Consider the following 288,358-nt stretch of genomic DNA (forward strand, 5'->3'; position numbering starts at 1 on the left):
ATTCTCTAACATAAAGATAGCAAGAATGACGTAGCTAGAAATTCAAACTATTTAATGTATTTAGATTGAAGAAGCTATGGTAAATTTTGACTTGTATAAAAAAGAGACAAGCACCTTTCACACTAGGCAAAGCAATTAGAACCGGTTACGAGTAAGTAGTGTTAATTGAAGGAAATAGATCAGCCTTCCAGCTTCAATGTAAAAGATGTTATGATTCCCATCAGAGCCAAGAAAATGGTAGTCGATGCATGGAAAGCTCTCACTGCACAGTAGATGTCAAGGACCATATTAGTAGAAAATTACACGAGAATGCACAAGTACACGTGGTGACTGCTTCAGTAAAGCAAGTGCTTTTGGATGCAAAAGAGAGAGCAAATGATTTTTAAAAAGAAGTTGGGCTATTAAAAGGTAAATTTTGTATCATGATCTCCATAGATGGAAGACACAACTTAATGAAAATTTTTTAAAATTACACATGGAAATTTGCAAAAGAATTTTAATCCTTCACTATCACATTACCTCTAAGGAGGCAGTGCTGATAAATACTTGCAAAGGAAAATTGAATTGAATTGGACCAAAGTATACTTGTACAAGGAAGTGGAAAACTCATGTTTCTATTGTTTCTTAATGGGTGTTACTAATTCAAAATTTATGTATCTAATGATTCCGTAATCCGTTTTGTAAGCCGTTTGTCACAATAGATTTTGTAATTGTGTACTCTAATTCTATCACAATTCAGGAATTCAATTGCATTAAACGATTTCAAAGAGATTTGCAAAAGGTTTTCAAAATTATATTCGTGTCACTATGGGGCTTTTCATTCACTGTCATAAAGCATTTCGCCAACACGGCTTACAAAATGATTACTTCGCTCGAAAGCTTACAAAATGAAAAGCATTTCTCATATATCTCTTAAGCAATATGTATGCCATTCTTTATGGGATTCACAAGAGGAATGTAGGCAGGAACTCAAAGAGCAGTAGCGCTGCTAGAATCAGAAATGACATCGGGACTGTTGGTTGGCTCTTTTCCAGGACGATGCTTTTGCATTGAGCAATCTTCATTGGTCTTGTCGATTGGACTCTCCCAGCATAGAAGAAAGTTGGCGTCGGCCCCATCCCTGACATTTCCTCCATCGTTTGACAACCTAAACTTAAAATACCTCGACCGATTGTCAATTAGACCCTTAATATGACAGTTAGCTCTTGGCTATGTTGCTCGTGCATTGGAACAAAAGAAGATATTGCTCACATCATTTGGCGTGATTGCATACGACGCTATCATCGATTTCCACAAGCACTAGGCTCGTATAATATTCATCCCCTTACCTTGATACGGATAATACGTTCCTTTGCAACATTCTCAAAAGGCACTTGCTAAGTGTCGTTACGTACCTGCAGCCCAGCAATCAAATATGTCGGCGTTCGTCAAGCACACTCGATTCTTCATTTCATCTACTCCATAGCGTATGCATAGCTCTACTCCGACTTGCAGCTCTTTTGGATTCATGTTCTTGCACACGCTTTGGAGATGATATTGACCGAAATCCTTCATGCAGTAGCCCAACATACCTTGGTAAGTATGCATGTTGCGCTGCTTTAGAGAGCGACACATAATCATCCGCCAAGTGGGCGGTTCGTATCCCATCTGTTATATTTATGCAACATCTTGTTCATCGACTACATGTTGTGAGCGCTGATCCGCACAACCATCTGAAAGTGGAGATGATACAACACGCCTCCTCTCTCTACAGTTGATATGCACGCCTCATCCAGGAAACTCTGGATCTTCGGAAGTAGAGTCTTCACCTCCACATCTCCACCTCCTACTCCAATTGTAATGCTTAGCTCCGGTACTTTAGGACCTGCCTTCTTATTTGTGTTTTTGGCAGGCCTCCCCTGTCTCCTCTTCGTCCTGCAAAATACAAATAGCTTCGAAGTTTGAATGATCTATAGAAGCAAAAAAACTGCCACGAGGAAACCACCAAAACACCTACTCTTCCACTAGGACTGCTCCTTGCCCCCCCATCTTCTCGATCGCCTTTCTAATCGCCAATCAAATCCGCGCGCACCTAGCGAGCCTCTTCCCTTTCATCTTCGATCTCGACTTCCATACCCATGCCCATAGTGAAACATTTATCAACGAACCTCCGCATCAAGACATCGTGGGCGCTCCCTCTCATTATTCGCTGCTCTCACCGAAACATGATCACCGGAATCCACAACGCTGAGTGAACCAAATGCCCACGAAATGAACTTTCTACACAATGGATGCATGAGCACATGAGCTTTAGTTTGCATGGACACGTGTAGATCTTGCCGTGACACGTGGTTGGCTGTCCTCCCCCCCCGCCCCCACACACACACCCCCCACTTCCTTGTGTCCTCACTAATACCCATTTTTGGGGGTACCTATTGGGAGGCCTGACTTTAATAGTTCTAGAAGTCAAAAAGTTGAAGATAGGTAATGATTGGTGAATTCTACTTTCGACTAATTTTGGTAATCCACGTGGGGTGGTGCATGAACCTACCATATGCTAAAGTAGGTAAAGGAAGTAGAAAGCACATCTAGAACACAACATTTTAGGACATTTAATGAGGTATTAGATCAGCAATTAGTAAAGCATATTCGTAGATGCTGCTCTCTCTCGTCTAAATTTGGGCCATCAACAAGACGCAAATTTTTTCGGATCGGAGGCCAAATCCCATCAGGTACACTTCTAATAATCAATCATAGCTCGGAATGATCTTGCAGTAAATGCTCAGTCGATCGCTTCATGCTATTGATCTTGTTCCCCCGAATCCGCAAAAGTAATGCATGCTTGTTTCTGCTCGTTTGAGATCTGTGTTTTGCTTAAAGGGCCTGTAATGGCGATGCCTTTAGGCATGTTTGTTGAATTCTTCGTAATGCGTACTTTTGTAGGTGTGTACGTTAAGTTTTTTCGCACTTTCAATTTAAGTGAGAGTTTTAAGTGTGTCTAAGGCCTCATGCTGCCAAATGTCTGTCCTACTTATATATGAATTTGTGCATTATTATTTTCGTAATGTTTGAATATGCGTCTTTTGTAGAGATGCTGGCTCCTTGCGATGACTCATTACTTGGTCCAAATCTCGAGTTGCTATCTCCCAAGCAGGTACTCTGCAAAGAGAATTCTTCACTTCTAGCTCAGTTTATAAGCCGATTGTTTCTTGAAAACATAGCTCTGCTTTTGCCATGAAAACAGACCTTGAGAGAGCAGGTGGCTACAATACCAATTCATAGAAGTTTGTTTGAGACTTGCTTTTTTAAGCATATACAAAGTTCTCTGTAGCTTTTCTTGACAGATTTCTACTGCTTTGCAGTACGTTATAGACAATTAGCGTTGGCTTTGTCGCCATAAATATAGTAGTTTATTTGATTTCAGATATTGGGACGTCAAACCACTAATAGCGGCAATGACAGTACAACAGCTTTCAAGTGAACCTCTAGTACAATATCCATATTTTATGTGGAGATTTTTATTCTCTGAAGGGAAAAGTGATACTGTAAAGATCGTGAAGCTGATCTCAGAAATCGATATTGTGCAGATTGTGAAAGACAGTGAGATTATCTAAAGGAGAACATCAATCATCTAAGCTAGCTACCCTTAGGTAATTTTGCCTTTCTTACAATGAGCTGTCAAGGCCTTACGTCACTTGCACAATGGCCTCCTCTTTGGCAAGTGTTTCTCATCGCCGCTAAAGGCAACTGATTCATAATCAGGTTCATCTAGGTGTTACTGGGGGACTTACCGACATTTTTTTAATTTAAGAACACAAACTAGATGGTAGAGACTATGCATAGTCAAGTAAATTGCTATATAGTCATATCGTAACAACTTCAAAAAGGAAACGGATGAAATGGAACGGCGATGTAATGCAACGAAATGGGGAAACATTATGTGCCTTTGTTCCCCGTCCTCTCCTGTCACCTTGACGTTCGGATTCACTCCAGGTTGTTCACTTATTATGAGGGGGACAACTATAAGATCGTGGCGTTTGGATTTCTCGAGTTTGAAGGCAGGAATGTGACTGAAGGTGGTGGTGCCAACGGGTGCTACCGTGGATGGTATTGTATACCAGAATGGTTTGCTTGTGAGGACCAGGCCTGGAGGAGCATGAGCCACTGGTTGAAAAGCCACGAATCGGAATTGACACCGGATTGTGCCAGAGGGTTTCATCATGGGAGCTGCTGGGGCAACGTCATCGACGTGTTGGCATTGGGCCGAGATGTGTCGGTGAGAGGGGGAGTTGGAAAGGTCACCTCCCCATCTGTAAGCCCCCAAATGAGGAGAGCGTGGGGGAGGGAGACCTAGGGCAGAAGATGCCCAAAGAAGAGAGAGAGAGAGGGGGCTGCCACATGGGCAGCACCTCACAAAAGAAAAAGACTGCAACAGATGGTGTCAAGTACAAAGCATGGAACTGGTTTGAAAGGGGGCAGATCTGGAGCAGCAGGAAAGGGCTAGAAGCGCCTGGGATGCGCCAGCCTATGGGCAAGTTAGGGGCCTGCAGGAGGGGCTGGCAGCAGCACCAAAGAGGGCATGGCATGAGCCCTTAAATAGGGCAGGAGAGCCAGCCAACCAGGCTGACCAGCAGGTCGGCTGGTTATGGCTGGTCAACCCTACCATGAAAAGGGGGGCCAGGCACACAAAAATAGGCAAGCGGGGCCCCCACTTATAGGAGCTGTGGGGGGGCGGTTTTGAAGGCTGTTCCAGTTGGCTATTGGCAGACTGAGTCGGGCAGCAAAGGGGCTGACCAGTCGGTATTTTTGAGGGGCCTTGGGCCCTATATAAGGGAGGCCATTGTGTCTCATTTTTGCATCCAGCAACTCAGCAAAGAGGAGCAGACAGGAGCAGTCAGAAGCCACTCCCTTGGGCCTCATCCTTGAGGTGAAGGTGAGAAGGAGGAGTGCTGCAGACTGAGCTCACAGGGTTGAGACCTAGGCTGTCTCTCAAGGCAGCAAGGTGTTGTGATTTGGACGAAGAGTCTAGGTGGAGCACGCGGGCTCAAGTTTTAGGGATGTCCGGCAGATAGTAGAAGTATGTGGTGGTAAGATCACAGGGCCACGCTCTGGTGGGAGTTTGGATCTATCTCTCTTTGTGTTGTGTCCATAGCTTTGGACGGAAATATATATTCTTTTGGTAGCTTCAGTATCTAGCTGGATCATTGTCTATTGATGAGTCTGCACATCTATTTGAAGCACATAAGTTCAAGAAGTTTGTGATTCCACTCCCCACACACACTGTGTGAGCTCCTGGGCTATTCTATCATTCTTCCACGGTGCGTACCCTCAATTGGTTGATTTTTGACATTGAGCTCGCGGCAACTTTGTTGAATTTCTGGGTGCTGCTCTTGTAGGCTTTGAAGTTCGGGCAAGTGAGGAATAGAATGAGGCAAAGGAAGGGGGGTGCGAGGGGCAACTATTAGAGGAATGTGATCTTGGGCTGCACTCATAGAGGAACGGGAAAGTTCGTCTACCACCTGATTGAGACGCCCAGGCCGATAGGAAATGGTGAATATGGTAATCTTGCAAGAGTAGGACCCAACGACCAATGCAAACGACTCTTCTTCAAAAGCCCTTTTAAGGCCGCATGATCCGTTTGAACGTCGAAAGAAGCACCATGGATATAAGGATGAAGCTTAGTAATGGCCCATACAACGGCAAGGCACTCCAGTTCGATGGCAGCATAGCGTTCTAGTGTGTCAAAGACTTGCTGAGATAAAGGATGGGACGAAGACAATTAGTGTCAATTTATAAAGCCCAAAGGGGGTCCGAAAGGCGGTCTTGGGATGATCTTTGAGATTTACCGGAATTTGCTAATAACCGGACTTCAGGTCCAAGGTGGTGAAAATGTGGAGTGGGTGAGAGAGTCCAAGATGTCATCCAAACGAGGGAGAGGTATTCATCTCGTATGGTGACCTTGTTGAGAGGACGATAATCAATGCAGAAACAATAGGAATCATCATCCTTTTTCACTAGATGGGGTTCACAAGCCCGAGGACTATGTGAATGCTAGATGATTTTGTGGCGAAGCATGATGGTAACATGTTCCATGAGCACTTGTATTTCTTTGGCTGATCGCCGGCGCTGCGCAGTTGAAATCGGACGAGAAGATCTTGTGGGTATCTCATGAAAAACCCTGGCTATCGTTGTGGTGGGTACTGGCCCTGCAAAAGCATCATGAAACTGGGACAACAGGTGCTTGAGCTTGGCTTGACGAAAGAGGTCTTCCTGAACAACTGTGGAAAGGATTGAGGTCTGAAGCACGTGAGAATGTAGGCAAGGAATGGGTTCAGTATTAGGTAGACGAAGACACCTTTGGCGTTAGTCAATAATAGCACCGTGGGTTGACAACCAATCACATCCCAACGTAAGGCGGAAAATCTGACGAGGAAGCATAGTGGTATGGACATGAAAAGTGGAGTCGGCCAGTTTAATAGGGAGGGTAGCCCCTGACGAAGAATCCACCTAAGTAATGTTGTCGCCAAAAGTGACATGATTAGGAGGCAAAGGATAGAACATAATTTTATGAAGCTGAATGAAGGAATTGAAAGAGGATGTAAGAGAACTGCTTGATTCTGTGAGCACGAGCAGAGGTTGACCGCGGAAAGTAGCTTGGACAACAAAAGCTAACGGAGGACCAAGAGATGGGGCTGAAGTCGAGACCTCCATTACGGCTCCAATTGTTCTTTTCCCGAAACAAGAGAAGGGGAGTGGAAGCCATAGATTGAACATCTTGAATAGATTGGAGCAAGTGACAATAGCGGGTTACACTGAAAATAGAGAGGTCGGTTTTGGCGGTCATGATCTGGGAGACGAGCCAAATTAGGGGCGCTAGTGGACGAGAGTGAAGAGGGGGCTTGTGAAATTGTTGCACACTCTGGAGATGGTCAATCTCCATTTATGTCTGAGTAGAAGGCACTAGTAATAGAAGCGGCAGAGGTGGCACCTTCGACCCACTTCTAATGAGGGTGAATTCAATCCTTTGGGCAATGAGAAGAGCCTCATTGATGGTCTTGGGACCCCGGTCTTGTGTCCTCTTCGAAATCTAAGGTTATAACTTGGGCCATAGAAAAAACATTTTGATATCTTCAAATCAAATCATCGAGCTGCGTGAGAGCATCTTTCACAGTATCCGTATTACTGAAGGCGTGAGCGAGGGCATGGACTAAGTGTGGCCAAGAGTGCTTGATTGTGGCATCGAGCTGGTGATACCAAGCAATGGCCAACCCTTGGAAAGCAAGTTTGATCTCTTGGACTTTTTGGGCATTGGATCAGCGGTGATAGTTAGCAAGATTCGAGCCACAGATAGATTTCGTCATTAGTTGAGCCGATGAACGGCTTAGGCCGCACCTTGGAATCATGCCCAAGAGTGGATGCTTGACGTGAATTGAGAAGAGCAGTGAGATTTGCTACATGAAGGTTACATTGGACAAGCTCAGATAAGAGCGTGGCGAGGATGTCCTGGGTGAGGGACTGAGAAGGCGATGAATGGTCGTTGTTCTCCATGAGGGCGCGTCTCCACTAGTTGCGTAACAACTACAAAGAAAACGGACGAAATGAAACGGCGATGAGACCGGTGATGCAAGCCCGCGTGAGTAGAGGATACGACTCCCTTGCCCAACTGGAGAGATAGTGCTTCCATTCACATTTCAGGACCCATGGACCAAGATTCTCATTTTCGACTCCTTGGTCCCGACCTACGGGCATGTATGGCAGCACCGAGACCTATTCGACACAGAGTGGAGAGATTACAAGTTCTCTTGTTGTCGCGGATGATCCGTAGCAGTAAGCCATTTGTTCTTCATCAGATCATTCAAACTGAGTTCAAGTCATCTCCACTACAATTAGACGGCATTCGACTATCACCTATCTATACTGCGTGTGAGATTATGGCTCCTGTACTGCAGGGCAACGTAGGCTACCTTGGTCAGTGTTAGCATCTTCTATGGCATTAGCAGCTCATGGTGATCAGAGATGCTAGTACACACAAACATGCAGATGGTTTGAGAGACTGGGTTGCCATATAGACAGGATGCCACACTTTTAGTACAGCATTGACGCTCCGTTTGTCCCGTTTCAGGGCAATGAGTTCAACCCAATCATCTGGTAGGATCTTTTACAGTTACACACATTCAGGACCTGGTTGGCACAGGCAGAGCATCCTGTGAAGCTTAGTTTCTATCAGGACCACTGCCTGCACATCTCGGATGAGGGTTTCATTATCCCACCAAGGTACACTCAAATCCACCTACCACAGTCACTCAGGATTGCCTCTGGGTAGTTCCATGTGTCATCGTACCGACTCCGTATCGAGAGCGGGTGAGTAGATGGGATCCCCAAAGAGAGCCGTATCTGCACATTATGTAAGCGGCATGAGGTGGAATCACATGATTACTTTGCCTTCTGTTGCCCAGTCTACTACGGGATCCGTGGACGATACCAATGCCTTTTCAGAGACAGATTCGAGGGGCTCTCCAGACTCCTCTCATACCCATATGAGAGGTGCCTGGGTGCTTTCATTCACGAGGCGGTCCGACATAGAGAGTGTCTCATCAGATCATGGAGACAGGAGTCGGAGGCCTTGCATGGTCCATCCTAGAGTACGATTAGAGAGTTCTTCTAGTCAGAGCATGTTGCCCCCCCGAGATTTTAGTAGACTTTAATAAACTTTCTTTCTTTCTTTCTCTTGTGGACAACATTCTAATGTTTGATCTATCCCAGTAGTCTGTCAGTGTCACTGCATAAAGACCAATGCAGACCTGATCATGAAAGTGGATCAGCTGAGAGAGTGGCCTAAACTCATGCCCCTTGAGAAAAAGGCAATGGTATCCTCCATGTATCTCATAATGGACTGGGCAAATACATAGGAAATGCACTTCTATCTCCACCTTCTCTAGTGTGCATAGCCTGCAGATCCATTGCTCTGTAGGTATGTGTGTGGCTCTCCCTGCTAGATCAATCAATTGGTGGGACAAGACCCGCATATGCCCAATGGCAATTTTCAATGCTTGTGAGACTAGTATGTCCTCCTAGTACTGGCGTTTGACAATAACTCCATCCTTTGATACTCTCAAGAAGAGATTGTGGTAGAATTGGATCTTGGTGGGAAACTCCTTGTGATGTATAGAGCTGGAGTAGATCCAACCGTATGATACGGTTGATCTCATCTCATGGGACTAGGGGACGCGGCATCCAAACTGTAGTGAAAGGGAGGGAGTCGATCCATCTGAATACCGTAACTAGCAAACCATCTGGATATACTTGCATTTCAGGCTATGCTAACCAATCTATCTACTAGTCGTCTGGATGACTCTTATGCCAATCTTGGCATTCTCTAGCTAGGCAAAGCCCAAATCTTGTGGAGATATGTCAATGTATGAAAGATGGCATCAATTTAGAGTGGTGTCATGGCGAACTCTTCTTTTACAATCCGATGAGGGACTGAGGGCTACTCCGAATCATCCAAGATCGCATAATCCCCTGTAGCCGCTCAATCTCCAAGTAGTCGCTGAGAGATCACTCCCCTAGAAGCGCGTTGCATCTCACTAGGGTATCAAACAGCCACCCCTTCGTCGTGCTTGTCAGGCTCGAGCCCCCTGACCTCATGTAAGCCCTTGCCTTTGGTTGCATGAATCATCGTGTAAAATGGTCGCATGAAGACTGCCTCTAGGTAAGTGTAGGACTGCACAGTCTCCGTAGGCTCCCGTCGGTAATTGAAACTGTGTTGACGAAATACTGCCCATGAGCTATTGACCTTGGTCTTACCACGGTTGATTGTCAAGTTTCTCCCTCTGTAGGCCTGGTGCTGAAGCTTTAAGAGGACTATATCATATGGACATAACAGTATATGAGAGAGAGAGAGAGAGAGAGAGAGAGAGAGAGAAACTCTATTAATGTCCACGAGAGACCGACAGGTCTATGGGACAGGGAAAAACCATCTAGTACATCTGTTGAGGGAGGGCATATGGCAGCTCCCAAGGAGTGCAAAAAGCAGCTCCAGTTATTTAGAGTACCTATGTAGTATTCTTAAAACCATGATTGGCAATACACCAGCTTAAGACCGAGAGTCTTTTGGTTAAAATTTTTTTTTTTCAAGAAAATTACTTCATAAAGTATGATTGAAAACCACGAGAGCAAGCTCAAATGCGGGAATACATCATGCTATGCATGAGGAAAAAGAAAACAGCTCAAAAGGAGCTAATAAAAATTCGAGGCAGAGGCTGAAATTGCCACCTCAACCCTGAGGGAGACTCGGAGAAGAAAGGAGATCCTCTCCAAACTCTGAAAAAAGTTACTTTCCTGGTAGTGGCTGCTCTGGAGGATCCTTGCAAATACTGGCCATAGTCTAAGGGGGGTGAACCTGGGTACCATCCGTCGCTTCTGTACATCTGGATCTCCAAATATGCCAAGCTGCAATGCTAGCCAGAAGCTCTGAAAGGAGTAAAGGGAACATCCTAGAGGGAACAAGACTCCACTGAGTGTCGTTGTACAATGAAAGTTGGATCTAGATCATGTCCCTCGAAGAACACCTGGGGGCCAGTAAGAGATAACCATGCTACTGAACCCCAGGTCATATAGAAAGGTTGTCACGGGGGCGTGAAATTTTAAGTACTTTAATGTACTACAAGACTGTGACAACTTTGGTTTTAAAAGTCCAAGCGTGGGCTTAATAATGTGTAATTAAACGCGGCATGGTGCCTAGCACATAAGCGTAATTAATCCCTAGGCCCAAAGGCATTCCAAGGAATTAAAAGAGTGGTTGTTGGGAAATGATGATGTGGCATTTTTAATGGGCCCCCTAGAGGGCCATGTACCTTCAGTGGCCCCCCTAGAGTTCCAGGTGGCTCTAATGCCTTCTACATGGCTCTAGTTGTGTTTTGAACCCGTTATTATCTTGCCAGATCTTGCAAAACCCTTTGCTGTAACTTGTGATGCATGTGGGAATAGCATAGGAGGCACTTTGCTTTTCAGATATTTTCTCACGCAGAAAAAATTATCTGAAAAGCACATGAGATGGGCTAACTTCCTCTCAATGTTTCATTTTCAAATTATACATGTGCCGGGTAACAAAAATGTCGTGGCTGATGCACTTTCCAGGAAACCACAGCCTGAAGCAGTCTCCAAGAAACCCAGTGTTTCAGCAGTGAGCATTGCTTACAACAATGTGTTAGATGTGATGAAAGATCAATATGTTAATGATGCTGATTTGTCAACTATTTATGATCAGCTTTCTGATGGTCAAAGGCATGATCACTATATGTTGAAAGAGGGTTTCATTTTGATGCATGGACGACTCTGTGTCACTGACCAGATGCGACAGAAAGTCATAATGGAAAGTCATGCTCCTCCATATGCAGGACATAGGGGAATTACAGCAGTGGAGCAATACTTTTATTGGCCATCTTTGAGAAAAGATGTGGAAGAATATGTGAGAACATGCATGGTTTGTCAGAAAGTAAAGTTTGACAGGCAGAAGGCACTTGGGTTGTTACACCCTTTGCCAATTCCGGATAGACCATGGCAAAGCATAGCTATGGATTTAGTGTTTGATCTTCCACGTACTCCTACTGGACATGATGGATTGTGGACAATAATTTGCAGGTTTAGCAAACAAGCCCACTTTGTGCCAGTAAGAAAGAAAATTACAGCAGATCAAATGGCCAAATTGTTTCTGCAGCATGTCTTCAAGTATCATGGGATGCATGAATCCATAATCAGTGATAGAGATCCGAGGATGACAAGCCTCTTTTGGAGAGGGCTGTTTGAAAATATGGGCACTACGCTGAATTTTTCGTCATCTTTTCACCCTCAGTCTGATGGACAATCGGAGCAGGAAAACTCTACCATCTTGGATATGTTTAAATGCTATGTCTTAGACCACAAAAGCAAATGGGAGCATTATTTGCCTTTGCTAGAATATGCTTACAATAATACGGTGCACACATCCACAGGTAAAGCACCTTTTGAAATAGTGGAAGGTGTCAGGAAGATACCTCGCATTTTGCATACAAAAGAGAAAATCTTCGAAGCTGATCGTTTTGTGGAAAGCCTTGAAGAGGCTTACAAGAAGATCAAATATGCCTTGCAAAGAAGTCAGGACAAGCAGAAAAGAGCAGCAGATAAGCACTGCAGGGAATTGGTATTCACAGAAGGTGATTGGGTTTTGCTGCGTTTTTAGAAGGCAAGGCTGAAAAATAAGAAAGGCAAGGAAAGGTTATACACAAAGCTGAACATGCGTTACTATGGTCCTTTCCAGGTTTCTGAAAAGATAAAGGAGGTAGCTTACAGGCTGAAGTTGCCTCCGCATTGGAAGATACATAATGCCTTTCATGTGAGCTTATTAAAGCAATATCATGGAGATATTCTCGAGGATTTACCTGATGAGGTGCAGCCTGAAGTGGAAGAACATGATTAACTTCTGGTCTTAGAGCAGATTCTGGCACACAGAGATAGAAAGCTCAAGGGTAAAGTTATCCGTCGCTACTTGGTAAAAATTACCCATCACTTGATGCGAAATGGATGGAGGAAGGTGAATTGGCAGATTCACCTGGGATATTGCAGCTTTACCTTGATGCTTTCCAATTAGAGCCGACTGCAGTCCGGGCTCCTACAGGTAGTTCAGCAGAGCGAGCGTCTGGAGCATTACCTGGTGTTCGAGAGGGGGGTAGCACCTCCACTCCCTTAGTACAGACGGGCTCACCGTGATTTCATGAGGTTGCTTGATAACACTGTATGTTTCATCCGAGATACTGAGCTGACAGTATTTCTGCTGTGAGACTTCATGATATTGATGCATCTTGACTATTGATTGCCGAGATTTTGAGCAGTGTATATGGATGGATGCATGCCTCTCCTAGCCATATTTTCACTATCTCTGTATACTATAGCTGCGGCTTTCTTGTATACTCTTTCATGCTATATTTCATGCTCACTCTTGTGTTTTGGGGGAGCAAACTGTGGTTTGGTGTTTCAAGAGAGGGGTATGTCACGGGGGCGTGAAATTCTAAGTACTTTAATGTACTACAAGACTGTGACAACTTTGGTTTTAAAAGTCCAAGCGTGGGCTTAGTAATGTGTAATTAAACGCGGCATTGTGCCTAGCACATAAGCGTAATTAATCCCTAGGCCCAAAGGCATTCCAAGGAATTAAAAGAGTGGTTGTTGGGAAATGATGATGTGGCATTTTTAATGGGCCCCCTAGAGGGCCATGTACCTTCAATGGCCCCCCTAGAGTTCCAGGTGGCTCTAGTGCCTTCTACATGCTCCTTTGCCATTCCTGGATCTTCCTGGGCCTTCTAAACTTCACATGTGTGGTTTTCTCTCTCATCTTCTCCCTTTGTTGAGATTTTGGACTGGTTTTTCAGCCTCTTTCAGCTGAATTCCATTTTTCTTCATAACTCCTAACCCGTTTGGATTCCTTGACTTCCGTTTGGCCCGATGGCTTCCCCTCTGCCTCCCCTTCGTAGTGATATGCTTTTTCCTCCGTGCGTTTGGTAGTACGGGCAGAGTTGAGCACTTCTTTTGCTGGTCGAATTTGCAAAAGTGGCTTTTTCTGGACCTTTTTGCTTCTACTGCCTCCTGGGCCTCTCCTCTTGCAAAGCTACAGCTTTCTGTTGAATTTCGAGTAGTCCCATGCGCTGGTTGACTGGTTTTTCTCAGTTTTGGAGGACATCCTAGAGGGAACAAGACTCCACTGAGTGTCGTTGTACAATGAAAGTTGGATCTAGATCATGTCCCTCGAAGAACACCTGGGGGCCAGTAAGAGATAACCATGCTACTGAACCCCAGGTCATATAGAAAGGTTGTCACGGGGGCGTGAAATTCTAAGTACTTTAATGTACTACAAGACTGTGACAACTTTGGTTTTAAAAGTCCAAGCGTGGGCTTAATAATGTGTAATTAAACGCGGCATGGTGCCTAGCACATAAGCGTAATTAATCCCTAGGCCCAAAGGCATTCCAAGGAATTAAAAGAGTGGTCGTTGGGAAATGATGATGTGGCATTTTTAATGGGCCCCCTAGAGGGCCATGTACCTTCAGTGGCCCCCCTAGAGTTCCAGGTGGCTCTAGTGCCTTCTACATGCTCCTTTGCCATTCCTGGATCTTCCTAGGCCTTCTAAACTTCACATGTGTGGTTTTCTCTCTCATCTTCTCCCTTTGTTGAGATTTTGGACTGGTTTTTCAGCCTCCTTTAGCTGAATTCCGTTTTTCTTCATAACTCCTGACCCGTTTGGATTCCTCAACTTCCGTTTGGCCCGTTGGCTTCCCCTCTGCCTCTTCTTTGTAGTGATATGCTTTTCCCTCCGTGCGTTTGGTAGTACGGGCAGAGCTGAGCACTTCTTTTGCTGGTTGAATTTGCAAAAGTGGCTCTTTCTGGACCTTTTTGCTTCTACTTCCTCTTGGGCCTCTCCTGTTGCAAAGCTACAGCTTTCTGTTGAATTTCGAGTGGTCCTATGTGCTGGTTGACTGGTTTTTCTCAGTTTTGGAGGACTTTCCGGCGATGAAACTTCTCCAAAACCTTCTCAATGCATTCCTCTCAGAAGCACGCTTCTTTTGAGCCCAAGAACTCCCATTTCTTCACGACAGAAGTGCTTCTTTTCGCATTTTTCAGTGGAATTCTTGCTGGTCGGCTCTTGTAAATGCTCTTCCTTCATGCCTTTGCACTCCTCTTTGGCTGAGAATGCAATTGGGCATTGGCTACTATGTCCTCTTGGCGATTGAGGACTTGGTTTGAGTTTTCAGGGCTTGGTGAGTTGTGATTTTGCTGCTGCAATTTCTTTTTGCCATAAGCTATTGGTTGGCCTTGTGTGCCGCCTCTTTCTTGGCTCACAGGTGCCCAGGCAGTGCTACATGAGTCATTCTTTGGTTGGGTACTTTGCTGATTTTATTTTGGAGCTTTGAAAAGCTTTGTGAATGCCATCTGGAAACCACTCAAAGAGAGTGCAGCTAGGGTGCAGTGTGATTGCATCTGGACAGCCAATGGAATTGCACTCGGAAAAGAGAATGCCTTTGGATTGAGGCTATGGGTTAAGTGCACTTATGTGATGGTGTTCTATGCTTGAAAGCCTTGCAAAGGCTTAGTGAATTGGGGCTGTGTGCTCAGTTGCAGGGAAGGTCTCCCAGATGCAACTTGTAATCATTTCACTGTGAAATATAAAGAAATACCGAAAGGGGCGCCACGGTGTTTGGGGCCAATCGGGTGCACTTGTCTATGTTTGTTGAGCAGGGGCATTCTAGCCTCCATCCCTTTTTCAGTGGTTTTGTTTGTGAACAAATGGGTAAATGCCAAATGGTGATCATGCAATGGTTAATGGTTGTGATATATGCTTTGTGAGCTGTAAATAAGTGCTGAAGTGATTAAAGGTTTAGTTCCACTGCCCTCTGAGTGATTAGAGGCTGGTTTCAAAGGTGCTGTATCAAAGATGCTGAAAATCCTAGCAACACCTTTCCAGATCGTCCTCGCGTGTCTACACTCCCAAAGGCAATGCTGTATTGACTCAACTGCTATGTGGCAACGAGGACAAGTAGGGTCAGGAGTCTTTTGGTTTAGATTTAAAGTCTTTGATGATTGCTATACCTTCACGATATACTGCCCATTTCCCATCTTTCCTAGCAGCCTTGACTTTTGCTAGTTCTGTTGCCTTATTCTTCAGTTGAGTTCGTGTAAGTTCCTCGGCTATCCATACCTTAGTCCCTTTCAACTTGTTAGATTGGTGGAGAAGCTTTACCTGTAGACCTCGTGACTTGATCATAATGATAGCATGTCCTCTAGAGTGTCGGATATTAGTCGCTCCACATCATCATCATCATCCTCATCCTCATCAACCGTCCATTCAATGCTAGGCATTGTTGCTTCGATCTGTGCTAAAGTTTCACTAAAAGAATCCTCCTCTTTGTACCAGCCTTTGGGAGTCCTCCCTCTCTTATCTTCAGTGCATTATCACGTCTAGCTTCGTGTTCCCTGATCTCTTCCAGAATATCAGTTTTATTTGCCTTTGTATCAACCTCCATAGTAACTTATATCTTGATTGTTTGTACTACAGTATGAACGAGAGAGAGAGAGAGAGAGAGAGAGGATGTTAATCAAATTGAAGGCTAAGGCTCATAACTGATGCACCTGGTTAATGTTAACAGAGGGAACTTGCGTCTATGCTTCTGAAACAAGGTCAGCAGCATCTGTTCAAAAATTGGCCAGAACCTGGTGTAGATGATGTGGGAAAGATCAAGTTTTTTACACAGGTAAACCATTAGTGCAAGAGTCAACACTTTATGATGTCTTTTTTGGGGGATTTGTATGTTGCTATGTCGTAAATATAGGAATTCATAAATAGCTCCTTCCTATTTCTGGCAATCTTTGTTATGTACAAAATGAAGTGCACTTTCTACCAAGTAGCATTTTCACGCACTTTCTACCAAGTAGTTTATCTTGCATTATATTTGTGCATTATGATTGTGAACACCATGTGTAGTGATTAAATCAGCTTGGCAAAGCAGTAAATCGCTTTACCTTGGCAAAAATTTTCCATCTCTCTTAGAAAAAGAGAAACATCCTACCTTTCACAAGTGGCTTAGAGGCCAGCATCTCTAACATACAATGAACCAAATGGCTTAGAGGTCATCTGGTCTTAGATTGTGTTTTGCTTTGATGTATGCCACCTTTTAAATGCCTTGTTTCCTTGTGCGTTGGTTTTAGTTTTGTTTTCTTGTGTTTGTGTTGGTTTGCCTTTTGTTTCCTTTTGTTAGAATTGGTGTACTTTTTAAATGTGTTACACTTCTCATATAATAAGTGTAATATACACACACCATTAGCGTGAGGTTAATGTCTTATGCATCACATCAGTAAAGCAACATGTCATCACGTAAGTTTGAGAAGTGTCACAAGCTACTAGAAGGTTTGAAGACAGGTTATTCCACAAGGTCCACACACTTGTGAATAGATTTAGAAGAGTGTGAACTTTTAGAATAAGAAACTCGTAGAAGGCACACTTCATGCTACAACTTAGAAATGTATTATAATTTATACTATAAATACATTCATAATGCTATTCTTGTTAGAGATTAATATTGAATGGGACTTGCTTCTAACCAAGCCCAATACTGCTATGCATAGCGGAAAATATTAAAACCCACAAGATTGCTTATGATATTGGACCCTCCTCAAAATATGCACTCAAGCATGTATAAAACTTTATGCTCAGCTCTAGAGGTAGACAGCGTCCACAAATAGGGCAAAAAGATAAGAACTCACAAATTCTTGAAGACCTTTGTGGCACTGACCTTGAGGAGAACCTTGTAGATCGAGAGACAGAGATAGAGACCGAGGAAGTGGAGGGAGGGGTGGAGTCAAAGCTAGAGCCAGATCTAGAGCATCTTAGGGACCCTGATTTTGATGATGAGGGAAATGTTGTGGATAGTGGAAACTTGGGGTTCTCATCAGAGGACATCGATGAGGATAGTCATGAGGCTGATACTGATTCTCAGGATTCAGCCTTTTTGTATAGTAATGAGGACCCTGTGGTTTCGTGTGGACTCCGAGTTTGGTGTGGTGGACTTTCATAGTTTTGATAATCTCACATGATTTATGTGATTATTGATATGCAGTATATACTGCACAGGATGCATTTTGATCAGATTTTTTGGTTTTCCTCTCAATAATTATATCAGACTATTTATGCTTGAATATGATGTTTTAGATCATCTATGTGTTTCATATGTTTTCTCTACATGTCATGTGAATATTTTCCCTCCCCTTCCCCCTTTTTTCTGACTATAAAAATTATAAAATTTTAGAAGCTTGCACGTCAAAATTTCAGAAATGAATTCTTCAGAAGCTAGCACCTAACGCTATTCGAACATTATGCACCTAAAGACTTGTGCAACCATGAGAAGATTCAATTTCATGGCGTCAACAGTTGGAGCTGACATGCAATTCTACATAGGATTTTGACATGGTCTTTCCAACTTTTCTGGTCTCTGTGAATATGATTAAATGTGTGTGGGCTTGAAGGTCTCATTATGATTTAAATTCTATGTTTTCTTTTTTTGCACTCATCATTGCAAGAATTGGATTTTTCTCACTTCTTGATCTCAAACAGGTAGAAAAGCTTGATGCCAGCTATCCAGGAGGCTTGGAAGCCTACATCCACAATGCAAGATCACTGTTGGCAGATTCTAAAGTTGGAAGGAACCCATATGAGGGTTATGTGCCATCGGTATGTTACAATTTACTTTTCTGCAATGCAATACACATCCAAGTGTTTTGAGATGGGGTCGGAATTTCTATTCCTTCTATGTTTAAACATATTGACAAAACCACCAGATTTCTTATATCATTCAAACCTTGAAGCCACTTGCTTGATGGCTCTTTTGGAACACTCAGGATAAGTGTTCAGATACTCAATAATGGGCAAAAAATTGCAAATCCCTTTTTGTAAACAATCTATTGTCAAATTTATGAGGACAGGTTCAATAGATATGTCTCAGAAAAATTCATGTATAGAGAATTCATGTGATATTCTTTGTAATATGGATGAAATTTCTGATCTTGAAGTTGTTGATTTGTCCTACTTGATTACTTAATCAATAGGATGGTAGATGCAGGGCCAGGCCTAGGAGGGGTATGCGTTCTCACATCACACATTACCTCTCTGACACCAAACAAGCCTAAATTTTTGTCAGTCATCTTTTTTTCCCCCCAGAGAAAAGAACTTTCTTTAATGCTTGAAACGATCATCTTGAAAAACTGGCTGTGAGTGAGCCTATTTTTGGAAAATCCAGCTCACTCTATAGGGAATCTCTGAAACTGGTGCCCACAACCAGCATGGGGGGACTACACATCCAGCGAATACCTTGCTTTGTGAAGACATACAAGACACTTGCACGCCAGGCTTTGCAGAAATACACCCGCCTCTTAGCAGTCGCCCCAGATCTTGACATCTTGTGATCCCGAATGGCGCACAGGGTGTAACATGATGTCTTGCCAGATGGCAACGATAATGTCCTGCCAGATGGCCTCCCATCATCAAGCTGTAGGCAGGCCACTCAGGTGTTGCAAGCAATGATGCTGGAAACCATTCTCTAAACATTGTCTTCTAGGAAAGAAGCAGGACACTGTCAAGAAGGGAAAGCTGAATCTTGTATCTTGATTCAGAAGACTTTCTGACCCTGAATCTTGTAAGCTGGGGTGAATATGTCAAAGGAGAAGGATTTCGATAGGTTAAGACTTCTCTTGTGCCCAATCCATTGCCTCCCAAAAGGTGAAAATGTTGTTCAGAATGTTGCGCTCTTGAACAAAGCTGTCTGAGTATCATGGATGATGTAAGCAAGATGGGGACACAACCGCAAGCTCAAGACCTTGGCAAGATTTGTAAGCGGTATCTAGAAGGGTGATCGGGTGCCACATGATGAATATCAGAATAATCTTCTTTCGGGATCATGTAAATCCATCCTCGATAGAGCAACTAAGGGAGCAACTAGAATCCAAGATCTCCTGGAAGAAGGATGGGGTTGCATTATGGTCATATGGATGACATTTTCGCGTGGAACGCATCGATTCGAAGAGAGTCACGTATGATTGTGGAGTCATGGCTAACTTCACACAAGATAGCCGAGCAAGTGCTTCGGATACCAATCTTCTCTCCTCATAGTTGGATTATTGTGGAACCACACGCGAAATCTATGAAGTTGATTTCAAACAATTTAGTATTTTCATTCTTGATGTAAAATGGTTTAGAACTATTTACAATGGTCCCCATGCAACAGTGAGAAAAGATAGTAGCGGTTTCTTTGCAATAGACTCCACCAAACATTGGACCGATGAAAGTGATACTTTTGTTCTTCCTGAGCACTGTGAGCAGGTGCATACTAATGATTTAATTAATCGAAGCTTTCCTTTTTAAAGATCCATCGATACATGTACTTGAGCATAATTTCATATATATAATTGACGACATCCGGCACCCATCTTCAATATAGGTGGTTTTTCATCCGGATCGTTATGATCCAAGATGGTGGTACGTGATCCAAGTTGCACCACGAGAAGTCGGTGCTGCAAGCAGGGGGCCGACCCCCTGCTGGTCAGTTTTCTTCAGTCCAGCAATGGGCCTATAAAAGGTCCCCTCTCCCTCTCTCATTTCTCATCATTTGCACAGAAAGCCTTGCACAGGAAAGCGCGCAGGGAGAGGAGTAGGCTCAGCATCTTGGACAGCTTCTACTGGCTGTTGTACATGCTCATCTTTTGATGTTTTGTTTGCCCACGATTGTGGAGGAATATATCTGAGTTTTGCTATCTCTCTCTCCGTCTCTTTGAGTGTTGTATGAGCTAAACCAGGAGTGAGGTGTGAGTGATTCTATCCTCTATTTTCAACATGGTATCAGAGCAAGGTTTACAGCTCTAGATCAGAGTACCTTAGCAAGTAGGTGACTCCAATCGACACTCAGGTGTGTTGCGTGGTCAAGTTCTCCACTGCAAATTCAGTTATCAGTTTGCCGTTCTTTATTACAGCAAGGATGGAGGACAAGGATTCTACTGTTGCCTCTTCAGCCCCTTCTCTTCCTTCCTCCTCCTCCAGATTTCTCTCATTCACCATCTCGAACTTAGGAGAGTCAGGGAAGCTAGACGGGTCGAACTACCCGATCTGGAAGGTGAAAATACGGAGCCATTTAGTGTCTCGGAAGTTGTGGAAGTTGACAACGGGGGTGGAGGCAAAGCTGGAAGATATGTTGGAAAGCAAGGGGAAGATTCTTATTCCAGTAGATGGAGAAGAGCTTGAGAATTGGGAAGAGAGAGATGCCCACTTCTTAGCATTAATCATTGGGACCACGGCGGACTCTGTTATTCCGCACATCCAAATGACTGAGACGTCTGTAGAGGCGTGGGATTTTCTGAAGGATCTGTATGAAACAGACAACACATCTCGTATTCTTATGCTCGAACATCAACTGTACAATTTGGACATGAATGAGGCAGACAATGTTCAGGACCATCCGACAAAAGTCAAGGTGGTAAGGGACCAGCTCGCGGCAGTTGGTCAGAAGGTAGACTCAAATCATCTAGCATTGTTGAATTTAAGCCTCTCACCTTCGAGGAGCTTGGCCCTTTACTATTGCAGGAAGAGGCTCGGGAAAAACTATTTACTCAATCGGACGAGAAGGCTCTCGTGGCAAGGGACAAGCCCGACAAGGGTAAGCTCAAAGACTCCAAGAACAAAAGCAAGACCGAGGATGCAGAGAAAAAGAGGCAGATGAAGTGCTTCTACTGTGAGAAGCTTGGTGATTCTGCTAAAGAGTGCCGCAAGAAGAAGGCGGATCTCAAGAAGAAGTCCAAGTCCAAGTCCAAGGAGGAGCCAAAGACCGAATCGGCAAACGTCATGACCGGCGCTCTCTTCATCATCATTGAGTACTGCTCCGCTTATGCAGTCAGTGAGGAGAGGAAGGTTGGTATGTGGACAGTGGAGCTTAAAAGCACATGTCGAACAAGGAGTGGTTCAAAACCATGGAAGGTACGCATCTCGATTCCAAGGTCACTGTGGGGGATAACCAGTCATGCCCTGTGAAGGGTGTTGGTAGTATTCCATTCATCACGACTGCAGGAAACGAGGAGCTGATTTTCGGTGTACTGTATGTACCAAATTTGTGCAAGAAACCTTTTGTTTGTTAGTCAGATGAACAAGCGCCATATGTCGGTCTTATTCAACAATGGCAAAGTCACTGTCACATCCAAGGCAGACGGACAAGTGGTGGCTCAAGGTGTCGAGGAGCATGGGCTATATCGGCTCAACACTCTGTTGGTGCATGGGGACCATGGCAGGTCCAAATTGTGGCATGAGCAATTCGGTTACGTCAACTATGGCACTCTCGCCGAGATGTAGAAGACACAGATGGTGGATGGACTTCCACCGATTGTAGGTAATGATCGTGTTTGCAGGGCTTGCGTGGAAGGCAAGCAACACAGGGACAAGTTCCCACAGGAGGCCTCATCACGGGCCAAGAAGCCACTCGAGTTGGTTCACATCGACATCTGCGGTCCAATGTCGACAAATTCATTCGCAGGTTCACGGTATTCTCTTTTATTAGTGGATGATTTCAGTCGCATGACGTGGGTATTCTGCCTGGCCAAGAAGTCTCAGGCTTATGAGAAACTCAAAGACTGGAAGGCCCAGGTAGAGAAGGAGAGCGGGGAGGTAATCAAAGCCTTCCGCACCGATAGAGGAGGAGAGTTTACTTCTACCGAGTTTAATGGATTTTGCAAGAAGCACGGGATCAAGAGACAACTCTTTACAACTCGCACATCTCAGCAGAATGGAGTTGCTGAGAGGAAGCACAGGACCGTCACAGAGACAGGGTTGACCATGTTGCGAGGGAAGAATCTCTCGAAAGCCTACTGGGGTGTAGCCGTGAACACTGCCGTTCACATCCTCAATAGAACCAAGACCAAGGCTGTTGATGACAAGACTCCATATGAAGCTTACTATGGTAAGAAGCCCACAATACCTCATTTACGGGTTTTCGATTCTAAAGCATTTGTGCATGTGCATAGAGATGGGCGGACGAAGCTTGATCCCCATAGCTGAAGCTGTATCTTTGTGGGATACAGTGAAGAATCCAAGGCACATTGCCTTTTTGATTCGGAAAAGAAGAAGATCCTTATCAGCAGGGATGTGATCTTTGAGGAGTCCCCCACCCAAGGTCACTATCCAAGAGGTGGAGCCGACTGAAGGCCCCGAGGAGGAGGAGGAGGAGGAGCATGCCATTCTAGAGCCAGCTCCCAAGGAAACTCCATCAAAAGCACCTCCATTAGAGAAGAAGCTACCTCAATGGTATTTGGAGACTTTAGCAGACTCACGGGTCATTGACAACCCCGTTCCTTTCATAAAGCAAAGGATATTCCAAAATGGTAGGAAGCCAACAGGTAGAGATGGATTCAGATTCCAGGATCCCCATCAAAAGTCTGCAAACTGAATGGTACCCTGGAGGAGGAGGAGGCATATGTGGCACAGCCACCAGGATTTCAGATTTCAGGATCCCCATTAAAAGTCTGCAAACTGAAGAAGGCCTTATACGGGCTGAAACAGGCCCCCAGAGCTTGGTACCAGCGAATAGATGTTTTCTTTTAGAAGATCGGGCTTCAGCGGAGTCCATCAGAGGCAAATCTTTATCTCGACACAGAGGGGGATTTACAGCTGGTATTGATTCTATATGTGGATGACCTCATCATTACTGGGGATCATACAAAGAAGATTGCTTAGGTGAAGAGACTTCTCATGGAGGAGTTCGAGATGACTGACTTAGGCATACTTCACTACTTTCTTGGGATTGAGGTGAGCAGGGAAAGAGCAGTATCTTTATTTCACAGAAGAAATATTGCAGGGAACTGCTCAAACACTTCAGATGGAAAATTGCAAAGTAGCAGTGACTCCCATGGAAACTAGTCTGAAGCTGAGTGTGCGTGATCCATCTCAGCCGGTTGATATATCACTGTATCGACGCTTGGTGGGGAGTTTGCTTTACCTCACCAATACCCGACCAGATATTTCCTACACAGTTGGATTGCTCTGTCAGTTCTCCGCTACACCCAAGAAGGCTCATTGGGACGCAGGTATGAGGGTGCTAAGGTACTTGAAGGGTACCTGCACCTACGGCATCACTTATACAAGAGGCATTGAGTTGGGAGGTTTCTGTGATAGTGATTGGGCAGGTGACATTGATATCTGGAGATCGACCTCTGGATATTGTTTCTTACTCTCATCTGGAGCTGTCATGGCTGAGTAAGAAACAACCTACTGTCGCCCTTTCATCTATAGAGACGGAGTACAGGGCTGCCTGTACAGCGGCATGTGAAGCATTGTGGCTCAGGTGGATCTTGGAGGACATGAATGTGGCCCAAGAAGATGCGACTGTGGTTATGTGCGACAACTGGAGTTGCATAGCGATCGCCAACAACCCCGTGTTCCACGCACGGACGAAGCACATCGAGGTCCACTACCACTTTGTTTGAGAACTCATCGACAAAGAAGTCATAGAGTTGATGTACTGCCCGACCAACGACAACATCTGAGATGTCTTCACGAAGGCGCTTCCAAGGGTGCAGATAGAACACCTCATTCGACGCATGGGGATTGGCCCACAGTTGTGTCATTGAGAGGGGGTGTTAGAAACGTCACTGCCCCACCTATGAGCCCGCGTTTTGAGGGGACAAGGGGGCAGGAGACTATAGGGGGGTAGGGGAAGAAAAGAGCAGAGAACCTACCTCGCTGAAACCCGTGCAGCAAAGGAAGAGTGGTACGGCTTTCTAGGCGCCTCATGGAGTAGATATGGGCAGGGCCTACGGACTGCATCAACAACCCATGTGCTGGGCACATGGGCTTATTTATAGGCCTGGCCCAAGCTGGCCAGCCTGGTCGGTGGAGGGGCCCTTGAAGTCGGTGCTGCAAGCAGGGGGCCGACCCCCTGCTGGTCGGTTTTCTTAAGCCCAGCAATGGGTCTCAAAAGGCTCCCTATGCCCCCCTTATTTCTCATCACTTGCACAGAAAGCCTTGCACATGCAAGCACGCAGGGAGAGGAGTAGGCTCAGCATCTTGGACAGCTTCTACTGGCTGTCGTACACACTCATCTTTTGATTTTTCTGCCCACGATTGTGGATGAATATATCTGAGAAGTCGTAAATAAGTCACCACTTAGACATTATATATGCATATTATATAAAGGTATATTTATATCTATATCTATTTATCAATATTTCATATTTACTTACATATTCCTTGAAATAATTTGGATTTTTTGCTCCCCAAAAATGACTTGAGCCTATATATTTGGACCCTCCCACCTTTTGTCCGTTCGTCGCTCGGGGGTTTTTGCTCGGAAAATGGAAACCCTCGGCCAATGGTCTGGAAGAACTGCCTAGTCATCCTATCCCCTTGCTAGATCCAGTGTGCCCTGAAGGAGTGTTGTGCTCGATGGATCTTTGTGGCTGTAAGGCCAAGGTATGTGCTCTTATACCTGTCCGCAAGCCACTGGGAGGTCAAGTTTTGCTCCTTGAGTCTCTCTATGGAAGCCAAACCACGTCGCATGCTCTCTTCATCTCACGAAGGGAATGCCACCTCACAGTGCATGTGATTGTAGCTCCTCGCTACTCCTTTGGATCGCTGTTGTCTCCTAGTTGGCCCATCGTCCTTAGGGCGCAAGACTGGCTGGTGCCAAACACCTACTATGGCTTACTGACGCGCTCCTCTTGCAACAAGGCATCGGGGATCTGCAGCCCCTTGTGGGGGAGTCCGTGATGGGTTGCTCAAGATGAAGCAATATTGGGGAATGATCCAACGTTGTCATCTCGGGTAGGATACCTGTGGCTCCTCCTTCGTCCATCGCCCAATCCCCAACATAGAATAAGTCAAGCTGCTCAAGTAGGCCATCATGTCGCCTTTGGCCGAATGCGAAATAGAGGCTGTCTAGGAAACTGGATAATTGGGCCTCTTGCCACCACGGATCTTGGCTGCTAACAACAAAGATGAACTTTACCCACGTACTACACTTTGCTAGGTGCATCATTGAAGATTGTTGAAGTCTCTTTCAACAATCTACAAGACTGCGTCCGTGAGACACTAGGTGAGGCGTCTCTTCTAGAAGGTAGACCTCTGGATTTCAATCTCGGACTCCCCCAATCTCAAGCAATCCAGACCATCCGCACTCCTCTGAGCTCACCCTAATCACAGTCATGAGTGGCCATGGTCTAGGAAATTGAGATGCACACCCCTCCACTCTTGCCTACTATTGGGGACGATCCCACTTCTAGATAGCTAGTGCAACGACCTACTTAAGTTGAACCTTTGGCCTCAAGCGGATCACACTACTTCAAGGCCTAAGCCACGTCTATCCCATGAGAAAGCCAACTGAAACATGGCCGTGTGACCATGGGTGATCCACATCTCCTTCCCATGCTATCTGAGCCACTCCTGCATCATGCGGAACATTTGGTCCCACGTCATAGGGTCGAAGAGAAGGGGGTTCCCTTGCTCCTATCCCGTGGATGCGAAATTGAGAGCTCAAAAAGGGCAGGAGGGGTTACCAATTGCACAAGTGGAACCCCCCCTTCCGGGGCCGAAGGATCATGACCGACGTCTCCATAGCAATGGGGTCAAGGTAGTTCTAGGGGCCTCTAGAACTCCCTCAAGAGGGACTGTCATTGGTGAGGCTTTGGTCTTGGTGCCTGTGAGAAGGGGGAGGCTGCCTGAGCCGTCTCCGAAGAAGCTGAACCCATGATGGGAATGAGAGGATGAAGTTGTGCCCACGCTAGGTGGCCTAGGCATAGAGGGATGCTGGGACACTAGAGAGTCTGGGCGGGAGGAGGGGGCAGGAGAGTGTGCGGTGACGAGGGGGGTGCAAGGGGGGGGCTACATAAGGAGGGGGATGAGAGAGAGAAGGGGGGGAAATACGGAAGGAGGGGTGGGAGGGGAATATGAGGGGCGCAGGTAAGGGTGATCACGTTTGCATTGTGACAGTAGCAGGGTGCTTGTGCGGGTGTACGTGTGGATGGGCGGAAGGGGGGGGGGGGCGGAAGGATGAGGAGGAGCGGATCGGATGGGGGGGGAGGCTTTGTGGGTGGCAGCTAGCCCAGGGAGTTTTCGGTCATGGCACGCTGATACCAGGCCGTGCCCTTTGGGTAGGCCTGGAACTGGAGGGATCCAGAGTTGGAGTCCTCAACATTTATGCTCCCACAGATCTCCGTTGTAGAGCCACCTTCTGGAGGACACTTACAGGGATTCTCCCAGACATGGATTCCTGGATTGTTGGAGGTGACTTCAACAATGTGGAGACCTTGGAGGACCAGCAGGGCAGAGGACCGGAGTTTACAGGTATGTCTCAGGCAGAGCAGTCAGCTTGGGACTCTTTTATCTTTGCGACAGGAGGAAGGGACAGTTGGCGAGACCCGTCCTTCCGACGCTGGCACGAGAGCTTGGACTTTTCGTGGGGCTTCCGCAGGGAAGGAGGCAGACTCCTGGAGAGGCTGGATAGATTTTATGTTAGTGATTGGGCCATCGGCAGAGGCGGTCAGGCGGGTATAGTTCCAGGGACGACACTGTCCGACCATGCGCCTGTGTTCTTATCATTAGATTCGGCAGCTCAGTCCCTTCCCCCTCGCTCATGCCGGATTCCTGACTCCATTTTCTCGAGGGAGGATGTGCGCAGCAGTATTTGCAGTCTTTGGGACAGAGACTGGGGCGAGTGCGTGGATCTGGTTGGCTCGGTGGCGCAGTCTTTGCAGGAGTCCAGCCAGATCTGCCAGCTCGCAGCCCTACAGGTTCGACAGGATTGGTGGGGCAGAGAGAGAGCTCTTCGGAGGGACCTCGCCTCCATTCTGCGACTCCAGCAGGCTTCCCCGGGCTCGGAGGAGCTTCGGATCCAGGCCCTTCGAGCCAGAGCCCTTCTGGAGGAGACACTCCAGTGTCGCTCAGAGTTTTCCTATCACGCCTCTCTCTCCTTCTGGGCCCGGAAGGGTGACCGGATGTGCAGGGAGTTCTTCAGGACACATGGCCAGAGAGCTGCAGCAGGTGATCAGCTTCGGAGTCTCAGGACAGCGGATGGTCACATCGTTACGGATCCGGGGGAGGTCTTGGGGTTGGCCACTGACTTCTACAGGACCCTCTTCCAGCAGGAGCCGCTTGCCCCTCGTACTCGACGTGACCGTGAGGAGGTGTGGAGGCACACTCCATCCCTGGTCCAGCCTAGCATGCAGGCGACGTTGTTGGCACCGTTCACCATGGACGAGATGTTGGAGGCCTTGATGGCCATCGACGGACAGAAATGCCCAGGTGAGGATGGGCTATCCCGGGCATTCTTCACCTCCTTCTGGGACCAGATCCATCAGCCCCTCCTTGCAGCTCTGCAGAGGATTTTCAGCAGCGGTTAGATGCCAGAGAGCCTTTCGTCGGGACTGATTTGCCTCATCCCGAAGGGAGGAGATAGACAGGAGATCCGTCAGTGGCGCTCGATCACTCTCCTTACCACTGCCTACAAAATCCTCGCCAAGATGATTAGCACGAGAGTTCGGCCTCTACTCCCAGACCTCATCCATGACACTCAGACAGGCTTTGTCCAGGATCGCAGTATCCTGGATAATGTCTTCACCTTTTCAGAGGCGGCGGAGTGGGCTCAGCACAGCGGATCACACCTTGCCATTCTACTTCTCGACTTTGAGAAGGCCTACGATCGAGTGGACTGGTCCTTTTTGGAGGGGACTCTGGAGCGGCTAGGTTTCCCAGCAGATTGGATTCAGGGTATCTCAGCTTTGTACAGGACAGCTTCTAGCAGGGTCATCATTGGAGGCAGGATGGGTGAGCGCTTTAGCTTGGAGAGATCAGTGCGTTAGGGCTGCCCCCTTGCTCCTTACCTGTTTCTCTTCTTCGCCGAGGCTATGACTTACTACCTTCGGGCGAGGTCTACAGGGATCAGGGGTGTTCGCCTTCCACTCCGGGAGGACACGGAGCTTTTGGACTCGGAGTACACAGATGATACAGCCCTGTATGTCCAGGACGATGAGAGGATGCTAGAGAGGGTGCGGATGGCCTTGGAGGTCTTCTGCTCGGCCGCTGGTGCGAAAATCAACTGGAACAAATCAGTTGGTTTTCTCACAGACCCTGGGGCGTGTTCTCAGTGGGGGAGGTTTTTGGGTTTCAGATGGATTCCACGGGGACAGACAGCTAGATACCTTGGTTTTCAGGTTGGCCTAGACATCACGCCAGCTCAGCAGTTTCTCCCGGTGCTAGACTCCATCCGACGGAAGCTGGCTTTCTGGAGCACTGCTAAGCTTTCCCTTGCAGGTCGTGCCCTGGTAGTTAACCAGGTCCTCCTAGCCACGGCTTGGTATGTGGCTTCCTGCTGGTGTTTCTCGAGATCCAGCGTGGCACAGCTCAGGAGGCTGGTTCGGAACTTCCTTTGGTCCGGGGAGGATGGTCTCAGAGATACCAGAGCCAGGGTTGCTTGGCAGACAGTCATTCTTCCGCAGGCTGAGGGTGGCCTGGGGGTCATCAATCCAGAGCTTCAGAGTCAGGCCTTGTTAGGCAAGCTTGTCATCCGCGGTTTGACCCCGGGGGGGCAGACGTGGAAGATGTTATTTCAGCAGGGAGTCGGTTCTTGTGTCCCGCGCCGAGGTGGAGAGTGGCTACCGTCCCTCAGGTGGATCTTCACTTCCGCCCCGCTCACTCAGCCCCGTTCCCCACTCGTTCGTAGCCTCCTCATGGTTTGGAGGCAGCTCCGCCTTAGTCTCATTCAGTCCCCTCCTAGCTGTCAGGAGGAGATCGATCGCCGGCCGCTTATCTAGAACGGTCAGGTCAGAGATGCCGAGGGCCTTCAGTTGGGGGAGAGATCACATATCAGGTGGGATGGCTGGATGAGGGGGCCAGCCCGGTCCCTTCGAGTTTGGAGGGATACGTACAGACATCTGGAGATGGCTGATCTTGCAGACGCAGCTGGAGGTGCACGTGGAGCCCAGGCGAGACGCACGGAGATCGACGGCGCGATCCCAACTGATTGGTTGGTTCCACTTGAGCCTCAGGTCCTCATGCCTGGTGACGCCCGCTGGCTGGGACAGTTCACCCCCCGTGGCATCCCACTAGTGATCGCAGGACGTATGGATGACTCCTCTATCTCCTTCTTCGCGGTTTTTGGGGATGGACGACTCAGGAGAGAGGATGCGCTCATCGACCCCCTACTCCCATGGCAGAGGGTTCGGGTCGTAGGCCTTTTGGGGAAGGTCTGGCGTACCGATCCAGCATCGAGCAGGACCAAATGCAGCTTTGGCGTCTCTGGCTATGGGAGGGGCGGGCCTTGTCAGAGCTTGATTGGGACCCAGGAGAGTGGTGGTGGCCAGAGATTGTGACAGGACAGGGGCCGACTTCCTTCTTCGCCTACAGAGCACGACTCTGGGCAGGCGAGTTCTTGGGAGGATGCAGAGCCGCCCCCCCACCCAGCGGCCCAGCTGGTATGCACAGGGTATTTCCAGGTTCTTTTTGCAGGCATTCTGGAAGGCCTTGTGGGAGAGCTGGCGGCCGCGGAAGATCTCATACTTCCTGTGGCTTCTTGCCCACAAAGGTCTTCCAGTGGGGAGCTGGTTGCGGCAGACGGACGCTGCCAGATTTGCCATGAGGATGAGGAGTCACCAAAACACTGCCTGTGGAGCTGCACTCGCGCCCAGGAAGTGTGGAGGTGGACTTTCGGGATTCTTACTCGCGCAGCACCAGAGCTAGGATTGATCACTTGGGGCGCGTTCTGTTGGTGCAGCACCGCACCTGGTCTTCATCACGTATTCGAGGCATGCCAGCAGGACCCCACTTTCCTTATCACACAGGGGACGTGGGGGCCGCTCGAGGGTATCCCGCAGCACCTAGCAGAGGCTGATACAGGAGTTCGGGAGAGACAGCCAGTCTGGGAGATTATTAGCAGCATTGCAGGGTGGCACATCTGGACCTCGCGCTGCGCGCAGATCCTCGGTGGCACCTCCTTATCGACTGCCCAGATCATGACGGAGATTTGGAGCGAGATTATTCATACCCTCAGAGGCCAGTGGGACCAGATTCAGGGAGATTCCCGGGCCGGTCAGGAGAAGCGGAGACGCTTCCTCCGGGCTTGGGACACACAGGGCCTCTTCTTCGAGCAGACTTCGCAGGGCCTTCGGTGGCACTACTCACCACCCCGATGGCTGTTCATTCACACTCGTCTTATCCCTCCGTGAGAGTATGATTTATTCTGTTACCTTTTAGGGCTGTGTCCGATTTGTGAACGAAGCCCGTCAGCTACAAGCTGACCTTTTGTATCTTGTTCTCGAAGTAATATAATTAGCACTGTTTTTTCGGCAAAAAAAGGATTGTGGTCCCCAGAATCAAAACAAAAGATCTTCTGTAGCTAGCAAAAGGAAGGAAGAGGCAGCAAGGGATGTAAAAAAAGAGGAAAAGGGAAAGCTGGGGGGGGGGGGGTGGAGGGGGTCTGCAAAGTGCAGCCTCCCTTAGAAACAAGCCCAGGAGCTGCAGCACAGGCTGCCTCTGTTCCTATGAGTCTGTCAACCAGCAGGAAGCCAGCAAAAAGCTGGGGCAAAAAAACTGCTGCCAGTCGGATGCAACAGCAGTGCAAGCATGGACGGGGAGAAGGGTGCTATCAGGAAGGGCAGCAGGGGGAGCCGAACCTGCTGGTAGTTTTCATTTGCAGAATACTGCTCCTCCAGCTTCCTCGTTGTTCAGCTAGTCTTTCTGTCTTCTCACACTTCTCCCATCCCAAACTTTAGTGACCCACCCAATTTTTGTAAGCATCTAAATTGTAAATCCAGTGTAAAGTTCTACCAGTACCTAAAGTCAGTTTTCTGATGTAGTAATTGCTGGTAGTTTGTACTTTGAAATAACTTTCTTTATCAGAAACAATTTGTAAAGTTCTACCAGTACCTAAAGTCAGTTTTCTGATGTAGTAATTGCTGGTAGTTTGTACTTTGAAATAACTTTCTTTATCAGAAACAATTTGATTGCCCATGCGAAATCCTGATTGCTTCGGTGTTCTCCAATTTGTCTGTGAATTAAGCTTTACTTTGTAGACTGATGAATCCACTAGCCTTTTGTAAACAAGGTTTTCTGGGAAATTCTCCAGTGCTTTTCAGCGTATCCGTGATTTGGTGTCAATTCCAAGACAGATTTAAAGCTGTTTGATGTGTGAGATATCTACTAGATCAGAGATTGAATTTTTACTTTGCTGTAGGTACCAAATGGAAAGCGATTGACATTTGGTGATGAAGAGTTCGTGAAATTCGAAGAAAGGGGTTTGAAGGAGGCATGCAATGCTGCTTTTGTCCTTGTGGCTGGAGGACTTGGAGAGAGATTAGGATACAGTGGTATCAAAGTACTTCTTCCCTTCCCTGTCTCTTTCCGTAATAAAAAGATAGAAGCTAATACAAAATGGGACAAATGCAGGATTTCTTGTATTATAGATTTTAAATCATCGACTTGAGTAACATCGATATTTCTTTTCAACAAACTTTCAAAGGGATGCCAATCAATAGATGTTTTCTTACAGACTTTCAAAGTCTATTTACTTCAAACTCGAATGTCTTCTTACATATTTTCAAACTTTTTAAACATTGAATACCAGTTCTGCAGCTTATTATGGCATGCTCTTGTCTCTGCAGATAGCCCTGCCTTCACAAACCACAACAGGCACTTGCTTTTTACAACTGTATATTGAAAGCATCTTGGCTCTTCAAGAATCTAGTGTTGCTGCAGATGGAGGTGCGATGCTTTTCCTCCCTTAGTGAATCACGTTCTGGTGTGTGTTTTTTTTGGATTTGGAAAATGTGTTTCTTTGTATAGTGTAGATGCTACATCTGCCTTCCAAAAAGGAATCCAATTGCCCAATAGCAAAAGCAATCCAACCAATTTAAAACATGAGGGTTTAGCCAGAAAATAATCATGCACTCAGGCCATTGTTGTATGAAACTGACACACTGCACCAATAACATTATCAAGTGAGGCTTCAAAGTGTAGTGATGTCTTGCACATTACGTTTAGAGTAGCTATGGAAGGAAAGACATCAAGGGGCGTGACAAGGAACTCATCTAGTGTCATGCAGCTCTTGGTGAAAAGGAATGCTTCTTGTGTCATGCTGCTCTTAGTGAAATGAATAAAAGTGCCCTCTTTTGTAATTCCCTGGGGTTGCTGTAGTGATTCCTTAGCCACATATGGAAGTGGCCATCATATTTACCGATGTCTAACAAAATGGGTAACAATTCCAAGGGAATTCGCTCATTGGCACTTTCCATTCAATTTTTTGTTTCCAAATGGCTACATTTTCTTAGTGATGTCTCTTTAAATTTGAGCCTTTTTTGTGTAAGGAGGAGAGGTATACAGTCACAGTTGCCTGAATAAGCTCCATCACACATCATGAGATTTCATATTTTCTTGATATTCTACAAGCAAATGCCGAGGGGATAGCATCTTGATTAGTTAAGGTAGCTTAAAATGTTGCACACACATACATACCAATTCATAGGGAAATTTAAGTGGGCTTGGAAAATTTAGACTTGCAAATTTGAGTGCAATCTCAAAACTGCGGAGGGAATCTTCTAGGAACATATAATACCTTTGGAAAAATTTGTCATTTGTGTTCAAGTAAGTGATTAACGCATTTCTAGAAGTCTTGTTATTGGTCTTTTGTTAAAACATGGTGGAAACTAGTGGCTACGTTGTAGCATATATACATTCTTTTCTCAAATTCTGCTCAAATCAACTCATTTAGCATAAAGTTAAAGATTCAGATCAAATCAACTTCAAGGGTCTAGCATGAAGTTAAATATTCAATATTAGCCAAGGTAGTTAACCCTCAAAGGCTAAGTACATTGGTCTAATCCTATATGAGCAAGGCTCAAGTTTGAGGTCAGATGTATCCGAGATCCTTATTAATTTAAGGATATTAGTGTAATCTAATAGGGCGTTGGCAACAACCCAAAGTTTACACTAGAGCTAGCATTGGGTGAGGGCTAGATCCCTTGGGGAGGGAATTTTTGACAAGCAGAAAGAAAGAAACAAAGAAAGTTTATTAAAGTCTTCGGAAGGCCGATGGGTCTATGAGACTGTGAAAATCCTGATACAACAAGCTGTGGTAGTGGAGCTACTAAACGAGCATCCATACCAATGCAAAATGCAAAATGCAAAAAATGCAAAAATGGAGAATGGCAGTACTAAGTCCTAAGTACAACATAGTCATGTCGATGGTCGACTATATATCAATCTCAGCATCATCATCAATATCATCATCATCCTCAGCAATAGCAAGATATCAGGATGGATGAGGCAGTGGAGGCATGAAGTCGGCAATAGAGTGCTGTCGGCCACTCAGAGGTGCGGTCTTGGCACGTCTCTTGGTCGTAGCTCTGCGTCTAACCAGGGCTAGTGTGACCCGCGTCGATCGGGCTCCGACTCTAAACAAGGAGGGGATGTCTCCAAGTGTGATCTGTGTGTCGACCCTTTGTCTGAGCTATCGGGTCACGGGCTCCGAGTGACGGTCATGTCGAGGCCTCGCCTCGTTGGGGTCCATGTGATCTAGCTGAAAGAACTCCGTGATAGAGCTCTAAGAGGGATCAACTGAGGAAGAAGTCTGCTCTTGTCTCCGTGCTCGGAGTGTCCTCTCATGGTGTCTAAGTGCCTCATGAATGAAACGTGCCAAACACCGCTAGTCTGGGTAGGAGAGGAAACGGGCTAAAATCCTATAACTATCCCTGAAGAGGCAGTGGAAACGTCCTCGGATCTCATAGTACATAGGACACCTGAAGATGAAATGCTCCACTGTCTCAACCTCCTGTATGTCACACAGTGTGCATATGCGCCGCTCCCTGGGTAGTCGCTCTGCTCTGCCGCTCTCGATGCGAAGTGTGTGTGAAGAGACCTGGAACTGCCTAAGAGAGATCCTCAGCGAGTGGGGTAGGTGAATTTGTGTGTATCCTGGTGGGTCAATGAAACCCTCCGTTGTGATATGTAAGAAGTGATCTCTGTAGAAGCTAAGCTTCACTTGGAGTTCACTCGGTCCCAACCAGGTCCGAAAAGTGTGTAGCTGTAGTAGATCCTCACGGATAACCTGGTTGACCTTGTGTGATAAGAGGGGAGAAAACAGAGCATCCATGCTATACTGGAAGGGAGGTAGTCTATCCATGTGGAGCCCCAGTCGCTCAAACCATCTCTCTATACATGCATACCAGCACCTCTGATCTCCTCTTGCTGCAAGTGCCATAGAAGAGGATAGAGCTATCCATGGTAGCCTGCTACGCCGTGAGGTATAATCCCCATATTCCCTAACTCGGTACAGATATGTGATGACCTAAAATGCAGCATCTAGCTGTAAAGGGGGTGACCCAAACTCAGCCTGAATGATCTAGTGAGGAACGGATGACTTACCACGAATCATCTGTGATAACATGAGAACCTGTAGCCGCTCCACACGGGCCCACTCTGTATCCGACAAGTCTGGCTCCCAACAAGACATCCCCGCTCGGGGAGCCAAGGAGTCAAAAAGCAACCCCTTGGTGCGTGGATCTTGAAAGTGCGAGCGGAAGCACTGCCTCTCTAGTTTGGCCAATGAGGCATACCCTCTACTCAAGCGTGCCTGCATCGCGGGTCTCATAGTGAAGCTCGGTTCGGAGAAGATAACCCCAAGATAAGTGTATGATAAAACTATCTCAACAGATGACCCCGCAAATGTAAACTGCTCCTGAGGCATGATGGCTCGAGATGTATTGAAGATCATGACCTTGGTTTTACTCAGGTTGACCTTTAAATCATGAGACTCACAAAAGGACTATAGTGCATCTAGGTGTCTCTGAAGCCCCTTTGCTGAGGAAGACGAGAGCCACGTCATCTGCATAGAGCAAAATCTGGATTAACGTGCCCGCAAGAGAGCAACCTACACCCCCCTGTGTCTGCATCACTGTCTCAAGCTCGTCAATGTAGAGGCCAAATAGGGTAGGCGACAAAGGACACCCTTGTTTGATCCCGATGGGGTGCGTACATATTATGAGCGGAAACCCTTGAGCGGATTATCCGAGCAACACTCAATGGAGTTATACTTGAATGAATGTTTTTTTATGGAATATCTTTTTTTAAAAACCTCAATCGACAGCTCTCATATTAGCTGCATGCATGTACCAAGATACAAAGAGCCAAAGACATATACCCTTGGTTTGAATGCTCTCATGATGCAATTGTGTGTATTATATTTGCACATTCATTGTATTTTCTATAAGCCTCAACATGCCAACAAAATTAGGACTAGTGGCATTGTTCACTTTTAAGTAGATATGCTTATTAATACCTCCCCTCAAGCTTGTGAGATTGCCAACAATTATTTGTTTTTAGTCTTTCGAAACTCAATAGAGGGACGGATATATATTTTAACAATCAAAGATGTAAACTATGAATTCACCTAAAAATTCAAACCTAAAAATTACAACTTGCCATACATTTCCAAAACAACTATGACATGTTCATATTATTAGGTCAAAGAACATTAAAATCACATGATTCAGAAGCCATAATCTATCAATCCATAAGAAGTTAAGGTTTGCATAAGAAGGTAATGGCTATCCATCCATAAGAAACCAGGTCTACATGAGATGATAATGAAAACATGAGAAATTAAGTTTTGCATCAATCCATAAAAAGCCAGGACATGCTCTCTAGACCTCATCAGCCAAGTCATCTATGTAGTCTAGATGTCCATGATGCCTCTCCACCAACTCATAATCGAATGTGCTATCTCCTGCCATTTGGGTAGCCACATCTTCTGCATAGCAAGGCAGAACACTAAGCTCAATTAGTCAGTATCTAACCATGCTTAAATTATAAACATAGATCAAATAAATTACTCACTAATCAAGAGGTGCATCAAAGTCATAGTCTGTCTCCTCATCATCTATCATGAGGACTGCTTGATTCACACTTGAAGGCCCTGCCTCTGTGAAGTTGTCTCTAAGCATGCCTTCTAAGTATCCTGTGCAAATCTCTTTGTCATTGTCCACTGCCATGCATGGACGTTCTGAGTGAATTGCTGCTTTCATCCCAGGTGCTGTACCTGCACCAAGCTCAAGCACAGAGCCTCCAATCGGACACAACAACTCCATGAACATCAACATCATGGAGCTACTCTTCTCCAACCCACCACGCCACTGTCCACCCTTTCCCTCTTTTATGCACCGTACACTTGAAGGCAAGTAATGAGTGATGAAATAATTGTCCATGCACACCTTAAGGGATTGGGAAACTTTATTTGCCCTATCAAGATAGTGATGTGCCTTCTTGCCAATCCTAGAGAACAATAGGATTTGAAAGGCAGTAATCTACATAAAACATAGATTGAAAAAGTTAATGGAGAATACTAAAATACGAACAAACAAGAACATGACAATCATGTAAATAGCCAAATGACATACCTTGACACCAAAGCCAACATTATCCGCAACATCAATGCAATCTCCCGTCTCCACGATCCATCTACATGTACTAACTATAAGATACCAATAGCTGAATGCAATTCACATAAACAGACATTATCAACTGTGATATATTGCTCACCTACAAGAAACCTCTAGTCTCATTTGTCTTGCCAAACGCTCAACGAATGAAGTGGATACAGGTGAACACATCACCAATGTCCATCCATAATCATCCATCACAGATGAAGCAATAGCAAGTGAGCATGAGATATGCTTCTCATTTAGAATGTTCCATCCAGGGATTCCACCCTTGATTCCACTCACTATAGATCCTGTAGGAAGGTCAATCAAGCAAAAATCCACACTCCATGCAGCATTTTTTCCATTGCGTGACTTCTTCATGCCACCAAGTTCATGGTAAAAATTTCTTATGATTTGAAAAGCCCCATCGTACTTGTATTGCTTAACTTCTTTTCCAAGTGATACATAATTATACTCCCAAACTTTGTAGTTTTCTTGTGAGATACGAGTTGCAAATGATGAGAAAGTGGACAAAGGAACATAAACCATATCCGTATTACATACTTTCTTGCTAAGAAGAGACTCCTCCTTTCGTGGATCATTGTCTACAATAACAAAGAATCCTAAATTAAATTTGTAGGAAGCTTCTAATCACTTTGAAACATGAAAGAAAGAGTTATAAGAAAATAGACCTGTGTTAGAAGTGCCCGTTGGTTTAGGTCTTCCACCTCGTTTGTTATTTGGAGTCACATGACTTGCCTTTTGCTTTTCTACTATTGCTTTTTGCTCCTCTTCAAGCCTCTTCTTTTGTGCCTCATCCATGTTGCCCGACGAACCCGAGTTTGACTTGCACTCACCTTTTAAATAGCGATCATAAGTTTCCTTCTCTTCCTCGATACATGTTCCAGCCTTCATCTCGATCCACCAAGGGCAGTGCTTCCTTTCCCACTCCGTAAGCAATATATGACCATCCTTATGCTTATTCTCTCTAAAAATATGAGAGGTGTACATGCAATAAGTAGCAGGTGCAAGCATAGTCCAAGCCTTGCAAATGGATGGTACCACCTTAAGACTCTTATTTGCAGCCAGATAATGGAGATACCTAAATGATTTTTAGGATAATATAAGAGAATGCAAGGTATTACAAAGATATCTTTCCATTGAAAACGAAAGCCAAAACGTACCTGTAAACCAATCGTCTGCTAGCATTTGTAAGATCAACTTGCTTGGATGGAACAACAGCAACTGTCATCAATGAAGCAAAAGGCTCAAACAAAAAAGGCATGTGTCTCACTATAATGCCATCAAAGTATTCCAGAATAGAAGGACTGTCTGGAAGTGTAGGTGCACCCTCAATGCTTGATGATTTCATCACTTGGTCAAGCAATCGCCCAGCATCTGCCAACACATGGTCCATCCATACTTCTTTTGCAAGCCAAGGTATGAAACCATGGTCAGTCATAGGCATCCCATAACTCTCCTTTAGATTGTCATCTGCACCAAGAAGAGAAAGAATAGATAGTTGCTTTGCCTTGGAACAGGTTGCAATTGATACTTGGTAAAGCTTCTCCAAAGTGATCTTCATTGATGTATCCTCAAATGGTAAATTCCAAAGGATATTAAACCACTCCTTGCCATGGGAAGGATTGACTATTGAAAGCATCTGCCAAATAGTAAAGTTTTAGAAGAGACTTTGATACACACAACAAACCATATATTAAGGTTTTCAACGTACAAACTAAAAATTTGCAAGTTGTAACTATAGATTTATAATTTTCAAATCATATATTATGGTTTATGAGTTGTAAAATTAGAATTTGAAAACTATAAATTCAAATTTGCAAACTATAAATTCAAATATCTGAGATATAAAACGTAGAATTTTGTGGACTACAAATTCAAATTTGTGATCTATAAATACAAAATTTGGTAAATTGAAAACTTACCCGTGTAATTTTTCTTCGATATGTTGCTCCCACAGTCTTTTTAATCTCATGAATCTTGGACTCTCTCTCATCCTTTGGCATGGAAGAATGCAATTTCTTGCATTGAGCCTCAAAATCTGATTTCCATTTCCCCTTTCAACATAAACAGATAATCTCATCATAATGTTATTGGAACACAAAGCAAAGTCACAAAAAAAGAAAATATATAAACTAAAGAACTAATACTTACAGCAAATACCATCCTCCCAAGAATAGTTTGGGTGAGGGGATACCACACCCTTCGTCCACTTCCAACCTCTTTCTGTCTTGCCAACTCAATAGCTTTTTTCTCCTCCTCACTAAAATCCTGAGTAAAATATTGAGCATCACAGGATACGAGTGTGCTTGTGTGGTACAAATAATCCTTGAGATTAGTAACAACAATTGCATCTTCATTAAGCCTGCAACCATTGACTTAAATGGATCAAAATTGGTTTCATTTACAAGCACTTACCATCTCAATATAGTAAACATAAACAACAAGGCTTACAAGTTAAATCTTTGTAGAGCAGCAACAAGCTTAAGCTCATCCTTTGCTTCCGGTTCAATAATTTGAGCTTGCACTCTAATGTGTCTAGACTTGATATTTGTGTAAAGCTCTTCTATGCTTTCCATCCAAGATGCCGTACGATGATTTCCTTCCCACACGAAGAACATTTTGTTTGATAGAAAGCTCCATGGTGTGCCAATTATCTCTGATTCAAACTCATCATTAACTAAGCTCCAATTCTTGTCCCAACATTCTCTTGTGACATCATCAACATCCTTGGAAGACCCATCAGGCATTTTGATAGATAGAATAAAAGATCCTTTTGTCGGAATGTATCCCTCTATTTCAAATGCTCTTTTCAAAATGGTCAAATCATTCCTAATTTGACGCACAACTGGGTTTATGAGACAACGACACAAGGGAATTCGAGGAGGTGGAATTTCTTTAGTTACTGTAAGAAGCTCTAAAATATCTTCACCTGAAGGTCTCTCAACACACTTTGGAATGATATCCTCCACATCATCTTTAACTCCTACTTTGTTGGATGGATCATCTATAGTTTTATCCTTGTTGTCCTCAGGATCCTCAATATCATTTTCAATGTCAACTTGCTCAAGCTCCTTCAGTTCATTCTTGACCTCTGACTCTTGCTTCTTCCTTTTGCCACCTTTCCTTGTGATAGGACTAGACACATCACGTTTCTTTCTCTACACGTTTGAAGAACTCAATTACAAGATTTGCAAAAATGCAAAGGTGCAATGCAACTAGAAAAAGAAAAAGAAACCAAACTTACTGGAGGCATTTGTTGCACAACTTTCAATAAGCTCACCTGCACAAGAAGAAAAACAAATAAATGACACAGTGAAACCATCTTTGAAATGATTAAATGAAAAATGACAGAGTGTAACCATCTGAAAAATGACAGAGTGAAGGCACGGGAGAAATTCAGCTGAACAGAAGAAAGCATGGAAATTCAGACTGATTCCCAAATTTCGTATTATTGCCCTTTCTCCCGTGATGCTTATTCGAAGGCCAGAGATGCATATGTTCGCATGATGCTGGCTAGCCTGTCCCAAGTCTGGGCTCCGTTTGGCTCTGGACTGAGCTGTTTGCGCTCTGCGCAAATGGCCCCGTCTTCCCCTCGCCAAACTATCCATATATGGCATTTGGTCCTTCCAACACTCGTTTGCGCCCAGCGCAAAGGCTTGTCAAGCCTCCAAAGGGCGAAGGGGCCATTCGGTTCTGCCAATTTGCGCTCAGCGCAAATGGAGAGTCGAGCCACCACAAGGCCTTTTGGCTCTGCCAGGAGACATTTGTGCCCAGCGCAAATGGGCAGTGCTTCTGGCACTCTCTCCCTCTCCAAATCAAAGTGCCGCCATCGCTCATCTTACATCAAATGGACTCCAAATCCTCTGAAAGTTCTTTATCATCCTCCTCAAAAGGGACGAAAGAAGCCTATCACCGAATCTGTCTCTCTTTCTCAGGCGGGATGATGCTGTGTAAGACGAATAAGATATTCATGTGGATGGGGTGGTGTCCGAAAGCAGGGGGAAGACACACCGAACTGTGGAGAGAAGGGGAGCGAGATGGGAGGAAATTGATGGGAAATCAATGAGGAAACTGCTGACCGAGGAGGAGCAGAAGCTCGAAGGAGGAAGACGAAGAAAACAAAACTTACGAAGTGTGAGAGATAGAGAGCACTTACAGAGGAGACGAGATAGAGAGCACTTACAGATGGGGCGGAGGGTCGAGAAGGAGGGCGGTGGTGATGGGGCGGAGGGTCGAGAAGGAGGGCGGAGGGTCGAGAAGGAGGGTCGAGAAGGAGGGCGGAGGGTCGAGAAGGAGGGTCGAGAAGGAGGCGTAGGCGGAGAAGGAGGGTCGAGAAGGAGGCGTAGGCGTAGGCGTGGGCGCAGCCGGAGTCGTCTTCACTAGTTTCGCCAACGAAACTAGTGAAGGCGTAGGCGTGGGCGCAGCCGGAGTCGTCTTCACTAGTTTCGCCAGCGAAACTAGTGTTCACTAGGCGAAACTAGTTTCGCCAGCGAAACTAGTGTTCACTAGTTTCGCCAGTGAAACTAGTCTTCACTTAGTTTCGCCAACTAGTTTCGCGAGCGAAACTAGTGCCAACGAAACTAGTCTTCTCTGCCTCTTTTTCTGGCTCTGCCTCCCCTTCTCTTTCTCTGAACTAGTTTCGCCTCTTTCCCTGCCTCTGCCTCCCCTTCTCCCTCTCCCTCTCCACCCTCCTTTCTTCCACTTCCGTTTCCCTTCGACCTTCCTCCTTCGCTTAGTTTCGTTTTTTCCGCCCCGTTTAGTTTCGCCAGCGAAACTATAGTTGTGAACTCCAAATGAAATGGCCTCCAATAGTGTTTCGCCAGCGAAACTATGATGTCTTTACTTTTTCCTACCACCTTCAATCCATTAACCTTCTTGAGCTCTATTATTTCATTAGATCTAATGATGGCATCATGTCCATGATTTTTCTCTCGCAACTATTCCATCCTTTGGTATGATTGTTTTTAGAGTAAAAATTATACTAGGGATACACACCCATTTAAGGCCTCTTCGGCAAAGGTATCCTAAAGATGATGTTTTCCATTGTTTAAAGTAAAGTACTGACATTTTGATATTTTTCATTGCTGAAAACATTGGGCATGAGATTTTAAAATATTATATGATTGAGAGCCCTAATTTGGCCCTTATTCCTTTGGGCATTGGATACTACTCGGTGCATCTAGTACTTGTCAATCGCAAAGAGTCATTAGCCTTAGCCTACACAATCTATTAACATAATTGATAAGAACACACATAGCATACATCCCTTTAGTGCTATTCAAAATGGTTTAAAAAATGCCCATAGCGTACTACTTAAATTTTGTCGCCGAAACTGTAAGAGATATAAGCAACAGCTCCCATAAACTTGAAACTTGCTAGTGTAGTGAAATTGACAAACCCTCCATCCAAGCTTCCGTCAACACCTCCCATCCATTCTTTGAGCTAGTTGCATCTGCTAATATAGTTTCGCCAGCGAAACTAACTTGTAGTGGTTCTTTTTCGTGTGCATTAGCCTTGGAAAAATCAACCTGGAGTAACATGACTCTTTTATGACTCCCCATCCTCTCCATCCTAGAGAAAGTTTCAATGAATGATAAGTGGGGTGCCAACTTGAGTGCTTGGAACGTGGGCGGTCAGACTGAATGTTGTGAATTGATTATATGAGTAGATTCTTCTGAATTGGCGGTTACAAGGACTTGTGTGCTTGGGACGTGGCGGTGGCAATGAATGTGGTTCTATTATGAGTTTGATCGTCTAGCTGATTTAGTATCAAAGAACAATGATGGCCTCTTTCTATGCTTTTGCACTACAAGTGCAGAGTTGGTCAGTATAGAGTTCGAAAGGAGACAAGTGCGTGAACTACTGTTGCTCACATGCTTACTCACTTGTGCCTCGTTTGCTAGCAATAGATCTCAAAACTGGTAATGACTAATTTTCCTTTCACTTGAAGGAAGGGAGATTGTGTTCCACAAGCTCCATGGATTTTGCAATTGTGTCCAATGACAATAGGTCGAAGACACTGCAAGTTGCAAGAACTAATGGTGATGCACGCATTAGTAGGGAATACCTTCACTTAGCATTTGGACTTTCACCGAGCTCAATCTCTTTGCATCAACTACTTGATAGCAAGTGTGACGACTTGTCCTTTGAGGTTCCCTTTGTAGGTGAGGAGTCCTTGTTTCATCTTGACACTCAGTTTGGAACCACCTTCATTGTTAGAGGTGTAAAGCTTTTGACAGAAATCAGTAAGGAAGTGTCGGATAAAAAACAAGTAGATGAACAATCCGATAAGACCATGAGTTTGGTTCCTCTCTTGAAAAACCTTCCTGCAAGAAGTGCACTCAAAAAAGCTATGGACATTGTAACAACAATACAAGAAGTTGATGCACTTCCAGTAAAGTATGATGGCAATATTTTGTTTGAGCTTCCCGCTTCGGACCTCCCTAACCGTGCTGAGGGGACAGAAACCAAATACGACAGCCATGTTTGGACGGATGATATAACAAGTAATATGACAGGATTTGATGGTTTAGTTAGAATTCGAAGATGTGGTGGGCATCTACAATGCAAAAACATATTTTGTCCTTACTTGGAGAGAACCAAAGAGGCCAATGAGAAGCATTGGCAAGGGAGACTTTCACGAGTGTGTCCTCAAAGATCATATGTTGGCGAAAATAGTACTCTTAAGTGTTGGCATTGTGGTGCTCGTCCTTTCTGCGAGCAAGAGTGCCCATGTAGGCTATTCTTATGTTACCCACACCCCAAGGGTGATACACAATTTAAGAGGTGTGTTATACACTCAGGGTATCATTTGCATCCCGTTGGTGAAGGAAGTTCTAGAGGTGCTGTGAAGGAAGTTAAGGCTAGGTTGACTAAGCTCATACAAAGAGATGGGATGGGAAGACCTAAAGCCTTGCAAAAAACATTAGCAAAAATAATAATATTGGATGCCGTCATTCAAGATGATCCGAAAGCCATGAGTGATGCTGAATTGACATCATTACTAGAGAAGATTACTCCAACTTTGGACAAGAGAAGGTATGTGCATACTTGTCCTTTTAATGTGATTAAAAGTACTCAAGTTTTTATGAAAAATAAGTAATGGGATTTTGATGCTACATGTTCTTAACTGTAGGCTCGCACGTTGGAAAAGGGAAGGCCCAAATTGAAAGTGGATCCTTTGCAGATGGTTATGATGCTCTTTTACGGATGCGTCAATTTTACGAGCAAAAACCTATGAGCAAGTTTATACGAGCGTGTTTTTCAAGAGATTTTAAAAATAGTATTTCTTTAGGAAACATGGTTTTTTTTTACGAGCAAAAACCTATGAGCAAGTTTATACGAGCGTGTTTTTCAAGAGATTTTAAAAATAGTATTTCTTTAGGAAACATGGTTTTTACACTTTTATTTTCATTAGAACTAGATCCCTTTATCATAAAAATATACAAACTAGTCGATATTCATTTTTACATAACATAAAATTCATAGACATCCCTTTGTACCCTTGTTATTACCTTAAAAAAGTATTGAAAAATAATTCATTTAAGAAACGTCCCTCATAATCACTCTCAACATAATAATATTATACATAAATAATTACTTATTAAACACATTTATATCATATGGCAATATCTTTCAAGTGTTTTTATAGTATTAATAACAATATATTTATTGACATGTTTCTACAGAAGTTTAAATTACTGTAGATAAGTATTAACTTGGGCTTATATATCACTCTCATAAAATACATGTAATATTTAATACTATATATGCAAGGTTTTTCAAAATATAACCCCATAGATGTGCTCAAATGGGGTTTTCCGATCAATTTGAGTGGCTGAATGACTATATTTGGACATTGGATATGAAAGTTATGTCACTTTTAAAAGTGCTGTCCAAGGTAGTTTCGCCAGCGAAACTACCTTGAAAGACCTTGTTCAAAGGGGTTTCGCTGGCGAAACTACCTTGATGGCTTGCTTCAATGAGTTTTCTTTGGAGAAACCCTTTCATGAAGATAGGGTGAGAGAGGTTTTTCAATGTCACTCCCTATTAAGTAAAAAGTTGTAAGAAGGATCATAAGGGAATTTTCATAGAGAAGTCTACTCTACATGTGGGTTTCTTCAAAAGCCATCCCATTATGTTCTCACCATTACCAAAGATTCACATAAATATTCGTGTATAAAATAGGCATTCCTATAATACTTTTCATATTTCTAAGTGAAACTATGTTTTCTTCTGATCCATTTTTGTCATATTTTTGCATAGTTGGAAGCTTTTTTTTTCCTTCGCTCGGACGCTCGGAAGATTTCGCTCGGAAAATGCTCGTCCCCCTCTTTTACAACTGAAAAGAAAGTGTGTATATGATTATTTTCAGAGCATGGTGTTCCCTGGACAACTTGAATTTTCTTCATTTGAAAGATGTCATGTTTTCAAGATGTCTACCAAGGGACATGGTAGTGGTGTTGATCTAGTGAACAAGATGAGGCCAGGTGGAGAGTTAGGATCGTGCTGGGTTTGCTTTGATTTTGTCAAACGTATGCATGATTGGAATACAATGGCATGCCATGTTTACAACCCTTTTGTTCAAGAGCTACAAACTATTGCTATTGGGGATTTCAAGGTTGAGGATACAGAAGCCCAGATCCTTTTTTGGGAAATGTTAAATAGAGTCATGGAGAAGGAGGGATTCCCAAAGCCTCAATTTAAAGGGTTTATGGCTGATGAGGCACAAGCAAATTGGCGTGCAATTAGAATGGTATTCAATGGTGATGCCAATAAGGTGCTCAAAGAAAAAGAGAGATCTTGCTTATTCCATTGGGAGCAAAGCTTGGAAAACCATGCTAAGTTCCTTCCATCATTTGATCGTGAGGAGTTCAAGCTAAGGTGTAGACAGTGGAAGAATGCTCCATCTCAAGAAGCTGCAGACATCGAGTTGAAAAACCTCCGTTCGTGGTTCAAGCATCATGCACATAAGAAGGACATCTCCATTTTAGAAACATGGATTGTGTGGTGGCACGCAAGAGTGGCTCATTGGGGAGAATACATTCTCAAGGTAGGTATATTGTTATTTCATTCACAACTTTATTGTTTTTTGATTATTGGAAACTAATCTATGTTGTGGCACAGGGCATGGAGGGATCTGACCAGTTTTTAGTTCCTAGAGCCAACCTTGCAGAGTCAGTCCATGGAAGTTGATTGGCATCGAATGACGGAGTGAAATATGTCACACTAAAAAATGCTTGTGAGACAGATATGACGGGTGCTTTGCTGCAAACTGCAAGATACACAGAATATCTAAAGGGACTACACTTGGGTTGTGGACCTAGTTTGGAAAAGCTATCTCGAAGGCACTCTTTTGGGGACATAGGGAGCAACTCATGCAAGTTCATTGATCTCAGTAATGAGGTGGCTAGCAAGGTGGACGCAACTATTGGAGGTCAAGATTGTATGGGTGATTTGAAGACTGTGAGAAGGAAGCGGTCAAAATCTTTCTCAGAAGCAGTGTATGCAAATGATTCACATCGTCCAGAATACCAGTATGTAAATCAGCCAAGAAAGAGAAAACAAAATACCACACCAATCTTGAAAACAAATCAATATGTTGAAGAAGAGGTAGTACACAAGAGTGAGGTGAGGTGTCAAGGATACTTAGAGGACAAAGGAATCAAATGCCACAAATTGATAGATCACAAGGGTAGGACGGGAAAGAGAGGTGTTCCTGCACCTAGCTTTTTTGGGAGAATCAACACCAAAGCAGGCATTCGAAGGCAATTGATTTGGTTTTGTGGGGATAACATGGACCACACATGGACACCATCAAATTGCATTGAAGGAAAACCACCTGAGGTGCCGAGGGAGTGGCCTATTGAGAAGGGGACAAGCCTGGATGAGGAAGAAATGAGGTTATTAGTAGCTGGAGGATTTAGATTAAAAAAGCAATGCACTAGGGCCAAATCTGCTGATTTAACAAGTAGACCGAGCACAAGGGATGGCATGGTTGTGGAATGGGTAACTGAGGTGACATGTGAAATGAGAACAAGGATTAAGTCTATTTCCTTGGAATGTGTTGTTCACAATGTTAATATAGTTGTCCCTAGAGAGCATGTGGAGTACCTAGTTTCCACTCCAGGATCACGTAGAAAAGGGAGCAAGTACAATGTTGTGGTTTCAGTGTTTCCATCATGCACATGTCTGGACTTCATGGGCCATTCTCAAGGGCAAAACTGATATATCCCATGCAAACATCTGTATTACATTTATATGCAATACTTGGGTCTAGATGAGAAGATACACATGTTCATTCACCAATCTGCACTAAGTAGGCAAGAACTCTACCAAGCTCTACCTGCTTGCTGAGAAGGGCGTTTATCTCTACTTGTGGTTATATCAAAGGAACTTGCATAGGTGCATACAAATATTGTATGACCATTGTAGCTTGTGTTGACTTTTTGGGTGCATTTTGATAGTCATTTGCTTGACACAATATAGCTATATGTATGTAAACAGTATTTTGTTGCCCACAGCTTCTTTAAGAGTTGTGTATGAACAATGTATTACTCACCACACTATAGTTTTCGGTGACCTTTTGGTGTGTTTGAATGGTCCTTTTATAGAAATCTATCCATGTCTCTCAATTCAATCTTCCTGAGATTCTAGACCATTTGACTATAAATTGTTTGGAAGAAATATTATTTTTACTTTATTTTTTTGCACATGATGTTTATTGAAAAAATATATATATTGAAGGTATCAAATTAGACTTAACTAAAGGTCCACTACTCAGATCGCTCGTACGTTTTTGCTCGGAAAATGCTCGTCCCCATCCCGATGGTACTCATTATTTCGTCTGTCCACCCGGATCTTGCTCGGACTCTGCCAAAAACTCTCTCGTAAAGTGCTATGACAGCCCAAATGATCTAACCCAAGTCCTGTAGGCATCGTATGAGGCGGGCTCTCGGGACCATGTCAAATGCCTTGCAACAAAGCAACAATAAACCCTCTGCTTCCGTGACCTCGCCTCCTCGATGATACATCTGAGCGTGAGAATGTGGTCCATGGTTCCATGATCACACCGGAATCCGGCTGTCCTGTTGCTCTAAGTCCTCGACACTCTGCAAGTCTGCTAACCTCAGAATCAAGTACTGATGCATAAATCTTGGACATGACATGTCCAACCATAATGGTCCTGTAGTTCTCCGGGCTCATGAGATCCCCTGCCTTGTGGATGGGTGAGATAGTGTTAACGGTCCAAGTGTGTGGAGATCCCAAACAAACCGCTTCATTAAAAAGCTTTGCTAAGATCAGGGCTAGGAGGCTAATCCCATATGCAATGAACTCAGTGCATAGCCCCTCATGATCCTTCGCTCGGCCATTATGAAGTTTCATTACGGCATCCTTTACTCCTCTAGTGAAGAGGGTGCAGGATGTGGGACGAGGCATGTGTGAGAGGTTAGGGACTGGCTGATTTGGGATGTCATAAAGTGTGCGTGCATAATCAAACCAGATCTGGGTGTGAGTGACTGGCAGAGGGGACCGTCCTTCTAGAAATCTCCGCTAGAAGTCCTTAGAGTTGTTACTAAACAAAATGTTCAGTAGCTCCTCCTCGTTTCAACGAACGAAGTCTAGTTTCTTCCTCCGTACCAGTCTATGGTATTCACGTAGCGTATCTGGTGCACTTGGAAGACTGTTTTTGGTTTCGAATCTGAGTTGATGGCGTAAGGTCTTACACTCATCATCGTACCAACTATTACAGGGTACGGTTCCAGGGGGTGGTGGGCGGGTGGAGCGGGTGGTGTGGGAAAAAGTGTGAATGGCAGCCTCGTGTAGTGAGCGGGTGACAAGGGCAGCACGATCCTCTAAAAGGGGTATGAAGTCAATATAAGCGAGAAGTGTGTATAGACGGCTAGAGTAAGAAGGTGAGTGATCCCGATTAAAGCGTATATCGTGGTAGGTGGAGCAAGCACTGAGTGGGGTGGAAGGTGATGTGCGAAGGGAGGTGGAGATGCGAAAGAAAAGGTATGTATGATGAGCCCCTGGGGGGAGAGGTGCTATAGTGAAGTCAGTAATGCGAGATGTGAAGACAGGGGATCCCATGATGTAATTAACAACACTAGAGCCCCCCCCAATGTGGAAAGCATGTGAAACCACTTGAAGCGGGCCATATTGGCTATGAGTGGCTATTCTACAAATAATGGTCTATATATAACCTTATCCTTGCATGTAGGGTTACGTGCTAAAAATGGAGGGCTCATTGTTCAAGGGTCTTGGGTACGGTACTCTCCCGGTATGAGTTATAGCCAGAGAGAACAATCACCTGTGGCCATATTGGCAGAATCCTTGCTTTAGGATTTCCATCATGTGCTTTCTTATATTGGAAGGTTGAAAAAGCAAGAGGCTTTTTTGGAATGGCTCTACCTCCTTTCTTGCTTGAAAGGCAAGCTCACTTTAATATTTTGCATAAATCAGTAGCCACCTGCACCTTCAAATTCTTAAGGCTGATTTGGGTGATCTTGGGTAATGGCTGAGCATTGTGGCTGCATACTCATTGCCATTGCACATGACTGAATGACCTTTCTCACATCAGCTATCTCATGGAAACATATGCTTGAAGCGGGTGTGTCTTTTCTTTGAGCATTTGGTACGAGCAAAATTTTCTGAGCGTGGCATATATATTCTTTAGCTAGGAATCTTTTTTGCAACATTGTAGACCCTTTAGTCATAAACCACCCCACAAAGATGCCATATTTTACTTTCCTTTTAACCACATTGAACATCTTACCAATTCAGCTTGCAAACATGTAATGTTTTGTTGACATTCCAAATATATATATTGTTAATGAGACCCCTTTTTTCACATTACTTCCCTACATGTTTACTTAATTTTAGCATCCTCTCAACAACTAAAACATCCATCATGCATACTTACTAGAAGGCCCATGTGAAAAAAAGAAGCCCAATTGCCCCTTTCATCGGCCTGTTTTTCCAACATTTTTCATGTGAAAAAAAGAGGCCCTAAAACCCCTTTCATCGAAGAAAGGAGTATTCGGCCCTCTTTTTTTCACATGGGCCATATAAAAAGAAAGGCCCAAAGACCCATTTCGTCAATGAAAGGGGTTTTTGAGATGCTTTTTTTCAAATGAAAGCAGCCCAAAACCCACTTTCGTTGAAGAAAGGGGTCTTTGGGTGGAAAAGAAAGAGGCCTGAAGACACCTTTCTTCGACAAATCGACGAAAGGGGTTTTAGGTGGTTTTATTCTAAGAAGAGCAGCCCAAAATTCCCTTTCTTTGAAGAAAAAGGTTTTTGGACTGCTTTCATGTGAAAAAGAGCAGCCCAAAAATCCCTTTCGTTGAAGAAAGGGGTTTTTGGGCTGCTTTTATGTAAAAAAGGGCAGCGTAAAAACCCCTTTCCTTTGAAGAAAGGGGTCTCTAGTCCTCTTTTTTCTACATGGCCCATCGACCCATTTCTTTATTGAAAGAGATTTTTGGTTTTCTTCCATGTCAAAAAAAGCAGCCTAAAAACCCCTTTCGTCGAAGAAAGGGTTCTTTGGGCCTCTTTTTTTAGATGGCTAATGTGAAAAAACAAGGCCCAAAGACCCCTTTCTTCGACGAAAGGTGTATTTGGGCCTCTTTTTTTCACATGCCCATTAAAGAAAAAGAGGCCCAAAGACCCCTTTCTTCGACGAAAGGGGTTTTTAGGCTGCTTTTTTTGACATGGAAGAAACCCAAAAATCTCTTTCAATAAAGAAATGGGTCGATGGGCCATGTAGAAAAAAGAGGACTAGAGACCCCTTTCTTCAAAGGAATTGGGTTTTTGGGCTGCTTTCATGTGGAAAAGAGCAGCGCCAAAACCCATTTCGTCAAAGAAAGGGGTCTCTCGGCCTTTTGTAAAAATTGGCCCATAGATCTTCTTCGATGAAAGGGATTTTTGGGCTGCTTTCATCTGAAGAAAGACATCCCAAAAACCCCTTTCTATAAAGAAAGGAGTCTTTTTATAGAAAGGGGTCTTTGGGCCTCTTTTCTTTAATTGCCCAATATGGGCAATGTAAACAAAAGAGGCCCAAAAACCCCTTCATTCACAAAAGGAGTCCCTATGCATGGCTTCATTTCATGAACTCTGAGGCAAAAAAATACAGTCTTGATTCAATTTGCTCGGATGCTCGGATGGTATTTACTCACAAAATAGAAAGTCCCGCTTGAAGCTTTCTATTCGGTCTAACCATAGTTGATTATTTTATTCTGTCTAACCATTTGATTCAAGTGCAAATATTAAGGGTGCTTCAAGCTTTTGAAACACGATGATAATTTTTTTGCAATTCATTTAGAATCATGATCGTTGACAATATATTCGAGCAATCCATAAAGCTTAAAGTATTCCTCCACATGTGTATGCTCAAGGTTTTGTTGTGTGGACCCTATTGCCAATTGGGATAAATCATTCTATCTTGGTTAGTTTATCCATGACTACCCAAATTGCATGATGATCCTTCCTAGTCCGCGATTACATTACAAATTTTTAGAAATACTTTGCCATTTTTTATTTGGAGTTATCTATTGGAAGACAAGTCGAACAACTTCCAAACAATCTGTCCGACAAGCATCTTCAGCTTAGCTCTATCCTTTGCTTTGGGCGCCAGCAAATCCAACAACATCAAGCTTCCCTATCATCTGACACACGTGCATAGTCCTAAGTCGGGCTATCTATGTGATCCCCTTTTCGATGGAAGTTGAAATTGTCCTAGCAGTTACAACTATTTCTAAGCATCCTAGTTCTGTGCACTTTCCAATTCAACTGAATTGAAGTTGAAAGCACACTAGCAATTGGAGACTATCATTCTATTTTGTGCACTGAAGCAGTCCGCTCACATCTAGAATTCAGGGCCTAAGGCATCGTCACTAGCGGAGGAAAGCGACTTAAGAGGTGGTAGTTCTTTTGCATTTGTCTTGTATAGTAGAGCAAATAATGTTCTTGACATTCGATTGTAACTCCATGTTGTGGGTTACATAATCTCGTTTATTGTGGAAAAGCTCACTATCTAGAGCCTCTTTCTAAAAAATCCCGTCAAAATCATCTGTGCCTTTTCACAAATTCTACGTCGACCTCTTCCATCAATGAAGGTTTGGATCTACCTAGGACCTGCTTGTATTGCAAGTAATGAGGTTGCACACTGCCTTGGGCTTTTGGGAAGCTAGGTGTGGAATTCAAGTTGCTTGCTATAATGATAAATTTTGCAGTGGGGAAAAACTATCCTTGCAAATACAAACATGGAGAATAGGCGGCTTGGGACAGCCTGACCACTGCCAAGCCTTCCGGTTCGCATTGGAGCAATAGGTCAAGATTTGATTTTACGCAAAGACAAGGTAACATCTCTCCTTTGCAGGTGAGAGATGGCTCATCGCTAATTGCAAATGGAGGAAAACTATTGAGCTTTTGGTAGCCATAGATATCTCCTATTTGTCTGCAAAGGAAGGCTCTGAGGATTGTCCCTTGCATACCTAGGAGCCTCTTTGCTGCAGTACTTGAGCAACCTCCAAATGCTTTCAGCTCTATTGGTGGGAGGAATTAAGCTAATCCCTTGGTGACCTCGATAGTGATCTCATGTCATGCTTCCTAGGGCAATTGCTACAAATTCTTGTCAATGTGATTCAATAGATTGTGGTGATGGAGACTTGTGCTGTAGGTCCTCAAATAGGTACTAGGGTTTGGAGGGGACAGGCCAAGAGTCTGACCTAGGTCTACATCAACCCGAGGACTCCGTAGCTCAATCCCGCCCGCTGTTGGTATTCTTCTTTCTCCTACCACCCTTTGGAACATAGTATCTTCCATGGGGGCTTCTTCCTGGAATGTCGCTCGGTAGGTGATCGATTGGCTCCGAGTCTTTGAAAGAATGATCTTCATGCAGCTTTGGCAGGCTCCACTACACGTATTACAGAGTTTTCCCCTTGGGAAAGGATGCTATCACATTCAATTCAACAAACCAAAGCATTTAGAGGAGGTTCTTACAGAGAGCCCTATTGACCAGTGCACGGCTTTTTCGCGAAGGGACAAGAGTTCTCAGCTTTGGGGGTGGGATTTGTGGCCAACATATCCTTTCCTGGCCTCTTATTGCACATCCATGAGATAGGGCAGAGCTTTGATCATGTGGTTGAGAGGGAGCATTTGAAGTCTGGTGTCTCCATGTAGGCTTATGAAATTAACAGCATCCATGTGGTACTATGGTTACATAACACATCTTCATAGATATGAATTGCCACTCTCTCTTGCTTGCAACCTCCTTTTTAAATTCACTTTCAACCTCCCTCCACAATAGGGTCCCCTCTCCATAGCCTTGCATAGAAATACAATGAAATCCCTTTCTCATGCATATATATTGGAAACAACTTTTCAGGCTTGCAACCTCGGATCACAGCCCTCTTACATGGGCATATGGAATCAGCCTACATAACAGTATCCGTGGACACTCATATGAGTTATTCCTAAGGGCAACAAAGACAGACATGAGATTTCACAGGTGGAGCCCATTACCTTGCTTGGATCTACTTTACAAGATCCTAGCTAAGGCCATCTAGACATTAGTCAACCCACCTATATAGGGCTTTGTGCGGGACCGGAGCATTTTAGATAACATCTTTACATTTTGGAAGGCCACAACATTGGCACGGTTCTACCAGGAGGATTTATTGGTCTTGCTTCTAGACTTTGAGAAGGCTTATGATAGGGTGGACTTGAGAGGACTTTGGACAAGATGGGCTTCTAGAGACAGTGGATAGTAGGGGTTTCAAGACTCTATTCCTCGGCGTATAGTCAAGTTTTTAGTCAAGGCAGTAAAGCCAACATGGATGTTCCTTGGCCCCCCTACTTTTTCGTGTTTATTGGAGCGGCTATAAGCAATTTTATGAGGGACAAAGGCAGAGGTATACATGGCATCAGGATGCCGATTGCAGCTTTGGAGGAGCTTCTCCAGAGAAAGTTTGCAGATGCTATGGCAAGGTATCTTGATGGAGGGGTAGACAATTTCAAGACATTTGTTTCATCCATGGAGATGTTTTGCCTCACTTCGGAAGCTCTTATCAACTAGCACAAGTCCTATGAGATTTGGGTTAGTGATGCACCACACCCAGAATGGGGACAGCACGAAGAAGACACTCGGGTGCCTAGTGGGACTGTAGTGCAATACCTGGGATGTCACTTAGGGGTGGACATCGCGTCAAAGTAGTAGTTGGCACCACTACTTCTGGGCTTGGTAGGTAGAGTAGTGGTTGCCAACTAGGTTTTGCTTGCTACAATGTAGTACATAACCTCTAGCTGGGCCTTTTCTAGATCATGTATCAGCCAGGTGAAGCAACTCATGAGGAACTTCATTTGGTCGGGAGGGGATGGCTGCCTAGCTAGGGCAAAAAGGTGGCTTGGGAGGTCATGATTCAGCCATAGTCTAGAGGAGGACTAGGCATTGTGGACCTAGAGTACCAGAGCAGATTGTTGCTCGCGAAGTTCATTTTCAAAGGCATGCCTTGGTGGTGAGAGCCGTGGAAGGAGCTACTCCTTCACAGACTTCATGAGATCCGCCCAGAGTTGGGAGGCCCTTGGGAGCACAATACTTGGTGGATTTTGGCTAGGATGAGGGCTACTCGCTTGGGTAGGAGCTTAGAGGTGAGATTTGCAGCAACTATTCTCAAAGCATGGGATGCATGCGAGAGACACTTTTTCATGGGCATCCCATATCGTTTGAAGAGAGGAGGCAATAGTTCCTCTTTTTCAACGATTTTATCAGATCGATGACCAGGCACATCATTAGGCAGAGAGACCCAACCTTTTCTGGGACCTATGGCTAGCACAGAGGAGAATGGTTTTCTTTCACAGAGTTGCCCCCATTGGAGTTTAGGGATCCTAGACCACGCTAGAAAGAAAGAAAGAAAGAAAGAAAGTCTATTAACGTCCACGGGAGACCAAGAGTTCTATGGGACAACATGAAAGCCATCTAGTACATCAGCTTAGGGAGGGCACAGGGCAGCTCTCAAGGAGTGAAAAAGCAGCTCCATTTATTTAGAGAGTACCTATATTGTAGCCTACATAAAACATACACACATATATGGCCTTACATCAGTTTAAGACTGAGAGTCTTTTGGTTTTGATTTAAACTCTCTAATGAGTGCTATCCCGTCCCGGTAGACTGCCCATTTACCATCCTTCCTGGCAGCCCGAACCTTTGCTAATTCCTTTGCCTTATCCTTCAGTTGAGCCTTGGTGAGTTCCTCGGCTATCCATATCTTCATCCCTTTCAGCTTGTGAGATTGTCGTAGAACTTTTATATGTATGTCTCGTGAGTTGAACGTAATGATAGCATGGCCATTACGTTGACCGATATGAACTACTCGAGCTTCACTGTCATCATCTGGGTTGTCAGGATTGTCATCGGCATCTGCTGTCCAGTCAACAGTAGGCATGGCTGTTTGGACATGTGCTAAGGTATCACTAAAAGATTCATCTTCTTTATACCATCCATCTGGAAGCCCCCCAATTATGATTTTCAAAGCATTATCCTTTCTAGCTGCATGTTCTTTAATCTCTTCTTGAATATCAGCTTTGTTGACCTTTGCATCAAACTCCACAGTCACTTCTTGCTTGGCTGTCTACATTTTAGTATGAACTAGATTCTTGACTGCAGAGACTAGTTGGAGGGTAGGGGGGGAAGCATTGCATGACTTTATAACCTCGTCAATGACTTCCTTCTTACCAGGTCCTTCCAAGACTTGAATTCTAGCCATGGCATCCGTTAGCTGCATCCTGAGCTCTCTCACTTGATCTTGTAGGAAGTAAATTTGTTCATGATATCCAAGAATTGGTCGGTCAAAAAGACCACCTCGTTCATATATATGTGCATACGGGGAAGGCGTCCTGGCTGCCACTGTGGAGTATCTGCCTTTGTTACTGGAGGCTGTTGGAGTGAAAGGGGTTTTTGAAGAGGAGAAAGGTAGGCTGGGCCATGTTTTGCTGGCCATATCTCCTGTTACCCCCTGGTTGAGGTAACCCCCTAGTTGGGCTGGGGGTTCAGCCCAGCTAGGGGTACCTCATTCTGAGTAGCCACATGTTGCACAGGCTCATTCGGGGCTTGGTTATTTTACAAGACATGAGACCTTGCTTTGGGTGGTGCGAACCTCAAGTCAATCTTCATTCACATTTATGTTGTGGGACAGTGGAAGGATGCACAGATAGGAGGTTATAGTGGAGGATTTTGGAGGATCTACGCCTAAAAGAGTCAGGATAACAGCTCAGTCTCAGAGGAAGTGGTATGCCGATCCAGGTCCATGCACAACAAAGGAGGAGGCTTGGAGGTTTTGCGTATGGGGGAGGAAACCCTTGCAAAGGCGTCAATGGGACCCAAGAGAGTGGTTTTGGAGAGACCCTTATATTCCTTTTTTTGCCTATTCAGAGAGATTGGGTAGGAAGATTTAGATGGGGAGGATCGGTGGCATGTCGGCTGTAGTGCATTGGCACGGATAGAGACTCTTTCAGAGGTTTCACAGCCAAAGGAATTGAGAGATCTTCCTAGGCCTATAATTGTCCCAAAGCTTGTGCGAGTGGACATGTGGCTTGGGTTTGGTCATCTTCTAGTCACATGCTCGTGATGTGGTTTTCTAGAGGAGTCTCAAAGGCAATGCATTTGGGATTGCCCGTTGGCACAAGAAGTTTGGAGGAGAGTTGTGAGGATTGTATTTGTTGGGATTTAGGATGAGATGATGGTGGACAGTGGTGGCTTGGGTTACAGTCAAAGGACTTGCTTGTGGGTACCAGGACATTCAGGGGAGTTTGTCCCTCAAATTTAGTAGGGAAGGGGTTGTCCTTCCTCTATACTCTGAACTTCACAGAGATGGTGTGGACAGCTGGACACTATCATAGATGGGTGCTGATAGTGACCATCATTGCACGGTACGTATATTCAGAGGGTGTGAGGGCAGGCGATAGAGCAATAGACCACATCAGCTTCGGAGGTATTGGCGAGCATGTGGCTAGAGATCATTCATACTCTCAGAGGTAGATGGGATAGACTCTAGAGAGATTCAATCGTGCTAGGCACAGGATGGAGGCGTTATTGAGTATATGGGAACTAGGCCCTATCCTTCATTTCATGAGTGATGGTATAATATGGTATTATAAACCACTAGAGTGGCTCTTTGTTTAGCCCTTTGTATGAGGTGATCCCCCATAGAGCAGCCAGCTAGGGGGATATCCTTGTTTTTTTTCTATTGTACTCTTCATTGGGAGTTCTATTTTCCTTGGTGTCTGTGTCACTAAGGATTTTTTTAATAGAATGTAAATATCTATTGGAAGTAACTTGCCTTCACCTAGATGATTGTCTTATTATGCCAACATCTCTTGCCTTCACCTAGACGATTTGCTGATTAAGCTAGCATCTCTTACACTTGACCACGTGATCTAGGATTTCATCTTTGGCCAATAAAAGTTATTCTTTGACTAAATACGATGTATGCCTAAATATTTAGAACTCACAGCATCATGACATTCATAGAGAATATGGCGCTGAATGTGACTAGTCTAAGGTACACAAATGTTGGCACTTTTAAACAATAATCTAGAGGACCCAATTGCTGCTCTATCTACTCTCTTCACTATGAGTTTGGATGGTCGGCACTCCTAAAGTCCTAAATGGATATCTAGTTTGCATCTCTTGCTATATCTTACCAAAATAATGATCAGTTTGGCTAAGAGCAAGGAGTTCTTGCTCTTCAGTGTGAAACCTAGGCTTTGTATTTGAATCCTTTTGCCTTTCATAACCACTAGGTTACCATCCTAGATTAGTGTCACGAAGTTATAAATACCCCAAGTAAAATACAGAGTTGACCTTTTATTTGAAACAGTTCCTTATTTATAATTATGGTCAAAGAGTTGGTCTAAGCATTGACTTTGGTCAAGAAGGCCTGACTTCAATCAGGGAGACTTGGTTTAGGCCAAGAGGTTGACTTTAGTCAACCAAGGTATTCCAACCTTAGTTGGAGAGACTTGGTTATGATTAAGGTGCCTTTGGTCAAATCCCCCTAATTATAGTCAAAGACGGTTGACCATGGTCAACCAGAGAAATTAATGTATGTGCGTTCGTTTGGTGGGGATGCCCACAGAGACTAGGATTAGTCGAGAGTTTACTTTTGCAAGCATAAGCTAACCATTAATGGGTTCCATGGTGGTGTACTTCATTAAATTATTGTAGGTACCAAGAGGGGTTAAAACCCCCACTTTTAGGAGCCAAGGGAGAACCCCACCAAGGAGATTGACCATGGGTTGTTAGAAGGCCCCAGAGAGACCCTACCATGGCATGAGTTTAGATAACAGATGGGCAGTTGGCAGTTGGCACTCGCCAAGCATGGAGAGTTCATCTCCTTTGTACTTTGATCTGCTCACATTTTATATAAGGAGCCTTTGGCTAAGAACTCTGTATGCTGATTGTCATTGTGAAATAAAAATCCTACAAGGGGTCCAGCGCATGTTGGTTATGGACCCTTGTGTTGTGTAGAGAGAGAAGAGAGAGTGAGAGAGGAATAGAGAGATGCATTTCGATTCTATTAGCCAGATGCCTACTACATGAAGTCATTGTGGAGATTGTTGTATTTCTCTATGGATTGCATGTGGAGATTGTTGTACTGGTATCAGAGCAAGGATTTGCCTCCTCCCCAGGCAGTGACAGTCTAGGAATACACAAGTTGAAATTGTTATTTGCTTGTGGAAGACGTAAGCATGGCGAACCTGGGGTGAAAAGGGGGGGAGCTGTAGGGGATTCGGAATAGAATCAAGTTACGATTCCTCTCTTAGAGGTCCGCATACACGAGATACATGAGCTCACATGATATCTCCTAACTATTCCGATAGTTCGATGCTTGAATTAGAGACCCGACGGAAGCATCATCTAGGTCTGTAAAATTTTTTTTCCAAGAAAATTACTTCATTAAATATGAATGAAAACCACGAGAGCAAGCTCAAATGCGGGAGTACATCATGCAATGCATGAGGAATAAATAGCTCAAAATGAGCTAATAAAGAACCAAGGCGGAGGCTGAAAATGCCATCTCAACCCTGAGGGAGGCTCAAAGAAGAAAGGAGATCCTCTCCAAACTCTGAAAAAAGTAACTTTCCTGGCAGTGGCTGCTCTGGAGAATCCCTGCATGCTCACCCATATGGCCATCAGAGTGTGTACTGTGTCGCTGGCCATAGCCTGGGAAGGGTGAACCTGGATACCCTCCATCGCCTCTGTACACCTGGCTCTCCAAATATGCCAAGCTGCAATTCTAGCCAAAATCTCCCAAGACGTGTCTATTGAGGCATGAGCAGCTCTAAAAGGAGTGAAGGGAACATCCTGGAGGGAACAAGACTCCATTGAGTGTCGCCGTACAATGAGAGCTGGATCCGGATCATGTCCCTTGAAAACACTTCAGGGCCAGTAAGAGATAACCAAGCCACTAAACCCCAGGTCATATAGAAAGGTGCTGTATGAAAGATGCTGAAAATCCTAGCAACACCTTTCCAGATCGTCCTCTCCTGTCGGCACTCCCAAAGGCAATGCTGTACTGACTCAATTGCCATGTGACAACGAGGGCAAGTAGGGTCAGCCCCGAACCTGGATCTCTGCAAGTTCACTGCAATCCCTCCGTGAATAGAAAGACAAAAGAAAAGAGTGATCTTTCTATTCCTGAGGGATTTCCAGAGCCTACGCCAAAAGTTATTCTGCACAACTGCGGAAATTTGAAAACTATCCCAATGTGGCGCTTTGGAAGGCCTCCAACCTCCACTACTAAGCTGAAACCTCCGTGCATTTCTAACTGTGTAGCGAAAGAAGGGGGAGCTCTTCTTTCGGTGCCCCTTATGAATCCATTCCCACTCCCCCCATTGCCACTTCTTGCACTACTGGGCCGTCCCAACACGCCGGTGAGTCTAATCGCGAAGGTGGTATACACTCCAACACAAAAGGGCTTGTGGTTGCAAGCGATGGATGGTGTGTGGTATGAGTGATTGATCGATGCTCCCTCCATCTGCCTTGCCTTATGTCCTAGCTTGTAACCCAGCCGTTTGACAGGCGTGTTGGAAGAATTTCTTGTGCGATTAATCCTTCAACGGTAAATTTCTTACGTAAACAGCTACAAGGTGTATGGTTGCTGCGACATCCCACTTTGGAGTTCACATTATCGCATCCCCTTCCTTGTGGCTTAGATTACCTGAGCCGCCTTACCAGCAAATAATGTGAGGAATTTGGTGCTATTGCCTCTCCCTCTCCAAACTACAGACCCAGAGAGACCTAGAAGCGTGCAATTTTCCACGCCGACATACGGTCCTCTCACGGTGGGTGAAGCATGAAGGATACTTTGAGTTGCTTGCAATGTGCAATTGCACAAAATTTTCTACGCCAGATATTGGCTAGTGCCCTTTTACCAAAAGCTAACCTTTGAAAAAAAAAAGGGGGGGGGGGGGTCTGAGTGGATTATGGCCTAATATGGCAGCCCCAAAAATGCCAGGAGTGCCAGGTCTGAGTGCTTTAATGTGCTAGAAAGCTTTGGAAGTTATGCCCTGAGCAGAAAGTACACAAGGGAAAGCTGTGAGGGGATAATTGCAGACTTGCTACAGCTCTTGTAGAGGGATCTTCCAAGTTGAACATGAAGGACTGGGTGGATTGCTTTTTCAGACTTATCATTTTTCCTTTGCATGAGGGCTGTCAACATCTCAAGCCAAGAATTTTAGAGATGGCTTCTTTCCCAGATCGCGGCTCTTTATGGGGCGTAGGGACAGCAGAGCAGTGTCATACAGAGCTTGCTGAGGGAGCAGAATCCAGAGATGCAGATGGCTACAGAGCAAACTAGCAAAAGTAAGGAAGGACCTGCTGTTTTGCAAGTTGGAGAATCCCCGTGGTGAGCAAGAGCATGAAAAGACTCATTTTGAAGAAGGTAGGAAAGTGACAAGCAGGAAAAGATATCTAAGTTCAACCCTTTTCTTTCCTCCTATGATGCATCCAAGAAGCCTCGCCATGAGGGCTAGAAAAAGAGGAAAAGAGAGGACCATGAAGAGACTCTCATTCCGGGAAGAGGAGAATTAGGCATCATCACAGATCCCGAAGTTCTTCTTCCTGTTCTTCTGGTTCCACCTCTTCATGTTCTTATTCTGGTTCACCAGCACCCAAGTCCAGAAAGAAGAAGACATCCAAGCGAAAACATGCAGCAACTAAGATAGCAAAGCCTGGGGAATTCAAAGGTGGGAAGTCTTTAAAATTTGTCACCTTTAATGACCAGTATGGTCATACCGAGAATGCTATGCAGTCCATAAGACAATCTGATGGTGCTCTTGGTACAAAGAACTTTCATGAGTCTTCAAAATTGTGCATGGTTAGTTTGCATTTGACAGGCACAGCCATGCATGGAATAGTGCACAGACTATAGATGGCTCTCCTCCAAAGGATTGGAAGGGCTTATAAGTAGTTTATGCCTAAGCAATTCAGAGACCACGTCCTCCTTGGTTGGGAGAGCTTGCATGTGGATGCAAGGGATACAATGGAGGTCTACAAGCAGAAGTTTTGGGATGCCTATTTACTTTTAAAAAGATCTCTAAGAAAACCAAACTCAAGAAGTATAGGGTTGGTCTAGCTCCAAAGATACATGCTGTGGTAAACACCTAGCGTATAAAAGGCATATAGGATATAATGCACTCATCCTCTGTAGCCAGTCTCATGCACATGCATGACCTTGCCACCGTGCCATCTTTGCAGGAAGGGACTACTGAAAGAGAAACATGATTTTTCCAGGTCTGAAAAGAAAGTGTTCCATAAGGCTAAGAAAAAGGGATTTCAACCTCATAAGCTGAGGGGCACTCAAATGCCAAGAGCCTATAAGGGCAAGTCTTAGTTTACCCCTGAGCAGATTGCTATTTCCCTAAAAAAAGGGAAGTGTTTCCAATCTGGAAACAAGGGGAATGTGGCTGCCCAGTGCCCTGAGAGGCATTCATTGTCAAGGGAGTAGAAGAAACCACAAGGATCACCGAGGCCATTGGTAGGAGTCATCCCAAATGTATTGGGACGAGCCAAGAGAGAGCTATACCTCCCCTTGGGGAATGATCAAAGACCACCAGGCACTCATATTGTTTGACCCAGGGGCAACCGATAACTTTATATCAGAGGATCTAGCCCTTAGACTGGGTAGCAAAACTGAAGAGTTGGGTAGGGCCCTACAGCCGATCAAATGTTTCACGGGGATCCTATGCCTGTTACTCCCTTGATAGGGAAGCTTTGTGTACATTTATGAAGCTATGTAGATCGGCATCTAGAGCCCTACCCCTTCGTGTGCATGTACGAAGTTACGTAGATCCTGTGCTTGTTACACCCTTGATAGGGAAGCTTCGTGTGCATGTATGAAGTTATGTAGATCAAGAAGACTTCTTCATGTTGGCTCTCAAACATCATGACGTAGTTCTTGGGATGCCTTGGTTTCATCGTCGGGCAGTGAAGTTCTCTCTTCTTGAAAGAGTGTTAGACTTTGTAGATAGGGGTAAAGCGCAACAGATCGTTGCCAGGAATAGAGGGGAGACTATCCCTGTTGTATCTGATGGTTCTGTTAGTAAAGCAATGAAATCTGCAATTTCAGCCTACATGGTTTTCATGAAGGAAAAAGATTTGGAAGTACATGCCGAAATGAATTATGCTGATAAAGTTTCTCGTAAGTTTTAAAGATTGCTTTTTAGATGCCTTACGAGGAAAGCTACCCCCTGAGAGACTAGAGGGTCATCAGGTAGAGCTAATGCCTGGGAGTGAGCCATCCAAAGACCGCCTTACAGGGTCAGTGCTACTCAGAGAGAGGAGATTATGACTCAAGTCTAGGACTTGCTGTTTAAAGGTTAATTCGGCCTTGCCCCTCTCCTTTATGTTCTCCTATACTTTCAATGCAGAAGGAGGATGGTTCCTTCCGTTTGTGCGTTGATTATCACACACTACACAAAATGACCATAAAGAATAGAGTCCCCTATTCCACGCATAGATGATGTGTTGGATCAGATCTATGGAGCTTCAATTTCCAGCAGGATAGATTTAAAAAGCGGCTATCACCAAGTCCTCATACAACCACATGATGTGCACAAGACAATATTCCGCACTAGTTTTTGGTCTATATGAGTACTTGGTAATACCATTTGGATTGACAAATGCCCTTGCTACCTTTAACCGAATGATGGATCGTATCTTTTGTCCTTACAGGCATTTCATTGGTACCTTCTTCGATGACATCATACTCTTTTCAAAGTCAGAAGAAGAGCACATGGAACACCTTGCTATTGTCTTTCAAGAGTTGCATAATTATCTCATCTATCTTGTGACCTACTCCCCTTTGATGCGACAGTGCCCAAAGGCACTCGACTAACTATTCCGGAAATTAATTCCAAGCTCCCAAAGAGCAAGCAAGTCCACTGTCCTACTATGCCCAGTTGATTTGAGTGTGATGACCTAGCATGCGCCCCACCTGATTCCACAACTCCGGGTGATAGAGCAACGGCTAGCGCTCAAACATCTCAGAATGTCACACTAGTCTGGATGAAGCTAGGGGAAAGGTGTCACCACACCCATCAAGGAAATTCACTAGTGGGACTATTACCATTGGCCACCTAAGGGTGGATCAAGACACTCATGCACAAGTATTTTGTGTGCCATCCAATCTTGCCCGAAGAAAATTCCGCACCAACCTCCTAGGCTGTCCCATACACCCTCTATGGAGCCACTGAGTGGGTGCGGAAGGAGTCATCCCCTCATGAACCTACTCTTAGATTTTGAGAAGGCCTATTCAAGGTGGATTGGGTTTTCTTGTAGGGGACCATGAGGGGATTGGGCTTCTCAAAGCAGTGGGTACATAGATCTCAGCCCTATACATAAAGAGCTAGCTCTACATATGGTGGCTTGCAGCATTTGAGACTCCAAAGGAGTGCCACGAGACATTGAAGTAGGTTTTAGAGAGAACCGACATCCCATCAATTATTCAAAGACCAGAGGCAAGGCAAACATTGACCGTGGATGGGCATGAAATGTTTCAAGTTGAATGGCATCTAGATGTTGATATGAAGACCCTCAATTGCTTGTATGGTTGTGATACAAGTGCAGATGCAAAATGAACATGCGTGTATTGCACCCTCTCAGATGTGATTTCAGGTCACATAGGGGAGGCCTTATCTCTCTCTCCCTTCTCTCTCCTTGGGAGCTGCCTTGTTTCTCCCTAAATGATGTATTTGCTGTCCCATAGACCATTCTTGCATAGGGCTACCCTCTGGTCTTTTTTCTGTTTTTGTTCATGATTGAGGCAACAGGGTATTTTCTCAAATCATAAGAGGCAGGCCTTGTTGGCATGCACCTTCCGACCTCGTGAGCTCTTGGAGCTGGTAGATGATACGGCCCTTTATGTAGAGGGCACAACCGCCATCTTCGAGTGGATGAGGTATCTTTTAGAGATCTATTACTCGGCATCAGAGTCCAATATCAATTCCTCACTATGTTAGAGAAAGTGCTCACTTGGGGAGTCATCTTGGCATTGCATGGATACCTTGAGGCTAGACGGCACATTACTTGGGCTGCCAAGTGGGATGGATATCTCAACAGATCACAAACAGCTCTGGTGCTAGAGAAGCTCAGCCAGGTTGCCTTTAGCTGGCAGAACCATCATGGTGAACAAGGTTCTTTTGGCTAAATGTGGCACATAGCATTGTGTTGGTCGAAAGTAAAGATATTGTCCAAAATATTCCTCTACAGGACAAAAAATATTCCTCTACAGGACAAAACATGTCAGCATGTCATGGATGATATCAAGGATGAAACATAACTTCTATTATAGGCTGCTGGCAGTAACTAGCTTAGGGAAATTGAGAAACTAGAGAGCAGGAATAGCAGAAGTAGAAATACAAGGAAAAGAAAAGGAAAAGTCACTCTTACTAGGAAGAGGGCATGGGACGTGACAGCTCCCACGAGGTTAGCTAGCTTGATGCTAGATTAAGTCCCTCTTGCATGTGCAGCCAGTAAGGCTGATGCTTGAAAGTACCAATAATCATAGAATGGAATTTGAAGTGGTCCAGCACACAATTGTACATGGGATAATGCAACAAGGGTACCACATGGCAAGCCCTCATGCAAGCCTAATGACACTACTACGTGTACAAGGAAAATACTAGAGTGTTTACAATTAGTGGGACCCTTTTGTAGACTACCAACGTCCATTACTTAGCTGCCTGCTAAAGTAGAACTCACTACTGTTACAATCCCCTCCTACTTACGAAAATTTTGTCCTAAAAAATGGACACAAATGATACAACTGAATGGAAGAAAGTATGTATAGACATTGCAAACAGATGTGGGCAGAAAGGGCTCCAATTCAGCTCAACAGATAGGGAAACTCTTGCAGAATGCTCTCAGGCTGCCATGAAGAATCATCCTCTGGTAACCCCTTCCATTTAATGTAGTATTCTGTCAAAACTTTATTTTTGATGATTTTGTCTCTGTAACCCAATATCTTTTCTTGTATGTACTCTATCTGTTCCAATTCATCCATGGGAGGCGATCCTGCAATAACTGGAATATTTGCTCCCACGTGCTTTTTGAGCAAGGACACATGGAATACATAATGGATCTTGGTGGAGATAGGCGGTAGGCTAAGTCACCGACTCCCTTGAGAATTTTGAAAGGACCGTAGAATTTGTGAGCTAGTTTGGTGTTGGCATACCCTTCAATGAGGCATACCTATGCTTGTGCAACCTGAGATACACCCAATCTCCTTCCTCAAAACACCCAATCTCCTTCTTGAAACTCCACATCCCTTATGTAAATTATCCTTGGCCATTCTCTTTACTTTAATCTCTCTCTGTGAAGATGTCGAGCAAAGACCCTTCAGTTGATGTATTTGTATATCTTGTTATATGTACAATTGAGGATGTCAGCAACTTGCCTTTCAAAGCTACAAAGGGCTTACATGAACTCTAATGTGAGGCTTTCTTTGCTCTTTGCTACACTGAGACTACCATAGGACACATTTCCCTTCTTTGAAATCATGGAACTGTCTTCGTGTGTCATAACTTCTTGGTTTGCTTTCTTGTTCCCAACAGCAGCGACAAATGTGTGTGAAGTTTCATAGTTATCTGAAAGATACTAGGGAAGGATAAGGATAGAGATTACTAGTTATTTGAAAGGTACTAGAGGTGGATAAGAATAGAGATAACTTGTGTTTCCTATACATCAAACTATTATGAATTCATGTCAGGAATCAATGAGTGCCGTATTCCATTGGTGATAATGACGTCTGATGATACACACCTGAAAACATTGGAACTGTTGAGAGCAAATAACAACTTTGGAATGCATAGTGATCAGATCCACCTTCTGAAGCAGGTTTGATATCCTTTCCAGAAGTGTTGGTTTTTGGGGTGCTTGCTTTATTGACATGCTGAGATGGCGAGGTGAATTGTGTTGACTGCTCCAAGTTTACTTGAACAATAACCTTCATCAACTTGGATTTTTTTAAAAGCTCGGTGCTCGGTGGATGCAATATATAAATGTTTTCTTGTTTCAAGGCTGAAGCATGAATAATGGAAATACAGGATAATAAAGATAACGTTACCTCCTATAGCCAACAAAAAAGAGCTTGATGTATTCTTCTGTTTCAAAAGAAATTTTCATGTGCATGTGGCTCACATTTTACAATTCATATTCAAATGTTCTGGCCATACAACAGTTCTGAAATACGTTTTAATGCTCTATGTTGTCAAAAGAGTAACTGAAAACTGTTCAATTTTGAGAGGTATGACCTTTCCCAGTTTTCTTTTCTGATTTAGAGTCTTTTAAGCAAAGCTGCATAACCTAGGTCTTACCCCTTCCTACCAGCACTCTAGCGGCCCCTTCTTCCTATCCAGTGCCCTTTTGCCTACGTTTTCCTTTTTTTTGCATGTCAGGCTTATGCTCCCCATGGATATGATAAGGCTTTCATGGGTTGTAAATGAGTTTATATCAAGAATCTGACTTCAGTTCAATGAGGGAGTCTAGGGTTCCCGAGAGGATGGGTAATTATTTTTTACACAGTATCTATGGCACTATGTCATGTGTCACTGCAGGACTTAATGTAGTTCTAGGGTTTAGGGTTTCCTACAAACAGCCATTGTTTTTTTGTATTTGAAAGTTGTGTGCAATTGATTTAAGCTTCACAAGCTTTCTGCAACGCATCCGAGCAGCAATGCACAAAGTAGATGGATTAATGGCGAAGGTTGTCGCATCCTACATGTAGTTGGGAGGTCTTTTCTTTGGACCAATTTTCACGATGCGACAAGCGATGCAGGCCCGATCGAGCAAGGGGTATGCCACAATTTCTAGACTTGAGCGGCATTGCTTTCACTTTCATTTCCAGGATCCCCGGACTGCGTCTCTTCTCTTTTGACTCCTTGGTCTACCCAGTGGGAATGTATGGTAGTCGTGCCAATTCTCTTGTTGTCATGGATTGATCCATAGTAAGCCGTCAGTCCCACATCAGATCATTTCGGCTGAGTTTGGGTATCACCACTATAGCTTGACGCAACATTTTAGGTGATCACATATTCCCTATAGAGTCAGGGATTATGGCTCCTTGACCTCAGGACGGCGCATTTTACCATGGCTGGCCTTATCCTCATCCATGACATTAGCAGTTGAAGGTGATCAAAGGTGTTGGTAGGCTCATACACGTGATCAGAGGTGTTGGCAGGCTCATACATGTCGATGGTTTGAGAGCGTGGGACTCCATATGGACAGATTGCCCCCCTTTCACTATAACCTTGAGGCCCCATTTGTTCTATTGATTTGCCATGAGGGTAACTGGGTTATCTGGGAGGATCTCATGCAGCTACACATGTTTAGAACCTTGATAGCCTCTAGTGAGCTTCTTGTGAAGCTCATCGTCAACAGGGATCATTGCTTATGGATATCAGAGGAGTGCTTCATCAATCCACTTAACTATACACAAATCCACCTCCCCCACTCTTTGAGGATTTCGAAGGGGCAATTCCGTTTTTCCTCACACCGACTACACATTGAGACTAGATGGCGGGCTAAGGGCATACCTAGAGAGCACCGCATTAAAGTTTACCTGTGTTGGTCACACAAGAGATGATATGCTCACTTGATGCACGCTTTACCAACACAGAGTTCAAGACTGCTCTCTCCGCCATTCATAAGGGCAAATGCCCTGGTTCTGATGGTCTTACTCCTTTTTTTTGGGATATGATAGGTGATCATATTACTTCAGCCCTGTAGAGCGTTTGGGACTCGGGTGAGATGCCTGACTCACTGACCGAGGGACTCATACACCTTATTTTGAAAGGTGGCAACAGGAAATTTGTATCCCATTGGAGACCCATCACTCTTTTGGGCACTCTATACAAAATCCTTGCCAAGGCGATCAGTATCCGATTGCAGCCCCTTCTTCCAGACCTCATCCATGATACTCAGACATTTGGAAAGCCACATAGTGGGCTATGCAGAGAGGGCAGAGGCTGGCAGTTCTACTTCTGGACTTTGAGAAAGCGTATGACAGAGTAGATTGGGGTTTTCTTGAGGGCACTCTTCTACGATTTGGATTTTCAGATGCATGGATTAGAGGGGTGGCCTCCCTTTACAGATCAGCCCACAACCAGGTTTTGATTGGAGGGGTAAGGGGTGACAGGTTTCAGATTTTCAGATCAGTTCGTCAGGGATGCCCTTCAGCCCCCTTCCTCTTTCTTTTTGTGGCAGAAGCTATGAGTATCTTCCTTAGATCTCAGGCTGAGCTTTATGGGTTGAGATTGCCCTTGAGACAGGATCAGGAGCTTCTTGACTGTGAGTTGGTTGATGACATTGCTATTTTTATTGAGGCCTCTTCTCAATCACTTGATTCTTTCCGGACAGCTTTGGATATTTTTTGCTCAGCTGCAGGGGCACACATTAACTGGCATAAATCCTTTGGCTTTTGGATCAGTGATGAGGACACTCCAGGATGGTTAGTTGACATTGGCTTTTCCTGGATTCAGAGGGGTGTTCATGTCAGATATTTGGGATGCCAGGTAGGATTAGGAATCTCTCCAGCACAGCAGTTTGCCCCAGTACCAGAAAGTAAAAGAAAAAAGCTCATTTTTTGGAGCTCAGTCAAACTCAACCTTGCCCCTAGAGTTGTGGTAGTGAACCAGGTTCTCTTGGCCACCGCTTAATTTGTGTGTTCTTGCTCGTGTCGGTCTAGGGATTGCATCACTCAGCTAATTAGACCAGTCAGGAATTTTGTCATGGCAAATGTTGCAGCGAGGCCTAGGAGACCATTATTCTCCTTACATGGGAAGGGGGCCTTAATATCATTGACTCGGACTTGCAGTGCAGGGCATTGCTTTGTAAGGTGGTGGTGAGGGGACTCATGCTTGGGCAGGAACCTTGGAAGGATTTCGTTTTTGGACGCATTCAGGCTTGCACACCTACCTTGGGAGATGATTGGGTGGACAGCCCTCGCTGGTTTTTTACTTCCGCCTCTCTCAGGTCTCCTACCTCTCCACTCATGACTGCATCCTAAAAGCTTGGGGGAGCTTCATGAACACTCTTCGAAGGGTTCCGCCCTCTACCCTTGAAGAGATTGATAGGTAGCCGATCACTTGGAACAATAGTATACTTGATGAGCATGGTAGACCACTGGGCACTTCCCATTATATGCAGTGGTCTATATGGGAGAGAGGCCCCGCCTACACAGTAGGCACTTGGAAGGCTTTTATCAGGCTACCTGAGGATCAGAGGCTACAGTCCGTGAGTCACTCTAGAGGGGTAGCACGCAGGATTCAGCAGATAGATGCAACCATCCCGGTGGAATGGACAGTTGAGATGCCTATTACTTCCACCACTTGGATGGGAGCTTTTTCGAGGACAGCAATTCCTCTATAGGTGATCGCTCTTCAAGATCTCGGGAAATATGCTCTAGTCTTTGACGTTGGGGATGGACTCTCTAGATCCACGGATGATATTCTTCTAGAGGTTGCCTTTCAGCCTATCAGGATTGCTGGTTTTGTGGACCATGTAGTGGGCTTGCAGTGGTACTTAGACCCCGACCCTCTGCTCTTGGCCCTGGGATCCTGGAGGTTGTGGTTATATGGAGGTGCACCTATCAGGTGCTTGCAGTGGGACCCAGAAGAGTGGGAGTGGATAGATCATGGGCATCGAGAGAGGGGGATTCCCTTCCTTTGTTCCACGGTTGGTAATGCCAAGAGATTTCAGTTGAGCAGTAGAGGTTGGATTCCCTCTAGAGCCCCCCATTGGGATAGCTTCTTCATCACCGCAGATTTGCGTAGGAATTTCTAGAGGAGGCCTTGGAAATCCCTCAGAAATAGAAAGATCACTTTTTCTTTTGGCTTTCTATTCATGGAGGGATTGCAGTGAACCTGTGGAGATCACGATTTGGGGCTGATCCTACTTGTCCTCGCTGTCATTCTGCAGAGGAGTCAGTGCGACATTGCCTTTGGGACTGCAATCAAGCGAGAATTGTTTGGAAAGGAGTTACTCGGATACTCATCATTTTTCATACTTCCCCTTTCTTTGGGGCTCGGTCGCATGGTTATCCCTTACTGGGCCCCATGTGTTTTATGAGGGTGAGCCTTCTTCTTGGGCACTCTCGATCCGCCGGCAGGAGATAGAGCCCTGCTCTCTTCAGGATGTACCACATATTCCTTTCAGAGCTTCACATGTTTCAGTGGACACCTCTTGGGAGATTTTGGCTAGCATTTCCTCTTGGCACATTTGGAGAGCCAGATGCACAGAGGCCTTGGATGACACCCAGATACACCCATCACAGGTGTTCACGGGTATTTGGAGTGACACGGTTCACACTTTGATAGCCATATGGGCTAGCATGCAGGGCCCTTCACGGGCAGCCTCTTCTAGGAGGACTGTATTTCTTCGAGTTTGGAGGGGTTCTCCCTTTTTCTCGGAGGTTGCTACCGGATTGAGATGGCACTATCAGCCCCAATCCTTTCTTTTTGGCTCTTGAGCTTTTCATGCATTGCATGGTATTTCCCGTATGGAGCTTGCTGTAACGGTTTTCTTTAATACTTAATAGAAGTCTCTTTTTTGCCAAAAAAAAAAAAAAAGCTCAAACTGATGACTTAATAATTCACAAGTCAATAGAAATGCTTTCTTCTCAACTCTTTATCATGGATCATCCATAGTTTCTTCACCTCTTCTCCATTTGAACCTCAAATCTTCATTATTGGTGATCATGAATTCCTACACTGGTCCCATTGTTTGAAAGCCATCCACATGCAATTCTTGGGAACTTGAGTACAAAATCCAGAAGGCCCTATCATTGAGTTTGAAATGTTGGAGTTTGGGAATGAGGGATATTTTGTAAGTATGAGATGACAAGGCATGGGACCCAATCTTTCAAACTCAAATGTGTACTCTCCTTTTCCCCCAAACTCTTGAAATTAAATCAAACATCTATTTGGACTCAAAACTAGGTAAATAGGAAGATCAAAGGGCATGGTACCAACTGGACTTCTAGAGTTCTACATTTTTCACTAAATGTAACTATCATGGCCAAAAAATTATCACTCCCTAAGGAAGACAGTCCTCTTTGTAGATGATGCCCGGGAAGACCCTTGCATGCTCCCCCAAATGGCCACCAAGGTGTGTTCAGTATCCGTCCAATTATTTGGGAGGGTGGATTTGGTAGCATCTAAGGCCTTTGTGCATTTGGATCTCCATATATGCCATGCTGACATGCTCACAAGCATCTCCTATGAAGTATCAACAAAAATCTGTGCATGTATGTAACATCAATCCATTCCCACTCCCCGGGGTTCCACTGCAAATACTTTATGGGGACGACTCCATAGAGCCAAAGCCTCCATGAACCCAAGGGAATGTGCATTGTTTCTAAGTTAGGGTCTCTTGAAGCCAAAAGGCTATGCAGTACATGACCTACAACCTGACAGGCTGAAATGGAATATGCATAAGTATTCTCATCTATAGACGTGGACAACTTGCCCCCAGAATGAACATCAAAGATTGAGCCATCCATGTCTGATCATCGTTATCCCATGACCTGAAGCGGGATCCCTATTCTTGTAAAGGTCTCTAGCCAAGTAGAATGAGAGCAAGGCCTGTCACTTGCATGAACCCATTCTGCTGAATTCTCCTCTGAGGTGACTCAATAATTGGAGTTTACGATCATGTAGAAGGGTTTTGAAAACCATCCATGAACCTACAAAGGAAGCGAAACCTCTCTCCCCCTCCCTTCTAGACCACTACATATAATGAGAGCTACCAAGTGGTCTATCATGATCATCGAGTGTGTAGTCATTCCACATGACAAGCTGCCTATCAATCTCTTCTCGAAAAGAAGCTTTCAGGATAGCAGTTATAAAAGGGGAGGAGGGAATTATGAGACGGGCTGAGGTGAAGATCCACCAGGTACTATCCATCCAATCTCCACCTATGGAAGGAGAAAATGATTGTATGCTTTGGATGACAAAATCCTTCCATGGTCTGTGTAAGTCTCTAACCACCACCTAGCATAATAAGGCTTTGCTCTGCAAGTCTGGATCTATTATTTAGAGGCCTTTGTGCGTGGGAAGGTTCAAAGTCTCCTAAGCCACCCTGGCTTTAGTGCCTTCCAAACCATGTAGTCCAATTTCTTATGGGCCGTTGAAGTTGAGTGATACAATCCCTAGACTGGCACCAACAAGAGGAAACAAACCATGCCATGGCCAGCAGAACCTCGTTGAAGACCACCACCCTCGAAGCAAGATCAAGTTTGGATGGCTTCAAAAGAGAAGGTTCCTCCTGATATTGTTCAACACGGGCAGATTGTTGCGAAGGAGAGATGCCCGCACTGACCTGGCAGTCCAAGTATCTAATAGAAACACCCCTCTGGATCCGCGTAAAACCAAGATTAGCCCCCCAGACTAGAGTGCCCTCATCACTAATCCAAAAGCCATTGGATTTGTTCCAATCGCTGTGTGCACCTGCTGCATTGCTGTTTTACATATTCAATTTTGGGATCTTTAGAGGGTGACACTACAAGAATGCAATAAGAGTACCTTATAATGCAATAAGAGTACATAGTGGTGAGCATACAAAGACACAAAGCAGGTCAGGCGAGCAGAATAGCCATGACCTAGTGGGGAGTTACAAGATGGGCAGCTAAGGTCAATGGTCTTAATGAGGGGCTTCTAGAAAAACCTGGACAGAATTAGTGCTGTGTGCACTTAGGGAGAGAGAGAGCCATTGGCAACGTAGAAGATCGGGCTCTAGTACAAGTAGTGTCATTGGGGGGGGTCAAGCCAACTCCCAAAGTTCCATCACCCTCCTCCCCTATGAGGTTAATTGCTTAAAGAGACTCACCTTCTTGAAAAACTTCCTTTCACAAAAGCAAAGAGGGAGAAGGGTGGAGAGGGAGCACAAGTGTTGGGAGAGGGACTAGGTAAGGGGTGAGGAGTGGAGAATAGAGAGGAGGAAAGCGAGGTCATCGAATATAAGGTGGGAGGAGAGATTTTTGCTTTTCTCGCAATAGAGATGTGAAAGAAAGCATCACGCGGGGTTTTGGGTTTAAGCCCCTAGCATCGCCATATAGCGATACTAGTCAGTTACTATAAAGCGACATATATATCCAAAAAGCGTCACTATATAGCGACTAAAAAAGGCAAAGTGCCGTCATCGGGATACCATTCCAAAAGGTAATGATTGAGCAAAGGGACCGGGTGGCCTTTCCATGTTCTTTTCACCCAAAAGGTGAGGTAAATAGCAGAATATATTGGGCGTCTCTCATACCATCGTGGCTCCACTTTTTAGATGATTGATACTTATGGCATGTACAGCACCATGGAGTAGGTACATAGAAGGAAGGCAGATAATCTGCAAGGAAAGATTAGAAGTTCTAGCAATCAACGCAACCCAAGCTAGGGTTTCTAAGATGATCTGTCCAAAGACTCGTGAGAATGTCCTTGTTGATGTGGTTAGGCTCAATTCAAAGGCACAGAAAGTTATGAGACTTGGCCTCAAAGAATTTGGTGTAGAGGAAGGTGATCATAGGGTGCTACTGTATCCCAAAAATAGATGGACTAAACGTAGGGATCCCTTCAGCTTGTAGCTCGTTTTCAGCTGAGACCTGGACTTAAGTGGGTCCACAGTTCCCTCTTTGGGGTATACATAAGGATGCCCACATGGTGCACAAGGGGGCATAAAGTGTTAGTGTCACCCCCTCAATAGGGCATCACTGTAGGAACTCGTGGCTTGATTTTTTTCACCGTTCTTTCCCATAGCACATGCCGGCTACTTGATGTGCATTGGGTGGCAATGTGCAGCTTTTAAACAGTTAGGCTAGCTGGTGGATCTGGGCAATGATGGACAAAAGGGATGACAAGGAGAACTTGCATAGAGTGGGCATCATATGTGAGGATGTGACACACTCAGATGGTGGAGAGCAGCGACATGGGAAGTGCAGTGGGCAGGACGTGGGGGGGGGGAGACGCAATGAGGTCAACAACAGCTCTACTGGGGGTGGGGCAGCGGGGACGGGCAGTTGAAGAGTGAGAGCAGCGTTAGTAGGGTTTTTTTTTTTTTTTTTTTTGCTCTAGCAAGTTTCTTTCTTACTTAATAGGGTTGACTGAGTCACTGGGTGTATTTTTGGAATGGTTTACAAATCACTTATTTTAAGGATTATTTTTTGTAGGAAAAAAAGTTTTGTTACCATATCTCCAGTCTAAGGAAAAACTGGAACCTAGATACAGCTGGCTAACCACACTTGTCTGGACATTTTTAGTCCCTCGTTCTTGTGATATCAGTAATTTTGTTCAGTATGCATTGACACAAGAGTAGGATGGTAGTAAGGATCAGGACAGTGGAAAACACCAATGCAATCGACGAAGGACAAAGAAAGGGCAAGCAAAGGATAAGGGAAGACACATGAGCAAGGAGAGACATTCCAAGGTGGAGGAAAGGAGAGGTGAACATGAAGATAAAGAGATGTAGAGAGAGATTACAAAAAATGAGACACTCATTCTTCTTGATTTTATTTACCTCAATGAGCTAGAGTTTGCCTTTCAGCCTAGATAAGGACTACGTGTCTACTTTTGCTTTCAAATTATTTTGTAGTGGAAGCAATATCACAATTATCAAAGCAATGCAGAAAGAATTAGCTAGAAACTTGAAGATTTTGCATTTCTGAGCAAGTTCCTTTTAATATTGCTTATATTGTTTAATGCATTTGACTTGATGTTCCTATGAGTTTTAAGTGTTTCTGTTTTTTTCTTAGCTATTTGCGCTTGAAACCTCTTGGGAACCTGACAGATGTATTTGCAGTACAGGAAAAAGTAGCATGCTTAGCAGATAATGAGGCAAGTTTAGCCTTGGACCCTTCAGATAAGTATACAATACAGGTACTTTTAGAATGCCTTCACTATTTTTCTTCATCAATAAATATGTGGTGGGTAGATGCCATATTTATTGGATTTCTGCATTATCACGATTCACAGTGAAAACAAGAAAGAGAGAGTGCTCATGACTAGAAAAGAAGGTGCATTTTTAGAAAACAATGCGAGAGAGTGGAGCTCGTTCAATATCGTTTGTGTTTACTAATATACAATTTAGCTGTCAAATGTGATACCCCTTAGCAGTTTGCAAAAGATCTCTACAAGATCGTACCATTAGATTCTCTATGGGCAATATTTTATTGTGTTTGTCGTGTCTTTTCTATGGAGGGGTGATTGTCAATGTTGATAGAATATTGAAAGTCTTGCAACAAGCACACGCGTGCGCATACACACACATGCATGCATGCATGTGCACACGCTTTGTTTTGTAGAGGGAATTTTGCATTAAGAAAGCATTTACATTCATAGCGCGAGCACACACACACACACTTTTTTTTTAGTGAAATCTTATATTTTTGTGTGGAAAACCTCAAAAGAGGTAAAAACCCACCAATAAGTACAAGAAAAAAAATTACAAGTAAAGCCTCAGAGCAAAAGTCATGAGGCAGCCAAGTAAAAAGTTACATATCAAGCTAGAGGAGGATCAAACAGAGCATCCTCCAGTTTCAAACACACTTTTTTTTGTGAAACCAGTAGCTATATTATTAACATGAAATCAATGTACATGGCATTAGACTCCAAAAGGAGCCTAATGGAAAAACTCAAAAACAGTCAGAAAAACACTTCAAGACTAGTAGCATCCAAGTCCTTTGCAGCATAACTATCATATAAAGATTGCTTGAGGAACATTCTGAAGAAGGCATATGCCTGAGGAAACTGTTGTCCCATCCTAGAATGCAATCTCTGTGTCCAAATGGTCCATAGTAGCCAGAAACGAGCCCAGTGAAAGAAAAGGAGGAAAGGAAACATCTGAGATGAGAAGCATCCAAACATCCAAAAGAGTTTCCCGAATCTGATAGAGGGAAATCGAAGCCGCAGGAAATGAGAGACATGAGTGAGCAATACTCGAGAGTGCGGGCAGGACCATAACAAGTGGGGAACTGTCTCGCGGGGATGAGAGCAAGGAGGGCATGAAGAGGAAGCAATACGACGTGCTGCCAATTTCACCCCAACGGAAAAAGCTCCCACTATACATCTCCAAAAGAAAAGCCTCTGTTTCAATGGCAATTTGGCTTTCCAAATTTTCTTGAGTTGTAATTGCCACCAAGATAAAGGCCCATCCAAATTCCAAAGAGTGTTGGCATGCTTATCAATCCATGGTGGTGGAAGAAGGAACCTGTAGACCATCGAGAAAGTGAGATTATGCATTGAAAGTGAACAGGTAGCAGGAGATGAGGAAACCAGATTCCAGTCCAGTAGTCTGTCCTGTACAAACAGCGGAGGAACAGGAACAAATGGCTGCAACATAATTGTAAGTGTTCTCCAAATGGGTCTATGATGCAGACCCAAGGGGAATGTCCTGCAAGCTTGTGGAAATGAAAGCACATAACCATGTTGATCCACAACATCTCCAACAATTCTTATGCCCAATTTCATAATATTATATGCTTTAATAGGTGCCTGTAAAGCAAGAGGCGATTCAAACACCTTGCTCCAATGGATGCTTTCCAAGCGAAGAGAATTACCATGATGGGAAGAAGCACCTGACCATTTAGCATAAGAAAGAATTCTCTTCCAATCATGAATAAAAGCAGTAGAAACAGGATAACCAAGAATTTTTCCGTGAAAAGTGGTCATGACTGCTTCCCAGTGATCTGTAATCCAATGCCCATATGAATGGGACGTCATGTTTCCACACATAGCTGCTAACATAATAGCCCATGGCTGTTTTTGCTGGAAAAAATCAGCAATCATAGTGCTCTTTCTTGCTAACATATGAAATTGAAGATTGAGTATATTCCCCCATGAGTCTTAGGAGAACAAACAGACTGCATGGGAAGTAATCGCAAAGCCTTTTTGTGAGATTTGCTTTTCCAAAATATCTCCATAGCCTGGGACATATAGGAAGCCAAGTGCCTGATAGACCATGGAAGAAGAGGCAAGTAAAATTGCACGTATGCCATAATGATGGACTGCACTATCCGAAGTCGAACATGTAGAGGCCAAGTGGACAAATGCCAGTATTCCAGCTTCTTGTTAATCTTTTGAAGCACCCATTTAAGCTGTTGTTGAGGGGTAATATTCCAGCCAATGGGATACCCTAAATGCCTCACAATGGTATGGGATGAAATAATGTGGCCTAGCCAGAGAAGTGCATGCCAATCAGCTTCTTTCAATGCTAGAAGATTTGACTTCTGAAAGTTAATATGCAGTCCAGCAGCTATGCCAAAATCATTCAGAGTCTGCATCAAGTGAGAGAGGTCACTTTGAGAATTCCCGGGCATAAAATATGAATCATCAGCATATGCCTGTGCAAGAAATGGCTGTGCTCCTGGAATTTGCAATCCATGAAGGTGCCCTGTCGCTGCAAGATGGTCCATATGCAACAATAATGGATGAGTAGCAATAGCATACAGTAGCGAACTAAGAGGGCAACCCTGTCTCACTGAGCGGGTCATAGTCCAGGTTCTTGACAACCCATCGCCAAGCAAACACTGCGCAGTGGCATGGGAATAGAGCCAGTAAATAATATGGACCAGCCGAGGACCAAATCCCAACTTATGCATGGTCTGAGAAATAAAATCCCAATGGACAGTATCAAATGCTTTTGCAATGTCCACCTGCAGAATGAGAACATCTTGTTTGGAATATTTAGCATACTCAATTGCAAGCAAAGCATTGGAAATATTGTCAGTAATCTGCCTTCTGGGAACAAACCCATACTGCCTGGGATGAAGTCCTGCTTGCAAAATAAATCGAACCCTGAGGACGATCATTTTGGCAATGAGTTTGTAAATGACTGGCATAAGAGATATGGGCCGCCAATCAGCCATTGTCTCACACAACCTTTTTTTGGGGATCAATTTGACAAGGCCATGTTTCCAAGAAGGAGGAAGAGATTGTTCTGCCCAAGCATGATTGATCATAAGAAGAAGAGTGTTTTTGAGATCACCAGCCAAGAAGTGTTGGTTGTGTTCTTGTAAAGAAATTACATCGGGGTGCATTCTATGTACATAGTGCCAAAAAAGTCTCCACTTATTGACATTGCAGAGACCTTGAACATTGTATGTAATGCAAGTGATTGAAGTAGACATAGAAGGTATGTACAGCCGAACCAAAAAGCATAGTAAAGATATAAGTTGTCAGGCCTCAGCCATGACATCAACATCCACCTGGCCTCCTAGATCATCAACCCACAGTTGAGAAGTGAGGCTATCAGCAGGGGTAGAGGCCTGACTAGGGGTGGAAGTAGAGGCATCCCAATGGCGAGATTGTAATGGTCGTGGCTTGAGCGCAAATACCTTTTTGGGTTGCTGCCATGCACCCTGGGGAGAGGCATGAGATTCTAAAATCTTGCCCTTTCCTTTATCCTTTGCTTGGCTGAAATCTGAACCACATTTTCTTTGGGAGGGATAGATTTAGATGCCACATCACCCAATTTGCTAGGCATAGCCTTAGGCCCCGGACCATAAGTTGAAGGGGAAGTGTTTTCTGGAGCAATAGCTGTAGGTGGGAGTTGATGCAGAACTGCAGGACATTGTGAGGCTAAGTGACCAAATTTATGACAAGTGAAGCATGCACTTGCAAATACTCCCCATTTCAAGTCGAAATATTTTTCACCTAAGGGAACATCCTCCACCTCTACCGCAATGGAAGGAGGGGTTGGATGATCTGTATCCCAAAGAACACAAAATCGATTGCGATTACCCGAAGGACAGGGTGGGCATACAACTTGCCCCAAAGTAGCAGCCAGACTTGGTAACTCAGCCCTCATATAATCCGGAAAATCCACTACCTCAACCCATACAGGGCAGTGATGTCGAATGAGACCATGATAATCCTTATTTGGCGACCATGGCATGACATGCACCATTTGTCTGCCATAGAATAGAGGTGACATTTCCAATATTTGCTGACGATATGAGGCATCCATAAAGTGCACTTCATAAAAAACTCGAGAAGCAAAATATACTCCTTCAACAAAGCAACCTCCCAACAAAGCCTGAACCCACTGAGCCACATCATTTGCTGAAGGTAATTTTCCTGGAAAGAAAATGATAACTGCTTGCTGAGAGAACTTTCGGAGAGGAGCGACCAAAGAGGGCAGCTTCAGCTTATACTTTAGGGCCGGGGGAGGTTTGGCCCACTCCTTCCGGCTATGGTGAAATTCATCTTTGAGCATGTCAAAAACATAGTGAGCATCTACAGAGGCTGCAGTAGAGAAGTCAACTTGCTGTCTTTTGGAATCCCGGGACGAGTCCTTCCGGGAATAACTTTTGAGCTGGTCTTCCATGGAGGTAAACAGGGCAAGATTGATGAAATAGCAGGAAAAAGCAGAATTGTGCAGAAGGTTTTGTACAGGCAGAAAGTACGGAAATAGCACGGGGCAATCAGTGCAGATTGCACGGACTGTACGGAACCGTACAGAATGTACAGATGTACGGAGGGGGCTGTACGGAAAGAGCTGAGCCGTACGGGAGTGCTGATAGGGCGCGCAGAAGCTGTACGGAGGAAGAAGATTGGACGGGGATGCACACACACACACACACACGCGCGCGTGTGTGTGTGTGTGCACACAAATTTTGTGTGTGTGTGCGCTTTATGGAAGGACCACAATCAGAGGATCTCAGGTGATCCTTCTCTTGCCAAGTATCAGCTCTTCCGTGCATCGTTACGACAATCACTGAATGATTGTCTACATGCATGGGACTTAGATTTATCCTACTTTCTTGCCATATAATGAGGTTTTTAAACATTTGTAGCAGTTTGTCCCTCTTTGGGACTGCTTTTGGTAATATAATGACAACTAGTTTTCACCCCAAAAAAAAAAGTTTTCTACAAGTGTGGGACTTAGATTTGTCCTGATTTCTTGTCATATAATGAGGTTTTTTTATTTTTGTAGCAGTTTGTCCCTTTCTTTGGGACTGTTTTTTGTAATATAATGACCAACTAGTTTTCACCCCAAAAAAGGTGTTTGTGTGTGTGCGCGTGCGTATACTGCTACCTTTGGCAAGCATTTCTGGCTTTTTGGGATTCACCCACGCAGATAGGAGTTCGAGTTATTTTGTTCTGGGTTCGTTACTGGGCACTGTGGACTCTATGGAAGGACAAAATCATAGAGTCTTTGGTGATCCTACTTTTTCCACTTTCCTTTTTTGCAGACGCTCTCTGCAGCAACCTTTTTTTGATTGTCTGCAGACCCATTACATAGACTATGATGTATACTTGTCATATACTGAGATTTTCAGTTGATGTACTTTTGAGCTGCCCTTTCGGGGGAAGCTACTGTGTAATTAAAAATGTGTAATTAAAAAGAAACAAAATCTTCACAAAAAAAAGGTATGTGCACGCACGCATGTGTGTATGTGTGTGTGTGTGTGTGTGTGTGTGTGTGTGTGTGCATGCGTACGTGTGCGTGCGTGTGTGTGTGCGTGCGCTACGCGTGGGTGTGTATAATATTTTTAGGTTCTGAATTTTCTACGGAGTTGAGAACATATAGTAGAAAAGCCTGTGCAGATATGATGTCTTCTCACAACAAATGTTGAGAGCATGTCATTCATTTGTACTTTCGGCATAATGTACGTCATTTGAACTATGTGAAATCAACCCTTTCATTCACTTAGATTATTAGTCAGAATGCAAGTAGCAAGTTTACATGTATTTTCTAGAAATACTTTAGTGGTGTGTTAGGACCATTAATCACTACATTGACATGCTTATTTAGCATTAGGAGTGTTAATCATTTCTTTGAAACGTTTGTTATCTTTGCTGACAAGAAGAAGTTTTATATCCTTGTCAACGATTGGAATCTAGGAGTACTTGAATATTGTTTTTGCATTTTGAACGTATAAGTCCTCATTTTAATATGAATGGCTGTGACTGTAGAGAAAGCAGCATAGACACAATGACATGAATGTTTGTCAAAATAGTAGGCTGTCGAGCTCATTTATTTGGTATTTGTGGTGGTAGACAAAGCCACATGGTCATGGTGACGTGCATGCTTTATTGTACCAAAGTGGACTTTTATTAAAATGGTAAGGTGTTTGGTGCTGCTAAAGGGTATTCCTACCTCACATTGATGTTTCTGGATGAAAGAGATTGTATTTACAATCAAACAGTAAACCATATGCTTATTGTATTGTTGGGCAGGCAAGAACAAAACATCAAATGGATTCTATTTTTCCAAGACACAAATGGGCTTCTCTTCAAGGTTACTGCTTGCATTTAATGCTTTAGAGAAGGATTCTGACATCTTCCTGTGCTTCATTTCTATCTCATGGACATGTGATCTGCTCAGTGTGTTTTTTCAAGTGTTAAAAAAAAAAATTAAAGTACACACACATGTGCGTGGACATGCACACACCCCCAACATACATAGACATGTGTGCACCCCCCACATACCTTGACATGCGCTGTCATGTTCACATGCATGCACACATGCACGTGCATGCATGCACATGCACATGTGCACTCATATGCATGGGCTTGCACACAGACCCTCACATGCGCAGACATGCACATGTAGCTTACATCCATGCAGACATGTTAAGTATAATGGGTTTTCTTTAAGCAGCCTATATTACATATAGAAAAAGAGGGAAAATTGTTTTTAGACCAATTCTGGTTGTTGCTTGCACTCTTTTAATAAAATGTAAGTCAAAGGACCTATTGATCTTGTTTGCTGTTTGTTTCTTTAGGCCATACCTGCCTCTTTGGGGGTTAGTGGAGTAAGTGATCTAGATGTAAACTCATTAGCAGTCCCTCGTAAAGCTAAGGAGGCTATTGGTGGCATTTGTCGACTTACGCATGAAAATGGTATGCATGCTTAGGCTCTTTGCTCAATGATTTTCATTTGAAAAAGATGTGATAGTTACTTTCTACTTTCATTTCATGCTTTGAAATCTCTATTGTATGCAGTGTTTGAGGATGCTGCACTGAAAATCATTGTCACCAAACCAAAAACTTGTCGGGAGTTTATGTATGTTCTTGAATAATGTGAAGCTCTAGAAATAACATACTCGTGAGGAGTTTATATGTATTTGACTTGAATACCGTGAAGCTATAGAAATAATATACTTGGCCATCTAAGTAGTCATGAGACTTAAAATCCATTGTCTAAATGCTTGCATGTATAGGTAGAGGTGGTCTTAAGAAGAATAATCAACAAAATATTCTGTAAACATGACAAACATGCTTGAAACATCACTGACATTGATGGTTGCTCAATAGCTAACGATGGCTAATTTTCATGCTGTGGGTATTAACAATGGAAGGTTGATTTGACATTGGCTAGCCCAAAGAGGCCAAGGTGGCCCATAAAAACATTGAGGGGCATTTGATGGAAGAAGATTGTGTATTGATTGGATAAGGTGATAAAATGAGAGAAGGCCAAAGGTTTTTGTGAAAGAGGGGGCGCAGGGGGGGGGGGGGGGGTACAGAAAGAGAAAAGAAGAAAAAAGAAAGCTTGTTTAGAGTCTTTGAATTGACTGAAGGGTCTGGGACTAAAGGAAACAAATACAATAAAAGCTAAGGGGCAGAGCCACTAAAGCGGGCATCTACACCCAAGACTGATGTCTGGGACGAGAAGAACAAAGGAGAAGTACACCACAATATCTTTGCGGGAGGGCACATATAGCCTAGCATAACTGTCCATATGAGAGCCATGGGGGATCCCTACAAGAGAACTAGTCGATCAGCTATCCACCAACGTGTTGGGACCTCTATATGCTGCTTGGGGAACAAATCTGCTAGCTTGTTGAGGGTAGAAGAGATGTCTTGGCTGATTGTGGCTTTGGTGAGGGATAGCATCGTTGAGAGAGGAAGTTGAGAGAACACTATTAATGCCCATCCTTGGCAGCCTACTTGGGTCCCTCTCTCCTCCCCTATGATCTCCAAGAGGTGGTTTACTAATTGGCAAAGCGCCACCGTCACTCCTATAATTTATCTCCGCAAGTTAGAGAGTAAGGAGGAGATATCTGTAGTCCTCGTGTGGGTCAACATGACGAAAACTCTATTGTGCCGTGCTCTTAGATCTCAGCTACATCATGTCCTTGTAGCCTCTAGTCAGGGTCTTATGAGTCGAAGAAATTTGTGATCGTCCTCTACGCTCCAATGAGCCCTCCTATTGCGCTCGAAGCAGTCAGTCTCTATGTTGCTATGTCTCGACTAGGAAGATCGCCAATGCACCGCTGATTGGGATGGGCTAGTGCTAGATCCTTTGTCCCTATGCTACGTTGTATTGAGCAGTATGGCAATTTAAGACAGGAGCCACACAACTCAGAGTCTCCAGAATGTACTATCTGCCAGCCCTAAGCTCAGTGGCCACCGTTTGCAGCTATGTGATCTTTACCTGAACATTTAAAACGTAGCCAATCCTTCGTTGCCTTTCTAAAGTAGTTAGGAGGTAACATAAACCTCCTACCAACAAAGTCCGTCTATAGCTTTTTATGATCATAGGGTTTAAAGATTTAGCTTTTGTTTGAAAGAAGGATTTTTTCTTAACCACCTTGAAAAACATGATTTTCGATTGAGGCTTTAGAGTCATCATAGGTCTGGGTAAAACTAATATCATTCAAAGTTTTCAAGGCTATTCAACAGACTTCTACCTTATAGTTATCTTTACGACCATGTATAAATTCCCTAGTTCTATGAAACTTAGTGAGGTCTTCGAATTTAAGAATGGCCTTACAATATACTGCAAGATACTTTCCAATACTTGGGAGATCCCATGCCTTCTAGGACCTTTTCTTGTTCATTCTTTAGAAAGAATTTCTTAAGGAAAATAATTTCAAACTTCAAATAATTGACCTGCCATCAATGCCAAATGCCATTCGGCTGAAAGCAGCACAATATTCCCCTGGGCCGTGACAACAAATTTCCCCCATCACGCATAGATCATGTTTGCCAGACATGTGCATCGTTGGACTGTCCAAGATATATGCCTCAACACTTGATATGGAGGTTAACCACTATGCAGAGGGGCAGGCAGGCTTCCGGCGTGATCATGGAACCATGGACCACATACTTACACTCAGGAGTGTCATAGAGGAGGCCAAAGCACAGAGACAGAGGGTCTATTGCTGCTTTGTGGATTTCCGCAAAGCCTTCGACACAGTACCACAAGCACATCTCATCAGGTGGTTGTGGGGAGCTGGGCTATGGCCAGGGGATAGTGTGGGCTGTTATGACACTTTGCATTCAACAACAAGAGATGACAACGTTTTGTCATATGGTCAGCAAGGCTGAAAGGGAGATCAAAAGAAACCACAGTGATGAGCAAGTTTAAGACAAGGCAGAGAGAACTTAGTAAATGGAACATACATTGGCTGGCTATTCTCTGTACTTCAAGAAAATTTGAATGCCTATTTGTTGCAAATCGGAGACACTGTGAAAGTTTTTAAATTAATATTGGAAATGATGGGAGGCTGCAAAGTGCAAGAGGCAAAAACATGGTGCAAAGACATTTCAAACGATAGTGTGTAAACAGCTCTGTGAACAGGATATTGAAATCATAACGTACAGCATGTAAATATTTCCACAAATTTAGAGCAAAAGAGAGGGTGTACCTCCTACTTGACCTTTCGTTGGGTTTGGCAACTGCGAAAGATGCTATCAGATCTCCCATTGAAAACACAGTGTGTTTAACTTGATTCGAGCTATTCAGTAGATGCTCAAAGAAAGATGGAGTTTCCAATAAATGTTCGAGGAAAATTGCAAATTATGTCAATTGTGTTACTATTAAATTGTTGTACATTTTTAAATTGAAGTCCGAGGTCTGGGAGGTCGGATAAAATATTGCTTATTATATATCGTTTACAGTTTGTAACTAGGAAAAGAACACAGTTGACACAGTTGAATGATGACTACTCCGTCCATGCTGTTTACCCTATTTAGTCAGTTTCCTAATTGCAAGCTTTTGACCACATGATGCCTGGATTGAAATTGATTTTCGATATGCTTTCAGGTGTTTTACATGAAATAATTCCAACTTAACGACAGTTTTAGGAAAGCCATTGTGATTCAGGAAGACATCAGGAGCCACACGTCTGAAGGATTGTTTTATTGTATATATAATTTGTGACCAGGTGGACAAATGGTGATTAATGTAGAATACAATCAGTTGGATCCATTGCTTCGTGGTACTGGGCATGTAGATGGAGACGTCAACGATGAAAGTGGTTATTCTCCCTATCCTGGCAACATAAACCAGGTTTAATATATTCTTATTTTGTGTCATCTTGATGCTCCATGATTGTATTTCCAAGTTTCTGTTCTTAGGCAAAAATGGCAATCATATTGCCTCTCAAGGCTATATACTACGTCTCTAAGATAGCAATACGAGCATCTACCATGTCGGTGGGATTGCCTCCCAAGACCTGGTGGCACACTGTAAATCTGAGATTCATATGTACAAGTGCAAAAAACAGTAATTAGAAGTGATCCATATCCAGTCTGATGAAGGCACAAAATTTAAATGGCATGCCTTTGCAATGTACGACCGTGGATCCTTTTTTAACAATCTTGAATAACATCATGCAGATAAATAAAGTTCTGTCATGCTGAACAAAACCTTTCCATCATCCTATAGCCACATAAACCACTTTCAAAAAGACACACCTCAGCAGTACATTGTCAGGGAAAGAGACTTGTGTGTCTATCGACAGAACTGCCTACCTAAGCAGACCAGTTTGATGAAGATAAACAAAAGAACACCCTCTCTTGTAGGTGCATACAGTAAACCAACCTCAACATTTGTTAATTTATGAAGTTCTTTTACCAATTAGCCAATGACATTGGATTGGAGAGAGACAAACTCCAAAAATAAAGCATGAACTTCAAGTACCTCGTGAGAATTTGGCAAAGGTTTTAACATTTTTAGTGCAACTAGTTTGTGAGTACTGTAAGTAGCCTAGCCTCTACCAGAGTTGATACAAGTCCTTTTGAACAGTAAAAGAAATTTAGAAAAAAGAGACAAGGCTGAAGAATAAAGTACAAGTGATTGCCTGGGGTGAAAATGCAAGGGTGACTTCATCATGAGCTTATTGGGATTTCTCCATCATGGATTCGATCATGCCCTCATGGGTTGGAATATTGATGGGCACTAGGTTACAACATGTGTAACTAGTGTATAGGGTCCTAGACAATTTGTAGAGTTCAGTTCCAGAATCTGGTTCTAGTTAAATGAAGGATTTTATAGTCATGCTTAGGCTGGTGCAATAGTTCCATCAGTGGGACTTGCTCTAGATTGGAGGCACACAGCTCGTGGTCAATAGAAGGACACCATGTAGCTTCGGTCAGTAACTATGGAGCCTGAACGGTTTGGTATTACCTCTGAGGTGGATTTACAGCTCGATCTTGGACAAAAAGATCAAAATTTCTAATGGCGTGGTCGTAAACTGATACCTCTGACCAGCCCGAGAACCCCATTGTGAAGAGGCTGTGGTGGCAGAGTGGGAGGATTTGGAGCTGTAGAGTCAATTTGCCACCAGGCCCTATATCGGATCTCGGACACAGACTTGTCTTCTGCCTTCGGCCAGTCGTGGTTACCGAGTCACACTCGGCATTGTCTTCTGACTTGTAAATTTCACTATGATAGGAGGAGCCTTTATCCTCCTTATCGCCACTCGGGGCTTTTTCTTACACCTGTAGTGTAAGATGCATTAGTAAGGCCCGAGTTGGCAATGTGCCGGACCCTTGCCCACAGCCTTGAGCTATGTTTCAAAAGTACATAACCAATCGACCTCCTAGCTATATTTTAAATCTGTGACGATCCGTGTAATGTACTGCCGGGGCACATATCCAACACTCTTTTTCAAGCCAATGAACTCTAACAAAAACCTACAAACTACCCGGAGACCTTCAGCTGGTGCTTTGTTGATTAGATATCCATGGGAGGAGTAACTGTCTTCTTCGAAATACTCATTGCAGCATTTGTTTGCTGCTGATGGTCCTGGTGCTATCGGAATCTTCATTGGAAAGACCTCTCCCAACAAGTATGTGGACAAATGAACATGCACATCGTGAATTGTGACGCTGTGGTCATCGTCATTGTAAGAATCAAGTATTTTCTCCACAAGGGCCTCGTTCCAGACCTCTATCCATGGAAGTTTAGTGAAGTTCAGAAGTTTGTTGCACCTGAGAATCCGTTTGACGACATCCTTCTGAGGTATGTGGTGATAGGATGAGGGGACACAACCTGTGAAGGCGTCCTATGCCTCTTTTGAATGGTTCGGGCTCTGCATTCCTCCATGATCACTAATATAGTGTATGCTGCAACTGATGGAATGGAGATGGGAGTGAGGAAAAACCCGAGAGGGAAATGGAAGCGATGCAGAGGGAAAGAGGGTAGGAATAGAATGAAAATGACGGAGATGACGAAGAGTTGAGTGAAGACGATGAGCGGCTAAAGATAGATGTCTTGTCACTTGAGTGGCTGCATGATTCAATAAAACACCTTGTTCATGGGTATGATCAGCCGAAATTAATGCCCTCGTAATCCTTAGACTGCTACGTGGCTGCATGCAATTCATCCCCTCTATTGTCACTAAACAGCTTGCAAGCATACGTGTTGATTCACAATTCTCCAAGGCATTCTCAACTGAGTGACCTGTATCCAAGCCCTGTGTTACCAAGGAACCTGCTGCTTGGTAAGGTTTTACTTTACTCCCATTATACAAATCGGGGAACACACGTCCTTGCAAATCTTCATGCTATACTGTTCCATTAGGAAGAACTTCACTCAATCTGTAGGGCCCATTCCATCCAAGTTTGAAATATGTTTTTAGGGATCGCAACTTGGCATTATACAGTAGCACCTACATACCTTTTTCCAAGTATTTAGGCACTATGCCTATTATGCCATGCATTCCTTCTTCTGCGAATCACTTGTTGTGACCAGACTGCTCGGAGTCGTTCATCCAGGTGGCTTAGCTGATGCAATCGCCCCTTGATTACCTCGGATTCGCCTAAGTGATGCTTAGCTGCCATTGGGAATAACAAATTCCAAGGGCACTACTGCTTCCAAAATCAAAAGCCATTTGGAATTGATAAATTTGTGGTCACCTTAAGCGTCGTTCTATAGGCCCATAGAATAGCATGGAGCTTAGTATCCCAATCATTAGACTGTAATGTCCTTGTCAATATTAATTTGATTGTCTTATTTGTAGATCTAGCTTCTCCATTACCTGGGGCATAATAAGTTGTAGAGACTGTGTGCATAATCTTTGAATTCATCCTTCAATAGCTGCATGACTTCATTCAGGAAGCGTGACCCTTGATCACTAACAATTTGTATTGGGCATGCGTATCAGCAAATGATATTTTCAAAGACAAACTTAGGTGTGCTCCAAGGCGAGTTATCTCTGAGTGCCTTAGCTTCTATCCATTTGGTAGCAAAATTAGTAGCTACGACAATATACTTATTTTGTGTAAACCTGGCAGGCTTAAAAGGACCAACAAAGTCCAATCCCTATTTTTGGAAGGCTTCCCAAGGACGAGTAGGTTGCAATGGCATAGACTGATTTGGCAAAAGATGGCCAAGATGACATCACATTGCATACACTTGGTTTGAGCATCCTTAAATAAAGTGCCTCATCATAATCCTGCCTGCAAAACCTTCCGACTTGTTAGTTCTTCGTGGAAGTGCCCACTGGATGGGCCCGAGTGAGCTTCATGCAAGACTATAGCATGTTCTGTGGCAAAACCCATCGACGTTGAACAACATCTGCACACTGACGATAAAGATGCGCACCAATTAAAGTAAATTCCCAAGCCTTCAAGGCTGATTGCCTTTGTCAACATACTGTCAGGAAATATTTGATGAAAGAAGTAATCCATAAATTCAGCATACTTATGTTCATAGTAATCAATTGCAAAGAGCTCGGCATCTGGAAGCTTGGTAACAACTCCTTGAGTATCTTTTGGTGCAGGCACCCTAGACAAACACGTGTTTTACTAGGTTATGAATAATCTTAAAATTGAACGTAACAACAACATCCAATGCACAAGGCGCCCTTGAATGATGGTCTTGTTGATTAAATAAAGCAAAGCCTGATGATCAACATAGAAAATAAAGGGATTGGTAATGCCTTAGTTTCTGCACACTGAATATCATGCCTAGAGCTTCATGCCCGGTAGGGCTATAATTAGACTCTGTAGGTTAACCGACTAGCATCATGCATCAACATGCACATGCAAAATGATATCCCATCTAAGTTGCCTTACAATAGATGTAGCTGCAGCATGGCTTTTCAAGTCTTGAAATACAACAGACAACTGAGTAGTCCATTCAAACTTGGCTTCCTTTTTAGTTAATTCATATAATGGAGCTGCAATCTTGGTAAAATCTTTGATAAATTGCCTGTAAAAATGGATAAAGTCCACAAAAGAACGCAATTGTGTTAGATTCTCAGGCTCTGGCATTTGTTGTATGGCATGGATTTTACTTGGTTCGGTTTCTCACAGATCTGGAGGACATTCTACTCCTGTAACATCGAGCCACCGTGATTACCCATTCCCAGATTCTAGTTTTCCGAGCAAGATGGAGATGAGACGGGAGTATGACCTGGGAGCCATCAAGTGCCTTTGAGCGTTTGGATATCCATATATGCCACCCTGAAATGCTCACTTACATCTCCCAAACGAGGCATGTGCAGGGAGAAGGGACATCATCATCTAGAGAGTAAGACTCAACTAAAGGTCATCGAACCGAAAGAGCCCAAGAGGAGCTATGCATCTCATAAAGATCTAAGGCCCCAAAAGAGAGAACCAAGCCACCGAGCCCCAAGTCATGAAGAAGGGGGAGGGAACGAAAGTATTCAAAAGTATCCCCTTTCAGATTAATTTCACATGTCTGCAATTCCATAAGCAATGCTGAATGAACTCAGCAGCAGAAAGGAAGCAAGGACAAGTAGGGGCTGATCCAAACACAGGTTCGTTGGAATCCGTCCATGAATAGAAATCTAGAAGAAAATAGTGATTTCTCTATTTCTGAGGGACTTTCAGAGCCTTCTCCAAAGAGATTTTAGAAGACTGTAGAAATCTGAAAACTAGAGAGGAATGGATTTGAGGAGGAGGACTTGCCATTTGAGCATCCCCCTCCCCCCTTCCCCCACTGCCTTTACCCACAAATCCTTTTCCCCCTCAGCTTACTCTAGTTTTGGACTTCCTCCTCTTGCCTGACCCCCTTTTGTTGTTCCTGCCGTCGATGACCTTACTTTTTCTCCCTTTGCCACTCCTTATATATCAGCAGGTCTGATTGCATCGGGACTTTGGTCTCCCTTCTCCCTCTTTCCTGTATTATGGAGACTCTGCGCAGCGTGTGGAATACTCTTGAGCAAGTTTCAAGAAAGTCTGATGCAAGAGCAGCACAAGCAACAAATAAAGGCTTCTACACTTCACCATCAGCTACTACACTGGCCAGCTTCTTTTCAGGAGCTCACCACTTATTCGAAGGACATCTATCTTCACGCATCTGAAGTGATCACTTTAAGCAGAGGCTTGCAGCAGCGGGCTCTTCTCAAAACATTCTCAATTCTATGGACGTCAGTCCCTCATCCAAAACAAGGGATTCTTTGCCAGCAAATGCTCATACAGCGGCTTTTGTTCAAAATATCTCTTCCAAGCTAGGAGGTTCTTTGTAAAACTCTCATGTAGTAGATGATCAGATATATTTTTCTCAGAATGAATTCAATGCTTCAAGCTGCAATCTCTCATCCAAGCCAAGAGACACTTCGCCACATATGACAGTTAATGCTGTGTTGATGAAGATTGCTTAACTGCTCAGTCCATTGGTTTGAAACACAGGCTTTAATTGGCTTTTTGCACGGGACAAGACCTCCGGCTGCCTTCCTAGGTAGCTGGATCAGATCGACTTGGCCGAAAAGGAAGTCCATTGGAAAGGGTATCTCAAGAGTCACATGTTGTGGTCAATCCACAATCAGCCTTTGTATCTTGATTTCTTCTTTTGACCCTGAAGCACCCAACTAGAATTGTGGTAGGTAGCCTTTCTGGCACGTAACTACTATCTCAAGATTGAAGCTGAATCCTAGCATTTTATCAAATTTTTAAATGAAAAAATCGAAAGAGTAAAAATGTGGACATAAGACACAACACAAGGTTCGTTAGGACCCGATCCTCCCTGCAAATGTTAGGGGTGGTGATTTATTATTGATTTTGTGATGTCCATATTTTGGAAGCTAAAGTCCAACAAATACATGAATAAGGCAATAGAACAAATTTTTTTTCTTCCAGTACATACAATATTGTCACATGGGCTACAATCATATGAATAAAGGTGTCGATATCTTTCTTGCATCCAGCTTGGATTTCCTTTCTCCCTCGCATCGATAATATGCATCAAAAGAGAGGAATGTTGTAAGAATTCAGGATTAAAATAAGAAATTTTGAATGGACAAGCAATTGAAATATTTGTATGATAATATATAACATATAATTATTATAACCACATATAGCGTGGGCGGGGAGGTGGCGCGCTTCCTTCCCCAAAAAGTTATAATCCGAGGGAACGGGCCCTTCCTTGGGTGGCGAGATAATGCCGAGAATACTAACGCTGAGAATATAAACAGTGCCGAGGATAAGTCTTGCGAATGGATAAGATACTAGCATATTACTTGAATGTCAATAGTCATGATTGTCGATAGAATCACCACGAGAGGTGTGCCAAGCGAAATTCAAATTGTCCTCATTTTTTGCCGATTTCTTTGATCTTAGAGGTCGAGAAAAGGCCATGTTTTTTGCAACTCATCAAGCTCAGGGAGCATACGCTCTAGACGATGGTAGACACTATTAGTGTGGCCGTTACTGCTACTAATGCTGCTTCTATGTTGCAAGCCTCTGCCAAGAATGATATTACTCATGCTTCACTAATTAGGAATCAAGCGAGTGCCACTCCTCCTAATTTGATTAGCAGCCTTCCTAGATTTACGTAGTTCCATCTTCATTCAATTGATGGACCTCTTCTCTCGGGACGTCTCTCATGGCGACACTCTTCCTCAGCATGCAATCTCACACTATGGATCTCACTCCTTTGACGTGATATTTCTCATTCTTGATTTCATCAGCGATGCTGCTAACCCACGGATTATGCATCATGGTGTCCGCCACTTTTCACCTCTCTTCAATTTCTCCAAACATAGCAATTAAATTAGCTCTATACTTGTATGTCGATGCAAAGAAGAGAAAGAAAGAGGATCGTAGAGTTCTCTTGATGCCAAGTTCTCTTGAAACCTACCAACCATAGGCTTATGGAGCCAAGATAGCTCGAATTGATCGCTTGCAAATACATCATGGTGGGTGATTTGCTCTTTGTGCAAATTCGGCGAGGTAGCATCTCCAATTCAACCGTTAATGTGTTGTTGGGGCTGCATGGAAGTTTGGTGTTTATGGACCAGAGCAGTCCGACTCTTAAGCCAATTAGTCCTAGTTATGGTCCTTTAGGTGACATAGCTGCAACCTGAGTGATCTAGTTCGTCAGAAGTGAAGCTCTATAGCAGCTTTTTCGGTGGCTTCAAGGGACCCTTCTTGCCAAACTACAAGCCAATGAACGATCACTTATGGATAAATAACTTACAACTTGAAAATCTAAATATCCAAAAATAACATAAAGCAAAGCCATAGGTGTCAAACTGTTGGATCTTAATGAGGATGAACGTCTTAGATTCTGACACTTGGCATCACGAGGGTTCAAAAAGGGCAAACTTCCCTTTAGGCTGCCTGCCGTAAAGATGCCAAAGTACTTGTGTCGGTCGAATTCACAAACCTCCCTTTAGCCTTCTATAGCCAGGCAGAAGTTGTGTTTGAGCTTAGGAAAGGTTTTGGGGGTTGAAAATAGCAATTGATTGACCCCCATGCTCACCCTCAAGTGTATGTGCTTTTGGATCTTGCAAAGGAGTCACTCCTCAATTGTTCCAAAGTCCTCCCATTATCCAAGGATTCAGCCACGTGTTTACAAGAACCTGCCAAATTTATGTTTTTTTGGTGGGCTAGCATAGCACTCATTTAAAAACTGTCCTAGCAGAAGACGCAAGCTGCTCTTTTGCAGAACCAACGCCTCAGCCAGCTCATACTCTTTCACAAGAATGGTGGGCTATTAAAAAACTTTACAAAGTTGCAGCTCTTTTGGCTTTAGCAGTTCGGGTTTCATTGAAGTCCTACAAGCTGGGCTGTCAATTCAAGGAAGGGGAAGGTTTTCATGGCAACAGTTCAAGAAAACTCCGCAATCCATGCAAATTAGTTTGCAGCAATTCAACAAGAGGTGGATGAGCAGTTTATAGTGCAGAGGGAAGATTGAAACCATCAGACAGTTGTAATCAAGGACCAGCCGTCTCTCCCTGTTATGCAGGATGGTGTAGGATACTTTAGATAACAAGCTTGTAGACAAGATGATGCTACGGTGGACTTCCTAAACGACCACGGAGCTGCTACTATCAACATTTTTTTTTCCAAGAAAGAGACCTCTATTAAGTAAGAGAAAAAACCCGCGAGAGCAAGCTCAAAGTGGAATACATCATGAAATCATGAGGATAAATAAACCCCCTCAAAGTGAGGTGGAAAACAACCAAGGTTGAGGCTGAAAGTGCCACCTCAACCCTGTAGGAGTCTCAGAGAAGAAAGGAGAATCCTTCCATTCCTTGAAGAAAGAAGCCCTCCTAGCTGAGGCTGCACGGGAGTCTCCCTGCATACTCGTCCATACGGCCATCAAGGTATGTACGGTGTCTGTCCAAATATACTAGCCAATGTGTGCGAGGGATGAACCTGAGTTCCTTCCAATGCCTCTATACATCTGGCTCTCCAGATATGCCAAGTTGGGGTGGGCATCTCTCCTTTACAACAATTTGCTCCGGTGTTGGAAAGCATCAGAAGAAAGCTCCTTTTCTGGAGCTCAGCCAAACTTGACTTGGCCTCCAGGGTGGTGGTGGTTAACCAGGTTTTTTTAACCACAGCATGGTTTGTATGCTCTTGTTGGTGCCACTCTAGGGATTGTATCACTCAGCTTAAGAGGCCTGTACGAAACTTTTTATGGAGTGGTCTAGATGGCACAACTGATGTTACAGCCAGGGTGGCTTGGGAGACCTTGATTCTTCCTACAAGAGAAGGGGGTTTGAATATCATCGACCCAGATCTACAGTGCAGAGCTTTATTCTGCAAGTTTGTTGTGAAAGGTCTTATGCCAGGGCAAGAGCCTTGGAAGGATTTTTTTATCAGATGCATACAATCTCGCACGCTCACTTCAGGAGAGGATTGGACACACAGTACTAGATGGGTTTTCACCACAGCCCACCTCAGGTCTCCCTCTTCCCCTCTTATGGTTGCTATCTTGAAAGCATGGGCCAGCTTCAGGAGTACTCTTCGCAGGATTCCCCCATCCACCCGTGAAGAGATTGAAAGGCAGCCTATCATGTGGAATGATAGGATTTTGGATGAGCTTGGCAGACCACTTGGAGCTTCTCCTTACATGCAGTGGCCAAGATGGGAGAGGGGCCCTGCATCTATAGTGGGAGCATCATGAAGCTTCCTGCAGACCAACAGGCCCAAATGGTTCTTAATCTCAGAGGGAGTGCAGGGAGAGTCGAACAGATTGATGCAGCCTTGCCCTTGGATTGGGTGGACACAGATGACATGCCTATTACTTGCTCCACCTGGATGGGGGCATTTTCGAGATTGGGAGTTCCTTTACAGGTGATTGCTTTTCTTGACTCACATGAGGATGCCTAGTATTTGATGTTTCTTCGGGGGGCAGGCTATCCAGATCCACAGATGATATCTTGTTGGAGGTACCGTTCAACCAGTCAGGATAGTGGGCTTCATGGAACATGGCTCTCTTTCACAGTGGTACTTGGATCCTGACCCGCTTCTCCTCGCCCTTGGCTCATGGAGGCTGTGGCTCTATGAAGGTGTCCCAATTAAGTTTTTGCAGTGGGACCCTGGGGAATGGGAATGGATAGATAAAGGGCACCGAGAGAAGGGCATCCCCCTCTTTCGTTACACGGTCAGTAATGCCAGGAAATTCCAGCTCAGCTGTAGGGGTTGGAGGCCCACCAGAGCTCATCATTGGGAGAACTTTCAGATTCCTGTTGACTTGCAGAAATTTTTTTGGCAAAGACTCTGGAAATCCCACCGGAATAGAAAAATAACTCTCTTCTTTTGGATTTCTATTCATGGTGGGATAGCAGTAAACCATTGGAGGTCCAAGTTCGGAGCTGACCCTTCTTGCCCTCGCTGCCTTTCTGCTTTGGAGACAATACAACACTGCCTATGGGATTGCAGACAGGCGAGAATCATATGGAAGGGGATTGCAAGACTTTTCAGCACTTTTGTTCGCCTACCTTTCTATATGACCTGGGGATCAGTGGCTTGGCTTACTCTTTTAGGGCCCCAGGTATTTTTTGAGAGACTTCATTCCTCTTGGGCTCTTCACATCCGATGACACCTTGTGGAGTCGTGCTCTCTAGACGATGTTCCGGCCACTCTTTTCAGGGCTGCTCACTCCTCGGTCGACTCTCCAGGGAGATCCTAGCTAGCATTGCAGCATGGCACATTTGGAGAGCTAGATGCACTGAGGCTTTGGAGGGTTCTCAGGTTCATCCTTCTCAGATCTTGGCCAGTACTTGGACAAATACGATACACACTCTGATGGCCATTTGGGCGACCATGCAGGGATCATCTCGAGCAGCCTCCTCCAGGAGAGTTACTTTTCTCAGAGATTGGAGAGACTCTCCCTTCTTTGCTGAGACTTCTACAGGGTTGAGATTGCATTTTCAGCCTCAGCCTTGGTTTTTTCGACCTCATTCCTCTGAGGTGTTTTTTATTACATGCTTAGCATGGTGTATTTTCGCACAGAGCTTGCTCTAGCGGGTTTCTTTCTTACTTAATAGAAGTCTCTTTTTTGAAAAAAAAAAAATCATCCTCACCTGTCTACAATCCCATAAGCAATGCTGAATAGTCTCCAAAGCAGAGAGGCAATGAGGGCAAGTAGGGTCGGCTCTGAACCTAGATCTCCAAAGGTTCACTGCAATCCCACCATGGATAGAAAGCCAAAAGAAGAGAGTGATCTTTCTCTTCCTGTGGGATTTCCAGAGTCTCTTCCAGAAGCACCTCTGCAAATCCGTAGTGATATGAAATGTCTCCCAATGAGGAACTCTAGAAGGTCTCCGACCTCTACTATTGAGCTGGAATCTCTTGGCATTACTGACCGTGTAACGAAAGAAGGGGATGCTCTGCTCTCGATGCCCTGCGTCAATCCACTCTCACTCTCCAGGGTCCCACTGCAAATACCTAATGGGAACTCCCCTGTAGAGCCAAAGCCTCCAAGATCCGGTGGAGAATAGCCGGGGGTCTGGTTCGAGGAACCACTCTGAATTTGATCCCTGCACCAAAAGACCTACAACCCTGATAGGCTGAAAAGCAGACTCAAGCAAGATGTCCTCTGTGGACCTGAGCAATCTGCCACCATCATGCACACTAAAAACCAAAGCATCCTCATGTGCATCTCGAAAGGCCAAAACCTGAAGAGGAACACCGCCTCTCGGAAAAGTACCTGCACAAGTGGAGCAAAGGAGTGGCATATCATTTGTGTCTACCCAATCCGCTAGAAGGGTTGCCTCAATCTGCAAGATCCTCCCTGCACTCCCTCTGAGATGTCATGTCAACTGAGATTTGGTCTCCTCTCGAAGCCTGCGGAAAGCTTTCCATGACCCCAATGATGATGCAGGTCTCCTCTCCCACCTGGATCACTGCATGTAGAGTGAGGCACCAAGTGCTCTGCCATGATCATCCAATATACTGTCATTCCACATGATCGGTTGCCTTTCAATCTCTTCACAAGAGGAAGGAGGAATCCTCCGAAGAGTGCTAGTAACTAGCCCATGCTTTCAGTATGGCAACCATGAGAGGGGACGAAGGTGATCTGAGGTGTGCTGTGGTGAAAATCCACCTAATACTGCTTGTTTGAGGGGGAGGTCCGCTCCCTTCCGAAGGTGTTACCGGAGGCCTAAGGCCACTAATGTGAGGAGCGTGAAGTGGGTGATACGTAGACCTATGACACAACTCTACCTCAGTTGCACTACACTGCGTGATGCGTGAACCTATGACACAACAGTAGTCGAAGATGCTATGGAGTGCTGAGTACTGCGGAGTACTAGAACAGAAAGAACAAACCCAGAAAAGAGATAAGAAGGGACAAGGCTAATAACAAATAACGGAGAAAGTGGTAAACAAGAACACAATGCGAACTAGTGCGTATAATAGAAGGAAGAGATCCTCATACACTAGCCTCTCTGAACAGAGATCAGAGATCACTCATCCACAACGATGCAACAATAACAATACACCATAACAATGCAACAGGCGAGCTCGTAGCTCTAGCCTCTCTCCTTCTCACTCACAATCCCCGTACAATGCTGAATCGATCCCCATACCCCTCATCTCCCCTCTTCACCCTCGCCTTCTGGATGGGAAATCCCCTCCCTCTCTCCTATTGGTTGTCCCCTCCTTGGCCATTTCGCCGCTGAGCCTCTTCATGTCTCCTGCAACGGCCAGCTTGCGCCGAGTCGGTGCCTTGTAACTATTCCATGTGCACCTCTGCAGCCACTCTGTATCTGACAAGGCACAGCGAGATGAACGTCTATGCCACCAATGAGTCAGGTCTGCAGAGGTTGGCAGAGCGTGACTGCGCGACATGAAGACCCTTGACGCATGACCATGTGCTTGGGTGATATGTCCTTCTGATGACTATGTCCCCATGTGACTGCCATCCTGATGACTATGTCCTCATGTGACTATGCCATCCTGGTGACCATGTACTTGTTTTTATCCTTGTGACCATGTCATCCCCTGACTTGTGTCATCCTTGTGACCATGTCATCCCTTGACTTGTGTCATCCCCTCACTAAGTGCTGGACATAGCTGGTCCTGCATGATGTCGGTATAACAGTTCCCCCGCCACTATCATTCACTGTCCCAGTGAATAAGTGATGCTGAAAGATGTGCAGGGAGAGTGCCTTTTGCTAAATACAGGAATTGAAGTCATTCACTTCCAAATGTATCACTAATGCGAAACCCTCGTGTCGGAAGAGTGGAGTTGAGAGAAAATTTTCTGAAAACTTTATTGAACCAGTGGTTACAAAAATTGCCGATCAAACTGCTTGACAGAAGCCATGGGTCTACAAAAAGACCTCCTTTATTACAAAAGTGTGTTGAAATCCAAGAAAAACACCCAGAGAAGCACTATGTACAAAATGCTGGAGCTGAAAAGGGAAAGAACTTATCCAATACTAAAATCAGCAGAGATGCCATCATGCTAACAAGAGATGCCAGAGGAGGTAAACAAGATAACTGTACACAAAAGCCTCCTGCTGAAACATATGTCATTGTTCATCTCTCCCTAAGATGGTGCGACAGAGAGTCCAGACACTTGATCATTCTCTGCCTCCACAGTGTCCATCACATTCTGGAGGTCCTCATGTTTTCCTTTATATCTGTGATATTTTGATCTGTAGAGATCACGCTTGGACTGCAGAGTAGTATGCTCAGCCTGCATAGTAGTATGCTCTGCCTGTAGGGATAGTAGCTCTGCATGGACTGTGGCATGTGTATTTTGCAATGCAGAGTGTTGTTCCTGAAGCTCCTTGAGGCCCTGCTCTTGAATCTGAAGGTGAGACTCCAACTCAGCAATCCTCCTCTCTGCTACTGAATGGGAAGTGGCTAGGCAGTCATGTCTGGCTTGAAGCGTACTTTGGTCTTGTACCAGCCTCTGTCTTTCTGCGGTATGTGCGCCTATAACCTCCTGTAGGTGAGTGTCTCTCTGATGTAAGTGCTGCGCATGCTGTGCTTTCAACTTTTCCATCTCTGTTTTATAGGCACTTTCTGTGCTTTGGAGCTGCTCGTTGAATTGTTGCTCTTTCACGCGTGCGTCTTTTTCTATTTCGAGCCTAAGGCATTGTTTCTGGCACAATAGCATCTGGCTATGTCCTTGTGCATTAAAAACAGCACCCCCTAACTGGGCAAAGGTGTCATCCACGATTCTCTTATGTAAATGCAACGACCTCTGAGCCCATGCAAACCTGTCATTAAAAGACATGCGATCAGCCATGTTGATTATATTGCCGAGCTCTTCAAAGCTGGCCTTCATGCCTTTCTGCTCCACTGCTTCCAAGGCCTCCACATTCTCTATACGATCCAGTCCGATGTAATCTGTAGGTGCTCTGGTAGCACGGTTGTTTCACGCCAAGGTCTCCTGCAGAGGAATAGTGAATAGCTCATCGACAAGCCAGTGAGTAACCGCTTGTAATCTTCCTCCTGTCTGTGTGTCTGTGCCACTGTGGAGAATCATTGTCCAGATGAGGTAGATAGATAGATGGACATCATATCATTCTCATGCACAGGAGGACACTCTAGATGCTCAGGCAAGGAACCACCCTCAAATAGATACCCTGTAATCGAGTCGACTGCAGTAGCAGCACAAGTGACGTCGGAAGTGCTAGGTGCGGCATAGCTAGTGCGTGGTCGGCGAGGAGGCACGGGAATGGAGGGCTGGAGGAGGGATAAGCTCTGGGGGGCCGAGTGAAGTAAGAGTGCCTGCTGCCCATGTATAGTACCGTCACCGCTCGTGCCCAAAGTGAGATTGAGATTGAATGGCTCCTGAGATGGAGCACTGAGTGGCGGGATGCATGATGTAAGGACCTGGGAAACATGTGGTGAAGCAGTACCATCTGGCAGATCAAGTGGCTCCATAGTAACATCTGCCTCCCGAATAGTAGCCATCCAAACAGTAGCCATAATCGGATCTGTAACAGTGCTGACCACTGAGGATATTCCGATGAGACGGAGGGAGGGAATATGCGAAGATGATGCCAAATCCGCGGAAGAATCCTCTGGGACCTGTGAAGAACTGACTTCCAAGTGGGCTCCTGACTTGCATGAAGTATTGGGATTTGCCAACGAGGAGACATGCAGGAGAGGTGGTGGAGTGGAGGCAGATCCAACCTACTGCAGGGGACCACACTTCTAGGCCTCTCACTGGGCGAAGATGGTGGCGGCAACCAATGTCTCCCGCCAAGAGCATAAGCTCCTGTTCGAGCATAAAGTCCATTGTCCGCCGTCCCGCCACTACCTTTTGAATCTCCTTCCGAAAAATCAAGTAATGTGGCTGACTATGTGCACGATCATGAGGCCCATCAACTCACTATGGTCCAACTCATGGGGGGGAGGAGTGAGCGAACAGGGCTCGCTTATGTGAAGGAGTGTGCAAGACTACCTTGGACTTCTGCGATTACAAAGGAGGCTTTGAGGGAGAATAGTTAGTGCCCCTGTGGCAGTGGATCAGAGGCATGACTAGAGTCACTCCCACCTTCTAAGCCCATTGCATCAGGAACCACCTCCAGCCCTAGCTTGGCCACACACTAGTGGAGAGACCTATGTAAACTGCACCTCAAGTCCCAATCTGATCACTGCCATGCCCATGCCTACACTGGAGAGAATCCAAGCTGGAAAATAGTTGAGTCGCCATGTATGAGCCAAATGTCTAGTCCCTGGGGGCCCATCCACTCCGCCATCATACGAAAAATCTTGTCTTTCATCATACATTCGAAGATGGTGGAGGTCCAATTATCCTCTCCCGTGGAGGTGAAGTTAACTCCCAAAAAGCTTGAGTGCAAGACTCTACAACTCCAATAGAGCCCCCTTCGTGGGGCTGCAAAATCATAGCCATCATCTCAAGCGCAAGGGGGTACTCATCGAGAATCTCAAGGTAGTTCCATGCTCTAAGCCTCCAGAACTCTCTGAGCAAGGGTTGTGTAGGGGGGCTTTGGGCCTAGAGGCTGGGAAAACAAGACACTTAACATGAGTCTGCGAGGCGGTTGAGTCCTGTGAAAGAGTGGGAGAGGCGTGGGGCCTCATCTTCGGAGGGGTGGAAGACTCAACTCCGCCCTTGCTCTGCAGTTTTCGGGCGGGGGTATGTCCAAAGGGGAGGCGGGAGGAAACGAATGAGGAGGCTGGCTCTGCTGTAGCTAGAGGAGCGAGGGAGCAGGAAAGGGGGAGGGGATAGTGGGGGGGCAGGTGGTGAGCGTTATTGTAGCAGGGAGGGCGGATGAAGGGAAGGAAGGGGGGACGAGGGAGGAGGGGAGGGACGAGGTCCGGTGGCAGGACTAGTGGGGGCGGTGGAAGATCTGGTGATGGGGGAGGCGGAGGAGGGGGACAGGGGCTGCCTCCGGAGTAGCTAGGCAGGTAGCACCACAGACCTACTAGGGTGCCGATGTCGTGGTGCTCGGGATTCTTGCCGCTCGTGGGGACAGTATCGAAAGGTCTCCTCCTCTGGAGTTTGAGGATGGTTTGAAGAATCTCCCTGCGGCTGCTTCCCTTGGGTTGGGGGCTCAGTCTCATCCTATTCCATCCTACACTCGCAACGTCTAGCATGCCCCCTACGGTTCTGCTTGGTCCTATTGCCGGATCTTTTACGCTTCACCTTGGTCCAAGCCCCCCCCCCCCGGGCCCCTCTACCCAAGGGGTCTAGACTTGTGCTGAGCTCTCTCTAGGCGAGCAGCCCGTTGCTCCTGTCGAGGGTGTTTCATAGCCCTTGTCTCATCTCACCAACACTCATGGGCTAGATGGCCCATCTGCGTGCAACGTAAACACTGGCCTTGTAGCCCTAAGATCTCGATCCGTTGTCTGAACTCTCTGTCATCCAGCGTCTCGAGGAAGATCTCCTTTGGGAGGGTCTTTGGGTGCGCCACTATCAACCCAAGTTGGGGGACCCCATCGTCTGCCACCAATGAAGGTGCTGTTGGGAGTGGTGTCTTCAAGACCGTGCCAAAAGCCGACCTATGGAGTGAAGAATGATCTAATACTCCTTTGGGAGCCCCAAGAAGCGCAGCGTCAGCGAGAATCAGGGCATGTGAGCATCGAGTCCATGTCCTCCACAGTGAACCCATAGTACCAAGGAATGAAGTAAACCGGGCTTTGCTCCATGAGGTCTTGGGAAGTGTCAGGGGAGCTCAACCGGAGGAGAAAGACCCCCTTGCCATAGATGGTGATCTCTTGAATGTGGTCACCCTCTAGCACCAAGCTCGCCTGAATCCAATCATGTGCCTGTCTCCTCGTGGGTGTGAGTCCCAATATCCCGCCCACTACTGCTTTGTCTTGTAAAGATTTCACTGCTTTCTTCACTTTGATAAGCGAACCTTAACAATTCAGGTAGTTGAGGATGCTGCCATTTGAGCTTCTCTTGCCAAGGTTCGAAACCCACAAAGATAAACTCGTCTTTGCTTGCTGAATGGAAAGAAAAGGAAAAAGGCGAGCGAAAGAAATGAAAGCCCATAATCCTCCAAAAATGGCACCATCGGAGAGAGTGCAACAGTCTCAACTCTGCGAGCCCCAACACGGAAGTGGCTTCGCGAGGGTGAACCTAGAAACTGCTTATGAGCCACCTCACGCCAACTGCGACCAAGAAAGCCTCGGAGCTGAAAAGGGGGAGAGGCCGGGTCAGCACCCAGCCTGCTAGACCCTTCTTGAGGTTGCTTGAAAGACCTTCAAAGCCCAACCCAGCCGACAAGGGGGAAGCTAAGGCTATTGCTTAGCCTCTAGCTACACGGACAAGCTCAAGGGAAGACCCTTGAGGCGCCTCGAGGGCACGCTACAGAGGTGGCTGGAGGTCGGCCTCCAACCCATGACTAGAAGCGTCGAACAGCCCCTGGGGGGGCACGGAGGAGGGGGAGCTGAAAGGGCAGCGCAGCCCACAGCCCCGTGCAGGTAGCAATATAGCTGCATGGCGGGCTGGTGGGAGGGGAAGAAGAGGCGAAAGAAAGGGCGGGGGATGAGAAGGGGTGCAAAGGGGGGGAAGGAGAAGGTGTGGGTGCAAGAGGAGAGGCGGGATGAAGGAAGGTAGGGGGAGGCGAGAGCACGAGCAGGAGGGCAGGAGGGAGGAGCAGCTCAATGCGCAGGAGAGGAAGCACATGTTTTTGTCCGACCTAGGAAGTCTTCTGGTGTGGCTCCTCCTCTTACCGCTCCTTTGGCACCCACTACTCATCCTGCACCTTCTACGCACGCTGACGGGCCCTCATCGACAGCATAGTCAGCTCCTACAGCACGTCCAAGACTCTCCTCATGCCTTTCACCTGTTGTCCCTGCTTGGGTTACGGTTAGGGTTGTCACTCCACCATCTGTAGTTTAGGAGGACACCTCTCGTGCCTTAGGCTCTTCTTCGATTACAGCAATAGACATTTCTATTTTGGTTGCGACTGAGGCTACTATTCCATTGGTTACAAATCAGGAGGGGCCATCAGGTGCCTCAGTTACCCTGCCAGAGTTACCTCAGTTTCAGCCATTGATAGGACCAATGGTTCTCGTGCATATATTCAAACTCCTAGCCCTTTATCCGAGCAACCTTCTCCTCTACTGCTTGTTGATAGAGGCAAGGGGGCTTCCTCTCTTTCACCTTCCTCGAGCATCGGGATTCTTGACACTCCAGTGTCAGGCCTAGTTCATAAGAACTCTTTTTCTGTCTTCGTGGATATGGCCAAGATTGTGGAGGAGTTTGTACCCTCCACATTTGAAGATGCTGTTATTGGATTTCCTATTGACGACAGAGCATCTCCTTTTGTAGGTGTGGGGGTTCTTTGTCCCATGAATTTCGCTTTCCTTGGCAACCTTGGAAGGAGGGCTCCTACTTAGGAGAGGTTTGTTTCTGCCACTAGGTCGGGTAAGGTATTCCATCAGACTTCCTCCCACCGATGAGGATTGTCACTTGGACCATACAGGGCCTTGGTGGTGTGCAACATTGCCGCTATAGGCAACTGATTTGTAATCAGCTTCATCTAGGTGTTATCGGGGATCCCATTGAAATTCTTTTTACTCTAGAACACAAATTGGATGCCTAAGATTGTGCCAAGTCAGATAAGATGCTTTCAGGTTGCACTTTTTGGTCACTTGTAGTTGGCAGTAGGAGAGGTACATGCATTTCAGTTTCAGATTCTTTCCTCCCCTTGGTTGTTGGACACGGAGTCGTCATCCCCTCTAGGGATCAGTGGATCCTTCTTTTCATTGGGGGACATAAGGTTGGCTTTCTCAACCTTTACGCCTCCAATAATAGAGGGGATCGTGTCCTTACATGGAAGGAGCTGCTCTCTTGGATTCCCATTGTAAATTCATGGGTATTGGAGGTGACTTCAACATGGTGGAGTTGCCCTTAGATAAGAAAGGGGGTTGAGCGGGTGGCATTCACTCCTTGGAGAGAGTAGCCTAGGATGCCTTGGAGAGAGGGTCGAACTGGAGGCCGCAGATGCCTATCCATGCACGGATTGGTAGATTTTATGTCGATGACAGGGCTCTAGATAGAAGTGGGTCAGTATGCATTTCCACTGGGGTGTTCACTTCATATCACTTTCCCATGGTATTGATAATTTCAGAGCCTCATTTGAGAGGACGCTCGGTCAGTCTTAGGATTCCAGATGCCTTTTATGCTGAGGAGGACCTTACAGAGGCAGCCTTGCAGATTTGGGTTTCTCACGTGTAGGGTGGAGTGCCCGCCCCCTTCACACGTCGCTGCAACCTTGTATCATTTGGTTGCTAGCACCAGAAGACATGACATTCTTAGACGTGAGATTGGTATTCGCTAGCAGTTGGCAGCCCTACAGAGGGAAGAGCAGAACGGCCTACAGATGCTTGGATTCAGGAGCGCCTTGCTGCAGCAAGGGCTTATCAGCAGGTATTACTAGATCAGAGAACAACGTATGCCTTCTATGCACGTGAATCATTTTTGACTCAGATGAGAGGTAGAGTCAATAAACACTTTTTTTCTTACTCTTGGCCCCAAACATAGTAGGGAGAGTGTCTCGCAGCTTATTGACTTAGACGGGGTTTTGCAGACAGATCCTGATGCCATCATGCACATAGCTACAGATTTGTATGCCTCCCTTCTCACAGGCCAGAGATGATGCCAGATATGCTATATGGTAGTGTTTTCCTATGTTAGTGAAACCAGATATGTGGGTCTCACTTGATGTACCTTTCACTAACCTAGAGTTCGGGACTGTGCTTCTTGTTCCTTCGTAAAGGCAAGTGCCAGGGTTCGGATGGGCTGACTCCCTCCTTTATTACTTTTTGGAAGAAGATTGGGGATCACATTACCTCAGCCTTGCAAGGCGTTGGGAAGTCTGGTGAGATGCCAGACTCACTTACAGACCATTCATCTATTCCAAAGGGGGGGTAGTAGAAATCTAGTGTCTCAGTGGAGGCCTATTACCGTTTTGGGCATTTTCTACCAAATTGTGGCTAAAGCAAGTAGCTTGCATTTGCAGCATCTACTTCTAAATCTTATTCATGATACACAGACGGGCTTTGTGCATGGCAAAGCATTTTTTATAATATCTTCTCATTTTGGGAAGCTTCTGAGTGGGCTATGCAGGGCAGCCGGAGGTTGGCCATTCTTTTCTTGGACTTTGAGAAAAGCTTATGACAGCTTGGATTGGGGCTTTCCGAAGGGCACCCTTCTTCGCTTTGGATTTATAGATGCATGGATTAGACCGGTTTTCTCCTTATGCAGATCAGCCCACATCCACGTACTTATTGGCGGGGTCAGTTGGAGAGAGGTTCTAGGTTTCTAGATCAGTCCGCTAGGGATACCCTCTAGCTCCTTTTCTCTCTTTTTGTTTCTGGCTGAAGCTATGAGTATCTACATTAGATCTCAAGCTAATATTTTTGGGCTGACTTTTCCCCTCAGACGGAAAGAAGAGCTCCTAGATAGTGAGCTGGTAGATGATACTACTGTTTTTTCTGATGCCAGGCCATAGATGCTCAATTCTTTTAGGAGAGCCATGGATTTATTTTGGATCAGTGATGGACACCCTTGTGGCATGCACAGAGACATTGGATGCATCCCAGGTTCACCCTTCTCACACTTTGGTCAATATATAGATAAACACTATACATACACTAATGGTAGGGGTCCTCTAAGGCAGCTTTTGTTAGGAGGGCTACGTTTTATAGAGGGTGTAGGGAGGGAGGCGGAATGGGGAGGGAGGGGTAGGGGAGGGCAGGCGGGAAAAAAGAGGTGGGGAGGGGGCGGGGGTGGGTGAGAGCAGCGGAAGGGGGAGGGAGGCGTTGGAAGAGAGGCTGGCAGAGGTGGATTGGGGGGGGGGGGGGGGTGGTGAAGTGGGCGGCAGGGGGGAGGGGGGACAGTTTTGAAGTAGCACATGGTTTCGTCAAGTAATTTTTTGACAAAATAATTTTCTACAATGATTATTTGGAAGAATTGAGCTTCTTCAATTGATTTGCAGCATAGAGGAGAATAATTGGAAAGTTTTGAAGTTATGATCCTTCCTCAAAGCAGATTAAGATGTACCTAACATGATTCTTGTCATCCCCCCCCCGCCCCCAACTTCTGTAAAGTATGAAAAAAGCCCACAGAGCAAAGTGCTCGAGGCAAAAGTACAACTTGCATAGCATGAGAAAGAGGGTCAAGCCCTACTCAACAAAAAAGCCCGATAAAGGCCTAGGGTTGAGGCTGAAATTGCCACCTCAAACCTCTAGTGACCTTTGAGAAGAAGGGACAGCCTTTCCATTCCCTGAGGGAAAAGTCCTCCTGTAGGAGGCAGCCCTGGAACACCATGCACTGTGTCTGTCCAAATAGTGACGATGGTGTGAGAAGAGTAGACCTGGGAACCATCGTCTCTTTGCATTTGGATCTCAAGATATCCGAGGCTGAAACGCTCGCTAAGATCTCCTAGCCCGTCCACTGAAGCTTGTGTAGGTCTGTAAGGAGAGGAGGGAGCAACATCTATCTCAACCAAATGACATCCAACCGAAAGAGCCCATACATCTTGAAGCACACCCAAGCCTCAACAGAGAAAGCCAAGCCACTATCCCCCAAGTGATTGAAGAAAGGGGAGGGGGCAAATGTACTCAGAAATTCCCATCTAGACAACCGTGGCCTATATATAATCCCAAAGGCAATGGTGAATGCACTCCTTAGTAGATATTCAATGCGGGCAAGAAGAGGGAGCCCCAGCTGAGTTACAGCAATCCCTCCATGAATAGAAAGTCAAAAGAGAAGAGTGATTTGTCGATTCCTCAGAGATTTCCAGAACCTTCTCCAAAAAATTTATACAAATCTGCAGAAATCTGAAACTCCTCCCGGTAAGCATCTTTGGAGGGTTTCCAACCCCTAACACTGAGCTGAAACCTCCTGGCACTCTCACTCTCCAGGATCACACTGCAAGTACTTTATGTACTATTATCATTTTTAATTGTCTAGGTTGTATAGTTTTCTCTATTATGTCACGTCCTTTATTTATTTCGTTCGTGTGCAGTTGATTATAAAACTTGGACCGTACATTGAAGAATTATCAAGAACAAAAGGGGCCATTCAAGAATTTGTAAATCCCAAGTGAGCTCCTTGGTCTTATCTACTTCAGCGTTGTGGCTGTTATGTTTATTCTTCCTTGCAAATCTTTATAATGGCAAAGTCCCTGTATGGGTTTTCGTATTAGTCATGAGTTTAAAGAATGAAAATTTGATGTCTTTCTTGCAACCCCCTATCATTAATGATGTTACGAGTGTACATATGCCTTGGCAAAAGGTAAGAGTTTCTTTCTTCAGTAAGTGTCCTAGCTTGATGACAAGAGAGAATGCAAATTTACAAAACAGTAGTTGAACCTGAGTACCGAGCTAGAGTAAAGAAAAAAGAAGGGGGTCCTTTGAGGGAGTGGCAGAATATCAAGTCCCGAAGGCTTAGTACAACTGCTAAATTTAGAAACATGGTACAAGACCACCCTTCAAAGAGCAGTCTATATGTATAACACAAAAATTGAGATTCAGTGTTGTGGTCTATGTGGATTACATCATTCTCTTTGCTCATGCCTGAGAAATTTTGAAGAACTTCAAGATGTGATTGCAAATGATTAGCAACGCTACTTGAAATTAACTCAAATTCATTGCTAATGAGGATATAAAGTCGATGGGTGCAATATTGTACGAGAAATGTGTGGAAAGCTTGATTTATCTCTACATCGTGAGACCAGATATTAATCATACTATCGGTATGCTTAATGCCCAAGGGTAAAGTCACACATTGGAAGGCATCTAAGATAGTACTCAGGTATATCCAGCGTATCATTCACTTTGGGATTCACTAGATTGGAGGTGGTGAGGTAGTTTTTCATAGGCATTGTGGTCCCGTCAAGTCACCTCTTTAGCTGTCCCGGTCATCACATGGCTTCTTGGTCAAGTCGAGAAGTTGCCTTGCGGCTTACCCATCACTTCACATTTACAAGATGCTATTCAGTCACCTGCCTTGTAACAGACAACCTTTCGTCACTAACCTTGTACCAAAGGTCATCGTGTCACCTGACCTGCATAAGTAATCATTTGGTCATCCCTTGAATAAGATCTCTTCTGGTCAAATGTACAAGAGGTCCCTTGGTCTCATCCCTTGTAGAAGGCCTTTTCCGGTCAACCCTTTATAAGAGGTCTTGAAGTCATCCCTTGTACAAGGCCTCTTGTGGTCACCCCATACAAGAGGTCTTCAGGTTATCCCTTCTACAAGGCCTCTTCCGATCACCTTGTACAAGAGGTCTCACAAGTGAATGACCTTCTAGATGCCTTGTAGCATCTCCCACGACGCTATCACCATCCCAGTGAATAGAAGGGCTATGGTGTCAGTGCCTCTTTTCTTACAGCTAAAATACAATAAGAGAAATGAAATGGCCCTTGGCCATACAATTGTGTTGAATCATACTATTTAAAACTGCCAACAAGGAAAAGCAACAGCTCGGAGAGCTCAAAATCGTGTCAAAAATCTAAAATTTGTTTCCAAATGCCTATAATCTGTTGGACCAAAGTGAACAAAAACACCCATGAAAACATCCATGCACATTATAGAGAAATAGTGTCACGGAGTTCCAATGGCACTGAGCTACATATTGTTCCTTCCTTTATGTTATCCAAAACATTGCGCAGTTTCTTGTACTTTTCGTTGTGGCGGTATTATGCAAGTTTGTATTTGTTATACTTTGCTTGAGTTTGTCGTGAGAGGATGCTAGCTCTGTCTGTAAAATTTGCAGGTGACTACTCTAGGTCTGTATTTTTGCTTTGGACATCTATGAGCTCCACCAAATGTCTTTCACGAAGCTGGGAGATCTCTTGCATATGTAGATGCTCTAAGCTTGCTAGCTGATTTTTCAATTCAGCCAAGTCTTACTCAACTTTTGCTTGCTTTGACAACAAATAGGTGTGTTGTGTTTGAGACAATGTTGGGGGTTGCTGTAGAGCCTGTTGTCTGCTCCATTGTGATAGTCTTTGTTATAGTGGTTATTGGTGTTGCACTGGGTGCAAGATGGTCCCTCAAATGACTAAGTAAATCATCATGTTGGTGGCCGTATTCCCCCACACATATAGCACATTACAAATCTTCGATTGTTGGGTCTTCTTTCTATGCTTACTTGGCCTCCTTGTGCGCCATGGATAGTAGGGTCCACCCCTTGGGGTTGGTCGTTGATAGGGAGGATACTACGGCTGAGGATAATGGTAGGGCTTCACTGAAAGAGCTTACAGTAGAGGGGATTGGGCAAAGTGGTGGTGGAAGAGCAAGAGGAGCCAAGTAAGGCTTTGATGAGTTCATAGGTGTAGATGTAGGGGTTGTAAGTGGAGACAAGCTAGTGCTCATTAGCGCTCTTTTTTTTTTTTCAAAAAGATTACTTCATTAAGTATGAATGAAAACCGCAAGAGCAAACTCAAATGCAGGAGTACATCATGCTATGCATGAGAAAAAAAACCAGCTCAAAACGAGCTAAAAAAAATCCAAGGGGGAGGCTGAAAGTGCCACCTCAACCCTGAAGGAGACTTAGAGAAGAAAGGAGATCCTCTCCAAACTCTAAAAAAAATACCTCTCATGGCAATAGCTGCTTTGGAGGATCCCTGCATGCTCTCCCAGATGGCCACCAAGGTGTGTATAGTATCCGTCCATATACTAGCCATAGACTGGGAGGGGTGAACCAGGGAACCCTCCATCGCCTCCGTACATCTAGCCCTCCAAATATGCCAAGTTGCAATGCTAGCAAGAATCTCCCATGATGTGTCCACCGAGGCACGAGCAGCTCTGAAAGGAGTGAAGGGAACATCCTAGAGAGAACAAGACTCCACATAGTGTCGTCGCATAAAGGCTGAGTCTGAGTCATGTCCCTCGAAAAACACCGGAGGGCCAGTAAGAGATAATTATGCCATTGATCCCCAAGTCATGAAGAAGGGTGCTCTGTGAAAAATGCTAAAAATCCTAGCAACACCCTTCTAGATCCGTCCTCGCCTGTCTGCATTCCCCAAGGCAATGTTGAACTGACTCAACTGCTGCATGGCATTGAGGACAAGTAGGGTCAGCCCCGAAACCTGGATCTCCACAGGTTCATTGCAATCTCTCCATGCATAGAAAGCCAAAAGAAGAGAGTGATCTTTCTATTCTTGAGGGATTTCTAGAGCCTCCTCCAAAAGTTTTCCTGCACCTCTGCAAAAATCCGAAAACTATCCCAATGAGGAGCTCTGGAGGGCCTTCAACCTCTACTGCTAAGTTGAAATTTCCTGGCATTTTTGACTGTGTAACGAAAGCAGGAGATGCTCTTCTCTCGGTGCCCTTCATCAATCCACTCCCACTCCCGAGGGTCCCACTACAAGAACCTAATGGGAGAACCATCATATAACCAAAGTCTCCAAGACCCAAGTTCCAGGAGAACAGGGTGAGGATCAAGATACCACTGAGAGTCCTTGCCCCACTCCATGTAACCTGCAATCCTAATAGGCTGGAAGGCAACCTCCAAAATAATATCATTTGAAGATCTAAGAAGTCTGCCTCTCGACTAAACATCAAAGACAAGGGTCTCCTCAAGTGTATCTCGCAAGGCAATAACCTCTAAAGGAATACCGGTTCCCGTAAAAGCTCCCAACCAAGTGGACTCTGTGATAGGCATGTCATGTGTGTCTATCCAATTTGCTGGTATGGCTGCATCTATCTGCTGCATCCTGACTGTGCTCCCACTGAGGTGGCCAATTGATAAGAGTCTATGATCCCGTGGAAGCTTCCTAAAGGCCCTCCAGGCACCTATTGTAGAAGCAGGTCCTCTTTCCCATCTAGACCACTGCATATAATGTGACACTCCTAGTGATCCACCATGCTCATCCAAAATAGAGTCATTTCACATGACTGTATGCTTGTCTATTTCTTCATGAGAGGAGGGTAGAACTCTCCGAAGAGTGCCTGTGAAGCTGCCCCAAGCTTTCAGAATGGCAGCCATGGACTGAAGTAAAAATCCATCTCGAGCTGTCCATCCAATCTCCCCCGTGAGAAGGTGTACAAGCTTGAATGCTGTGCAAGAAAAAATCTTTCCAAGGCTCCTGTCCAGGCATCAATTCTCTCACTACAAACTTGCAGAGCAAGGCCATACACTACAAGTTCGGATCAATAATATTGAGACCTCCTTCTCTTGTGGGGAGAATGAGGGTCTCCCAAGCCACCCTGGCTACAACATTTGAGGTGCCATCTAACCCACTCCTAACCCACTCCAAAGGAAGTTGTTAATAGGTCTCATGAGCTGAGATATACAAACTCTAGATCTGCACCAACATGAGCAAACGAACCAGGCAGTAGCCAATAATACCTGGTTCACAACCACTACTCTGGATGCGAGGTCAAGTTTGGCAGAACTCCAAGAAATGAGTTTCCTCTTGATACTCTCCAACACGGGAGCAAATTGTTGTGCTAGAAGGATGCCCGCCCCAACTTGGCATCCTAGGTACTTGATGCACCCCTCCAGGTGAATCCTATGTCAATCCCCCAGTTTGGAGTATCCTCATCACTAATCCAAAAGCCATTGGATTTGTTCCAACTAATACGAGCCCCTGCTGCAGTGCAAAACAAATCCAAGGCTGTCCTGAACAAGGTGAGTTTCTGTTCCAAACAAACAGCCGTATCATCTGCCAACTCTCAATCCAATAGCTCATCCTCCTATCTCAAGGGAAGAATTAGCCCTATAATATCAGCTTGAGCTCTAAGGTAATAGCTCATGCCTTCAGCCACAAAGAAAAAGAGAAAGGGGGCTAAAGGGCATCTCTGACGGACCGATTTGGTAATCTGAATCTTGTCTCCCCTGACTCCACCAATGAGAACCTGGCTATGGGTTGATTTGTAGAGAGCTGACACCCCTCTAAGCCATGCATCTGTGAATCCAAACCGAGCGAGGATACCCTCTAGAAAGCCCCAATCTACTCTGTCATAAGCTTTCTCAAAGTCCAGGATTGAGACACTTAGTGCACACTTTTCTTTGGGCAAGCTTGGATGGCACACGAAGTACCCAGGCCAAGGTTGCCTAGAAGATAGTGATACTCTCCTAGGCAGAGGGAGGCATGGGTATCATTGATCTAGAGATATAGAGCAAAGCCATGTTGGGGAATCGTATTGTCAAGGGTGGCTCTAGGCCTCTAAACATTAATGCCTCCTGCTTTGGCAAGGGCTCCAAAGGAACAGCGACAACAGTCTCACCGACGGATCTTCAAGCCAGCCTCTCTCACAAGGGGTCGCCACTGATGCAAAGATTAATATGAGATTGGTGCCAGCATCTCTCAGGCATCCATCGTAGCCAGCCCCTAGAATAAAGATGAGTTTGACCGGGCACTCAAGAATACGAGGGCTGTATGCTAGGGAAGTGCGTTGAGCGGGCACAATGGGGTAGTTGACCAGTAAGATCCTTGGGAATAAGGCAACAGGGCTTGATCGGACCTCAGACCCTTCATGTTGGTTTAGGCTATTCTCTAGGACAAGTTCCTCTAAGAATTTTCTACTACATTAGGACCACAATGAGCCCTACCTGAGTTTCTTCAACATGGCTCGAGTACTCCAGATGGAGTCAGAGCAAAGGGACTAGAGGCGTGGGGGATGTTATGGGGTCTAAGACTCTGCTGCGTGGCAGAGGATCACGGTAGTTGGCCATTGGAGAGTAGAACACTCCGAGCAGGTGGTGGAGGTGTCCTTCTCCTACACCACCCGGATTGGTAGACAACTTCAGCTAGATATGGTGTCATGGATCCCCTCACAGGAGGGGCATTGGCTAGAGCAATGGTTGTTGCATGAGGTCCTTACCAGTTTTTGACTTGCCTATGGACTGGCCTCCAACTGAGGAAGATCTATTTTTCCTGGCTGGTAGCTGATGCTAGGGACCTCGAGACACAATAGGTCACTACTTGTAAAGTTTTATCCAGAGGCTTATAGGATCTGGTGGTGCTCCCTCAAAATGGTGGCCAGGATGCGAGCACCTGCCGGACTTTATTTGGGGCATGGTAGCTTAGTTGAGAGAGAGACGATACGCTTTTCCATTGAGATGGTCTTCCGAGCCTATAGGATAGATGGTCTAAGCATCATCACCTTGATATCTAGGACTCAGCCCCTCCCTCTTGCCAAAGCCCTATTTCTCTCCAGAGGACAGCATCTGGGGCATGGTGGCCAGTATCACAGCTTGGAGTATTTGGGTAGCCCGCTGCACTATAGTGATGGGACGCAGATTCAGCCTGCAACTCCTCAGCATATGGCATGATATCATCTACATCTTGAAGGCCACATGGGAGCAATGCACGGAGGGTCTAGGAAGATTGGTGAAAGGCGAGAGCAAGGGATGGCCTGCAAGCATTTTCTACATTCTTGTGGATCAAGAAATCCTCTAGTTGTATAGTCCAGGAGCAATGCACGGAGGGTCTAGGAAGATTGGTGAAAGGTGAGAGCAAGGGATGGCCTGCAAGCATTTTCTACATTCTTGAGGATCAAGAAATCCTCAGCATATGGCATGATATCATCTACATCTTGAAGGCCACATGGGAGCAATGCACGGAGGGTCTAGGAAGATTGGTGAAAGGCGAGAGCAAGGGATGGCCTGCAAGCATTTTCTACATTCTTGTGGATCAAGAAATCCTCTGGTTGTTGGCACTTGCTTCCAGGGCACTCTAGGCCCGTTTGATTGGTTAAGCGTCCCATGGATTGCTGATCTGTAGTGTTTTCTCAATTTTCTAATAGGAGGTTTTTTTCTCTCTTCTTTTTTTTTTTTTTTTTTGGTGGGGCGGGGCCGGGGGGGGGAGGGGGGGCAGGGCTTCTGCAACCATGGGAAGGAGTTTGTACTCTTTTGATAATGTAAGGCCACTTTCACCCATGGGTGATCTTTCCTATGTTCCAAAACAAAAGGATCTTTGGGCAGAAAATGGAAAAGAAAAGTGGAATAGAAGAAGGATTGAAACATAGGGTGGGAACAAATGGGGGCAAGAGTTGGGCTACCAAGGTAGTCGTTGTATTGAATTGTCTTTTCACAAAGGAAAAAATATGTTTCTTATGAAGAAGATGGGCTTTTATCAATCAGAACTCTCATATCCTTATATCTTTTGCATTTCACTGCTTTAGAGCATTCTATTTACCCTTGGCTATGTATATACTCCAAATGCAATGGTAGTCCACATATGGTTGTTCTATGTTGTTTATAGAACTATGATACAAGTTTCCCAACAGGATCATCCTTGTGTGTAGCTCTTTTTCCTTCTTCTTTCTAAATTATGCAGCATTTCTACTTTATTTTTTGAGTGTCTGTGTGTGTGTGTGTGTGTGTGTGTGTTATCATCCGTACCTTTCTTACTTGCCCCTTCCTTTGCCCCTGTGCAGGTCGTACTTGCTGTACGGTCGTCCGTACAGGCTCCCCCCTCCATCTAGGTTCCTTTAACTGTCCGTTTTCCTTCTTCTGTACCTGCTCCCATGTTCGTACAGCGAGATTCCGTACCAAATTCGTCTTCCCCTCTGTTTCTGCAGCCTTTTGCTCTTCTCACGCCGGGTTTTGTACAGTCTTTTCCCGATGTCTCTTCCTCCCATTTTCTTGCCGCTCCAACAGATGCCTCTTTCATTTTCTCTGCTTCAGCCCCCCCTTCTGCCTCTGCTCCTTCTGCACATGTCTTCTTTCGGCGGATGCGTGGTGGTTTGCCTCCTTCCATGGCGGTTAAATCGGCAAAGCTGGATATCGTGGATGGTCCTTTGTCTTCCCTTCAACTAGACCTTCTTCGCCATATGTGTTTTGCTTCTGTCACAGATGTTCCTTCATCGGGTTCACAACTTGTTTGTTCTTTGGACTCTACCCTTCTCGTTTCCGGTCTTCAACAAGCTCAGCAGTTTGGGGTCTGTCTCTACTTTATGGGTAGGGTTTTATCTACAGCTCAACTTCGTCGTTGGGCTAAAGTTGCAGTGGGTCAGGATTGCCTTTCCTCCTTTGTCTTTCTGGGCAAAGGTTTTTATTATGCCCATTGCTCTTCGACTGATGTGGTGGCGCGACTTGTCAGTCGTGCTGGTATTCATGGGGCTGGTTTCTTTGCTTATGTGATGCTCTAGGATCGCTTTTTGATCCATCTGCCTCTCTTCTGACTCACTGTTCGGTCTGGATTACCCTCAAAGCGTTGCCTCTGCCTCTTCTTCAGCATCTTCCTACTCTTGCAGCTTTTTTGGGGAGGCCTCTACATGTTCTGAGATAGGATTTTTTGCAAGCTACTCGGGATGTTCGCCTTTGTATTTTATGGGATATGATGCAGCTCGTGCCCTCTACTCTGGATCTTGATTTGGGATTTGCTCATCCGATGCGCATCAGGCTGCATTTTGCCTCTTTTCCTACCGCATGTTATCGGTGCCAGCAGGTTGGTCATTTTGCACGTGCTTGCCTTCGGCTTCCATGACCATTCCTCCTGCTCCTTCTTCAATTGTAAAGTTTACTCTTCCTTCTCCTCTGGTTTCTGCTAAGGCTTTACTGGATATGCCTTCTTTTACTGCTCCAAAGCGTTACTGGAGGCACAGGTTAATCTCTCTCTAACTGAAGAAGTTTAGGATCCGACTCCTGTTGAGCATCATAGCCTCCTTCTCCTCTAGATATGGATGTGCCCCTTGCAGAGGGGATCATACAGGATGCTGCACATGCTCTTTCTCAGGTTGATCCTCGAAGTGAAGCTAAAATGCTGAGTCTTGCTTTATCAGATGCATCTCTTTCGTCGGAGGATACAGATGTTGATCTAGCTCCTTTGCCTCTGATGCATGTGCCAAAGTCTTCTTCTGTTCGGGATGCAGAAGTGCCTTTTTTACCGGAATCTTTTCATCCCATGTTACAACAGGTTTTTGACCCTGTGATTTAGAAATTTCGGGTATCAGCCTATATCAAGAAGAATCACAAGGGCAAAAAACAACTGGTTTTTTTGATGGTGTGGTTTCATCACTGCATCAGTTTTTACAGAGCAATAATTTGAAGCTGGAGGATGCTGTGTTTGATCCTCCTCCAGCTTGATATGTAACTTTTTACTTGGTTGCCTCATGACTTTTACTCTAAGGCTTTACTTGTAAATTTTTTTTCTTGTACTTATTGGAGGGTTTTTACCTCTTTTGAGGTTTCCCACACAGAAATATAAGATTTCACTATAAAAAAAGTGTGTGTGTTATCCCTTCTTCTGGGCATCTTTGCGGCTCTTCTTTTATGATTGTTTATATGTTCGGGATTGGGATTATCCTGCTTACTTGTCTTACAATGAAATTTTCTGATTTTGTAACAGCATCTCCTCTTGAGGAATGCTTTTTGTAATATAATAGCAAATGGACTTCACCCCAAAAAAATGTGTATGTGTGTGTGTCTCTCTGTGGACACACACACACACACATATTTAGGATTGCTCTATATAAAGTGTAATTATAGTATGAGTTATAACATTTAGCTAGTATGTGCAGGTATAAAGATTCAAGCAAAACAGAATTCAAATCATCTACAAGGCTAGAGTGCATGATGCAGGACTATCCTCGAACACTAAATGCTTCAGCAAAAGTTGGATTTACTGTAATGTCTTTTCCATCCTATGAGTGGCCCACAAATTCATTGCTTTTACTATTGATTCTTTCGTGTTTGTGAGAAGTGAAAAAGAGATTTATCAGCTTAATCCTAAGACAACATGATTTCGTGTCTCTCTCTGCACAGGAGTGTCCGTGCCTTAGTTTGACTGATACATACATATGTTGTATTTCCTCAAATGGCATTCTTTCTTCTCTAGTATGCATGCAATTTGCCAAAGCATAGTATGTAAACTTGGAATGTATGTTGAGAAAGCATTCTAAAAAATAGTCTCTCAGGAACAATCCTCAATGTAAAATTTAGATCTAGAGGCAGACTATACAATGTTGTGGCTGACTTGTCTTTTTTCCCTACCTAGTAGCAAAGCGGCCCCTCAGTATCTGAAACCATCAAAATCACTGGAAAATGATTTGAAGTGGACACTCCAGCTGCAATGCTAATTGTACCACCTCTGTTAAGAGCCCAATCATGCACTTAAAATCTGTCAATCCGTGCATGGATAGGCATCTGCAGTCTCTTGTTCGACCAAGAAAACAGGAGAGAATGTGGCTGAGTGTGAAAAGCATCATCGTTCCAAGCATCCGTGCCACTGTACTGAAAAAGGAAGGCATCCCAAGCTGCTCTCTCTAGGGAGTGGATATCACCTCTTTTGTCTGAGAGCATTTCAACCATGTTGAAATCGTCCCTTATAATCCAAGCCTCTGCAATATGTGACCAAGAGAGTAGTTCCTTCCATAGAAGGACACGATCCCCTCTAGAATTGGGTGCATAAAGGTTTAAAAGACCAATTTTATCCCTAAGCAGCATTTTGAATTTCAAAATTATATTCAAATTTATCTCTATTCTTATTTATGTAATAATAATGGGCATGGCCAAATCATTTATATTTCATAAGCGTAAAGACTTTTTCTCATCATTTTTATTACAAGGCGTATGTATGACATTACTCTAAACCCTAAACCCTAGATCTTAGACCCTAGACCTTAAACCCTAAACCATAGACAACTAAACCCACCCTAGACCCTAGGTTCTCAAACCTTGATCGTAAACTTTAAATTTTAGGGCCTAGGCCTTAAACCCTAGGCCCTATACCCTACACCCTAGATGTTAGATCCTAAATCCTTGAACCTTGACCCTAGAGCCTAGACCGTAAGTCGTAGACTCTTAAACCTAAACCCTAAACCCTAGCTAAACCTAAACCATAAGTAATAATTTGTAAAATATAGCTTGATTTGAGCAATAGGTTGTGTTGCACCCCAACTTGTTGCTTAAGCAATAGCTTGAGAAAAGTCCGAAGCTATTGCTTAAGCAATAGGTTGGGATGCAATACAAGATAATTCTCAAATCAACAATAGCTCTTGATTTGAGCAATAGGTTGTATTGCACCCAACATGTTGCCTGAGAAACATGTTGGGAGTTCCCTCAATTTGTTGCTCACACAACATGTTGAGTGCAATACAACCTATTGCTCAAATCAAGAGATTTTGTTGATTTGAGAAATAGTCTATGATGCACTCAACCTATTTCTTGAATCAAGATATTTTTATCGAGAAGTAGCAAGTTGGACCCAAAATTGTATAGTCTACCTCTAGATCTAAACTTTACATGGAGGAACAATCCTCGATGTAAATTTTAGATCTATACCTTCACCCATCATCACCCTACAAACTAAGATCTAATAAAAAATTCTATTTTAGAGCTTATTTCGCAATTCAGTTGGCCAGTGGTAGGTCACTACCTCTGGCTCGAATCTGTGAAAATGACTAAAAGGGCTGTTAAATTATAGGAGAAGACCGTATGTGGTGGTAATGATGAGGGCAAGTTGATGTTGATGCTTGTACAGACTTGTCACTATGTAAAAACCTTGATATGTGTGTCCCTTGAGTTCTAAAATCCACGTCATATATCCCTACCTCTGGCTCAAATTTGTTAATATGGCTTAAAAGACTAGTACATTGTAGGAGAAGATTGTATCTGTTAGTTATGGCAATGAAAATGGATGGCCATGCTTGAGTAGACTTGTCACAATGTCAAACCCAACATGCATGAATGCCTTGCACAATTCAACCCCATTTATCTATACCTCCAGCTGGAATCTATGATAATGACTAAAAAGGCCAATTGTAACAGAAGACTACATCTGGTAGTTACGAGGCGAGGCGAATCAAAGAGGATGCTTAAATGGACTTACCACAATGTCAAACCCTACTGTATGAGTGTCACACATACTCCTTTCCCAAGTCAACCTCATTTGTTCCTATGTTAGCTCGAAAAAGGAAAATGGCTCGTAAATTGTAGGAGAACACTGCATCTACTAGTTCTGGAAAGGATTTCAATGCTTAAATATACTTATCGCAATGTTACACCCATCATATGTGAATGCCTTGTTCCTATTTTTTTCAAGTTGACCTCATTTATTCCTACCTTCAGCTTGAATCTGTGAAAATGTCCACAAAGGTTGGTGAATTATAGGAGAAGAGCATATTTGGTAGTCACGATGAGAGAAATTAATGCCAATGCTTCAAAGAACTTGTCACAGTGTCAATCCATGCACATATGACTCCCTTGCACACTCATTTTCTAACTCGGGTTTATTTATCCTTACCTCTACCTCAAATCCATGAAAATGGCTAAAAATGCTAGTAAATTTTAGGAGGAGACCGTATTTGGTAGTTGTGGTAAGGCAAGTGGAGACTTGTCGCAATGTCAATCCCTGCATACATGACTCCCTTGCACACTCATTTTCTAATTCGGTTCATTTATCATTGCCTCTAGCTCAAATCCATGAAAATGGCTAAAAGGCTAGTAAATTGTTGGAGCAAAGCAAGTGGATACCAGTGTTTGAATAGACTTGAAAATGAATGTTTGCTCTCAAATTAGGCCTTTATGAAGTATCATACCCATCAGACACACACATATGGTAGAAAAGCCGTCGGATGCATATCTTTTATACTTATACATGATCCATATTTGAAGAGCCTTGTGATGCATATGGTAGAAGAGCCCTCTGATGCATATTTTATATATTTATGCATGATGCATGGTCAAAAACTTGTATGAGTCTGCCAGCATCAATTCCAGATGCCTTGTACATAGAGGAGGACCTTACAGAGGCAACCCTGCAGATATGGGTTTCTCATGTCCAGGGTGGGCAGCCATCTTCATCACATGTAGCTGCTGTCCTTTCTGGTATTAGCGACTTCTACCACTCAGTTTCTTGTACCAGGAGACGAGATATTCTCAGACGTGAGATTGGTGTTCGCCACCAGCTGGGTCGCTCACAGAGGGTCTCATCCACCTTATCTCGAAAGGAGGTTGCAGAAATTTAGTGTCCCAGTGGAGGCCTATCACACCTTTGGGGACATGTTACAAGATTCTAGGCAAGGCAATCAGCCTCCGATTGCAGCCCCTTCTCCCAGATCTTATTCATGACACTCAGACAGGATTTGTGCATGGTAGAAGCATTTTTTATAACATTTGGGAAGCTTCAGAGTGGGCCATGCAGAGCGGCCAGAATCTAGCCATTCTACTCTTGGATTTTGAGAAAGCTTATGACAGAGTAGATTGGGGTTTTTTGGAGGGCACCCTTCTACGTTTTGGCTTTACTGATGCTTGGATTAGAGGTGTTTCCTCTTTGTACAGATCAGCCCACAGCTAGGTACTTATTGGTGGGGTAAGGGGTGAGAGATTTCAGATTTTCAGATTAGTCCGTCAAGGATGCCCCCTTACTCCTTTTCTTTTTTTGTTCGTGGCTGAAGCTATGAGTATCTATGTTAGATCTCAAGCTGACATCTTTGGGCTAAGACTTCCCATCAGAAGGGAAGAGGAGCTACTTGACAATGAGCTGGCAGATGACACAACAGTTTACTTGGATGCCACACTACAGACGCTTACTTCGTTCAGGACAGCATTGGATTTATTTTGATTGACGGCGGGGATGCAGATAAATTGGCATAAATCCAATGGCTTTTGGATCAGTGATGAGGACCATCTCTCCCCCCCCCCTCTCTTCCTTTGCCGCTCATCAGCAGATGGGGTGCCACTATTTTCTAGATGCACCTTCTCTATAACTGACGCAGGAGGAGATCCTTAGGATCCCCAAAGAAAGAAAGAAAGAAAGAAAGAAAGCTATATTAACGTCTTCAGGAGACCTCATGGGCCTATAAGACAAGGTACACTTCAGAAAGGTAACTCATACAAGCCACTATGGGCTGAGGCAAGGACCCTCTAGGGCCCTTGCTGAGTGCTCTACTAAGAAACTCAAGAACTAGGACTAAAAACTCAAAACTCAAAAATCCTAAGAGAGCAAGAGATGTCATTGGCTATCAACTAATACCCTTGTGCCATGGCAGTCCACCATTGGGATATGAAGATATCTCATATCTATCTTTGTTGTCTCTCATTGTGGTGGGGACGTGGCCTTCGTGATCTATGTATCCACGGGGCCATATCAAGAGTGACACCTCGGCTCTGACAGTATCCTCTGAGTAGAGCCGGGATAGGTTGGATCTCCATTGTGCATACTCTGGTCAACCTCTATTGGATCCCTGTGTCTCTGGCTTCACAACTTCACATCGTCTCTTCCCGTTGATCAGCTCTGCCCTCATATCAGCTAGTTCCTCCTCCACTCCACTATGTCCTGGGTGTGACTTGAACATGTGGAAGTTTGTGACATGCCACTATGTCCAGTCTAGCTCTATCTCTTGCATCAACCGTCACCTTCTATTGTATAATCTGTCTAAACAGAGTCTCTTTGTGTCACCGCATCTTGACCAGGTAGAGACAAATGCAAACCTAATTAGATCAGCTGAGAAAGCTATATGATACGGTTGATCTCATTTCGTGCGATTTGGAGAGACGGCGCATCCAGACTATACTGAAAAAGGGGGAGTCGATCCATCTAAATACCTTGAGTGGCAACCATCTAGATATCGTTCATACCAAGCCGTGCTAACCCCTCTAGCTACTAGTCATTTGGATGACTAGTGCGGATCTCGGTAGTCTCCAGCTATGCAAGTCCCAAACCTATGAAGGTACATCATTGTCTGACAACTACATCAGTCTAGAGGGGTGCCATGGCAAACTCAGCGTGTACTATGTGATGAGGGATTGAGGGCTTCGAATCATCCGAGATCCCATAATCACATGTAGCCTCTCAAATCTCCTCCAATCAATCGCTAAGAGATCACTCACCCAAAAGGGTGTTGCATACATGGCTGCGGCCGCACTAGTGTAGCAAATAACCATCCCTTCTTCTAGGGGTCCTAGAAGTGTGCCTGAAAGCACTATCGCTCTAGCCTGCCTGACCTCTCGTAAGCCGTGTGAAACTGGCCTTTGGGAACACCAAAGGGCAGTGAAAAGATAATATAACCAGCACATACCATAATTTCAGCCACTTAAAGAACTATTACATCCAACCAGAAAAGAATAACAGCCAACAAATAATCACATAATAAACACAAGGAGCTAGATTGCCCCTGTTGTGAAGCCGGACACCAAATTGGCCCTAAATTTAGCGGCCCTTTCGGTATTTCTTTATCGTTTATTCAGAAGGCATCCAAATATATGGAAACCACCACTGTGCATCAACCCAAAATCAGCCAACTGAATAATCCGTTCACAGGCACTTCCGTCCTGCTATGCAATCACAGAAAGGCATCCTAGTCCAGTGTAATATCCCGATTCCCATGGCAGCCTTTCTTCCGATTCTAGCTGATAGTTCTAACCTGGCAGCTCTCAGCCAAGTCTGTCCTAGCAGCTCTGATACCCTTCACGAGAGTCTTGGCAGGACAAAGACCAGCCAACCCACCAACCTTGGCTGTTTCTGGCACACAGAACGGCTAGCTGCAACAAGGCAATAGGATTTGAAGTTTCTGAGACAATAGGAGAGCTTCTGGGAAGCAATTGATTGATCTGAAGGCTCTAGGAACCCTGAAACAGCAACAAGCAAAAAGGCGAACCTGTCTAGAGCTGTTCTCAAACACTGGCAGTCGAAATCAGCAGGAGCAGCCCTAGAAGAGGTGCAAAACAGCAAAAACGTTTTCCTTCTGGCACGCTTCGGCTCCCGGCAGGTCCAATCCTGGTAGGCGAAATGGATCTGGTATAAATCTGGCACCCGGGAAGCCTGTCTGGTAACCTTGGAGTGGATCTGGAACAGCGAAATCAGCCTTGGAAAGCCTCTTGCAAGTGTGACTCAGTAAATCCTCCTGCCTAGATGCAGTTGAGTTACTTGCCTGGAAAAGTGCGATTTTGATATGTGCCTGGCCTGGAAGGCTCTTGGAAGAAGTGTGAATCAGATTTGGGGCTCTGGGAAGGCATGAATAGCAAGCATGCAGCAAAAACAAACTGATCTGGAGGCTCTTGGTACAAAAACGAATTTTATTTTTGAGCTTCTGGCAACCCACTAACAGCCCACAGATTGTCATAGTACTAAAAAATCAGCAAGGCGATGTGATATAATAGCCCTAGAGCACTTTCCCAGCGTGTGACTTGCCTCTCCTTGTTCTTCTATGGTCCATAAATAAGCCACATCGCAAATTTTGACTTTTTGCCTTGTCCCACAAGCGAGCTTGCCAAACATGGCTCCTGGAGCTATTTTTAGCTAAAGGGATTTTAAACCCTCTCTTATTTTCAGTCCCTTGCCTTGGCCCATCGAATTAATTGCATTGAAGTGTCCTTTGAACTGTTTTAATCAGTTGGAGGCTAGGGCAGTCACCATAAATTCCTAAAGCTTAGAAATTCACGTCCTCATGACTCTTGAAACAGAGCAAATGTCCTCGTTTGCACCAAACTTTTTGCTTTGTTCCATCAGAACCTATAGCAAAAGTCTCGAAGCAACTAGAAGCTCAAAGCCTCAAATAGTTCAAAAACACGACGAGGCATCCTTCCACAAACAGCAGCAGACACACATGCTCAGACAGACAAGTTGCTCCTTATGGCCATTCCGTAGGATCCTCTCATGGACATCTCGTAGGACCCAGAGCACGAGATACATCAAGAGAATATGCAAGCTCTCAATGCATGCAAACAATCACTTCTCAAGATGATTTACCCACTTTACGGCCATCCATTTGGACCCACAACTTTTGGTACATCATGAGTATACAAGATCAATCCATGCATGCAGGCATACATCCCATGCATTCTTTCCAGACACGTTCCTCTTGAATGATGATTTACTCACATCCTCTTATGTCCATAATCTGTGGTACATAAGGAACAAAACATAGGAAAGTTCACAATCCAAAACACAGAGATTCACCGAAAGTGAACCAACAACTTTGGCATCAAGTGCCATTAGAATTATGTGGCAATGACCGCAGTTTACCACTTCCTATTTATGTTCTAGCAGGTAGGCCATCTTGCTTCTTGACGATAGCATTGACCGTAGTATGCTATCATTTCTCAGAAATAGAGGTAACATTGGCATCATAAACAATGCTTCAACTCGCACTACACAATTGATGTTGCATATGTATAGCAAACCATATCCAAACACAAAATTTTGAACAGCAAGCATAGCTCCTACGAGCTCCCTCCCTCCCCCTTCATGCCCCGTCTACCCCCCCCTCGCATTCTACGCGGCCCCTCCCTCTCCCTCCGTTAGCTGCTGCCGCGCAGCCAGCCGCCCCCTCTCCGCCACGCTCCCCCTCCCCCTCTCCTCATCGCTCCTCCGCCCGCTTGTCGTTCCCCCCTCTCCTCGCCACGCTCCTCACCCCGCCCCGCCTCACTTCTCTCCACTCCGCTCCGCTCCGTTACCCCACCCCGCCTCATCCCGCTCCTCTCCTCACCACCCGCCCGCTCGCTCACATCACCCCCGCTCCGCTCACCTAACCCACCCCGCCTCGCCCGCTCCGCTCCACGCCCCCGCCCACTCCGCTCACCTCACCCCCTGTCCACTCACCTCACCCCATCTCCACTCCACTCACCTCACCCCGCCTCGCCTCGCACCGCTCCGCTCACCTCACCTCACCCCGCCTTGCACCGCTCCGCCCCGCCCACCTCACCTCTCCCCCCCGCCTCGCTCCGCTCCGCTCACCTCACCTCCCCCTCTCTTTCTCCTCCTTTTTCCCCCGCTTCCCTTTCCTCCCCCCTTCCTTTTCCTTCCCCTTCCCCACCTTGGGAGTTCGCAGTTAGTCAAGCGATATGGCGGCTACGTGCCCGGAACCGGTGGCCCAGACGGAACCCCCCTCCTCCATCAGCCTATCGCGTCACATTAACAGAGCACCAGGTCTCCTTGGTGAAGCTGGCCGCCACGGACTTCTCCCAGACATCAGTTTATGGGAGGGTCATTGGCTACTCCCCTTCACGAGCAGACATCAGGGACTGGTTGCAGTCCACCCTCTACCTCGAGGACAGTCACATTGAGGAGGTTGCACTCATGGGACGTGGCATTTTCTGGCTTAAGCTCTCCTCAGCACAGGCTGCGAGCGACATGGTCAGGCGATCCCGTACTTCTGTGGGTGGGAAGATCATCCTCATGGTCCCTTGGTACAGGGGATTCAGTGTAGCGGATTTCGATGCCCGCTTTCGTATTCCTCGACACCCAGTTACCCTTATCTTCCCAGGTCTCGCAACCGAGCTTCGCCCGATCATCAAGGACCTGGGGGCGCACTCTTTGGTTGGCCTATGCAGGACACCTACATTGATGCGGCGGCAGCCCAAGGGGTGCCACGTGTCAAAGTGGTAGTCCTTGATCTACAGAGCATCCCCTTGGAGTTCGAGATAGAGATAGACACAGGTGTGGTGACGTAGCGCATTCTGGTCACTGGTCGCCCAAACCAGTGTCTGAGATGCCACGGCTTCGGGCACCAGGCTCGCTCATGTCCTCGCTTCACGGGTACAGAACCTCAGAAGACCCCCGTTCAGGCAGCTCAGATACTCTGCTCCAGTCAGCGACATCCCCTCCCAAAGGGGAAGGCTGGACGGAAGTGAAACGAAAACGAAAGGGCAACAAAGCAGGCCCCAAAAAACCTTCCCAGCCACAGCAAGAGCCCCCTCAGATGATCCCTACTCATCAGCAGCCCGTTAAGGGGAAGGAGAAGGGAAAGGAGAAGGTCAGCCAGCCTCCCCCTCAGCCCTCATCCCGCCCTCCCCCCCCTCCCCCCTCCTCCTCGATTCTCCGACCCCCACCCCCTCCAGGTTCCCCCCCCGCACCAGTGGTTTCCGCGCCACTTTCTTCCTCGAGCATGATACAGAAGGATTCCCCCCCTCCACCTGCGCCACCTGCAGCCCCGAAGCCAGCACAGACCTCACCCTCGTCTATCCCTCCGGGCCCGACGGCGGGGATAGGCCCTTCCCCACAGGTGGCCAGCACCCCTCCCTCCGGTTCAGACTCCTCATCTTCATCCCCAAGCCCAAGGGCCGCTCCTAGAGCTCTTCCGTTGGAGTTTTACCGAGCAGGTCCTTGGGACTACTTGGATGCAGCGGGTATTGGCTCCTTTCCCGCATGCCTAGACATCAGCATCTTCTTCCTCCGCAAGGGGGCGGAGGGTAAGGTGTCCATTCTGGCTCCGCACGATGGTCCTAGCTATTCCTTCACTATATCCAGTGAGGGGAGTGAGCAATGGACGAATGAAAATGTTTGGGAGACGATACGAGACCAGACCCAGGAGCAGGTGCAGGATTGGATTGGTAGCAGAGCAGCGGAGCTTCTTCAGCAGCAGTGGCAGGAGGGTGATGTTCGTCTGCGTTGGCGCCACAGCGCCAAACGTTTCCGACTTCTGGTCATTATTAGGCCACCGCTGGAGTGGGCCTACGAGGAAGGGCTTCGCCCCTGGAGGACTTCAGAGGTCGTGGGCTTCTACGGCATTTCCTTGGCAGAGGCGTCGAGCTGGTTAGAGAGAGCTTACCACCACGGGACGAAGGGCCTTTCCCCTCTGCTGAAGGTTTTAGAGGATGGGTCCGATGATCCGACCTCTCCTTCGAAACCTTCACAGAAGCGCCTTCATCTCCACACAGGACATCCTCCGACCACTTCGACTTCGACCGCAAGCAGACAGTTGTTTGTGGCCCACCTTCCCTCCTCATGAGTTTATGCATTATCTCTTGGAACGTTAACGGGTTCCACTCATCAGGCACCCGTGGCCCCAGGAAGATGGTGCTCAGACAGGAGCTCCAACCAGCTTTGGTGGGAAAGGTAGATGTGCTCCTACTACAGGAACACAAGCTTTCGACGTCACAGACCAGTATTTGTGGGAAGGTCCTCACAGGACGCTCCCACACCTACTGGGAACCTTCGATTGGCGAGTAGGGGAGAAGCGGGGGTGTCTGTACCTCCATCAACGCTTCTCTAGTTCAGCATGTGTTTGGTTTTGGCACTTTGATCCCAGGACGTGCTCTTTGGATGGGCCTGCATATTGAGGGATCCCGCATCGGTATCGTCAATATCTACGCCCCGACTGATCTCATACGTAGATCCGTTTTTTGGAGATCCTTGACAGACCTGCTGCCAGAGATGGACTCTTGGATTGTTGGAGGGGACTTCAACAACCTTGAGACCTTAGAGGATCAGCAGGGAAGGGGCCCAGAGTTCCTCGGTATAGCTCAGACAGAGCAGGAAGATTGGGACTCCTTCCTCTTTGCAGTGGGAGGTCGGGACAGTTGGAGGGAGCCGTCCTTTCGCAGATGGCCTGGGAGTGTGGACTTCTCTTGGGGCTACAGGAGGGAGGGAGGCAGACTCCTAGAGCGGCTGGACCGTTTCTATATTAGCGCTGAGGAGAGTCAGGAGTGCTTCCAGGGACGACACTTTCAGACCATGCCCCAGTCATCCTAGTCTTGGACTCGGCCTCTCAGTCCTCACCTCCACATTCATGCCGGATCCCAAATTCCATCTACACCAGAGCAGCGGTTCACAGCAGGATAGTGGACCTTTGGGAACAGGAGTGGGACCCTACTAGGGATATGGCAGCACAGGTAGCTCAGGCGCTTGCTGAGTCTAGCCGCATTTGCCAGCAGGAGGCGATTCAGGTCAGATAGCGGTGTTGGGCACGGGAGAGGGGTCTCAGACAAGATCTCGCTTCGATTCAGAGGATGCAGCAGTCTTCTCCAGGCTCTGAGGAGCTCAGACAGCAGGAGGTTCGGGCCCGAGCCATGCTAGAGGAGATCACCCAGCGTCGCTCAGAGTTTTCATTTCATGCCTCCAAGTCCTTCTGGTCTAGGAAAGGCGACAGGATGTGCAGAGAGTTCTTCACGACTCATGGACAGAGGTCAGCAGGGGAACAACTCCGTTCTCTTAGGACACAGGATGGTAGTGTCAGGACAGATCCAGATGAGGTCCGGGACTTGGCGACAGACTTTTATAGATCATTATTCCAGCAGGAGCCCCCAGACCCTCATGGCTGCATTTGCAGGGAGGAGGTGTGGAGATCTACACCGAGACTCGTGCAGCCCAGCATGAGCGACACCCTTCTCGCACCTTTCACTGTTGCGGAGATGCAAGATGCGGTGAGTGCTATTGATGGGCAAAAATGCCCAGGTGAGGATGGCCTCTCTAGAGCCTTCTTCACCATCTTTTGGGAGCAGATCCACTGGCCCTTGCTCGCAGTCTTCCAGCACATCTTCTCCAGTGGGCAGATGCCAGAGAGCCTTGCGATAGGCCTGATTTGCCTCATCCCCAAAGGGGGGGACCGCCAGGAGATCAGACAGTGGCGCCCAATCACCCTCCTCCCGACCGCCTACAAAGTCCTCGCTAAGATGATGAGCAGTCGCATCCGCCCCCTGCTACACGACTTGATTCATGACACCCAGACTGGTTTTGTCCAAGATCGCAGCATCTTGGACAACATCTTCACTTTCTCAGAGGCGACGGAATGGGCCCAGCACAGTGGCCAGCACCTTGCCATACTCCTTCTCGACTTTGAGAAGGCGTACGACAGGGTAGACTGGTCCTTCTTGGAAGGTACACTCGCTCGATTCGGTTTCCCGGACGAGTGGATCAGAGGTATTGCTAGCCTTTACAGATCGGCCTCCAGTCGGGTTATCATTAGCGGCAGGATGGGGGAGAGATTCACACTCGAGTGCTCGGTGCGTCAGGGCTGTCCATTAGCGCCTTACCTCTTCCTATTTTTTGCGGAGGCCATGACACACTTCCTTCGAGCTCGTACCACTGGTCTTCGCGGGATGCGTCTCCCTATTCGAGAGGATGCCGAGTTGTTGGACTCCGAATATGCAGACGACACAGCCCTATATGTGCAGGATGATGTCGAGTCACTGGAGCGAGTGAGACTGTCCCTAGAGATTTTTTGCCTTGCGGCTGGGGCGAAAATCAACTGGCATAAGTCAGTTGGTTTTCTTACGGATTCGGGAGCCAGCTCACAGTGGGGTATTTTCCTGGGGTTTCGTTGGATCCCTAGAGGACAGACGACACGTTACCTGGGATTCCAGGTAGGCCTGGACATCACACCGGCTCAGCAGTTCTTGCCGGTCCTAGCCTCCATATGACGGAAGCTTGCTTTTTGGAGCACGGCTCAGCTTTCCTTAGTTGGCAGGGCCCATATGGTCAACCAGGTCCTTCTTGCCACTGCTTGGTATGTGGCCTCTTGCTGGTGCTTCTCGAGGTCTTGTGTAGCCCAGTTGAGGAGACTGGTGCGGAACTTCCTATGGTCTGGTTCAGACGGTTTCGGCACCACCAGAGCTAGGGTCACCTGGCAAACGGTCATTCTCCCCCAGGCAGAGGGCGGCCTCGGCATCATAGATCCAGAGCTGCAGAGTCAGGCACTTCTTGGCAAGCTAGTCGTCCGCGGTCTGACCCCAGGAGGACAGACGTGGAAGCTCTTGCTACAGCATGGTCTCAGTGGGTGTACTCCCCAGAGAGGGGGTGTTTGGCAGCCTTCTATCCGATGGCTCTTCACTTCAGCTCCTTTGACTCAGCCCCGTTCCCCCTTCCTCCGTAGCCTTATTTCGGTCTGGAGGAAGTTGCGACACAGCCTTTCCCAGGTTCCCCCTAGCTGCCGAGAGGAGACAGATAGACAGCCCTTGATCTGGAGCAGCCAGGTGACAGATGATACAGGTCGTCAGCTTGGAGAGAGATCCCATATCCCTTGGGCGCTCTAGGCGCATGGGCCCGCGCGCTCGTTCCGGGTTTGGAGGGACGTCTACAGTCAGATGAGCCCAGGTGAGCTGGCAGCAGCAGTAGGTACGGCACGTGGGATCCAGGCTCGGCGAGCGGAGATTGATGCTGCCATCCCTGCAGGTTGGAGGATTCTCGTAGGCATCGGACAGCTCTTCCCGGGAGATGAGAGGTGGCTAGGACAGTTCACTCCACGAGGCATTCCTTTGGTGGTGGCAGGCCTCTTCTCGGACTCTTCGGTACACTTCTTCTCCATCACTGATGACAGTCGCCTACAGAGCAGAGAGGCCGTGATTGACCCCCAGCTTCCCTGGCAGCGCATTCGCATTGTAGGGCTGCAAGGGAAGACCTAGCATATAGACCCCCTGATTATGCAGGACCAGGATTGGAGACTTTGTATATGGGAGGGCCGTTCCTTGTCAGAGGTGGAGTGGGACCCAGGGGAGTGGCGTTGGCCACCGCTGGAGACCTCAGAGAACCCTACCCCCTTCTTTTCTTACAGTGCACGCACGGGTCGGCGTGCTCTTGGGGCTCTCCAGCGTGGGCTACCCACACAGGCACATAGGTGGTATAGCCAGGGGATATCCTTGGTCTTTCTTCGCACTTTCTGGAAGACTCTTTGGGCTAGCTGGCGTCCGAGGAAGATCTCCTACTTCCTTTGGATGGTGGCACACAAGGGGCTTCCAGTTGGCAGCTGGCTGAGACAGATGGGGCAGGAGGGGCATTGCCAGATGTGTTTTCAGGAGGAGTCGTCCCTAAAGCATTGCCTTTGGAGCTGCTCGAACGCGCAGACGGTTTGGAAAAGAATCATGGGGATCTTAGCTAGGGCTACACCCGAGCTAGGACCGATCACTTGGGGAGCCGTTTGTTGGTGTAGCACTGAGCCGGGACATCACTTGGCCTATGAGTTCTCTAGACAGGATCCCGTCTTTTTCATCACGCAGGCCACTTGGGCATACATGGACAGCTTCCCATGGCATCTGACAAAGACAGATGCAGGAGCGATGCCTCGGCACCCAGTTTGGGAGATTATAGGGAGCATTACAGGCTGGCATATGTGGACTTCCAGATGCGCGCAGACTGTAGGAGCTCAGCCTTCTTCTACTACCTAGACCCTCGCAGATATCTGGAGCACGATCATTCACACGCTCAAGGGTCAGTGGGATCAGATTCAGGGAGAGTCCCGGGCAGGGAAGGAAAAGAGACGACATTTCCTTTGCGACTGGGACCACCGGGAGTTATTCTTCTAGCACTCCACTCAAAGTCTTCAGTGGCATTACGCCCCTCCACCATGGCTGTTTGTCCACTCTCTGATGATTATGCCCTAAGAGGCTTGTATTTAGCATTTTGACTCCTCGGGCTGAATCCGTTTTGTGATTACAGCCCGCTGGCCTTCAGGCCTTCTTGTACTCTCGCTTTCAAGTAATATAACTAGCACTACTTTTTGCGCAAAAAAAAAATCCAAACACAAAACCATCTCAATAGATTTGACACACTGCCATTTTCTTACATGTACCTATATATTACATGATTTGGTAGAGTTGTAGGTAACCATCTCATATACCATATATAGAGTGACTACTACACTGATCTAGAAGTCCCGCGGCAGATATATCGTTAGCCAGCGGTACCTCGGGTGAGACATACAATGTCACCAAGCAACCTCTAGATATGAAGAGGGGTCTGAACCAAGGGTGTGAAGGTGCTACCCCCTTTTGAGCATCAAGCAATGCCATCCACAACCACCACAGGTCTCACCCCCTTGAGAAAGTCGGTGATATCGCGGCAATGGAACTACTGAAATTGGCCTTCGGGAACACCAAAGGGCAGTGAACATATAATATAACCAGCAAATACCATAATTTCAGCCGCTTAGAGAATTATTACAGCCAACCACAAAATAATAACAGCCAACAAATAATCACAGAATAAACACAAGGACCTAGGTTGCCCCCCCGTTGTGAAGCCGGACACCATATTGGCCCTAAACTTAGTGCCCCTTTCGGTATTTCTTTATCATTTATTCAGAAGGCATCCAAATACATGAAAAGCACTACTGTGCGTCAACCTGAAATCAGCCAACTGAATACTCCGTTCACAGGCACTTCCGTCCTGCTATGCAATCACAAAAAGGCATTCCCATCTAGTGTAATATCCCATGGCAGCCTTTCTTCTGATTCTGGCTGATAGTTCTAACCTGGCAGCTCTGATACCCTTCAAGGGAGTCCTAGCGGGAAAGAAATCAACCAAATCTGTCTTGGTAGCTCTGATACACTTCACGGGAGTCTTGGCAAGACACAGACCAGCCAAACAACCAACTTTGGCTGTTCCTGGCACATAGAAAGGCGATCTGCAACAAGGCAATAAGATCTGAAGATTCTAAGGCAGTAGAAGAGCTTTTGCGAAGCAATCAATTGATCTAAAGGCTCTGGGAACCGTGAAGCAAAAAGGTGAATCTGTCTGGAGCTATTCTGAAGCACTGGCAGGCGAAATCAGCAGGAGCAGCCCTAGAAGAGGTGAAAAACCGAAAAAACGAGTTCCTTCTGGCACCCTTTGGCTCCTAGCAGTCCAATCTTGGTAGGTAAAATGGATCTGGTACCAATTTGGCACCTCGAAAGCCTGTTTGGTGACACTCCAACACTGGAGTGGATCTGGAACAACGAAATCGCCCTGGAAAGCCTTTGGCAAGTGCGACTCAGTAAATCCTACTGATAGTTTCCCGGCCTAGAAGTCTCCTAGAAGAAGTGCGAATCAGATTTGGAACTCTGGGAAGGCATGAACAGCAGGCATGCAACAAAAACGAACTAATTTGGAGGCTCTTGGTACAAAAACGAATTTCGTTTTTGAGCTTCTGGCAGCCCACATACTTTCCCAGCCTGTGACTTGCCTCTCCCTATTCTTTTGTGGTCCATGAATAAGCCTCAACGCAAATTTTGGCTTTTTCCCTTGTCCCAAAAGCCAGCTTGCCAAACGTGGCTCCCAGAGCTTCTAACCTTCAATCCCTTGCCTTGGCCCATGGAATTAATTGCACCGAAGTGTCCTTTGAACTTTTTTAATCAGTTGGAGGCTAGGGCAGTCTCCGTAAATTCCTAAAGCATAGAAATTCAAGTCCTCGTGACACCGTGCCTTTGCTGCATTAATCATCCTGAAAATTGGTCCCGTGAAAACCACCCCTGGGTTAAGTGTAGGACTGCACGATCTGCACCGGCTCCCTCGTTAAGTGAAACTGTTTTTGATGTAGTACTACCCGTGAGGTGTTGAAAATCACGACCTTGGCCTTATCAAGGTTGATTGTCAAGTCTCTCTCCCTACAAAACACCTCTACGGCCTCTAGATGTTGTCTCCATAAGTCTATTGTTAAGGAGTATGTGAGGACTATATCATTTGCATATAATAATATATGTATCATTAGGCCAGCAAGCAGTGACCCGTCACCTCCCAGGCGGTCAATGAAGGCGTGATGTCATCAATGTAGAGCCTAAAATGTGTCATTGAGAGGGGGCATCCTTGCTTCACTATGATTGTGTTCTCAATCCAATCCGACGGGCCTCTTGGGGAACATACTCTTCTGTACTCTCCTTGTAACAAGATCATGGCACTGTGTCAAAGGCCTTTCAAAAGCCTACAAACACAAGCGTAGATTTTCTGGGATCCCGATCTCGAGATCTCGATATCGCCTTCTATATGATGGCCCATAGAATGAAGATGTGGTCTAGAGTAGCTTGTTTAGCTTTTTTTTTTCTCCCCCCAAGAAAGAGACTTCTATTAAGTAAGAGAAAAAAACCCGCCAGAGCAAGCTTAAAGTGGAATACATCATGAAATCATGAGGATAAATAAACCCCCTCAGAATGAGGTGGAAAACAACCAAGGCTGAGGCTGAAAGTGCCATCTCAACCCTGTAGGAGTCTTAGAGAAGAAAGGAGAATCCTTCCATTCCCTGAAGAAAGAAGCCCTCCTAGCTGAGGTTGCACGGGAGTCTCCCTGTATACTCGTCCATACGGCCATCAAGGTATGTATGGTGTTTGTCTAGATACTAGCCAATGTGTGCGAGGGATGAACCCGAGTTCCCTCCAATGCCTCTGTGCCTGGCTCTCCAGATATGCCAACGTGTTTAGCTTTGAAATCCAGCCCGTGCCAAAGCCCACTGCTCTGTGTAGGTACTGGTCTCTCTTAGATGGTGACATATTTTCATGGGGTTTGGGCTTCTAGTTGGAGATTGCCAAGTTTGGCACTAGAGTCATCTAGATGACTAGCAGTCAGAGGGGTCAGCATGACCTGGTATGCACCCAAATGGTTCGCCTATCAGGGTGTTCCAATGGACCGACTCCTTTGAGTATAGTTTGGATGTCCCATCCTCTATGATTCCACGAGATGAGATCAACCGTATCATACAGTTAGATCTACTCCAGGTCTACGTGTCATGGACCTTGGGGAGGAGTGACAAGGCAGTTCATTTCCTCAGAGGATTGGAGGACAGACTAATCTTCATACCCCTATACATGGAGGATAGACGCGTCCCATATGAATTGGGGATTTCCATTGGGCAAATGCGAGTCTTGTCCCATCAGTTGAGGATTGAGGAAGTTAGAGCTGTAGTACGCACACCTAGAGAGCAGCAGATATGCAGGCTTTGCACATTGGGAGAGGTGCAGATAGAGAAGCACTTCCTATGCACTTGTCCAATTTAATATAAGATTCGGCGACGTACCATTGATTTGATGGAGATGTGGCAACATAACAAAGACTATTGAGACAGATCAGACAAACGGAGGTAATAGTGCCACCTAAGATAGTAGCCCTCTTCACCCTCACATTCTCATGCACTTTTCCACACACACACACACACACTTTTTTTTTTTTTGGCAAAAAGGTGCCCACTCGACCTTCAACTTGGAGCCCACAAGCCTCACTCCAAAGTTCTTCCTTTCCCGATAGAGTTTCTGCGCCTCTCTTTAACTTATGTCAAGCATGGCCCTGTTTTCCACACCCAAGGTGCAACTGCCTCCAATACCAAATCGTGTAGGACCATATATTGATCATTAACGAGGATTGTTAGCATCGAGGGATTGGGTAGGATTCCTACCTACTGGTAGAAAGCAAGTCATGAGGGACCAGCTTCACACCTCTGTCACTCATGGACCACCAATCAATATCCTCCTCCTTCAAGAGTGTAAGCTCATCAATAGACAATGTGTCAGGACAAGTAAACTCTTATTAGGGCAATACTTTTTGGTCCATTGCCCTTGGATCACAAGGCCGGTTCACATCTCAAAGCCTCCTTACTTCCTGTTGTGCTATCTCACATGGATTTCGGATTCCAGTGAGAGCTTAGTGGATCAAACTCCTCTTGGGGAGCTCTCAGCTTGGTGTGCTCAACCTCTATGTATACAATCTGAGAAGAGGTCAAGTTGCATTTTGGAACGTACTTGGCTGTCACACGTTGACTTTTGGATTGTATTGAGGGCTTCATTATGGTAGAGCATCCGATTAGGCGGTATATCCCCCTCTGAAAGATTAGCATGGGAGGATTTCACATCAGGGAGACAGAGATTGCCATGGTTGGCTCTCGATTCCTCCATGAGGTTGGCAGCAGAGGGAGACGAGCGAGGCTGATGTACACGGACTCACAGATGGTTTGTGAGACTAGGGTTTAGCTGCCCCTCCGGTACTCCCACCCACCATCCCGATCGGGCGACACACCAACTAGGTCATTCGAGAGGATCTCTTGCAGCTACACACCTTTAGTGAAGCTGAGTTTCTACAGAGATTATTGTCTTCGTATTTTGGAGGAGGGATTCATCATACCACCGGGGTACACTGAGCTTCATATGCCTCACTCACTACGGATCTCCATCGGACAGTTTCGGGTATCATCACACCGCCTCCGCATAGAGAGCGGCAGAGCAAAGGGGATTCTTAGGGAGCATCACTTATGCATATTGTGCGACTGTCAGGAGGTTGAGTCGGGGGAGCATTTTATTTTCAGGTGCCCAGCGTACTACGAAATCCAAGGTCGCTACCACTGCCTCTCCAGAGACGGGGCTCCGGGCTCCTTTCCAGATTCTTCGCCTACCCAAATCAGAGATGCCTCGTGGCGCTTCATTCACGAGGGGGTCCGACACAGAGAGTACTTACTCAAGCGACGGGGCTTGGCCACATCATCAGACACCTCTCAAAGCAGGATCACAGAGTTCTTCCCATCGAGTGACATTGATTGTCTTGTCTCTAGGCGCAGACGGGACAGAGATTCCGACCCGACGATTGCAGCACGACACACGAGACATCGAGGGGACACACAGATCACTTTGGGGGACCTCCCGTCATTGTTTAGACTCGGGATACGTCCCACGGGAGTCACGGTGGCTCTGGTCTTGCGTCAAGCCTCGTCCAGAAGACCGAGATGCACGGCACCCCTTGACGGACGCCAGCGTCCCATCACCGGCTATACCCACGTCCCTACTCCTCCCTCTCCCGCCGCCCCCTCTCCACTTCAGTAGTAGGTTCTTCTGCTTCGACACCCCTACCAGCTAGCCAGGGAACGATGATGCCCCCTTCTGCTTCCTCATCGCAGCAGTAGGTCCGTTCAGGGAGGGATCCTGAGGGACGAGGCTCGTCTTCTCGATCATCGGCTCCCAATCTCCAGCCTGGGTGTCCCTTACCGCGGTACTTTTGGAGGAAGGACCCTGTAACTATCTGGAGATTCCGGACTCATATCCTCTACCATTAGAGGTAACACTCATGATCCTTCAGCTCTGGAAGGGGGGTTTGATCAGTGTAGTGGAATCTCAGACACACCCCTTTGGAGATTTCCATTTGCCTCCACAGGGTTGGAGAAATGGTCCCCGAAGGTATTCGATGCTATTTTGGGAAACCAGATTACACTCATGAGGGACGAGTGGATGGGGCCACAGGGACTAGACCTTTGGTACGCCCATGGTGCGGAGGTGAACCTTTAGTTGAGCTTCACGCGTGAGGAGCCGGTGTGTGGTGTGCTCTCAAATCATAAGGATGTCCACTGCCCGCCCTACCACTGCCCTCTGCAACTCCTACCGGAGTATCAAGTACTGCGGCTGGCTACGAACACGGTCGTGGAGCCCGTGTACGTTCTAACTCACTATGGTCCAGCTCATGAGGACAGGGGAGTTAGGAACAAGGCTCTCCTGTGAGTGGGTGCCTGTCCCAGAAAGACTGCCTTGTGTGATTTTGCCGGGGGTTTAAAGGGCGAGTAGTCAGTGTCTCTGCGGCTCAATACCGATCTTCCGTGCCCACTTCATCATCAAGGAGGCTTCCACCCCGAACAGCTCTGCACACTTCTGGAGGGGCCAGAACTGTGCCTGCTCCACCTTTGCCTCCAGCGGCAATCTGATAACTCCTGTCGTATGTTTTCAGCCGTAGACATCAGACGACGCCATCACCTTCTCCCAGGGAGAGGTCCAGAGGAGTGGTCCCCTAGAGTAGGACAGAGCGGAGGGGGCTGCATCTCAGTCTCACAGACTTTGGCTCCGATCAAGGCGAGCTCATTCCAGGACGGGCACTTTGGATGGGAGTTCGGATGGGAGAGTCCAGGATTGGGATCCTGAACGTGTATGCCCCAGCGTGTAGACAGCACTGCACGGCCTTTTGGAGGAGGCCGTCAGAGTGTCTTCCGGCTGTAGACTCCTGGATTGGAGGTGACTGTTGGAATTATAGATATAATTCAGCAGTGACCAATGTAATATAATAAGTTAGTTAGGGGCACTTTTCCCTCATTTAGAGGTTTTTCCCCCTAACTGCAGTTAGTTCACTAACTATGGTTAGTGACTACTAAGGTTTTGTCACTATGACAAAACCTCATCAACTCTACTTTGTGTTGTACTCTTTACACTCTATTTTGCAACTACAGCTTCTAAGCTTTCGACTCTCTCACTCTCTCAAGCTCTCACTCTCTCCATCTCCTTCATTTGGTATCAGAGCAGGTTCTAGGCTTGTGTGCCCTCTGCTCCTTCTTCATACCAGCGCCTTACCTTGAGCTCCAGCCCGCTCCAATCCGTCCGTACAGTCCGTACGACTGTACGGAAGCCTTACGCAGGTGTCGCCATTTGCTGCGCTGTACTTCGCCGTACACCGTACACCGTACAGCGCCGTACCTGCGAAAAGTTTCGTCATCTGCGCCGTACTTCGCCGTACCTGCGAAAAGTTTCGTCATCTGCGCCGTACTTCGCCGTACCTGCGCGCCGTACACCGTACAGCGCCGTACACTGTGGCCGTACACCGTACAGCGCCGTACACCGTGGCCGTACCTGTCGTCGACGTACCAGCCGTACAGTGCCGTACAACTGTACGGCATCTCCGTACTGTATTCAGTACAGTAAATCTGTACTGAATCTGCTTCAGTACAGCAGCAGGTATCTCCTTGGTTTTGGACAAGAGATTTGGCAGGTGATTTTTGGCAGGTGATCTTTGGCAGGCTAAGTTTGCAGACAGCCATTGTTTGGCTAAGTATTCTGCAAGTACATTTGGGGCATTTTGCAGATTGCAGACATTGCAATCATTGGACAAGTTTGAAGCTATAACAAGAGCAAAATTGCAGATTTGTATGAAATTTGGGGCTTTTGTATTAAAATTGCAGATTTGGGGCTTTTAGCATTTTTACCCCTTTCTGGCTGCAATTTCTAGCCACAAATTGGGGCTTTTGTGTTTGGAGAGCATTTTTTGGAGTATTCAGTACATACTGCCTTTCTTGGAGTGTTTGGAACACTTTTGGCAGATTTTGGAGAGTGTTTTATGCTTGGACAGATTTCTGACAGCTCAAGTGCAGAAATCTAAGTTGCATATACAGCCCGTGCTTGGGTGTGGTTTTTGGGAGTTGTGCATTTTATTCCCAGTAAGGGAATTCAGCTTTGTATCTGCTTCAATTCCTTTTTCAGATATGGCCCATCAAAATCAGAATGATTTTCAGTTCGGTGGTCTTTCTCAGGAAGACAAATTGGATGGTACCAACTACTCCCTCTGGAGTTTCATGGTACGTAATATTCTGATTTCTCGCAATTTATGGGATTATGTCAATGGGGATGAAATCCGACCAGCAGATATTGCACCTGCTACCCCTCCTCACCAAGGAGGTGGAAGAGGTCGTGCACAAGGTGCAGCTGCAGGACAAGTTGTTGGTGCAGCTACAGTCAATACTCCTGAGCAAAAGAGATGGGATTCACGGGATGCCTTAGCCTTGTCTTGCATCTCTCTTTCAGTGAAAAGATCAATCATTCCGCATATCCGGTCGTGTAAGACCTCCAGGGCAGCGTGGGATATTTTGGAAAGCATGTATGCAGCACGGAATGATGCCAGGGTATCTTTTTTAAAAAGAGAGTTGAGCAATACACATATGGAGGAGGGTGACTCCATGTCAGCCCACCTCACTAAGCTACAGGATCTCAGAGAGCAGTTGTTAAACATAGATGAAATTATTCCTGATTCAGAGATGATTACAACCACTCTGAATTCTCTTCCTGAGTCTTATCTCAGCTTTCATACTTCGCTGAATTTATCATTGAGGGGGGGTGCAAATCCTCTTTCTTTTCATGAGCTGATAGGACTTCTGCTTCAGGAAGAGCAGACCAGGAAAAATTTGGCTTCACGAGCAGGTGAACAAGCCATGCTCTCAAAATTCAAATCAAAAACAAAGGGACAGGCAAAAACAGCAGCAAATCAGCCTTCCAGTGGGTCAGGACAGCCTTCACAGAAGGCTAAAAGTGATGCAAGCAAGCCCAAAAAGAAGGGTTTTTGTCACTACTGCAAAAAGCCAGGTCATCACATAGCAGAATGCAGGAAAAGGATTGCAAAGGAAAAGAAAAACAGCTCAGGAATGGCTGTTTCAGATTCAGCCCCTTGTGCATCTGACAGTGGAGATGCTGCAGCCAACTTTGTTGGTCAAGATTATGCCTTTTTATCTTGCATTTCTGATTCTAGGTTGGCTGTTCCAGATGCTCGGGATAGTACAGCTTCTTGCAGTGATGATACATATGCATTTTTGACTTGCAGTTTTGACTCTCCTTCAGATGCATCTGCTTTCAGTGTTGATGAAACACTGAACACATGGTATTTTGACAGCGGTGCATCCAAGCACATCACTTCAAGGAAGTGTCTTTTTACTTCCTTGAATCCACCCCCTGTTGGTAAGAAAGTCACTTGTGCCAACAACTCCTCATATTCAGTACGTGGCACAGGAGAAGTTGAGCTCACTGCAATTGATGGCTCAATTTTCAGACTTTCTGATGTCTTATATGTGCCTGGCATAACCAAAAATCTCCTTTCAGTGTCCACTCTTAACAGAGATGGATTTCAGGTCATCTTTGAGGATGACAAATGTGCTGTCCGGGACAGGGAAGCTAACTATGCCTTAATGTTATCTGGTACTCTGCTGCGTGGGCTTTTTCAGCTTGATATTTTTCAGAAAAGAGCAGCTCATGCTTTGGCAATTTCTACCCCTACAGTTGCCATGCAAAATGCAGAATTATGGCATGCCAGATATGGCCACATGCATTACAACAGCTTAATGACACTTCAGAAATTTTCAATGGTTGATGCATTGCCACCTCTTGAGATACCTCCTCCACATGCCTGTGAAGGGTGCATTTTAGGTAAAATGCATAGATTTCCCTTCAAGAAGGATGGTTCAGTTAAAGCTGTTCGCAAATTGCAGCTTATACACAGTGATGTCTGTGGTCCCATGAGGACTCCTTCATTGGGTGGTCATCTCTACTTTGTCACATTTATTGATGACTACTCCAATTTTACTTGGGTTTATGGGCTGAAAAAGAAATCTGAAGTGTTCACAGTGTTTAAACACTTTTCAGCCATGGTTGAAAATGAAACAGGGCTCAAGATACAGACATTACGCACGGATAGAGGTGGGGAATACCTATCTGCAGAATTTGATGCTTTTCTCAAACAAAAGGGTATTGTGCATCAGCTCACAGTCAAGCTGACCCCTCAGCAAAATGGCAAAGCTGAGAGGAAAAATAGAACCCTCATGGAGATGGACAGATGTATGCTGAAAAGCAAACACATGCCTCATAAATTCTGGTTAGAGGGTTTGATGTGTGCCAATTACATTTTGAACAGGGCTCCCACTAAGGCTTTAAAAACAAAAACTCCTTTTGAGGTCTGGAATGACAGGAAGCCTTCAGTGGATCACTTCCGAGTCTTTGGATGCCTTGCCTATGCACATGTGCCAGTTGAATTTAGGCACAAATTGTCAGATAAAGCCATCAAATGCATATTTGTTGGATACAGTGCGGAAAGCAAGGGGTATCGTCTCTACAATCCTGCTACACGCAAAATCATTGTAAGTAGAGATGTGATATTCTCTGAAAATTCAGCTTACACTCAGGCTGATTTTCAAATGCCTTCACCTTCAGAAGATGTGTTTCAAGGGTTGCTACCCATTGCTTTGGGTTCCCCTGCTGATTTTTCTGATCCACATCAGAATTTACAGCAACCTTCAAATGCTTCAGTTCCGCCACGGGATGTCATGCCTCCTCCACAGGAAGTGGAACAAGTGGTACAGCAAGAAATTGCAGACATACATGCAGCAAAAACAGTCCCAAACTGGCTGTTACAGACTCTCTGGGAGAGTAAACTTGATGCTCCGTTACCTGGCAGGACTCGCAGTGCAGCAAGGCACATGGAAGGTGCTAATTCAGTGGAATCAGCATATGCAGGTACTCTCCTTGATGAAGAGGAGCCTACCACATTTGAAGAGGCACAAGGTAATGTGCATTGGATGAATGCCATGCACGATGAGTTGCAGTCCATTGCAAAAAATCAGACTTGGGATGTTGTGGACTTGCCACAGGGTAAACATGCTATTGGCACACGATGGGTATTTAAAGTCAAACGGAAGCCAGATGGCTCCATTGACAGATATAAAGCCAGGCTGGTTGCTAAAGGCTATGCTCAGAAAAAGGGCATAGATTATGAGGAGACTTTTGCTCCTACATCCCGGATGACTACCATCCGATCAGTAATTGCAATGGCTGCACATTTTGAGTGGAATGTTCATCAGTTGGACATCAAAACAGCCTTCTTAAATGGGGACTTGCTGGAAGAGGTGTATGTCAAACCACCTCCGGGTTTTGGAATTACAGCAAATGCACTTCAAGTCTGCAAGCTTAATAAAGCTTTATATGGGCTGAAACAGGCCCCTCGTGCATGGTATGCCAAGATACATGCCTTTTTGACCAGCAAGGGGCTGCACAATAGTCCTACTGAGAGCACCCTCTACATCAAGATGGATGGGGGGGAAATATTAGTCATCCTTCTTTATGTTGATGACTTACTGCTCACAGGGTCCAATGACGACAAAATTACAGATTTCAAAACTGATTTGCAGACCCACTTTGATATGTCAGATTTGGGGCTGCTTCACTTTTATTTGGGGATCCAGTTCTCTCATGAGAGACGTGGCACTGTTATGTCTCAGTCCAAGTATGTTCAGAAACTCTTGGACAGATTTAACATGCAAGAGTGTAAGCCCATATCTACTCCTATGGAACCGGGGCTGAAACTCACAATGCATGATGCAGGAGAATCAGTTGATGCCACACTTTACAGTCAAGCTGTTGGATGCCTCATATATCTCTGCAATACTAGGCCTGATATTCAGTTTGCAGTATCTCAGGTGAGCAGGTACATGCACAGCCCCAAAACTATGCATTGGCAGGCAGTTAAGCGCATCTTCCGTTATTTGCAAGGCACCAAGTCTTTTGGCTTACTATTTCCCAGGGGGGGTGACTTGCAGATGCATGCCTACAGTGATTCAGATTGGGCTGGTGATTATGACACTAGGCAGTCCACTAGTGGCAATTGTTTCTTTTTGGGAAAATCTTGCATTTCATGGCTGAGCAAGAAACAATCTACAGTGGCTACCTCATCATGTGAAGCTGAGTACAGGGCAGCTTTCACAGCAACAGTTGAATGTGTCTGGCTGAGACGTTTATTTGCTGATCTTCATCTGTCTTTGGAGGGTCCTTCTCCAATTCTCACTGATAGTCAGAGTGCCATTGCAGTGGCAAAGAATCCAGTGTTTCATGCTCGCACGAAACACATTGAGGTTCACTATCACTACGTCAGAGAGAAGTTGCATGCAGGAGAGATCAGTATGATCTTTGTGTCCACACATGACAACGTTGCAGATATTTTCACCAAAGCACTACCACGTGAGAAGTTCGAGGCATTTCGCAGTGCCCTGAACTTATATCCGTTTGGTGATTGATCAGCCTTGTACATGACATTGGCACTGCAGGGGGGTGTTGGAATTATAGATATAATTCAGCAGTGACCAATGTAATATAATAAGTTAGTTAGGGGCACTTTTCCCTCATTTAGAGGTTTTTCCCCCTAACTGCAGTTAGTTCACTAACTATGGTTAGTGACTACTAAGGTTTTGTCACTATGACAAAACCTCATCAACTCTACTTTGTGTTGTACTCTTTACACTCTATTTTGCCAACTACAGCTTCTAAGCTTTCGACTCTCTCACTCTCTCAAGCTCTCACTCTCTCCATCTCCTTCAGTGACTTCAATAACGTGGAGTTTGGGGAAGACAAGCAGGGCGGTGCCTCGTTCTCTGAGATGCTGGCAGCAGAGCGTAGCACCTGGGAGCAGTTCATTTTCATGATTAGTGGCAGAGACCCGTGGAGAGAGCCAGATTTCAGCAGGACACCTGGCAACCTTCTCTTCGCCTTTGGACAGAGGAGACACAATGGATTGCTAGAGAGATTAGACCGTTTCTATGTTGGGGAGTGGGCACTACACAGAGGCGGATCTACCGGGATTCGGTAGGTACCACGATGTCAGACCACTCTCCAGTGGTACTTCACTTGGATCAGCCCCGCCAAGGTCTCTCCCAGAAGGGGGTCCGCATTCCATAGGACCTCCCACAAGACGAGGAGATTCAGCAGGCCATGGCAGGAGCAGTCCGAGATGGCACCGTGTGAGGGTTGGGCTGCGTGGGTGGCCGATGCGATTCAGAGAAGCAGTGAGGAGCTATAGGCTCACACCCTTAGGTGGAGCAGGACCCTCCTGGAGCGTGAGTGGGCTTTGAGGAGAGACCTCACCTCCATCGTGTCATGTGCACGGATTGGTATCTGACGTGTACTGGGTACACAAGACTAGGTCAGGTAGCCTGGGGGAGGCTTAGAGCTAGGCAGGCTTGATTCTCAGGTTGAGTGGCAAGGGTACGAACCAGTTTGGGGTCTTCGCTATTTTTGGCGCTTGGGGCCCGAGTCTATAAAAGGGGCCCAGGGGTTCAGTTCTCAGAGAGCCGATGGGAGCAAGTTTCGTTCCCAGGTGCTAGGTCTGATCTTGGATTGAGTCGCGGACGCGCGCCTGCATCTTAGCGTAGCCCAAGGCCCAGTAGCAGATCCCAGGCTTCACAGCGCCACCTGGTGGTATGGGACACCAGGCTGGTTTGGATCTGGTTGGGAGTTCGTGCCAGTAGCTTAGCTCGTGGCTCGGAGGGGACATCTCCTGATTCGGGATCATATCCCGTAGATGTCATGGTTGGGTGGTGAGCAGCCTGCTCAGTTTCTCACGTTGTGTGTGTTTGTTTGCAGATCAGAGGTTTCACGAGTGCTGGGACGTGTCAGTTTGTATCAGAGCCAACTCCTGAGGTAGGAACTTCTGATGTGAAAATTTTGGACGATTTCTTCCTCTAGGTATGCCCTAATTTCGAAATTTTTGTTGCTGCAAGATCTTGTTGGTTCATGGGTTATCGGGGGTGGTCAAGATGTAGGGAAAAGGTAGGAGAAGGAGAGATTTCGGAATTGCTGAAGGAAATAGTGAGAGAGGGTTGAGGCGTTGCTAGGAAAGAGTGGAGATGCAGATAGGAGAGGCGTGAGAAGAGCTGAGTGGCAGGCGAGGAGTTTTCGTTGCTGGTCAGGGCTGCGTAGGGGTAGAGGATGCACGTGCGAGTGGCTGAGTGGTGCGCCATGGCTGGAAGGGAATTCGGCCAGGCAGGGAGGTGCGCTAGGGGCTGGAGCAAGGTGCGGCCACGCTGTTGGAGGAGTTGCTTTTTTCGAAAAAGCACCACCCTCCAAGTTTGGGAGGGTGAGCTTTTCTGGGAAGCATAGCTTCCTAGATTAGCTGCACCATCTCCTATATAGACTGGCAGGGACCCAAGCTCAGCCATAGCCTCAGCTAGTGTGCGCAATAATACCTCCTTGCACATCTATTGGATTGCGCCATCTAGATTCGGTACAGCTTGTGTCAGATTCGGTACAGCCTGCGACAGGCTACCGTACAGTTTGCGTCAGCATCCCTACAGCTTGCGTCAGCATCCCTACAGCTTGCGTCAGCATCCGTACAGACTGCGTCAGAATCCGTACAGCCAGCGGAGGATTTCCGTACAGTACGGTCTGCTGCAGACTTCCGTATACTGCAGCCTGCAGTGAAACCAGCAAGGAAAGACTCCGGGATCATCTACGTCCGCTGATCGTCAGTTTCCAGCATCTTCTTTCGACCGGCTCCTCTTCTTTCGTCAGCATCTCTTGGGACGGTTTTTCTCTGCTCCACTCTCCTTCCAGCTTCGATTCCCCCAGTTATTTCTCTTAGTTTTATACTCTTTTCAGATCAGATTTCAGACATGGCTGATTCTGTAAATCCTGAGTTTGCCATGGGAGATCAGGATTTAGACTACCCTGCTGAGGAAGACCATGGTTTTTATGACGATCTGATTACGAAGAAGGCCTTCAGTGAATTCACCACTGCTCTGGATGGAAAATTCGAGCAGGTTAATGCGAATCAAAGGGGTTGACACAGCAACTCCAAGGGATTTAGACGACTCTCACCCTTCTGACTAGCACTGTGCAAGCACTCACGCATGTGGATGCCATGGCTTCAGTGCTAGGTCCGAACATAACTCCAGACCCTTTTCCTAGAGATCAGAAGTCTCGAACTAAGGAGGTTGTTGACACTTGGTTGCACAAGTGGCAGGTACACTTCCAGTTCCACCCGTACCCAGATGAAAAGAAAATACAGCTTGCAGCCGGCTTCATGTCAGGAAAGGCTTTGTTATGGTGGAAGGAACTCCAACCTAAGCCGGTTACATGGATAGATTTCGAAGGGGTCTTCAGGAAGGAGTTCCTGAAGAAGGAGGACGACTATGATATCGTTGGCAAGCTTAAAGCCCTCGATATGTCTAAGTTGAACTTGTCGTTTGAAGTTTATCTTCAAAGGTTTCGAGATCTGCAGACCAGGGCCACAAAGATGGATCCAGTGACCTTGTTAGGTTTCTTTGTGGATGGTTTGCCAGATTCGTACAAGTTGCAGATTAAGAACAACAAATGTACAACGTTGCAAGAGGCCATGAATTACGCGCGTATTTATGATGATACCATGGCCGGTGCAAAGGCAACTACAGTTTCCGACACGAGTGGAAAGAACAAACGGAAGTTCTTTCAGTCTATGACTGGTACCGGGGAGACGAAGTCTATAGACACAGCGCCTCCAAGAAACACTTGACTTAGGCAAAGAATGGTCGAGCCCGTTTCCTTCGTACATTGAAGCTTAAGAAGGAAGGACGTTGCTTCTATTGCGAGGAGCGGGGCCACACCAAGAATGAATGTCCAAAGCGCAAGAATCAAAAGTTAGCTCTCGGACCGAAGCTCCAGGCGGGTCCAGGAACCAGAGCCAAGGGAGCGAACCAAGTTTCGATGACAAGTATTTCTGTAAATGTCATTACCTGCCCACTTTCTTGTAATTGCACTTTCAATACTTCGTTATTTGGTTCCCATGATCTTTTCCGAGTTTATGGAGAAGTTAGGGACCAAAGGGTTCACATTCTCTTTGATCCGGGCAGCTCTCACAACTTTGTTAATTACAAATTTGTGCAGAAGATGGGGCTGTCCACGATACCTAGCGATCACACCTATGATGTGCAGCTTCCAGCTGGGAAGCAGTTTTGGGATCGCAAGATTGAAGCGCTTCCTATCCGGATTCAAGCATACATAGGGACTCTTACGTGCTATGTTATGCACTTGGAGCATGTAGACTTGTTAATCGGAATAGAGTGGTTTAAAACCCACAATATTCGGATTGGATGGACGGAGCATACCCTTTCTTTTGTGGATAAGGACACCCAATTTTGTATTCAGTGTGATAAAATTCCCTCATCTCAGGGACCTATTGTATCTGCGATGCAGCTTCGGAATATATTAAACACTTCTCATTATGATGTCTATCAGTGTGTTTTGATTCCGCTTTCTTCATTTGTTGTCTCTGTACATAACAAGAATGATTTAAGTGTGTTTGAACACCGTGAATTGAGAATGTTGTTAGATAGTTTTAAGGATGTATTCCCTGCTCAACTGCCGGAAGGTTTACCTCCAGAACGGGCAGTAGATCATCGCATAGACTTAGTCCCAGGGGCTCAACCTATTAGTGTACCACCTTATAGGATGAGCCAGCTTGAGGAGGATGAGTTAGCTACACAGCTACAGGTTTACCTGAATATGGGCTATATTCGCCCAAGTAAATCACCTTGGGGTGCACCTGTCCTCTTAAGGAAGAAGAAAGATTCTACATGGAGAATGTGTATAGATTAAATAAAGTGACAATTAAGAATCGATACCCTCTACCTCGTTCCGATGATCTGATAGACCGTTTGGCCGGAACGAAGTATTTCACTAAGATTGATTTGCGTACGGGTTATCACCAAATCCGTATCTATGCTAAACACAGATAGAACCGCATTCCGAACTAGGTATGGTCACTACGAGTTTCTTGTATTACCTTTTGGTTTGACCAATGCTCCTGCCACCTTCCAGCAAATGATGAACGATTTGTTTCGAGATTTTCTGGGTAAATTCGTTGTAGTGTTCTTAGATGACATCTTGGTATGTAGCCGAACGCTTGAGGATCACATAGGACACCTCCGGATTGTCTTAGTTATTCTAAGACAACATAAGCTCTATGCCAAGATGAGTAAATGTGACTTCTTTATGAAGGAGATCATTTACTTAGGACACAAGATTTCTTCTAAAGGTATTAGCATTAATCTGGATCGTATCCAGAAGGTTTTAGAATGGCCTATCCCTCAGACTGTGAAACAACTTCGTTCTTTCCTAGGATTTACGGTATTTCTACGGAAGTCTGTGCGTGATTATTCACATATCACGGCACCCCTGACAAACATATTGAAAGGTCGTGGATGCAGGTCTACCCAGCCGATCTCTTGGAATGATGCAATGAACAAGGCTTTTGAAACCTTGAAGTTTTCTATCAAGGAAGCACCTGTTCTTGCATTACCCGATCCTACCCGGCCTTATGTTTTAGAGGCTGATGCGAGTGATTTTGCGATTGGGGCAGCTCTATTCCAAGAGGGTAGACCTGTAGCTTTCGAGAGTAAGAAGCTAGAAGACACCCAATATCGTTGGCCCACACTAGAAAAGGAACTTTATGCTGTAGTGTATGCCCTTAAGGTTTGGAGATACTACTTGTATGGTTCGAAGTTCCTTGTATTCACTGATCATCAGTCAATTAAGCATGTGTGTGATGGATCTGAATTGAGGGGACGGAAAGCTAGATGGGCAGAATTAATGCAAGATTTTGATTTTGAAATATGTTATCGAAAGGATTCGTTGAATAGTGTGGCGGATGCCTTAAGTCGAGTTAAGTTTGTAAATGCTATGTCATTTACGGAAATATCATCAGACCTATTTCAATCCTTGAGAGGGCTATACGCAACTGATAGTTATTTCAGTTCTTATTGGCAGAGAGTCCAGGATGGGAGCTCCATGGTTGACCAGGACTCAGGGATTGTGCCACCTACGGTACAGGCGGCGGGAGGTCAGTGGATGATTAGGAACGGCTTGCTGTTCCGGAATGAAAAGATTTGTGTGCCAGATGTTCTGGAACTTACATCCAAGATTCTCTGGGAGTGTCATGTGAAGGGAGAAGTACAAGAGGTAGAGAGTGAGAGAGAGAGAAGACTCCAAATGTGCGGGTGTGAAGTGATAAGCCACACCACAAACTCTTAAGTTTTATTAGGATTAGGTTTTCCCCCTATGACTGTCTTAAGACAGTCATAGGTGTCATATCTTTAATAAAGGGGTGGCAATGTGCCTTTACCCCAACAACCTCCCACCTAAAGGCCAATATGCCTAAAGGGGAGAAAAGAATAAAAATTACAGCAATATACAGTTACTGTATACAAGACCATAAAATAAGAGTGGTCTCATCCTAATCCCATGATGTGGCGGCAATGTGCAAACCGCTCTGTAGGCAAGCTCTTAGTGAGCAAATCTGCAGGATTATCATCAGTATGCACCTTCACAAGCTCAAGTCGCTTGTCTTCCAGTACCTCCCTGATGAAATGATATTTCACATCTATGTGCTTGGTCTTCTGATGTAAGACCGGATTCTTTGCCAACATGATAGCACTCTGACTATCACAATGCAAAACTGGCATATCTCCTGTAATGCCCAAGTCTCCCACCAGCCGAGTAAGCCATATTGCTTCCTTGCAAGCCTTAGTGGCTGCAACATATTCAGCTTCAGTAGTTGACAGTGCAACGCATTTCTGCAATCGAGACACCCATGATATAGCACCTCCTGCAAATGTGAAAATATAACCGGTAGTAGACTTTCGGTTATCTGCATTCCCTGCATAGTCTGAATCTGTAAAACCATGCACCAATGCATCCTGCCTACCATAGCATATGCACAAGTCTTTGGTACCCTTGAGATACCTCAAGACACCTTTCACTGCTTCCCAGTGCCGCTTGCCTGGATTTGCCATATACCTGCTGATGACTCCCACCGCAAAAGCAATATCCGGACGAGTGGCAACCATGGCATACATCAAAGAACCAACTGCAGATGAATACGGAACCTTGGCCATTTCAGCCTTATCATCATCTGATCTGGGGCTGTCCTTACTGCTGAGTTTTAAATGTGGAGGCAACGGGGTACTAATAGACTTCCCCCCCTCCATTTTAAACCTCTGCAGTACTTTGTCAATGTACTCCTTCTGTGACAGAAACAAAAGTCCCTTGGACCTGTCACGAGTAATCCGCATGCCAAGAATATGGTTGGCATCACCCAAGTCTTTCATGTCAAAAGACTAATGCAGTTGTTTCTTTAAAGCACTAATCTCATGCTGAGATTTACTGGCAATCAGCATGTCATCCACATATAGAATGAGTAGCATCAAACTGCCATCCTTTGCCCGTTTGGTGTACAAGCAATGATCGGTTTCACACCTATGATACCCTTGAGACTGCATGAAGGCATCAAACTTCTTGTACCATTCTCTTGGTGCCTGCTTGAGTCCATACAAGCTCCTTTTGAGCTTACACACAAGCTGCTCTTTCCCTTTAATAGCATATCCCTCTGGCTGACTCATGTAGATCTCATCATGGAGATCTCCGTGAAGAAAAGCAGTCTTCACATCCATCTGACATAAATCCATGTCTTCATGAGCAACAAGAGCTAACACTGCTCTCAAAGTAGTCATCTTGACGACAGGGGAAAAGATCTCATCAAAGTCAATGCCCTTTTCCTGCTTAAATCCCTTGGCAACCAATTTGGCCTTATACCTCGGTAAAGCATTTGAATCCACTTTGACTTTGTAAACCCACTTGCATGGCAAAACCTTTCTGCCTACAGGTAGCTGCACCAAGTCCCATGTATCATTTTGAAGTAAGGAGTCCATTTCTGACTGCATGGCTTTCTCCCACTTCCTTTTCTCTGTTCTTCCCATAGCTTCCTTGAAGCTGGAAGGCTCACCACAATCTGTCAGCATGATAAAATCAGCCACATTGTTGGCTCCTGGAACAAACCTGTCAGGAGGCCGTTGTACACGGGTGCTCCTCCTAACAAAATGTTCCGGATTAGGCTGCTGTCCAGCCTGTTCGTCATGCATAACGGGTGGCTGTACCACCATATCTGGCTGTTCTACAGCCCCATCTGCTGGCATATCCAGTGGTGCATCATTGGCAAAATTATCTGGCTGATTTCCAGCCTGTATACCCTCTTGAACAGGGTTATCTGCAGCAGCCTGCTGCTGCATATAAAAGGGCATTCTTTGCTGTCCAACATCATCATAAATAACCCTCCTGTATTCCACAGGTTGCACGGGTTCCTTGTGTACACTGTCCTCTTTAAAGATGACATCATTGCTGCGTATAATCTTCCGTTTAACGGGATCCCATAACCTGTACCCCATTTCACCTTCGTCACCATAACCCATAAAGATGCATCTGATAGACTTTGGCTCCAGTTTGGTGCGCAGTTCTTTGCGTACATGAGCAAAGCACTCGCAGCCAAATACACGTAAGTGCTTATATGAGGGTGGCTTGCCAGACCACACCTCCTCTGGCACTTTCAACTCCAAAGCCTTGTTTGGCGACCTGTTAATAATGTGAACTGCTGTTTGCACGGCTTCTGCCCAAAAGCCATGGGGCAATGTAGCATAAGACAACATACATCGAACCTTCTCCTGAATAGTTCGATTCATTCGCTCACTTACACCATTTTGAGATGCATTATGAGGGGCTGTGAGTTCCTGTTTGATGCCCTTAGCTTCGCAAAACTGCACAAAAGCATGTGACACATACTCACCCCCATTATCGGATCTGAGGCATTTCAGCCTGCGACCTGTCCGATTCTCAACCTGAGCGACAAACTTCTTGAAAGCATCTAAGGCATCGCTTTTATGCTTCAAGAAATAGACCCACACTCTGCGTGTGGCATCATCAATAAAAGTAATGAAATACTTTGCACCCCCTAGTGATAACTGTGGCATCTCACACAAATCAGTGTGCACTAGATTAAGCGGTGCTCTATTTTGGGGAGTTCTCCTCTTATGAGGAGTCATAGAATGCTTGCCAAATATGCAATGATCACAAGTAGGCAAATCTGAAAAAGAAAGAGACGGCAGATAACCCAAACGTGACAGTTCTTGCATTCCTTTAACAAACATGTGTCCCAACCGGCTATGCCACAATGAAACCTTTGGCAGCTCGGTTATGGCAACAACATGATTACCCACACTGGAAACATAAAGAGGGTACAAGGTATCACTCTTAAAACCCTCAGCCACTACAACCTGGCCATCAGTAATCACCCATTTGGAATCCCCAAATGTGGTGTGGTAACCACTGTCATCCAACAAGCCAGTGCTAATCAGATTTTTGTTGATTTGCGGCACATGGCGAACACCATCAAGCATAAATGTGCGTCCATCAGGGAACACTATCTGTATACTGGCAATCCCTGCAATCTGACATGCATAGTTGTTCCCAAGGTGAACAACTCCATGAGTACCTGTGTAGGAAGTAAACCACTCCCTATGAGGAGTAACATGAAAAGAAGCACCTGAATCCAAGAGCCAGGTGTGCATGTCATGGCCATCAATAACCAAGGTATGTGCAATTACAGCAGAAGAGCATAATACCTCATGTCTGTCACTGTCACTGTCCTCTGCTGCAACATTCACTGCATCCAAGTCATCTACCTTGGCCTTGCCTTTGCCTTTACTTCCACTGCCTGCATCCTTTACTTCAGCCTTCTTGGCTTTCTGATCCCGTATAAACTTGAAGCACTTAGACTTCACATGTCCCTTCTTGCCACAATAAAAGCATTCAATGTCCTTTTTACCACGGGACTGACTTCGGGATTTGGACTTACTAGCAGATCTCCCCATCTGCTGAGTCCTGCCTCTTTCCTGTACCTGCAAAGCATTTGAAGACTTGCTGCCCGCATTATTTTTCCTGCTCATCTCCTCCATGAGAAGAGAGCTCTCTACATCAGCATATATAAGAGTGACATTCGAATTAGACAAGGTGGTCTTGAAAGTGTCCCAACTCTCAGGAAGGGTACACAACAAGAAAGTAGCCTTGAACTCCTCATCAAGGTTCAACCCCTGTGCAATCAGCTATGTAAAGATGGCATTGAACTCACTCAAGTGTGAGGTCATAGCTGTACCTTCCTTCATGCGAAGATCAACCAGCTTCTTCAACCAATACACCTTACTGGCTGAACTCTTTTGGGCATACAACTCTGCTAGCCTCTGCCATCCACCATAAGAGGTCTTTTCAGCCTGAACATTGTACACAAGAGAATCACTGAGAGTAAGCATGATAGCAGCCCTCGCCCCTCGCCTCACCCCCGCCCCTCGCTTCACCCCGCCCCTCGCTTCACTTTGCCCTCACCCCCTCGCCTCTCCGCCTCACCCCCTTGCCTCTCCGCCCTCTCCGTCCTCACCCCCTCGCCCCTCCGCCTCACCCCCCCTCGCCCCTCCGCCTCACCCCCTCGCTTCGCCCTCCCCCACCCCCTCGCTTCGCCCGCCCCCCGCCCCCTCGCTTCGCTCTCCCCCGTCCCTCGCTTTACCCCGCCCCCTCGCTACGCCCGCCCCCCGCCCCTCCCGCCCTTCCGCCCCGCCCCCCCCATCCCTCCCGCCCCTCCGCCCCGCCCCCTCCCGCCCTTTCGCCCCGCCCCGCCCCGCCCCACCCGAGCCGTCCCCCGCCCTCGCCTCCTCTTCACCCCACCCGCCCTCCATCCTCAGCCCCCACCCCCACCACCTCCGCCTCCCGGCCTCGCGCCCTCGTTTCCACCGGCCTCCGCCCTCCAACCTTCCCGCCCTCTGCCGCCGCCCTCGCCTGCGCCTCCGCTTCCCCCACTCGACTCGCGTCGCCCCGTTTCGCCTCACCCGTCTTCATCACACCCAGGCTCCACCCCCCGCATCTATCCCCCCCCTTTTTTGGGTGGCATCCTCTTCTTCATCGGAGGTCTCGCAGTTTGTCTTGGCGGTATGGCGGCTCCCTGCCCGGAACCGGAGGCCCAGTCGGACCCTCCCTCTCCAGATGCCCACCGCGTTATCTTGATAGAGCAACAATCGTCTCGGGTTTAGGAGGTTGCCAATGACTTTGCCCTTACCTCTGTCTATGCCAGAGTCATTGGACATTCCCCCTCCAGATCAGCCATCAAGGACTGGCTCCAGTCCACTCTCATGCTAGAGGACAGCCACATTGAGGAGGTGGCCCTTATGGGAAGGGGCATCTTCTGGCTCAAACTCTCCACTGCGAAAGCTGCGAGCAACCTGATTGCTGGTTCCCCCACATCTGTGGATGGGAAGATCATTATGATAGTCCCTTGGTACCGTGGATTCAGTGCAGCGGATTTTGATGCTTGGTTCCGCATACCTCGCCATCCAGTGACGCTAGTTTTTCCAGGCCTTGCTGCTGAGCTGCGGCCGATTGTCAGGGACCTGGGCTCCCACTTTGGCTGGGTTATGCATGACACTTTCGCCGACGCGGTTACTACGGCAGGAGCCCCCCGAGTCCGTGTGGCTGTGGCGGACCCTGCGACTCTCCCTGTAGTGATTGAGATCGTGACAGATGCCGGCAGCATTACCCAGAGCATGGTAGTCACAGGACAGCCAGGCCAGTGCCTGAGGTGTCACGGCTTTGGGCACCTGGCTGCTATTTGTCCACGATTCTCCAGTTCCTCTCGGCCCCCCCTCCCCGCCCCCTCCCCCGCCGCCCCCTCCCCCCCCCTCCGGGCAGCCACGTCAGGAGGAGCAGAGGCAGCCGGAGTCCGGTCTAGAGTTAGCTGGCGGTTGGACTGAGGTCAGAAGGAAAAGAGGAAAGAATAAGAAGATTTTCGAAAAAGGCAAGGAGGCAGAGGTTACCCAACCTGCAACAGCACCTCAGAGACCTGACAGGCAGCCGCCCCAGGGTCCTGGGAGAGCTTCTTCTTCAACGGTAGCCGGCCCGCCACAGCCTCAGGTCCCCCTCTCTTCCGCTCCCCAGCCCCCTTCCACTCAGTCCCAGCCCCTTCCCCAGTCGCACCCCCCTCTTCCCGACCCGCAGCTTCAGCCCCCGCCGCTTCCTCTTCAGTCTCCTCCTCTTTCTTCTCAGCCCCAGTCCCAGGTGCAGCCCCACCCCCCCCGCCTCTCTCAGCTCTCCTGCAGTGTCAGCTGTACCGATGGTTCCTCAGCCGCGAGCAGCCCCCACTCCCCCTCCTCCACCCCCCCCCGCTAGTCGCCTCCGTGGAGCCTGAGTTGCCTACCCCCCAGCCACCTCCCCCTTCCCCTCCACAGGTAGGACACCCTGAATCTACACCACCACTGGAGCAGTCTTCCCTGTCCGCTAGCCCCTCAGTTGCAGACTCTCGTGGGCCTCAGCTTCAGGAGAGAGAGCTTCCTCGCGACTTTTACAAATCTGGCCCCTGGGTCTACTTGGATGTGGCCGACCTTGGGACCTTCCCTGCTTGTCTCGACATCAGTATCTTCCTGCTCCGCAAAGGGGCGGATGGGAAGATTGCAGCCTTGGCCCCGAGGGATGGCCCTAGCTTTGCTTTCACATTCCTTAGCGACGGCACCGAGACTTGGACAGACGACTCGGTCTGGGAGGCTCTCAGAGAGCAGACGCACGCTCAGGTTTGCTCCTGGATAGGCCCGTCCGGTGGACAGCTTCTCGAGACTCAGTGGTCCGAGGGTGACGTGCGCCTGCAGTGGCATTGCACCGTCAAACGCTTCAGATTAATTGTGAATGTCCAGGATGATGAGATGATGCTGGAGAGGGTGAGGATGGCCCTAGAGGTCTTCTGTTCGGCAGCCGGTGCGAAAATCAACTGGAACAAATCAGTTGGTTTTCTCACAAACCCCGGGGCGTGCTCACAGTAGGGGAGGTTTTTGGGTTTCAGGTGGATCCCGCAGGGACAGACAGCTAGATATCTCGGCTTTAGGTCGGCCTGGATATCACGCTAGCTCAGCTGGCTTTCTGGAGCACTGCTAAGCTCTCTCTTGCAGGTCGTGCTTTGGTAGTCAACCAGGTCCTCCTAGCCACGGCTTGGTATGTGGCTTCCTGTTGGTGTTTCTCGAGATCCAGCGTGGCACAGCTTAGGAGGGGACGGTCTTGGTATGTGGCTTCCTGTTGGTGTTTCTCGAGATCCAGCGTGGCACAGCTTGGTCCGGAACTTCCTGTGGTCCGGGGGGGGCGGTCTCAGAGATACCAGAGCCAGGGTTGCCTGGCAGACAGTCATTCTTCCGCAGGCTGAGGGTGGCTTGGGGGTCATCGATCCAGAGCTTCAGAGTCAGGCCCTGCTGGGCAAGTTAGTTATCCGCGGTTTGACCCCGGGGGGGCAAACGTGGAAGATGTTACTTCAGCAGGGGGTCGGTTCTTGTGTCCCGCGCCGAGGTGGAGAGTGGCTACCGTCCCTCAGGTGGATCTTCACTTCCGTCCCGCTCACTCAGCCCCGCTCCCCACTCGTTCGCAGCCTCCTCATGGTTTGGAGGCGGCTCCGTCTCAGTCTCATACAGTCCCCTCCTAGCTGTCAGGAGGAGATCGATCGCCAGCCGCTCATCTGGAACGGTTAGGTCAGAGATGCCGAGGGCCTTCAGCTAGGGGAGAGATCACACATCAGGTGGGACGGCTGGATGCGGGGGCCAGTCCGGTCCCTTCGAGTTTGAAGGGACACGTATAGACACTTGGAGACCGCTGCTCTAGCAGTCGCAGCTGGAGGTGCCCGTGGAGCTCAGGCGAGACGCACGGAGATAGACGGAGCGATTCCAGCTGATTGGTTGGTTCCACCCGAGACTCAGATCCTCATGCCTGGTGATGACCGTTGGCTGGGACAGTTCACCCCCTGTGGCATCCCACTGGTGGTTGCAGGTCGGATGGACGACACCTCTGTTTCCTTCTTCGCGGTTATGGGGGACGGCCGACTCAGGAGAGAGGATGTGCTCATCGACCCCCTACTCCCATGGCAGAGGGTTCGGGTCGTAGGCCTCGTTGGGAAGGTTTGGCGGACCGATCCTAGTATAGAGCAGGATCAGCTGCAGCTATGGCGACTCTGGCTCTGGGAGGGACGGGCCTTGTCAGAGCTTGATTGGGAGCTTGATTGGGACCCAGGAGAGTGGAGATGGCCAGAGATTGTGACAGGTCAAGGGCCGACCTCTTTCTTTGCCTACAGCACGACATTGGGCAGGAGAGTTCTCGAAAGGATGCAGAGCCGCCCTCCCACCCAGCGGCCCAGTTGGTATGCTCAGGGTATTTCCAGGTTATTTTTGCAGGCCTTCTGGAAGGCCTTGTGGGAGAGCTGGCGGCCGCGGAAGATCTCCTACTTCCTTTGGCTTCTCGCCCACAAAGGTCTTCCAGTGGGGAGCTGGTTGCGGCAGGTAGGTCAGGACGGACGTTGTCAGATCTGTCATGAGGACGAGGAGTCACCAAAACACTGCCTGTGGAGCTGCACTCGCGCCCAGGAAGTGTGGAGGTGGACCTTCGGGATCCTTACTCGTGCAGCACGGGAGTTAGGTTTGATCACTTGGGACGCGTTCTGCTGGTGCAGCACCGCACCTGGTTTTCATCACTTGTTCGAGGCATGTCCGCAGGACCCCACGTTCCTTATCACACAGGGGACGTGGGGGCCGTTCGAGAGCATTCCACCGCACCTGGCAGAGGCTGGAACAGGATCTCAGGAGAGGCAGCCAGTCTGGGAGATTATTAGCAGCATCGCAGGATGGCACATTTGGACCTTGCGCTACGCGCAGATCCTCGGTGGCACCTCCCTTTCGACTGCCCAGATCATGACTGACATCTGGAGTGAGATTATACACACCCTCAGAGGCCAGTGGGACCAGATACAGGGAGACTCCCGGGCTGGCCGGGAGAAGCGGAGACGTTTCCTATGTGATTGGGACACACAGGGCCTCTTCTTCGAGCATACTTCGCAGGGCCTTCAGTGGCGCTACTCACCACCTCTCTGGCTGTTCATTCACACTCGCCTGATCCTTCCGTGAGAGAGAGATTTACTTTTTTGTTACCTTTTTGGGCCGCGTCCGATTTGTGAACGCAGCCCCGTCAGTTGCAAAGCTGACCCCATGTATCTTGTTTTCGAAGTAACATAATTAGCACTGTTTTTTCGGCCAAAAAAAAAAAGAAAGGATTTTATTACTGGTTTGCCTCGAACGCGTAAGGGTCATGACTCCATTTGGGTCATAGTCGACCGTTTGACAAAAATGGCTAGATTCTTACCTACTAGAACAACTATTTCAGCTGTTCAGCTGGCTCACGAGTTTGTGGACCACTTGTTTAAGCTGTATGTTTTGCCATCTGACATAGTCAGTGTCAGGGACTCAAAGTTTACAAGTAACTTTTGGACACTTGTTTTTGAGAAGTTAGAAACTACTCTAAGTATGAGTTCCTCAGATCATGCACAATCCGATGGCAGTACAGAGAAGGTTAACCAGTTGGTTGAAGACATGCTTCGGGCATATGTATCTAAGAGACAGTCTTCATGGGAAGATTATCTACCTATGATAGAATTTGCTTACAATAGTGCAAAGCATTCTAGTACTGGTTACAGTCCTTTTATGCTTATGTACGGGTTTCAACCTAAGTCACCAGTTATGGTTGGGTTAAAAGGGATTCAAAATGATGCTGCTAAGAACTTCTTGCTAGACATGCAGGAAATGTTGCAGTTTGCCAAGGAGTCTATTAGAAGTGCCCGAGATCGGGACAGATTTTATGCTAATAGACATCGTTCACCTAGAGAATTCTCTGAAGGAACGATGGTATATTTGCGAATTCCTAAGGAATCCAAGAGCCTAAGTACTGGTTTGGTTCCGAAATTATCCCCCAGATATTGTGGTCCGTTTAAGGTCATTAAAAGAATTGGACCAGTTGCATATCGACTAGAATTGCCTCCTAGTGTTAAAGTACATCCAGTCTTTCACGTCAGTAGACTGAAAGAAGTCTTGGGTGCGGATGATCAACTTGTTTCTCCTCAAGAGATAATAGAAGTTACAGATTTGACTTTTATTCCACACGAACCTGAGTGTATTCTTGAATTTCGTGACAGACAGATTCGTAATCGATCTATCACGGAATACAAGATCAAGTGGAAGGATCGTGTTGAGGAGGATGCAACATGGGAGACATTACAAAACCTCCAAAGAACATTTCCGGGTTTTTTAGCGAACTCAGGAGTGAGTTCTTAGAGGAGGGGAAGTATGTCATGTGCACGGATTGGTATCTGACGTGTACTGGGTACACAAGACTAGCTCAGGTAGCCTGGGGGAGGCTTGATTCTCGGGTTGAGTGGCAAGGGTACGAACCAGTTTGGGGTCTTCGCTATTTTTGGCGCTTGGGGCCCGAGTCTATAAAAGGGGCCCAGGGGTTCAGTTCTCAGAGAGCCGATGGGAGCAAGTTTCGTTCCCAGGTGCTAGGTTTGATCCTGGATTGGCGGACGCGCGCCTGCATCTTAGCGTAGCCCAAGGCCCAGTAGCAGATCCCAGGCTTCACAGCGCCACCTGGTGGTATGGGACACCAGGCTGGTTTGGATCTGGTTGGGAGTTCGTGCCAGTAGCTTAGCTCGTGGCTCGGAGGGGACATCTCCTGATTCGGGATCATATCCCATAGATGTCATGGTTGGGTGGTGAGCAGCCTGCTCAGTTTCTCATGTTGTGTGTGTTTGTTTGCAAATCAGAGGTTTCAGGAGTGCTGGGACGTGTCACATCGAGAGGCTCAGGGAGCAGGACCCAGTTTCTCAGTGGCTTAGTGATAGATTCGAGAGCGCTCGTCGTCTCGAGCTTCAAGACACGGAGTTGCAGTAGGCTGAGTTCTCCTATCACTCCTCCCGGGCCCGATGGGTGCAGCAGGGAGACAGGATGACGAAGCAGTTCTTTAAGACCACTGGGCCCCGATCGGCAAGCACACAGCTATAGCGTCTCCGGGACTCGCAAGGCATCATGCACACTGACCCGCAGGAGATTCTGGACATGACCACTGGTTTTTACAGCCAGCTCTTTCAAACGGAGAGGATGACCCCAGCTGTTCTTGTTGCCCGATAGCTAGTTTGGGATCACGTTCCGACAATAGTCTCGCAAGACTTAGCAAACTTGAGGAGCCTTTCACAGATGAGGAGCTCTGGGAAGTCCTCAAGGCTCTCCTGACCTAGAAGTGCCCGGGTGAGGATGGCTTGACTCCGGTCTTCTTCCGGAACTTCTGGGAGATTATCTCCACCCCTTTCCATTTAGCTTGCCAAGAGATTTCTGACACAGGCCTTCTCCCTCAGTCCTTGAGCAGGGGGTGGATTTGTTTGATCCGGAAAGGATAGGTTAGACATCTGACAGTGGAGGCCGATCACTCTGCTTGATACTGCATACAAGATCCTCGCCAAGGTCTTGAGTTTGCAGTTACGGCCCCATCTTACCGACATCATCCATGACACACAGACTGGGTTTGTCCAGGAGTGCAGCATCCTGGATAACATCTTCACGTTCTGGGAGACAGTGGATTGGTCCAGGGAGGAGTCACAGCCGCTGGCCATCCTTCTCTTGGACTTTGAGAAGGCCTATGACAGGGTGGATGGTCTATCCTGGAGGGCACTATGAGGAGATTGGATTTCTCAGAAAGATGGGTCAGAGGAGTTTCAGCGCTATATGCAGGGAGCTCTAGTCAGATGCTTATCGGAGGACACACAGGCGAGGCCTTTCCTCTTTCTCGATCGGTCCGCCAGGGCTGCCCACTCGCTCCCTTTCTTTTCTTGTTTGTGGCGGAGGCTCTGGGCTACTTTTTGAGATCACAGGTGGCGGGTCTCACAGGGTTGAGGCTCCCAATCAAACAGGAGGAGGAACTACTTCACTTGGAGTTTGCAGATGACACGGCCTTGTATGTTGAGAGCACCACAGCGAGTCTGGAGAGAGTCAAGGGCGCCGTGGCTATTTACTGTGAGGCCTTGGGGGTACGGATCAACTGGATAAAATCTATAGGTTTCTTCATAAGCTTCGAGGAGACACAGGAGATCCGTGAGTGGGGGAGTGACTTTGGCTTCAGATGGATACCGCGGGCCAGACAGCGAGATACCTAGGATGCCAAGTGGGTATTGACATTACAGTATAGCAGCAGATTGCCCCAGTCCTTGAGAGTGTTCGGCGCAAGCTTCTCTATTGGAGCTCGGCCAAACTCTCCCTAGCAGGTCGCGCCTTAGTGGCAAACCAGGTCCTTCTTGTCACGGCCTCGTATATCGCCTTCCGCTGGTGCTTTCACAGCGGATGCATTGGGCAGCTCCGAAGGTTGGTACGGAACTTCCTTTGGGCAGGTTCAGACGGCACGAGGAGCACTAAGGCCCGAGTAGCTTGGCAGACGGTGATCATGCCGTAGGCACTAAGAGGCTTGGGTGTCATTGATCCGGAGATGCAAAGCAGGGCCCTTTTGGGCAAGTTGGTGGTTCGTGGCCTCACCCCAGGTGCAGAGCCTTGGAAGCTCCTCTTACAACGAGGGCTTCTGAGGAACACCCCACGCACTAGGGGACAGTGGCAACCTTCACATAGATGGATCTTCTCAGAGGCCCCCCTTATGGGGAAGGGCTCCCCCTTGATGAGGAGTCTTCACAAGGTATGATAGAGACTGGCAGGGGGTCTCATTTGTGCTCCGCCCGGATGCAGAGAGGAGTTTGAGCACTAGCCCCTTATGTGGCACTCAGAGATCAGAGATCAAGAGAGATGTATGTTCGAACAACGGACTCACATTGGTTGGGCACAGTGGCACAGTGGTCCGGCAGGGTCCTTTGGCCGTTGGAGCAGACTACCTATCTCCGGAGACAGAGGCGAGGCTTGACGCCCTAGCGCATCTGCGAGGGATAGGGCAACGGATGGGCGAGATTGGTGTTCCCTTGAGGATGTTGATGCAGCGCGGCAACACGCACCTCGGCTTCTTCCGTGTAGTCCTTGGAGGCCTACTTCAGCCACTCACTGAGAGGGACCCCAAGATGGATGGGAGTCTCGATGGGATACACTGGCAGATGATCAGAGTGGTAGGACGTTTGGGAAAGGAGAGTGGCACATTGACCCTCCCAGTATCTCAGAGCAGGACGCCTCTAGATGGTGCCTTTGGTTGTGGGAGGGTAGACCCCTGAGGGAGGTCCAGTGGGATCCAGGAGAGTGGTTCTAGCCCTCCAGGGGCGGCCTAGCTGAGCCGGTGGATGAGGTGCCTTTCTTTTCCTACACCACCCGGATTGGCAGGAGGCTTCAGATGGACTCGTCGAGGTGGACCCCCTCGAGGGAGAGACATTGGGTGACCCAGAAAGTGCCCCGGGATGTGCACTCCAGGTTTTGGACGCGGTTGTGGTCTAGCTTGCAGCCGAGGAAGATCTCATACTTCTTCTGGATGGCCATCCACGGAGGCTCGCCCATCGGACCGTGGTTGGGGACTGTGGTTGGAGCAGATGCGACTGGAGGGGTAGTGCCATTGTTGCTTCAATGGTGTCCTGGAAACTATCCCGCATTGCCTATGGAGTTGTCGTAGCGCAGCGAGGATTTGGATGGGAGCCCTCAGGATCATGACACGTATGTAGAGTCTTCATAGAGACTACACCTAGGGGATGGTGGCTTGGTTGACAGGAGGAGGACATGCGTTTCAGATTGATGAGATCTCCCCAGCCTACCGGATACAGGGTCAGAGCATCCGGAGGATTGCACTCCACAAGGCAGTCCCTCCTGACAGCCTAGCTCCTCCTCCTAGGGAGGACAGTGTTTGGGAGGTGGTAGCCAGCATCACGGCTTGGAACATTTGGGTAGCTTGTTGCAGTCTTGTGATGGGTGAGCACCCGGTTCCACCCTCGGCTACCCTAGTTGCCATCTGGTAGGATATCATTTACACTCTACGGTCCACCTGGGAGCATGGGACTCTAGGCTCCAGGGCGACTATCGAGAGGCGTGCTCGTTTCTGCAAGGCTTGGCCTGCAGGTGTTTTCTACATCCTCACTCCGCGAGGGATTCGCTGGCTGTATAGTCCCCGCACCCGGCTGTTAGCCCCAGTTCTAGAGATCCCCTAGTCAGTGAGCTGGGTTTCTCTAGAACAGGCCAGTTTCTTTCTTTCAGCCTTTTCGGATTTTTTCCATAACTCATCACCTTCGGGGTTGCTGTCTTGTATGAAATCTTTCAAGCATTAATAGAAGGTTCCTTTCTTTGAAAAAAATAAAAATAAAAAGATCCCCATAGTGTTCTTCAGACTGATCCTCCATAGTAAAGCAGATTGCACATATGCTTAATCGCTCTTCTCAGCCCCGGCCTCCACCTCAGCTAGACATAGAGCTTAGTGTAAAGTGCAGAGTTTGGGTGCATATGCCTAGCCTAGTCAAAGAAAAGATGAGGACCAATAGGATGCCCCTTATACGACCCACTTTCAATTTCACAAACCCATTTTGGCAAGTAATTGAATGGTCCAAGGCAAGCCATCATCCTTGGCCATTCTTTTGATTGATGTTGAGAAAGCATATGAGAAAGTGGACTAAAGTTTCTTGAAAGGAAACTCTACACCACATGGGCCCCTTTGATCTATGGATTTTGGGAGTCTCCTCGCTTGATCATTCCTTGCAGAGCCAGGTGCTCACTCGGAGTTGTGGAGGAGAGAGATTTTAGGTCTATAGATGAGTTCACTAGGGTTGCCCACTCATCCCCTTCCTCTATTTTCTAATGGTTGAGGCTAAGAGCCACTTTCTCCGTTCGTAGACTCTAGTGGTTCGTCTTCGTTTGACAAAGAAAGCCTAGACAGCAAGCTTGTGGACGACACAATTGTACTTTTAGAGGCCTCCTCAAGGAAATTTGGTCAGTTTAGAGCCGCCTTCTTGGAGGATTTCTATCTTACAATAGGGTACTTATCAACTGGCACGAATCTATTGGATTTCGGATAGCAGACACATCAAGATGGAGGATTGAGCTTGGCTTCAGATGATAGAGAGGGATACTACTATCAAATACATGGGTTGTTAGATAGGCATAGACATTACCCCCACCAGGTGTTTTCTTGAGTCTTGGAGAACATAAAGAGGAAGCAACTTCATTGGAGCTCCACCACCTAGGGCTTAAGCCTCAAAATTAACGAATTAGGTATGTTTAGCTTCTACTAGGCACATTACTTCATATTGGTGCTTCTTGTTGGGGTATATTGGGGTCTCCGGTGTGAACAGGGTTCTAGTTCTAATGTGTTAGTTGTGAAAGGGGTTTTGGGTTTGTGACTTGTGTGAGTTTGAAGGGTCACTTTGACCTTTGGGATTAGATTTGATTTGGTTTGGTTTGTGTGACACCATTTATGATGTCAGGGAGGTTCTCTCCACTGAATCATTAGTGATGTACAATGTGTGGGGACAACAAGGCATCCTTTGCCTATAAAATGAGGCTTGTACTTTGCAATCAACATCAATCAACTTAAGCATTTGCCTCCACATTGTCTCCATCTCTTTGATTCTCGTACCATCTCTCCATGTGACTTTTACATGGTATCAGAGCTAAGGTTCAAGATCCACGTGCCATGCTTAGGCCAGGTTCTTCTCTCGAGGACTTCAGCTACTGAAACAGCATGTTGTTCTTTAAGTTCACCGCCAGATTTGGAGATGACTTGCTGCCAAACAGGCAGACTTACTGCAAAAACGGGCCCATCATCTGGGAGCTCCTCATGAACTTTTTCCCAAAGATTCTGTTGGGTTTCTATGTGGACAATAAAAATATCGTATCATATCCTCTCTCTCTCTCTCTCTCTTTCTCTTTCTTTCAACCTGACAGTCAACCTTGGAAAGACCAAGGTTATGGTCTTCAACAGCTCACATGCAGTAATCCGACGACTCAGTTTCACTTATCGAATCGAGCCAGTGGAGATAGTGCAGCCATACACATTTTTGGGAGCCGTCTTCATAGGACCCCTTTTCACTATGACACATGCAGTCCGGGCACGACTCACACGGGGACGGGATGCTCTGGTCCGATTAGAGAGACAGTGTTTTCAGGCACACTTCCAAGATCCATCGACGAAGTGCTGGCTTTTTGATACGCTAGTGCGACCAACTACCATGTATGCAGCACCCTTCTGGGGATGTGATCTACCGATAGCATGTGGAAGACATTTGAGTGGCTACAGGTGACCATGGGATTGAGGATGAAGAGCAAGCCCTCAGTCCCGCATGAGATAGTGCAGGCAGAGTTTGCCATGACACCACTATAGATCGATGCCATCTTTCAGACAGTGACTTTCATCCATAGAGTTTGGGACTTAGCCCTACTGAGGCTGTGGCTCGACTAGCTGAGGGTGGGGTAGACACATGGTATGCACGTGTATCCACATGGTTTGCTAGACACAGGATTCAGATGGATAGGCTCCCCCCCTTTCAGTATAGTTTGGATGCACCCCCTGAGTCAATCGTGGGAGATGAGATTAACTGTATCATATGGATCATATGGTTAGATCTTCTCCATCTCCACACATCTCGGGCTTAGGGGGGAGATTAGGAGCTCCCCCCAAGACAAAGTTCTACAGTGACAATTTCTTGAATGTCTCAGAGGAGGGATTCATCGTCAGACCCCTATATCTTGAGGGCAGAAGAGTCTCACATGCAATGAGGATTGACATTGGGTAGATGCGGGTTTCATCCCATTAGCTAAGGATTGAGACAGGGAGAGCAGCACGTATACCTAGAGAGCAACGGACCTGCACGCTATGCACATTGGGGTGGTTGAGACAGAGGAACACTTTCTTTGCACCTGTCCATCAGCCTACTACGAGATCGGGGGACGATACCACCGCCTCTATCAAGATGGGAGTGGCTTCGGCCCACTATCACGCTTGATCCATTTCCATAACCAGGTCTGCATTGGGCTCTATCTACTTGAGATGTGTTGACACAGGGAGACCCTACTACAATAGATCAAAGAGTAGCAGATGGCGATTAGACCACAAGATGCAGAGGCTGACCACACATAGCGGCACGTCACATTTTTTTATGCATTCGAGTCAGCTCCAGGACACAATGGGGTGAAGGAGGAGGAGCTTGCTGCTATGCGGGCGGTCTGGATTAACTAGAGAGGGCTGTAGAGGCCACCCATGGCACGGAGAGCGCCCTAAGCACACTCGATTGAGGTTCGCCCTATCACATCTTTCCTCAGAAGCTCAGCGGGTTTAGAGATCGAGGAGACCACGCCCCCCTCTGATGCCGTAGTATGAGACAGCCGGATAGACTCATATTCAAGACATTTTCACCGCTCATAGATGAGCCACCACAGTGTCGGGCTTCAGTTTTTGAGTTGCTAGTTCCAATTCTAAGCCTACTTCACGTAGCAGATAGCACATGATATGATATGATATTTTTGTACTTGTTTTTGCTTGAGCCATTGAGCTCTCTTTATTTCAGCACAGTACTCAGCAAAGGGTCTTAGCGCGCCCTTTGCCTCAGCCCCTTGTGGCTCGGATGAGTTTTTCTCTTTGGTGTCACTTTGTCCCATAGGCCCGCAAGGCCTCCCGTGGACATTAATATATCTATTTTTCTTTCTTTCCTTCTCTGTTTTGATACAGAGGCAAGCCGCAGACACACTGCCTGACTCTTCTCAGAGCAGGGTCACAAACTTCTTCCAGTCGGATCTTACGGATCACACAACCACCGCCTACAGACGCAGTAGGGACCCAGAGCCCGAGGCACACCAGACTCGACAGCGAGCGGACACACAGATCACATTGGGTGACCTCCCATCCTTGTTCAGGCATGAGACACGACCCACAGGTGTTATAGTAGACTTGTTTAGGACTAGAGCCACTGCTCACAGTGCCCATAGATAGTCGCCAGCACTCCATCACTGGCTACGCATCAACAGGACCCCGCCCCCTCTTGAGCTCCCGTTGACATTTACACCCTGTAAGGCCGCATTGTACTAGCCAAAGCTGGCATGGCCTCGTGACGTGGATTGATCAACATGATGATGAGAATTGTGGTGACGATGATGATGATGATGATGTCATTTTTACTGATGATATGACTATATACTACTTAGGACTTAGCATCTAGCATGGGTGATGATGCTTGTTTGGTAGCTCCACCTCTTCTGCTTGTTGTACCAAGTTTTCTACCAGTCTCATAGACCCATCGGTCTTTCGTAGACTATAATAAATAGCTCCCTTCTCCGTCCCCTAACCCCGAGCTGGGTTTGAACTCCCAGCCCAGCCGGGGGTTACTAGAAGACATGGCCAAGATGGAGTGCCTCCAAATCCCCCTTTGCCTCCATCCCAAAAACAACTATTCCTGCCAGCAACAGCAGATCCCTCTACTCTTCAGTTACCCATATGCATGGACATATTACCGAGGTGTTCTTGACTGACCCATTCTCGGGCAACATGAACAGATTTATTTCTTACAGCAAGAAGTGAGGGAGTTGATATTACTAGAAGACGTGACAGCTAGATTTCGGGTCCTTGAGGGGCCTGGACAACAATTAGTTATAGATGAAGCTATAAAGTCTTGTAAGGCTTTTTCCCTTACCCCTCCACAGTCAAGGATTTAGTGCATACCGAAGTTCAAACAATTAAGAAGGAAGTGAGTCTGGAAGTGGACACAAAAGCAAGTAAGACTGATATTCAAGCAGAGATTAAAGAACACGAAGCTAGATGGGACAACACGCTGAAGATTAGAATAGAGGGAACCCACAGTTTGCAAAGTATGTTGCTGAAGGCTCCCACTGTGCGAAGTGTCGAGCCCTTTGTTGAGATATGGTGCCATGTGCACATGAATTAGAGGCAAAGATATGTGATAAAAAATGTATTAAAGTAGCCACCGTAGTGTTGAGATATTGAGCTCCACTCGTGATATGCCAGGGTGACCGTTGTGCATTTATGTCACCGACTTGTTAGCTGCAGATGCGGTTGGTACACCGCCCATGAATAATAGCTGGATGACAACTATCCTTATGTACTCTAGTTCGTGGCTCAGTTAGTATGCCACCTTAGTTAGTTGAGTTTGGTTTGAGACCCACATATAGGGTTCTTCTATTTCTTTGTACTAGAGTTCTTTTGGCTTTCACAACTACGAAGAGGAAAACTGTTTTCAGCCTCCGCCTTTGTGTGTATTCCCCCATTGTGTATGTGAGAAAGCCGCAAGTGAGACTCCTTCCTTCTCTTCCACTATCTTCACATGGTATCAGAGCCTGGTTCGTGGTAAGGAGCTCAAGAAAGCAAACCAAGTTCGCGGTGTCCTGGTAAGAGGACCAGTGTTGCTTTTCTTTTTCGAGTTTGGGAGCAAATCTCTGCAGGTAGCACAGCCGGACAGTGCAAGAGTGCATTGTCTCAGATTGAGACGTCCTTCGCGGTGTGGCGAGAGGGCAGTATATGCTGCGGGCAAGGGCAAAGCCCTTGGTGACTTTATTTTTCTAATTCGAGGCCACTTCGGGGCCCGTTTTGGAGGCGGAAGTTCTCCGCAAGCACTGAGAAAAGGCCCTATTTTTGCTGTGCGACCACTGCTCTGCAGGTCGGTGAAAAGTTGCTGCAGAAATTGCATCGTATGCCTGTGCACAGAGATATTGGGAGTTACAGAACCATCCTTATTGCTTGTTCATGCAAAATCGTCACTAGGAAGTGACTGTGTGGTCAAATACCACTTTCGTCAGTTTTGCAGATTTGCCCTTGTGAGGCAGAAGCTGTGTTTTTTGCAGTGACAGAATATTTTGCAGTGTTCTGTAATGGCGTCTGATTCTCTTTCACAGATTGTCACTGAAAAGCTTGACAAGAACAACTTCCAAGCATGGAAGTTTAGAATGACTGGGAAAAGGCTATTGGGAGTTTTGTACAGGATGGGCAACCAACATAAGAAAATGGTTCAGCAGATGGAAAGTGGAAGCATATTTGACCATGCCACTTGAAAAGGTCACCATGCAAGAGTTTCAACTGTCTTTACTGAGCACTTTGCAAACTCACTAGCTGACAAGTGAAAAGAGGGTAAAGCTGGAATATTACCAAGACAACATAAATCCCACATGTTGGTCTACATACATGTCCATAGAGACTCATGCTCAGCCTTATATTAGCACACCTATCCCCCTTCTATACCGCAGAAACATAGCCAGGTTTCGTACCAAATCTCATACATTTGCAATTGAGAAGGGAGCTTGGATGCATCAGCCTAGACATGCTAGAGTCTGTACCCTGTGAGACATGCAGATAGTTGAGACGGAGGCACATGTGGCTCTACAGTGCCCTTGATATGCACATATCAAGGAGGACTAGCAGTAGATATTGGAGAACTCCGCTCAGCTGACATCAGTTCTCTCTACTGCCTCTCCGGCAGCATTGGGATCTTTTGTCACTCGTTTTTTTACCTGGCGTTAGGAACTCATAGACTCCTGACCCCTCTCCTTGAGGAGAGACTATTTTACAACGGGTCCCATGGGTCATTTTTGGCCCCCCGAGGACGTTAATAGACTCTACCTCTACTTCTACTTCTCTCTCTCTCTCTCTCTCTCTCTCTCTCTCTCTCTCTGTGTTTCTTTCTTTGCCTGTCCCCCCCCCCCTCTCTCTGCCTGCCCTTTCCCCTTGTCTTATCTCAGAATGCCCTTTGTTGTTTGTTAGTGTTTTACCCTCTTTTGGTTACATAGTCTAACCATACTTGATAAGGCGTCTGGTTTTATTTGCGTGGGTAGGAGCCCAAAAATTTAAGTCAGCAATATTCTGCTCCTAGAAAGATCAGTAGTAGTCACAGCAAGACTCTTGTATGTATTGTCTCTACAATTTTGTGTGTCAGAGCTCAAGTGTATCATCAGAAGGCCTTTTAGTCAGAAGAAAATGGTTGTAAGTGAAAGGTTTAATCTCCTATAAGGGCTTTTATCATCATATAACATTGCTTTCTGCATACACTATAATTGTACCTTTGAACTTGTTTCACCTGCAAGTACTTAATGTTGAATGATTTAAGAATTTGTTTCCACAGCTTCAGTATGATACCTGTGTGTGCACCCCTCTTCGTGCATGTACATGTGTGTCCATGTATGCAGGGATGTGCGTGTGTGCACACACTCATGCAAGGTCTAGGTGCATGCACATGTGTGCACCTGCATGCCTCAACCTTATGCATGTGTACAGGTGTACATGTATGCAAGAATATGCATGGACGTACAAGCATGTGTTTGTGAATGCGCACACACATGAGTGAGAGAGAGAGAGAGAGAGAGAGAGAGTTGTGATCGTATAATCAATTAACTTGAAACGGTACAACCAAATTGGAACTGCACAGAAAGCACTTAAAGAGAGCCAACATTGCAGCAATGCTTGCACAAAATGCATTATACGAGTTGAGTAAGAAGATGGGTTGCACTCCTGAATGATCTGAGTTTATGTGCATTGTTTTAATACGGGGCAGGTGATGGATGCATGGCTTGCTTATGCACCCGTGAAAAATAATGCTGAGGATGCTGCAAAGGTATTCACAAAACCTCTTTAATAACTTCTCAGCTTAAAGAGAAAGCAACTGACAAGTTTGGCAATCTAAAGCAGGTGCCGAAAGGTAACCCTTCACATAGTGCAACCACAGGGGAAATGGCAATTTACAGAGCCAACTGCCTCATACTTCGGCATGTATGGCTTTCTTTACTGGAGTCTTAACTTCTGGTTACACATTTGAAAGCTGCAATATAGTCTCCCCTTTGAGTTGCCAATCATATTATGCTTCTCCTTACACATTCAATATGCCTTCTTTTAATATGTAGGCAGGTGCATTGATCCAAAGCCCAAAATTGGAGGTTTTCAATGGTCAAGAGGTGGAAGTTTGGCCACGCATTGTATGGAATCCACAGTGGGCCTTGATCTTCTCTGATGTGAAGAAGAAGCTGGGTAGTGTTTGTTCTATATCTCAAAATTCTACACTTGTGCTAGATGGAAAATACATCTTCTTGGAGAATCTCTATCTTGACGGGGCTCTTATAGTTCATTCAGCCAAAAGTGCCAAGGTCATTGTTATTTAATAAGATACCTTGCAAGATGAGATTTTTGCATATTTTAGATAATTCCCATAACTAAAACCTTCCATGAGAAGGGGATGCTTTTGCTAGATGTGTATGCTTAGGTGTCCATGCAGTGGTGTTTTGATAGTTTGCAATTTTTATAGATTTTGTTAACGAGCCGTTGTCTCAATAGGCAAGAGCCTTAAGACAAGACCTTGCGGAGAAATAGCATAAATTGCGATTTCAATTTTTTTTTGTAGATTGTAAGAAATGCCTCATTTCCTTTTAATGATATTTTATTCAGATGAAGCTGTCCTCTTGGCAAATCGAAAATGCTGGCTGGAACTTCCAACCTGTTGACTACAAGGACAAATCTATTCCTGAAGAGACAAGAACCCGTGGGTTTAGAATCAACAAAGTAGATCAAAAGTATGTCACAGTTGAGGAATCTGGTGAATACCAGCTCGAACAGGAGTAAAGTATACCTGGTATTATTTTCTGCATACATTGTAATGCTGAGTACCTGTTCCTGTGGGCATTAGTGCAATATGACCAGCAGATTGTGTAGCATTTCGTTCTATACACAATGGCTGTAAATGGAGAGACAACTTGCATCAGAGTTTTTGGATGCTTGAGTAGGTGTTTTTCCATAATCCATTCAGGATTACATTTCTTGCACTCCTGTTACAGTATATTAAATTCAGTCATTCCCCTCTTTATTCATGAGGGAATTCATATTTGTCAAAGTTACTAGTAAAAAAGAAGATAATGGACAAGACCTGGATATTTTAGAAGCCAAAATGGTTGAAGACTCCAATTTTTTGGTGATCCACATTGTATAAGACTTGTGAAATAATGTCACCCAGACAGTTCAGACTTTTGTGTGTCATGATTGACAATCAAACCAAAATAAATAATATAACAATACATAAACTTGTCTTTAAGGACAAATTGAGATGATCGATTAGGTTTGTGCCCATGGTCAAGCCTTAAGTGGAAGGATGAGTATGACAAAATATTGAGGGCCTGCAATATGGATATTTGACATCATTTGCCTGCTTGGGATTTATCAAATATACTTTAATGCCAATATAGCTAGCTATATTTGATTAGGCTAATCGTAAATTTATCTTTGGTTAAGACTGTTAGGTTTGTTTATAGTTGGAAAGAATGTGAGGGGTATCTGCTTGCCTTCTTCTCTAGATATGGAGAGAACCAGTCTCTGAACAAAGAAGAAAAAGACGAGGTTTTTTTTTTGTGAGCCTTGGACATTTGTCATTCTCTCTTCATGCTGGTCATTAACAACCTACAAGAAGATAATAGCTCTTTCAGAAGCAAAAGTGGTCGAAGAGTTCGAGCAGCCACTGATGTTTTCAGCTCATAATCCTGGTGACCATATCTCAGGCTTGTACTAGCCTATATCATTTGACAATCAATCAACAAAACCATACATGATGGTGTTGAGATATCGAGCTCCACTTGTGATATGCCAGGGTGACCGTTGTGCATTTATGTCACCGACTTGTTAGCTGCAGATGCGGTTGGTACACCGTCCATGAATAATAGCTGGATGACAGCTATCTTTATGTACTCTAGTTAGTGGCTCAGTTAGTATGCCACCTTAGTTAGCTGAGTTTGCTTTGAGACCCACATATAGGATTCACCTATTCTTTTGTACTAGGAGTTTTTTTTTGCTTTCACAACTAAGAAGAGGAAAACTGTTTTCAACCTCCACCTTTGTGTATATTCTCCCATTGTGTATGTGAGAAAGCTGCAAGTGAGACTTCTTCCTTCTCTCGCACTCTTCTCACATGGTATCAGAGCTCGGTTCGTGGTAAGGAGATCAAGAAAGCAAACCAAGTTCGCGGTGTTTTAGTAAGAGAATTAGTGTTGCTTTCCTTTTTTTTTCGAGTTTGGGAGCAAATCTCTGCAGGTAGCACAGCCGGAAAGTGCAAGAGTGCACTATCTCAGATTGGGACGTCCTTCGCAGTGTGGGGAGAGGATATTATATGCTACAGGGTTATTTCGAGGCCATTTCAGGGCTCGTTTTGGTGGCGAAGGTTTTTCTCAGGCACTCAGGAAAGTGTCATGTTTTTGCTGTGCGACCACTGTTCTGCAGGTCGGTGAAAAGTTATCGCAGAAATTACATCATATGCCTGTGCACAGAGATATTGGAAGTGATAGAATCGTTTTTATTATCTGTTAATGCATAACCGTCACTAGGAAGTGACTGTGTGGTTAAATACCACTCTCATCAGCTTTGCAGATTTGCCATTGTGAGGTAGAAGTTGTGTTTTTTTGCAGTGACAGAATATTTTGTAGTATTCTATAATGGCGTCTGATGCTCTTTCACAGATTGTCACTGAAAAGCTTGACAAGAATAACTTCTAAGCATGGAAGTTTAGAATGACGAATTTCCTTAAGGGAAAAGGCTATTCGGAGTTCATTACTGGAGCTGAACAAGAATCAGTTATTCCTAATGTTCTCAATCAACAGGAGTTACATGCATTTAAAGGCTGGCATGAGAGAGCTAGAAAAGTTATGTACTGGTTGTCTATTAGTATTTCAGATTCTATGATTGTGCATATTCAGGATGCAAGCACGTCGAAGGAGGCGTGGGATACTTTGATAAAAATGCATAGCACAAATACGCAAGCCAGGAAAATGCAGCTCAAGCAGGAGTTACATAATGTGCAGAGAGAAAATATGAGCATCAATGACTACCACATGAAGGTGAAGAAGATTGCAGATGCACTTGCTTCTATTGGGTCGCCAGCGGAAGATGATGATTTAGTTTCTTTGATCTTGAATGGTTTAGGAAATGATTATGCACAATTTCGCACATCCATTGCCGTCCGTAAGAATTTTTCTGATTTTGAGAAGTTAATTGCTCTTCTAATTTCTGAAGAGCAGAGAAATGATGGTGCATCTTCTTCAGGAGGAACTTCAAAAGAAGTTTTCTACTCAAATGCTGAAAGAGAAAGAGGCAGAGGCAGAGGCAGAGGCAGAGCAGACCGATTTGGAGGCTGTGGCAAAAATCAGAATATGCAGCAAATTTAAAAAAATCAGTCCTATGCAGGAGGATGTGATAACTTTAGAGGCAGGGGGAGCCAAAGAGGTCGTGGTGAATGGCAGAGGTCAAAATATAAACAACAATATTGAATGCTACTATTGTGGTAAAATGGGTCATATGGTTAAAGATTGCGATAAAAAGCAGAATGACATCATGACTGAAAAATTACAGCAAGGCAATTATGCATTCTCTAATAGACAGGGTGATGACAGAAATGAGCATATGTTTATGGTGCAGCACATGATCAATTCTGTGACAAGTGCAGAAGAAAGCAATGATGTGTGGTATGTTGAGTCAGGTGCGTCAAACCACATGACAGGTCATGCAGAATGGATGCAAGATGCAAGAAAAATGAAAAGATCAAGATTTATGGAGACTGGTGATGATACTGCACATCCTATTGTGCAGATTGGTAAAATTCTTTTATCTATGTAAGATGGAAAAAAGAAATACCTGTCTAATGTATTTCATGTCCCGAATATCACCAAGAACTTGGTTTCTGTTGGTCAAATGGTTAAGTGGGGCTTGCAGGTCAGATTTAATCCTCATTGATGCTTTATTGAGGATATACGAAATAAAGGTCACTTGATAGCAAAATGAAAGAAGAAGGGCAGGATGTTTATGTTGGATGCGGACATGCCTGAATTCAGTGCAGTAATGTTTACACATGGGACCGGTGTAGTTGCAGATATTGATATTTGGCATAAACACATTTGTCATGTTAATATATAGCGACTTAAATTAATGCAGGCCTAAAATATTATTGCAAAATGGCCTAAGTTCAAGGTTGCAGAAATATATAAGGTATATGAAGCCTGTCAATTTGAAAAACAGGCAAGGAAACCATTTTCTAGACATGTTTAAGAGAGTAAGAGATAATTGGAATTAATCTACTCTGATGTGTGGACTACTAAAGCTGCATCTATTGGAGGCTGTCATTATTTTATCACTTTTATTTATGACTACGGCAGAAAAGTTTGGGTGTATTTTATGAAAAAGAAAAGTGAAGTGTTTGGGCATCTCAAAGCTTTTAAAGCTATGATTGAAAAAGAAACAAGCCTGCAAATAAAATGCCTCTAAGGTCAGATGGAGGGGGAGAGTATCTCTCAAATGAGTATGCAAGTTTCCTGTAGGACCATGGCATAAAGCGGCAATATTCATGCAGTCATATCCCACAGCAAAATGGACTTGCAGAAAGGAAAAACAGGCATATTGGAGAGGTATCTCGTGCCATGCTCAACAAAAAAGACCTGCTAAATTATTATTGGGCTGAAGCAATTGCTACAGCAGTCTACATAATGAATAGGACTCCCACTGCAGCAATACATGGAATGACGCCAGAGAAGGTATATACTTTTTACAAAATCTATGATAGATACAATAGTGTCACGAGGAAAATTGGCAAGGCACGTCCTGAACTACTTATCTTGTCAGCTGGCCGTGAAATTGTGTAGCACATATTTTGGAATGGATTGAACCACGTGACCTATAAGCTCCCTTGAATGGATGCTCTTATATGACAGTAGCCATCTCTTTTTATCAGATCCTTTAACATTGACATTTTTAAATCTCCTCCATTTTAAAGCAACATGGTTGTCTTCCCTCGTTTCATTTGGACAGACATTGAATGTCTTCTTCTTTAGCTTCAAATTGTAATGCTTGTATGTGTCATGAATGCATTCAATCTTGTGGAAATCAGATATTTTTCATTTGAAAGTTTTTTGTCGCATTGCCTATGTTCATGTGTCAGATGAGTTGAGATCCAAGTTGGATCCAAAAGCTGAGAAGTGCATCTTTATTGATTATTCTCTGCAGCAGAAAGGGTATAGATGCTATAATCCTTCTACTCGTAAGTTTATAGTGAGTAGAGATATTTTTGATGAGATGAGCAGTTGGTATAAACTAATAAATGTGATTGATGATGTAGATGCACAAAATGGTAATGTTGCACAGAATTCACAGCATCAAATCACAAAATATTAATGGACCTGTAGTGTCCTCTAGCAGTGATTCACATATTTCGCCATGGACGGACAGATTGAGATCAAGAGGATCTTCTTAAAGCAATGCATATAGTGGTATGTAAGTATCACAAAAAAGAAAAGAGAAAGTAGATCAGTCCATGGATGATGTGAATGCAGATCACTCTTATGTGGATGGTGAATCTAGTGGCTCAGAACAGAGCCTTGATGATGAGTTGGGTATTCCTTCTGTTGTTACACCTGGAGTAAGGAAGACAAGGGATATTTTGAGAGCACCTGGTAGTAAGTCTATTTTGCGCAGGTCTACCAGAGCTAGGTATCCTGTGGATAGACTGAAATATGATGGATTTACAGCCATTCACTATGTCTATATAGTCAAAGTGATACATGAACCAGAACCCACTTTTTTTTAGCAAGCCATGGGAAAAGAAAAATGGGAGAAAGCCATGGATGAAGAAATGGATGCCTTGGAAGCAAATGCTACATGGGAATTGGTGCCTTTGCCTAAAGACAAGAATGTAATTGGCTACAAGTGGGTTTATAAGGTGAAGCACAATGGAGATGGTTTTGTGAACAGATACAAGGCAAGATTAGTTGTCAAGGGGTATGCACAGACATATTTTCCTTTATTATAAAACATTCAGTCCAGTTGCAAGGATAACAACTGTAAGCAGTCATTGCTATGGCTGCATCAAAGGGATGGTCTTTACATCAGATGGATATAAAGAATGCTTTCTTGCATGGTGATTTGCAAGAAGGGGTCTATATGGAGCAACCATCAGGTTATGTTCATGTTGTTCATCTTGAGTTTATTTGCAGGTTGAAAAAAGCCTTGTATGACTTGAAGCAAGCATCCAGACCATGGTCTAACAAGATAGGACAGTATCTTGTCACTATTGGCTTTCAAATTTTCAAGACAAATTTCTCACTTTATATGAGAAAAACAGAGAAAGGTATTATACTAATCATTTATGTTGATGATTTGATCATCACGGGTGATAGTGATGAAGATATCATTCATGTGAAAATGCTATTGAAGCAGAAGTTTGAGATGAAAGATTTGAGAGAGCTGCGTTACTTCTTGGACATTAAGGTGATTAGATCCACAAGTGGGATATGGCTCTTGTAGAGACAGTATGGATTGGACATGTTGGTCCAAATATGGGATGAGAGGTTGTAAGCTTATTTTAGTTCCTTTGAAATAGAATGTAAAGTTGAGCACAGATGTAGGTGAGCTTCTGAAAGACCCTACTATGTACAGACGAATAGTAAAAAGTTTGATTTATATGGCTATTATCAGGTCGAATTTGAGCTATGTTATTGGTTTGGTAAGTCAGTTTATGCAGCCTCCAAGAAAATCGCATTTGGATGCGGTTAGACGCATACTGAGGTATGTAAAGTTCACATTGCAGTATGGACTATTTTATGAGACTGGGGTTCAGATACAATTGCATGGATACACTGATGCTGATTGGGCTGGTAGTATTTCTGATAGACTATCTACAAGTGGATATATGTTCTCTTTTGGGAGTGTTACAGTCACTTGGAGTAGCAAGAAATGGCCTACATTTGTCTTGTCGAGCACAGAGGCTAAGTACAGGGGTGCAGCAATGGTCGCATGTGAGGTAGCTTTGTTGCATAAGCTACTTTATGATATGCATCAGTCTATAGATGGGCTAGTTGTCATTTATATTGACAACATGAGCAGTATACACTTGACAAATAACTCAGTCTATCATGCTAAAACAAAGCATATCGAGGTGTATTATCACTATGTGTGAGAGAAGGATCTAGTAGGTTTTATTAATCTAGTTTGTCAGCATAGAGGATCCGGTAGCTGACATATTCACGAAGGCATTGGGCGGAGAGAAGCTGCGCAAGTTCAGAGACCTACTTGGTGTGCATGAATTGGGATTGAGCTCGAGGAGGAGTGTTGAGATATCGAGCTCCACTCGTGATATGTCAGGATGATCGTTGTGTATTTATGTCATCGACTTGTTAGCTGCAGATGCGGTTGGTACACCGTCCATGAATAATAGCTGGATGATAACTATCTTTATGTAGAACTGATACAATAGATGGTGCTGTCTCCCAGCCATGCACTCCTGTGAAAGAAGCTCGATGGCGTGCTGAAAACAGTAGAGGACGGAGGCTGGATGCTAAGGAATCAGGGTTGCTGTAGCCAGTGATGAAATGGGCTTCACGAACTTACTCTTATATAGCCACTAGTCGTAGTCGGTTACACCCAATTGGGTGATCGATCCAGCGTCCAAAACGGTGGACTGGGGGTCGGTCTCGAAATAGGTCACTGATCACATGATAGAATCAGTGTGCGCAAAATAGAGCAACTCGCCTACGATCACCGTTCGGTCCAGAGCCATCCGGGATCATTTGGGACTCCAAACGGGCCCCGTAATTCAAGAGTAGGCTATCATCAAAGCATAGTTGACCAAGTGTTCCTGCGTCCTTTGCTCCTCTAATCTCTTGAACCGGCAGTGTTCGGATGGTTCCTCCTCAATGGCTGGAGGTTCTGTGCTGTCTAAAAGCTGCTTTACCCACTTCGGGAATGACCGTTGTCGTTGTGGTTCTGCAGGCTCTTCTTCCTCTTCTTTATCTTGAATCTTCTCAAGCACCGTTGGGGGAGTTCGGTCTGCTGTTGGTGGTTGTACAGGATGGATATCTTGGTCTTGGTTGTCTGGAAAGGAAGCATCCTCCTCCAATTGATGCGGCTGTTCTGAGAAGACCACATCGCGACTTACTATTACCTTCTTAGTAACAGGGTTATAGAGACGGTAACCCTTCGTCTCTTCACTGTAGCCCAAGAAAATGCACTTTCGGCTCTTCGGTTCCCATTTGGTCCTGTTAGCATCAGGGACATGCACAAAAGTCACATCCAAAAACTCTGAAATGTGCAGCTGATGAAGGTTTCTTACCAGAAAAGGTCTATAGTGGAGTCATCCCGTTCACAGCCTTCGTGTAGCTACGATTCAGAATGTAAACTGCAGTGTTACATGCTGCAGCGCAAAAAGTCTTTGGCAAATCTTTTCCTTTCATCATACTCCTGTCTATTTCACAGATGACGCACATCTTACGTTTTGCTACTCCATTTTGCTGTGACGTATGTGGCGGGGGTTTCTGTCTCTTCATCCCGTGATTTTTGCAGTAACTTTTGAATTCAGTTGATGTGAACTCTCTACCTCTGTTTGATCTCAATTTCTTCACCTTCCTCCCCGTTTCTTTCTCAACCATTACATGCCATTCTTCGAACTTACTAAAAGCCTCGTCTTTAGTCTTCAGGAAGTATATCCATATCCTTCTACTGTAGTCGTCGATCAGCGTCATGAAGTAGTAGGAACCACCCAAAGCTTTCGTCTCTATCTTTTCGCAGAGGTCCGTGTGAACAAGCTCTAGAGGAGCCTTTGCCCTACTGGCCTCTTTAGGAAAGGGATGCCAATGCTGCTTGTCCATCATGCAAGCTTCACATACATTGGGTAAATATGTAATTTCTGGTAGGTCTGTAATCATTCCACTTTTATGCATCTCCTTTAAAGAACTAAGGTTTAGATGACCAAACCTCTCATGCCACAGCTTATTGTTCTTCACATCGGCTCGAGCACTGAAAGCTGAGAGTTCGTAGATGTTGCGACGTGTACCTTTACCAATGACCTTCCCTTGAAGATCCAAAATCTGTGCGTCATTCTTATCGAAGTGAACTTTGAGGACCTGATCCGTGATCGCAGAAATGGATAACAAGTTTCGCTTGATATCTGACAAATAAAGAACATCAGACAACTGTTTTACAACTCCATCTGACTTGAGAGCAATCGTATCTTTTTCTTTTACTGGACATTTTGCATCATTGTCGATTGCTACGAGGATGTCATTCCCTACCGACTGTAGAGAGGTATACCAATCCTTCCGACTGGTCATGTGGCGTGATGCACCACTGTCAATAATCCACGGTTCATCCGCAGGTACATGAATTGCCTCCATGCAAATCTCCTCAATTGCTACGAACAGCTCTACTAGTACTGCCTGCATGCTGTTGTTGGACTCTTTCTTTACTCCGTTCTTCTCATCTGCAATCTTCTTTCAGCACTCATTCTGCTTGTGCCCTGCCTTGTTGCAATAGAAGCACTCGATCTTCTTCTTTCTCTTTTTATCAGAAGAAGAAGATGGGTTACCAGAGTTCTTACCCTTATCTTTCTTTGATCCAGCATAGAAAGTCGAATCTTCTCCAGTCCTCGTCTTTTGACGCATCTCCTCCTCCAGAAGCATCGTGCTGAAATCCTCAAAGTTAGGCGGATTTATGTTTTGCGTATTCAGCAACGTAACAAGACCATCGTACTTTGGTAGGAGAATCCGTATGCACCTTCGTGCTAGATTCTCGTTGGTGATGGTGATGCCAATCGTAGTCATTAGATCGCGTAGATTCTTTACCCGAGTGATGAACTTCTCTATCGGTCCAGACTTAGATAGTTTCTCATTCACGAGTTTAGTCTCTTGATTCTGAATCCGCAGTCTCGTACTGATTTTTCAAGACCGTCCATGGCTCCTCTGCTGTGGTGACATGTTGAATTAACACCATGACGGAATCACTTACACTGCAGACAATAGAATACAGTGCATCTGCATTTCTTCTTGTCCACGCGAGAATCTCATCCGCAGTTGGTACTATCTGTTGTGCTGCATTGGTCGGATTCGATCTCGGGATTGGCTTCATGTCAACTCCAGTAGCAGTGTCCCAAAGCTCGTATGCGCTTAGGATGGTCTTTATCTTGAACTTCCAGAGTGGATAGTTAGAGCCGTCCAACTTTTTGCTTTCGTCGAACGGTGGGATTCGTAGTCTTGTGGGCTGAGCCATCTCTCACAATCTGCTCACAAACAGAAACACACTACCAAATCTTCTTACTAGAGTCCAGGGTCTGATACCATGTAAGAAAATAATACGTCTGTGCTCAACAGACAACACGATCTCGTACGCAAGAGAGAAAAGTAAATAGTATGGAGAATCAAAAAATTTGATTATTGTAGAACTGATATAATAGATGGCGCTGCCTCCCAACCGTGCGCTCCTGTGAAAGAAGCTTCGATGGTGTGCTGGAAACAGTAGAGGACGGAGGCTGGATGCTAAGGAATCATTGTTGTTGTAGCCAGTGATGAAATAGGCTTCACGGGCTTGCTCTAATATAGCCACCAATCGTAGTCGGTTAGACCCAATTGGGTGATCGATCCCGTCCGTCCAAAATGACCGACTGGGATTCGGTTCCGAAATAGGCCACCGACCACACGATAGAACCAGTGCGCAAAACAAAGCAACTAACCTATGGTATCCGTCCATCCGAGATCATCTGGGACTCCAAACGGGTCCCGCAACCCGAGAGTGGGCTGTCTCGAAAAATGCTCCATCTACCCTCAGTGCGGTTAGTCATGGGATGCCTTCCCACACTTGCATGTAGCCTAGTTGGTAGTGTGCCAACTCTATCTGAAGCCGTCCAGTCATCAGGCCACACATGGCCCCTATTGTTAGATATCAATGCTCCACTCTCGTGTAATTTCGCAGGAACCAGCTAATTCTACTTGTAAGCCCCTCATATGAGGAGAAGGCATTCGAGTAGCTCGATTATCCGATAGGTCCTGGTTTGGACACCAGATGGGGGCCATATGTGGCTTGATGGCTGGACAGCTTCAGATAGAGTTGGCACACTGCCAACTAGGCTACATGCAAGTGTAAGAATGCATCCCATGACTGACCGCATTGAGGATAGATGGAGCATTTCTCGAGGTAGCCCACTCTCGGGTTGTGGGACACGTTTGAAGCCCCAGATAATCACGGATGGCTCTAGGCCGAACGGATAACGTACGTCAGTTGCTCTATTTTGTGCACCGGTTCTATCGTGTGGTCGGTGGCCAATTTCGAGACCGATTCCTAGTCGGTCGTTTTGGGTCGACTGGGTCGGTCACCTAATTGGGTCTAACTGACTACGACTGGTGGTTATATAAGAGCAAGCCCGTGAAGCCCATTTCATGACTGGCTACAGCAACCCTGATTCCTTAGCATCCAGTCTCCGTCCTCTACTGTTTTCAGCATGCCATCGAAGCTTCTTTGTATCAATTTTATAGTAATCAAATTTTTTGATTCTCTATACTATCTGCTTTTCTCTCTTGCATACGAGATCCTGTTATCTATTGAGCACAGACGTTGTATTATTTTCTTGCATGGTATAAGAGCCTGGACTCTAGCAAGAAGATTTGGTAGTGTGTTTTCGTTTGCGAACAGATTGTGAGAGATGGCCCAATCCGCAAGACTACGAATCTCACCGTTCGATGAAAGCGGAAAGTTGGACGGCTAACTATCCACTCTGGAAGTTCAAGATGAGGACCATCCTAAGCGCATACGAGCTTTGGAATACTGCTACTGGGATGGACATGAAGCCGGTCCCGAGATCGTTCGAATCCGACCAATGCAGCACAACAGATAGTACTAACTGTGAATGAGATTCTCGTGTGGACAAGAAGAAATGCAGATGCACTATGTTCTATTGTCTGTAGTGTAAGTAATTTCGTCATGGTGTTAATTCAACATGTCACCACAGCGGAGGAGGCATGGACGGTCTTAAAAAATCAGTACGAGACCACGAATTAGATGTGGATTCAGAATCTATAGACTCAACTCGCGAACGAGAAACTGTCTGAGTCTGAATCGACAGAGAAGTTCATCACTCGGGTGAAGTATCTACGCGATTAGATGACTGCGATTAGCATCACCATCACCAACGAGAATCTAGCACGAAGGTGCATACGGATTCTCTCACTAAAGTACGATGGTCTTGTTACAGCTCTGAATACGCAGAACAGAAATCCACCCCTAACTTTGAGGATTTCAACGCGATGCTTCTAGAGGAGGAGATGCGTTAAAAGATGAGGACTGGAGAATATTCAACTTTCTATGCTAGATAAAAGAAAGGTAAGGGTAAGGACTCTGGTAACCCATCTTCTGATGATGATAAAAAGAGAAAGAAGATCAAGTACTTCTATTGCAAGAATGAGTGTCAGAAGAAGATTGCAGATGAGAAGAATGGAGTAAAGAAAGAGTCCAGCAACAGCGCGCAGGCAGTACCAGTAGAGCTATTTGTAGCAATTGAGGAGATTTGCATGGAGGCATTTCACGTACCTATGGATGAACCGTGGATTATTGACAGTGGTGCATCGCGCCACATGACCAGTCGGAAGGATTGGTATACCTCTCTACAGCCGGTAGGGAATGACATCCTAGTAGCAGTCGGCAATGATGCAAAATGTCTAGCAAAAGGAAAAGGTACGATTGCTCTCAAGTCAGATGGAGTTGTAAAACAGTTGTCCGATGTTCTTTATGTGTCAGATATTAAGAGAAACTTGTCCGTTTCTGTGATCACGGATTGGGATCTCAAAGTTTACTTCGATAAGAATGACGCACAGATTTTTGATCTTCAAAGGAAGGTCGTTGGTAAAGGTACACAGCGCAACATCTACGAACTCGCAGCTTTTAGTGCTTGAGCCAATGTGAAGAACACTAAGCTGTGGCATGAGAGGTTTGGTCATCTAAACCTTAGTTCTTTAAAGGAGATATATAAAAGTGGAATGATTACAGACCTACTAAAAATTACATATCTGCCCGATGTATGTGAAGCTTGCATGATGGCAAGCAGCATCGGAATCCCTTTCCTAAAGAGGTCAGTAGGGCAAAGGCTTCTCTAGAGCTCGTTCACATGGACCTCTGCGGAAAGATGGAGACGGAAGCTTTGGGTGGTTCCTACTACTTCATGACGCTGATCGACGACTACAATAGAAGGATATACAATAGAAGGATATGGATATACTTTCTGAAGACTAAAGACGAGGCTTTTAGTAAGTTCAAAGATGGCATGTAATGGTCAAGAAAGAAGAAGCGAAGGGTTACCGTCTCTATAACCCTATTACCAAGAATTTATAGTAAGTCGCGATGTGGTCTTCTCAGAACAGTCGCATCAATTGGAGGAGGATGCTTCCTTCCTAGACAACCAAGACCAGGATATCCATCCCGTACAACCACCAACAGCAGACCGAACTCCCCCAACGGTGCTTGGGAGGATTCAAGATTAAGAAGAGGAAGAAGAGCCTACAGAACCACAACGGCAACGGTTAATCTCGAAGTGGGTAAAGCAGCTTTTGGACAGCAGAGAATCTCCAGCCATTGAGGAGGAACCATCCAAACACCGTCGGTCCAAGAGATTAGAGAAGCAAAGAACGCAGGAACACTTGGTCAACTATGCTTTGATAATAGAGGTGATCCATATTGATGAACCCAAGTGTCTTGAAGAGGCACAGGGTGATGACAGGTGGATGGAGGCTATGCAGTCGGAGTATGGCATAATGAAGAACAATACTTGGGACCTTGTGGATCGACCACCAAAACGTAAGGTAATCGGAACTAAGTGGGTGTACAAGACCAAGTATAAGTCCGATGGCACGTTGGATAAGTACAAGGCTCGGCTTGTGACAAAAGGATTTGCACAGATACATGGTTTTGATTATCAGGATACTTTTGCTCTTACAACTTGACTAACCACAATTCGTAGTGTTTTGGCTTTAGCTTCCTAGGGAAGTTGGAACAACGACTAGGTTTTGAGATCCCCAGTTCAGAAGGTGAAGTTTGTAAACTGAAGAAGGCACTTTACAGATTGAAACAGGTCCCACTAGCGTGGTACCAGCGAATTAATGCCTAATTTTTACAAAACGGGTTCAGATAGAGCCCATCTGATGCAAATTTGTATATCTTCAGAGGAGGCAGGTGTATGATCGTGGTCCTTTATGTGGAGGACCTTGTCATAATAGGAAACCATGAAGAGAAGATCTCGCAGACAAAGAAGTTGCTAGAAAGAGAGTTTGAAATGACAGGCCTCGGACTGATGCATTTCTGTTTGGGGATTGAAGTTTGGCAAGAGCCAAAACAGATAATCTCACAGTTGAACTATGCTGGGAAGATACTGAAGGCATTTGGCATGGCTGAGTGCAAAACAGTTGGTACCCCTATGGAGGTTGACGTGAAGCTCTCAAACGAGGATTCACCACTGGTGGATGAAGCAAAGTACAGAAGGCTTGTGGACAGCTTGATTTGCTTATGCAACACACGGTCGGACATCAGTTTTGTAACTGGTGTACCAAGCAGGTTTTTCAATAAGCCTCGGGAGAACCATTGGAGGGCAGAGATGCGAGTGTTGAAATACATCAAAGGCACACTTGATTATGGCATCACCTATACCAAGGGCAACATCTTGATCAGATTCTATGACTCGAATTGGGCAGGAGACATGGACAGTAGGAAATCAGTGACAGGTTACTGTTTCTCACTTGGATCTAGAGTTGTGTCATGGGTCAACAAGAAGCAACCTACAGTTGCTCTTTCTTCTACTGAGGTTGAGTACAAATCAGCATGCTTTGCTTCTTGCGAGGCAGTGTGGTTGAGGAGGATTTTAGGAGAAAATGGTGCAGTGCAGAACAAGCCTATGCAGTTATCATGTGATAATCAGAGTTGCATGGCGATTGCAAAGAACCCTGTGTTTCACGCTCGCATAAAATACATTGAGATTCAATATCACTTTGTACGAGAGCTCATCATAGATGGAGAGGTCGACTTGGTGCACTGTCCGACTACATTGAATGCTGCGGATATCTTCACGAAGACTCTTGGAAGAGACTTGCTGGAGAGGCATCTTTATCGACTTGGCATTGGGCCGAAAAAGTAAGTTCACTTACGGGTGGACATTGAGGGGAGTTGTTAGATATCAATGCTCCACTCTCGTATAACTACGCGGGAACTAGCTAACTCTACTTATAAGCCCCCCATATGAGAAGAAGTCATTTAAGTAGCTCGGTTATCCGGTAGGTCCTGGTTTGGACACCAGATGGGAGCCATGTGTGGCTTGATGGCTGGACGGCTTCAGATAGAGTTGGCATACTGTCAACAAGGCTACATGCAAGTGTGGGAGGGCATCCCATGAATATATTGGTCTCAAACCAAACTCAGCTAACTAAGGTAGCATACTAACTGAGCCACTAACTAGAGTGTAAAAATAATACAACATCTGTGCTCAATAGATAATAGGATCTCGTATGCAAGAGAGAAAAGCAGATAGTATAGAGAATTAAAAAATGTGATTACTATAGAACTGATACAATAGATGGTGCTGCCTCCCAGCCGTGCGCTCCTATGAAAGAAGCTTCGATGGCGTGCTAGAAACAGTAGAGAATGGAGACTAGATGCTAAGGAATCAGGGTTGCTATAGCCAGTGATGAAATGGGCTTCACGGGCTTACTCTTATATAGCCACCAGTTGTAGTTGGTTAGACCCAATTGGGTGACCGACCCCGTCTTCCCAAAACGGTCGATTGGTCTCGAAATAGGCCACTGACCACACAATAGAACCGGTGCGCAAAATAGAGTAATTGATCTACAAAATCCGTTCGATCCGAGATCATCTGGGGCTCCAAACGAGTCCCGTAACTCGAGAGTGGACTGCCCCGAGAAATGCTCCATCTACCCTCAATGCGGGTTCACCTATTCTTTTGTACTAGGAGTTTTTTCTTGCTTTCACAACTAAGAAAAGAAAAATTATTTTCAGCCTCCATCTTTGTGTATATTCTCCCATTATATATGTGAGAAAATTGCAAGTGAACTCCTTTTTTCTCCCCCACTCTCTTCACAGATGGCTATGATAATATCTTCATTGGGGAAGAATGGTTGTAAGTATAAGGTTATTTTTCACAAGCAAACTCGGAGAAACTCCATTGCCTACGTTCTTTTATTTCATGTATAAGTAAATGCAGTTGGAGCTTGATGCAACTTGAACCTCCATCTCTCTGCTAGCCCACCTCACCCCACTTTCGTCTTTCTTCTTGTGCCTCCCTCTTGTTTGCCTCCCTCTGATGTGCACCCATTCTTGTCCATTTTGAGATGTCTTCTTGTCCCTTTTGGGATGCTCCCAGTCCATTTTGGACTGCATCTCTCTCCACACAGTTGATCAAGTAAGTTTTATCAAAGAGATGATTATTGATGCTAGCAACAAAGTAAATAAAGCTGAACTTTATATGGAAGTAAAAGAGAGAATAGATTGAACATCATTTTCAATGATTTGCAGCCCATGGCCATGGCCACTATGGCTCCCCTAGGGAGAGCTCCACTCACTCCTTTCTTTTGGCCATTTAACTAATCTCTAGCGAGTTATAAATGTTAGCTTGGAATGATTATGTTAATGTCCTTAGTCATTGTTACTGCACAAATGGAGACTTCTCTCCCTCCAAACCTTACATGAAGTCCACTTTTTTTAGAAATCGGTACACAAGCTTCTAGAGATTACAAGTCATTATTCACCACTCCATCGTCATCTACATGAGTTGGATGGTAGTGAATTGGAATGTGCATGGTTTTCATAGGAAATAGTTGCAAGATTTGATCTTCGATAGGAGTTATTAGCAGTTTTGATCAAGGGATTCTCATGCTTCATGAGCATATGTTTTCTCAATCGGATTATCAAGACCTCCATCTCCACATTTTTCTCGCTTAATTATGCAACTCCTTTGACTAAGCTATGTACCAAATTGACTAGAACAATGGTGGATGCACTCGATACATCTGCTATGTTTGCCACTTGAGTTGTTCTAATGTGTTTAGTTGTTCGAGTTTGACCATCTTAGCTTGCAACATCCTCATCATCAGCAAGGCTCTTCCTCCTTTGGGGTATGATGGGGTTTCATGAAAGGTTGGTCCAAGTCCTATAATAAGGCTTGGATTTGCTTAGTTGTAAAAACTACTAGCATAGCACCTTGTTTTGACTTCGGCTTGTTGCAGATCGGCATGCACCCTATTGAGAGTCCTCAAGTCTCTTCTTGGTGAACCATCAATTTTTGTTTAGAGGACACAATGTCCTATGTAGTCTTTGGTGCTCCCATTTTCTCATTATATTGATGGAGAAGAAAGTCATGGTCTAGATGATGCTAGTGATAGGAAACTTTCAAATGAGTGAGATTTGTGTCTATTTCTCTTCCAAAAGCTCAACTATCTCATCATACCAAGCCTTTAGTCCCTTGATATATCTGGTGTCCTCTTGGCGCTTGTAACTTAAGGCCCATGGAGAAATCTAGGTAGTGGAGACATGCTAGGTTTCCAAGGTAGACTACCTGAGTTGTAGCCATGTATCTGTGATAAAATATGGGTTGACCAAGTCCTTAGAATAGAAGAGAGTTTTGATACCCTCTCCTGGAAGTACATACCATGGAGGGGGTAGATGGAAGACTTGTCGATCTAGTTTGGGGATGGACAATGAAAGTGCCTCTGTTGTTCTTATTGATCATACTTTCTAGCGTCAACTCACAAATATCTTACCAAGCATTTATGCATTCTACCAGACTGATTTTCAACCAAAACCAGTCATTTATGAAATACTTGGAGCGCATCGCTCTTCTGAGCTATAGCATAAGCCCATACTTTCCTAGTTGCATCATCAATGAATGTCACATAGTATTCAACCCCGCCTAATGAATATATAGGCATGGGATCACATGTCTCTAAATGCACCAAATCAAGCCTTTCAAGCTCTTTCCTTTCCCTTCTTTTATGAGTTGTGTCTGCTTCCCATACAAACAATGCTCACAAAATTAAAAATTAAAAAAAAAAACAAATATAATACATAATTGTGCTGCGTAAAGTAGTGCAAAGATGCCATGTGTTGAGCTATGCGGTGTTCAAAATAAATAGACTGCATCTCATTATTATGCCAGTGTGTCATCATGACGTCGAAAAAAATTTTCGGCGAGAGCGCAAGTCCATGCAAATTTTAAATATTCACCCTAGAGCACATTGCGTCGCGGTCTCAAACTGGTCCCAAAAATAGCTCCACGATTGGCTATACCCAAGCAAACGTTGCCCCACACGGTACATGATAAACAACATGGTATAAATGCATCCTTAACCATGTAAACCATATTGTTTGGAAAATTACTTTTCACCTACCATAATAGAGATTGATGTACGTGAAAAGTATCATTAACAAATAGACACTATCCTTGAGAGTACTTACCATGAACTTATTTATTGGAGTTCTTCCAGGCTTTCTTGAATGGGGAGAGATCGTTGGTCATTTAGGTCCTTCTAACAATGACATAATATATTGTGCCTTGATCCTAGGCCTCCCTTGGCTTAAGGAAATATCATTGTCTACGCTTATTTAGCCCTAGTAACTCAAGTGCCATCCAAACGTGCCTATAAAATTCTTCATACCAAGTATCTTTGCTAGCCCATGATGATGTAGTAGTTTTTGAGAGTGTCAAAGTGAGGGATCAAAGCACCATAAGAGAGACAAGGGGTAGCAAACACTCAATCTATTGCAATGTGTATGATCAACAATACATGGTAGGCTTCTTATATAGAGAGAGCCCTGTAGAATAGTCAACACATGTGGGATCCTCTCATCCATATTTCTCCTTGTGGATATCCTTAGTCCACATCTTCACATCATGTAGTCCACATCCTAGAGTGACTACTTTGATACATTCCTATACCATACCTTAGCCTCTAATTATGTGCTCATGGCACCATATCTCAACACCTCCCATTGGTGCCATGATTCTTTGGCTATTGCAAGGTGGTCAAATGTGACTAATTATGTGCTCATGGCACCATATCTCAACACTTTCCTTTGGTGCCATGATTCTTTGGCTATTGCAAGGTGGTCAAATGTGAGTTACAAGATCAAATCCTCCCCTGGGTGCTTACATGGCTACTCTCAGGTGATCAGGTTTGATTTACAAACGTGTGGGCTAAAGGTGGCAAGGATGTTGCTTCTCAATACATTTGGTTCTTGTCATTCTGCTCATGGCTTGATGATGACTCCACGTAGTTGCCCTGCTGATTCTTCAATCTACAATCTTCTTTCTTGTGTCCTAGCTTCTTGCAATGGTGACACTTTGGTTTGTTGTTCAGCCTACAGTCACTTTGATAGTGACCCATCCTTCTGCAATGATAACACTTCGTTGATTTTTTACTGAACAATGCTTGTTCTTCATTATTTTTGTTACGTGTCGATGTCGATGCCTTCAACTCTTTTTCTTTTTCAAGAAGAGAGGATACACATTCCTCAAACTTAGGATCTTGGAGATTCTTCAAAGTGGTTGTTAGTACACTGTACTCTGCAGGCATGCTTTTAAGGAGGATTGCAAGTGTGAAGATAGTGGGAGAGAGGATAGGAGTCTCACTTGCGGCTTTCTCACATACACAATGGGGGAATACACACAAAGGTGGAGACTGAAAATCTAGTACAAAGAAATAGGAGAATCCTATATGTGCGTCTCAAACTAAACTCAGCTAACTAAGGTGGAATACTAACTGAGCCACGAACTAGAGTACATAAGGATAGCTGTCATCTAACTATTATTCGTGGGCGGTGTACCAACCGCATCTGCAGCTAATAAGTCAGTGACATAAATGCACAACGGTCACCCTGGCATAATCACAAGTGGAGCTTGATATCTCAACACTTCCCCTCGAACTCAATCCCAATTCCTGCACACCAAGCAGGTCTCTAAACTTGCGTAGCTTCTCTGTAGCTACCTGATCCTCTATGCTAACATAAACTAGATTAATAAGACCTAGTAAAACCTTCTCCCGCACATAGTGATAATGCACCTCAATGTGCTTTGTTCTAGCATGATAGACTGGGTTATTTGCCAAGTGTATATTGCTCATGTTGTCACAATAAATGACAACTGGCCCACCTGTAGACTGATGCATATCATAGAGTAGCTTATGCAACCAAGCTACCTCACATGCAGAAATTGTTGTACCCCTGTACTCAGCCTCTGTGCTCGACAAGGCAACTGTAGGCTGTTTCTTGCTGCTCCAAGTGACTGCAGCACTTCCAAAAGAGAACACATATCTACTGGTAGATCGTCTATCAGAAATACTACCAGCCCAATCAGCATCAGTGTATCCATGTAACTGTATCTAAACCCCAGCCTCATAAAATAGTCCATACTGCAATGTGGACTTCACATACCTAAGTATGCATCTAGCCACATCCAAATGTGGTTTTCTTGGAGCCTGCATAAAGTGACTTACCAATCCAACAGCATAGCTCAAATCTGGCCTGGTAATAGTCATATAAATCAAACTTCCTACTATGCGTCTGTACATAGTAGGGTCTTCCAGAACCTCACCTGCATCTGCGCTCAGCTACACATTCTGCTCCAAAGAAACTGAAATAGGCTTACAGTCCATCATCCCATATTTGGACAGCATGTCCAATCCATACTGCCTCTGCAAGAGCTATATCCCACTTGGTGATCTAATCACCTCAATGCCCAAGAAATAACGTAGCTTTCCCAAATCCTTCATCTCAAACTTTTGCTTCAATAGCATTTTCACGTGAAGGATATCTTCATCACTATCACCTGTGATGATCAAATCATCAACATAAATGACAAGCAGTATAATACCTTTCTCTGTTTTTCTCACATAAAGTGAGAAATCTGCCTTGGAAATCTGAAAGCCAATAGTGACAAGATACTGTCCTATCTTGTCAGACCATGCTCTAGGTGCTTGCTTCAAGCCATACAAGGCTTTCTTCAACCTGCAAACAAACTCAGGATGAACAGCATGAACATAATCTGGTGGCTGCACTATAAAGACCTCTTCTTGCAAATCACCATGCAAGAAGGCATTCTTTACATCCATCTGATGTAAAGACCATCCCTTTGATGCAGCCATAGCAATGACTGCTCTTACGGTTGCCATCCTTGCAACCGGACTAAATGTTTCTTTATAATCAATGCCATATGTCTGTGTATATCCCTTGACAAATAATCTTGCCTTATATCTGTTCACAGAATCATCTGCATTGTGCTTGACCTTATAAACCCACTTACAATCAATTGCATTCTTGTCTTTAGGCAAAGACACCAATTCCCATGTAGCATTTGCTTCCAAGGCATCCATGGCTTTCTCCCATTTTTCTTTTCCCATGGCTTGCTCAAAGGAAGTGGGTTCTGGTTCATGTATCACTTTGACCATATAGGCATAGTGAATGGCTGTAAATCCATCATATTTCAGCCTATCCATAGGATATCTAGCTCTGGTAGAGTTGTGCAAAATAGGCTCACTTCCAGGTGCTCTCAAGACATCCCTAGTCTTTCTTACTCCAGGTGTAACAACAGAAGGAATATCCAACTCATCATCAATGCTCTGTTCTGAGCCACTGGATTCACCATCCACATAAGAGTGACCTGCATTCACATCAAACATGGGCTGATCTACCTTATCTTTTCCTTTTCGTGATACCTGTGTACCACTATTTGCATTGCTTCTTTGAGAAGATTCTCTTGATCTTAATCTGCATGTCCATGGTGAAGTATATGAACCACTGCTAGAGGACACTGCAGGTCCACTAATATTTTGTGACTGCTACTGTGAATTCTGTGCAGCATTACCATTTTGTGCATCTACATCATCAATCACATTTACTGGTTTATACCAACTGCTCATCTCATCAAAAACATCTCTGCTCACTGTAAACTTACGAGTAGAAGGGTTATAGCATCTATACTCTTTCTGCTGCAGAGAATAACCAATAAAGATGCACTTCTCAGCTTTTGGATCCAACTTGGACCCCAACTCATCTAGCACATGAACATAGGAAATGCAACAAAAAATTTTCAAATGAGAAATATATGGTTTCCTACCAGTATACATCTCCTCTGGTGTCATGCCATGTATTGCTACAGTGGGAGTCCTGTTCATTATGTAAACTGCTGTAGCAACTGCTTCAGCCCAATAATAATTTGGTAGGTCTTTTTCATTTAGCATGGCTCGAGAAATCTCTCCAATATGCCTGTTTTTCCTTTCTGCAAGTCCATTTTGCTGTGGGGTATGACTGCATGAATATTGCTGCTTTATGCCATGCTCCTACAGGAACCTTGCAAACTCATTTGAGAGGTACTCTCCCCCTCCATCTGACCTTAGGTATTTTATTTGCAGTCCATTTTCTTTTTCAACCATAGCTTTAAAAGCTTTGAAATGCCCAAATACTTCACTTTTCTTTTTCATAAAATACACCTAAACTTTTTTGCTATAGTCATCAATAAAAGTGACAAAATAATGATAGCCTCCAATAGATGCAGCTTTAGTAGTCCACACATCAGAGTGGATTAATTCCAATGGCTTCTTACTCTCTTGAATATGTCTAAGAAATGGTTTCCTTGCCTATTTTTCAAATTGACAGGCTTCACATACCTTATGTATTTCTGCAATCTTGAATTTAGGCAATCCTGCAACAATGTTTTGGGCCTGCATTGATTTAAGTCACTGTACATTAATATGACCAATGCGTTTATACCAAATATCAATATCTACAACTACACCGGTCCCATGTGCAAACATTGATGCACTCAATTCATGCATGTCTGCATCCAACGTAAACATCCTATTCTTCTTCTTTCCTTTTGCTATCAAGCGACCGTTATTTTTCATATCCTCAACAAAGCATCCATGAGGATTAAATCTGACTTGCAAGCCCTGCTCAACCATTTGACCAACAGAAACCAGGTTCTCGGTGATGTTCGGGATATGAAATACATCAAACAGGTATTTATTTTTTCCATCCTGCATAGACAAAGGAATTTTACCAATCTGCACAATAAGATGTGCAGTATCATCACTAGTCTCCACAAATCCTGGTCTTTCCATTTTCCTTGCATCCTGCATCCATTCTGCATGACCTGTCATGTGGTTTGATGCACCTGAGTCAACATACCACACATCATTTCTTTCTTCTGCACTTGTCATAGAATTGGTCATGTGCTGCACCATAAACAGATGCTCATTTCTGTCATCACCCTGTCTACTAGAAGATGCATAATTCCCTTGCTGCAATTTTCCATTCATGATGTCATTCTGCTTTTTGTAGTAGTCTTTAGTCATATGACCCATTTTACCACAATAGTAGCATTCAACATTGCTGTTTGCATTTTGACCTCTCTACCATGCATCACGACCTCTTTGGCTCCTCCTGCCTCTAGAGTTACCACGTTCTCCTTTAAAGGACTGGTTTTCTTGAGTTTACTACATATTTTTATTTCTACGACGGCCTCCAAATCAGCCTCCTCTACCTCTGCCTCTGCCTCTGCCTTTGCCTCTACCTCTTCCAGCATTTGAGTAGAAGACAGTTTCTCTTGAAGTTCCTCCTGAAGAAGATGCACCACCATTTCTCTACTCTTCAGAAATTAGAAGAGCAAACAACTCCTCAAAATTAGAAAATTTTTCACGGACGGCAATGGATGTCCGGAACTGTGCATAATCCTTTCCTAGACCATTCAAGGTCACAGAAACTAGAATATCATCTTCCACTGGCGACCCAATGGAAGCAAGTGCATTTGCAATTTTCTTCACCTTCATGTGGTAGTCATTGATGCTCATATTTTCTCTCTGCACATTGTGCAACTCCTGCTTGAGCTGCATTTTTCTGGCTTGTGTATTTATGCTGTACATTTTTGCCAAAGTATCCCATGCCTCCTTTGGCGTACTTGCATCCTGAATATGCATAATCATAGAATCCGAAATACTGATAGAAAGCTAGTACATAACTTTTCTGGCTCTCTCATGCCATCCTTTAAATGCCTGCATTTCCTATTGATTGGGAACATTAGGAAGAACTGGTTCTTCTTCATTTCCAGTAATGAACTCCCAATAGCCTTTTCCCATAAGAAAATTCGTCATTCTAATCTTCCATGCTTGGAAGTTGTTCTTGTCAAGCTTTTTAGTGACAATCTATGAAAGAGAATCAGACGCCATTACAGAACACTGTAAAAAATTCTGTCACTACAAAAAAGACAGCTTCTGCCTCACACGGGCAAATTTGCAAAACTAACGAAAGTGGTATTTGACCACACAGTCACTTCTAGTGACGATTTTACATCAACAGGCAATAAGGATGATTCTGTAACTCCCAGTATCTCTGCGCACAGGCATATGATGCAATTTCTGTGGTAACTTTTCACCGACCTGCAGAGCAGTGGTCGCACAGCAAAAATCGAGCCTTTTTCTGAGTGCCTGCGAAGAACTTCCACCTTCAAAATGGGCCTTGAAACGTAGCATATACTGTCCTCTCGCCACACCGCGAAGGATATCTCAATCTGAGATAGTCCACTCTTGTACTTCCGGCTGTGCTATCTATAGAGATTTGCTCCCAAACTCAAAAAAGAAAAGCAACACTGGTCCTCTTACTAGGACACTGCGAACTTGGTTTGCTTTCTTGAGCTCCTTACCACGAACAAGGCTCTGATACCATGTGAAGATAGTAGGAGAGAGGGTAGGAGTCTCACTTGCGGCTTTCTCACATACACAATGGTGGAATACACACAAAGGTGGAGGCTGAAAATAGTTTTTCTCTTCTTAGTTGTAAAAGCCAAAAGAACTCTAGTACAAAGAAATATGAGAATCTTACATGTGGGTCTTAAACTAAACTCAGCTAACTAAGGTGGCATACTAACTGAGCCACAAACTAGAGTACATAAGGATAGCTGTCATCCAGCTATTATTCGTGGGTGGTGTACTAACTGCATCTGCAGCTAACAAGTCGGTGACATCAATGCACAACGGTCACTCTGGCATATCACGAGTGGAGCTTAATATCTCAACAGCAAGTACATTCTTTTTCCCTAATTTTGCATTTATGCCTTCTAGTTGGGTCATAATGCTTTTAATTTTATCGACAAATTGTGCCAGGGATTCATTGAAGTTCATGTGTAAACCATAGAATTCAATCTTAAGATGAATTTCTTAGGTTTTGGCTTTTGCACAAACATTGTGTTCAACTCATCTCATGCATCTTTGGCATGATCCTTGGAGTTTATATGGTGAATTATTTTTGGACCCAAGTGCAAACCAATGAGTGATAGTGCTGTATCGCCTTTTTTCTTCCAGGCATCATTTTGTACAGTGGGTATGTCTTCTTTTATAGTTTTCTAAAGCTTTTGATGCATCAAGAGATAACTCATTTGTGTAGACCAAGTGTGAAATCCTTCCTCGATGAGCTTCTCAACTGTTGGGGTGCATATTGCCATTGCAAAGGTCTTACCAGTTGAAGAAACTTTTAAATATGGTAGAGTCTAATTTCATACAATAAAATTGGCTTGATAAAACGTAGAGCTCGAAAAGGCGATCACTTTTTCTTTTCGGAGCACGTGCAAATTCTTTGTGGATTGGAAGTTACGGCTTGTCGAAATTTTGATTGAGAAATGGCTCTTGATGATGTGGCACAGGGATTCACATGCAGAATTCAAACTGTGCTTAACAAGGGGTTATGTGCTTAGGTGGTATTGTAGGTGATGTGGCATATTAACCAATCCTAACCATGGCTTAGTGGGTTGATTTGACTGGTGAGTTACCTTAAACATACACTTAACTAAGGTTTAAGATATTGAACCATGGTAAACCTACCACATGTCACTAGGGTGTGGTGGTGGCTAATCACGTGTGCTGACATGGCCACCTGCAACATGTCAGCTTCTTGACCATAGTGGTTAGGCTATGGTAGATAATATGGTCATGGTCGTGCGTCTCTCATGTGGGCGGTGAAGGCATCATTTGAGCGTAGAGAGTTGATGCAGGATGGAGCTTGGCTACTAATGGAGAAGAAGTCGCCAAGTGAGCAGTCAGAGCCATTGATGGTTGTTGTTAAGGAGTGGGTCATGCACTGTTGGCAAAGAGCGGACTATGAGAAGTGGAGGTGCTGCTGTTGTTTGTGAGCTCTAATAGGAGCTGTTATGTTTGTAACTTCTCATAGCTAGAGTTACATGGGCTTTTGTGGTCGTCTGGGTCGACGTAGAGATGAAATCGACTGAGGAGTCCTTTGTAGTGCCGACTGTGGATAGTCACTATGCATGCAAGCTAATGAAGCTACATTGATGCACCAACTAGAGTTGTTTGACCGTGGCAAGGCATTGCTGGATCATTTGGGGTCTCTCCTTAAAGGTCACGATGAAGGACTCGTTGGGAAGACCGTCGAGTCGAGTAAAAGCCGAGTTGGAGCTTGTTGTAGCAGGGGCCTTTGCTACTGTGTAGCCACTCTTTGCTCTATTAGAGCTTGATGGTGCTTATGTTGCTTCCTGAGTCGAGGTGGAGTTAGAGCTTTAACTGCATGGAGCAGTGGGTCAATAGGCTGCTTCCAATCGGTTGTAGGAGCTGCTTCACAAAGCCCTCCAATGATACTCTCTCCCTCTCTCAAACACCATGAATGAAAGTGCTCTCTCTCTTACACAATCTCTCAACCGAATACCTCTTTTCTCTCACTCGAACAAGGAAGAATTCTCTCATCGAAAGAGATAGAATGAATGAAATTCGCTATCACTCAATGAACGGAAATCTTTATAAAGGAATGAACCGAAATATCTTTCAATCAAATGGATGGAAATCTCTCAATGAAAATGAACTCTCACGGAGAACACTCAAGAGAACTCTCAAACTCTCGATCACTCTCACTCTCTCAAGAATCGCAATGCTCAATGGAAGGCAAGGGAGCTCTGATACCATGTCAAAGTGAGGAATCAAGGAGGATTAAAGCACCACAAGAGAGACATAGGGTAGCAAACACTCAATCTATTGCAATGTGTATGATCAACAATACATGGTAGGCTTCTTATAAAAGAGGAGTTGTGTAGGTAGTTTTCAAGTTAGCACTAATCCCTTTAAGTATAGTATGTTTATTTATATATTTCACATTTTATTTTATATTCTAAACTTGTGTATGTGAACATAGTATAGTATACATGTACACTTCAATATTTATCATCAAGCTTTTGGATATTCAAAAAGGAAGATATGAGTACTTATAACCAACGACCACTAGAAGAGAGGGGCTTACTCTTGCCTCTATTACAATAGAGACACCCCATGTAGTTGCTATCTTTAGGCATTGACCACATGTCGACAGGCGTTGACCACATGTTGACCATGTGTCAACACAAGTCAACCACACGACACGAGGGGTTGACCACATAGGTTCATCCAAGAGTACTATCAGAGGAAACCATGCATCGACACATGTCACAACTAGGACTACCATGCCCAAGGCGATCTCATCAAGATCTTTCACATGGAGAGTGAGCTTAGTACATGGAGCAGTCAGGAGTATTTACAGTTACATAGTGGTTCAGTGGTTCAGTGGTACAGTGATCCAACTCACTTGCACATGGAGTATTTACACCACCATGACTAGAAGAGGCTAGCGAGTCAAGGAGTCAGGAAGTCCTTGGAGCCATCAAGAGAGCCAGCAGCTCAATGGTTATCCTCAACAGTTAAGGAGATAGGAGGATGTCCAATGGGGAAAAAGGGGAGAGATTCTTAGCAAGGAGGGGACCCTCCAAGGCAGGGGGATGAGAATGAAGGAGAAGGTGGAGAGAGGGACACGTACTTTAGCCACCTTGGTCACTTTCTCATTCTTCCTGTCTCTTTCCGATATGGGGATTGTTCACTAGTGTATGATGATGTTTCTTCTTATGCTTATGTTGTGGAGTTCTCATGTGATTGTCATTTAGCATAGTACACTCGTACATCGTTGTTCAGTGTAGTACATTCTATGACACCTACACACTACTGCACGGTGCACTCCATATGATCCGTTGCATTAGAGCATTGCAACACTCATGCTTCTCACGCCAGTGACCTTTGGCCTCCGATAACACCTCTGAAAGGATAAGAACCCACCCCCTCAGAGAGTTTATGGCAATCATGGTGGGACACTGCTGGTGTTGAGTAGCAAGAGGGAAGTGGAATTCTAAGGTCCTAGAGGAGAGAGTTCATATGCCGAGTAGTTCTGCTACCATTGAAGGAGCGAGTGAGAGAACTAGGAGGTACTTAAGGAGAGAGGAGACTTTCGACCAACCAACTCGATACAAGAAGCATTACGTGAGACAAAAGTTTGAAAAGTCCTCGAGAAGAGCACAAAAAGTGAACCCATTGGAGTTATAGCCAGAGCAAGTAACTTCATCGAGAATCTCATCGATTTAGACCAACAAGATCGGTGCTAGTTAAATCTTGACTCTAGAGAAGAAGAAGTACAAAGTGGGGAATGAGTGAAAGAGGAAAGTCCTAAGGACGAGGGCTTCTCACACCCGCATCAAGGTCAAGATAGCCCCGTAGCTCCTGTTGCAATGATGTCTTCATCAGTAGCCACTGCAAACGGAGTAGTACCCAGTTTAGTGTCAGACTTGACATCCAAGTTACCATTTTGTCTGCCATGCATAACCCTAGTCCTTTGAAGTTTGAGTCTAGTTTCTTCATTTGGGACACTCGTGGGTTCACCTTTTGCTCCGGTCATGTCCCTACCATTGCCATTATCTCTACCCCTCCCTCCTTGTTATCCATCCTACATGGCTTTGACCCCTTCCTTCTCCTTCCCAACTAGCTCCACATCCCTAATGACCCCCACGTTCCCCATGTCTGCACCATCTACTTTTGCAATGGTAGTGCTCGTAGCATACCATCTATCTCCACTATGGCTACATTAGTAGCAACTGCACCACTGTGGTCTCCTACACGGGGTATTGTCTCATCATCCACTCCACCATATGTCTCCTTAGTACCCACATTGAGTACTACTCCATCGAGAGGCTCTTCTCCTCTTCCTTCTACCTTAGCTTCCGAGGTGAGTGTGGTGGTTCTCAGTCTTGGAGAAAAAGCAAGACCTCTTGAGTTATTCTCAACAAAGTCCAAACTTAGAAGTTCAAAGGTCACCTACATGAGGATGAAGAAGCTCATGTGAGGAAGTTTCTCACAGCATGCAAAGCCAAGGGTGTGGAGAACGAGCATGCCTTTCTACACCTTTCCTTTGTCAATTTTTGACTGACCACTTTCAAACTTGGACAGTCTAAGGGAGGAGTTTCTATGAACTTTCAAATTGGAGAAGTTTGAACATATGATTGTCCAGGAGTTGTCCACTGACACCATGAAGCTTGGGGCAAGCATCTTAGAGATGTATACAAGGATGAGGGTATTGGCGGAAAAGATGTTTATGCCACCTAATGATGTTATCATGAAGGGGTGGTTTTTGAAAGCATTACCCCCTACCATTGCTATAAGGTTGGTTGATAAACTCCATGAACATGCCTCACTTCAAGACTTCCTAAAAGAAGTTCTTAAGATGGAACTATCTCAGCTAAGTTTTGCATCATCAACAACGACTATGACCACCCAACTCCCAAGAGAGGAGGAATCGTCCGCATGGCAGCAACTCAAGAAAGAGTTAGAAGAAATCAAAGAAGGCCGGAAGGATAGAATAAAGGTGGATGGCTAGTCGTCCTTTGAGGCCCAGATTCGAAGTGGTCTTTGGTGCACAAAATGCAAGGGTTCTAACCATGGTCACTAGGAGTGTCCCTCTAAGTGCATAAGGTACCTACTTCTACCTCATTTTGTACATTTGGTGAGATCCACAGACATGATGCATCTGAGTGTAGGTACCTCAAAGGATTAAGGAAGCTTCTTCTAGAGTATATTCCGAGGGAACCTCTAGTTGATGTGTAGTCAATAAAACGGTACCCATAACTTTTAGCCTAGCACCAGTACCTCCTGCTCCCCCTCTTGCATGAGCACCTGAGCCACTTCCTCCTCCTATCATGCCACCTCCATTGCTTTCGAATCCCCCTTGCTCCAAGCTCGTGTGCCCAATTCAATTGGTGCCCCTTATTTCTATCCTCAACCTTACTATGCACCGTACCAAAACCACTTATGTCAGGAGGTGGCTATGTACCCCCTTATCAACATGGTCGAAGGGGTGGTTTCTGAGGTGGATGTGGAGGTGCAGGAGGCAGAGGTACCAACTTTAGAAGAACCATCATGTGTTAAAGATGTGGCGAGTATGTCCACTACCAAGATGATCGTACACAGTCATTCAGGGAACCCTCTTGTATACAGTGCAACACAAATGACCACTACACCAGAGATTGTCCCAATGGAAGAGCGAAACCCACATCCCAAGTGAATATGGTTGATGTAGTAGTAGCGGGGGAGGGTAACAACACCCATTTGATCGGCACAGTGTTGGGCGATGTGACACAGTCACAAACAAAAGGCGACAAATGTAAGGATGACTCACAGTCAGCATGAGAGACCTCAGCACTAATCAGTTCGACAAGTGTTCCCCCACCAATGTCATTCTCCCCCTCTAAGATACGCAGTACACCGAGGAATAGACCGCCCTTGCTTGCCCTTGCTTGCTCCTGATAGTGATTCAGAAACAAACTCGAAGGGCACATAGCCAGTAAGGTCAACCACTAACTCGAAGGGCACATAACCAGCAAAGGGGAAAGGAGTGATGGAAGAGACACCACAAGAGACAATGACTCATAGTTCAGACATACATCCACATTCTCGTGTAAGCTTCGACCCTCGGCCAGAGGCTAGGAAGATGAGGTCATTACTAGTGTCTAGCACTACTCCCTATTTGAAGACCTTATGACTTTCAAACCCAACATCCCTCTACGACAACTTTGTCTATTGTCCCCCAAATCAAGAATCAGACAATTACATTTCTCAACCGCCTCCAGGAGGTCGACATAAGAGATCTACTCCGAGTGAGCTAACACCAGAGACATTACTGGCTTAGCATGGGTCTACACTAGACCACTTCTCTGCCTACACTGCCCTCACTTGTGAATAGAGTCCCAAGCTCACCGTGGAGATTCATGGAGTAGAGCTGAAGGACATCTTCCTTGATAGTGGGGCGATCGTAAAAATTAGGTCGAAAGGTACACTAAAAAATGGGGATTGAAGTTGACAAGTGATGTTCACATTTAAGTACACATGGCTAATCAACGTAGAGTAAAACCAATGGGCACAATCAAAGGTATTCACATGAAGATTGGCGGAGCAACTCTTCTCTCCAAATTTTTTGTCCTTGATATGACCAAAAATGAACAAACTTACCCTCTACTTCTTGGTTGGCCACCATGGTTGTGGTCTACAAAGGCCATTCAAGATTGGTCAACTGATTCAGTTTGGTTGCCCCTGGGATCCACTACCCTTGAAATAGATATGTTCATAGGACAAGCAAGGCACATACCAATAGAACTGGGAGAGGAGGATTTTGAAGAACAAGCCAAAGCCGAAGAGGAGCATTAGGCTTGTGGGGACTAGCCCATGGGTGGTGACCAAGATAACAATGAGGAGACAACCCTGGAAGGATTCGAAAGTTTGACCTACTTGTTGGATCGGGCTGATCAAGAAGACAAGGAAGTTGTCATTTTGGATTGGATGGGATCCTTGGGCTCCTTAGCTGTCAACATGGTGGAACTATGCCAACAAGAAGATCCCAAAGAACACCTACTTACAGTATCAGAAGTCCACCAAGAACCATATGCATAGTCTAGCTGAACTAGTTTACGAAAGGACGCCCTTTGGTCTTTGTAATAGTCCACACATGTATAAGAGAATGGTCACTAGGGGTACTATAGTGGACACCACTGATCATACTGAGGACAATGATGGTACTGTAGTGAACACTGATGGTCGTCCAGTGGCCGACATGAACATTGGTCAAAATGATGCTAATGGTACTATAGCATACAATGATGGATCTACTATATACAATGCCGGTATTGCACAACCCACCAATGGTACTCCAATGTACAATGATGGTACTACAGAGTACAACCATGGTACTGTTGAGTACAATGATGGTCATACAAAAGACTGTAACACTAGTGAAGATGAAATTGATGGTGATGGTGATTAATAAGAAAGTGACACAAACATTGCTAAACTTGAGGAGAATCACCACCAAGAGCTTGAGGTCTTGGGGAGACCCAGGGTACATATTGGATATAGAGATGAGGACATGGTCGATCTCACTTTGCTTGACCTTTACTTATCAGAAGCCAACCACCCCTTAGTTGAAGACCTTCCTAAAACCACTTATGAGGTGGAAGGCTTGCCTTACTAGGGCATGTTGAAATAGGCACTGAGGCATCGAAGGCATACAACATCTATAGCATCTACTGAGACACTTCATCTTAGCCCGTGCACGTGCCCAAGAACCCACCAATTACTTACCCCCCATCTTGGTTGAGACAAGTGGAGGGGGACTTTCCATTTAAAGATACTCTAGCACATACAAGACTAAGAATGGGTGAGCCAAGTACCTAAACATCCCAATGCATTTCCCCTGTTGATGAGGCACAGAATTGGTGGTACCTACACATTGGGATTGAGGATCAACCCCGGCATTTGAAGGTAGCCACTTGGGTCAAGGAACATGACTATCTTCTAGCTACAATGACAGATCTTTTAAAGAATTTGTGGATGTATTTGCCTAGTCCTACAAGGATCTAAAGGGGATGCTTGCTGATTTCATGGAGCATCGCATCGACTTATATCCAAATGCAGACCTTGTGATTAAAGGTCCATAGTGCATGAATCCCAACTATGGCAAGGCAATCCAAATAGATATATAGAAAATGGAGCAAGCAAGATTAATCTACCCAGTGTATTACTCGAATTGAGTCAGTGGAATTGTCATTGTACCCAAAAGAGAGACTGGCAAACTCAGAATATGTGTTGACTATCGGAGTTTGAATGCTGCAACACGACATGATAGGTTCCCCCTTCCCTTCATAGATAGAGTGTTGGAGATAGTGGCATGACATGCTTTATACTCATTCATGGATGGATATAGCGGGTACAACCAAGTCCACGTGAAAGAACACGATCAGCCCAAGACTACCTTTGTCACTCAGTGGGAAACATACACCTACCGAATGATGTCTTTGGATTATGTAATGCCCCCGCAACATTTCAATGACTTGTAACCAAACTCTTTCAATAGAATATCGGCAAGTTTCTTGAGGTATTTCTAGATGACTTCTCTGTTTTTAATTATAAAACCACCTCTCATCTTGATCCGGCCATACAAAATGATCATCTACATAAGTTCGGATGGGTCTTTGATAAGTGCAAAGAAGTGCACTTGTATTTGATCCCTCACAAATGCTTCTTTCTTGCACTCCGAGGTGTTCTCCTTGTTCATATTGTTTCTGCTGAGGGCATGACTATGGGCTCTGCCAAGGTAGAGTCTCATTGCCTATATCTCGTACACCCAAATAGGTGAAATCTTTCTTAGGGCATGTATGCTTTTACCAAAGGTTTATACGTTTCTATGCCACGACATTGCTGTTGCACTAATAGGACTCCTACATCAAGACTGACCTTTTGTTTGGGCCACCCTACAACAACTGCTTTTGATGATCTAAAGCACCCTCTAGTGAAGGACCCCACCCTCAAGCAGCCAAATTGGGATGTCTCACGATTTTTCAGATGCACAAATCCTTACGATGGTGCTCTTCAAATGACTTGATAGTATCTCTAAGACAAAAATACCAAATGCTCTCCCAAGAATTACAAGAACCAAGCTTACATAGAACCTGACAACAAACTCTCATGAGAATTAGTCAGTTGTCGGTTGGCAAAGTAGATGGGCAAATCAATCTTGGTATCCTGGTAGCATAGATAGTCATGGGTAAGTCCACCCATAGGATAGCGCCATAGCCACCTCTGTCATTGAGAGGATCACCTGATGGATGAAGCAGATATGTTTTAAGTAGATGTGATTGCATTAGAGCAAGAATGTAGGGTGATTCTGCCAGCAGTACAATGGCAATTTTACGTAGTGATTGGCATGATTTTCAAGGCAATTGACGTAGGGATAATGGCATGTCTAGTCTGCATGCATTGGCTAGAGTGGGCAGATTTGTTGATTGTGATGGGTTGACCTTTATGGAAAGTTAAGTTTGTGGCACCAAGATCCCGAGTTTCAAGGTCAGCATGTTGTTTTAGGTGTTTAGCTCATGGGGGCAGGGGGGGCACCGGTAGTTGGAATGTGTGTTGTGTGGACCAAAACCCTTCATGAGGCATAAGGAAATATATGTGCAAATCTTAATATCAGGTGGCTATTTGAAGCAACAATCACTCAAGCAGGTGCTATATGACACATGAATGAAGGAAAGACTAATTCCATAAGCATGGGGTGGTTGCAATGTTTAAGATATGTAAAAGTAATTGTGGAGCCTCTCTCATAATCTCATTGGCCTTTTTGGGGCATGAGACAAACAGAGTGGCTAGGAGGGATGGGGAGTGGGGTCCCTGTCTACTTAGCGTAACTTTTAGGCCACATGTGTGGCCAACACCATCTTGAAATAAACCTTGAATTTGTTGCCAAATCCCAAATCTAAGCTCATGAGAAAAAAGAGCTTGAAATTTTGAGTAATTTCCTTTTTTTAACCTCCGCGCATCTTTTTTAATGTGACGTGGCACTTGGATGTCAAAATGCCATGTGACACTTTTGTTTGGGGGGCCTATTCCCATATACACTGACAAAAATTCAGACGATCACAACTTTTGGTACATAACTTGGATTGAGGAGGTCCAAAAAGAAAATTACTCAAAATTTCAAGCTCTTTTTGCTCATGTGCTCAGATTTGGGATTTGGCAACAAATTCAAGGTCTTATTTCAAGCTACAAAGTTTTCAACACGTGTATAGGAATCTCATGGGAATCAGGCAAGAGCATTCAAAAGTGGTGTGTGTGTGTGTGGGTGTGTGTGTGTGTGTGTGTGTGTGTGTGTGTGTGTGCATGTGTGTGTGTGTGCATGTGTGTGTGTGTGTGTGTGTGTGTGTGTGTGTGTGTGTGTGTGTGTGTGTGTGTGTGTGTGTGTGTGTGTATTAAAAAGTCCCATCAATAATTGAGCCATACAATTAATTCCATCAATTGGATAAAAAGTTTTTTTTTTTAAGGGAAACATATAAGAAAAGAATGTTTAAGACATCTAAGTTGAAAAATGCAATAACCAAAGTTTGCAAAAAATTTCAACAAAATTAAGAATTTTGAATAATATTCAGTTTGACAAACATGATATTGAGAAAATATGTCGAATCAAAATTTTTGTGTGTGTGTGTGTGCGCGAGCATGCATGAGCACATGCATGCACCTACAGTCTCTCTCTCTCTCTCTCTCTCTCTCTCTCTCTCTCTCTCTCTCTCTCTCTCTGTCTCTCTCTCTCTCTCTCTCTCTCTCTCTCCCTCTTCCTCTCCCTCTCCCTCTCTCTCTCTCTCTCTCTCTCCCTCTCCCTCTCCCTCTCCCTCTCCCTCTCTCTCTCTCTCAAATGCCACAGACGCTGCCAAGTGCTAGTTGTAGGGAGCACCAATATGGGGGTCCCAAACCCTGCCCCATAGCCATGCAAGCCTCCAAAGCTCTCCAAAAGGTCTCGAGAAGGGATAGCTCTTTGTACCACGTTATTGCTTATGGGACTTCTCTTAGCATATCTACATGTGTCATCCATGCGCCATAGGGGCCTTTTAGCCCCCTCTAATTTCCATTAACCATATGTTCCACAAGTGGGGTTTGAGCCACACATAGGCCTATATTTCCAAAACCCCCCTATGGTCCAAACTCCATGAGTGTGAGCTGGTCAACAAACACACACTAATCACCGACACATGGCAAGATCAACCAATCAAAATCTAACTACCCACACAGGGCACGGTCGGTCAAACCATGGCAACCACCCACATAGGGCACGGGTGACCTAATAAATGCTAGCCACCCAACTCACCTCCAATTCATGGATAGTTGATGCACAAGACCATTGATGCAAGTCATCAATTCCAATGCCAGCTAGCCACTTGTTTTGCATATTCTTCAACTCTAGCCACAGAGTAGTAGTAGCTACCCTTTACTGTAGTTCGAGCACAACGTGGGTCACCACTCCCATGTGTGTGCAGACATTGTTCTATTGCTACACCAAAGTTGCCAATCCTTAGTCCATATAGCCATGCAAGTACACATATCACCACCACAGTCCGTAGGCTATCCCGACTGCTCTGATACCATGTTAGAAAATGCCGCAGATGCTACCAAGTGACAGTCATAGGGAGCACCAAATACGGGGGTCCCCATACCCCACCCCATAGCCATGCAAACCTCTAGAGCTCTCCAAAACGTCCTGGGAAGGGAGAGCTCTAGAGGGTTTATTTCTCTTTTATATTCAAGGGTCTTTGTACCACGATATTGCTTATGGGATTTCTCTTGGCACATGTACACGGGTCATCTGTGAGCCATAAGAGATTTTTAGCCCCCTTTAATTTCCATTAACCACATGAGTAGCATCACCCATCGAAGACGGGACAGGGACAACTTTGAATTTTCCTACCGCATCCATTGGAGCAACCTCTCCAAACCCCTCTCAATTCACCCAGGAGATTGCATACAATGTCTTATCTAGAGTGTTGAAACTATCTGTAAAGTATAGGGATCACTCTCATCTAGCCACTCCTTTCTCTAATCTTAGAATGCTAACTACTACTTGATTACTCTAATAGCTGTCTCCCAAGGAGGTATGCTTGCCAAAGAGGGAGGTCCAAAGCTAACGATGGTTGGGATTATCCTATTCCTTGCTTTCCTCCCTTGAAGATAATCTTGCAAAGAAACAAAGGGATCTCATGGATTATGAATACAAACTACAAAATTTTACTTCTAACCCATGAAGCTAGTCTGCCTCCCTACTTTGTCGTGCAACCTAAAAGCACACTTCATTTGATGCACTAGGAAAGCATGTGAGGATATGCCATACATTTGATCCCAAAACATGGAAGTAAAACCAACTATAGAGCAAAAAAGCACACTACATCTGATGCACTAGGAAAACATGTGAGCATCCATACATATAATGTTTGCACACCAGAAAGTCTTTGGCATCATCTACTCAAGTGAAGTTGGGTGTCTCCTGCCCCCTAGAGCTTGAAATAACTCTACCTTTGTCAGAGCTACTTGCTGCATAAATTGATGCACTGTCACTCAATCCCAACACTACAGTGAACACAAAGTACATATGCTCAAGGCATGTAAGGTTTTTGACTTGCCTCCCTCTGTGTGAAGTCAAGGCATGTGCAACATGGAAATTTTGAAATTGAAATAGAGTATGTCAGGCCCTTGGAAATTGAACCAGGTGTACGAACATGAAACACATGTACCTCATTTGGAATTATAATGTTCTCTCTAACAACCTCCCCTTTCTCTATAAGTGCCTTGTCAATCCTTTGAATGAACTCTTTATTCAATTTACTTCACTATGATACAATCTTACCATCACGTCGAACATGGCTTGGTGTGTGGGTTTTTTCCAAGCGAGACATGGGTCTCATGTTACTGACTACATCATCTGCCTCAAACACAAACCCTGCCTTCATGAGGTCCTCCCTCTCTTCCATAATAATAGATGTCCTGCTTGCAACCTTCCAAACACCTGGCGCATTCCCACGAACACCTTGAATAAACATATCCACCTTCCAAGTGTGGGTCACAGAAGTGTTGCAGAACCAAACAAACTGCTCGATCACCCCATTAGGATGCTTCCTTCTTCCCTTGAAGCATGGAGCTGGCACACCATGACTTGCACTTCTTCCAAGTGCATTGATCATTGCTTCACATCGTCGCCGAGTTTCTTGCAGGTATCCAAAGCACGTGACAACACTGTGTGGCTCAGTTCTCCTAATTGCCCAATTGGCATCATGCATCTCTGTCTCTTTACAAACCTCCTTCTTTGAAGGAGTCACAAACTCAAGTTGTCATTTTTTTCCAGCCACTCTCCTTGTTGTGACTGTAATGTATTTGGGCCGATGACTATCAAGTGCATATATCACAGATGAACATGTGGAACTCCTCTTTCTTCGCACACTCACAAGCTTTGTCATTCGTTTAATCATCTCGTGGGAGTGTATCCCAGCCTCCTCAAGCAATGTGTGTGTTAAAGCAACAAGCTTATTCCTGTCCCCCTTACTAGATCCACTCCCATCAACAATGCACTTTCGGAGGGTTTCCAAATTTATCCCAGTTCCTAGATGTTTCCCAAACATGAAAGCATTGTAATGAGAACATTGAAGCATGCTCATAGCCAGGTCTGCTGCACAAGCTTCATACAATGAGATATGTTTTGCATATGCATGTGCTGCTCTCATGCTTGAGTGTTTTGTCTCTGAAAGATTTGTAGTTGAAACAAAAGTGAATGTTCATCCTATTGCAAGAACATTCCCCCCCACTAGGAGACTCTAGCATCCCACCAAGCTAACCATGTTTGTAGTGTTGGCAACTCCCCCTCTTTGACATGTACTGTGGAGACCAAAATAATGATAATTGTCTCTTGCAGTGGTCAGGTAGAAGTTGTGGTTGTTGTTACCCTCCATTTCCACCACAATAGTTTATGATCTTCATGAAACTGAGGCTTTAGGCACCTTTTCATATGCTCAACCATGCTCATCTCCCAATGGAAACCAATGTCCTTTCTTTACCCTCCATTACATTCTCAAGGCCCCCATTATACACTGTGCAGACAGCAAGCCAATTTGCACCTGCACCATCTGCCATGAAGCTTTGAAATTCAGGTGGTTCAAATCCACTTTTCTCCATCTGGTTGTTCAAAAGCTTCCATAATTGAACTTATACATTTCTATCTTGTACCTTAAATTGCTATTGTCTGAAGTTCTCTTATGTAGGGGTCATATACATGAGCTCCCATTGTCAACCATCCTTTTACTTGATGGACATGGTCAAAGTGAACCCATTGTGACCCAAGGCTCCCACTTGGGTGCATGCAATTCACCAGGTCCATGCCGGATCCTGGACCTATGGTGGACATTTTAAAAATATGTGGCTGCACATCATCTTGCAATTGTCTAGGAAATAAAATGCTTTGCACATATGGGTACTTGCATCTCCATTTTAGATCCATTATTGAATCCAATCCACCATCTCCTCCTCGAGCTTCACTTCTTGCACTCTGCACCACTCTTTGAAGCCGCCTCCTCTATGTCATTGGTGTGATGGTATCCAAAACCTCTTAAAACTGATTATGATCAAGTATTCTAACATCAACCCCATTCTTTGCAAGCAACATATCCATCATCACAACTTTTGTCACACTAACACCTCTATGTTTTTGCAAGAAGCATTTGTATTCATCTTGGCATGCCTCAAAACAATATCTTTGACCTCAATTTCTTTTGCACTGTTTCTGCCCTTCCCTACAAGATGCTCATGTAAACCAACATGTATTGCACACCTAGTTGTTCTTTCTCTTCCATGTGGGATGCAGTAATATATGGAAGCACTACATTCATAAACACACTTTGGGATTGCCAAGAAGTGCTTGCATAAAATGGACCCCAATGTGGGATCAATTGGACCAGGAATAGGAGGTCTCCTAAGCTTTCCCCTCCACTTTGTATCATTCAACACTCCCATACATTCAAGATAAGGGCAATCAACATTAAAGCATATTAGGTATCCAGAACATCTACTCATTCTGACAACACCATGGAAAAAGTCTTGTGAGCAAGTGAAATATTTTGTCCAAACATGCCCATCTGCATTTTGTTCCATGCCAATCATTGGTGAACCATTGGGACATGGGGGAAGCTCAAAGACAATGTACCCATCATAAGTTTGTGGCATTTCTATAACCTTTTCAATATGAAGTGTAGATGTAAGTGCAACGTGCAATGAGCTATGCAAAGGCATCCTCTCAATCAGGGAGAGAACACTAGTCACCTCTGTAGTTTCAAAATCAGTATGAGTACCTTTCCTTGTAATAACCTCCACTCGAAAGCTTGAATGTTGCTGCCCATTGATCTGGAAGCCCTTTTCACCATCCTCCAAGTCCAAGACTGGAAGAACTATTGCAATGTCATCCACTCCAATTTCATGATGCAAACTAATCTCCTCGGCCTCAATCTGAAAGTGCTCTTTGATGTCTGCGGGTGAGATCTCCAATATGGGAGTGTCATAACGGATGCATAATGTTGCAGCTTCTCCATATCGAATGTCCATGGATGAATGCATGTCTGTGGGGTGGGAACTAAAGATCAATGATTGCCTTTACAAGAAAGATGAATAGTGGATGACTAGCAAGGAACTAAGGATGAGAAATGTTACCAAGTATGGGAAGCCACAATGTAGAGATTAGATAGCTTGCAATATTCAGAAGAGATGTTTAATGTATTTGAGATAATTGGACAGGCAAGGAGAGTTGTTCAACTCTTGGAAGTGGCAATGCAAGTTGCGGTCGAAGAGGAGAGGAGAGGAGCTCATGGAATGCAAGCAATAGTAGAAGACAAGGTCTGATGCAATGGAGGTGGCAATACATTAAGAGAGCTCAGGGAATTGAGGTGACAGTACAAAACGACATAGCAAGGGAATGGAGGTGGAAGAGTTAGTTGGCTTTCTGCTGAATCATTAATCGTGGCAACCAACTGTTCATAGGCAGTGGAGTCATTAATTAATTGTTTTTTTCCTTAATTTCACTTTTTTCCCTTAAAGAAATGATCATCCTTCCAAAATATGACATTAAATGTAAGGAGAGGTGAACCCAATGCTATCATAAACTAGTCTAAGAACGTGACACTGCTGGTAGGCCAAGAACGTGTCTGCAAATGAGTCTTATTGTCATAACTCCCTTTCCTATAAACAATGCTTCTATAAATTTAGGCAACATGTATATGTAATGATCCTTGATGTCCCTTAACCTCGCATGATGCCCCTAAACTTTGACAACTTCCACTCTTCATGACGACCCCTCCACTCCTCATCATGACCCCTCCGCTCTTCATGACGGCCCCTCAATTCATGATTTTTAATTTCCGGTGGCGAAGAGACACCTGGCGAAAGAGATATGACCTCAAAAAACCTACAAAATTGGTGATGGCATTAATACTTCTACAAAGGGTGATGGCATTGTATGGAGTTCGATAGGCTCTTGCTCTTCCCTTGAAAAGTGGCAAAGGATCCATACAAAGCAAAATATGCAAACCTATGCAAAATATGGGAACCATATGCTTGAAAGGATCCATACCATAGTAAAAATATGCGAACCTATGCTTGAAAACTCAAATCTCTATCTCTTAACGAAACGTATTTGTACAAAGGCATCTACGATGCCTCCTTCTGTGAGATCTGCGCTTGACGGCTCCTATTGGTTGAACTACTCCTTATGCTTGATAGCTTGACGAACTCCTCTTGCTGCTTAATGGCTTGGTCATTCCTTCATGGTTGGCTATCCTCCTCCTAGTCAAACTCCTTGAGGAACGTTTCTTCTTTGCTATGCCGGGTAAGTAAAACCTATATTCTTTGCTTCTATAACTCATTCAAGAACATTTCACTTGCCCATAAGCCTCTTGTTTCAGAGGCTTGTAGGCTAGAAATAGGCAGCGTGTTAACACACTGCCTATTTTTAACACGCTGCCTATTTCTAGCCTATAAGCCTCTTTCTATTGAGTTTCTTTCCAAACGAACTTCTCTTATGGTAGCTTGAATGTAAATGTTGAACTGCATTCATAGGCTTAGTTGTTGCTCTAAACATTACGTTGAAACAAGGGGAAGAACAAACGTTTTTGCTCTAAATTTCTCCATGAGTGTCGTGTCTACAAACAAAGGCTCACTATCCTTGTCCATCATATTCCACCTTTTCCTATTTGAAGTTATCAACAATTGTAATGCAGCCTCTCAAGTTTCCAGATAATGCGGCCTCCTTTTGCACTCCTCCTGGGCGAACCACGAAGTCCCATACATCCTTTTGACAATGCCACAAGGCCCTTGTTTCTGAACCTTGTGGGCATGAAATAGGCAGCGCATTAACGCACTGCCTGTTTCATGCCCACAAGGCTCATAAATAAGAGCCTTGAGCCATGCCCATAAGGCTCATGTTTCTGAGCCTTGTGGGCATGAAAGAGGCAGTGTGTTAATGCGCTGCCTCTTTCATGCCCACAAGGCTCAAAAACAAGAGTCTGAAGGGTTTGTAGCCTGCATATTGGAAGGTTGGGTGTTCTTACCTTTTGAGGAACACTGTGGTATTTGGATAATCATTCTCACACAAAAATTTGGAGGATACTTATCTTCTATTTGTGTGGACCCATAAGAGGATGCTAGTAACATGAAATGGCAGGTGTGTCCAGTAAATGGTGTATGTGTGGGAAAACAATAAGGAATGGCTCATGTGTTGGCTGACACTTGGTCTCTATGTCTTGGGATTTTGCTTGTAGGGATTGATGGGAGGTGAGAATGGTCTTTTTCACTTTGGAGAATAAATCCCAAGCTATTATCAATTGAATAGAATACTTATGATCACCTTTCAATAAAAGCATCATTAAAGAAAGTATGTGAGCATTGTAACTGTGTGTACATGTGGTCATCAGTTGCTTCAATATGAAGGTTCCTTTAAGAAGTGTTAACTTATGTGTTGAGCTATCAGCATATGCCATGCGATAGCATATAGCTTGGGTTTTGTTAGGGCATTAGTTCTTTTGGTACCGTACCATAAGCTAACAAAGGTTCATGCCCATAAGCCTCATGTTTTTTAGGCTTAAAAGCATGAAATAGGAAGCGCATTAACACGCTGCATGTTTCATGCCAACAAGCCCAAAAAACATGAGGCTTATTGGCAATACCTATCATGCCCATAAGCCTCATGTTTTTTGGGCTTATTTGCATGAAATAAGCAGCGCATTAACACGCTGCCTACTTCATGCAAACAAGCCCAAAAAACATGAGGCTTATGGGCATGAACCCTTGCTCCTCTTGTTGAGATCTTCAAGTTGAATCCATGCTTTATTGATGACCAATTTGCTGTTCGTGAATCTACTTTGGATAGTGAAACAACTCTCCATACTTTCAATGAATGGTGTATGGTTCTTTTGGAATGGCTTTGTTTTCTAAGAGCTGTTCATGCAGATGTTTTTGATATTTTCTTAGATCATTTATGGCAAATTTTGCAACTAGAGGATGGGAATTGGGATCTTGTAAAGTAGGGTTGCCTATTTTGGATTGACAAACCTACTTTTCAAACTCCTTTTTCCCATTTTCATAGCTTCCTATACTCCATTTTGAGCTCGTGTTTTAGAGGCATGAATGAATGAAATAGGCAGCGTGTTAACACATTGCCTATTTCATGCATGCATTCCTGTAAAATAAGAGCCTAATGGGAGAGCATTGAGAGCATGAAATATTGGTCTACCAAACCAAAATGTTGTACTGCCAATTCTATCATGACCATATATTTGCTATTCTCTTTTCTTTCTTTAGAACTATGTTTGAGAATGTCTCTGTTGGCCCATGTCAATCAAGTTAGCTCTGAACTATTGTTTCAATTCTTGTTACTCCAGATGTCAATGTTTGCTTTGATGCTTCAATATTATTGCTTGAAATATTCAACACTTTTTAATGTGATCTACCTCCTTCAACAATACATGCAGTTTGTGATACATATGGAGGGCATTTCATTCACTTCTTTTGTATTCTTTTGGAAGTGCAATTGTTTTTTAGTCAAGATCCATAGATGGGAGTTTTAGTTTGGATGTATAACTTGGTTGCTCATTTAGGTTTTCTTTCACAATGTGGATTGGTATTTATTTTCTAATTTCTTCTCCAACAAAAAACTATATTTTTGGCATTTCAGGATGACAGGAAGAAGGGGAAGAAAGATTCAGGAAGGTAAGCAAAAAAATGCAACAAGAGGAAAGAAGATAGCTCCCCTTGCTGAGACTTCAGTAGGTGGGACTGGAGAACAAGTGAATAATGTTTCAATGAAGAACAAGTGAATAGTATTGGCACATCATCTCCTCCAAGGGAAGAAGAAGGAAAAGATGGGGTGGAGATGGAGGAAACAGAGGTGCAGGTGGAGTTTGGAGGTGATGTTATTGGGAGATGCAGGATAGTCAATTCTGATCAGTGTCCATGAATCCCTCTTTGTAGATTGAATTCATGTGCAAGGGTCAGAGGGCTTCATGATGATGTTTCGTCTCTGAAGAATACTTTCCAGGTGGAGGGTTACCTTCTTGAAAAAGAATCCTTTATTGTTTCAATATGCAAGAGTGGTGGAGAAGAGCAACTAGTAACTCATGAGATTAGAGAGTTGGGATCCCACCTAGAGGGAGGTGGATGCTGAGTTTGAGAAGGAACTTCTTGCGGGCAATGCATTCAAGTTGATGTCTAGGAAGATGTTCTTTATGTGGGAGGGAAATCACAGGACCACAGCATGGATGAATGTTATCAAGGAAATTTTTCCCACTAACAAGAAGAGGCATATTAGAGTTGTATGTACAATTATTGATCCAAGAATAAGTGAGATTTCTGTATTGGCGGGATTGCAGAGAATGAATTCATAAGTAATGTTTTTTTATCAAAAGCAAATAATTTTGTGTATTCACATAGTACATTGTCTCCCATAATATCATTTCAAACATATGACTTGAGTTTGAATTTGTCCTTTCAGCATGAATGAGCATGCCGTGAGCCAAGTCTTAGGGACATACTCATAAATGCTCACAACATTTGTGAGTGTGATCCCAATGTATTCTTGAAATCTTTGTCCCCTGCAGAAGTAAAAGCTATAGAGCATTAGAGGGCTCAAGAAAGTAAGGGGAAGAAACCATGGTTTCCACTAACGAGGGGGTATCTTACAAGACTTGTATTTTAGGTATAGTTATTATCTTCTTTGGTGTTTCATTCACTTTCATTTCTTTGGTTGCTCTAACACTCCAAGCTTGTGTAGGTTGAATATAGTATAGATCTAAAGAAGGCACTTGATAAGATATCCAACAAATTACCTGTGGAACAAAGGAATGAGGCGGAGGCAAAAGCAAAGGGTGCAAATACAAAAAAGAATAGCTGACAGGATGGGAAAGGTTACATTTGTTTTTTAACACTTAGAAATATTTATTTCCAACTTTTATGACTAGAATGCAATGCTACAATATTAGTACATTCATTCCGAAGTCCTTTTCATGTTTGGAATGCTTGCATAGGTGCTTAACTGTATAGATCCAAGTTTGGGTGAGAGATGGTTAGATAAGATGTTTGGTCTATAGTTTGAAGGAGCAGATTCGTGTGTGACATTGAAAAAATTGCAGCTCATTTTGCAAAGTCTAACTTGAGGCTAGAAAAGAAGATAATTTTCCTTTCCTTGTTGGAGGCCACTAAACCTACATGAGAAATGTATTTCATGCTAGTTGGAGATTTGGAATACAGAATGTGAGTTATAGTTATATGTTTTCTTGATTTATTGAGAGTGCTTCGAAGGTAGAAGAGGAACAAATTTCTATTGTGAAAGTAATTCTTCTTTAAATTCATGAACAGATGGATTAGTAGAGAGATTTTCTTGGAGAGAGTTCAAACAATGGTCATCAAAGTAAATTTTCGACTTGAGCAATGTCACCACCATGGGATTCCCGTTGGAGACCCCAAAGCATTATACTATAGAACAGTATATGGAAGACATTAAACTAGAAGGGAGAAAACACATGTTCATGGCATTGAGATCAAAAGAGGTGAAGAATGATGCTACAAGTGGAAAGAAGGGAGAAGGTATTTCTGAACTCGACATGGCAGCACACAAGGTTGTTTTTAGATATGCTACTTTCTCTTGTAATTATTTGTACTTCTGATTTGTTTGTTGGGATGTTTGCTTTATTGAACTTGTTGGTTATCAATTTGATACATGTTTATGCAACTTTGTGAATGTATTTTCTGCATGTTGGTTGAAAGGTATCTTGCATATTTGGTAAAAGAGAAGAAGATACCTGAAATTTTGAATTTATGCAAGAATTGGCTAGAAGTTGGACACAATGCATGTGTTTATCCACCTACCATGCATAGTCTCTCTCAGTGGGGGAATTAGAAAACTGTCCTTGGTGGATTGACTTTCCTAAAGGACAAGTGCTAGTGAGGGAGAGGGATTTGTTCAAAACATATGGTTCAGGAAAAGCAAAGAAGAAATTGTGGATAAAGGAGAGGAAAGATCTAGGAGGCTAAGAAAAGACAAAGAGAAACAAGAACCATCTAAAAAGAAAGGTAAGGAGAAAAAACACATGTTAATTATTTTTGTTCATTGAATGGATTTGGCATTGTTTGGTTTTGTGAATATTTTCTGTCTGTTTAGATACGGAGCCACTTAGCCCTCCAGACATGATAGACATGACATAGAGGTTGCAGGTGATCAACTGGCTTTCTTATATGTATGTCTTTGTTGCTTGAAATAAAGGCTTGAATGTGGCTGAAATAGTTTTTTGTCTCAGGCGCAAAGTCTTCTGAAAAGGTTGTACATAAATATGTGTTTCAAAAACCACAATCTCCTGATGTTACATTTGTCGGTGGTATCACTCCATTATATGCATGCATGGTTGGTGATTATATAACCATGGGAATCGACTTTACACAGGGAAAGACAAATGACAGATATGCTATCCTCCATGACTTTTTTGTGACCTTGGTTAGTCCAGACAGGGATCACTTGAGGATGGGTAAGAAGGTAAAGTGGGCTTCAAATTTTATTTTTCTTGATTTTCCCAGTGGATGCCCACTAGAGGAGAGAGGTCCCACCCCAGTGTGGAATGTTTTGTTAGAGGAGCAGGCTAGCAGTTGCAGCCACATCTTTGTCTGGACAGTGGCTGGTTGTATGTCTTATGGCAGGTAAGATGTATAGATTTATTTGAATGGTATGTAATCTTTTTTTTTTTCAATTGATCGGCTTCTTTTACTATAGATCATTGTGTGTCTTGGATGGAGAGATTTTCTTATGTTCAGGGATTGGAAGTTGTTAGACGTATCGTCATACATGATAAACTTCCATACGGATATTGGAAAGAACGGGGCAGAACTCATAAGGTAAGCAATATGTTCAATCTTTGCAGTCCTTTCAAAGTGATATTTTCATGTGTCTTGCTATATATTGTACAAATAGTATGTACATAGGGCATCCACATATCATCTAGAGGATCAATGAAAAGCGTCTGAAACAAAGTTGCACTCTCTTCCCAAAACACATGTGGATTCTTCTTGGCTCTGAAAAGTAGAGCCAACAACGATACATGCATCTACAAATCAACAATACAAAATTAAAAATTAGTCTTGGAAGCATGATAGCATTGAAACACGGCATGATTCAAAACAAACCAAACATAACTCAAATGAAAACACTTATTTCAAGTTTACAACATACTACCTGTAGCTAAGAGGACAACCTTGCCAATGTCCTCTCAAGTGGTCCGAGGTGGGCTAGAGAGGAGTAGCTTTTTTATTGGGTGCCTTTTATCTATGTTGTGTGCTTCAAGTGAACTTGTATTGGAGATGGGTTGTGGCACAGCTCCTCTAATGCATGCATGTCAGGCTAGTGGTAGGCCTTTCTTCTTTTTTGATTCTAACAGCAGTATTGTGGCTAACATTGTTGAGCCACTTGTAGTGGATCATTTTGGGAAAAGGGTGAGGTTAGAGCATGATGGAGATGGACAGGATGATAGAGTGGACCATATTCCAAATCCTTTTGATGAGTAGTATGCAGCTAACCTCATTTCTTTTTTGACAAACAATTTGGATTTTTTTGTATGGATAATTTTTATGCTCTGTTTATGTGCATGTATAATTTGATGACATTCATGGGTACCTTTAAATATTAAAACTCTAGTTTGTGATATGTTTCTTAGTGTTAATCAAATGTTTTGCAAAAACAGCATTTATTTGTTGGTAATAATCAAGCACTTTTTTCAATAGAAGTTCATCTTGTGAGTGCCATGGATGACTTTTCCATTTTGACTTACTATGGTTTGAAATATATTTTTGGTTGTAGTACATTGCCATGCTATGCAGAAGAAATGGCAAGGTTCATGGCAAGCAACCGAAGATATGATAAGAGGCCTCCAGATAGGCAAAAACCGCATAACTTCTTAGTTGATGATGAATGTGAGGAAGAGTAGAATATTGTTGAGAAAAACTTTTTGTTCGTAGTTTGCATATAACCATGTGGTTGAGAAAAGCTATTTCTTAATATTCAAAATTTCAAGAGGTACTATTATTGTTCTCTATATGATGGAGAAGATGGCTCGCAAATCACACCAGAGTTTTAATTAAGATATGGGTGGACTATTTTTTAAGCATTCAATTGCTTCATGGTTTAGTAACGGTTTCAGTAAGAAGAATCATATTGAATGCCATGATATATTTATGGAAGTAATACAAGCCCATGCTAGGAAGTGTTAAGGCAATTTGTTCATCACACTTATTTTTTAAGTGATACTTATCTTAGTAAGTGAAAAATATCATGCAATGCGGAGTAGTGTAATTGTAGTTGTTCGTATCAAAAGGCCCATTTAAAATGCAAAATAATTGTTGGGTTCAAAAATAGAATCCCCTGTTTTAGAGAAGAAGATTGGTTTCTGTCAAGCACATGTACTATCAATGCATAATGTGAGTATAATGTCAATTGGAAGTTATGATAGGCTAAAATCTACAATCGAAGTATGGTTAGCATAGTAAAGTATGTTCTTACGAATGATGCAAAGCCATGCTATAATGCCATTCAATGGCAAATTCTGATGCTAGAAGAACTTCAGTCAAATTTACTTGGTGAAGAACTCAAGACTCAGGCCATTCAGGCATGCAAAGGTCATTCTAATGATCATGCATTCACAGCTTCAAATTCTACATCACTATGACAAGGGTGGTTGAAGCATCGCAAGGTATTAATCACCTTCCAATAGGGCAGGAAGCTCTTTGGCTAAGTGACACACATACACTAGATCAAGGGCATGGTCCAAGTGGATTTGGGTATGGGCTATGGTAGGAACTCTCCTTGTGACTCACGTAGTAGAAAGAACACCGAAGGCCAGATATGAGTGGTCAGGTCTGAGTGGGGGGGGTATAGTGAGGTTGTGTATCCATGAGACAATGGACCCAGTAGGTAGTCCACTGTGCTAGCCCTGCCTCCATGTGGGAAGCATGTGAATCCCCAGATGATGGCCATCTGTAAAGGCCATTGTAGATGATGAGGTCATGGACAGCTCCCAACTCAAGTAAGTGACACATGTATGCTGTCACATGTGAAGTATCTGTAGAAAGTCTCCAAATCCCAAGCTCTGCTACATCTAACTCTGGCATCATGTGGGGGTCTCTCTCATATGTGAAGTCAAGTAAGCCCACTTGCCTATCCCTCATCCTTGCATTGAAATCCCCCAGAAGGAGCGTGTCTCCCTATCTAGAGAACTCTATGATATCATCATGTATCATCTCATAAGGACTGTGTCCCTCTGTAATGACATCATGGGCATATGATGATGTGTTTGGAGGGAAATAGCATACTGCAATGAAGATCAGTTGGGCATCTAGTAGTTGTACTCGTATTTACATGTGACGTGCGTGTTCCTCTCTTCACACCAAAGATATCAAAGGTTCAAGTGTGTTTTGAAAAGGATAGCTACACCTCCAGAGCCTCGTACTCCACTATCTCTCCTTAGTTCTCTCCTTAGTTCACTAAGGGCAGCCCTCTCTCTGTGCTCTCATGTGTCTCAGTGTAGAAGATGATGTCTCTACCTGTGTATGTCTCTGAGGGTCGAACCAAAGGGTACCATTATAGTTCCATATAGCCACACTCAGCTTGTTTTGTGCACTCCCCTCCTGGCTCTGACACTGTCATAGTTCCCCCTCTTCCTTCTCCTCTTCTCCCTTATCACCTCTATTAGCTCTTTCTTGAATAATCGCTTTGCCATCCTTGCAAAGGCAGCCCATTTCCCTGCTTCCCTTGCGGCCATTACCGGTGTCATGCCTTCCCTTCTATGCTCCTGCTGTAGTAGGGTGAGGTCATCATCCAAGTAGATTTTGGTCCCCTTCAGGGATGCTCACATGCTCATGAGGTTGGACCTATCAATTGTAGTTCGAAGTTTCAGCACTAATGGTCTTGTTGGTATCTCCGTCTTCCCTACCTCCAAGCTATCTCACATGTAAGGTTGTTGGAAAATAGGGCTTGAGCATTTGCCATTGGGGTATCTCCCACTGTTAAACCTCTAACTAGGACATTCATTGCTTTACTAGCCCATCTTTTCTCTTCCTTTAGTGTCTTAGAAATGAACTCTTTTTTGGGAGCTGCTGATCCCTTTTTAACAACTTCTGTCCATTCAAGCATCACTTCTTTCCCCTTGTTGAGTTGTTGTGCGAACTCAACATGCTTACCATTCATGGTAGTCTGCATGGCCTCCATCGCTTTCTTAAGAGCTGCATTTTTTCCTTCAAGCTCATCCATAACTTTGTTGCCTCCTTCTGATGTTATTTGCTTGCCCTTCATTTGTTGTAGCTCAGTCCCCAATGTGTGTACTTGGTCTTGTAGCTTGGTGTGCTCATTTTCCCATTTTGCTCTCTCCTTCTCCCATTCTTCTTTCTTGGCCTTCTCCTTCCTCCATTCTTCTTGTACCTTCCCACCATGTTTCCGAATCTCAACCAATGTTTGTCCACATGTGCTTTCTTAGACACCAATAGGGCCACATTGGTGGCCTCCAAGTTGTCTATTTTTTCTATCAGCTCGAGGCAGATTTTGTTGAGGCATGTGAGTACATTTGTGGTATGTTTATGTGATGTCCCTACTGGTAGGGCTGCCATAGTTGTCTCCAAACCTTGTTTTCCCCATGTGTCTTCTACTCCCGCTCTTGTAGGCATGGTATCGCTGCTAACTGTGAATATGCAGTAGATTTTTCTGACTTACAAGACCTATGTGTGGCAATGCAGAAATAGAGACATTTTCACCCCTTTTCTTGATCTTTTTTTTTTCCACCCTATTTCTTGATCAAAGCTAACAAGCTGGTCTGTGTATGCCCCAAGCGATGAGACTTCCTCACACATAGGATGGATGAGATCATCAAATCATTTCGCGGGGGAGATTGGATGGGGACTTCTTTCGGAGGGAAGCCACCCATCCCTGTCACTAATATGGGAGTGTGGCACACTTATGCATGCTCCCTATATGATGTCCTAAGGTAGACACCTCCAGACATGTCCTCTATGCCTAGGCCCACTACCTGCCATCCATTCACTAAGCAGAATGTGCAGGCTGCACTTCATTGGCTCCACAACCGGAAAGCACAGGATCATGAGGGCCTTCAGAAAAAGCACTTCGCACATGGGCAGGAAGTTCTAGCACCGATTCTTGCACATATGTTTAACCTTGTAGTTTGTCACGGATTCCCACCAGCATGGAGCACCACCACTATCGTACCAATACACAAAGCAGGAGACCTCATGGACACCGGGAACTATCTCACCCTCATGATTGGCCACACATTGGCCAAGATCTATGGATCGGTACTAGAGAGGGAGATCAGCAGTCATACAGAGGCATGGTGGTAGTGAGCATTAGGGCAGGCAGGATTCAAGAGGCAACACTCTACTCTAGACCACATTTTCACTCTGAGGGCTATCATTGAGGAGGCGAGGTTGAGACATCAGAATATCTACACATGTTTCGTAGACTTTTGTAAGGCTTTCGACACTGTCCCATGATCCCGCATGATCAAGATACTACAGGAGATGCAGATTCTAGAGACACTGATCTAGGGTGTGATGAGCCTGTATGAGTCAGTTATAGGTAGGTTCCATGCTCCTGGCGAACTATTGGATTGAGTCGAGAACACCATTGGGGTGAAGCAAGGCTACCCTCTCTCATCGACTCTCTTTGGAGTCTACATCGATGAGATCACATCTTTCATAAATCGCCTAGGGGGCGAGCGTTCATTACTAGGTGATCTCCTCATATAGATATTGCTATATGTTGATGATATAGTCCTTATATCCTCTTTGGCAAAGGGGCTGCAGAGAGACCTGGAGGCATTAGAGGTGTTTTGCAAAGAGAGAGACCTAACGGTCAACCTTGGGAAAACTAAGGTTATGATCTTCAATACCTCACAAGCAGTGTTTCATCGACTTAGTTTCACCTATCATGGCGAGCCATTGGAGATAGTGAATTTGTACACATATTTGGGAGTAGTCTTCACAGGACCCATCTTCACGATGACCCATGCAGCCCAGGAATGGCTCACACGAGGGTGTAGTGCTTTGGCTAGGCTAGAGAGACAGTGCTTCCAGGTGCACTTCTAGGATCCACCAATGAAGGGCTGGCCTTTTGACACACTGGTGTGACCAACTGCCATGTATGTAGCACCATTCTGGGGATGCAATCTTTTAAGGATAGATAGGAGGGGCTTCAAGCGGCTACAGGTGACGATGGGGTCCAAGATGATCTGATGTAAGCCCTCATCCCCACATGAGATAGTACAGCAGAGTTCGCCATGACACCTCTCCAGGTTGATGCCATCTTTTAGACAGTGACTTTCATCCATAGAGTCTGGGACTTACCCCACTGGAGACTTCCAAGGTTGGCCCTAGAGTCATCCAGATGACTAGTAGAGAGCAGGGCAGATGGTATGCATGCATATCCACTTGGTCTACTAGGCATGGTATCTAGATGGACAGGATTCCCCCCTTTTAGTATAGCATAGATGCACCTCCTGAGTTGATCCCGCGAGATGAGATCAACTGTATCTTATGGTTAGACCTCCTCTAGCTTCATACATCCTAGACTTGGGGGGAGGACCAGGAGCTCCCCACCAAGACACCGTTTTATCGCAACCACTTCTTGAGAGTATCAGAGGAGTAATCCATCATCAAACCCCAGTATCTTGAGGACAGAGGAGTCTACCATGCATTGAGGATTGCCATTGGTCAGATGCGGGTTTCATCCCATCAGCTAAGGATTGAGGCAAGGAGAGCAATAGGTATACCTAGAGAGCAGCGGTCTACATGCTATGTACGCTAGTGGTGGTTGAGATAGAGGAGCATTTTCTTTGTGTTTGCCTAGCCTACTACAAGATCCGAGGGCGCTACCACTATCTTTACCAAGAGAGGGGAGTGGTTTCGGCCCTCTATCATGATTGATCCATTTCCATGACCAGGTATGTATTGGACTTTATCTGATGGAGATGCATTGGCACAGGGAGACAATTATGCGACAGATGAAAGAGCAGCAGGGGATAGCCAGACCACCACAGGATATAGAGGATGATCGGGCACAGTGACACATCACATACTTCTATACATTTGAGTCAGCCCCAAGACACAGTGGAGTGGAGGAGGAGGAGCTCGCTGACATGAGAGCAGCCTAGATGAGTAGCCGACACAGTACCATCAAGAGAGGGGCACAGAGACCACATGCACAATAGAGAGTCCCCAAAGTACACTCTATTGATGTCTGACCTCCTATCACCACTTTCCTCGAGGGGGACCGACAGAAACAAGGGGCCACTTTGGACATAGCTCAGAGATTCTAGAGAGCGAGGAGACTGTGTGCCCATCACACTACGAGGCATCTCAATAGACATAGATACGAGACATCTTCGCAACCCACTAGAGTGCCATCACTATACCAAGCTTCGATTTTTGATTCTGCTCTGAGTCCCAGTGTCGATACTGATTGGTTTTTTAGTTTGTTCTTGATACTGGATAGATTGATCTGGCCCACTATGCAGTTGCAATTGACTATTTCTATTCAAGATTATGACTTTGTTGTTGGGATATCTCAAGGTGTATGCCTCAGGCACACCTTATGTTTCTATGTGTGAGTGCTAGAGGCATAGTTAGGTGCCCACAAGCACAGTTAGGTGGTGGAAAAGCCACATAGGATGATTGAGTGAATCTAGGAGCAGATTGAGGAGATGATTGAGGAGCTTTGAGGTCATCAGTGATGTCAGTGACCTTGTATGAGGTGCCTACTTAAGGACCTCTTTCTTCTTCATTCTATAAGCAAGTATTCTGAGTTTGTGTCCACTCTACTCTTTCTTTTCAGTATTCCAACATGGTATCAGAGCCCTTTGATCCCCCTTGAGCCCATTTCTGCCACATCATCATCTTCTTCTTCATCTTCTTCTTCTCCATTTTCCTCTTTCTTCCCAAAATCTTTGAGAGCTTAGTTCTCCATCTACAAATAGCCATTGCCCAAACCCTCTGAGCTGGAAACTCCTCTAGCATGGGCGAACTTCCACCTGCAAGCAATTGAAGAAAAAACGTTTGTGGTGGCTGCCATTCTTCAAACAGTGAATTTCTTCTGTTGCTCAATACTCTCTGCATACTCCGCCATTGCCTGAGCCCTCTTAGGAGTAGATGGGCGACCTCAAGACGAAGATTTTGAGCCATTTTTCAGGTCATTTGGTTCAGTAACGAGGGAGAAATCATCAAAACTCAGTTTCAGCCTGTAGCAACTCTCCCGGGCAAAAGTGCGCACCATTTTGTCCAACCTCTGTGCTGGACCTTCTCTGGTATATGAGCTTTCTTTTGCTTCAAAAAGCCCTCTTTTCCTTGCTTTGAAGAGTGAGCTACAAGCCCTCCAAGTTCAGCTTTTCAGTTTTGACAGTTTTGGACAAGTTTTTGAAGATGATGCTACATAAAATGCTACTCTAGCATTTCTGGTTTTTTGAAGCTTTCAATAACTTCAGTACAAGTGTGGATTCAGTTTTGTTTTGACTTGCTAGACCTGGTTTTGATTGGAAAATGTTTATTTCATCCACTTCTATGAAGCATGTAAGAAGAAGCATCATTGTTTGAAATCTAGTCACTACTATTTGCTACATTAAGTGCTCATATTTTGGAAGTCTTTCAGTTATTTTTGCCTTGTAAGAGAGATAGACACTGCCCAATATTTGGGTTAGACCCTCTCATGGCTACCATATATAATCTTGAGAAGTTCAATGGAAAGGGGTTCCATACATGGCAAATGAAGGTAAAATTTGCATTAATGCGGGAGAACTTATGGGGACTTGTCAAATCTACTCCTACCGCTTCTTCTACGGCCTCAAATGCTGGGGAATCTTCAGCTCCAACACGACCGGCAAGGGATCCAGCAAGAGAAGAAAAAGCATATGGTATAATTGCTTTAGCTTTGGGTGATGATTACATACATCATATATCTGACTTGGAGTCTCCATCGGAAGCATGGCAGAAGCTAGATTTGATTTTTGGTGCAAGCTCTCATATTTCTAAACTATCACTTAAAATCTCTTTCTTTGAATTAAAGATGGCAAGTGATACTACTTTAGCTGCCCATGTCAACTATATGCGGAGTCTTATGACTCAGTTAGCTTCTATCAACTCTCCTATCACCCCTGATGATGCTATGGCAGTACTACTTAAGAGTATGCCTGAAAGCTTTGATCACATTGTAAGCACTTTGAAGAATCTTCCCAATCCAAACCTTGAAGGCATTATCTCAGCTCTCCAAGAAGAAGAAAGACACTTGGAGTTAAGGAAAGGCAATGACACTGCTTATGTTATGAAATTCCAAAAGGGCAAGTACTCTCCTTGCAATCACTGTGGAAAGACAAATCACCTTTCAAAGGACTGCTTCAAAGTTAATCCATGTAAGCACTGTGGCAAAAACAACCATAGTGAGAAGTTCTGCAGAGCCAAAGCAAAGACAGAAAATGCAAATCTACTTACAGTTAATGAGCCTCCACAAGATGAGGCATCCTTTGAAGATTATGCATTTTAAATTATCTCTATGTATGCTCCAGATCACTCTTTTTATGTCAAGGTACTCAGCCTGGATAGTCCTCCAAAATGAATGAAAATAAATTATTGTGTGTTGTGTTTTGTGAACACCTCTGGTCACCTTATGATGTAGGCCATGTGTATGTTTGTTCCATGGTACCTCCTACAGACATTGTGTGCATGTACATGTAGGAGAGATAACCATTGGAAGGTCTGTTTGTATCCCTTTCTGTTTACCTTACACCCAAGGAAACCCTTGCTAGCATGAGAACCTAGCCATAGATTTATCCTTGACCACCATGAGATGGCATGAGAAACTATGAGACTAGATGTATCCTTGACATAGCCTGAGGCATCTCCTTGAGGGGGGGTTTGTTGGGATATCTCAAGGTGTATGCCTCAGGCACACCTTATGTTTCTATGTGTGAGTGCTAGAGGCACAGTTAGGTGCCCACAAGCACAGTTAGGTGGTGGAAAAGCCACATAGGATGATTGAGTGAATCTAGGAGCAGATTGAGGAGATGATTGAGGAGCTTTGAGGTCATCAGTGATGTCAGTGACCTTGTATGAGGTGCCTACTTAAGGACCTCTTTCTTCTTCATTCTATAAGCAAGTATTCTGAGTTTGTGTCCACTCTACTCTTTCTTTTCAGTATTCCAACATTTGTTAGCATAGATTAGTCCTCAACAAGGGTCCTAGCGTGCCCCCACTAAGGCTTGTATGATTTCGCTTTTCTGTGTACTTTGTCCCATAGGCCTGCGAGGCCTCCCGTGGACGTTAATATATCTTTCTTTCTTTCTTTCTCTCTCGCTCTCTCTCTCTCTCATGTGGCATTTTGACAGTTGGAAAAAGATTCTCTCTCTCTCTCTCTCTCTCTCTCTCTCTCTCTCTCTCTCTCTCTCTCTCTCTCATGTAGCATTTTGACACTTGGAAAAAGATTTCACAAGGAAAAAAAATTTGCCATATGGTATTTTGACGACTAAAACACTACATGGCAGTCTTTTCAAATAATAAAAATTAACTTTCTTTGGGTTTTGTATATATGTGTGGGGAGAAAAGTTTTAAGAAGGCAAGAAAACCTTAGGATGCTTTGAATTAGTAGGATCAAAACTATATTGAGAGAAAGAGAGAGAAGAAAGAGTGCGCTCTCCATTTCTGGGCATGTGCTGAAAGATACTCATTTTATATATATATATTATATATATATATATTATATATATATATATATAAATAGAGAGAGAGAGAGAGAGAGAGAGAGAGAGAGAGAGAGAGAGAGAATTTATTAGAGTCTTTGAAGGACCAATGGGTCTATGAGACTGTTAGAAACTAGATACGAACAAGCTGAAATGGTGGAGCTACTGAGTAAGCATCAACACCCATACTACATGCTACATAGTCAGAAGAACCTCAATACAAAGTCAAAGCATAATGTCCATGTCAATGTGGCCCTCATCATTGCCACTATCATGATAGATCATCAAAATACATCAAAGACCCCAATGCAAGATCATGAGGGACCCAATCTCTGATGAGGCATTGGTAGCATAAAGCCAGAGATAGAGTGATGTCAACTATCACATGGGCACCATGCAACGTAGTCTCCTAGTAGAAAGCTCTGTGTCGGACCAGTACTACAATTACCCTAATAGGCGGTACCCCCATCTTGAACATGGAAGAATGTCTCCTAGTGTAATATGTGTGTCCATCCTCTGTAAAGTATGATGCATCTCTGGATCTGGATCTCAGCTGCATTTTAGGGCCACGAGATTATAACCTATGTGATCTAGCTAGGAAAACTCTATGATCATGCTCTAAGAGGATACTGAGAGTGCTCTCAACGGAAGCAAGAACGGAAGAGGGAGAGAGAGAGAGAGAGAGAGCCACACAAGTTTTGGTGGGTGCAGAACCGCCCTAATCTTCTTTTTCATTTATATATGTGTTTGAGTATTGTACATAACCGAGGTAAAGGCACAGTGACCTTTAACCCCCACAACCTCCCACTTAAAGGACAATGTGCCTTTAAGGGAGAACAACCAGTGAGCATACTATCCAATGCCCATCAATACACAACAATACTCAAACCGCTAACTAGGTAGACTCTTCGTCAGCATATCTGTAAAGTTATCATCTGTATGAACCTTGACAAGCTCTATGCGCTTGTCCTCAAGTACCTCCCTGATGAAATGGTACCTGACCTCAATGTGTTTGGTCTTTGCATGAAAGACCGGATTCCGTGCTAGCTGAATAGCACTCATGGAATCACTATGCAATGTCGGTACACCTGTATGAATCCCCAAATCTCCCACTAGCTGATCAAGCCATATAGCCTCCTTGCAACCCTTTGTGGCTGCAACATACTCAGCCTCTGTGGTAGACAAAGCAATGCACTTCTGTGCGCAAGACATCCACGACACTGCACCACCTGCAAAGGTGAACACATAACCAGAAGTGGATCTCCTACTATCCACATGCCCTGCATCGTCTGAATCTATGTACCCAAGTACACGCATGTCTCCTCTACCAAAGAAGATGCACATCTCCTTGGTACCCTTCATGTACCTCATGATGCACTTAACTGCCTCCCAATGCCTCTTTCCTGGATTAGCCATATACCGGCTAACAACTCCCACTACAAATGCAATGTCTAGTCTAGTAGCTATCATAGCATACATAAGACTCCCAACCGCTGATGCATAAGGAACCTTGGCCATCATGGCCCTTTCCTCATCTGATTTGGGACTATCTGTATGACTCAATTTCACATATGGAGGCAATGGAGTAATATGTGTGTCCATCCTCTCTAAAGTATGATGCATCTCTGGATCTGGATCTCAGCTGCATTTTAGGGCTACAAGATTATAACCTATGTGATCTAGCTGGGAAAACTCTATGATCATGCTCTAAGAGGATACTAAGAGTGCTCTCAACAGAAGCAAGAACAGAAGAGGGAGAGAGAGAGAGACAGAGAGCCACATAAGTTTTCGTGGGTGCAGAACCACCCTAATCTTCTTTTTCATTCATTTATATATGTGTTTGAGTATTGTACATAACCAAGGTAAAGGCACAGTGACCTTTAACCCCCACAACCTCCCACTTAAAGGACAATGTGCCTTTAAGGGAGAACAACTAGTGAGCATACTATCCAATGCCCATCAATACACAACAATACTCAAACCGCTGACTAGGTAGACTCTTCGTCAGCATATCTGTAAGGTTATCATCTGTATAAACCTTGACAAGCTCTATGTGCTTGTCCTCAAGTACCTCCTTGATGAAATGGTACCTGACCTCAATGTGTTTGGTCTTTGCATGAAAGACCGGATTCTGTGCTAGCTGAATAGCACTCATGGAATCACTATGCAATGTCGGTACACCTGTATGAATCCCCAAATCTCCCACTAGCCGATCAAGCCATATAGCCTCCTTGCAACTCTCTGTGGCTACAACATACTCAGCCTTTGTGGTAGACAAAGCAACGCACTTCTGTGCGCAAGACATCCACGACACTGCACCACCTGCAAAGGTGAACACATAACCAGAAGTGGATCTCCTACTATCCACATGCCCTGCATAGTCTGAATCTGTGTACCCAAGTACATGCATGTCTCCTCTACCAAAGCAGATGCACATCTCCTTGGTACCCTTCATGTACCTCATGATGCACTTAACTGCCTCCCAATGCCTCTTTCCTGGATTAGCCATATACCAGCTAACAACTTCCACTACAAATGCAATGTCTGGTCTAGTAGCTATCATAGCATACATAAGACTCCCAACCGCTGATGCATAAGGAACCTTGGCCATCATGGCCCTTTCCTCATCTGATTTGGGACTATCTATATGATTCAGTTTCACATATGGAGGCAATGGAGTACTCACTGCCTTCCCCCCCTCCATATTGAAATGCTGCAGTACTTTTGTAACATACTCTTTTTGTGAAAGCCAAAGGAGTTTCCTACTCCGATCACGCGTGATGCGCATACCAAGAATATGACCTGCAAGTCCCAAATCCTTCATATCAAAGGCCTCATGCAACTTGTCCTTTAATGCATCTAGCTCATAAGTATTCTTGCTAGCCAATAGCATATCATCCACATATAGTGCCAAGATTATCAGGCTATTATCCTTAGCCCTTTTAGTATAGAGGCAGTGATCAATTTCACTCCTAAAACCTTGGGACCAAATGAAAACATCAAACTTCTGATACCATTCTCTAGGCACTTGCTTAAGACCATAGAGACTATTCTTCAGCTTGCAAACTAAATGCTTTTTGCCCTTTTCTTCAAAGCCTTCTGGTTGCACCATGTAAATTTCCTCATGCAAATCCCCATGCAAGAAAGCTGTCTTGACATCCATCTGCATAAGCTCCATATCCTCTGATGCCACTAGTCCAAGCATGCATCTAAGTGTGGTCATCTTCACAACCAGAGAGAATATCTCATCAAAGTCCACACCCTTCTCTTGCTTGAACCTTTAGCGACCAAGCAGGTCTTGAACCTAGGCACATCATCACCTGTGACCTTCATTTTGTAGACCCATTTACATGGCAATGCTTTCTTTCCATGTGGGAAAGAAACCAAGTCCCAAGTCTTATTCTTCATAAGTGAACTCATCTCTGATTGCATAGCATACTCCCACTTGCGTTGATCCTCGTGCATCATAGCCTCTCTGTAGCAAGAAGGCTCCCCGCAATCAATAACCATCACATAGTCTACCCCTGGAACAAACCTATCAGCCGGTCTAGACACTCTAGATGATCTTCTCAAGGGCATTTCAGCTTGCTATCCCACCTGTATTATCAGCCACATTTGGCTCATCATTTCCACTAATAGATGATCCATCATCTACCCTTGATTGTATACCTGTGGGAGTACTTGCTGGTACCATTTCTTGCACATTTTGGTGCATGGACAGCTTGTTGTCTATCAACATATGTAGGTGGATTTACATCCTGAAAAGTGATTCTCCTCATTTCCACATCCCTCATGGGTGCCTTATGCATCTTCTTCTCATTGAAGACTACATCATGGCTGCGTATGATCTTCTTTGCTTCCGGATCCCAGAGACGATAGCCCATCTCTCCACTTTCACCATAACCCAGAAAGATGCATTTCCTAGACTTAGGATCTAGCTTCTTTCGAAGCTCTTTTGGCACATGTGCATATGCCTCACACCCAAATATACGTAAATGAGAGTAAGAGGGCTTCTTGCCACTCCATGCCTCTTCAGGAATACCACCATCCAAACTCTTACTAGGTGATCTATTGATCACATGCACTGCAGTCTTCATTGCCTCAGCCCAAAAACCACCAGAAAGACTTGCATTGGAAAGCATGCATTGCAACCTTTCTTGAATGGTACGGTTCATCTTTTCTACAATTGGATTTTGCTCTGGAGTATGAGGGGATGTGAGCTCCCTCTTAATCCCACGTGTATCACAGAAATGCTGAAAGTCATGAGAGAGATACGCTCCACCATTGTCAGTCCGTAGGCATTTAAGTGTTGTACCTGACTGATTCTCAACCAAGGCCAGCCATTTCTGAAATACCTGGAACACATCACTCTTCCGAGCTATAGCATAAGCCCACACTTTCCTAGTTGCATCATCAATGAACGTCACATAGTATTCAGCCCCACCTAATGACCGTGTAGGCATGGGACCACATACGTCTGAATGCACCAAATCAAGCTTTTCAAACTCTTTCTTTCCCCTTCTTTTATGGGCTGATTGAGTTTGCTTCCCATAGAGACAGTGCTCACAAAATTCAAAATCAGAGAAACTCAAATGCGGTACATAACCCAAACGGCATAAGAGTTTCATTCCATTCTGGCTCATGTGCCCCAACCTGCAATGCCATAAAGAAGTGCTTGGCTGCTCAATTATTGCAACAACATGATCAAATACCCCTGATACATGTAAGGGATACAAAGTCCCACACTTGGCACCCCTGGCCAAAAGCATAGAGCCCTTCTGAAATTTCCAACTCTAAAAGCCAAAAGTGGTATGAAAACCAGCGTCATCTAGCTGACCCACTGAAATAAGACTCTTGGTCAACTTAGGCACATGTCTCACATGTTTCAAAATAAATGGAGACCCATTTGCAAAAGAAAACTTTATGTCACCTGCTCCCACTATGTCACATGCATAGTCATTTCCAAGATGCACACAACCTGTATTTCCACTGTCATAAGTGGAGAACCATTCCTTATGGGGAGTAACATGGAATGAAGCACTAGAATCCAAAATCCAATCCTGGGAATATGCATCATCTGAAGTGGTAAGCAACTCTGCAGATAAACTAGACATGAAGAGAACGTCATTGTCACTATCATGTGTGACTACATTGATCTCCTCGATCTTCACTTTTCCTTTGTCCTCCCTTAGACTCTCCTCCTTTTGATTTGCACCCCAATTTGCATTCTTTTTCTTATCCTTTTGCTCTCTTTTTAGCTTGTAGCAATCCTTTTTCATATGGCCCTTCTTGCCACAGTGGTAACACTCAATGTTTTGTGCCCTGGATTTGCTACGAGACTTCCCTCTTTCTTGGGACTTCCCCCTGAGCTGTGATCTGCCCCTTTGCACATTTAAGGCTGCATCCTACTTGTTGCCGTCCATAGACTTCCGTCTAATCTCCTCGGCCAACAAGCTACCCACAACATCATCAAATTTCAGTACTCCACCAGGTGCAGAGTTACTGACAGCTGTACGGAAGGTATCCCATGAGGATGGCAATGAACATAAGAGAAATATTGCCTTAGTCTCCGCATCAAAATTCATCTTCTAAGCCTGAAGCTGGCTGAAAATAATATTGAATTCATTTAAGTGAGAAGCAATGGAGACCCCTTCCTTCATCTATAGCTCAAACAACCTCTTCATGAGGTAAACTTTATTAGAGGCAGTTTCCTTTTCATAAGTGGCACACAGTTTCTTCCACAAATCTTCCATAGTCTGCTCATTTACTACTGTCAAATAAACTGACTCTGCAAGATGAAGTCTAATAGTAGATTTTGCTAATGCATCCAACTCATTTCAATCATCCTCAGACATATTTGCAGGCTTAGCTTCAATCCCTACCAAGGGTTTAATCTGCTTCTTTTGAATAAGCACATCCCTTATCTGTTCTTTCCATAAAGAAAATTTTGTCCCATCAAACTTTTTAATGTTGAAAAACTCCTTTTCAGACATGGAAGAGGACGCCATGATGCAAATGAAGGAAAATCCCAAATGCTAGTACCTGCAAAAGAGAAATCACACCAAATACCAGGTGCACCCAAATGTGTATGCCACAATAGAGTGAAATATCACCAAAAATCAAAGCTCAAAGCATCAAAAGATGCATCTAACTCATGTGCATATACTATGCATCCATATGAGCAAATCTGGCCCAAATGAAAATGCCAACTGCAATGGCAATCCAAAATGCCAATAAGTGCCAAATGACTCAAGCATAAACATCGTCCACTGGCATATGCATTAATAATATCTCATCCAAGAGAGCATAGCACTATCAGTGCATCACTTGCAATGTGTCAAAGCTATTCCTCAACATAAAATAGCATCCATGTGCAAAGCGTCCATAAAAATAGCATCCCACAAGGCAATTTGGGCCTATCAGCGCATCCAATAAGGACCGCAATGCATCGAAATGGCCTATAAATCATCCACTGCAACCCAATGCACACCACGAATGAGCACACACTGCTCAAACTGCAACCAAAGTGATCTGCATAAGGTATGCTCAAGAAATCATAGTCCTACGGTAATGACCGCTACTGAAAATAGAACCTGAGATGCCTCAAAACATGGGTACCATTGCATAATCGGACTCAACAAGAAAATCTGCAAATGTCTCTCTTCTGCTGGAACTCCAAAATCCCAACCGATGAGTGAGAAATGGGAGTCAACACTTATCCACTGCCATGTGGCATAAATCTAAGGTTTCAAAACCTTAGAATGAAAAATGCATAACAGAGAGACGAAATCGAATACACAGAGATCTATAACTCTGAAAATCCTCCATTGAATCGTGTAAGAACTGACATGTAGGGGTTTTTGGGCATCAGGAACGCAATGGGACAGACGGTTTTGGAAACCGTGGTCTCAATCACTGGGTCCAACACACGGACTGAAAAACGTTTTTGGAAACATAGCTATTTGTAAACTCCACCAGAGTGCGAATGATGAGCAACATAGAAGTTTTAGGACCTCTTGAGTCCACCGGAACTGACAGATTTGCAAATGGTTACTCCAAACTTAAGTTCCAACACCCGGGCAAAAAAACGCAGAAATTGACACAGTGAGTCAAAAATCTAATGAAATGATCCCAGATTCAAGAATGAAGGTGTTTCCAAGCTCCTGAAGTGAAGTGGACACCAAAAGCAAGCAATAGTTGCCTCTACAAGTTAATACGGAGTCTTTGTCATCGAACGGAACAGGGAAAAGCTCAAAAACGACTTTTTCTTTGAAAACACTTAACAGGCTCTCAAAACCACTTCGCAAAACCAAAGTGACTTTTCCAAAGGTTCCTCCAAGGTCTCTGCACACTCCGATGCAAGTAAAGTCGCCCACAAAGCTTCCCACAGAGCTTCTCCTTCCTCCCACAGAGATGCTGAGCTTCCAGGTATTCACACACGCTCAGCTAGATCACCCGAGCTCTGATACCAGTTGAGAGTGCTCTCAACAGAAGCAAGAACAAAAGAGGAAGAGAGAGAGAGATAGAGAGCCACACAAGTTTTGGTGGGTGCAGAACCACCCTAATCTTCTTTTTCATTCATTTATATATGTGTTTGAGTATTGTACATAACTGGGGTAAAGGCACAGTGACCTTTAACCCCCACAGATACTGGCATTGCATCTCATCCCTGTCTTTATAATCTGAGTAGAAGCTCTCGATGTCTAGTTTCCTCATGTATGAAGTTAGCCATACATCTCTGGTCTGGGAAGGCAAGAAAACAGGAAAGTAGCCCAAAGCTATCTCTAAAGAGGTAATGAAAGTGACCCCGGATCTTGTAGTATATTGGAGGCCTAAAGATGAAATGCTCCTCTAACTTAATCTCCTATAGCTCACATGGAATGCATATGCATCATTCCAAAGGTACTCTCTTGGCTTGTCCACTCTCAATGCAAAGTTAGAGCGAAGAAACCCTCAACTGTCCAATAGAGATCCTCAATGAATGGGGGAGGTGGATGTAGGTATATCCAGGAGGATCAATAAAGCCCTCATTCACAAATACATAGGTAGTGATCTTTGTAGAAACTAAGCTTTTTATTGGTCTCATGCAATAATCTATGAGCCTAAAATAGTAGTATACATTTTTATTTAATTTATGAGAGTCAAAGAATAGACTATTGAGCTCCTCTACAGTCAACTTAGATGGCTTTCTCATCATATCCCTCAGTTCATGCCCTTTGTTTTGATTCTTCTCTCATTGATAGAATTAGGCTAGACTTATAATATGACTAATACTTTAGACATAAGCTTCACTGTAAACAATTAATGTGATATAGACTTAGGCTTCTTGTTTTAATAGGCTTTAGAATTAGTGTTAAGCTATAGACCTTTGTGTATGTCAAATGAATTATCAAAATATACATGCTCTTGAATATTGTACCTCCTTGTGATGTTTTGTTCTCTTCTTTGGTTTAGTTAAGTTTGCAAAAAGCTAAAACTTCACGAGTGTTGGTTATAGAGGTAGTTGCTCGACTAGTTAGGGTTAAGACTAATAAATTCTATATGATACCTTGATTTATTGAGATGCTAGGCGTTTAATTTTACGTGGTATAAAAGAGACTTTTGAGAGGGGTGCTAATGGTTGTCTTTTGCTCTGCTTTGTAAATTTAAAATTTTTATTCCAATTAGTTAATAGGTCTATCTTTCTTAGCTTGTGGGGTAGTCATTTTGGTATCTTGGGTGATGACACCTTAAAAATTCTACCAAACTTTTATGTTCTAGTCGTCAACTTAGATCACGCCACCTTCGTAATTGATGCCTTTCCTCTCTACGTCCTCCTTCTCTTTGAGCATGTTGAATGTCTCTGGTGTGTCATCGTGGCTGGATCCTTGATCTAAGATCTCTCTATGTGTTTCTCCTAGGACGTCATTTGTGTGTTGCTCTCAGGAGCTTAGTTTTCTAGTGGTTCTGCAGATTTCACATTTGAGTTTGTTATTCTTTCTAATGACTCCTCGTCCTTTGTTCATCAGCCCAAGTTGGTGGTCTATGTCTGCATCTCCTTCGGCTCCTTTTGTTCACTAGCATGGTGATCTTTCTCTGTGTTCCTCATGCTCTTGGGCACTTCTTGTGGTCAAAAAGCCCAATGTTTTCTCCTTCATTTGGTCATTCATAAGGTCAAAAATCTATGTTGCAATCCAAGCTAGTCAAAGTATCATAACCTCAATCCTCAACATAAAAGGTGAAAAATGCATTCAACTAAACTAAAAAAAGGAATCTATGAATCTCCGATCTGTACTTTAACTCCTCAAGCATCACCTTGGCATTTAGTGTAGCAACAAACTTCAAAACTAGTCTAGAAATGCTTGCAGAAAACAGAGGACTTTGGAGGATTGCTACCTCACTCCACAAAGCATCAAGTGAGCATCAACTGCACAATCAAAGGTATTTGGAAGTAGAAGACTTAGTGTAAGTCTCAAACCAAATGAAGCTTCACACCACTAGGGGCAACAGCATCTTCTCCACCTTTAAAAAACATGTCTTCTTCAAAACCCGACTTGTTTTTCCTTAGTTTCTCCTCATTCCCTTGACCATTTGCCCTCAAAATTCACCAGCAGGTAACCCATAGGGTTGCCTAAGTGCACCTTAAACCGTTTTTAAAATGGTGGCTCCAACAAGTTGTATCCACAAAAATGGCGTGGGATTAAGCGAGTATCAGTACGGGCTGCTATAGGACAATTTCCAGAAACCCATCTAGAGTGGAAGTGTGCCTAAATGAGGGGAATCTATGGCTGAAAGGGTTTGGAGAATGGTTGCCTACATTGGGAGAACAAGCGCTTGGAAATTCTACTCAAAAGAGGAGAAAATGAAGAAGAAGAGAGTTTGAGGGAGAAGATGATGACATGGCACTCAAGGAGGTCTCAAGGAGAGTGAACCAAGGCTTTGATGCCAATGTTGGAGTTGCAACAGAGTTTATTCATGAGTGTGAGGGAGAAGATGATGACATGGCACTCAAGGAGGTCTCAAGGAGAGTGAACCAAGGCTCTGATACCACATGGAGGATTGAGCAAGTGAAGCAAAAGAGAGAGTTTATTCATGAGAGACAGGTCCAATATATAGGCTCCAGTTTCATCCAGTTAGTGACATCACATGTGAGCTCAGTAGAGCATCTAGATCCCATTACATCAATTTGTCCTTTACTCATCTCCACATCCCTCACGGGTGTCTTATGCATCTTCCTCTCATTGAAGACCACATCATGGCTTCGTATGATCGTCTTTGCTTCTGGATCCCAAAGAAGATAGCCCATCTCTCCTTTTTCACCATAACCTAGAAAGATGCCTTTCCTTGACTTAGGATCTAGCTTCTTCCTAAGCTCTTTTGGCACACATATGCCTCGCACCCAAATATATGCAAATGAGAGTAAGAGGGCTTCTTGCCACTCCATGCCTCTTCAAGAATACCACCATCCAAACCCTTACTAGGTGATCTATTGATCACATGCACTGCAGTCTTCATTGCCTCACTCCAAAAACCACCAGAAAGACTTGCATTGGAAAGAATACATTGCAACCTTTCCTGAATGGTGCGGTTCATCTATTCTGCAACTGGATTTTGCTCTAGAGTATGAGGGAATGTGAGCTGCCTCTTGATCCCATGTATATCACAAAAATGTTGAAAGTCATGAGAGAGATATTCTCCACCATTGAGTCCGTAGGTATTTAAGCATTCTACCTGACTGATTTTCAACCAAAGCCAGCCATTTCTGAAATACCTAGAACACATCGCTCTTCTGAGCTATAGCATAAGCCCACACTTTCCTAGTTGCATCATCAATGAATGTCACATTATATTCAGCCCCGCCTAATGACCGTGTAGGCATGGGACCACATATGTCTGAATGCACCAAATCAAGCCTCTCAAGCTCTGGCTGATTTAGTCTGCTTCCCATAGAGACAATGCTCATAAAATTCAAAGTCATAAAAACTCAAATGCGGTACATAACCCAAATGGCATAAGAGTTTCATTCCATTTTGGCTCACGTGCCCCAATCGGCAATACCACAAAGAAGTACTCGGTTGCTTAGTTATTGCAACAACATGATCAGACACCCTTGATACATGTAAGGGATACAATGTCCCACACTTGGCACCTCTTGCCAAAACCATAGAACTTTTTCAACTCTGAAAACCAAAGGTGGTCTAAAAACCAGCATCATCTAGTTGACCCGCTGAAAGAAGACTCTTAGCTAGCTTAGGCACATGTCTCACATTTTTCAAAACAAATGGAGATCCATTTGCAAAAGTAAACTTGATGTCACCTGCTCCCACTATGTCACATGCACAGTTATTTCCAAGATGCATACAACCTATCTTTCCACTGTTATAAGTGGAGAACCATTCCTTATGGGGAATAACATGGAATGAAGCACGAGAATCCAAAATCCAATCCGAGGAATATGCATCACCTGAAGTGGTAAGCAAGCCTGTAGGTAGACTAGACACGAAGAGAATGTATTGTTACTATTATTAGTGTGACTGCATTGATATCTTAATTTTTCCTTTGTCTTCCCTTGGACTCTCTTCCTTCTTATTTGCACCCCAATTTGCATTCTTTTTCTTATCCTTTTTCTCCCTTTTCAGCTTGTAGCAGTTCTTTTTCATGTGGCCCTTCTTGCCACAATGGTAATACTCAATGTTTCGTGCCCTGGATTGGCTATGAGACTTCCCTCTTTCTTGGACTTCCCCCTAAACTGTGATCTGCCCCTTTGCACATTTAAGGCTGCATCCTACATGTTTCCATCCATAGACTTTCGTCTAATCTCCTCGGCCAACAAGCTACCCACAACATCATCAAACTTCAGTGCTCCACTAGGTGCAGAGTTACTGATGACAGTTGTACGAAGATATCCCATGAGGATGGCAATGAACATAAGAGGAATATTGCCTTAGTCTCTGCATCAAAATTCATCTTTTGATCCTGAAGCTGGCTGAAAATAATATTGAATTCATTCAAGTGAGAAGCAATGGAGACCCCTTACTTCATCTACAGCTGAAACAACTTCTTCATGAGATAAACTTTATTAGAGACAGTTTCCTTCTCATAAGTGGCACATAGTTTCTTCCACAAATCTTCCATAGTCTGCTCATTCACTACTATGAAATAGACTGACTCTGCACGATGAAGTCTAGCAGTAGACTTTGCTAATGCATCTAACTCATTCCAATCATCCTCAGACATATCTGCAAGCTTAGCTTCAATCCCTTCCAAGGGTTTAATCTACTTCTTTTGAATAAGCACATCCCTTATCTGTTCTTTCCACAAAGAAAAATTTGTCCCATCAAACTTTTTAATGTTGAAAAACTCCTTTTCAGACATGGAAGAGGATCCCATGATGCAATTGAAACAAAATCTCAAATGCTAGTTCTTACAAGAGAGAAATCACTCCAAATATCAGGTGCACCCAAATGTGTATGCCAAAATGGAAGGTAATATCACCAAACCTCAAAGGCTCAAAGCATCAAAATGCATATGACTCATGTGCATATACCATGCATCCATATGAGCAAACCTAGCCCAAAAGAAAATGCCAACTGCAATGGCAAAACAATGGCAATCCCAATGCCAAAAAGTGCCAAAATGCCTCAAGCATAAATGTTGTCCATGAGCATATGCATCAGCAAAGTCTCATCCAAGAGATCAAGCACAACATGTGCATCCATTGCAATATATCAAAGCTGTCCCTCAGCATAAAATAGCATCTATGTGCTAAACGTCCATCAATAAAGCATACCACAAGGCAATCTAGGCCTATTAGTGCATCCAACAAGGATCACAGTGCATCCAAATGGCCTGTAAAGCATCCGCTACAACCCAATGCAAACCATGAATGAGTGCACATGGCTCAAACTACAACTAGAGTGATCTGCTTAAGGTATATCCAAAAAAATCACAGCCCCATGGCAATGACTACTAGTGAAAATAGAACCTGGGATGCCTCAAAACATGGGCATCACTGCATAATCGGACTTAGCAAAAAAATCGACAAATATCTCTCATCTGCCACAACTCTAAAATCTCATCCAAGGATGGAGTAAGAGCTAGTCAACCCTTGTATTTACTTGCAAAAATGAACCTTAGGAAACTTAACCTCAGCCAAAATGCCATGTGGCACCTATGTAGAAATTTCAAGAGATCTGCAACAACAACAAAGAAGAACAATGTCGACTCAGAGAATCATAGCTCAAAGAATACTTCACCAAATTACGCATAAATTTGCAAATAACAGTTCGGACCCGTTCATAAGTAGAAGTTTGGACCACTCTGAATCCTTCGGGATTGTCGAAACTGCAAATGGTGATCTCTACGAGCCGGTCCAGCACATGAGCATCGAAACATAGAAGAGGATCAGAAACTTGGCACAGATTGTTTTCTTGCTCCAAACTTGCTTCATTGTTGCTGGCTACTCATGCTGCTGCCCTCTCCAAGTGCAACTTGTTGCTTGTAGCAATAGAATATCTCTAGAAAGCAACTTGTTTTTACGGTATGCAGCCTTAAGAGATGTTTGGGTTTGTTGATCCCTCCTTCATCCATGTGTCATGATGTGCATTGTTGATGTAGATCTCGCTTTTCAATAAGAAACTCTATATTTGAAAGTTGTATAGCTTTTGCCTCACGTATTAATATAGCTCCCCTTGGTTATAATGTCTCGCGTATTGATATAGCTCCCCTTGGTTATAAAAACAAATGCCTCTTTTTATATACTGTCTTCCGAGAATTTCTTCTTCCCATTGCAAAGTCCATCACCATCCCTTCTGCGTTGTGAGAGCAAAATCATTTCGTAACCTTCAAAATTATTTCTGGGATCACGAGGTGGAAAAAACTGCTTCACAGGTTCGTTCACTCCAATTTGCTTCCTAATGTTTTGGGTCTTCGTTTTTATTGTGCGATGCTCGATTGTTGTTCGCTGCAAGTTTTTGGGTGATTTTTTATTTTCCAGAATTGCATGAGATAAGAGGAGAGAATCGACACAAAGGAGAGAGGTGCCTATAATTCTTCATCAGCCGAGGTGAGATCTCGAGGCTTAATATTGCTGAGATGAGCCTGAATAGGAGCAGCATTTGGCTGCATCGGAATTGAGCGTTGGGATCGAATCTTCCGTGCCTCTTTTGCAAGCCTTCCGTGACGATCCGTCTAGCAGGTTGACCTCACATGTGCAGCCTAAAATTTTCTATTCTTCTTTGTCGTTTGCATCTCTCTTCTTGAGAAAATCCATCGATGCTTAAAATTCTTCCTCGTGCTAAGAAAGTTACTGTACTTGGTTTGGGGACTCAGTGGCTCGAGACTCTTATCGGTAGAAGCTCGACATTCCGGTCGGTCTGCACCTCTAGTAGTCGAGCAGTTGCTCCCAGATTTCAGCACAGACAATCCTTTTTGCTGCTCGACACTATAGTCGGGACTGGCATCAAGAAGCTCCAATAAAGGAGCCTCTTTAAGACTAGAGCCCATACAGTAGCTTCTTTCTGCTCCTCTCAGGATCGATGAGACGGCAACCTTCTGAGATTCAAGTTGTTTTGCGCAGTAAATTCTCATATGAAATTCCTGTTACCAGCCTAAAGTCTCTAGAGCAATTTTAGTGAAATTAGCATTCGTAGAAAGCATTGAGAACCTTTCGTCACATGTGGAGCTTTGATGCGATTGCTTTGAGGTCATTTTGCTCTACGAAGTCTTTTACTACAGCATCCTCTCCTGGCCTTAGACTGTCTCGCCCCTAGGTGATTTCTCGTCTAGCGAAATTAGAGGTTGCTTTTGGCTTTAGCTTCTGCTCGCAGGCTTCGTTGATTGACAACCAGCAGACTACAATTCATGGAATGCGTTGATTGCTAGCAGCAATTTGTAGTCGTGGTGCCTTCAGCAACAGCAGAAGATTCATTGGCGATCCGTGGAGGGGGGGGAGGGATTGAGAATCTTCTTGCTTCCTTTTAATGCTTTTCTGGAGCTCTTTGGCGTCATAGGAGCTTCCTCACTCCTGAGAGCTCATCACGGAGGACAATGGCTAGTCTTCTTGATAACCTTCATCTCGTCCCTCATCAATTTAGATCAATTGTCTTCCCGATATTGAATATAAATTCATGCGCCTTTGCTTCATTGTCCGTAGAAATTGGAAGCTCCGTGCGCCTCTGCTTCATTGCCCGCAGAGATACTAAGATCTTATTTTTGGCTCTGCGCCACTGCCCGGTGCCCACAATTCTCCATGCCCACTTCATCTCCTACGTGCAGCTCCTCAAAGCACTCCCTGAGTCCTTACCGCTCTTCAAAGCACACTTCTCACCGGTCTTTTGAGCAAGCATTCATTTCAACAGCACTAATCTAAGGGACGAAACTACAAATCAGAGCTCCGACTTGCAATGAGGTGAGAGGTGGATGGTGAGAGCGGGAGGGAGAGGGAGGCCTAGCTCCAACATCTAATCAAAACTATTTCAATAAAGGGCAACCTCCAAGTAAGATACAAAAAGCTTGAATAGCTTTAATATGCTTAAAGTGTTCACGGCTTAGATAAATGGTGTATATTTACGACATGTATATCTACGACATGTGATACGAAGCTGAGAGATGATTATGATGATGCTGCTGGTAGTGCTACTGTTGCTGCTGCTGTTGGGGCTAAGGGTTGGGGTTGGAGAAGAACGTGCATCTAGAAGAAGTCTCTACTACAGTAGGATTGAATGGCTCATGTTGTTTTCTTCTTTCACAATGCTTTAATGCGGTGTCTTAGATTTGGATCGTTCCTTTATTCCATTCAAGAGCGAGATTCGATGATGCCTTCACACGTTCAAGTTTCACTGCTGCTATAAATAATAGTCTTCTTTTTGACATAGAAAAAATTCCGAGAGATTTTTTTTTTGTATTTCTAGCTCTTTGATTCAACCGCCCATCCGGAGCAGCAGCTTGCACGAAATTTGAATATAGTAAGCTCCTCCAAAACCAAGCATCCTTCATGGCCCAAAAGGAACGAATGCATGAGGCAACCCATGCAACGATGAGGGATTTATTGGGCAACTACGTATATCCGAGCACAAGACTCGTACGCTTCACCGATTACCATCCCCCCACTTTGAGTTCTTGTTCTTCAAAAAATTGCTAAAGAAAATCCCCTTTAGGAATGAGAGTGAATTGCTCTTAACATCCAATCAAACAAGGTCGTACTTTCTGGAATGTCACATGCGCGGGATTATCCAAACAGAGTAGGACATCGATACACTCGTATCGAATTAGTGTAAGATTCATATGCTTGTGGATGAGACAAGACAACAAATAACCAACATGATCTTACAAAAGAGTCCTCTGTGAGCCATGGATATACTTCTCTAACCATTTGTGAGGATGCAAGTGACAACACAATTGAGAGGAACCGAATCAAGAATCTGCGACTACTAGATGAATTTAAAGGCATGGAAATATTACACTGACAAAAGATCAAAGTGCTATCTACAAAAACATCTTCGAGACAGAAGGGGGGCTACACATTGTTTGCAGAACACCAGGCTTAGGTAATACATTCATGATCAAGTACATTACATATAATCATGTTCTACACAAAAAATCCATAGTTCTATCAGTGACAACTAGTATTGCAGCACCATGCTTGAGCCGCCTGGCGAGACAATAGTCCATCATCAATTCGCCCTTCCAAAGAAGAACAATGTGTTTTGTAGTGCACTCGCCAATTCAGATGAACGCTACTCTACTTTACTTTCAGCAGACACAAACATCATTGACGAGATATCTATGATGACGTCCCAAATGATGAACCTAGTGGTTCAACAACTATGTGAGGTTTGCAACAACAGTACGCTATACCCGTTCCAATCCAAGAAGGTGCTTATTTTGGCGACATGTAACAATTGCCACCGGTATGCAAATGTAGAGTCTCTGCAAAGGACTATTGCCATAAATGCCACATCAATAATTCACCCTTCTGGAGAATGGGAAGATTTCACTACATGCACGCATCCATACAGAACCTAGAAGATCCAGATTTCAATACATTCTTAAACATCATTCGCACAACACCACCAACAGAAGACCAAATCCAACGATACCTCAGTGTCCTAATGATCACAAAAGAGGATGCAGCAGCGACACAGAGATAACTATTCTATGCACTCACAGACAGGATGTACATCGATTTAACGATGCAATATTAACATAACGATTCACAGGCTCCGACATCATACCAGTCCAAGTCGTGTCGAATTCCATCAACATTGATGAACTCAAACATTGGATCATGGACCCAAATTTTTATGAAGTTCCTCATGTGGCAATCGGGGCAAAAATCATGCTAACAGAGAATATCAACTTGATGATCGAGGTGGCCAATGGAGCAATAGAAACTATTCAAAGACTGGAGTGGGACAAAATAACATCCATATTGGTAAGGATTCATGCCGTCCTCTCCTCTACAGGAGAGCATATAATCCTTAAATGCTCAAAGCACACACAAAAGGTGCTGAATAGAATATGGTATTACAAAACGACATTCCCAACCACGCTCGCATACGCTATGATTGGCCACAAGTCACAGGGCGCAACACTACAAGGAAAGGCATTAATCGTGATATGGCAATCGTTTGCTCTAGGACTGACGTATGTCATGCTCTCTCGAGTGACTAGTCATCAGAATCTTCGTATCTTGCATGGCATAAAATCGAATGACTTTGTATCCATGTCGTACATTGCACCACCGGAATAAAAAAGGTATTTTATTTAAAACAACCATCACATCCACTCTTACGTTTCAACTAGTAGTTAAATAACAAAATAAGGCCGACATGGGACAAAATCAAACAAATGTCACAAAATATAACTGAGTTGTCATTCCTCATTTTGCCAGATCGAGCAACCCAAAAAAAAAAGGAGAACTCAAAGTAATGGCTAGCGCAAAAGAGGTAAATCTATATGCTTTTACATTTCGGCTTTACTACATCAAAGTAAACGTGCCTCGATGATATTCAACAAATTTGATATTCAGTACTTTGCAGCTCTTCCACCAACAATTCAAAAAAAAAGGAAATATAGAAGATCGATGAACAAGAACGCACCTCCAAGATGCAAAAAAAGCAATGAAGATATTCTTCAATGACAAACATATGCGAAGAGCTAACGTAGCAGGAGTACTACCAGCAGAATACATCTACGGATTCAATTCTCATGAAGAATATCATCCACTAATGACAAGAGTAATCTAGATCTTGGTAGACAAACCAAAAGGGTCCAACAACCTTGCAGATGGGCTGATTAAACACATCATAATGAAACTCTCATATGGAAACGAATCAATCAACAAACAATTGACTGCTCGATGGCATAGATGCTCCTTGATAAATGTGGTAAACGAATATCCACCTACTATTTTTCTGCCCAAATAAAATAAAATAAAATGCAATCCACCTACTGCATGACAATCCTATACTTTGCATTCAATGTCAACATCGAAGACCTCACGCAATTAGACAAAAAAGAAGCGGATAACATACTTCCGCAATTCAAAGACGTATACAATGTGGAGACAGGTGAGTGGCCGGTAACTATTGAAAAAGTGGCGTACAAGGTGGACCTAAAATTCATTGAAGAACATTACGACAAGGAAGAAACTATCTTCCCGACTCCAACAAAAAATGAAAACGGAAGGTAAAGTAGAGTTTACATAATTGTCTACTATCTTGCTTCAAAAATACCATGAAATTACACTCACACTTTACTATACTATATACGCAAACATTGCAAAGACAAAACATAGCGCAACAAGCAAAAATGAGACTTCTGTTATGAATTTTATCTATTGCATCACTTGTCTTGACAATGGAAATAAATACATTGGGCAAACTACAAACATTGTAAAGTGACTACAACAACACAAAGACTAACCCACCAGCTAAAATGCTCATTGATGTATACAAGTATGTCCCATTTGAAAGGCACTTCAAGATGGACATACTAGCATCGACTCAAAGCAAGAGGAAAATATCTTGGAGCGCAAGCACATTCTATGCCTAAGAACAACATCAATCTCAAGGGGTTACAATAACATAAAAGAAAACCCACCAAGTCTTAGGAAGTATTATTTAAGTATTAACATAAAAGGAAACCTAGCAAGTCTTAATTATTAGTACTTAAAGCGGAGGAGACTTATTTAACTGTATTTTTTGGGGGCTTGAATCTAACTTATATTTTTGTTACTCCTTTTTAAATCATGTACAAAAACATTGAGCCGATATCATCACTTTCGACTACTTTTGACTACTTCTATTATGATTTGCCTACATTAATCTTTGATAAATCAGTGTTCCTTTCAAAAAATTAATTTTTACTTTAAGAAAATAGTGTTCATTTCTCAATGTCATTTAACAATGACTACCTACCGACATGAAAACTTGTGGCTATTTTTGGATCTTTTAATTATGATTTAACCACATTAAATTTCAAAAAACTACAAAAGAAATTAGTGTTTGTTTCTACAATAGTCTCATTTAACAATAAAATAAAAACGGGATGAAAAAACAAAAATCTAACACAGTTCGCAGTGCTTACAATTATGCCTCACTATCTGCCTACCACGGATCTAGTTTTCTTTTGAAGACCAAAAAACAGCGAAACACAAGCTAGAATCATGCTGTAGTAGGTCGTTTTCGCTTGCCGAGGGATAATAGATGACCTCCTGCTCTTGAATCAAGCCACAAACTGTCCGGAAAGGAGGGACAGCCTATTGTGTATACACACTAAACAACAAAAACGGCCTAGTATATGTCAAAATACCGCTCCCATGGGTAGTAGGAGACTCCACATATCAACTATGGTCGAAGATAAACCTTCTTGGGCTGGAAACAAGCTCTAGGAAGCAGGCAACGGCCTGAAAATCACTGGTGCAGCAAGAAAAACGAGATCCCTTCCTCCGTTTCGAAGCCACTAGTGAGTAGAAGCTCTCCCACAAGCTTCCATAGCAATAGGAAAGCAGAGGGTGGCAAGAGGACAAGGCTCTGATACTAGTTGAGAGCGCTCTCGACGGAAGTGGAATGGAAGAGGGTGAGAGAGAGGGAGAGCCACACAAGTTTTTGGTGGGTGTAGAACACCCTAATCTTCTATGTCATTCATATATATGTGTGTTTGAGTATTGTACATAACCGGGGTTAAGGCACAGTGGCCTTTAACCCCCACACTCACTATGTCGGCTCTAATGTTCTTCACGTCGATGTGAGTGTTCTCATGTCTATCTTCCTCTAGAGGTCACCTCTAATGGTGTTATGAGAGTTTTCTCTTGGTAATTCCTTGTTTTTCTCTTCGGTTCTACTCATATCTCTGATGTGGCTTCAGTAACAACGAGCCCATGTCCATTTTGAAAGAACATGGCTGCTCCATGTGAAGTCTTTGCTAGCTTGCGATGGTCGCCCTCATCCTCAGTTGTCTTGTTAACGGGTCTTCTATCATTCTTCACCTTTCTTGAGCTGGCCTAGCTTACTAGATCAATTCTTTGTTAATTCTTTTCAAGGCTCTGTTCGGTCTCATTGGGAGAAAGGTAAAGTTGTTTGTGGCTATTGTCCATCTATGGGTGTCAACCCATTTCTATGATCGACTGGTGGGAGGAGGGAGCCATGTTTGTCATTCTACACAGGCTACAGTTCTCCTTGGGTCATCAATCCTCTGTTCTTTCCTAGAGGACTTTATTTTTGTTTGAAAAGTTCGTGTGGTTCTTTGCCATCCTCAAATCGAAAAGGAGACTTCAGTAACGAATTTTATCCATTGCATCACTTGTCTTGACAATGGAAAGAAATACATTGGGCAAACTATAAACACTGTAAAGCAACTACAACAACACAAGACTAACCCACCAGCTAAAATGCTCAATGATGTACACACGTACGCCCCATTTGAAAGGCACTTCAAGATGGACATACTAGCGTCGACTCAAAGCAAAGATGAGGCAAATATCTTGGAGCATCAACACATTCTACGCCTAGGAACAACATCAATCTCAAGGGGTTACAATAACATAAAAGGAAGCCCAGCAAGTCTTAGGAAGTATCACTACTTAAAGTGGAGGAGACTTATTTAATTGCATTTTTTGGGGGCTCGAATCTAACCTATATTTTTGTTACTCCTTTTCTAATCATGTACAAAAACATTGAGCCGATATCACTTTCGGCTACTTTTAACTTCTTCTGTTATGATTTGCCTACATTAATCTTCGATAAATCAGTGTTCCTTTCGAAAAATCAATTTTTGCTTTAAGAAAATAGTGTTCATTTCTTAGTGTCATTTAATAGTGTCTACCTACCGACATGAACACTTTTGGCTATTTTTGGATCTTTCAATTATGAGTTAACTACATTAAACTTCAAAAAACTACAAAAGAAATTAGTGTTCGTTTCTACGACAGTCTCATTTAACAATAAAATAAAACAAACCACAAGCTGGAATCACGTTGTAGCAGGTTGTTTTCGCTTCCTGAGGGATATAGATGACCTCTCACTCTTGAATCAAGCCACAGACTCTGTCCAGAAAGGAGGAGGAGCCTATTGTATACACACTAACCCTTCCTAGGCTAGAAACAAGCTTTGGGAAGCAAGCAACGGGCTGAAAATCACTGGTGCAACAAGAAAAACGAGATTTCTTCCTCTGTTTCGAAGCCACAAGCGAGTAGAAGCTCTCCCACAAGCTTCCATAGCAATAGGAAAGCAGAGGACGGCAATAGGGCAAGGCTTTAATACCAATTGAGAGTGCTCTCAACAACAGAAGTGGACTGGAAGAGGGTGAGAGAGAGGGAGAGCCACACAAGTTTTTGGTGGGTGCAAAACACCCTAATCTTCTATGTCATTCATATATATGTGTGTTTGAGTATTGTACATAACCAGGGCTAAGGCACAGTGGCCTTTAGCCCCCTCACTCGTTATTTTGGCTCTACCATTCTTCCCGTCGACTGAGTGGTCTCATGTCTATCTTCCTCTAGAGGTCGCCTCTAATGGTGTTCTAAGAGTTTTCTCTTGGCAATTCCTCGTTTTTCTCTTCGGTTCTACTCATATCCTTGATGTGTAACGGGGCGAGCCCATGTCCATTTTGCAAGAACATGGCTGCTCCATGTGAAGCCTTTGCTAGCTGGTGATGGTCGTCCTCATCCTCAGTTGTTTAGTTAACGGGTCTTCTGTCATTCTTCGCCTTTCTTGAGCTGGCCTAGCTTACTTGGTCAAGTCTTTGCTAATTATTTTTAAGGCACTGTTTGGTCTCATTGGGAGACAATCATAGGTAAAGCTGTTCGTGACTATTGGTCCATCTATGGGTGTCAACCCATTTCTATGATCAAGAAACATTTTCATTGCTTAGTTGGAAAAGGTAGCATTTTCATTGCTTAGTTGGAAAAGGTAGCATTTTCATTACTTCGTTGGAAAAGATAGCATTTTCATTGCTTGGTTGGCAAAGGTAGCATTTTTAGGAGATTAAAGGTGTGGAAGTTTTCTTTCTCCTATAAGCCTATGATTTTCCCCCGTTATTTTGGCTTTCACAACTAAGAAGATGAAAACTATTTTCATCCTCCACCTTTGTGTGTATTCCCCCATTGTGTATGTGAGAAAGCTACAAGTGAGACTCCTTACTTCTCTCCCACTCTCTTCACATGGTATCAGAGCTCGGTTGATGGTAAGGAGCCCCCCCCAAGCATCGGTAAAAGTATTGCTTTTTTGAAAATTTAGATTTAGGTCTCATGTCCTTTATTGGTAGTGACTTGCCACACGCAATCTACAACTTCCTTGCCTTTGTGAGAATTTTGAAAAGATTTGAGATTTGAGCTTTTCTTCATCGTATATGGTAGGAAATTCAACCTTTTTGATTCAAGAATGTACTTGGAGTCGTCATAGAATAGGCATATGTAAGCGATGACCCATAAAAGTTAGCAATTTATTTATCATTTGATTTTCTTTTTGTAGTTTGTCAAGGGAAATCCTATAAGCCTCACAAAAATATTACCCATCAATGGCCTTGAGCTTGCATCTATTGAAGAACCTATTTTTTAAAAGCAGATATCTCTTTGTTGAATTGTCCCTGTGAATACTCTTTTTTTTTCATTATGCTAGCCTTGATTGATGGAATCAAGATTGCATATCTCCTAAGCAGGACAAGTACTATTGGGAAGAGTGAACATGATTGATAAAGGGAGATTTTACAAAGCATGAACTAGGTGAAATAGTGCTATTAAATATGCATGAGATTAAGAGCTAGAAATGGCTACATCGGATCTTGAAAATCTAGCATGGGTAGTATAAGAGAGAAATCCATACAAATAAAACTTAAAGGTCTCTCAAAGCTTGAATCCTTGCAATTAGATGGCCTATCTACAATATTAGACCTAGAAGGCAAGAATCTAGGGGCAAATGGTCTCCCTTGTGAGTCTTATAAGGATTTTGGAAGGTCATTGGCAATAGGCTACTCGAAATTTGGGAGGGAAGCTCTCGCCCTGCCCCAATTTTTGTGGAGCCAATCCACCGAATATTGTCATCCACTTCAGCCGGTGCCAAGTGGCACATTTTTGTTCCAAAAATGGTCCGTATAAACTTTGTCTCTCTTCAACACCACTGCCCTACATCACCCCCTATAGCCGGTAGTCCAATAGCAAAGCCAGATTGAATTGTCCAGCGGTGGATGGGGTGTTAGGAAAGGAATTGCTAGCTTGTTGGATGATGCTTGATGCTCGTTAATGTAGAGTCAGGGACACATGCTCATCCAGTGCATGGGGACTGTCTCTAAACACTTGCTCTGGATGTGATGAAGGCTGGCATTAGAAAGATAGGTTGGGCACATGTGGGGTTTTGATTTCCTGCTGGATGTAATGGAATCAGGGGCACATGAAAACCTTAAGTTTGCTGGACTCTATCGGAAGTTATAGGCACATGGTAGGATTGAAATCCGACAAGGAAGAGAAGGAAGGGGGTTCTTTATTTCTATTGGATATCCCCCTCTTGCCGACCCTTACCTGCCATGAATGTTGCCTGAAGGTTGCTAAAATTGTTGCATGTGTGGGCACATCTATGAGAGAGAGCGAAGAAATGTCAAGCCACAAGACAGGGCCCTTACGAGGCCATCATCAAACGTCGATCTTGGGATCGAACTCAACACACCCAGCAAGAAGAGTGACTCGCGTGAGGGGTCGTCCCATACCATCGCTAAGCAGTGAAGCACGGGTGTCTTTGTAAGAGAGGCTTGTGAGAGGGCCCTCCAAGCCTTGGAGATTGTGCCCATATAGAGCTCCGAGCAAGCGAGTGCTGGAGCCGGGTCAAAGCCAGCGGAGGAGATAGAGAGTGGTCCCTCTCACCCTGGGCACATGTAGCTTTTTTGGGGTGGTTCAGACAGGGAAAGCAATCGGATGCCTACCGGAAGGCACTCGGTTGCCTGACTCATGCAATCGGGCTACACAGGCAGGCAAGGTTCGGCAAGAGGGGGATATCCAATAGGGATGCTTCTCTCACCTACCGGATGTCAATCCTATCATGTGCACGTAACTCCGAGAGAGTTCGATGAGCTTCAGGTTGGCATGTGCCACTGATTCGGGTTACTTACGGTAGAAATCTTCTTGACGGGATGCTATCAGAAGAGAGAGAGCAAGGAGCAGAGATGGGGGGGAGATTCTCTTGCAAGGGAGTGAGCTCACCAACAAGAGAGAGAGTGGCAAAGGAAGGAGGACGAGCCAAGTGTCGAGCTAATTTTTGAGATGCCTCGATTTTGCTCCACGTTTCTCGTGCCCTCCTCTCTCACGGGCCTTCATCTTCCTCCCCCCTCCCTCCATCCATGGCTTTCCCAATCCTTTCTGCTCACGCTCTTCACGGTTTCCTGCTCCTCTCCGGTAAGTTTCCCCCTTTCCTCTCCTGTTTTTCTGCCTTCCTTCTGCTCAATCCGCACACGTCGCCTCCGTTTCTGTTCCTCCTTAATCCATTTCATGTCTCCCAATTTCACACTTATGTCTTGGATCGTTCGAAATTAGAATTTTCAACTGGAAATCTGGACCTTCGCTCATCCACACGTTTTTGCATTGCCTCTCATTTTCTTCTTCATAAGCTTGTTCCAGCCTTCGTCTCAAGCTTCCTCGAAAACTTTTGCATGCCTAGCTGATCCATATTGCTGCTACTGTTGCTGCTATGTGCTTTCCTTTTTGTGCTTGATTTAAGTAGTGGAGCGGCCTTTCGCTGCTTGGTGCAGATTTGGTTTGTCTCTGCTCTTTCACTCTGATTCCAGCAATTGGCATTAATGTTGTCTTGGGTACTTTACAAACGCAAAACTGCAATTTGCTCAATAGCAGCAAGTCTGAACTCTTCAACGGGCGTCATATTCGACGTTCGGCATCTGTCCCAATTATCTCGTCTAGAGCATTTCCTGGCTTGCTTTCACGTACACCGACATCAATCAGTCCGATTGTCCGAGTTTCCTTGTCAGCCTACTCAGCAAGATGCAGCGAATTTTGTTTTTTCCGACGAGGCGAATACTAAATGAATGGTTCCGCTTTTATATGTTGCCAGCCTCCCAGCGTCTGCAGTCTGCAAGGTATGCTTTTGTGAACTTTACGTTTTAATTTGTCGTGTACAGATCAATTGAGAAATGGCCGCAAATGCACGGTTTACATTCATCGGAACCACAGAAATTTCAAGCTACACCGCGAGGGAGTCTGTTAGTGCCGTGTCCGTAATTTCTTTTCGGAGTCTGAGAGAGGAAACACACCTCGAGAAAGCCAATTTCCTCAGACGACGTACACCACAATGCTCGCGCGAGTTTAGAACAATAGTTGGGTGGAAGCCAATGTCTTCCCAATGTGTCGGAGTTGTAAGGGCATCATCCGTGGTGAATACGGATAGCGCCATCGACACAACCTTGGAAGAGAAGGCACGGAGTTGCATTTGTGGATTTGTGGTTTTTAGTTTAGATTAAATAATGATCTCGTCTTAAATGGACTTCCATTCTACAGGAGCTAATCACACAAGAAGAAACAGATTTAGTGGAGCCTGAGAGGAAAATGCCAAAAGAGCCCGAACGTGATTTTGCTGGAACGATTAATATTCCAATATACGTAATGTTACCGGTGAGTAACTGGTCTACCCCTTGGCCTTAAATACAGCTAACTAGCTTTCTTTCCGTTTGAGCAAATCAAGTATGATAATGACCTTTCGAAATCGCAGTTAGGTGTTGTAAACGAGCGAGATGAAGTGGTTAATCCGGAGGGGCTTTTGAACGATTTGAAGAGTCTGAAGTCAGCAGATGTGGATGGAGTTATGGTAGACTGCTGGTGGGGTCTCGTTGAGTCTGAGAATCCACAGAACTACAACTGGTCTGGTTATAAGCAGTTGTTTTCAATCGTTAAGCAGGCACAGCTCAAATTGCAGGTGACCCTTATCACATGTGAAGGGCTAAAGTTTTGCAGTTGAAATTTGTCGGTCATCTTGGGGCAATTGTAATTTCCTTTCGCAGCACAAGTACACGTTCAATTTGAGTAATTAAGCATGACTTTAGATCTTAATACATGTATCTGCCATGGTTAAACCATTCTTGAGTAGTTTTGAGACCTCGTGCTCAAAAAGCATTTATCAGACATGTATGCATTATATGCAGGGCAATTAGAATTTGCTTTCAACTTCTATATTGCAATGGTAAATGCGGGTGTTTAGTTTTAGAACTTAACAATTCCTGAAGCTGAAGGAGATCGTTTAATGAGTTCTTAGGAACGTTAAGGGTAAATTTAAATGTGATCTTGAGAGGCATAAGGTAATCAAATTGAAACGAAGCAATCTCTCTCCAAAATTTGCGCTCCTTATCCCTGCATCCTGTTTTTTTACTTTTGCAGGTTGTAATGTCATTCCATCAATGTGGTGGGAATGTAGGAGATGACGTGAACATCCCTTTGCCTATGTGGATTATTGAGATTGGGAAAAAAAATCCAGACATTTTCTTCACTGATAGAGCTGGAAGGAGAAATCCAGAGTGCCTTTCTTGGGGTGTAGACAAAGAGCGCGTGTTCAGAGGACGCACTGGACTTGAAGTAAGAGATTAATGTCGTACAAATTTGTCTGAAGAAATGGTGAAACTTGGAAACGGAAACAAATGATTACTTTTTGGTTGTCTATTGGTTTTCTAACTAGCCATGTGAGGTTTCCATTCATGAGTTGCTGCTGACCAGAAGAGCTATATGTCAAGGGTTGATGGTTAATTCTATGCCAGGGCCATAGGGTTCTTGGAGCCATTTTGATCTGAGGTCCTAGACATGGTATCTGTTTCTTCTAATTAACCATTATTGAATGTAGATAGAACTTTTAACATTAGACCATACAATTGTCTGGTACGTGTAGAAATGCCGTTTCCACATGTTACTTGGCCATGTCCTTTATAAATTATAAATGTTTCATGAACCTTTGTAATAAATCCCACCAATTGACAATTTAGTCTTTCAGAGGGCAAGAATCAGTGACACCCAAAAAAGAAAACTAAACTATATTTAAGTGCACAATTGCAAAAAGCATATCTGTACTTTCATTTGCGGTGTCTTTCAAGTTGCTTGCCACAAAGGTGGAACGCTGTTTCCTCTCAAGAATTTTAGCTGGATGAAGAAAGAGGGAGAAGGAATCCGGGATGTATTTTGATGTTGCTCTTATATGCCCACAATATGGCATTGCTAGACAGGGTAGTACTTGCGTAGTAGAGCCAAGTTTCAAAGGTATTTGAATGCACTCAATCATTGTTTAATTAGGATTATTCAGGATGGAGATTAATGTTGTTAAAGCAAGGTAACTCTCTTTTGAAGGATATAGCTTAGGATGTAAGACTCGGAGATTTTGTCAACCTATAAGTATCTAAGACTTGGATTTGAGCATTATTGCAAAGGTAACATATTGGAGGTGAGTATTTGCAGGATACAAACCCATGGGCGATAGAGGAAAGGGCACATTTGGATTTGGAAATTGAGTAGTAACACTGGTGCAGGGTGTCATTCTGTATAGCTCTCACATAGCTTAGCAATGGGTGTTGGTTAAAAGTTTGGAACAAACCAAGAGAGTTCTGAATAAAAGGGCTGGAAGCTAAAACTTAATCCATTTTGTTGGCAGAGGTAGGTATAATTCCCTCGGCACTTTTCTGTTTACTCTGTATACAAATTTAAGAAGATGCACCAGAGGATGAGTCTGGGCATGTTCCTCGATTCAATGTAGATATATGTCCCTGCCATATTAGCGGACATGCAAATTTCTTCTTGTGAAATTTTGTTCCATGTTACGGCCTCCTGATATTGCAATAGACTCTTTCTATACTCTTTCTATCTTAAGTGGTGCGTTGCCCTATCAGCTTTCTTTTCTAAGCATCTTTTGCCTAGAAATGCTCGTTTGGGAGAGACTAAAATGAAATAATGTAGTCTTCACAAGCAGTCGAGCTTGAATGAAGTGAATGTGGACTACTTTTTTATCAGCCTTCTCCTGTAGTGCTAGCCTTTGTCACAGCTCAGTCTGCCCTTCACCTCCGGACTGCTGACAGAAAGTTGGTACGAAGACTTTTGTATAAATGGATGCTCAAGTGTGTGTGGGTGTGGATATGTATGTGTGAGAGCATTTATTTGTACTTTGGTCCACACCCACCATTCGGTGCTGATGACATCGGTGGGGACGTCATAGTAGCTAGTCCCTGCTATGTGTGATAGATCTAGTTTACGGTTTTCAACCTTGTGAGTGACTATCAAGAGATTGAAAAGTGCACTATTTGTTGTGCTCTCAGAGGATGAGTCTGGGCATGTTCATGGATTCATCTAGATATATATCTGCAAGTCATATTGTTCACAAGCTTGGAGAAGATGTTCAGAGGAAGTACATTAATTAGAAGATTCAGGTAGACCGAAGGTTCTTGACACACGGTGGGCATGACGTCTTATTGGAATAATTTGATGGCATGCTCGTTTATAGGTAGATAAAGTTGAAGCCCAGGTCCTTTAATGTAGATGAGATATCTAAAAGGTCAGTTCTCAGGACTTTGAGGTGGATACAGGCTGAAGCAAGATTATTGTGAAGAACTCCATTGAGAATACAGCTGATGTATTGCTTTTTGGAAGCATTTAAGAGTATGTTTTGGAACATAAGTCCATTCTATCCTGCACATTTTGAATATTTACTTATTGGCTTTGTCCCTCTTTACATGATATCCACCTCAAGCTGCCAGATTCATTTGTTCTTATGTGCTTTCCTTTCTTAAGCTTTTGCGATAAACAATGTACTAGCAACTTAGCCATTTTTGTTTGAGCTTTATCTTTTGCATTCATTCACATACTGTCCTGGCTGCCAATATTGCAGGGAGGGGGAAAAAATCCAATCTCATGCTCATTCTCTCTTTGCAGGTCTACTTTGATTATATGAGAAGTTTCCGCCAAGAGCTTGATAGCTTCTTTGAAGATGGCACAATTGTAGAAATTGAGGTTGGCCTCGGTGCATGTGGAGAGCTGCGGTATCCTTCGTATCCTGAAAGATATGGATGGAAATATCCTGGCATTGGAGAATTTCAGGTGATTTGAGTTTTCCTTATCCTGTAGAACACCTGGTAAGAGGAGCATTTTAACTTCTAATGGCTTTTTCTGTAGAAGTCTCTCTCTCTCTCTCTCTCTCTCTCTCTCTCTCACACACACACAGAGGAACGCGTGTGTGTCCCTCTCTGACATGCACATGACCACGTACTTCTGCGCACAAATGCACACATGCATGGGCTTGCGCTCAAGTCACAGGGAAATGGTGGGAAAATCGCACACATGGGCGCTTGTTCACATGTATGCATGCACAAAGCCTGCATGCTTCAAACCTTGAGTGCATGCAGATGCACTCAAACCAAAGCTCATTAAGTCTGTTACATACACAGGATTGTCTTCTTAGGTAGTGCATTATCTGTCAAGTCAGAATGGTTCATGTAAATTTTCATGCATCATTTATCATGCGTCTGCTGAGCTTCTGCCTTCCATTGAGTGATTCTTCCCCTTGTGCAGTGCTATGACAAATATCTGCAGAAGAGTTTGAGACTAGCTGCTCAAATTCGAGGTCATCCAGAGTGGGGCAAGGGACCTGCTAATGCTGGGCAGTACAACTCAAGGCCTCAAGACACAGATTTTTTCCGTGACGGTGGTGACTGGGACAGTTATTATGGAAGATTTTTCCTTCGATGGTATTCAAAGGTTCTCATAGATCATGGTGACAGGGTGCTTTCCTTGGCTAATTTAGCATTTGAGGGCACACGCATAGCAGCAAAGGTGATAATCACTTTGTCATGCACAAAGAACTGAAGAAATTGTGAATGACAGTCTTTAATGGCAATAGCCCATCCCCGTTTGTCGTTGTTTTGGGTTTGATGCTAAACAGATAATTTGCAAAATTTTGTTTACTAAATGGCTATTATCTACCAATGTTGTTTCTGCAGATATCTGGAATTCACTGGTGGTACAAGACTGCTAGCCATGCTGCAGAGCTTGCTGCTGGATTCAATAACTCGACTCACAGAGATGGCTATACACCAATTGCAAATATGTTTAAAAAGAACAATGCAACTTTCAACTTCACATGTGTAGAGTTGCGGACAATGGCTCAGGCAAAATCTTTCCCTGAAGCTATGGCAGATCCTGAGGGGCTTGTTTGGCAGGTAGCATTAAGCCTTTTGCTTTTGTTAGTGCAGTCAAACCTAGAAAAGTAAATTTAAAAAACGATTTATCTATTTTTCCATGTGCATGTTATCATGTACTTACTTATTTGTTAAATTGCAGGTTTTGAATGCAGCATGGGACGAAGGAATACATGTGGCCAGTGAAAATGCATTGGCTTGTTATGACCGAGATGGTTATAATAAGATTCTGGAGAATGCAAAACCCAGAAATGACCCTGATGGTCATCATCTGGCGGCCTTTACTTATTTAAGACTCAACCCCACCCTTCTGGAAGAAAATAATTTTCAAGAGTTCAAGCGCTTTGTCAAGCGCTTGCATGGTGAGTTCCCAGGATCCCTGCTGATGTTCTTCAAGCTGTCAAGCTTTCTGCTATATATTCTGCCTCCTTGCACTTCTATACCATTTCCTTTTATGTGATGAATTCGATATTATGGCCATTTTTCAGAGCATGTTTACCTTGTTTTAAGAGAGTTTTATAAGTTTTGAGGACCTGTAAGTAAATTTTAATGGTTTGCATGCTTGCTGCTGTAATTTGGCTCAAGCGACATGTACAAAACCTCCATGAAGACATTGACAGTTTACTCTTGGCATGAGATAACCCTTACGAAGTGGGACTGCCAGCTTTACTACCCAACTTCTCAATCTTGAAAAGTCTCCTGTTATGATCAATCATTTGTCCCTCATGCAGCAAGGACACTTGTGTTTTTCGTGTAAATATATATTATCAATCATCTCTTTTCTAGTGCCTTCTGATGTTTGTGTAACAAGGTTTGCCTTCCTTAGCTCAAGTCCTCCCATGCATATGGTACAAACATGTTATTTAGAAAAGAATGACTGTTTTCGGAAACTGTTTCCTTTCTTAGATCATTAAAGCTCCTGGCAAACTTGCATGGCCTGGATTTAAATCTCCTCTTGTGCTTCTTGACAAAGTCATCACGGTAATGACAGACAAAGTTCTCTGTTTTTACTTACAGGAGAGGCAGTCCATGATCTGCAGATTTCGAGCGATTTGTGAGAAATTATGGAATATTGGCCAACTTCCAGGTGCTTCTGTAATTTTACAATATATTATTTAACCATTCAAATTCACGTCTTTGTCTCAGGGCCAGCAAAAATGTTATTCTCAATTTGATTTTTTTTGGTTGGTTGCAAGCTGTGAATGCTGTTTTAAACCACTTATTTGTCTCAGGGCCAGTTAAATGTTTTCATTTTAGGCCACAGTTGAATTGTGTAGGTTTCCCAATAGTAGTCTTTTTCCTCTTTTTGTGGAGGTTCGAATTTGTGAACTCTGTTTTAGATCCCTCACAAATGGGGCAGGATAAGTACAATTCACATACCAATTTCTGTGCTCAGAGCGTGATGAACAAAAGCGTTTATAAAATATGTCATGATGTTCCATTTTGGATGTGTTTTGAGATCCTTATATCTCGTATGGATCAAGTCATCACAATAAACAGTATTGTCCTCTAATTTAAATTCTGTTCATTTTTTGAATCGTACTTTATTTTTTGGAACTTGCAAAAGATGCCCAAGAATGTTATTCGGTTTATTAACCAAAAAATTAACTTCTTAATCATAGTATGGAATAGAGCAACAAAGACAAAGAGAGAGAAATGCTAAAAAGAAGCCTAGTGCAATACTAAAGCGATTCATCACGTAAAGGGGAAGAAGAGGTTAGGGTGATGTGCTAGAGGAATTTTTTTTGAAGGAGGGGAGAGGGCCTTAAGAGATTGAAGAGCAAGCCTACTATGCTACAGCAAAGAGAGAGAGAGAGAGAGAGAGAGCCAAAACATTTTGATGATTTAGAGAATCGGTCTCACGGATGGAGAGGATTGGTACAAGAGAGAGAGAGAGAGAGAGAGAGAGCCCAAACATTTTGATGATTTAGAGAATCGGTCTCATGGATGGAGAGGATTGTACCAATCTCAAAGTCCAAAACTTCATGAAGAGGTTGTCCCAATTGTGAGCACACGACAGGGAGATGAAAATTTGTTAGATAATCATGGAGTTAAAACAAAGCATTCACATGTGCATTTAGTGCATGGCTATGACATTTCGATTTGGTTTCTAAGCATGCATGATTTTGATTTATAGATGGTAACTTTAAGTCATTGACTTTTCTTCAAGATACTTGATAGTTAGATAGGCTATGCTCAAATGGCTGGTAGGTAGATGGTCCTTAGTTAAACCGGATGTTGGTAACTTCTATCCTTTTCAAATTTTCACACCTTATCATCCAACCTTGCAAATTGACACCTACTGGACCAACATTCATTGCCAACCCTTGGTATTGCCATTGAGGCTTGTCTTAATGTCTATTTCCTCTTCTTTCAATATTGTCAACAAAGACTGACCCTAACTCCAAATTATTAAGTCTCTTCAAACCTCTTGTGATTTTTTGCAATCCCAATGTTTATAGACACTACCTTTCTCTCACTCTGGACCTTGAAACCATTGATTTCTAATCTCATCGCGTAAACTATGAATTTAATGAGACATGGTTTTTTTTGTGGGGAGGAAATTATCTAGCCACAACATTGTATGTGAGTTGGGCAACTTGCAATTGTCTAAGTCCACTTATGATTGTGGCTTTTGATCGTGCATGATTTTCATGTGGGGGAGCAATCATTTTAGTTCAAAATAGCAAAGCTAGACCTAGAGAGGCGCAGGGGTTGTCAATTAACTAGTCCACCTATGATACATGTGCATCCAACCATGGCTTTTGAGCATGCATGAAATCTATGCTTTCAAGGTTGGGGAGCATAGTTAATAGCTAGTTGTGCCTTAAAGAAGTGTGTAATTCATGTATGCTCGAGCATGGATTTTGAGTAGCTGTATATGCTAGACTATGTGTTATAATTATAAGCATTCATGCTCGTTAACTCATGAATTCAGCCAATTGCCTCTTGACAAGTGTTGCAAGTCACTAGATTTTTTGCTCTTGAGATGTGTGTGAATCATTCAGTGGAGTGCTCTCAAGAACCATGCAAGTCACTTGTAGGCCATGTATGTTCAAGTATGGGTTTTAAGCATGTATGCAAGATGTTGAGAGCTCAAGCCCATCATCAGCTAGTTGGCCAATTCCAAAAGCTTACTACTTTTAACTTTGGATGCAATTAAGGCTTTTCTCTCACACAAAATATTTGACCTCATAATTTTTTAATAGATAGCAACATAGAAGTAGCTTAGTAGCTTCTTCTTATCTCTTGTTGGACTTCCTATTCCATATCTTAACTTCCATTTTCTATCACATAGGGTGACCTACATGAGCATGCTTTTTGCCCCAAAAGTTCTATAACGAACTATATGAAACATAGTGAGAACTATCTTATATCTCCCTTCTTATGTCATCATAATCTATATACTAGAGCTTCCATCAAGCTTGGATTAGTATGTAATGCTTTTTCCCTCTAATAATTTAACTAGGACTAGGAGGCATGCGACCCTTGAATTTAACTAGGACTAGGAGGCATGTGACCCTTGACTTTAACTAGGACTAGGAGGCATGCAACCCTTGAATAATGAGATAGCAAGTTGAAATAGTTCTCTTTTGGCCCTTGGTTTCCTTCTCTCTATTGCAATACTTTGCCAAACAAACTATTAAATTGGGAGGATGATAAAGGTGAGTGTGAACCTTGATAGATTCTATGCTCACAACTGATAATCTTTCCCACAGTTACCAAGATCACACACAAGATATTGATGCGGATTCTTTATCAAACAATCAACCCGAACAATTGCGACATAAAAGATGACAAAATTCCTCTATTGCAAGACAAGACTCAAAGACTTTGGCTCATCCCTACTGGGCTTGCTGCCAATACAATGTTGTAGACTTGACTAAGGACCCTACGTAGAGCTGCTTTGATATGCAAGTAATGACGACAGAGAGAGAGAGAGCCACGGAGGCTCAGACAAGAAGAAGGAAGAATTGTGCTATCAAGCTATTTTGATGATCATAGTTGGTACCTCCATGAGCCATCGCCCGAACTGCAATGTAAGAGCCACGTCTTGTCCATGCAAAGGTCAGCTTCTAGACTACGCCCAACCAATCATCACAATGAGTTGCACACACAGACCAATCATGTTGAGTCGACTAGCTTCTTTGATGCCCACGAACCTATGAATGCCACGGCACCCTAAGGTTGAAGACTCCTCATGAGGACCCATTCTCCAACATACCCCCTCTAATTCGAAATGAACTGAATAGAAAACACAACTACTAATTGGTTGCTTAGGAAACTTTAACCAAGACAAACTTCTCAAACTGATGCAATAGACCATCATAAGAGCAAACCAAAAATGACTCAAAACAGGTGAGACACCATAAACACCTTAAGATGTTCATGATCAATATGGGCGCTAAGAACCAGCGCACCATAAAGTCTCAAAATGCCTAGTCATTGTCCGCAACAGCAAAGTCTGCATGTTCTTCTGAGGAGGAAGCTTCATAAGCTTTATTTTTTGAATCACTTACTCTCTACTCCTGCTGCTTGCGCCAGCAAAGTTCTTCATCATGTCCAGGCTTCCCACAGTGACCACAACCTCGCTTGCTCTTTCCCTAACTCTTTTTCTCTTTTATTATGTAAGCAGTGTCACCAAACAATAATGTCTCTTCACATCTCTCCTCACTAAGAAGTAATGCAACACAATCAAGGAAGTCAGTGTCTTCATCCAATCTCATACTCTTGCCATCTCACTGTATTTTGAAGGGAGACTCTTCAAAAGGATGGCCATCTTATCATCAGCTTCAACTCCTGAGCCAAGATCATGTAACTTTCTCAATAGAGCTTGCATTCTATTTAGAAACATTCCCAAGTGTTCAGTTTCATTCATCTTCAAATCAAAAAGCTATTGTTTTAGAATAGCATTGGAATGTTTCATACGTACCTCGAATAAAGTCTCAAGGGTTCTTGGCTTCTATCTTCTTTACATCGCCATGGTGAAAATAATATGACCCAAGAGCCCGTCCAATCAACCCAATAGCTTTATCATTCCTCTAACTCCATGATGCTATCTCCCATTCAACATCTGGCTTTTTATTAGTTCCATCAACAAGACCGTAGAGACATTTTTGCATCAAATAGAGACGAGTAGCTAGCTGCAATGAAGAAAATTACCACCTTTGAATTTCACGAGGGAGCTTTCAGTCGATTTTTCTTTCTTTGTGAACTCCATCTTCACCTTCTAGAAACCTTCATCAAACAGTGCTCTAAAGCAAGCTTCAGCCAAGACATCAAGTAGCCCTTTTCTTTGATGATAACCTTTGCTTCTCGATTTCTTGTGTTCTCGTGGAAAGACAAGCTCTTTAAAATCCTTGCAGATTTACCTCCTTGACATGGAGAACCGAAATGCACAAAATACTTCAGGATCCCTCACGACCCGCTCTAATACCACTGATAGTTCCTTTGCTCATAGCTTCTACTTTATCTTTCCCACAATTACCAAGACCACACAAGATATTGACACAGATTCTTTCTCGTGACATAAGAGATGACAAAATTCTTCTATTGCAAGAGACCTGACAAGACTCAAAGGCTCTAGCTCATCCTTACTAGGCTTGTTGCCAAAACAATGTTGTAGACTCAACTAAGGACCCTACGTAGAGATGCTCTGTTATGCAAGACCTGACAACACAAAGAGAGAGCCACGAACGCTCAGACAAGAAGAAGGAAGAAGTGCGCCATCGAGTTGCTTTGATGATCACGGTTGCCACCTCCAAAAGCCATTCTAGAGTCGCCCTAACTGCTATTCAAGAGCCACATCTTATCCATGCAAAGGTCAGCTTTTAGACTATGCCATTCAAACAATCTCGTCACATTGAGTTGCACACAAGACCAATCACGTTGAGTTGACTAGCTTCTTTTCATGCCCACAAACTAGAGAACGCCACGACACCCTAAGGTTGAAGATTCCTCATGAGAATCCATTCTCTAACAAACCTTGGATAGTGACTTGTTTGCCATATGGAGTTGGTTGTTCACTTTGGTAGGTGCCTCAATAATAAATTGCATTCCACTAATGGACCTCACTTAAGAAAGTCCATACACTATGGGAATTTAAAAATGAAGAATTCTTTGGAATAGATAGACATTGTATTTCATATATATATAATCCATCAGTATAATGTGTTGGAATGGTCACCTTCCGTCTCTGAGCCCCCATATGAGGAGAGCTGGGGGAGGTGGAGCAAGGTAGGTTAGGGGCTATCATACAAGCGGCATAGGCAGAACATGTACCCGGCTTCTTTGACAGATTTGCAACAGACGCGGAAATACAATTGTGCATGGGAAATTGCTTGGAATAGGTGTGATGCCGTGTGGTATGCACATGATCGACTTACTATAGTCGACCAATTGGGGCCTATAAAAGGTAGCCCTTCAGGGTTCATAAGTTATACATTAGTTTTGCAAATTGTGGAGTGTCTGCCTCAACAAGTTTATCCAGGAGCATTTGGTGGAGCAAAGGGAGGTGGCTAATTATAGGGATCAAAAGCAGCGCACAGGTCTTCACCACTGGTTATCATCAAGGGCAACAAGGAAGACGAGTAATGGAGGAGAGACTTGTGTCTTACGTTGGGCTACATCAAGAGCAGTAGGGTGGTCAAGGATCTACATAAGCATCGCCTTACAAAGGGGCTGTCCAGGATGATCTGTTTGAAGGTGTGTTTATGGGGCACATTTCTGAGGCAAACTCAAACTCTAGGAAAGCACAAAGTCCATGTGCTTTGGAAGTGCCACAGAGGTAGAAGAACAGCTTTGTGCATATATAGGGGTTCACACCTAGATAGCACTCTCCTATTAGAGGGTGGGACACTGGACATTGATTTTGATTGTGTCCTCAATAGATGGAAATATAAGCTTTGCTGGTACTACATCCTACTCATCTATGCTAAGCACACGTTAAGGAAAGCAGTTTAGGATTGAAATATACAATTGCATGAGCTCTGGGTCAATAACTCTCTTTAGGGATAATCTGCTGCTACTATGAGGCTTGTTGCTTTCTTTACCAATATGAATTTGTGTTGAGACAAAGATGAAGAAGACAGAGATTGTATTTCTTTATATATAAGCCACCGGTATAATATATGGCTACATTGAGACAAAGATAAAGAAGACAATAGCAAGAAGAACAAGATGAAATAGTTCTCCTTGGTCCCACTGGCATCCATATCTCTTGTATATAGAAGCCATCGGCATGATACATGTTTACATTGAGACAAAGGTAGAGGATCATATAACTCCATGCATTATGAGTAACCAATGACAAGAAGGGCAAGATGAAATTATTTTTCTTCACTATATTGTCCCACCTTTCCTCCCATGACTATTATTTATTTGACTTGGTCTTGTAGTGCTCACAGAACACCCCTCTTTTCCTATTTCTTAGCTTCAAGGTATCTAATGGGTTTGTTAATGGTCCTATGCCACAAGATCAAAGAGATATGGAGCATCTAAGCAATGACGACTTCTCTTCATAGCCCCTCTCTAAACCTGCTAATGTGTAAGGTCCATGTTGATGGATGTACCAATAGAGCCAAAGCATTTGCATCTAAGCAATGACTTCTTCTCTTCATAGCCCCTCTCTATACTTATCAACCTTTTAAAATACATGCATCATAAGAAACAGATGGACCAAAAGAAAAAAAGAAACTGATGGTGGACGTACCAATAGCGCCAAACCATTGACCTTCCATTTCCTCCGCTTGACTCTCTAATCTTCATAGGCCACTTCTGTTTCCATATCTCAACACTATGAGTACCTAATGGATCTACTGATGAGCTTGTTGCCATCGTGAGGGGAAGATGAACTAGCCAGATTATTAGGACAAAGGGGTAACTAAAATAGTTTTCTAATAAGCCTAGTCTATTTGAAGCTTTAAATTGCTTAATTATGCTTGATCTTTAATCTTGATCTTGTAAATTTTATGCCTTTTATTTTATTGATCATTGTGTAAGCTATTGAAATGAGCATATACCTCAGACTCTACACCCACAATGAAGAGGAAGAGAGACACATCAATCTTGGCTATATAAAATGTATACTATTTCTTCAATTTCATGATAAAATATAACATACAGTTTCCCTAAGTCCATAAGGAATATTTGCACATGACTCAGGTCCCTTTAGGATTCCCTATAAGTCATAGTGTATATCCCATATACGCAACATATAAAACATATGTTCACCTTATGTACATAATCAACGATGCTAATGACCCATAATACTCCCTCATCATTGGATGGTCTCTATATCACATAGAGATACATATGATTTTATTTTTAAAGGCAAGGCTTTGGGGAACAAGTTTGTTACTTGAAACAATGAAGAACTTACTAAACCGTTCCTTCTCTTCCCTTCTCCCACCAGGAAGTGGTAGTGGATATCAATGTGCCTTTATCTTTCACGATCCTTAGGATATTTTGCCGATGCAATAGAACTTTGATTTTTACAACAATCATGTAGCATTATCTTATATTACACCAAGATCCTCCAAGAGGCATCAAAGCCAAGTGGCATCACATGCGCACCAAGCAAGGCAAGCATACTCAACCTCTACTCTAGACAATGCCATAGTTGCTTGCTTCTTGCTAGACATGACACAGTGAGAATTCATCTTAAATGTATACCTTTGACCCAACTAGAAGTAGACAAAAAAAAAAGGCTTAGTTCCCACAAACTAGAGACATCGAAGGTGGTAACACAAGTGACAAACCTTTGCATAGTAGCAACACACTATTGCATGGTGGCATAACTCCCTTGATTAGTGTGGGTGCGGCAATGATAGATTTGTTCCACCTATGCATTTAACAATCGGCAACTCAAAGATTGAGTAGAGTAGGTCAACCTCCTTGTGACTCAAGAGGGGCTTAACTAAGGGTGAAAGCAAACATTGTGGACATTTAACAATATTGAATAGACCTTAGTCCCATATGTAAAAGTACATATCAAGGTGAAAGTCATTTAAGGCCTAGAACACAAGGAGCCCATTGCCCCGAATCCATTTTATGCGGTTGGGTCCTTTTCAAAGTGGCGAAGCATGCTAGAATGGGCATCCTTGCGAGGGCTCCACGTAGCATCCATGCCAGTGTCCATGATATTTAACAAAATGGTAATGTTCTCAACTAAAGATAAGTAATACAATGTTGTCTCTTGATCCTTAAGGGCCCTACAAGATGCATGTCATGGATGATTGAGGACATAAACAATTGTGCTCAGACTTGTTGATGCCAGAAAGCACATGTTCTTGATTTTCCATCACGGTTTAAGAATGGAACTATAATAACTTTTTCTATCAGTGGGGTGCCTAGTAGTACAACTATAAATGATTGCGACCAAGGTTCAAAATAGAGAACTTTGCTTTGGTAGCTAGTACTGGTTGATTCAAACTTTTTGGTCCTTTGTGGGAGGACTCATCATTTCTCATTTAGGACAAAGTTCATCACTAGGACAAGCTATAATGTTCCAAAATCCAAGTGCTAATAGAGAGAGGGATAGTTGCCAAGACTTGAAGACCAAGCTTTAGTGCTCTCAAATGAGGGACAACATGCACCATTAGCTCCTCTATCCTAGACACTTTATTCTCATGGTCTCATTTCCCATCTCCCCATGGCCTTGGCATTGTAATCTCGAGAACACAAGCACATTGGACATTCACAACTTCTCTATCATAGATTCTACTATGCTACCCAAGTAAAGGACCAACCCTTTTTTTCATTCAGACTTTGCAAGCCCATGTGAAAGCATAGTGTGTTGAATAACTCAATGGGAGGGAATGGAGGAAAAGGTACATTTAGAAGGAGAAGGAGGGATGGGCTTCATAGGATGTTTAGAAGGGGACGAGTGAGCTTAAGGGCAAGAGGGAATTTAGAAGGGATATTTAGATGGGAATGGGAGGGAATTCAATATGGATATTTAGATGGGAATGGGAGGGGATGGGGGGAAGAGAGGAAATTTACAAAGGAATGGAAGAGGATGGCGAAAAGGGAAACTATGGGTCTAGCATTCGTTTCCTTTTATAAAGTTTTGAATTTTATGACTCTGTGAATTAAAAGACCCTAAACTGTATACCCTTCTACACGTATATTTTTTTAATAAAAAAACTTAAACCCTAAACCCTTCTATATGCATATTTTGTGAATTGAAACCCCTAAACCATTCTGTACATATACTTTTATGAATTTATTAGATTTAACGGCTCCCTTCACTTAAACCCATGATGTGAACCGAATGGGAGTGATGGGGGAAAGTAAATTTTAGAATTGGATGAAAAAAGGTGAAATTTAGAACGATGATGGAGGGGAATGGGGATGGAAGGAGATGGTGGAAAAGGGAAAAGGGATGGAGGGGTATGGGGAATTTACAATAGAATGGGAGGGTATGAGCAAAAGAGGGACAATTAGAAGGGGATGGAAGGGGACAAAAAGGAAAATTATATGGGGGAAAAAGGAGATGGGACAAGATCTGGGGAAATGGGAAATTCGAAAGGGGATGAGAAGGAGAGTGTAAGGGTAGAAGGGATGGGGGAAAGGGTGAGGGAAATTGGTAGATTAGGCATTGGAGGGGAAATGGGAGAAAGGATGGAGGGGATGGGAGGGAGTGGGCATTAAAAATGGCAAGGCAAGGGATGGAGAGGGTAAGGGTAGAAAGGATGGAGGGGATGGGAGCGAGTGGGCATTAAGAACAACAAGGCAAGGCATGGCAAAAAGGGGGGAAGTTAGAAAGGGATGGGAGGGGATGAAGGACGACGAAGTATTTGGAAGGGGATGGGAGGGGATGAAGGGGGGGAAGAAATATTTGGAAGGGGATGGGAGGGGGGAAAGGAAATTTTGAAGAAAATGGGAGGGTATTTCAGGGAGAGTGAATTGAGAAAGGGATGGGGGAATTTTTCAGGGAAATGAGAGATGGAGAAGGAGAGGAGAGGGAAAGGAAAATGAGAGAGGAGAACTACAGAGATGGGAAATTAAAGAGGGAAAAGAGAGAGCTATAGGGAGAGAGAAAGTAAATAGGGGAGCAGGAGAGAAGGGAAATTTTAGAGTTTATTTGAGAGAGGGGAGGGGAGGGAAAGGGAATGGGAAAATGAGAAATGAAGAGGGGGAGACGCGGTGAATTTTAGAGATTTTTGGGAGAGGAGAGGGAGATGGAAAAGGGAAAAGAAGAGGAAGAGGGGCATTGATGAGAGAGTGTGAGGGAGAGGGGCATGAAAGAGGAAGAGGGAAATGGAAAGGTTCGCCAGAGCCATGTACTTGTCCATGACTGTGACGCGCTTTGCGTGGATGGCACACAAGGTGGCATGGAATGAGAGAAGAATAGCGAGGAAGAGGATAAAGCAAAGGGGGAATGAGAGAAGAATAGGGCGGGACAAGATCTATTTCTAAAAGCCAAAACCACATTTTAAATGTGAATCGGGAGTCGAATAGGGAGAAGGAGAAGGAGAGAGAGAGAGAGAGAGAGAGAGAGAGAGAGAGAGAGAGAGAGAGAGGGAGGGAGGGAGGGAGGGAGGGAGGCGGGGAGAGAGAGAGAGAGAGAGAGAGAGAGAGAGAGAGAGAGAGAGAGGGGGGGGGGGGGAGGGGGGGGAGAGAAAAAGAGGGAGAGGGAGAGCAGAAGAGGGAGAGAGAAAGGGGGAGAGAGGGAGATAGGAGAGAATTGAGGAAGAGGGAGAGAGGAATACTAAATGGGAGAGGGAAATAAGTGGGGAGAGGGAGAGAGGGAAAAGAAATGGAAATGGAAAATGAGAAATGGAGAGAGATGTGGAATTAGGGAGCTTACATCTCACCTTTGTAGTTCTTTCAAGAGTCTCTCCACACCTCTAATGCCCTCCCTCATTAAGGCATTTGAAGCTTGTTGCTACAAGTCATTGATATTAGAGAAGGAGATCCACTTATTGTTTGTTGTAGGTTGTGAGCTTCAGTGAGCTCTCTTAGCTCATCTCCACACCCTGCTTGAGAGCTTCTAACTTGACTCCATCCATTATGGCTACCATTCATAGCTAGCCCTTATTGCAAGTGTCACCTTTGCTACTACCAAGACTATTTGAGCTACAAGTTCTCTCATGTGTATCTCTCACATGTTTGGCAAAGCACCTAGCACTTATAAGCCTTCACAAAGCTGCCTTCCTTGGCTCTACTAGGCTATATGGTCCATTGAAAGACTCTTAGCTCTTCTTTACCATCCTTCCAAGCCTCTTATTAGGCCTTACTTGAGGGTCATTTTGTAGCTTTAGGTACAAAGAATTCATGAAGAAGGGTGTGGGTCTTCTACATGCTTTCTCCTGTATGCCATCCTATAGTTGTGGTGATCTATTGGAATTACCAAGGCTTTGAGACTCTATATGAGCCTCGTCTGTGACTTCTTGAGCCCTTAGGCTTCCTTTCATGGTATCACCTAAGCTTAATGAGCCTTTTTGTATTGGTTATTGTGTCACATATTATTGGGTCTTTCTAGAGGAGTTAGGCCTATGGAATCGCTCAACTCCTTATATTGAATCTTCTTGATAAGTGAGATGATTGCTCGAGATTCTCTACTAAACCCATAACTTTTGCAAGCTTCCAAATCTTGTACACCACTATTAACTAGTGAACGTGAGTGAGAGAAATTGTTTTTTACGAAATCTCAGTCACATGCTCCTCGAGCTAACAAAAGTACATGTAGGGGATTGGGATTTGATAGTAAGGTACTCATTGCCACTCCACTAGGACACTTAGTCCAAAAACGATATTCTTAATTATCACTCACACATTTCTCCATAAAAAAGAAGAAGATTGATAGAATGACACACAATGACATAGACTTTGAACTATTGATTGTCATAGTAAAGAGGTGAAGAGGAGGGGTTAACATACGATCTTAGCTAAAACATAAAGCTTTGATACTGTGTTGAGGTGAGCACATAGTTCACATTTTAACACATAGTAAAGAGGAAGAGACACACATCCATCTTGGTTATACAAAATATATTGTTATCTCTCGAATAACAACATGAATACAATACAATATAGATTGAACCCTAATTCTCGGTTATCCATAAGGACTATCCACCCATGACTTGGGTTCTTTTAGACGATTCATATAAGTCTTAGCCTCTATCCCATGCATACAATATATACAATCCCATGCATACAATATATGTTTGACCATCACCGATAGAGCACCGAAGACACCTTCTAGACATCCTTCTTCTTATCATATCAACACATTTCCCTCGCTAATCACCAATAGAGCACCAAAGAAACCATCTAGAATTAAAACTAACCCAGGCTCCAAGCATAGTTTAACTAACCCAATCCACTTTCAGTTTAGTGACTCAAACCCAACCATATCAAGTTTTGATAAAGTCTCTTGAGCCAAATGTCAATTTTTAAGTCCATTTCCTTCAATACTTAAAGGTATGTGGGGTCCCCTTTGAGCTGATTTTAAACTTTCCTATGGATATTTTGCTTGTTGAACTTGATGTGAAATGCAGGTTTAGCCACTAAAAGTACAAGTTATCTTCATCATTTTGAAGCTAATCCAATGGCCATCATTACTTTGTGTACGCATTGCATTGATTTTGACCTATTGGATCCATATTTCACTCGCTTGAAGTCTAATTTGAACTTGATGTGAATTGTAGCTTCAAACACTAAAATCACAAGTAATCCTCATCTTTTTGAAGCTAATCTAAAGATCATTGGCCATCATTACATTGCATACTGTGGTTGCATCAATTTTGAACATAATTTTGAGTAGTATATCTTGACAAATTTGGAACCAAGTTCAAATCGATCTTCATAAGCAGCGTCATGTAGTGAATGTCATAGTATTACGTGTTCACATGATTAAAGATTACATTTTCACATCAAACTAGTTATCACAATTATATTTCCATGAGTCTTGAAGCATTCTTCATCCACGTATTGGATGCGGCAAGAAAAATATGCCAAAGAAATATGGAGCTATGGAATTCATTTTTACAAACCAGCAAAGTCACTTGTTGGTAATGAATTACAAGAGAATACTAATCCTCCTTGATTGGATTTAACAATTGTTAAAATGATAAGACATTAAAATGTCCTCAACATTGAATATAAACTTGCATAAATTGCTTAAGTAGATGCCTTTTTCATGACAATCTCTCGAAGGGAATTGATCATCCTTCATGTTAATGACATCATCTTGGGGTCCCTTGCAAATAGCTTTAGTATGCGGCAATGCAATCAATAAAAGTCTTGCAAAGTATGTCACTCCACTATTTCAAGGTGATACAAAGTTGGAAGCTAGCCATGGTACTTTCTCATCAATTCATACGATTTCTCATTAAGCTATGTCTATTTTTCTTTCACCTTTGGCAACCTTGCATCGCTCTTATTGCAAAAGATTATAGTAGTTTTGACAACTTGCATGACACGCACACTAGTTGCCATCATTCACATACAACTCCATTACTGGACTTAGATACCAAAAAAATTTTGTCATCACCATCAATTCAATAATATTTCTGAAGATATTGAATGTGGAAGTCAAGTTAAAGCATGCAAAAAGTCAAGATGATGTTATCATAAAACTTCAAGGGGCAGTAGTTTATAGATAGCAAACACTAGTTGCCATTATTTATAAATAGCAAACAAATTTTGTCATCACCAGCATTCAATAATATTTTGTCATCACCAACATTCAACAACAATGACCATGTTGAATGTGCAAGTCAATTTAAAACATGCAAAAGTCAAAAAGATGTTATTATAAAACTTCAAGAGATGAAGACATTATAATAGTGAAATCATATCAATACATTGTTAGCATTTCAAAGTGCACTTTCAAAGACAAGGTGCATGACATTACATGGAGAGAACCATGCAACAGATCAATGCGCATCATCATGAATAATAGTTAGATTTAATCATCAACTTGAACGTTAGGACAACAAATGCAAGCAAGGTACTACACATATTTCAACATCACAAATTGTGTCAGAGTTGGCACATGCAATCTAGACAATGTAACATGCATAATATCATATGTGATAAAGATAACCATGCAAATAAGTATGTGAAAGTCCCCTACATCTAGAGCATTAACCTGACTTTCAAGTACCCACAAAAGGTTTTAAAGACAATAATTGTACTTATTCATCAAGTTCAACATTAGGACAACAAATTCAAGCAAGGTAGTACAAATGTTTCAACATCAAAAATTGTATCAGAGTTGGCACATGCAATTTAGACAATGTAGCATGCATAACATGATACTTGATAAAGATAATCATGTATATAAAGTTTGTGAAAATCTGCTACATCTATTAAAAAAAGAGCATTAACCCAACTTTTAAGTACCCACAAAAGGTTTTACACCTTATTTTTCTCTTAAGCAATCTTTAAGAAAAATCCACTAGATTGAACTTTGGTCACATATAATTGATCAAACACAATTAGTCCAATGCGACAACATTCAAACATGTCAACAATAGATATTTGGATGCAAATCAATACAACTACTTTTAATTCAAATGTAGATATTTGGTCCAAGAACTCACAACAACAACAATCCTCTTTTGATCCATACGAGGATTTTATATGTTTCAACAATCCTCTTTTGATGCATACAAGGATTTTATATTTTTCAATTTGAAGAACTCTCAAATTCCTTATGCTATGCAAAATGCATCGGAAATAACTAGGAAATAGCATAGCACTCCGTGTTCTAGACCTCAAGTGCTATTTCCCACACCTTGAGAACCATCAATATGACACTTTCATAGTAATCTAACATTTCTTTATAACTTATTTGTTATGTCATGCACAAAGGGAAAAATGTCCAAAGTATGCTGTTACAAGGGATAAACATTAAAAAAAAGGCATCCTTATTTCCCCTCTTTTTTCCCTCCATGACATAAGACCCTAGAGCCCTAATGACATGGAAGGGAAAGGGTGTTTAATGAAAAAACCAATCCACCATGTTAAATATTATAATATTTGGTGAAAATATGGATTTATGTCATGTTCCACCCTCAAATGCTTTCACAAAGTCTTGTTTCTCACAAAACCATTGACTTAAAGCACTCACTAGTTTTACGGCCCTACTTTTAATGAAGTTTTTAATGAAAGGAAGAGTAGATAGATAGCAAGAAGAGTAAGCTAACTTAACGTTTTGAGGTCGCTTAAAATACTAACGACTTCTTTAACAAAGTTAGTTCGACCAAATAGAGATGAAAAACATGGAAGGCCCTTTGGACCCAAAACCCAACCATCTCTCCATAGTCCCTTAGTAGGGCCAAAAATGGAAAAGCAAGGAGGCAACAAAACCACTACGGCCCTCCTTTTAATGAAAGCAAGAGTAGTTGAGCTACCAATCAAATGCTTAAACATGATTAACACTTAACATACCATTATTCATTAGCTTCTTTTTTAAGTGGGTTTGCTTGACCAAAAGAAAAGGAAAAGATGGCATATGCCTAGATCATTAAAATAATCACCTAAGTTCCATAGAAGGCCAAAAAATCCAAAACCCAATTTTTTAAGTGGGTCAGCTTGACCAAAAGCAAAGGAAAAGATGGCATCTGCCCAGATCATTAGAAAATTCAATTAACTTCCATAAAAGGCCAAAAAGGTTGGGGACTACATGCAACCTACAATGTGCCATTTAATAAAGCTTGCTTTAAATGGTCCGCTCGACGATGCAAGAAGGGAAAGATGGCTGTCAGGTGTGCTGTTCACACAACTTGGTGGCTAGGTTAATGTGATTGGTCGAACACGATGGTGGAGTTTCAAGAAACAAATAGGTTTTTTCCTACGTTCAAAAGCTTGACAGACATGCTCATAGTGTCACCCCAACTATTCTCTTGAAACATGTGCGCTGTGAAGTTCACCTCTGTGATTGGTCCAATTGGGGCAACATCTCATGGCAGAGGACATGCATCGCTTTCATCTAAATCAACCCTAGGATTGTGTGTCAAGGACCACTGACAACTCACATGATAGGACGTTGGCCTACCCATGCGGTTGCCCTGATTCGAATCCTCTTAGAGAGCGTAGGTTTGGAGCAAATGTGCCCCTTGATGGGACCATGGGTAGGTGTGTGGGGGAACATAAAAACAAGACTGCACAAGTGCTGCCTTTTAGTATAGTGGGTGAAGCAAGTGCTTTCTGATGCAAAAGAGAAAGCAAAAGGGTGTTGGGCTATAAAAAGGCAATTTTCGCACCTCCATTAATGGCAATCTCAAACACAACTTAATTAATATTTTTACAAAAGTGAGTTTCAATACTCCACGACCTCTAAGCTAAAGAAGACTTATTGGATTGCAAGGGAGAAAGTAGTGTGCTCGTCCTCCCTCCCCGTTCGTCATCTCCACCTCCCCCTCCTACTCGGCCTTCCTTCGCTCCCTCGCCTCTCCTCGCTACAATCATACACTTGTCTTTTGCTCTTCCCTTCGTCGCATGAATATACAGAACTCTGGTGTGAAGGAACCTCACTTGAAACTCTCTTGTGAAGGACCTCACTTGTGTATCACCCAATGCCATTGTATTTCAAGCTGTTTACACATCCACCCAACATGTGGGCGCCCAAAAGAGCCATGGGCAGTCTCAACTGGGTGAACCCCATTACAAACTAGTTGCCCATTGCAAGTTTTTAAAAATTGAGTGCCCACCCATGTGGCAACCCCCTTTCCACACCACTCAATGGCCACCCAACGATGGTTATGTGATTTGTGGGACCATGAACACACAAGTGATTGGTAGATTTGGAGGGTGCTCATCGTTGGGCGCTTGGGTAGGACGGGATGTGGACTCCATGTAGGACTAGAAGGTTTGGTCGTTATAATGGGATGCTCACCCATTGTTACTAGTTCAATCAGCCGCCTAACGATGGGCGCCTCTCATTGTGTAAACAACTTCACTTTGGGTAGCTAGTGTGTAACCTCCCCTAAGGTGGAGTGCTGGAAGGCAAGGAAGGTATTTTAGGGTGGGTTTAGACCGCCCGATGCCCACCCTCCAAAACTTGACATGAAGGGCCCTTGTATGAGGTGGCCCAATAAAATGAGTGGTCTCGTCCGAGACTACAAAAAGGGGTGGGTGGTACATGGAGGCTGCCCATCCCATGGCCAAGCCCAGAAATAGTGGTGCGAGATGGATTGAGTGGAGATGAAACCCAGGACGTGTCCCCACAACGATATCCTTCAACGACCAAGCCAATTATCTATTTCCTTGATATTGATGGCAGCCTGACAATGAAAAATAGGTGGGCAGGTGGTGTGAAACACCACACCCGGCGCCCGTCCATCCTTTTCCTTTTGCATTTTCACGGGATCAGGGGTACCCGATCTCCTTCGCTCCCTCACCTCCTTTTTGTGTTGTTTCGAGAGCCGGCGTTGTTGTGCGAGGCATGTACACCCACCAGACATTCTCATGGAGAACTCTTGCTTATGTATTCGGAGACACCTCGACTGTGGACTCTTTGAACCAAATGAAACACAAAGAGCGGAGTCACGCCTCGCGTGCTCCGCGCTGGAGTGAACCAAATGAAACACAGAGAGTGGAGTCACACCTGGTGGGAAGGAACCTCACCTGGTTTGATTGTGGACTCTTTGAACCAAATGAAACACAAAGAGCGGAGTCACGCCTCGCGTGCTCCGCGCTGGAGTGAACCAAATGAAACACAGAGAGTGGAGTCACGCCTGGTGGGAAGGAACCTCACGTGTATAATTCCATGTGGATTGTTTTTGAGTTTGATTGAAGGCAAAGCTTTCTCTGAGCTCTGGCAAAGCTCTGCTAAACCCTAACTTTCCCAGCCCCTGTCTTCCTCCATGGCTCGCTTCCTCCTCCTCTCCCTTCTCCTCGCCTTGTCTCTCTCTTCCTCCCTCGCCCTCTCTTCCCCCCTACGCCGTATTACCCTCAAGAGAAACCCCATCGACCACTTCTCCCTCAAGTCCGCCCGATTGCGCCTCCAGCACCCCTCCTCTCTTCCCTCTCCTCAGGGCATCCACCTCAAGAATTACCTCGATGCTCAGTATTACGGCGAGATCGGCCTCGGGACCCCGCCCCAGACTTTCACCGTCGTTTTTGACACCGGCAGCTCCAATCTCTGGGTGCCTTCATCTAAATGTCGCCTCTCGGTATGCATCTTTTTCGAAATGTCTGGGTTTCAATGGCGCATACTGCGATCGCGTTAGTGGAATTCAGGCCTTATAGGACGCATGTTCCCGAATTGGACAAGGCAAAAGAGATGGAATTCTGATCCCTGCTCATAAAAAAAAACGCGTATAATTCTCCTCTTTCCGTGAAGACGTGCTTCCTGGTAATTAAGTTCTAAGCTGATTTAGTACGTAAGTAATTATATCGTTTAAGCTGCTAGCATTCGAGTGATTTATTGGGTCCATGAGGGGTTCCTGTCCACAAACTGTCGCAAACATTTATTAGAGTCCGGTCGAGTAACATGTGGTCTATGGCTCATTTTCACACAACACTGTCACACTATTGGTGCAGGTAGCTTGCTACATCCATCCCAAGTTCAAGGGAAGCAAGTCGTCTACCTACGAGGCTGATGGTATGTCCAGTCTTTATGTGACATGCTTCTCGTGTACTGAATGCAATCAAGAACCAAGTAACTCATGTGATGGATTGGCAGGCACGGATTGCAACATCCAATATGGCAGTGGAGCCGTCTATGGTGTACTTTCTAAAGATAAGCTGACTGTAGGCGATTTGGAGGTGACTGATCAGGTGAGATAGCTTCTGTATCATGAGGCTTTTGGCTGAACTTTAAAGATGCGAAACAAGGATATGTTATAGTTGTTACAAAATGGTTAGGCCTTAATGGTAGACTTCCCTTATCTTGTCTTAGTTTGTGTTGTTTGGATTGGGATTTTATCGCTTAGTAAGCACTAGGTTTACTCAGGCGATTCACAAAATCTTTCAGAACTTAGGTGGTGCCTGAGTATTTAGGAGAAATTAGCTTACCAAATTGCTCTTATTTCTCCTTTGACTGTTGATGTTGTTGTGTGTCTCTTACAAAACTTTCTTCCCTTGTCTCTTTTTCTCTCCTTTTCTCTTTAGCTTGTTTGTAAATGATGCCGACTTCTTAAATGTATTTGAAACAGGATTTTATGGAGGCAACGAAAGAACCAGGGTTGACTTTTCTGCTTGCAAAGTTTGATGGCATATTTGGACTTGGGTTCAAGGAGATTGCAGTTGATGATGTAACTCCCCCTTGGTAAGATAATTTAACGCTTAGTGCGTGTGTTTTTGTTAAAAAATAACTTCCTTTTCGAAAGAGGATAGAAAAAGCTGGTTTATTAAAATGGCCACACAATATTGCATGTTTGAACGTTTTATTCCTTTAGCAAGTTGGGTACTCAACTTGAACCGTGATGTGAGCCTTAGAAATCCCATCAATGCAGCTTTTCTTTGAATAGATACTAGTGCTTTTCACTCCTTGTTGCTCACATTTCCCGCTCCCCATGTAAGGTTCCCCCTTTGCTCAGCCCTCACAGCTGCTCTCCCGTTGGTTTTCCTGATTCCTTTTTAAAGTAGCCTTGGTTGAGTCCATGATTCTTTGGAAGGCCTCCATCCTAACATTGTATGCCTTTTCTTCCTCTTTGCCTCTTCCTTGTGTGTATCTTCACTTACACGCCCCCTTGTGAGTTAGCTCAAGCGTTTCCTTTTGAATTGTAGTTATATCTTTCCCGTTGGTCTTCCTGATTCCTTTCTAAAGTAGCCTTGATTGTGTCCATAAGGCCCCCATCCCAACATTGCTTTTTCTTCCTCTTTGCATCTTCCTTATGTATCTTCACTTACATGCCCTTGTGAGTTATAGCTCAAGCGTTTTCGTTTGAATTGCAATTACATCTTTCCCTCAGATTTGAGATTAGGGTGGAAATGCATTCTTGGACTTCTAATTGGATCCCTTCCTTTCTAGTTGTGGTATTAGCTAGCTTGATTTTCATCTCCTTTTTGTAGGGGGGGGGGGTGTCCTATTTTTCCCTAAGCGTCTCGATTGGCTACGGGTTGATTGTAGATGGAGAGAGCCAAGGTGCTACGAAGCTGTGGCGCTTCTGTTGCTTCGTTAGAGTAGGGGTTGGCCGGTCGTGAGGCACTCTGTAGTCCGTTGCTGGCTATTCTGTGGTGCTTTCTGGAAGGTGGAGAAGTCACGAATGCTTTGTAGTATTTGCTTCCATTGGCGACTCGTTGGAGGCTTTAGCCATTTAGTTGCAGGGCATTGCTATTGAGGACCCGTTAAGCTGTTGCTATGGAAGAAGGCCTGCTGAAGAGGCTTGTGGGTCGTCGAGTCATTGTTGGCTGGAGCGTTGGACTCTACATGGAGGCGTCCGAGTTGAGGGAGATGGAGGCGCTGTTCAAGTGTATGGAGAGCCGGTTGGGAGACCTTGGAGGGTGAAGAGTGGACGGGAATTTCAAGAACCATAAAGAGAAAGCATGAGAAAACATAAGTACCTAAGGTGTACGTACAACTATTCAAGGCGAGCTAGACCTAAGCTGTGATACCATGTGAAAAACAAGAGATCAAGGAGGCTCAAAGCAGACTGAAGTTTCCATCAAAAGTACATCTACTGGTTTGTCCATAAGGAGCTCCAAGAGATAGGGAATGTTGCTTTTTAATCTACTAAGAGGTGTAGGTGTTCTTGCACTGTTCTCAGGTTGTCCGGATTTCTCATCTTCATGAGATACTCGAAGTAGATCTTGTTATGTAGGACATGGTCCTTCAAGCCCATAATCCACTCCGGATGTGGCCCTCATCCATCGGTGGAAGCTTGAAAAGACTTCACATTTTGAGCACACGTGGTTTTAGTGAGACATGAATTGCGTCATGCTTTTTTGAAGTGGGGAGTAGCAAAGAATATATCTCATGGCTAGCTATAGCATCGAACACAAAAGTGAGGAAGGGTATTGGAAAGGGGCCAATCACACATGGTTGCTGCTTTGAGCTGGTGGTAGTCCATGCAAACGTGTAGCTTCGTGTTCTTCTCGGGGACAATGATGATAGAAGATTCCACGTGGAGATATGAAACATAGTTGCAAGAGTTTGTCAATTTCTTCCTTTACCTTTTGGACATAGTTGGGGCTCATTTGGTAGCATTGTTGTCGGACTGGCTTGGCATCATACTTGAGCACAATCTTGTGCTAGTAAAATTGAGGATTGATTCCCTTTGTATTAGTGTAACTCCAAGAGAAAACGTCAAAAAAGGACTCTATGAGGCTTTGGAGAGACAAGAGTAAGCTAGGTACCGATTCAATAAATTTAGATTTGATCCGAGCCCAAATTTAGATAAGATAGGGTACTTCCCTAGCTCTTTAGATAATTGTGTAGGGGTCATAATATCCATGGGCTAACTTGGTGCTAACCTTTAAGGAGAGCTTGTGGAGTTGTAAGTGCACAAAATCCCAATTTTAACTTTAAATACCTCTTGCATTTGTTTGCATACTTCTTTTGCTTGGTATGACCATGCTGCATGTTCTTTTTAGCCAGTTGCAAGAGGGCATCATCGTTCGTAGGTCATATCTTGCTTGTTGATTTTCCATGGCCATTTGATGGCACTAAAACCAACCACCTCTCCTATTTGGCTGACAAGGTGGCTATGTAAGAGCGTATTTGAGTATATTGACCATACTTTTATACAAGTAGTGATGCTACTTTGAAGGCATGTAGGTTTTCCAACATTTCTTGGTCATACACATTGTAAGTGAGCTCTATTATCAGACTTTTGGCCTACATTTTTGGGTCATACACATTGCAAGTGAGCGCTTTGTCATCCGACTTTTTACTATTTCAACTGTACTCCTTGCTCTTGGATTAAAACAGCCCCCAATCCTTTGCCACTAGGTTTCGTATCGAGAATGGAAGATTGCGAATAGTCCGCACATGCTGACACTTGGGCGTTAGTAAAAGCAAATTTCAGGTATCCAAAGCTGACTCGTGCTTCCTTTGATCTCAAGAAGGTATTGCTATTTAGGAGATTTGTGAGAGGATTTGTCCTTTTGCTCATGCATTTTACCTTTGGGGTATCCATTCTGATCCCATTTGTAACTTAACTTCTGTTTAATCTTCTCAGTGAGCCTTGTTTATTTAATAAGCTCAAATTTAAGAAAGGTAACTAATTCTTGAACAGTGTCAATGGTTGTAATGCTTGGTGAAATTCAGGTCTCAAAACTTGAAAGAAATTATGGCAAGCTGAAATAGTTAAGGTACTAGAAATTCGTTCCCCATTGTGCAAAGTTTTTCCACATCCCTGCAATCAAAGAATGACTTAGCACAGAGCCATTGACGATAAGGGTGGAGGTGACCCAAATGGTGATCTGGGAGTGCTCATTGACAGATGCTCCAGAGTTATTTGTTTTCCACAATCTGCTATGACAGAATTTATGGACCATGGTTACGATTATTTTTGCTGGAGTTGTCTTAAAAAGTGCCTTTTATACATCAAAGCTAAAATAACTCTTATGTTGGGTATATTTCAGAATATTCATGTTTTGAAAGGAAGATGGGGGGTTGTAAGTTTTTTTATTGGACCATTGCTGAGGACCTCTTTTTGAGCAGCAGCTACATGTGGCATACTAGAATCAATTTGACGTGCACAGTTATGTCTGAATGGGACTCGATGATCCAAGGTTAAGGCTAGTTGAAGCAGATTGTTGAATTTGTGCTTTTCCTCCTTGTTATCTAGGTATAACATGCTGGATCAGGGGTTGGTCTCGGAGCCTGTTTTTTCATTCTGGATGAACAGAAACGCTGATGATGATGATGGAGGGGAGTTAATATTTGGGGGAATGGATCCTAATCATTACGATGGACAGCACACATATGTGCCAGTCACTCGCCGCGGTTATTGGCAGGTTGTGCCTTGCCTTCCTTAACTATGGTTCTGTGAGCTGCCTTTGGATTCTTGCTCCCCTCTGACTAGGTATCACTTGGCATTATTTGCAGTTTGACATGGGAGATTTTCTCATAGATGGAAAAACTACAGGTAACACATATGCTGACATGTACAGTATTAAATGCTATCTGTTTGTGCAATGCTGAGATCAACATGCTTGGTGCACCAAAAAATGTTTTGTTGATCCTAGCTTGTAACAGGTTTCTGTGCCGAGAGCTGTGCTGCTATTGCAGATTCAGGAACTTCTTTGATGGCTGGTCCAACGGTAACTGTCTATTAACGTTTTGAAGGAAGCTTTAGAGTTGTTGAATGGTCTGTGATCCTTCTTAAATGCTTTCAGCGCTTAGAGCTGGCTCTAAAGAGTTCAAAATTCTCTTACAAATCCCTCGTCTCTCTTTCTCTGTCTTTAGTTCTTTCACTCATTGTACAAAAATGTAATTGTAAGATGTGATGTTTTAGTCTTATGAAAGTATATATAGATTCTACTCTCTCTCTGTTTCTGGATAGGCTACGAGGAAAAGAATTATGCCCTGTTGTTTCATATTAGCGCACAAAGTGTCTACATGATGTGTATCCATGATTCTTATAATGATGATGTTTTGTTATGGAGTTCATGCTAGTCAGATTCGTGAGCAGAAGTTCTCCACTCTTTTCTACATGTTTGTCTAAAAATCTGGACTTGGAAAGACAGCTGAGCTTAGATTCATATAAGGTGTATGTTGATTGGGTGGGTGCATTGTTTTCTGGAAGGTTGATCCTTTTCACCAATGCTTGGTTGTTTTCATAAGCTGCTATAGATCATTGTGTACTTTTATTCAGTTTGTGCTTTGTATGTGGCTTGTGTGACTGAGATGCCACATCCGTGTCTGGTGTGGCTTGAAGAAGTTCAATCTATGTTTTCTGACTTTTATTGGTTCTTACTCCAACAACCTCTGCAGTTTAAGAATTGGCTTGTGTATATTGCGTGATAAAGTTTTTTCTCATACCTAAGATGTTCCTTGGCAGGGTATAATAACTGCAATAAATGAGGCAATAGGTGCCTCCGGGGTAATGAATCAGCAGTGCAAGAGTATGGTGACTGAATATGGAGATACGATGATTGAAATGCTTGTGGATCAGGTTTGATGTTGCCCCCTGAACAGCTTGCATGCAGAACTTTTTGTTTCCTTGTGTTAGCACATTAGTTGTTGTTTCTTTCTGCTTCTTTTACAAAAAAAAAATTTTGGGGTTAGGTTGGGTTGTGATGGGAATTTAACCTAATCTCTCTCTCTCTCTCTCTCTCTCTCTCTCTCTCTCCCCGCTGTTCTTATTCTAATTTTCTGCTAGGTTCTTTCTTTTTGCTTTCAAAGTTTTTTGTGTTTCAAAGCTTAGTAAGCAGTGGGTTTACTCAAGAGGTTTCGGAATCTTCTGAAACCCAGATGGCAGCTTATGCTTGGGTACTGATGAGAACATAATTGTAGCTTTGCTTTCCAAGTTCTTTTGCTTCTTTTTTATTTTTCTCATTTACACATTTTAAAAAATTCTCTCTTCTGTTCTTTTGCTTGTTCTATTAAAATTTTAAATTAATTTGTAAGATTGGATATATTCTAGTCTTATAAAGGTATATATAAAAATGATCTTTTGTATACTTAGTCACGTATAGCTTTAAATTGTGCATTTGTGGTGTGGATACAGATGAACCCAAGGAAAATTTGCTCAAAACTCGGCATGTGCTCTCATAGGACCAAGGGTGAGGTGATTAGGTAAATTTCACTGTCAGCTGGCTCGGTAATGTCTGCATTTGACCCATTAATTGATGTGCATTTTGTACAATGGATGATAGGCTTAACATGTATTGCACATTTCTGTAAGTATGTGGGTGGTGAATTTTCTTTCCAATTATGAGCTTAGCAAGAGGAAGAAGAAATGTGGTGCTTATTCTACTTATGTTGGGCTTTTCATTGCCATTATCTGCTGTGAAATTATTTGGACCTTATTGCTGAGTGCTACAGCTCATACTTTGCCTTGAAGGAGAACTTGTGTTATTTATCGTAGTTCTCTGATTGGACACAAATGTTGTGAACAGTCAAAAAATTGCAAGCATACTGGATAGAGGTCATGAGGTAGCTCATGGTGTTGGAGATGCTGGCTGTTCAATTTGTGAAATGGCAGTTGTCTGGGCTCAGAACCAACTAATGAACAACCAGTCCTCTGAGTTCATCAAAACTTACCTCAACAATGTAAGATATTGTAATTATAAGTCAACTGTTTGGATGCGGGCTGGAACAACAAAGATAGGATGAAGCATTTCAGGTCTTGAAAACACTGGTGGTGTATTTAGAGTGTAGGGGAGAGCTGTGAAGTCTTCCATGATCCAACCTTAACATGTGGAGCTTGTTTGCTAGATGTGTGAGCGCTTGCCCAATCCAAATGGGGAATCTGTTGTGGACTGTGACCAAATTGATTCAATGCCTACGGTTACTTTTACTATCGGAGGAAACCATTTTGATCTTACACCTGAACAGGTTATTATCTAGTTCTTATTCCTCGTGTAGTTTCTGATCTTTGTGACATAGGTGAGAATTATGCTTAGCGCAATTTCCTCGTGGCAGTATATTTTGAAAGTGGAGGTAGGTACGGAAAGGCAATGCATCAGCGGCTTTATGGGACTGGACATTCCTTCAGGACCATTGTGGTATGGCTTTTCTGGAAAGTGAAATGCTGAATTTACATGCTTGCATTTGTGGTGTGAATTTGAGTGGATTTTATTTTTTTGACTAAGTTCAATTTATCTCAGGATTTTGGGAGATGTCTTCATGGGAGTATACCACACGGTCTTTGACTATGGACAGACTCAAGTAGGCTTTGCCAGGGCAAAATAAAGTGTTGGGATACTGTAGGGAATCTGGATCCCTTGGGAGGCCGATTGCTACAAAGCTTTAATACTCTCTCAGTACTGTCCTTTAACTTCCCATCTGTGGAAGCTTGTATATAATGTGTCATCTGTAAAAAAAAGATTTAACACAGCACATAAAGCACTACATAATCTCTATATACATAGATTCACGTGAATTATGTATGCTATCCATCAACCATAGACAATTTGTTGATTGCAGATATTATAAACCAATGCATTGTCGTATCGTGGGTTTTGACATCTATAAAAAATGTGTGTATAGTATATTTGATTTGTTTATATATATGAGAAGCAAATTTCATATGGCTTGTTGGCATCATGTAAATGTAGCAAATTGAAATGTCATCACGTTATGCTGTTTTTTTGATTCCATTTAAGGAATGAATCTGTTTTTGAGTAACTTTAAACCAGCTGGAGAAGCTTTTAGAGTGTTGAGCGTGCAATTCAATGTTTGGCTTTGTGGTCAAGCCTTAGTGTGGTTTGGTCACAGGTTATGCACCTTCTCATTTGTGGTGTCATAATGGACAGTACTAAAGAAGATGAAGGAAATCTGGACTTGTGCTTGCTGCTTTGGCATGTTTGGTGATATTAAAAGAATGAAGATATATCTTAGCCCTACAAACCACTAAGGAAGGAGGGAAAAGAGGCCATAAACTGGATTGGCTACAAGGTCACGTTAAGCCATGTGTTGTAATAAAAGCAACATGGACATTCCAACAAAGAGAACCATGATACTTGCAGAGTGTTGTCAAGATCCATTCTAAACTTGTCATTGAAATGGTCGTCAATTTGCTGCAAACACTTTGAACTTACCTCTTATAAAGGAGGATGTCCTCGAAACAAATCACCTAGATCTGAGGTGATAGATCTTGTTTGAGGTGGATTTGTAGCTCATGATACTTCCCAGTTGGCAACCCATCAATAATCAAGTCTGCCCACTTGGTAGCTATATACCTCTATTCACATGGCAATCCACATTTTGCCCTAGGTGTTTTCTCCCTTTACAATTGGGGCATTGACCCTCATATTCCAGTAGGCTGCACATTGGAGACGCTAGCCCTATTAAATGGGATATACTTTGAGAGAGAATTGCATATATATTTGAAAAATCACATAGTAGTACTAGCCAGCAAAGACAATAGATTCAATCTTTACTTCTATTCTTGCATGACATCCTATCACACTCACCTTTTAGAAAATTCAAGCTAGGGTAAACCCTGGTTGGTGTTCTTTTGACAATGGCAAATATAGACACATAATTTCACAAAAGCAAGCTTTCATTCATATAGCTATAGAAAGAATACCCCTTTACAAGATTGGCCCAATCCTAGATTTACAAGAATGTCATTTTTAATGCACATTTTTTGCATATTTTCTAGTTTACTTACTAAAGTCAAATTGGTCTCCTAATGCCAACCTTACATGTCAATTGTGATATGGTGGTAACTTGCTCTATGTTAAAATGTCAAAAGGATTTTAGGAGCAAAGACTTAAATGGATTTCAAACCACCCCACAAAATTTTGAGACAATATTTCACAAAAAAACATGAAGAACCAATCCACAAGGAATTTTGAGTAAAAATTCACAAAAAAAAAAATTTAGGAACCAAAAACATTAGACACAAGTTTGGACAAAGAGATGGGATTCTCTTCCCAAGCCGAGTGTATTATCTTGGACTCTACTTATTAGAAAATGTTAATGATGTACTTGGATATCAGATATCGACTTGTTAGGGGTTTCGATGATTGGAGCTCATTCCATCAATGGCTCTACATACATTCCATTAGGACTAGGTTGTTGGCCTAAGAAAGGGTGGTGGAGTCTATGTCAAAGGTGGCCTAGTCGAGGCCCCTTTTATATATCCACCTTGTGGCTTGGTTTGGGATTAGAACGGATCCCAACTAGGGTGGGAGATCTGGTTGACCACATCAAGAATTGACCCATTTGGACATCGGGTGTGGCACAATGACAAGACGGCCCTTATATGGGGCCAGTCTATTGTTGTGGAAGGGAGAAGTGGGACAGACTTCCTCCTTGTCGCTATATATACAAGGCATTTTGCCTTCTCTCCAAAAGTGACATCTTTGCCTTTGTCTTTTGCAAAAGAGAGATTGTTGCCTTTGTCTTTTGGGAACATCCTAGAGATACTTGGAACTAATGCCATGGTTGCACATATTCATCTAAAAGCAACCTATGGGAGTATACAAATGGCAGTATCATATAACAAATGGAATCAAGTGTAAAGCTTGTTGAAAACCTTCAAACTCAAAGTGCTTTGGTGAAGATATCTGTCAAATTGTTTTGTGTCAGAACATAAGACAAATTTCCCTTGCTCAAGTCTCTCTTTGACATAATGATAATGAACCTCAATATGCCTGGTGCTTGCATCAAACAATGAATTGTGTGCAATGGCTAAAGTACTTTGACTATTAGTGTAGATAGTGGTGGGAGATTTTTGACCAACATTAAGATCTGCAAGGAGCTTTTGTACCCAAATACATTCCATCATAGCTGTAAAAGTTGCCTTGTACTCAACTTCATAGCTAGAGGTAGCAAGTGTTTGCTGAACCAAGAATACATGAAGCTCTAGGCATAAAGCAGTTGCCACTATGTGACAATCTAATGTCATAACATCCTTCCCAATCACTATTTGTAAATGCATTCAAAGTAAGTGAAGAGCGACGATCATAAAGAATGCCCAAGTCTTGGGTGTCTTTCAAGTATCGAAAGACATGTTGTAATGCTTGCCAAGTTGTATACTAGGACTATGCATGAATCTGCTTAAATAGGGGCCATGCATGACACAAATATATCAAGCATTCAATAGTCTGCTGATTGAGAGTGGCATCAAAAGGCTTAGTAGAATCATCCAAGGAGAAATGAAAACCAGGGTGTAGAAACTAGCTAACAATCCTCAAATTGAAATATGTGTGAGAGTTGTCCAATGTATCTGGATTGACTCATCATAAT

General features: G+C 44.2%; 3 protein-coding genes across 5 annotated transcripts; all 3 read left to right on the forward strand.

Annotated features, from left to right (window-relative positions):
• Positions 1–2,594: 2,594 nt before the first annotated feature.
• USP (UDP-sugar pyrophosphorylase) lies at positions 2,595–172,155 on the forward strand. 2 transcript variants are annotated; one of them, XM_087398367.1, is made up of 18 exons: positions 2,595–2,711; positions 3,069–3,133; positions 16,155–16,259; positions 18,116–18,232; positions 31,752–31,892; positions 32,179–32,278; positions 66,279–66,406; positions 75,355–75,426; positions 81,550–81,614; positions 81,730–81,790; positions 82,278–82,395; positions 85,665–85,789; positions 107,898–107,974; positions 117,350–117,455; positions 170,683–170,742; positions 170,817–170,897; positions 171,029–171,268; positions 171,567–172,154. In XM_087398367.1, exons 2-18 carry the CDS (start codon positions 3,071–3,073, stop codon positions 171,738–171,740), a joined length of 1,833 nt encoding a protein of 610 aa, XP_087254493.1. In that variant the 5' UTR covers positions 2,595–2,711; positions 3,069–3,070; the 3' UTR covers positions 171,741–172,154. The 2 variants fall into 2 exon arrangements, with proteins under 2 accessions (XP_087254493.1, XP_087254494.1); XM_087398368.1 differs by lacking the exon at positions 170,817–170,897 and having other exon boundaries at positions 171,567–172,155.
• Positions 172,156–252,657: 80,502 nt separating this feature from the next.
• On the forward strand, positions 252,658–259,966 carry LOC147883959 (beta-amylase 2, chloroplastic-like). Of its 2 annotated transcripts, XM_087398225.1 has the most exons (10): positions 252,658–252,814; positions 253,552–253,845; positions 253,928–254,041; positions 254,139–254,342; positions 254,801–254,995; positions 257,327–257,491; positions 257,963–258,223; positions 258,391–258,609; positions 258,731–258,950; positions 259,606–259,962. In XM_087398225.1, the coding sequence occupies exons 2-10, from the start codon at positions 253,564–253,566 to the stop codon at positions 259,644–259,646; spliced, it is 1,701 nt and encodes a 566-aa protein (XP_087254351.1). In that variant the 5' UTR covers positions 252,658–252,814; positions 253,552–253,563; the 3' UTR covers positions 259,647–259,962. The 2 variants fall into 2 exon arrangements, with proteins under 2 accessions (XP_087254351.1, XP_087254352.1); XM_087398226.1 differs by lacking the exon at positions 254,139–254,342 and having other exon boundaries at positions 259,606–259,966.
• A 17,287-nt stretch (positions 259,967–277,253) lies between these two features.
• On the forward strand, positions 277,254–285,612 carry LOC147883960 (aspartic proteinase A1-like). Its single transcript, XM_087398655.1, has 13 exons — positions 277,254–277,718; positions 278,089–278,149; positions 278,231–278,325; positions 278,703–278,815; positions 282,282–282,450; positions 282,542–282,581; positions 282,692–282,756; positions 283,497–283,610; positions 284,166–284,233; positions 284,557–284,710; positions 284,876–284,995; positions 285,083–285,165; positions 285,268–285,612. Exons 1-13 carry the CDS (start codon positions 277,410–277,412, stop codon positions 285,350–285,352), a joined length of 1,476 nt encoding a protein of 491 aa, XP_087254781.1. The 5' UTR covers positions 277,254–277,409; the 3' UTR covers positions 285,353–285,612.
• The last annotated feature ends 2,746 nt before the right edge of the window (positions 285,613–288,358 follow it).

The sequence above is a fragment of the Dipteris shenzhenensis genome, chromosome 27, assembly GCF_047967505.1.
Source record: "Dipteris shenzhenensis isolate YYH24624 ecotype China chromosome 27, Dip_SZ_1.0, whole genome shotgun sequence".
Lineage (NCBI taxonomy): Eukaryota > Viridiplantae > Streptophyta > Polypodiopsida > Gleicheniales > Dipteridaceae > Dipteris > Dipteris shenzhenensis.

Excerpts from the sequence above, each read along its gene's own strand:
- LOC147883959 (XM_087398225.1), top strand. The coding sequence starts at position 253,564 with ATGGCCGCAAATGCACGGTTTACATTCATCGGAACCACAGAAATTTCA. Across the intron at positions 253,846-253,927 it reads ACACAACCTTGGAAGAGAAG|GAGCTAATCACACAAGAAGA; the intron begins GCACGGAGTTGC and ends TCCATTCTACAG. Across the intron at positions 254,343-254,800 it reads AGGCACAGCTCAAATTGCAG|GTTGTAATGTCATTCCATCA; the intron begins GTGACCCTTATC and ends TTACTTTTGCAG.
- LOC147883960 (XM_087398655.1), top strand. The coding sequence starts at position 277,410 with ATGGCTCGCTTCCTCCTCCTCTCCCTTCTCCTCGCCTTGTCTCTCTCT. Across the intron at positions 282,757-283,496 it reads CTTTGATGGCTGGTCCAACG|GGTATAATAACTGCAATAAA; the intron begins GTAACTGTCTAT and ends GTTCCTTGGCAG. Across the intron at positions 284,711-284,875 it reads TCAAAACTTACCTCAACAAT|ATGTGTGAGCGCTTGCCCAA; the intron begins GTAAGATATTGT and ends CTTGTTTGCTAG.
- USP (XM_087398367.1), top strand. The coding sequence starts at position 3,071 with ATGCTGGCTCCTTGCGATGACTCATTACTTGGTCCAAATCTCGAGTTG. Across the intron at positions 32,279-66,278 it reads TAGTGTTGCTGCAGATGGAG|GAATCAATGAGTGCCGTATT; the intron begins GTGCGATGCTTT and ends AATTCATGTCAG. Across the intron at positions 81,791-82,277 it reads CAAATGGGCTTCTCTTCAAG|GCCATACCTGCCTCTTTGGG; the intron begins GTTACTGCTTGC and ends TTGTTTCTTTAG.